This window comes from Excalfactoria chinensis, chromosome 11, assembly GCF_039878825.1.
Source record: "Excalfactoria chinensis isolate bCotChi1 chromosome 11, bCotChi1.hap2, whole genome shotgun sequence".
In the NCBI taxonomy this organism is placed as follows: Eukaryota; Metazoa; Chordata; class Aves; order Galliformes; family Phasianidae; genus Excalfactoria; species Excalfactoria chinensis.
This window is the reverse complement of record NC_092835.1, coordinates 18,084,053-18,368,220: the sequence shown is the minus strand read 5'-3', so window position 1 is coordinate 18,368,220 and position 284,168 is coordinate 18,084,053. Positions and strand designations below refer to the sequence as shown.

At 44.8% G+C, this 284,168-nt stretch overlaps 15 protein-coding genes, 1 long non-coding RNA gene and 1 pseudogene across 29 annotated transcripts in view; 8 read left to right on the top strand and 9 right to left on the bottom strand.

Annotated features, from left to right (window-relative positions):
- The first annotated feature begins 13,160 nt into the window (after window positions 1-13,160).
- CCDC61 (coiled-coil domain containing 61) lies at window positions 13,161-16,802 on the top strand. 2 transcript variants are annotated; one of them, XM_072346463.1, is made up of 14 exons: window positions 13,161-13,439; window positions 14,088-14,276; window positions 14,348-14,430; window positions 14,501-14,655; window positions 14,941-15,045; window positions 15,124-15,220; window positions 15,293-15,375; window positions 15,463-15,578; window positions 15,657-15,735; window positions 15,855-15,925; window positions 16,071-16,143; window positions 16,243-16,306; window positions 16,404-16,443; window positions 16,540-16,802. In XM_072346463.1, exons 2-14 carry the CDS (start codon window positions 14,129-14,131, stop codon window positions 16,635-16,637), a joined length of 1,212 nt encoding a protein of 403 aa, XP_072202564.1. In that variant the 5' UTR covers window positions 13,161-13,439; window positions 14,088-14,128; the 3' UTR covers window positions 16,638-16,802. The 2 variants fall into 2 exon arrangements, with proteins under 2 accessions (XP_072202564.1, XP_072202562.1); XM_072346461.1 differs by having other exon boundaries at window positions 13,255-13,439; window positions 16,243-16,443; window positions 16,540-16,796.
- Window positions 16,803-20,908: 4,106 nt separating this feature from the next.
- IMP4 (IMP U3 small nucleolar ribonucleoprotein 4) lies at window positions 20,909-26,170 on the top strand. Its single transcript, XM_072346471.1, has 9 exons — window positions 20,909-21,042; window positions 21,632-21,740; window positions 22,503-22,586; window positions 23,306-23,415; window positions 23,688-23,820; window positions 24,077-24,231; window positions 24,726-24,820; window positions 24,980-25,050; window positions 25,949-26,170. The coding sequence occupies exons 1-9, from the start codon at window positions 21,040-21,042 to the stop codon at window positions 26,059-26,061; spliced, it is 873 nt and encodes a 290-aa protein (XP_072202572.1). The 5' UTR covers window positions 20,909-21,039; the 3' UTR covers window positions 26,062-26,170.
- Window positions 26,171-28,051: 1,881 nt separating this feature from the next.
- LOC140257273 (uncharacterized) lies at window positions 28,052-37,194 on the top strand. The gene is made up of 9 exons (XM_072346469.1): window positions 28,052-28,440; window positions 31,413-31,452; window positions 33,527-33,588; window positions 33,947-34,094; window positions 34,302-34,558; window positions 34,750-34,835; window positions 35,190-35,332; window positions 35,849-35,918; window positions 36,216-37,194. The coding sequence occupies exons 1-9, from the start codon at window positions 28,189-28,191 to the stop codon at window positions 36,637-36,639; spliced, it is 1,482 nt and encodes a 493-aa protein (XP_072202570.1). The 5' UTR covers window positions 28,052-28,188; the 3' UTR covers window positions 36,640-37,194.
- A 2,034-nt stretch (window positions 37,195-39,228) lies between these two features.
- Window positions 39,229-47,253, bottom strand: LOC140257394 (uncharacterized). Of its 2 annotated transcripts, XR_011905004.1 has the most exons (4): window positions 47,154-47,253; window positions 43,509-43,594; window positions 41,124-42,595; window positions 39,229-40,564 (listed from the first exon to the last, which is right to left on the bottom strand). It is a non-coding gene; the product is annotated as an uncharacterized lncRNA (long non-coding RNA). The 2 variants fall into 2 exon arrangements; XR_011905003.1 differs by lacking the exon at window positions 47,154-47,253 and having other exon boundaries at window positions 43,509-43,632.
- Window positions 47,254-48,872: 1,619 nt separating this feature from the next.
- Window positions 48,873-51,991, bottom strand: LOC140257514 (receptor-interacting serine/threonine-protein kinase 2-like). Its single transcript, XM_072346851.1, has 3 exons — window positions 51,982-51,991; window positions 50,759-50,905; window positions 48,873-49,420 (listed from the first exon to the last, which is right to left on the bottom strand). The coding sequence occupies exons 1-3, from the start codon at window positions 51,989-51,991 to the stop codon at window positions 49,101-49,103; spliced, it is 477 nt and encodes a 158-aa protein (XP_072202952.1). The 3' UTR covers window positions 48,873-49,100.
- Window positions 51,992-52,010: 19 nt separating this feature from the next.
- LOC140257513 (receptor-interacting serine/threonine-protein kinase 2-like) lies at window positions 52,011-81,967 on the bottom strand (annotated as a pseudogene).
- An 18,005-nt stretch (window positions 81,968-99,972) lies between these two features.
- Window positions 99,973-109,896, top strand: OSGIN1 (oxidative stress induced growth inhibitor 1). 4 transcript variants are annotated; one of them, XM_072346487.1, is made up of 6 exons: window positions 99,973-100,091; window positions 104,075-104,177; window positions 105,885-106,021; window positions 106,373-106,564; window positions 106,898-106,989; window positions 107,555-109,896. In XM_072346487.1, the coding sequence occupies exons 2-6, from the start codon at window positions 104,093-104,095 to the stop codon at window positions 108,543-108,545; spliced, it is 1,497 nt and encodes a 498-aa protein (XP_072202588.1). In that variant the 5' UTR covers window positions 99,973-100,091; window positions 104,075-104,092; the 3' UTR covers window positions 108,546-109,896. The 4 variants fall into 4 exon arrangements, with proteins under 4 accessions (XP_072202588.1, XP_072202590.1, XP_072202591.1 ...); XM_072346489.1 differs by having other exon boundaries at window positions 100,021-100,085; XM_072346490.1 differs by lacking the exon at window positions 99,973-100,091 and adding an exon at window positions 102,001-102,205.
- A 13,800-nt stretch (window positions 109,897-123,696) lies between these two features.
- On the top strand, window positions 123,697-174,259 carry NECAB2 (N-terminal EF-hand calcium binding protein 2). Its single transcript, XM_072346649.1, has 13 exons — window positions 123,697-123,943; window positions 129,979-130,003; window positions 149,883-149,991; window positions 160,659-160,684; window positions 162,710-162,807; window positions 170,799-170,935; window positions 171,775-171,893; window positions 171,996-172,075; window positions 172,650-172,706; window positions 172,817-172,929; window positions 173,099-173,176; window positions 173,486-173,577; window positions 173,696-174,259. The coding sequence occupies exons 1-13, from the start codon at window positions 123,749-123,751 to the stop codon at window positions 173,722-173,724; spliced, it is 1,158 nt and encodes a 385-aa protein (XP_072202750.1). The 5' UTR covers window positions 123,697-123,748; the 3' UTR covers window positions 173,725-174,259.
- Window positions 174,260-174,308: 49 nt separating this feature from the next.
- SLC38A8 (solute carrier family 38 member 8) lies at window positions 174,309-177,913 on the bottom strand. The gene is made up of 10 exons (XM_072346849.1): window positions 177,737-177,913; window positions 176,971-177,169; window positions 176,757-176,901; window positions 176,544-176,648; window positions 176,333-176,390; window positions 176,091-176,205; window positions 175,798-175,945; window positions 175,515-175,714; window positions 175,356-175,407; window positions 174,309-174,425 (listed from the first exon to the last, which is right to left on the bottom strand). The coding sequence occupies exons 1-10, from the start codon at window positions 177,911-177,913 to the stop codon at window positions 174,329-174,331; spliced, it is 1,296 nt and encodes a 431-aa protein (XP_072202950.1). The 3' UTR covers window positions 174,309-174,328.
- A 1,152-nt stretch (window positions 177,914-179,065) lies between these two features.
- MBTPS1 (membrane bound transcription factor peptidase, site 1) lies at window positions 179,066-203,880 on the bottom strand. Its single transcript, XM_072346160.1, has 23 exons — window positions 203,703-203,880; window positions 202,252-202,741; window positions 200,654-200,911; window positions 200,022-200,225; window positions 199,562-199,672; window positions 198,809-198,918; window positions 198,279-198,395; window positions 197,239-197,306; window positions 196,539-196,641; window positions 195,640-195,791; window positions 194,532-194,693; window positions 193,787-193,931; window positions 192,613-192,801; window positions 191,827-191,999; window positions 190,751-190,866; window positions 188,960-189,116; window positions 187,982-188,106; window positions 186,589-186,666; window positions 183,864-184,004; window positions 182,112-182,243; window positions 181,507-181,633; window positions 180,656-180,786; window positions 179,066-179,883 (listed from the first exon to the last, which is right to left on the bottom strand). The coding sequence occupies exons 2-23, from the start codon at window positions 202,436-202,438 to the stop codon at window positions 179,687-179,689; spliced, it is 3,183 nt and encodes a 1,060-aa protein (XP_072202261.1). The 5' UTR covers window positions 202,439-202,741; window positions 203,703-203,880; the 3' UTR covers window positions 179,066-179,686.
- A 2,105-nt stretch (window positions 203,881-205,985) lies between these two features.
- On the bottom strand, window positions 205,986-212,023 carry HSDL1 (hydroxysteroid dehydrogenase like 1). Of its 3 annotated transcripts, none has more exons than XM_072346164.1 (5): window positions 211,863-212,023; window positions 210,268-210,500; window positions 209,190-209,635; window positions 207,673-207,900; window positions 205,986-206,894 (listed from the first exon to the last, which is right to left on the bottom strand). In XM_072346164.1, the coding sequence occupies exons 1-5, from the start codon at window positions 212,021-212,023 to the stop codon at window positions 206,793-206,795; spliced, it is 1,170 nt and encodes a 389-aa protein (XP_072202265.1). In that variant the 3' UTR covers window positions 205,986-206,792. The 3 variants fall into 3 exon arrangements, with proteins under 3 accessions (XP_072202265.1, XP_072202266.1, XP_072202267.1); XM_072346165.1 differs by having other exon boundaries at window positions 211,889-211,924; XM_072346166.1 differs by lacking the exon at window positions 211,863-212,023 and adding an exon at window positions 211,649-211,668.
- DNAAF1 (dynein axonemal assembly factor 1) lies at window positions 212,008-224,843 on the top strand. 2 transcript variants are annotated; one of them, XM_072346163.1, is made up of 13 exons: window positions 212,008-212,145; window positions 212,441-212,577; window positions 212,879-213,013; window positions 213,456-213,591; window positions 214,502-214,593; window positions 215,382-215,603; window positions 216,297-216,463; window positions 216,739-216,860; window positions 217,389-217,603; window positions 219,083-219,183; window positions 221,627-221,695; window positions 223,461-223,821; window positions 224,163-224,843. In XM_072346163.1, the coding sequence occupies exons 2-13, from the start codon at window positions 212,442-212,444 to the stop codon at window positions 224,258-224,260; spliced, it is 1,854 nt and encodes a 617-aa protein (XP_072202264.1). In that variant the 5' UTR covers window positions 212,008-212,145; window position 212,441; the 3' UTR covers window positions 224,261-224,843. The 2 variants fall into 2 exon arrangements, with proteins under 2 accessions (XP_072202264.1, XP_072202262.1); XM_072346161.1 differs by having other exon boundaries at window positions 212,873-213,013; window positions 224,163-224,685.
- Window positions 224,844-228,505: 3,662 nt separating this feature from the next.
- On the bottom strand, window positions 228,506-242,628 carry HSF4 (heat shock transcription factor 4). The gene is made up of 13 exons (XM_072346794.1): window positions 242,506-242,628; window positions 240,058-240,166; window positions 239,143-239,270; window positions 238,090-238,214; window positions 236,869-236,944; window positions 235,554-235,618; window positions 234,381-234,480; window positions 233,963-234,087; window positions 232,227-232,448; window positions 231,429-231,534; window positions 230,908-230,973; window positions 229,803-229,890; window positions 228,506-228,702 (listed from the first exon to the last, which is right to left on the bottom strand). Exons 1-13 carry the CDS (start codon window positions 242,626-242,628, stop codon window positions 228,506-228,508), a joined length of 1,530 nt encoding a protein of 509 aa, XP_072202895.1.
- Window positions 242,629-243,223: 595 nt separating this feature from the next.
- FBXL8 (F-box and leucine rich repeat protein 8) lies at window positions 243,224-247,260 on the bottom strand. 3 transcript variants are annotated; one of them, XM_072346821.1, is made up of 3 exons: window positions 247,182-247,260; window positions 245,648-245,878; window positions 243,224-245,115 (listed from the first exon to the last, which is right to left on the bottom strand). In XM_072346821.1, the coding sequence occupies exons 2-3, from the start codon at window positions 245,809-245,811 to the stop codon at window positions 244,140-244,142; spliced, it is 1,140 nt and encodes a 379-aa protein (XP_072202922.1). In that variant the 5' UTR covers window positions 245,812-245,878; window positions 247,182-247,260; the 3' UTR covers window positions 243,224-244,139. The 3 variants fall into 3 exon arrangements, with proteins under 3 accessions (XP_072202922.1, XP_072202921.1, XP_072202923.1); XM_072346820.1 differs by having other exon boundaries at window positions 246,795-247,199; XM_072346822.1 differs by lacking the exon at window positions 247,182-247,260 and adding an exon at window positions 246,824-247,164.
- On the top strand, window positions 247,135-263,263 carry TRADD (TNFRSF1A associated via death domain). Its single transcript, XM_072346823.1, has 5 exons — window positions 247,135-247,264; window positions 248,762-248,912; window positions 255,724-256,001; window positions 257,496-257,682; window positions 258,615-263,263. Exons 2-5 carry the CDS (start codon window positions 248,771-248,773, stop codon window positions 258,920-258,922), a joined length of 915 nt encoding a protein of 304 aa, XP_072202924.1. The 5' UTR covers window positions 247,135-247,264; window positions 248,762-248,770; the 3' UTR covers window positions 258,923-263,263.
- Window positions 263,264-264,354: 1,091 nt separating this feature from the next.
- On the top strand, window positions 264,355-274,548 carry B3GNT9 (UDP-GlcNAc:betaGal beta-1,3-N-acetylglucosaminyltransferase 9). 2 transcript variants are annotated; one of them, XM_072346509.1, is made up of 3 exons: window positions 264,355-264,481; window positions 270,333-270,375; window positions 271,100-274,548. In XM_072346509.1, the coding sequence occupies exon 3, from the start codon at window positions 271,104-271,106 to the stop codon at window positions 272,409-272,411; it is 1,308 nt and encodes a 435-aa protein (XP_072202610.1). In that variant the 5' UTR covers window positions 264,355-264,481; window positions 270,333-270,375; window positions 271,100-271,103; the 3' UTR covers window positions 272,412-274,548. The 2 variants fall into 2 exon arrangements, with proteins under 2 accessions (XP_072202610.1, XP_072202609.1); XM_072346508.1 differs by lacking the exon at window positions 264,355-264,481 and adding an exon at window positions 265,161-265,593 and having other exon boundaries at window positions 271,100-272,520.
- Window positions 274,549-280,745: 6,197 nt separating this feature from the next.
- PHAF1 (phagophore assembly factor 1) overlaps window positions 280,746-284,168 on the bottom strand; it is a 33,258-nt gene continuing 29,835 nt past the window's right edge. For 2 of the 3 annotated variants that reach the window (XM_072346606.1, XM_072346607.1), the window contains 2 exons: window positions 283,213-283,285; window positions 280,746-282,790 (listed from right to left, as the gene is read on the bottom strand). In XM_072346606.1, the coding sequence (XP_072202707.1) occupies window positions 282,701-282,790; window positions 283,213-283,285 (163 nt within the window). In that variant the 3' untranslated portion in view covers window positions 280,746-282,700. The remainder of the gene's footprint in view (window positions 282,791-283,212; window positions 283,286-284,168) is intronic. The other variant, XR_011904999.1, reaches the window with a different exon arrangement.

Below are 284,168 nucleotides of genomic sequence, written 5' to 3'. Positions count from 1 at the left end.
AGCATGACCCAAAAGCATGACCCTAACCATATAAAAGCATGACGCTAACCATATAAAAGCATGATCCTAACCATATAAAAAATCATAAATATGATTTAGCAGAGTGGTTTTGTTTTTTTTTTTTAGAGATGGGGTACTGGTTAGGCTGCGGTTGGACTTGATGATCTTCAAGGTCTTTTCCAACCTGGATAGTTCTATGATTCTATGATTCTATGACCCTAACCATAGAAAAGCATGACCCTAACCATAGAAAAGCATGACCCTAACCATAGAAAAGCATGACCCAAAAGCATGTCCCTAACCATATAAAAGCATGACGCTAACCATATAAAAGCATGACCCTAACCATATAAAAGCATGACCCTAACCATATAAAAGCAAGACCCTAACCATATAAAAGGAAGACCCTAACCATATAAAAGCAAGACCTTAACCATATAAAAGCGTGACCCTAACCATAGAAAAGCGTGACCCTAACCATAGAAAAGCGTGACGCTAACGATAGAAAGGCATGACGCTAACCATAGAAAGGCATGACGCTAACGATAGAAATGCATGACGCTAACGATAGAAAGGCATGACGCTAACCATAGAAAGGCATGACCCTAACCATAGAAAGGCATGACCCTAACCATAGAAAAGAATGACACTAACCATAGAAAGGCATGAGGCTAACCATAGAAAGGCATGACGCTAACCATAGAAAGGAATGACCCTAACCATAGAAAGGCATGACCCTAACCATAGAAAGGCATGACCCTAACCATAGGAAGGCATGACCCTAACCATAGGAAGGCATGACCCTAACCATAGAAAGGCATGACCCTAACCATAGAAAAGCATGACCCTAACCATATAAAAGCATGACCCAAAAGCATGACCCTAACCATATAAAAGGATGACGCTAACCATATAAAAGCATGACCCTAACCATATAAAAGCATGACGCTAACCATATAAAAGCAAGACCCTAACCATATTAATGGAAGACCCTAACCATATAAAAGCAAGACCCTAACCATATAAAAGCGTGACCCTAACCATATAAAAGCATGACCCTAACCATATAACAGCATAACCCTAACCATATAAAAGCATAACCCTGAACATATAAAAGCATGACCCTGACCATATAACAGCATGACCCTAACCATATAAAAGCATGACCCTAACCATATAAAAGCATGACCCTAACCATATAACAGCATAACCCTAACCATATAAAAGCATAACCCTAACCATATACAAGCATAACCCTAACCATATAACAGCATGACCCTAACCATATAACAGCATAACCCTAACCATATAACAGCATAACCCTAACCATATAACAGCATAACCCTAACCATATAAAAGCATAACCCTAACCATATACAAGCATAACCCCAACCATATAAAAGCATAACCCCAACCATATAAAACCATGACCCCAACCATATAAAAGCATAACCCCAACCATATAAAAGCATGGCCCTAACCATATAAAAGCATGACCCTAACCATATAAAAGCATGACCCTAACCATATAAAAGCATGACCCAAAAGAATGATCCTAACCATATAAAAGCATGACCCTAACCATATAAAAGCATGACGCTAACCATATAAAAGCATGACCGTAACCATATAAAAGCATGACGCTAACCATATAAAAGCAAGACCCTAACCATATAAAAGGAAGACCCTAACATTATAAAAGCAAGACCCTAACCATATAAAAGCATGACCCTAACCATATAAAAGCATGACCCAAAAGCATGACCCTAACCATATAAAAGCATGACGCTAACCATATAAAAGCATGACCCTAACCATATAAAAAATCATAAATATGATTTTGCAGAGTGGTTTTGTTTTTTTTTTTTAGAGATGGGGTACTGGTTAGGCTGCGGTTGGACTTGATGATCTTCAAGGTCTTTTCCAACCTGGATAGTTCTATGATTCTATGATTCTATGACCCTAACCATAGAAAAGCATGACCCTAACCATAGAAAAGCATGACCCTAACCATAGAAAAGCATGACCCAAAAGCATGTCCCTAACCATATAAAAGCATGACGCTAACCATATAAAAGCATGACCCTAACCATATAAAAGCATGACCCTAACCATATAAAAGCAAGACCCTAACCATATAAAAGGAAGACCCTAACCATATAAAAGCAAGACCTTAACCATATAAAAGCGTGACCCTAACCATAGAAAAGCGTGACCCTAACCATAGAAAAGCGTGACGCTAACGATAGAAAGGCATGACGCTAACGATAGAAAGGCATGACGCTAACGATAGAAATGCATGACGCTAACGATAGAAAGGCATGACGCTAACCATAGAAAGGCATGACCCTAACCATAGAAAGGCATGACCCTAACCATAGAAAGGCATGACCCTTACCATAGAAAAGCATGACCCTAACCATAGAAAGGCATGACCCTAACCATAGAAAGGCATGACGCTAACCATAGAAAGGCATGACCCTAACCATAGAAAGGCATGACCCTAACCATAGAAAGGCATGACCCTAACCATAGGAAGGCATGACCCTAACCATAGGAAGGCATGACCCTAACCATAGAAAGGCATGACCCTAACCATAGAAAAGCATGACCCTAACCATATAAAAGCATGACCCAAAAGCATGACCCTAACCATATAAAAGGATGACGCTAACCATATAAAAGCATGACCCTAACCATATAAAAGCATGACGCTAACAATATAAAAGCAAGACCCTAACAATATAAAAGGAAGACCCTAACCATATAAAAGCGCGACCCTAACCATAGAAAAGCGTGACGCTAATGATAGAAAGGCATGACGCTAACGATAGAAAGGCATGACGCTAACGATAGAAAGGCATGACGCTAACATAGAAAGGCATGACGCTAACGATAGAAAGGCATGACGCTAACGATAGAAAGGCATGACGCTAACGATAGAAAGGCATGACGCTAACATAGAAAGGCATGACGCTAACGATAGAAAGGCATGATGCTAACGATAGAAAGGCATGACGCTAACCATAGAAAGGCATGACCCTAACCATAGAAAGGCATGACCCTAACCATAGAAAGGCATGACCCTAACCATAGAAAAGCATGACGCTAACCATAGAAAGGCATGACGCTAACCATAGAAAGGCATGACGCTAACCATAGAAAGGCATGACCCTAACCATAGAAAGGCATGACCCTAACCATAGAAAGGCATGACCCTAACCATAGAAAGGGATGACCCTAACCATAGAAAGGCATGAGCCTAACCATATAACGGCATGACCCTAACCATAGAAAGGCATGAGCCTGACCATATAACGGCATGACCCTGACCATATAACGGCATGACCCTGACCATATAAAGGCATGACCCTGACCATATAACGGCATGACTCTGACCATATAACGGCATGACCCTGACCATATAACAGCATGACCCTGACCATATAAAAGCATGACCCTGACCATATAACAGCATGACCCTAACCATATAAAAGCATGACCCTAACCACATAAAAGCATAACCCTAACCATATAACAGCATAACCCTAACCATATAAAAGCATAACCCTAACCATATACAAGCATAACCCTAACCATATAACAGCATGACCCTAACCATATAACAGCATAACCCTAACCATATACAAGCATAACCCTAACCATATAAAAGCATAACCCTAACCATATACAAGCATAACCCTAACCATATAAAAGCATAACCCCAACCATATAAAAGCATAACCCCAACCATATAAAAGCATAACCCTAACCATATACAAGCATAACCCTAACCATATACAAGCATAACCCTAACAATATACAAGCACAACCCTAACCATATACAAGCATAAACCTAACCATATAAAAGCATATGCCCAACCATATAAAAGCATAACCCCAACCATATAAAAGCATAACCCTAACCATATACAAGCATAACCCTAACCATATACAAGCATAACCCTAACCATATACAAGCATAACCCCAACCATATAAAAGCATAACCCCGATTATATACAAGCATAACCCCAAACATATACAAGCATAACCCTAACCACATACAAGCATAACCCTGACCATATACAAGCATGACCCCGACCATATACAAGCATAACCCCAACCATATACAAGCATAACTCTAACCATATAGAAGCATAACCATAACCATACACAAGCATAACCCTAACCATAAACAAGCATAACCCTAACCATATAGAAGCATAACACCAACCATATAAAAGCATAACACCAACCATATAAAAGCATAAGACCAACCATATAAAAGCATAACCACAACCATATAAAACCATGACCCCAACCATATAAAAGCATAACCCCAACCATATAAAAGCATGGCCCTAACCATATAAAAGCATGACCCTAACCATATAAAAGCATGACCCTAACCATATAAAAGCATGACCCAAAAGCATGATCCTAACCATATAAAAGCATTACCCTAACCATATAAAAGCATGACGCTAACCATATAAAAGCAAGACCCTAACCATATAAAAGGAAGACCCTAACCATATAAAAGCAAGACCCTAACCATAGAAAAGCATGACCCTAACCATATAAAAGCATGACCCAAAATCATGTCCCTAACCATATAAAAGCATGATGCTAACCATATAAAAGCATGACCCTAACCATATAAAAGCATGACCCTAACCATATAAAAGCAAGACCCTAACCATATAAAAGGAAGACCCTAACCATATAAAAGCAAGACCTTAACCATATAAAAGCGTGACCCTAACCATACAAAAGCGTGACCCTAACCATAGAAAAGCGTGACGCTAACGATAGGAAGGCATGACGCTAACGATAGAAAGGCATGACGCTAACGATAGAAAGGCATGACGCTAACCATAGAAAGGCATGACGCTAACCATAGAAAGGCATGACCCTAACCATAGAAAGGCATGACCCTAACCATAGAAAGGCATGACCCTAACCATAGAAAAGCATGACGCTAACCATAGAAAGGCATGAGGCTAACCATAGAAAGGCATGACGCTAACCATAGAAAGGCATGACCCTAACCATAGAAAGGCATGACCCTAACCATAGAAAGGCATGACCCTAACCATAGGAAGGCATGACCCTAACCATAGGAAGGCATGACCCTAACCATAGGAAGGCATGACCCTAACCATAGAAAGGCATGACCCTAACCATAGAAAAGCATGACCCAAAAGCATGACCCTAACCATATAAAAGGATGACGCTAACCATATAAAAGCATGACCGTAACCATATAAAAGCATGACGCTAACAATATAAAAGCAAGACCCTAACCATATAAAAGGAAGACCCTAACCATATAAAAGCAAGACCCTAACCATATAAAAGCGTGACCCTAACCATAGAAAAGCGCGACCCTAACCATAGAAAAGCGCGACGCTAACATAGAAAGGCATGACGCTAACGATAGAAAGGCATGACGCTAACGATAGAAAGGCATGACGCTAACGATAGAAAGGCATGACGCTAACGATAGAAAGGCATGACGCTAACGATAGAAAGGCATGACGCTAACCATAGAAAGGCATGACCCTAACCATAGAAAGGCATGACCCTAACCATAGAAAGGCATGACCCTAACCATAGAAAAGCATGACGCTAACCATAGAAAGGCATGACGCTAACCATAGAAAGGCATGACGCTAACCATAGAAAGGCATGACCCTAACCATAGAAAGGCATGACCCTAACCATAGAAAGGCATGAGCCTAACCATATAACGGCATGACCCTAACCATATAACGGCATGACCCTGACCATAAAAAGGCATGACCCTGACCATATAACGACATGACCCTGACCATATAACCGCATGACCCTGACCATATAACAGCATGACCCTAACCATATAAAAGTATGACCCTAACCATATAAAAGCATGACCCTAACCATATAACAGCATAATCCTAACCATATAAAAGCATAACCCTAACCATATACAAGCATAACCCTAACCATATAACAGCATAACCCTAACCATATAACAGCATAACCCTAACCATATAACAGCATAACCCTAACCATATACAAGCATAACCCTAACCATATACAAGCATAACCCTAACCATATACAAGCATAACCCTAACCATATACAAGCATAACACCGACCATATACAAGCATAACCCCGACCATATAAAAGCATAACCCCGACCATATAAAAGCATAACCCTAACCATATAAAAGCATAACCGTAACCATATAAAAGCATAACCCTAACCATATAAAAGCATAACCCTGACCATATAAAAGTATAACCCCGACCATATAAAAGCATAACCCCGACCATATAAAAGCATAACCCTGACCGTATAAAAGCATAACCCCGACCATATAAAAGCAGAACCCTAACCATATACAAGCATAACCCTAACCATGTAAAAGCATAACCCCAACCATATACAAGCATAACCCCAACCATATACAAGCATAACCCTGACCGTATAAAAGCATAACCCCGACCATATACAAGCATAACCCCGACCATATGCAAGCATAACCTTAACCATATACAAGCATAACCCCGACCATATGCAAGCATAACCTTAACCATTTACAAGCATAACCCCGACCATATACAGGCATATCCCCGACCATATACAAGCATAACCCTGACCATATAAAAGCATAACCCCGTCCATACTCAAGCATAACCCTAACCATATACAAGCATAACCCCGACCATATACAAGCATATCCCCGACCATATACAAGCATAACCCTAACCATATAACAGCATGACCCTAACCATATAACAGCATAACCCTAACCATATACAAGCATAACCCTAACCATATACAAGCATAACCCTAACCATATAAAAGCATAACCCTAACCATATACAAGCATAACCCCAACCATATAAAAGCATAACCCCAACCATATAAAACCATGACCCCAACCATATAAAAGCATAACCCCAACCATATAAAAGCATGGCCCTAACCATATAAAAGCATGACCCTAACCATATAAAAGCATGACCCAAAAGCATGATCCTAACCATATAAAAGCATGACCCTAACCATATAAAAGCATGACGCTAACCATATAAAAGCAAGACCCTAACCATATAAAAGGAAGACCCTAACCATATAAAAGCAAGACCCTAACCATATAAAAGCATGACCCTAACCATATAAAAGCATGACCCAAAAGCATGACCCTAACGATATAAAAGCATGACGCTAACCATATAAAAGCATGACCCTAACCATATAAAAGCATGACGCTAACCATATAAAAGCATGACCCTAACCATATAAAAGGAAGACCCTAACCATATAAAAGCAAGACCTTAACCATATAAAAGCGTGACCCTAACCATAGAAAAGCGTGACCCTAACCATAGAAAAGCGTAACGCTAACGATAGAAAGGCATGACACTAACGATAGAAAGGCATGACGCTAACGATAGAAAGGCATGACGCTAACGATAGAAAGGCATGACACTAACGATAGAAAGGCATGACGCTAACGATAGAAAGGCATGACGCTAACGATAGAAAGGCATGACGCTAACCATAGAAAGGCATGACCCAAACCATAGAAAGGCATGACCCTAACCAAAGAAAGGCATGACCCTAACCATATAAAAGCAAGACCCTAACCATATAAAAGCATGACCCTAACCATATAAACGCATGATCCAAAAGCATGACCCTAACCATATAAAAGCATGACCCTAACCATATAAAAGCATGACCCTAACCATATAAAAGCATGACCCAAATGCATGACCCTAACCATATAAAAGCATGATGCTAACCATATAAAAGCATGACCGTAACCATATAAAAGCATGACGCTAACCATATAAAAGCAAGACCCTAACCATATAAAAGAAAGACCCTAACCATATAAAAGCAAGACCTTAACCATATAAAAGCATGACCCTAACCATATAAAAGCATGACCCAAAAGCATGACCCTAACCATATAAAAGCATGACGCTAACCATATAAAAGCATGACCCTAACCATATAAAAAATCATATATATGACTTAGCAGAGTGGTTTTGTTTTTTTTTTTTAGAGATGGGGTACTGGTTAGGCTGCGGTTGGACTTGATGATCTTCAAGGTCTTTTCCAACCTGGATAATTCTATGATTCTATGATTCTATGACCCTAACCATAGAAAAGCATGACCCTAACCATAGAAAAGCATGACCCTAACCATATAAAAGCATGACGCAAAAGCATGACCCTAACCATATAAAAGCATGACGCTAACCATATAAAAGCATGACCCTAACCATATAAAAGCATGACCCTAACCATATAAAAGCAAGACCCTAACCATATAAAAGGAAGACCCTAACCATATAAAAGCAAGACCTTAACCAGATAAAAGCGTGACCCTAACCATAAAAAGCGTGACCCTAACCATACAAAAGCGTGACGCTAACGATAGAAAGGCATGACGCTAACGATAGAAAGGCATGACACTAACGATAGAAAGGCATGACACTAACGATAGAAAGGCATGACGCTAACGATAGAAAGGCATGACGCTAACCATAGAAAGGCATGACCCTAACCATAGAAAGGCATGACCCTAACCAAAGAAAGGCATGACCCTAACCATAGAAAAGCATGACGCTAACCATAGAAAGGCATGACGCTAACCATAGAAAGGCATGACGCTAACCATAGAAAGGCATGACCCTAACCATAGAAAGGCATGACCCTAACCATAGGAAGGCATGACCCTAACCATAGGAAGGCATGACCCTAACCATAGAAAGGCATGACCCTAACCATAGAAAAGCATGACCCTAACCATATAAAAGCATGACCCAAAAGCATGACCCTAACCATATAAAAGCATGACGCTAACCATATAAAAACATGACCCTAACCATATAAAAGCATGACCCAAAAGCATGACCCTAACCATATAAAAGGATGACGCTAACCATATAAAAGCATGACCCTAACCATATAAAAGCATGACGCTAACCATATAAAAGCAAGACCCTAACCATATAAAAGGAAGACCCTACCCATACAAAAGCAAGACCCTAACCATATAAAAGCGTGACCCTAACCATAGAAAGCGTGACCCTAACCATAGAAAAGCGTGACGCTAACGATAGAAAGGCATGACGCTAACGATAGAAAGGCATGACGCTAACGATAGAAAGGCTTGACGCTAACGATAGAAAGGCATGACGCTAACCATAGAAAGGCATGACGCTAACGATAGAAAGGCATGACGCTAACGATAGAAAGGCATGACGCTAACCATAGAAAGGCATGACCCTAAACATTGAAAGGCATGACCCTAACCATAGAAAGGCATGACCCTAACCATAGAAAAGCATGACGCTAACCATAGAAAGGCATGACCCTAACCATAGAAAGGCATGACCCTAACCATAGAAAGGCATGACCCTAACCATAGAAAGGCATGACCCTAACCATAGGAATGCATGACCATAACCATAGGAAGGCATGACCCTAACCATAGAAAGGCATGACCCTAACCATAGAAAGGCATGACCCTAACCATAGAAAGGCATGAGCCTAACCATATAACGGCATGAGCCTGACCATATAACGGCATGAGCCTGACCATATAACGGCATGACCCTGACCATATAACGGCATGACCCTGACCATATAAAGGCATGACCCTGACCATATAACAGCATGACCCTGACCATATAACAGCATGACCCTGACCATATAAAAGCATGACCCTGACCATATAACAGCATGACCCTAACCATATAAAAGCATAACCCTAACCATATAACAGCATAACCCTAACCATATAACAGCATAACCCTAACCATATACAAGCATAACCCTAACCATATACAAGCATAACCCTAACCATATACAAGCATAACCCTAACCATATAAAAGCATAACCCCAACCATATAAAAGCATAACCCCGACCATATAAAAGCATAACCCTAACCATATAAAAGCATAACCCTAACCATATAAATGCATAACCCTGACCATATAAAAGTATAACCCCGACCATATAAAAGCATAACCCCGACCATATAAAAGCATAACCCTGACCGTATAAAAGCATAACCCCGACCGTATAAAAGCAGAACCCTAACCATATACAAGCATAACCCCAACCATATACAAGCATAACCCTAACGTTATACAAGCATAACCCCGACCATATACAAGCATAACCCTAACCATATACAAGCATAACCCCGACCATATACAAGCATATCCCCGACCATATACAAGCATAACCCTGACCATATAAAAGCATAACCGCGTCCATACACAAGCATAACCCTAACCATATACAAGCATAACCCTAACCATATACAAGCATAACCCTAACCATATACAAGCATAACCCTAACCATATAAAATCATATCCCTAACCATATACAAGCATAACCCCAACCATATAAAAGCATAACCCCAACCTTATAAAACCATGACCCCAACCGTATAAAAGCATAACCCCAACCATATAAAAGCATGGCCCTAACTATATAAAAGCATGACCCTAACCATATAAAAGCATGACCCTAACCATATAAAAGCATGACCCAAAAGCATGATCCTAACCATATAAAAGCATGACCCTAACCATATAAAAGCATGACGCTAACCATATAAAAGCATGACCCTAACCATATAAAAGCATGACGCTAACCATATAAAAGCAAGACCCTAACCATATAAAAGCATAACCCTAACCATATAAAAGCATGACCCAAAAGCATGACCCTAACCATATAAAAGCATGACTCTAACCATATAAAAGCATGACGCTAACCATATAAAAGCATGACCATAACCATATAAAAAATCATAAATATGATTTAGCAGAGTGGTTTTGTTTTTTTTTTTTAGAGATGGGGCACTGGTTAGGCTGCGGTTGGACTTGATGATCTTCAAGGTCTTTTCCAACCTGGATAATTCTATGATTCTATGATTCTATGACCCTAACCATAGAAAAGCATGACCCTAACCATAGAAAAGCATGACCCTAACCATATAAAAGCATGACCCAAAAGAATGATCCTAACCATATAAAAGCATGACGCTAACCATATAAAAGCATGACCCTAACCATATAAAAGCATGACGCTAACCATATAAAAGCAAGACCCTAACCATATAAAAGGAAGACCCTAACCATATAAAAGCAAGACCTTAACCATATAAAAGCGTGACCCTAACCATAGAAAAGCGTGACCCTAACCATAGAAAAGCGTGACGCTAACGATAGAAAGGCATGACGCTAACGATAGAAAGGCATGACGCTAACGATAGAAAGGCATGACGCTAACCATAGAAAGGCATGACCCTAACCATAGAAAGGCATGACCCTAACCATAGAAAAGCATGACGCTAACCATAGAAAGGCATGAGGCTAACCATAGAAAGGCATGACGCTAACCATAGAAAGGCATGACGCTAACCATAGAAAGGCATGACCCTAACCATAGAAAGGCATGACCCTAACCATAGGAAGGCATGACCCTAACCATAGGAAGGCATGACCCTAACCATAGAAAGGCATGACCCTAACCATAGAAAGGCATGACCCTAACCATAGAAAAGCATGACCTTAACCATATAAAAGCATGACCCAAAAGCATGACCCTAACCATATAAAAGCATGACCCTAACCATATAAAAGCATGACCCTAACCATATAAAAGCATGGCGCTAACCATATAAAAGCAAGACCCTAACCATATAAAAGGAAGACCCTAACCATATAAAAGCAAGACCCTAACCATATAAAAGCGTGACCCTAACCATAGAAAAGCGTGACCCTAACCATAGAAAAGCGTGACGCTAACGATAGAAGGGCGTGACGCTAACGATAGAAAGGCGTGACGCTAACGATAGAAAGGCGTGACGCTAACCATAGAAAGGCGTGACGCTAACCATAGAAAGGCGTGACGCTAACCATAGAAAGGCGTGACGCTAACCATAGAAAGGCATGACCCTAACCATAGAAAGGCATGACCCTAACCATAGAAAGGCATGACCCTAACCATAGAAAGGCATGACGCTAACCATAGAAAGGCATGACCCTAACCATAGAAAGGCATGACCCTAACCATAGAAAGGCATGACCCTAACCATAGGAAGGCATGACCCTAACCATAGGAAGGCATGACCCTAACCATAGAAAGGCATGACCCTAACCATAGAAAGGCATGAGCCTAACCATATAACGGCATGAGCCTGACCATATAACGGCATGAGCCTGACCATATAACGGCATGACCCTGACCATATAAAAGCATGACCCTGACCATATAACAGCATGACCCTGACCATATAAAAGCATGACCCTAACCATGTAACAGCATGACCCTAACCATATAACAGCATGACCCTAACCATATAAAAGCATGACCCTAACCATATAAAAGCATGACCCTAACCATATAAAAGCATGACCCTAACTCTAATAAATCAAAGTTGTTGTGCATATATAAACAAGGATCAAAGGACTGAGACAGGTTTAGGAAAATTGGCAACAAACAAAAGTCTTCCATGAAGTAAGCAGGGATAACACCAACTGGGGAACAGCTTTCTCTGGACTATGGGATAAACTTACTAGTTGGTTACGAAATCTCAGATGGCTAAAGCAACTTTTCTTGGAAAGTACAGCTCAGTCCTTCTTGGTAGGTTTTATGTGTTTAGTGCTAAGGTGCTCAATATGCTTGTGTCAGCACACAGGCAAGGAATATAAAAAATGGAAGAAGAGGTACAAGCTGAGACAAAAGGTAAAAAGCAGAGCCTACTTTTAGAAGTCGTTAGGGAGGAATGGGAAAATCTCCCGATCCAGCCCCACGAGACCCTCCGTGTCTCTACGACACCTCCAGGTCCTCACCGAGCCCCGCAAGGACACATTTCTCCATCCCACGTCCGCACCTCCCCCTAGCAACGTCAGGTCACACGCGTCGCATCTAGTGACGTCACGGGGCCGTAGAGCCACCTCCGGCCCTGGCGAACCAGACACCTCCTGACGGTCTGAGCATGCGCAGAGCATGCAACCGTTCTTCTTTCTGGGGTTTGAGTGACAGTGCTCACAGCCACTGCTGGCCCGTTGACTGCAAGGAGGGGCGGGGCCAGGGGCGACAGGACTCGATCTGAAGTGCCCGGAGGAAGAGGCGGGTGGGATGTGTGGGCAATAGGTCAGCAATGAGAGCCAATCAGTGTGCTGGGTGATGTAGCGCCCGCCAATCGGATTGCTGGAGGGGCGGGACAGTGATTCGGGCGTTGGAGCGGCGGGTGGCGAGTGGGGGTGGAAGAGCAGTGTTGCGTTCGGTGCTCGGCGTTGCGCGGTTTCGCCGCGGGGCACGGAGGGGCCTTGGCGTTCCCAGCCCGGACTCTGCAGCGTCCCTGGAGCTTCGCGGCTTTCGGGGGCACCCGAAGTCCCGGTCCTGGTAACAACACCCATGCCCTCCTCCAGACCCTATCTCACTTTATGTGCCCCCTCCTCCAGCCCCTCCTTCAGCCCCCACTGTTTCTAACCCTTTTATCAGGTATTTCCCTCCCTTGGAACGCTCCCCCGCTTCCCCCCTTCACCCCCCCCCTAAACCTCTGAACACCCCTCACTTTATGTGCACCCCCAGTGCCGTACCTCCCCTTTTCCTAGGTTGCCTTTCCTCACAGCTCAGCCCCTCGCCCTGTTACCAGCCCACCCATTTTCCAGCACCCTCATCCTCTTGGGTTCTCTGTTTTTTCAGCGACGTCCCCTCTTTTCCCTGACACCCCTTCCTCAAAATTCTGCCCACCTCAACACCCTGCACCCAACCCTCCTTCCCAGGCCCCACACTCCCATCCTCTAGGGCCCCCTCTTTCCCCTCTCCTGTGTCACCCCTTTCACAGGCATCTTTCCATTCCATAGCGTTCTCATCTCATGACTTAATTTCCCCCCATGTTCTCAGACACTTCCTCCACAAATTCTTGGCCCCCTCACCCAAAGCCTTTAGGTCCTCCTCCATTCCCCCAGTTACTTCTCTCCATTTTTTCCCCGTGTCCAGGGGGAAATCTCCTAATATCCTGGTATTCCCCCCTTTCCCATCCCTTAGGACCCCATCAGTCCCTAGCCGCCTGTTGCTCTCTGGCAACTATGGAGGAGCCACGGTACCTGCAAGCCAACTGCTTCTTCCGTGGCAAGGAGCACAGCATCCAGCTGAGTGTGAGCCAAGCAGTGTTGGAGGTGGAGGTGGAGGAACGCCGCAGCACCAAGCGCTGGCAGGGCCACTTTGATGCTACCTGTGAGCTGCCCAGGGGTCTCTGGAGCAGGTCCCTGAGACTCCCAGCCATTGACAGTCTCCCCTGTCCACAGCTGTCGAGGACCTGACACGCAAAACGGGCAACTTCAAGCAGTTTGGGATCTTCTGCAGCATGCTTGAAGCAGCACTGATGAAGGTGGGGTGTGCTGGTTTTGGGAGCTGGAGGGGGTGTTTGGGGATCCCAATCCTCCTGTCCCACCCCACAGAGCAGTGAGGCTGTCAGCCTGGAGCTACTCACCTACCATGACCTGGAGGCCCTGCGGAGCTGTAAGGCAGGGGTGGCTACACGTGTTCCCCACTCAACCTCGCCACTTAGCAGCAAGCGGTACCTCATCCTCATCTACTGCGTCGAATTTGACAGGTGACAGGGGGCAGCATGCAGGAATGGCAAAAAGTGGGGACATTGAGAGGAGACCACCCAGCAGGGGCATCAAGGGGCTGAGGACACTGGCATGGGGACAGTGAAGGGCCGGGGCACCAAATGCGGAGGCAGCATGGGATCAGGGACATTGATGGGGGTACACACGGGCTGGAGACGCTAGTGGGGATACACTGGGGAGAGTGATGTGGGGACAGCAGATTGGGAGGAAAGTATGGGGCTGGGAACATGGTGGCACTGACACTGCACTGTCTCTGTGTTCCCCAGGATCCACTACCCGCTGTCATTGGCCTATGTTGGTGAGGCAGACGTTGCTGCACTGCGACGCCTGGTGCAGGAGCAGCAGGATGAACTGGCACAGCTGCGGGACGAGTGAGTGCAGCTGCCCCATGTGTCCCTTCTGTGGCATTATCAGTGCAACAAAGGGACAGCACACTGTGCCTTGCACAGATTACGGCGGGCACAGCAGGAGGTGTGGAGGCTGGAGGACGAACGGCTGCAGGACAAGGCCTGGCATCAGAAGAAGCAGCAGTGGATGTCCAAGGAGGTGCGCAGGATGAGGCTGGGGACATGAGCATGCCGTTGCACTGTCACAGCTCTGTTATGGCTCCTTCTCCAGCTGACAGAGGTGAAGGCGGCTGAAAAGATGCTGCGGGTGCGTGTGAAGACACTGACAGCTGAGCTGGCAGCGTGCAGGAAAGGGTAAAGTGGTGATAGAACTGGGGACAGGATCGGGAACAGCACTGTTACATCCCCATCCCCATCTCATCACATTTGTCCTTCCCACAGGCGCAGCACATCAGCCACAGCACAAGGCCTCCCACGGGATTGCCCCCGTTCTAACTCTCAGGAAAGTCGCAGTAGCAGCCAAGGCCGCCTGCCACCACAGTCCCCATCTCCTGCAGGTGAGGAACACGGGGAGTGGGGATCTACCTTCCTGGGACCTCCTCCCAATGTTCTCCCTCCCCTTCTGTTTCCCCTAGGCTCACGGCCACCACGCTTCAACCCCACAGCCTTTGTGAGAGCCCGCGAGCAACGGCGGCAAGAGACAGAGCTCCGAAGGTAAATGGGGCCACATCCATGCCACAGTGCCCTCACTCTGACAGTTTTTTTTGGAGGGGTAGGGAAAAGCACCTCTCTGTGCTCCCTGCTCCCCGCAGCACATGATTTCCTGGGTGCAGGCAGAAGCTGCCGCGTGGGACGTTGTCAAGTGGTGACAACTGTAGGAGGAGGTGCAAGCGCAGCTCTTCAGGTAGGTGGAGGGTACTTAAGGTTTGAGGGACATCCAGTGGGCCTGGGACATTCAGTGCACCTGAGTGACACCCAGCAGGTCTTGGGGCACCTATTAGGTCTGGGGTCTGCCCTCAAACCTTCCAACAAACCATTTTTCCCTGCAGCTGAAAGTTTCCAGAGCCGGCGCTCAGCACTGAGCTCAGGCAGTGAGGCTGACGCATGTCCCCAGCACCACAGGTCAGCAGTGGCATTCCCTCTAAGCACTGCAGTCCCCTCCCGGCCACCATGGTCTCCTTGCACCCCTGCCCTCTTAACCACTTCTTTCCTACAAAGCAGAGGTTTGGGGGGTCCTAGCACCTGGAGTCCACTGAGTGCTTCGTCCTGCAACAGCACTAGTGTGGTGAGTGGCTCTGGGGGAACAGTGATGACAGCAGAAAGTGATGGTGACACTGGGAGGGGAGCACTGGGTTGTGCATTACCACCTTCTTCGCCTACAGGCATCTCACCAGGATCGGGGCCACAAAAAGCGTGGAAAAGGTGAGCCCCTCATCCTGATCTTCTGCTACCCCCCGGCCTCATTTTGGGTTTTTTTTGTGGTTTTTTTCCTCATCCATTTTTTCTTCCTCCCTCTAGAGAACCTGGGCACAGAAACTTCAGCCACACTGTCTGAAATCGATGCCCGGCTTCAAGCACTGCAGGCATATATCAGCACCCTGGGCACTCACATGTGAAGCCTCCCCAGGGGCCACTAGGAGCTCACCTCAGGGGGACCAGACCCAGGCACTGGTGTGCCACAAGGCCACCAGTGCCCAGGCAGTATCCCCACTGTCTCTCAAAGGGGATAGCACTGGCAGGATGTGGTTTAATAAACGTCTGCATGGTTCTGTGGGACAAGCTTTGTGTGTCCTTGTCCCTGCACCCTGCTGACAGGATGGAAAGTTGGCACCTGGCTCCTAGCCCCCACTGCCCCATAGCCCCACACCTCACCAATGCCCTTGAAGTCTTGGCCCCGGGAACCATCCTGAGTCATCAGCTGTGATTCTTAGGGTCGTAGAGCCATGGAATTCTGGAAGTGCTTGGGTTGGGGGGGGGATCTTACAGCTCCCCCCTATGGTGGATAGTTTGCCCTCTACCAAGATCCGGATGCCCAGGGCCTCATCCAGACTTGGCCTGGAGCGCCTCTAGGGATGGGTCAGCCCCAGCTTCTCTGGGCAGCCTGTGCCAGTGCCTCATTGCCCTCTGAGTAAATAATTTTTTCCTAACCTAAATAACCTAAATCTCCCCTCTTAGTTTAAAACTGTTTCCCCTTTTCTTCTCACTATCAGACTGTATAAAATGTTGAAGTGCCACTCTGCTACACAGAAGGCTCGAATCCCAGGAGTTGGATTCAATGATCTCTAAGGTCCCTTCCAACTCGCACGATACTATGATACTATGATGATCTCCTTCCTGTTTTATAATCTCCCTTTACATATTGGAAAGCTGTAATGAGGTCTCCCCAGAGACTTCTCTAGGCTGAACGCTCCCAGCTCCCTCAGCCTGTCTTCATGGTAGAAGTGCCCCCAGCCCACTGAGCATCTTTGTGGAACTGCCCTGATGCAAGTGCATAAGCCTGCACTTTGCTTTGTTAAACATCAGTAGGTTCCATTATTCAAGCCTCTCTGGGTCTCTCTGAATGGCATCCCCTCCCTTCCGCGTTGTCAACTGCAGCACTCAGCTTGGTGTCATCAGCAAACTTGCTGAGGGTGTGCTCAGTCTCACTGGGTTATTGATAAAGCGTGCACTGGTCCCAAGATGGAGCCCCAGGGGACACCACTTATCACTGGCCTCTACTGGGACAAAGAGCCACTGACCATAGCCTCATGGCTATGACCATCCAACTAATTCCTTATCTACTGAACAGTCCAGCCATAGATTCATATCTGCAATTATAAATAAGGATGTGGTGTGGGACCATATCAAAAATCCAGGTAGATTACATCAGTTGCCATTTCTTTGTCCACTGATGCCACCACTCCATCATAGAAGGCCATTAGATTAGTCAGGCATAATCTGCCCTTGGTGAAACCATGCTGGCTGTCTTGGATCATCTCATGTTGCATGTCTGAACATCTCTTCCAGGAGGATCTGCTCCACAGTCTTCCTAGGCATAGACATGAGGATCACTGCCCTGTAGTTCCCTGAGTCTTCCTTTTACCCTTCTTAAAAAAATGGGTGTGTTGTTTTCTTCTTTTCACGTGGACTTCACCTGACAGTCATAACTCTTCAAATATGGTGGAGAGTGGCATGGCAACCACAGTAGCTAGTCCCATCAGAACCCTGGGATGCATGTTGTCTAGCCCTATAGGCTTGTACACATTTAGTTTCATAAGGTGGTCTGGAAACACTTATTTGACTCATAGAGTGCTCTTATTTTCCCAAGCATTGGCAGAGACTTTGTTGTTTTGGCTTGGTGGGTTTTTTTCCACTCATATTTGGATGAGGCTGTCCATGACAGCATGCAGATAAAATTTCCTACCATCACTTCTGTGTCTGAACTCTTTAGAGAGGACAGGAGACAAAAATTACTGACATCTCCACAAGAAGTTGAGATATTAAACATTCCTTTTGTTTATTATGCCCACTCCCACTGGCATGGTGAGCAATCTAGTCTGTAGCATCAGCGGTCAACACACGAGCAAGGGGATCTAGAATAAGTGGGTCTGGCTTGACCTCACTCACACTGACGAGAAGGTTCCTGCTATCTCTCGAGTTCCTGAAATCATTTGAGATGATGAGAAGGGTGGAAGTTCCAGTGGCAGCTGTGGAAATGGCTGTAGTCCAATAGCAATATCATTCTCACTTGGGTCAGTCATCAGTGTAACTGCCACAGAGCTGCACGATGCAAGGAGACAGGCACTTGCTGCTGTGTTTGTATGAGATGGTGGTGAACAGTAATGACCACACAAGATTTTGGTGACTGACACCACCTCAGAAGTATAGGAGTACTTTGGGTATCAAGGGGCCAGGGCCGCATGCAATTGTCCTCGAGACGTGTCCCCTTGGGTTGCCATTGCCTGAGGGCACTGGTGCTGTGCCTGCCCTCCCGACCAGTGCCAGGGCAGGTAACATGATGGTGGCTTGTGTGTCCCCGATACATCCCCCATGGCTGATGGTGGCATTTGTGATGTGTCTCCATGGTTGATTACATGTCCCCATGATGTGGCCCCATGGTGGATGATGTGTCCTCATGCTGGGTGATGTGTTCTCATAGTGTGTCCTTGTGGTAAGGACGTGACACTCGTCATTTGTCTCCATTATGTGCCCCCATATCAGATGATGTGTCCCCATGCCACATCCTCGCATCACCTTGTGCAGCTGCTGGGTGAAGAGGAGATAGCACTGCTGCAGCACCTCCAGGCCAACCAACAGCTCCAGCAGCACTGCATCCCGTGCCACTATGGTGACTCTACCAAAACAAATGTGTGAACGGGAAGACCACGCCAAAATAAACATGTAAGCAGAGGAAACTTACCAATAGTCACGTAAGTAGAGGGAACCCACCAGTACAGACATTTAAGCATGTCAATCCTATCAAAAGATGACATATTAACACTGGGAGCACTGGAAATATCCAAATAATTTATCAGGACGTATCTCTGATGAAACAGGCTTTATTCACAATCGCAATGGTGAGCCACCCCTGCAAGCAGGAGAGCACACAGAAAACAGCATGACCCTTTTTATGCCCTACACGTCTCTTTCGTCCTTGGTTCCTCGTTGGCTGAGTATTTCAGGTTCACAATTTTCCCGACGCCCAGCTAAAGATATGGATACTGGCTAAATATCAATTTTTGCTAGCTAAGCATATATTGCTAATTATTTAACTTCTGACATTTGTCCACTCAATGCTTGGTCATTATTTCTGGACATCTACTTGTCCTTGGACAGAGATAAGTTTGGAAGGACAGAGGGGAGTATCTTGATGTCTTCCTGTTGTGTCCCCACCTTCCCATAGAGCGTGACAATCCAGCCTTGTGTAGAGGCCCTGGCTTCTTTGATGTTTGTTAAGTCTGTAAGGGTCTGTTATCTATGCAGAATAGTCTTACAGTATGTTTTCTAGTCCATAATACTATACTCATAATAAAAACTATTGCGGTTTTGCAAGAAAGAATTAATGACATCATCCAGCAACCATCTTTCTAAAATGCGCTACTAACATATATAGTATTTCTACCTTTTTTTTACATCAGTTATTTCTAAGGACAAGTTACAAAATACAAATTCATTATGTTCTATTTCTTCAGATCAATTACCCTTTCCAATATCTAATGCAGAAACGTTCCATTCCCACAGGGAACATATCAAAATAAAGCATGCCAACGCGGGACAGCCTACCAAAGCAACCCTGGTAAACAAACCTTGCGATAGGAGACCTTACCAACACAACTGACTTACTCAACCATAAAGGTCACCCTACCAAACCCAACCCCCATGAAAACACCCACGTGGGTTACCACACCACAGTCCCACCACAGATCTTACCCACTCCAACTCCCTGGTACGAACACGCGTGGGAGACCCCACCAAAACAGCCCCTGCTGTAAAGACTTTGATATAGCAGAGCCCGCCAAACTAACAGCAGAAACAAACTCCATCATGGGAAATCCTACTAAAGCAAATCCCACCGTGACTGACAGCCCCGACCAAAGCCACCTTTGGAAAGAACCTCCACCACGGGATGTTTCTATTCTCCGGGAGCCCCACGTACACCGACACGGACAGCCTGCTCCATAGGAGCCCCGTGACCCCACAGCAGACTGCAAAAACACTTCCGTCCCCACACTTCCGCCCGCCTCCGCCGCCTCACTTCCTGCCACAGCCTCCTCCAATCGAAGCCCTGATTTCCCCCTTTCACCAATCAACGCGCGTGTTACGGCGCGGGGCGGGACCTCAAGAGGGGTCGACTGCCACGCGAGCGAAGCCTGTTCGGCCGTCATTTTGGATGAGGGCGCCGCTCTGCCATCCCAGCCGCCATATTGGAGGTGCCTTGCTAGCACGGGGCGCTCTGATTGGTCCTTGCCATCCGAACCAATCAACGGCGGCGGTGTTTGGAGGCGCCGGTGTGAGGAGGAGAGCGGCGCGGCTGCAGCCATGGTATGGACGGTGGTTTTGGTGGGGTTGCGGAGGAAGGTTATTTTATCCTCGTGGCGTCTCCCGTCCCTCTCAGCGTCCTCGTTTCCTTCCCCGATAGCCCCATGTTCCATTCCACTGTCCCCACGTGCTCCCGCACCGTCTCCGTACCCTCTTCGGTGTCTCCACATCCCCTCACTATTATCCCCGAGTCACTTTCAGTGTCACCACGTTCCCCGTCTACGAGCTCTTCAGCGTCCCCGCTGCTTCGTGGTCCCAAGTTCCCTTCAGTGCTTCAGTGCCTCTTCTCAGTGTTCCCCAGGCCCCTCTCTGTGTCCCTATCCGCTCACTGTGTCTCCATGTCCCTTTGACTCATGACCCCTCTCAGCATCCCTTGTCCCCATCAGTGTCCCCATGTACCTCCATAGGATCTTCAGGCCTCCTTCCCCTGTCCGCTTACCCTTCGTGGTTCCTCTGGCCCCCTTATCTTCCCCACTGTCACCATGACCATCCCTTGTTCCCTCCCCGTTCCTCCTCCCCTCCGTGGACACTGTCTCCACCCTCTCAGCTGTCTCTGTCTCCCACACTGTCACCGTGTCCCCCCTGTTCTTAGCTTCGCCGCCAGGCCCGTGAGCGCCGTGAGTACCTGCAGCGCCGGGCACAGGAGGAGCGGCTGCGACGGCAGCAGGACAAGAAAGAGCAGCTGCGACAGGCCCTGGATGGTGAGGAGTAGAGGGGTCAGATAGAGCGTGTTGAGGGGTAGATAGGGGTGTCGGTGCCAAATATGGGGGTTGTGGGGATAAATATGGGATGAGAAGTAAGTTGTGGTGTGGATGGGGGTAAATTTGTGGTGTGTGGGAGCAGATAAGGGATATAATGGGCAAATATGGGGTGTTGGGAACAGATGTGAGGTATGTGGGAGTAAATAGGCAGGATGTGGCAGTAAATATGGGATCCAGAGGGAGCACGTGTGGGCCAAATAGGCCATATGGGGGGGCAGATTGAGAGGGCAGGGGGGCAAATTTGGGGTGCTTGGGGCAGATACAGGGTGAGGGGGGCAAATTTGGTTTGGGAAAGCAGATATGGGGGCTGTGGGGGTGAGTATAGGGAATCTGGAGACCGATGTGAAGTGGATAGGGAAATGTAGGATAAGTGGGACAAATACGGGCTGATGGGCAAATTTGTGGAGGGGAGTTGTAGAACAGATACAGGGTTTTGAGAGGCAAAATGGTGGTTGTTGGGGTAAATATGTTGGATGTGGGGGCAAATGGAGGGCATGGGGGATAATTTGTGGGTGTAGAAAGGGGAAGTATCACATAAGGGGGCAAATTTGGGGTGCACAGGAGCAAATATAGGATGTGAAGGGGGCAGTATGGCCTGCAGAACATAGAGGGGGAGGTATAAAGGGGTTCTGGTTTGGGTTATGGAGTATTTGGGGTTCCTTCTGCCCCTTTCCTCATGCAATTTTTGTTCCCTCTCCCCAGAGAACCGACTGCTTCCCACTGAGCTGAGGCGCCAGGCACTGGCCTTGCAGAAGGAGCTGGAGTTCGAGACTCCAGGGGAAAGTGGTGAGTGACAGAATGCCCTAAAAAGGAGGCTTGGATTAGCAGAAATCTGTGACCCCAAGGAGCAAGTGATTTACCTGCATGAACCCTATAATTAGGGGGGTGCTTGAGTGAATTCTCTTCAAAATGGATAGGCCTGCCTCATTCTCACAGTTGGGGGATTTGCTGTGATTTTGGCAAAATTGTTTACCCAAATCAGGCACAAAATGAGGAGTGGATTTGCCTGAACCTTCCTCAAAGTGGGGAGCAGATTTCCTGAATTTCTCTTGAAATGAAGGGCATGTTTTTATGACCCTCCCCCACAAACTGAGAACAGATTTTTCAATTCCTCTCAGAATGGCAGCGTTTGTCCAAATTCCTCCTCCCCAATTGGGGAGTAGATTTTTATGATTCTTCCCAAAAATGGGCAGCAGATTTGCCCTTTTTTTTTTCTTAAAATTGGAAGTGAATTAGACTGAATCAGCCTCAGAATGTGGAGCAGATTTATCTGAGTCCTTCCTAAAATGAGAAACAGGTTTTTCAGAAATGACAAACAGGTTTTCTGCAATTCCTCTCAAGATGAAGAATGAATTTGGCTGAATCCTCCTCAACAGAGAGAGCAGATTTACCCAGTTCTTAAAATCAGAGGTAGATTTTTATGAATCTCTCCCCAAGGGGGCTGGGTTTGCCCTGCCTGCATACTCCCTGCTGAGAGGGGTGTCCTAACCAAGCCCTGCCCCCAGGTGTGACAGGCAGCCAGGACGATGAGTACCGGTGGGCAGGGCTGGAGCCCCCCAAGGTGATGGTGACAACCTCACGCGACCCCAGCGCCCGCCTCCGTGTCTTTGCCAAGGTGGGTGATGCCTCTGTTGTTGGTGAGGCTTATGGGTGGAGTATGGCCTAGGTAACATGGGTGGGACTTTGAGTTAGCTCCACTGCCAGACTTTGTGCTTTGCTCTTTAGTTTGGGTCTAGGGTGGGTGAGCAAAACTTGAATGGTGCTCCCTATGGGCCCGAGTCCACACTAAGATGTGGATATGTGGATTCTGGCTCATTGGGGTGGGTGGGGCATTTGTGGGACTGGTTGAGGGGGTAGGCCTGGCTTCTTGACCTCCCTCACCCCCAGGAGCTGTGCCTGGTGATCCCAGGGGCAAGGCGGCTGAACCGGGGCCGGGCAGAGGTGGGGGCCCTGGTGAGTGCATGCCGGGCAGCTGGTGTCACTGACCTGCTGGTGCTGCACGAGACCCGTGGATGTCCTGGTGAGATGGGCTGGGGACTTGGGAAAGGGCTGGGGCCATGAGAGGTGTCCTCTGCTGGGGGAAAATGTGTTGAGGTGCCTGTGTTGGGCTGGGAAAGGGGGAGGCTAATGGGATAGGGTGGTTAATGCGTGAGGGGTGGGGCTAATGGGAAAAGGGTTGGCTGATGTGAAGGGGTGGAGCTGTGGGGAGGTGTGCAGGACTAAGGGAGTGGACGCGATGATGGAATGTGGCCCCTCACTGACACTGCTGTCCCCAGATGGACTGGTGCTGTGCCACCTGCCCCACGGCCCTACAGCCCACTTCACACTGAGTGGGGCTGTGCTGAGGCATGAGGTGGGGGGTCTTGGTGGTGCTCCCCTAGGAGCACCACACATCTTGCTACACCAGCTGGACAGCGCGCTGGGACGTCGGGTAAGGGAACACAGAGACATTGCAGGACACAGGCTGGTGGGGAGGGGATATGATGGAGATATGGGATGTGGGGTTGGTGGGGACACTGGGGACATGATGGGAACAGTGACTTCGGGACTTTGGAAGACATGGGAATATGGGGTGACATGAGGACATAGAGGGATGTGGGGATATGGAGGGACACAGTGGCACAGGGGATGGGGACATTGGGAGACGTATGAGAACATGGAGAGCCATAGGGATATTGGGGGACTTGGGATGTGAGGGACATGGATGTGGAGGGACTAAGAAACTTGGAAGATATGGGAACTTCAAAGAGTATGGGGAACATTGGGGGAATGTGGATCTTGGAGGGACATGGAGACATGATAGGGCGTGGTGACATAGGAACAAAGGGAGGGATAATGAGGGACATAGAGACTGGGGCAGTGGGGACACTGGGGGAAACATGGGCAGCCCATTATGGTGACAATGTCCTTGTGCCTGTTCCTCAGGTGGGTACCATCCTCAAGCACCTCTTCCCTGTTCCCCGGCCCCAGACCCGCCGTGTGGTGACTTTTGCCAATGAAGATGACGTCATCCTTGTCCGGTGGGAATGCAGGGTTACCCGGGTGGGACAGAGACACTGGGGAGGATGTCACATGTATTTTTGGGACATTGGAGGCAATAAGGATATTGTGGAGACACTGGGGTCATGGATGGGGTTAAAGAACCTTGAGAACTTTTTGAAACAGCGGTGTCCTCACAGGAACCATGTTTACCGGCGCCAGGGGAAGACAGTGGAGCTAGAGGAGGTGGGACCCCGCTTCCAACTACGCCGTGAGTGTTCCCAAGTGTCTCTGTGGTCTTCCCAGACCCCTCAGCATCTTCTGTCCCTCTCCTTGAGCTCTAATTGTCCCCAGTGTCAGACACCCTCTGCTTATGTCCGTGTCTTTTGTTAACCCCATTTCCCTCCATGTCTTCATGTTCCCCATACCCCCGTGTTCTCCACATGCCTGTTACGTTTCCACGTCCCAAATGTGTTCCTGTCATCTGTCTTTGTTCCCAACATGGCTTCATGTCCCCCAGATCCCCATGTCTCACCGTGTTCCCCATACCCATGTCCTCTCATGTGGCCATATTCTCATGTTTCCCATGTAACCCCATGTTGCCATTGTGTTCCCATTTCCCCATCTTGTCCCTGAGTCCCTCATAACCTATGTCACCATATCCCCATGTTTTCCATGTACCTTCTTGTCCCCAGTATGTTCCCATCATGTCCCCCATGTCCCTAGAGTGTCCTTGTGCCCCGACCTGTGTCACCCATGTCCCTGTGTTTCCCACATCTCCATCATGTGTCCCCATGCCACAACAGGTTCCCATTGTGGCCCTTCTGTTCCCACTGTGTCCTTATATCCCCAACATGTCCCTTGCGTTCCCATCTCATCAGTGTGTTCCTATTATGTCCACCATGTCCCTAGTGTGTCCTTGTGTCCCCAATGTGTCCCTGTGTCCCCAGATTGATAGATCCCTTTGTTTCCCATGTATCAGTGCATTACCATCATGTCACCCGGGTGCCCATGTTACCTGTTGTGTTCTCATGTCCCCCATCATGTCCTTCTCTTCCTTGTGTTCCCAACATACCTCCATGTCCCCAGTGTCCCCATCATGTCTCTATGTCCCTGTTGTATGCTATGTGTCCCCATCATGTCTCCCATGTGTCCCTGTCTCCCTGCAGCCTACCTGATCCGCCTGGGGACCCTGGAGCAAGGGGATGCCGCTGATGTGGAATGGCGTTGGCACCCCTACACTGCCACTGCCCGCAAGCGCCACCTGCTGAGTGCCGTCTAGTGTTGTCACCTCCTGTCACAAGAACCACTGGCATCCTGCTGGCTCAGATGATGTTTTCAATAATATATTTTTTCCCACTTTTTTAACATCAAAATCTGTCATTTGTTGCGTGCGTCATTTCAGTGTCATCCCGGGGTGCCTTATAGGTTTAGAGATTCAGCTCTTACAGGACCTGTTGGATGGATTCTGTAGGGGACAGAGGTGCCACAAAGGGTGGAACTGTTGAATTGTCCCCGTGGTGTAACTCCATAGGAACAGCAGGGGACCTCCGTGGGTTTGTAGACCATCCAGGCTCCGCAGCTTATTGTTTTTCCTGGCCAGTGAATGCCAGGGCAATTGCAGTTCCCCACTGGATGCTGCTCATTATGTGGAGATTTTCTGGAATTTCTGACAGGAGATTTCTGCTTCTCCTTCATCCAGAGGTTAATAACAGCCAAGACAGTACAACCCTTAGTGAATTCTCTACTCATCCTCACTCCCAAGAGCTACTTTACTGTTCTTCAAAAACTTGTTTTCTCACAGAGCAGCTCTGTGCATATGAGCTTCCCCTTTTTACAGGGCATCTTCTTCCCTTCCTCATCTTCCTGTATCCCTCCATTGCAATACCCCAGGGGAGCAAGCTGTCCCACCCCATTCTGTTATTTCCAAAGCATCCCAGCAGTGTCACAGGACACGGGGCTGCAGGTCCTGCTACAAAGACGTACACAGACGGTTCTTCCTTCAGTACACCCCATCTCTAGGACATGATAGTTTTCTCTGGAGCATCCTGCTGGGTTGCAATCTACCCACCAGACAAATACACCTTTCCTGTAGGTCTCTGGGCTATCAAGAAGCTCCATGGAGAAGGTGTCATAACTGCTATGCCCATATGAATCTGTATATGGGCAGCTGCAAGAAGCTCTCTGTGTGCCTGCCTAGCAAGATCAGGAGAGCTAAGATCTTCCTTAGTTTTTTGAGAAAAGCTTAGGAATTTCTTGTTCTTTGCTTTGAAATGGGATTTGCCTGCTCTCAGCAATATCTAATTCGTTTCTCAAGTAATGTCTTCTTGTAAAGACCCTTCAGCTCAAAGAACTGTAAGATGCAGGCAGCTGAGTGCAAAGCCAACAGATGCACTGGGTCTGTTTACTCTGCACTAAGGTAGAGTCCCTTTACCTATCCAGAACAACAAAAATCCATGACTACTAGAGGAAGGTTTTGAGAAAGACAATAATCCAAGTCCTTCTGAAAACTAGTCTTTATTTTGAACAAATCAATAGGAGGCAGTTCATGTAGTCGTGTTTTGGTCAGTCCAGACAGGAGAAGATGAGAAATGATGCTCTAGACTGTACCTGGGGAGAACAGCCCCACTAGGAGCCTCTGGCAGAAAGCGGCAGGATCAACCCTGATGGGGGGCGTTTTGGAGTAGAGAATCTGAGGCCTGCTATACTCCAACAGAAGAAGAGTTCTTGGCAGCATATGAAGAGGTCCAAGCAGCTTTGGAAGTGGTTGGTACTGAAGCACAACCCCTTTTGGCATTTGACTGCCTGAGCTGGGGTGGATGTTCAGAGAGTGAGTCCCCTCCACACATCATTCAGTTGAAAAAACCTTTTTAATGTGGACAGCTGTTGAGTGCCTGTGGAGCAGAGCAAATATGTTCAATGTGCAACTTTGAGGATGGGACCAGCCAAGGACTACAAAGTCCAGCAATGCCTCAACAGACAACACCATTCAAGTCTGAATCCACTGTCTAAACAGGGACTATCTAAACAGGGACTTGGTTCACAAGGGAGTCTCTTGAGTCCTGTGGAAGTATTGGTGATGGTTGGACTAGATGATCTTCTAGGTCTTTTCCAACCTTGATAATTCTGTAATTCTGTGATTCTGTGACCCTACTGCCTTCCAGGAGCTGTGAGCCCTGCAGCCCAGGGGCATCTGCAGGAGCTCAGTGGGTCCAGAGAAAGGGAGCCCTTGGGCTGGGCCACAGCTGCTGAGCTAGGCCAGGCTGCTGGGCCACAGGGATCTCATACAAGTGGGAAGTGCTGCTGAGACAGCTTTGCCCAGGAGCAGATTCTTTGCAGCACACAAAGCTGTGGGCATGGCCTGCAGAGACACGAGGAGAGGAGAGGAAATGGACAGATACTACAGGCTATGTGCAGTGGGAATGGACTGGAGACTCACTGCAGGAGTAATGCTCACAGCACAGAACAAAGTCACAGTCTGCAGGACAGTGTGCATGAGTATTTGGGATGTGGAACATGGCACAGCAGATCAGGCTGGAGACACTCCGTGTTTCTCTGTTACAGGGAAGGACCGGAGCCAGAGGACCTAGATGAGGGCTTCCCTGCTGCAGTGTCAAACGACAGGATTTTCTTCCATATTTTCACTTTCCCACTTCCAGGGGTGGGTAAAGAGGGGAGAAATGGAAAAGGATTTAAGTTTGGGAACATCACTGAGAATCCTAAAGTGCCTCCAGCCTTTCCACTTCCTATAAGCTTGTATTAACTGAATTGGAGTTTTCTGATGTTCCCATTTTCACCTGAGAACATGAACATGCACTTAGACAGTGCCATGCAAACAGGAAAGTGTCGTGGATGGTAAACAGGAATGCACAGTCTCAGCTGGCATCTGTAAGCACAGACAGGGAAAAGGCATGGGACAGAAAAACTCCTTCCAGGAAGAAAACTTCCAGGAAGCAGAGACATGATGTGAGAATGTGAGGGAAGTAAGGACAAAAGATTTTTTCAGAGGAAGAATTCACAGAAAACCTTGTATTGCTCCCTTCAGTGCAGACAACTTCCTCTGAGCAAGGCCCCAGTGGGAAAACACCTCTGCCCTCAGGGCCACTGGGGTCCAAGGTATGAGCCACCTCCTCTGCAGCCAGAGGTGCATCTCTCTAGGCACGTGTCCGTGCCCGTTTCCCCCTGCAGTGCACAGAGGCTGAGTGTGACTGATTGTCAGGGACTGAGGGCAGTGCAGCCTGTGAGGCTGAGGAATGAGGGGACTTTTCTTGAGGGTACCATCATGAGGACACTTCACTCTCTCCCTGAGGTGTCCTCTGAAGCACTGAACTGCCCTGTAGGAAGCAAATTTTTCCCATAGCCCAGGGAAGAGGCAGAGATGGTATATGGAAAGAAATGAATGATAGGATGAATGGTTGGTGAAATGGATGCTGGGTGTTCTTTGCTGAGAGTGGTTCTGAGACCTTGCTCAGCTACCTTGAGAAAGAATGCGCATTCAGTGATGGCTCCTCTACTCTCAATAGAGTCTGGCTTCTTTTCAGGGTAACATGGCAATGCAATTGCACTCCATATCCAAAATCTGCAAGCTAGGGGCAGTTAGGAACAAGATCAACCCATTCCCCTCACCCCGCACTAAGCCACTGTGAATTCCTTTGCCTCTCAGGTGACACAGCAATTCACTTTGAGTGCAGAAGAAATGCTCAGGATATCTGACTTCAGAGAACACATCAGGCATGATGAGGGGGAGGAGAGTGCGTAGCAAAAGCTATCCCTAAAATTCCTATTTGTGACTCACATAGTTTTGGCATTAGGTGTGCAGATGTTGCCACACATATTTCTGCATTAGAAGCGGTTTCATGTGACGGATTCTAAAAAGACGATCTGTCCCCACACCACCACTGCATTTCCATATACCCACTGCAGGGGGACAATACTGCATCCTTGAGAGCCCATGGGCAGAGGCCCCTGCTGCTTGTGACACACTAAGTACCACAAAATGTAGCTCCAGCAATGGAGCTGATTGGATATTTTCCCCAGAGAAAGACTTGTCATTGACTTTCATACCCTGAACAGGTCCCCATGTGCAGAAGCAGCAGATGCCCAACAGTAACTCCATCACTGAGTTCCTCCTCCTGGTGTTGGCAGACACTTGGCAGCTGCAGCTCCTGCACTTCTGGTGCATCTTCCTGGCTGCCTCATGGGCGACGGCCTCATCAGCACAAACATAGCATGCAACCACTGCCTGCACACCCCCATGTACTTCTTCCTTCTCAACCTCTCCTTCTTTGACCTGGGCTGCATTTCCACCATTCTCTCTAAAGCCATGGCAAATGCCCTCTGGGACACCAGGGCCATCTCCTGTGCAGGACGTGTTGTACAGGTCTTTCTGTTTGTCTTTTTGATCGTAGCAGAACATTATCTTCTCACCATCATGGCCTATGACTGCTGCATTGCCATCTGCAAGCCCCTGCACTACAGGACCTTCCTTGACAGCAGAGCTTGTGCCACCGTGGCAGCAGCTGCCTGGGGCACTGTGTTTCTCTATTCCCTGCTGCACACTGACGATACATTTTCACTGCCATTCTGCCATGGCAATGATGTGGACAGTTCTGTGAAATCCCCCAGATCCCCAAGTTCTCACTGTATTGTCAATGTTGTTTTTCTTCTAAAATCAAAACATAGCATCATGCCAGACATTTTGAAGGAAAACAACTCTGTCCCAGTTGAAAAGTAGACAGTATCTCATATATTCTATATCATTTACATCACGCTCAGGTCTCACAATTTCCCATACATCCTAACAAATTACCATCACCAATCTTCTTGATGTATACACACAGATATCTTTCCTGTGGCCTGCGGGCCATCCCTGTAAATTGCCCATGGAGTTAATTTAGCTCTTGGCTCTGGGATCTATTGATAGTAACAGTCCTTCAGAGCAGTAGGAATGTGTCAGCATGAGTCAAGATAAAAACTACTTACTGTCTTGCTATACAATTTATAGGAGGGAGGCAAGGTTCTCTTGATAGATTATACCCGGTGTGAGATTAAGAAATAACAGTTCAAATGTTGGTCCAACCAGTTTATTACAAATAATAATCAACCAAGAAGATGGGGAAGGGAGAGCGGTGACTACTGAGAATTAGGGTGATGGGGAGGGGAAAGCGGGCAATAGGAAAGGTAGGAAGAAAGCAAGAACTGCGTAAAGTGGGGATAGTCAGCACCTGGATGCAGCAGCGTCTCGGTACATGGTGTTCTTTGGTCTAAGGAAAGCGCAAGGGAGAGCAGCAGCAGAAAGGAACAGCAGCAGAGTGGCTGGCCACAAGCAGCAAGCTCTGCACTGCAGAGCAGGTGGTGGAGGAAGCAGTAGGGTCTCACGCAGCAGGCCCAGGAGAGTCCATTGGCAGCAGCAGGGCAGCAGCAAGGCATCTTTAGCCATACACCTATCTTGTTCTTCTACATGCAGGCATCTTCTTCAGCATGCATGTGCCAGGCCGTGAGGAATCTGATGTCAGAAAACCTTCTTGTTCACGTTGTGAGGAATCTGATGTCAAAAAACCTAACTTCATGGTTGCTAATCTCTTTTATCCTCCTTTTTCCTGCCTACCTGACATTCCTGGGTGCTTGGGTCAGAGCCATGTGCAGCACCCCCGAGATGGCCATCTTCCTCGAGGTAAGCCCACACAAAAGACCACTTCCTGGCCATTCATCTGCGGTCTCTCTCTCTCTGGTTGCCCCAGGCCTTGTCCACCTGTGTCCCTCAGACAAAGGATTTCTCAACCCTTGCCCAGGACTTGCCTGGACTTGTCCATCCTCAGCAAACTTTAAGGCAATAGTGCAAAAACATGGCCTCTTACCCTTACTAAGACAGAAACAGAGAAAAGTAAGAGAGCAGCAGTAACTGCAGATAAATGCACAGATATACAGATATCCACTACGCACTGACCAAGGCCTGGATAATTCCCCAAGCAGCAGTATGGAATAAGCCCATGTCATGGCAGTTGCTCTTTATCCACAAAGCAGCCCGACCCAGCCCCAAGTTAGCACCTACTGCTCAGCAACAATCACAACTGCATCTGATGCACGGACTCAGATGTGAACGATCCAAATCGTTTATTACAAGTTCTCACATCACTTATATACCTTCACAAGTTTTCTTTTCCTAGCTTTCCCATTCACCCCTACATGTCAACAGAACATTCCACAGACACTCTTCAACCATTCATGCGGGTGCTTGTCCAATCAGAGCTGTGAGCTGTTCGTTCTTCTTCTAGAGGTGTCCTTGGGTCTCATGCTGTTTATCCTGCTCCGCAGCTGCTGCTCTCTGAAGTCCTTATTTTGCTCCATAGCTGCAGCTCTGTAAAAGCCTTCTTGTATTCCTACACACAACATATTCTATTAACTCTGTCTCAGCTGCAACCCAAAAAAGGGAGGTCAGCATTGAAACTCTCTTCTTTTGGCTTCCCAATGGGCTGTATGCCAGGCTCCCAACTGAAAGACTCCAGCAACTTTCCAACCTCAAAGCTCTTGCCTCCTGGAGAGGGGACTGAAGGCCATTTTGGAAGAGCTGAGGGATGAGGTGATGGTGGGTGATCACAGTAGATCTGTTTGGTACTTGTTTATGTGGCCTTGAGTCTGGTGGACCCCCATTCCAGACTCTTCCCCTGGTCAGGGGAAGCATGGCACACAGTGCAAACCCTTCCAGATGATTGACAGAGCTGCCACTCAGAGCTGTGATCTCATCCCATGGCTGACCAGCTACTTTTCGCTTCTCACACCTGTTGCCCTCCACCAAATCTCAGACAGTGACTGACAGTGCATCAGTGTGTTGTGGGGAGTACTGCCAGACTGAGCAAGGCCCTAGTACCCACTTCTCTGATGGAGATAAGCAGCCAGTTGGGCAGGCAACCTCTAACCCCCTACCCGTTGCCTTTTCCTGATGTCCCAGAATAGCTCATGGGACCTGATGCCTCCCAAAGCACCCTACCCTTGCGGACAACCAGGTCTGGCTCAGGCTGGGGTTGGCTCTCCACACAGTGCACACGGAGATCATTTGCATGGCTTCCACAGGAGGACAAAGCCCACCTTACTTCTCCATCTAGCACCACATCGTTTTGTAAAAATAGGACCCATCTTTAAGTTAGAAGAGTTTATTGGAGGAACACACAGGGCATCAAAACATTTTTAACCACAATTACAACAACTCGTTCTGCACAGGGAAGTGCCAATGCCTAATGATCTCAGTGACCACGGTCAGCAGGCTGCCAGTGGCTGTGTCGCAGTAGGGGGTGGGGCAATGGAAGCCGTGTCACAGAGGAGGGGTTGTGTGACACAGCCTTACAGGAGTACGAAAGGGGAGGTGAGGTAGATGGTCCGTGCACTCTGGTGTAGCAACTGGAGAGCGAGTACAAGGATGAGCTTGCACGTGAGCTTTGCCAAAGAGAAGCCACGCACCTGCATTAGGCAAACCAAGTTGCATTTCTGGGATGGGATGCAACAGGGTTCCCTCATGTCACGCATCACTGCCAGAGGTACAGGCTTACACAGCTTCCACAGGAACTGTGTGACTATTAGTGGTGGCATCTCATGGGCAAGACCCAGCACTGTGGTGCTCAGGGGGAATCTCCATTAGGGGCTGGAGATGGTGACATGGCTTATCATCAGCCATCAAGCCCCAACTCTGGCGTTGCTGGAACACTGGAAGCCAACAGACACACAGGGTGACCAAGTTTTCCTCTTCTTTCTAGAGCGAACAGCTATCTGGGATGCGGTGGCTGTCTACATCCAAAACAAGCTCCTACTGCACCAGGTGGGTCAGCACCCAGATTCTCATTTTTTGCTTGCAGGGGCTGGCAGTCCCCTTGGCTCTGGGCCACAGAGTGCAGTGCTTCTTTCCCTCCCCAGAAAGCAGGAAAACCACTCCAAAATTCCCTGAGGTACCAATGGACCTCACACATGTCTGGTACCGCTCATGGTGGATGGTGTTGTATCTCAGGGCTAATCCTGGTTGCTCAGAGTCCACAGAGACCCTCAGTCTGCTTCTGATCCACCTGCAGTGCTGCATTTTTGAGAGGGCAAGGGGAAGAGAAGGAATGGGCAACTTCCTCCTAAACCCCTTCCTCTAGCCAGTCCTTAACCTTCAGCTGTTCTGTTCCCTTCCACTTTAGGGAGTCCGAATTCCAACTCTTGGCTCCTTTGATGTTGTCCCCGTCAAGACCAGTGATGAGGCTTTGGTTATATCAAGGCCTGTGTTTTGCCTGGCCAGGAATCTTGTACGTGCTCACGGCCGTATGGATGATGCAGAGTACTTGCCCGGTAAGTGGATTAATGCCGTTGTGGCTGCAGACACTGCAAAAGGTTTACACCTTACCCAGGTCTGAGATGTTTCTCAAGAGCAAAGTGCCCCCTCTGCAGACCGTGGACAAAACTGAACTGGGTAATGACTGCAACAAGCAACATTTGGGAAAAATCTGCAGTAGAGTTGTTGTGTGACCTACCCCATTTTCTCTCATGTTTTTCTAGGCCATAAGGAGTACGAGCTTGTCCAGTACACCACAGTGGCTGAAACTGCCTCTGTGTCCTGGGAGGAAGCAGAGAGCTGCGTCCGAGGCATCACATCCCTCATGGCTCACTGCCTGAAGAAGGGGGAGAATGTCACCCTTGTGCTGAAGGACGTGGGAGTGCTGCTCATTGAAGGCACAAGGGTGCAAATGAAATTTTATTATGCTTTCCTAGAGAGGTTGTGTGGGAAGGAGAACCTGGAGAAGGCTGTTTTCAAGGTGAGGGCTCGGGGTTCTCCATGGTGTGAGCAGTCCCACAGGAACAACCCATTCTTGCCCATGTGTAAGAAGGACTTGGCTAGAATCTTGGGCTGGGCCAGAGCCACAGCTCTGCCAGTTCTTGTATTGAATTCATCCAGTACTTAACCAAGCAAAGGATGTAAACCCATCTTCACTTACCTCCATTGCAGATCCCCCAGCTGATGGACATGATTGTATCCCCGGTGGCAGCCATGTCCTCTCTGACATTCTCAGGACGTGTGATTATCTTTCCTGAGTAAGTATGTTTGCATCTGTGGGCTCTGCCTGGTGCAGCTGTTCAGCTCTCATTCAGGAGCATCTGCTCCTTGTGATTATGGGTATCCCCCTGTGGGGACACTGCACATCACTTCCTTGATATCCCTGTAACAACTGTGGCTCGTAGTCATTCCTGATAGACGAAGGAACTTGGGTGATATTTTATTCCCAGCATGACCTGGATTCCTTTGCTGGGTGACCCCATTGCCAGGACAGTCCTTGTGGCTGAGAGCTTTACAGCATTGCAGAAACATGTCTGTCAGTGGCTGATCGCGGCACGTGGCAATTGATAGTGATGCCGTGGGTCACACAGACAACTTCTCTTTGCATACAGATATGTGATGGAGACTATGCCCAAACCACCACCCAGGAAACCCATCAAAGAATCAGGAAAAGAGAGTTTGCCGTCTCTGGGCCAGCAAGAGAAAGATAAAACAGCTGCCGGCTCCTTTCCAAAGCACCTGCATCGAACTCATGGTGAGAAAATCCCCCTCCAATGATAACCCAAATGCCAAAGGGCACACCATCTTGATAAAGCCTTTTTTTGGAACATCTTACTAGCTTCCCCAGAACTTAGGCCTCGGGTGGGATGTGCCCAAGATCCCCACCAATGGGGAGAAGGAGAGTGGGGTTCTAAGACCCTGTCCTTCCACCTGGGAAACAGCACCCTCCAAAATGACCTCACCAGCACCACCCAGCTCCTCTTTTCCAGAGCTGGTGCAGACTGCACAGTCACAAAAGTCTGTGATTCTATGAAAACCACACTGCCCTATGGCTCTAAGGAGCTGGACAAGGGCTGCTGTCAGGTGAGGGCCCAAGGCCTGTGGACATATAGGCTATGGTAGGAGCAGGACGGCCCTTCAGACTCTGTAAGACATGCAGCAACCCTGCATGTCACTGAGGAAAGCTGTGCTGCAGGGATGTATTTCTGAGGACAACCCTCCTTCCTGGCTTTAGGGGGATTTCCTAAATATTCTTTCCCTGATTGTTCAGATACTACAGAAAACAGAGACTTGCAGCCCCAGGACACAATGGTGAAGGAGAGGTGGAAGGCTCCATTCAGGTGAGGCGGGAGGATCACTACTAGCATCTCTATTGGGGCTGTTTTCTCACCCAGGCCAGAGCCCATTTCAGAGCTCTGAACATAACACTCGGAGGAGTGGGATGCGGCCACCAGGACCTGCTCATTTCACAGGGCTTCATGAAATAAACAGCCCCTCAGATAAGCAGACCCAGCACGGCCTGTTTGCCGTGCATGAGGAAGGCTGTGTTGCAGCCAGCAGTCCTGGCTTAGGGGTGCAGGATATGGGCTCAAAGACATAACCCACTCAGGTGAACCCCTCCCACTGTGTCCTTTCAGTCATCTGCCAGCAGTGCCAGGGACATCCTCTACCAAAAAGCAGCCTGGTTCCAGAAAAATCCAGGCTGCAAAACCTCAGAAGTTCAGAGAAGGAAGAGGAAAGAAGACAGCTCCCCATGATGGTGGACGGCCTGGAACAGCCAAAGCAATGCCTTCACACCAGTGCGGAGCCCCAGCTCTGAGCCCTGAACACAACTACAGCATGTTCAGGGTGCAACCACCAAGAGCGGAGACATCACCATTACTGAACTCGAGGCCTGAGAAGTTCTGGTCCGTACTTCAACAACCACAGAAGACCATATTGTCAGGATACAACTTCAACATCTCCTGTCTGTGTCCAATCCCATATGAGGCATCTGGCTCAATGCAGCACTGCATACCCAGAGCAGGGCTCCTCAGCCCAGGCAGGCCCATGCCACTGTGATCAGGGCTTTGGGCAGGCAGCAAATCAGGTGTGTGATTCCCACCAGGGTCATTCTGGAATGCTATCTCTTTGTATAAAGGCAGAGTTACAGAGACAGTGGGGTCACTTTAATGGCTATTTAGTTCTGACTGATGCCAGTTATTTTCCAGGGTTGTCATAACCAACACACCAAGACCCATGATTTGGCAGTGTTTGGAAGACCTAGATAAGCATGAGGTGGCTCTGGGCCAGAGAGGAGAATGTTTCTTGCCACTTCATTGCTCCTTCAGCTCCCTGGTGGGAAGGAGAAGGGTTTTTGGATGGGCCTGGCATAGCTTAAGAGCAAAACACTGCTGCTAGATGCCTTCTTGGCAAGGGGTAAGGAGGGAAAGAAAAATGGCTGCTTTACCCTCAGTGTCCTGACCTGAAGCCAACCCCAGAGTCTGCGTGTGGGCAAGAAACTCCCCAACCCTGCACTCCTGTTTCAGAAGACCTTCTCTTCTTTTACCAAAATTAATCTGTCTTTGGAATGATAATGTAAATGGATAAAAAAAGAATAAAACAAATGTCTTGCAGAAGATGGTAGAGTTTTCATTTGTTCCCAGTGCTCTTCTTCAGGAATGGGAATGGGGGGATTCACAATTGGGCTGTGGCTCTGAAATGAGCCCAATGTGCAGCTGGAAGTAGGGCTGTCTCAGGCAGTCCTCTGGGACATTTTCCACCACAGACACCTTTCCTAGGGCCTCCATGGAAAGAAGCACTCTGTGTTTGGGGTGTCAGATGGAAGTGGGATCTCAGAGTCAGAGGGAACTGACCACAAACAAAACACTGCTCTTGATTATACAGCCCAAGCAGCTGAGCATACAGGAGCTCCTGGCCCCATGCACTCTAGTTGCAAGAGTGAAAAACATATGAATGCCTCTGGTGTCCCCTGGGCATGGTGCAGGATGTGCACCTCATCCCTTGCCTGGCCACTGTCCACATCCTCTGCCAGGTAGCCCTGTGGTTTGTAGAGAAATCCGAGGGCCACTTCTGGCTACTGCCATCCACCAAAATGTCACTAGATGTCCCACTATCACACCCAGCCTGGACTGCTGCCACCAGCACTCCTGCTGCCACCGAGGCTGGAAAAGCCATCAGTGCTGCTTCCACCATCGGGGAGATGTTGGAAGAGGTGACCAACCACCTCCAGATCCTGGTGGCTGCTGCCACCCACAACCTGGAGGTGACACAAGGTTTTCTTGTCATTTCCTGAGCCTTGGGGAACACTGTGGTGGTCTTGGGGACAGCCCTGAAGGATGAGGGGGGGACCAAGTGCTGGAGAGTCTGTCTGCCAAGGGACTTGTCCCAGGATTGCAACACCAGGATGTCCCTGTGTCCCATCTGGGGGTGCCTGGTGGGACCTCCTTGTCTGGGGGACAACCTAATGTCCCCTGTCCTGTCGGGGACAGCGGGGAGCTCTGGGGACACAAGAGCCCGTGGGCATAGGGGACAAGTGGGTGACACTGTCCCATGTCCCCCAGTAATATTCAAGGACACACTGAACACTGAGCCTCCAGTTTGTCACTTGAGGTTGGAGAATCTGTCTACATGGGGACAGCAGGAGAGGGAATGCCCAGAAACATTCCTGATAAAGATCTCTGGACTGACCACAAGAATGGTACACAGGGTCATTGTTGGGACACTACAGGACAGCACTGGGAAGACTGGGGAGATATTGGGGAAAAAATGGAGGTCACCTCTGGGGCTGTGCTGGGAATGTGCTGAGGACATCCCGGGGTCTGGGAGACATCAGGGGACACTGGGGGCAGTGGGTAGTCAGGAGATGAGGAAGAAAAGTGGGGAAAAAAACCTCCAAAAATGAGGAGATACCCTGGAAAATCAGAAGTGGAACAGAAGGCAGCATGTCCCACACACTGTGTTTGCAGCCAGTCGCGCTCTGCTCTGCAGGAGGTTCTTTCCCATGGAAGGGTTGGAGCTGGAGCTCTAGTCTGCAGGTCTCTGTGGGGCCACTGCAAACCCTGGGACCCCACCCCTTATGGGATCCCTGTATGTCCCCCCCAGGGCCTTGAGGAGTCCCTAGACCCAATGGGACACCCCCATTATCCCACTCTACTGAAGCCCCAAATCCCTCCTGTCTTCTCCTGACATCCCCTGATGGTTTTGGTATACCCAGAGTCCCCCGCATTGTTCCCTCCTTGGTGGTTCTGTGCCCCCATGTCCCCCCAGTCCCTGTCCAAGTGGCTCTGGGACCCCAATATCCCCTTCGTTCCCTCCCCAGCGGCTCTGGGTTCCCAATGCAGACGTCATCACTGAAAAATCACAGCTGTGTTTCTTCATCAGCAACTTCAGCTGAAAGTCCTAGCACTTTCTCACATCTTGATTAGAAAGAAAACGAAAACAGGAAAAATAAACTGCAAGTCAGTTGGCTGCTGAGGGGGACAAGTTGTTCTCCTCACACTCACAGTAAAAGGCAATAACTTTGGTTAAAATAAAATTCAAAAGTCTTCCATGTAGACAGAACTTTCTTTTAATAAGGGATTTGGGACAAATGTGAAGAGCAGGAGAAGGGAAAGGGACATCATCCTCCAAAGGAGAAGCAGGACAGAGTGACACAGACAGGGAATACAGAGATGGCTGTGCATAAAGAAAGGGTAACAGTCGGTTTCTCAGTTCTCTGCTCACATTACGCACACAGGGTTTTGCATCCCACAGCTGTCAGGGCTGGGCAATGAGAAATAGCACATCAGAAATAACTTGTGAGACTGAGGAGTCCACTGCGAGTGACATGGGGATGTCCAACAGTGCAACATGAACTACGAGTGGTTGTTGTCCACCTTGGTCAGGGTAAGCAGTGCCCAAGCAGCTCGGCACATCATGTCCACGCTCATCAGCTCGCAGGGTGCATTCTGCTCATGCACCAAGCCAGCCTGACTCTGCCAAGGCAGTCCTCCAAGAAGCCTAGCAAGTTGCCAACACTCCCCTCCTGCAAGGCAATCACTCTTGTTGCCAGGCCAGCCAGCCAGTAGGTCCACAGCCATCTTTCTGCACACCAGGCTCTCTCTGTTGCAAAGGAAACACAGCATGGCGCAGTACAGCTTCTCCAAGCGGCTGATAGGGAGAGCTGCAAGAATCAAATCTACGTTGATGTCCCGGGTGCTGAGTTTGCTGAGTGTTTCCAAAACCAGGCTCTGAGGGGAGAGGACCGTATTCGGCCCCAGTGCTGGTAAGGGGTCTTGGGCCTCTGCTGATAGACAAAGTGCCCAGTGGAGGAGTCCATCCAGGACTGGCAAGCAGAGGCTTTCTGGGAAAGGAGATGGGTCCAGCTGTCCAGAAATGTTGGCCAGCATCACCAGGGTATTTTCACGCAACACCTGCAGGTAGTCCTGCCACCACTCCTTGTTGCAGTTCAGCCCCTGGTGCTGCTCAGGCTCCTCTCTCTCAGAGCTCAGGGCTGCCTGCTTGTGCTCTGTGTGCTTGTGGTATAAGAGCAGCAGTTTCCCCAGAATCAACAGCAGCCCGGCGTGTTTGTGCATCTCAGCATCACTGCCTGGCACTAATGACAAATTCCTGATGATGTTGGGAGACACAGATGCAGCGCTTTGCCAGAGAGTCCCGCCAGTTGTGGGTGAGGCAGAGGGGTGTCTCATCTGTGCTGCGAGGTTCATCCTCCAGAATTCTTGAGGAGCTGTCAGATGGAACAGCCTCCTCTTCCCTAACATTTCAATTGCTGTCAGCCATGGAGCGCTCCCTCTTGCTCTCAAAGTGGGTCTGGATGTGCTCATTTGTATCTCCACCACCAATCTGCCAGTGCAGGAGGCTGCTCTCCAACCCACTGAGTGCTCTTAGATCCTGGGTCTCCCACCTCATATTCCTTTAGGATTCCAAAGGTCTCAATCAGGCACTGCCAGAAATGCTCCACCAGGACTTCCAGCAGGTCTGGCAGCTATGGGGGAGGGGAAAAATGGGAGGGAGAAGAAAGGAAGATGGATAAGTAACCAAAAAATAACTTAGGCCACTATGAGCAACTGGAAAAACACTGCCTAAAGGGCAGAGATCTTGAGTAGATGTTTATTAACAGAATCTGTTCATTCTGGCAATAAGCTGTTTGCAAAAGAGAGCATTCTGTCTCCTGAGAACAGAAAAAAAGGGAGAAGCGGACCCTGAATGTCAGGATCCAGCCAGCTTTGGAGCTGTGTAAACCTACACACTCTTGGTTTTATCTCCTCTCTGATTAGAACTCAGAAAGGAGAGAGGCAGTGCTAAGCAGAACAGCCTTTACAGTGTCATAGAACAGTTTTTACAAAAGCCATGATGGCACGAGGCAAATCACGGAGACAGGCACACACCTTCTAATGGCACTCAAGACAAGCAGCACACTGACCCATGGGGAAAGACAGAACTCAAGGCAAATGCTTTTGCACCAGGATAGGCGAGCAGCCTTCAGTCCCTCACAGCGCTCTGCTTTTCTGCAAAGAAATGGCACTGAGATGGGAATGACTCACCTGTTCTGCAGCCTAAGGTGAAGCTCCGTCTCTGCTGGGCACCCCATGCCCTGATCAGTGTGTGCAGGACATACCACACCAGAGGAGCTCTGCTCTGGTCTGTGCTGGCTGACACTGCAATGACCTGATCTTGTGCGTCAGCAGCACAAAACGAGAGGTGTTGCTGGTGTGCTCCTCAGGTGGGCTGGACTCAGAGTGAGATGTCAGCTGAGCTGTCTTCTGAAGCTTTTCCAGCACCAGCCTCGACATCTCACCCCTTAACTTGAGCAGTTTTTGTGACTTGGATACTGGTGGATGCTGTCTAGACTTATTGCTGTTGGGCTCCTCGAGCAGGCTAGTCTCAGAGCTTGAACACCATACGGCTGCTATTGGTGTTTGCTGCACAGCTGGGGCTCCACAGTGACTCCGAATGTTTGATTGTGCCTTTTCTGGCACTCCTCCTTCAGCAAGGACTTTCACTGCTCCGTGTTCTTCTTTGTAACTCTTTGGTTCCACTGCCTTTGCAGGACCCATCTTCTTTGCTTTGCTTTTTGCAGCAGATTTTCCCTCTTCCTTTTTCCCGAGCTGTGTTGCGGTAGAAGATGCCCCCAGGACTGCTGACAGCTGACTGAAAGGACACAGTGGGAGGGGTCCGTCTGAGTGGGTGATTACTTTTCCTGGAGACGGGGCCCTTGGCTGCCACACAGCCTTCCCCACACACAGCTCGCGGGCTGAGGGCAGGAGAGTGGCCAGCCCTGTGAAATGGAGGGCTCCCAGCTGCCCCATCCCACCCCTCCATGTGCTGCATTCAGCTCTGCTGGGTGGCCCCAAACTCTGACTGTGGGGCTGGAGAATGGGCTCTTGCTGAGTCAGTGAAACACCCCATGTGGACCCCAACCTCGAGCATCCAGTCTCACCTGGACTTTTTAGTGACGCTTGATTTCTTCCAGGATCTTGGGTCTTGTAGAAAAGTAAAACAGATGCAGCCAAGCAAGGGCAGCAATTCAGGAAATGCCCCTGGAATCTGGCAGGAGAGATCATGTCAGAGGAGATTCACTGTGACACTGCCTGCCCAGTGACTCACAGGAGTGCTCAGGCCTGTTCCCAAACCACCAGAGAGGGCCACTCTGCTCCCCTCTCTTTTGGGGCTCAGTTCTTGAGGGGAGAACAGGGCCTAGGATTCCCCCATCCTCCAGCTGTACCCAGGGAAGATGGCACCGTGGGAACATCACTCCCTGCCTCCTAGATTTCACAAGGTCACCATATTGTTAGGAGAAGAGGCTGTGCTGAGCTGGTGTGAATCTTTTCACAAGTCACCACCTTTGGATGATAGTGGACTGGGTATTTTCCCATTGCAGGACGGGTGCGTGTGGTATGGAAAGGAACTGGCAGCTGCTTTTCCTTTCTTGCTCTGGTCCAGAGGTGGCAAGGGGACTTCTGAGGCCTCACAGGGTTTCCTGGGAGGTGGTTTCAGTACAAACTCCTGTTGAAACCTGTACAAAAGAAGACACTGGTGAGACCCAGGGCTCCAGTAGCACTCTCTGCTCACTGTCACGGCCTGCACACAGGCAGATTTTTCACATTACATAAAGGCTGCTTTCTCCAGTGTCAACTGCATCCCAACACCAAGGACTGTCCTGGGAAATGGGATGCCACCTACCAGAGGAATCCAGGCTGCAATGTGATGGAAATGCCACCTAAATCCCAGCAGCTCTCCCATCTGATGTACCTCACAGACATGTCTACAGCCTGAGAACACGCGGAACATGAGGACGCTGGAGGTGGCTTGTTGAAATGCCCCCTCCTGAGAGCAGGTGAAGCCTGCAGTGGGAAAAGTGCTGGATAATCTGTTTTGTGACAGTTCCCTAAGAATGTGACCTGCAACCTTAGCTGTCAGCAAACACCAGGGGAGCCTAGTATGCTGATCCTAAGAAAACACGGAGTGTGGAGCAGGGTGGACTCTCATGGCCAAATTCTGTGATCATCCTTCCTGCAGGGATGGGGACTTGATGATACTACTAGAATGGATAAACCATCTTGTCTTCTGAGCCAGCCTTGAGCCCACAGTTTTCCTTTCCAACACCAAAAGGATTTTTGATCCTTTTTTTTGTCAAAAACATCTTTTCAGGTAAACCTGGCAGGACAACACAGCCTCAGTTACACCAAAAAACTCAAGAATCTCCCTGAATTTCTCTGAGAAACTCAAAAATCTCTGTGGAATGATTTAATGCAATTGTAGTCAACTGTATCAGTTGTGTTCACATCATGTTCTATTCACGGGACAGGAAGCAAAGGCCATTTGCTGCCCTGTGTTCCCACGTCAGGATGCCCATGCTCACAAGATAAAAATGCTACTGAACAAGAGCTGAGAGCTGCATCAAGCAGAGGCTATAGCCACCAACATACTTGCGAAAGACGATGACCCGTCCAGAGAATGTCAGGGAGGCCAACTCTGCCACCTGGGATACCACCATGTCCATCAGCTAGGGGACCTGCAGGGGAGGAACAGGGAAGTTGTGGAACATCCTCATCATGGCTGAGGCACTAGAGAGTGCTGGAGAGGCTCAAGGCAGTGAGAGTTGACAGCACTGTAGCTCTTGCCTGCCTGAGCAGCTGGCCAGGTCCTGGTGCATTGCATGCAGGCAGGGTGAGGGCTGTGGGACTGCCTTGGCCACAGAGAAACCCAAACCTCACCTTGGAAATAGCTGTTTTTAGGTCCTCCTCCCCACAGATCCTCTCCAGGAAGTCACGGTAGTATTTCATTTGAACTCGAGTTCCATCAATGAGGAGGACTCCTATGTCCCTCAGGACAAAGGCAATGTTCTCTCCCTTCGTCAGGGAGTGGGAGACAAGGGATGTGGTGACATATATGCAGGCCTCCCCTGTCCTGTCCTGTCCTTAAGTGGACAGTTAGCTTGTTGAATTTCCTTGGACTAAATGAGCATTGAATTTCTCCACAGAAGGCACAGGTGGCTCAACAGCAAATTATGTACCTGGGGTATGAGATCGCTGTGGGGACACGGATGCTGGGACCCTCCCAGAAGGAGGCTATTTGTCAAACCTCTGAGCCACGCACCTCCGAAGAGCTGCAATGACACGATGGTGCTGTTTATGGATACCTAACTAAGGAATAATGGTAAAACCACTCTACGTGATGTTAAAATCTTGCCCAAAGGGTCTGATTTGGGATGGGGAGGCCAGAAGAGCATTTCAGCAGTTGAAACAGGAGTTGATGAAGGCCCCAGCATTGGGACTCCCAGATGTCACTAAGCCCTTTCTGCTATTCTATGAAAAACAGGGGATAGCCTTGGGAGTTTTAGCCCAAAATCTTGGACCATACCGGAGGGAAGTAGCTTACTTCTCTAAACAGCTTGATGAAGTAAGCAAAGGATGGCCTGGATGCCTAAGTTGGGCTGTGGCTGCCTTGGTAATCAATATCCAAGAGGCACGAAAGTTTACAATGGGGCAGAAGATAACTGTATTAGTATCCCACATGTTTTTGACAGTGCTGGAGGTAAAAGGAGGACACTGGCTTTCCCCTCAGAGATTTCTGAAATATCAAGCCATTTTAGTGGAGCAAGATGATGTAGAAATAACAGAAACAAATATTATAAATCCAGCTGCCTTACTTAGTGGAGTTACAGGGGAACCCATGTCTCACGACTGTTTAGAAACTATTGAAGCAGTATATTCCAGTCACATAGATCTGAAAGAAGAACCACTTGAGGATGCAGAAGACACCTGGTATATAGACAGGAGCAACTTTGTTCGATGAGGGATTTGTAAGGCAGAATATGCGGTAACAAATGTTGATAAGGTAATAGAGGCTAAAGCCTTGCCTCCGAACATCTCAGCACAGAAAGCTGAAATAATAGCCCTCACAAGGGCTCTAGAATTGGCTAAAGAAAAAAGGATAAACATATGGACTGATTCAAAATATGCCTTTAGTGTTGTTCGTGCACATGGAGCAATATGGAAAGAAAGAGGACTGTTGTCAACCCAAGAAAAAGGTATTAAACACTCTGAAGAAATACTCAGACTCCTGGAGGCAGTACAACAGCCAGAGAAGGTTGCTATAATGCACTGTTGATTCCACCAAAAGGGAGACAGTGCTGAAGGAATGGGAAATGTGCTGGCTGACAGAGAAGCAAAGCGAGTGGCAGAGGGTGAGGTGGTGGAGGCTTCCTTGATTCCAGATGGTAAAATTCAGGTGGATGGTGAGCCAAAGTACTCAAAGGAGGATTGGAATTTGATAAATGATTTAGAAGGGCAGGTAAAAAAGGAAGAATGGGCTGTTATACCACAAGGAAAAATAATTATTCCAGCAGCCATCATATGGGCTGTGGTGATGACTGAACATAGGAAAACCCACTGGGGGGCAAAAGCATTATATAAATATCTTGTTCAACAAGTAGTCACCCAAAATTTGTATACTACTATCAGACAGACGACCCAGCAATGTGAAGTTTGTTTACAAAGTAATCCTAAAACCGGTCACAAGGTTCAGTTAGGGCAAATAGGGTGAGGGAATTATCCAGGACAACAATTGCAGGTGGATTTCTCAGAACTCCCAAGAAAAGGGGAGTATAGGTTAGTTTTAACAGATGCCTTTTCAGGATGGCCTGAGGCATACCCTTGCCAGACTAACAAGACTAGAGAGATAACAAAGGTTTTGTTACAAGAAATAATTCCAAGGTTCGGGGTGCTAGGAACAATCTCCTCAGATTGAGGCCGAGATTTTATTGCTAAAGTGGTTCAACAAATCAGTACTTTATTGGGAATCAATTGGCAATTGCATACATCTTATAGGCCACAGTCAAGTGGCCAGGTGGAAAAGATGAACCACTTGATTAAGCTGCAAATAATAAAACTTGGCCAAGAGGCTGGGATTCCATGGCTGCAAGCACTGCCTCTGGCACTTCTGAGAATTCGAATTAAACCCCAAACCAAGGAAGGATAAAGCCCGTATGAAATTCTCTATGGGCGACCTTACACTGTACAGCAGGGAATCTCCACACAGGTGGGGGATGAGGTGTTGAACAAATAAGTGATCAGCCTAACAAGGCAAATAAAGAGAACTGAAAGAGTGGTATTTGGTACTAGAGCACAGGGCCTGGTCAGGCCAGTACATGATGTATTGCCTGGCAATTATGTTTATGTTGAATCCCTCTCAGATTCACCTTTGGAACTGAAATGGTGAAATGTGTGAATAGCCCCCTTATAAAGAAGCCGACTGGCTTCCATAGTTTTGCTAGGTGTTCCTGTTCTTATGGGTAAGCAAATTAGAGAAAGTGATAATAAATATTTCAGCTACTTTAGAGATAATAGAAAATGTAACTATGGATGCAATATAAGCACTACAAATACAAGTTTCAATGTTAAGTAAGGTAGTATTGGAGAATAGGATGGTGCTGGACTTACAGCAAAGGAAGGGGGAGTTTGTGTAATTATTAATTATGGCTGCTGTGCTTATATAGATGAGACCCAAAGAGTAGAAATTGACTTGCAGACTATATGGGAATGTACTAAAGTGCTCCATCAGGTTTCATTAGATGACACGTCCTTTGGTTTTACAGAATTGTGGGAAAAGTTAACTGATTGGCTCCCCAATTTTACATGGTTAAAACAACTGTTTCTGGCTTGTGTTGCCTTACTTGTTTGGATGTGTATAATGCTGCGATGTATGATGCGGCTTTGCAAAGATACAGGAAATAGCTATGAGAATTGGAAGAAACATAGATTACGGCAGAAGATGGAAAATTGAAGTTATTTTAGAAATTCTCTTTCTAAAAATGGAATCATTTAGCAAAAGATTTTGCTAGATTCAAGAAAAGGGGGGAATTGAAAGTAGGAATCAAGTAAATAGGGGCCTTTCACATGAAGATTAAGTATCCTAGGCTTTGCGGAAAGTCAGAAGAAAAGGATCAGTGGGACACATCGACACTGCTGTAGTTAAGACAATACAGTTGGGTATACATAGGGAAAGGTAGCCAAAGAAACTGGTTTTGTCCAGACTGAGTGAAGGAGCTGGGTCAAAGAAGAAAGGTCAACCTGAGGAAGACTTCTGACTTCATCCCAATGACCACCAGAGCAAGACCCCTGCTGCGGACTGCACACACATCAGTAGGAGGGACAGCAGGTAAATGAGTTCCTGGAAAAACAATGAATATGTTAATGATTTCTTGGAAATCTGCTGAATATGTATATGCTTGATCTATACCTTTCTAACACTCCTGTCTATTGATGTTCATGATAGGAGGATTGATCCCCCATGTGCCCAGCGCTGAATAAACACGTACCTGCTTTATAACCTAGTTCTGGCTATAGAGTCTGATTCCGCAACATCATAATGGATCTGTAACTCCAACAGGTCGCATCCTATATATTTAAATTGGAAAACCAAATATGGGAATAAAATCTGTCCCAAACCAGATAAATTCTGCTCCCACCCATCTCGTGGCACTCGTCTAGTTACTAATTGAAACTGGGTCTATGACTGGCTTCAACTGAATTTCTCAAATAAGAAGCTGTTTCAAGAAAAGTGAGATCCCAAGCTATTCCTATGTAAATTAAAAAAAAAAAAAAAAAAAAAAAAGGCAGAAATTAACACAGTCCAGCAGCTGGCACATCTGTCAGAATGGTAAAAATGTCTTGCAGAAGAACCAAATGGATTAATTACTGAAAGCTGATAATTGGGTTCCCTCTTAAAAGTCTATAAATAATTCCTACAAAATAATGATTTTCTGCTTTACTCTGATTATCTTATACCTTCTAAACAAGCAAAATACTGTGGCAGCAGTTCTCTTCCTCATGAGCGAGATATCCTTTCTTGCTAAAGGCTGATCTGGTCTTTGGAAAAAACATTCAGCAGTGAAGTCAGTGTTAGTTCCCTTCACAGGCAAAACCATTTTCAGCACATTCTTACAGACACTGATTTTAATTCTGTCAATATATAATTTCAAGACAATCATAAAGTTTAATGAATGTATATAACAATAATTTCTAGCTAAAGTTTATGGTTCCAGTAGTACTGCAGTAAACTAATAAGTCTCTTTTATCAACTGTGCCTAAAAAAACATTATTATTTAATTTAATTTTACAGCCTGTGAAACTACTGAATTAGACGGGCAGTTTGAAACTGCAGAGAACACACGCAATGCAGGGAAATGGAGTGGCATAGTTTTGTACCTGAAATAGAACAAGTTTTCTCATGTTAATCCAGTGCCTTGCAGCTTGAAGGAATCCCACTCCGTCTTCAAAAAACAGCATTTTTATTATCTCATTTTCATTATAATCTTGGTACTCTTTCCTTTACAGTTCTGCAGAACCACCATTTCAAAAATGACCACCTTGGCACCTTCTCTTCCTGCTTTAATTTTACATTTGAACTGCAGACACACTCAGAGAATGACACAAATGTAAGGTATCAGTGCTTTTCTATTTACCAATACTTTAAGCCTACCTCTCCAAAATGCTGTTATCAGCACCATGTTTTCATATGACCATTTGTGAAGAAAAATAAAATAATTTGGATGCATAATGTAAAATTTTCAAGACTTATATTAGGAATTCATAAATATTTCTTAATTCACAGTGACAGCTGGTTCAGTGCTGAGTTCAGTGAAAGGCATTCTCTTTTTTCTCCTCATACAGTACAATATTCTTCACTGTCCTTAGTTGGAAGGACTTAATAACTGTTGTTCTTCCGTAGTGTGATCTCCAAAATCTCATAATCCATTTTTCTAACTTCCAGAATCAAGGAAATACAGTGTCATTTGACTTACTCAGAATTTGTTAAACCAGTCTTGGTAATTTCTGCAGGCAGCAGGTTGATGTGATCTTTTTATCCTGGTAGTTTGTTGTTTGTTTTTTTTTTTTCCTTGAGTGGATTACAACCATAGGCCGGAGGAAGAACTGATTTCAATGAGGAATGAATGTGAATCACTGCCACACCAAATTACCAGAGCTCTGATCCATGTAGCAAACCTCAAAATGATGTCACAGCAGCAGCCTGCTTGTCTGAGGACAGCCTATGCGATGGCTGCCTTGTGCCAGAGGACTGCATTTGTTCACTGTCAGAACAGTCACTACAACCTGTGCTGCCCTTTCTCCAAGGCAGAGGCAAATATCTAGCAGTGCCCGAGCACGGCTGGTCACTGTGGGGTAAGAAATGATTGTTTCGTAATCCATTCGGGATAGCACTTGCTGTGAGCGAAGGATGTCAAGGATGTGGTTGAGGTGTCCTTCTGTCATGCAGCTCAGGATGGTTCCTCTCTGGCTGGCCAGTACTTGACTGAAGTTTCCTTTGCAGCAAGGACCTTGGGTGAAAAAGAAAAGCAAACAAGATACACTAAGTACTCTTTTCTTCCAGAGGTTGTTAGCAAGTGATAGCGTCAACACTGATGCACATAGAAATTTAATCTCCGTTGAGAAAGAAGAAAGGAAGAGTTAATTTGTGTTCTTTGTTCACAAGTAGTACGATGAACTCTCATCTTTTGTTTGAAAATCATGAGAATCCTATTTCAGAAAACCAGTGTTTCTAAAGACTGTTCAGATTGTTCACGTCTGGCCCTATTCAGCCTAGCATGAACAAACCTTGTGCAAAACAGTTTGGCTCCACATAAATGAGAAAATGCTGTCCTGTAGAACATGGAAGAACAGCTAACAGGTAGCCCAGGATACTAGGTTTGTTTGAAATGTGTTGTGAAATCAGGAACATGAATATATGTCAAAGCCAAACTAATAGCAAAACTAATAATTTTGGCAAAAGTGATCAAGAGCACTGGGTTCCACCTCTTCACTGACTGATGAGGCTTATGCCTCTCAGAGTATTTAGTGCTGACGCTAAGGTTTGGGGTGTACAGTAAGTACTGTAAACCAAACGAAAAGTAATAACCAAACAACATTATTACTGTACAGAATGTGCCTCTCTCATTCTGATTTTATAGTGTTGACAGTAAAGTTCTGAGATGAACTTTTCCTGTACATACTAGTCTGCTGCTTTATCCTGAAATTATGCCATCACTCAGGAGTAAATTGAAATAAATGAGTAACCGGGTGCAGAAATTGGCAAATTTGAAACAACAAAGCAAGAAAATGAGCTTTTCACCTGCAGGTAGAGGCAGGCTTCACAAGCCAGAAGCTTTCCTACTGATCAGTTTCCAGCTCAGTAGCAAAATCTGAGACCATATAAGGAATGAAATAAGTGGCTATCCCCTTCTCCTTGTCACCTTTTTCTATAGTCAGCAGCACTTTTGTAGCTGTATGAAATACTCAGCTTAAAATTACAAAAGAGAAAAAATAAAATAATTTTTAAAAATGCCTGTACTTTAGTAAACAGTTAATGGTGTGATACAATTTCTGTGTTTTTATTACAGTCTTTTCAGGCTTGTTCTCAACTGGAATATGACCCAGGGAAAGAACAGGCCAGTATTTTCAATGGCCAGTGCCCAGTCTTCTGAAAACATAAGGGCCATACACCAATGGACTACAGTGAGATAGCATTTTTTGAAGAGTTATTGCACTAAATAACTGAAACTGTGCCAGATAATCCAGAAAAAGATTATCTATTTCTATGAGTCTCTAAACAATGTAACCACTGAATAAGATATGGTCTGGGAGAACACTGCCCCCTCTAACTGGACGAGGAGTCTTACCTGTCACTGGTTGTTCAGGGTGCATAGTTTGTGGACTGTGCTTAAGTGTCAGTGGTGGATCCTTATGCTGACAGTTTTCTCTGCCTGCAGTTGGACCAGATAAGGGAAGAGTACAAAAAGGTTTTCTTTTGTCAGAGTATGGGTAATCTTTAAAAAAAAAAAAAAAAAAAAAAAAAAAAGTTTTAAATGAACAAGATGAGATCCTTAAATTAAGCAGCAACAGAACATAATACATATCATATGACTGACTTGAGAGCACCTTTTTATTACTAGCTGTTCTTTGGGCACTTGATAGGACACTGTTCCTGGGAAGATTTTGGCATACACTACAACATGCTTCTGTGTTTTTCAGGAATTCCATAGGAATTTGTTTCTTAAGTTACAGAAAATTCTATTCTAGGTCCGGCAGCTATTGATAAGAAGTAAAATGCTTGGAAATGCAGATGTTATTATAAGTGAATTGATTTCCTGGATACTTAAAACTGTTTTCCATTTTGTACATCTGCAGCAGATTTGTTCAACTCATTACCTCATTACCCTTCAGCACATATGAATTCATTTTAAATATCTCTTGTTGTTTTTACAGTCATTTTGGACATATTATTTCTCTAGTTATTTAAACAATAATAATGACTGCTGTTGATTTAGCAAATAGAAAAATAAAATCTTACTCAAGGGGGACTGAAGTGCTAAATTTTTTAGGGATGTATTATCAAATATTCTATAAGCTTCAGTAGTAATAAAATGACTCAGACAATAACTATGAGAACTATTAAAGTGTCAATCAGATTTATTTTATAATCTCAGAATATGATTGCAACATATAAGAATAATCTGGTGTGCCTTAACTTAGGTAGCTCACATAAGCACAGCAAGAAAAGCAACCACACAGAATGGATTTTGCAAGTTCAGATGGAGTCTGAATACTTGTTCAATGTCTGAAACATGCCACTGTAGTTTCCTCACTATGTTTATCCAAGTTTGATAGATATAGCTGCATTTGAGGCCATCAGATTTGTGCAAGGTTTCCCACGGCAATGTAGATATGCATGGAGACAGAGAGATAGCAAGCTGTAATTGATTATAGCTGATGACCAGAAAGACACTATTGTTTTTGTGACCTTAGGTAGCAACTGATGAGGTTTCTAGAGAAGATCAGCCAGAACAGCTCACGGTATCTATTTTCTACAATACCCAAATGAACTTGAAGTGCCAAAGGGTACTCGCCAGCATGTCCAGTAAATCAGTACATTCAAAAGCTCTTCTGTCTTGGACTGCAAAGATTGCAATCAAAAAACCAAGTAACAAAACTTAATTTTGCAGAAACCTTTGCATGCATCAGATTGTAGACTGCAGTGGAAATTTCCTTCTTACTTATACTCTTCAAAATCCCATTTAGAAGGTCTACATTTTCTGTAGGAGGAATAAAGCATTTTAGATATACTGTGTTTGTTGGAGTACTAAGTGTCTTTGTAAAGATTTATGAGTGCATAGAGTAGTTCTAAGTAGATAGAATGTTCTAGAATAGCTGAGTTACAGTCTGTAGGTTAGGGAGTTAATGGGCGGGGCTTGAGGTAGGTATGTGTATAGGTCCCCTCGTGTGCATCGGGTTTTGCGTAGCGGGTGTATGCATCTGCGCGGGAATTAGGATGGTATATAAGGAGTGTGACACAGCAATAAATTGAGAGAAGACCTCATGGCATCCATGACTGTGTCTCTCTCCTCCAGACGGTCAAGGTCCCGGGATAACTTGGGTTATGTCACATGTTGTATACCAAATTGTGTATATATTTAGGCATCAATATGTTGTAACAAACTTCACTAATTTAATTATGCTACTTTACTACTATGTTGAGCAGCTGAATGAACTAGATTAGATCAGTTTAAATATAACTTCTACCTCATACATCCTTTGGTTTTCTTTGTGAATCCATTGTAAAGAACATTAACTCAAAATCAGTTTTTCTTACAGATGTTCATACAGATGTGCACTTGCAGAAGAATTACATATGACTTTTTGAAGAAGCAATTTGTATATTAGTCCTCAAGTAGCATGATTTCTTGGCCTTGTTTGGTTTACTGCTTGGTTTTGTGTGGTGTTTTTCTTTAGGGCTAGTGGAACTGTTAACACACCTCAAAGGGAACTGCCTACACAGTGGAAATAAATACTTAAAACTTGTCAATCTTTGTTAAAATAATACATGGGCTAACATTATCCCCTCTGTTAGCTTGTGGTCTGTAATGTGGTTCTTGATGACAGCATACAGTGATAAAGTGCAACAGTCTGTTCCTCTTGGGCAAATGGCTTGGTACAAACTTCTCTGAATTGGCAGGCTGCAAGCTGCTACAATCCCTGTCAAACCTCCCAGTAGGGTTGTTTGACCTGCAATGTATAGGAAAATGACACTGCAATAAATAACAAAGATCCTGGAATTCTTAGAACTATATTTTGCATAAGTTATTTCACGTGTGTTAAAACAAAGACTGTTTTTAAGGGCAAAAGTAAAAATATATTTACACCCTTGGTAGTAGATGTGCTAGTCTTTAAAAATGACCGTAACCACCTATTCCTACAGGCCACTTCAGGATAAAAATCTCTGTCCAAACCAATAAATCAAATGAATACCTCAGATATACATGTATTTATTACATCGTTAGTGCGCAGTTTTATATAAAGCCTTACAATGTGTAATCAGTCCTAAGAAGAGGTGCAGCCACGAGATGGCAGTGGTAGGTGAAAGCTGTGTGAACGGCACCGTACCATTCTATGCAGCGTTTTTATAACACTTCTCAGCCTGCAAAATCATGCTTTGCCATACAGAACTGAGCCTGTAGCAACAAAGTCTTTCTTTGAGGCCCACCACTATAAATGGGGGATCATTCTTAGACTATGGCAATTGTTACATCATGCTTTATGCAAACTGTGTTCTAACTGTAACAGAAGGCAGAGGGCTGTTTGAACAGACAGTGCTGTTGGTGCCATCGTTTCTCTACAGTAAAGGAATTTGTAGAAAATAATGGTGCAACAAAATCTGATGTGAGCAATAGACAAATACCTTCAAAGGGTTTCTGTCTGCCTGTGCTTTCCCAGACAGTATACCAAATTTTATACATATATATATAATAATCATATTAATTAGTTTGGAATCAATATTTATGTTCCCATCATTTCAAAGAGCACATGTTTGATTTAAGAAAGGAATTTTCCTAAACCTAGACAAATCATCCTTAATCTGAAGAGCTCCTTTCTCCTGAATTATTAAGCTTCAGCTTTCAACTGAACAGTTTTTATAGAAGAATCAGAACATTCTGTTCTCCTTTCTCTATCATTTTTGTTTTGTTTCCAGGTAATCTAAATAGCAGCTGAGAAAGCTGGACATTACATTAGGTGCTCAACAGCATATCAGTCAGTTAACCTATTTTTTTCTTTTCTAATGTCCTAGGAAGTATTTCAGTGATACCATGATCTATGTGTATAACCTGCAATTCACATGATCTAAAACACAGTTATTTGATTAAAAACCCCTTGGTCTCAAGGGGTTAGAGGCAGAATCAGGGAATCTACTGGAAGGGAGAAAGCAGACTACAGATGAATTGGAAGTAAAGCAACCTGTAGGGGGAAAAGCAATTCTAGTATAAACTTAACTACATCCTTGAATCTGTCTGCAGAGCTGAATCATGTGGTGTTTTACTCCCTCTTCTGTCAGATTTCCACATAAAATCTGGAGTTCTTTTACTTAAATGTTACCTAGGAAAATATTAGTGTAATGTGGATGTACACGTAGTTTACATGGAACTAAGCATTATTTCATTTCACATATGATCCTTTGCTTTCTTTACTGCACTGTAGTCTAGACACACACCTATCTCATGCACTGAGTTATATCTAAGCATCTAAAATTAAAAAAGAATTACAAGTTGGAAATTAATGAAAATAAACCTCCATTCTTGCTGTGCAAAAATCTAGTGTTTATGAAAAAGGGCAGACAAGTTGCATCATTTATAGTTCTCAAGTGTGTGCACTGCTTGACTCATCTTAGTGCATGACTCTGGCAGAAAGAAAGAAGTTTAATTTGTTGCTTCCATAAAAACTGTGAGAGATGAGTGTCCTACTTAAAAGCTACCTATAATGTTAGAGCCTGGGCTGTGTATAAGATATAAAGATACACATCTGTAGGGACAGAAATTGCAATTTGTCTAATTATTGAGGCAGCTAAAAGTATATTACAGTTCCAAAACAGAAGTGTGACAGTAGTGGGAGGTAGTTGGGAGGTGGTGTCGATGTGCCTGGGGGTAGGGAGGCCCTTCAGAGGGATCTAGATAATCTGGACCACTGGGCTGAGGTGAATGGGATGAGGTTCAACAAGGCCAAGTGCCAGGTCCTGCACTTTGGCCACAATAACCCCATGCAGCGCTATAGGCTTGGGGCTGAGTGGTTGGATGACTGTGAAGAGGAAAGGGACCTGGGGGTGTTGGCTGATGCTCAGGTGAAGATGAGCCGACAGTGTGCCCAGGTGGCCAAGAGGGACTGCATTACAAATAGTGTGGCCAGCAGGAGCAGAGCAGTAATCAAACTCTGTACTCAGCACTGGTGAGGTCGCATCTTGAGTACTGTGTTCAGTTTTGGACCCCTCACTACCACAAAGACATTCAGGCCCTGGAACGTGTCCAGAGAAGGGCAATTAAACTGGTGAGGGGTCTGCAGCACAAGTCTTATGAGGAGCGGCTGAGGGAGCTGGGATTGTTTAGCCTGGAGGAGGCTCAGGGGAGACCTCATTGCACCCTACAACTTCCTGAAGGGAGGCTGTGATGATGAAGGGTTTGGCCTCTTCTCCCAGGCAACAAACAGGACCTGAGGAAATGGCCACAAGTTGTACCAGAGGAAATTTAGATTAGACATAAGGAAAAACTTCTTCTTTCAAAGTGGTCAGGCACTGCAATGGCTGCCCAGGGAGGTGATGGAGTCACTGTCCCTGGCAGTGTTCAAGAGGCATCCGTATGAGGAGCTACATTATATGGTTTAGTAGTTGTGGTAGCAATGGTAATGAGAGGACTGTTGGACTAGATAATCTTGTAGGTCCTTTCCAACCTTGTGATTATATGATTCTATGATTCAGTAGATAATATTCCTCCTTTGTAGAAATCCCTGAAGTTAGAAGTATGATTGACTGGCTCAGTAGATTATTTTAGCAGATTCCACAGAACCTCCCCAGTGGGACACCGCTGAGATAAAAGCTTCATTTTTATCTGAGCATAAGCAGTTCTTCCTGAAATTAATTCCAACAAAATCAGAGGCTGACCCCCACCTCACTACAACTTCTTGTTAGGGGCTGCAGAGAGCAATGAGATCACCTCTTTTTCAGACTGCATAATCCCAGCTCCCTCAGCCACTCCTTGTAAGGCTTGTGCTCCAGGTCCTTCAGAGCTTTGTTGCCCTTCTCTGGGTGTGCTTCAGGGCATCAATGTCTTTCTTGTAGCGAGAGGCCTATAACTAAGCACAGCAATTGAGGTGTGGCCTCACCAATGTTGTACAGAGGGACAATCATTTCCCTGCTCCTGCTAGCTGCACTGGTTTCTTATACAAACCAGGATGTTGTTGGCCTTCCTGGCCACCTGGGCACACTGCTGGCTTGTGTTCAGCCAAACATCAACCAATACCCCCAAATCCTTTTTCTCCATGAAGCTTTCAACCACTCTGCACCAAGCCTGAAGTGCTGCATGGGTTGTGTGAACAAAGACCAGGGCTCAGCACTTGATATTGTTGAAGCTCATACAATAGGCTTCAGCCCACCAATACAGCCTGTCCAGATCCCTCTGAAGGGCCCTCCTGCCCTCAGGCAGATCAACTCTTCCTTCCAACTTGGTGTCATCTGCAGACTAAGACTACACTTAGTTCCCTCATCCAGATCATCAATAAAGATAATAAACCTTGCTAGCCTGAATACTGACTCCTGGGAAACACCATTCATGACCAGTTGCCAGCTGGATTTGATTCCATTCACCAACAATTCTGCAGGTCCAGCTATCCAGCTTTTTACCCAGTAAAAAGAAACAGTATACCCATCTAAGCGATGGCTTCTGCAGGAGAGAAGGACAAAGTATATGACTTGCTCTTAGAAATCCCTCTCACCTGTAAGTATCACCTTCCTGTGAAGAAGGACCTCCTTCAGGTATTTCAGGAGCGATGTATGCTAGATCCTGGCGTTTTCTCTGACAGTCCTGCAGGTCTGACTTGTTTCTGATACCTCCAGTTGGTTAGACCATAATCTGTTATCAACAGAGATAACAGAGGTGGGAGAAAACAAGTTTTAATAACAGTGCCTCAGTGTCAAAACTAAATATTGGTTGTTAGAGTAAACACATAAGGCAATCACTGAATTTTATGTTAGCAAGGTATAGGCTGCGAATTCCCACCTTGGCTCTGTACTGTGCATCCAAAAGGACCTTGGAAGGTTTCATGCCGCAGTGGCAGACAGCAGGCTGGAGGCTGTGTAGCTAATGTAGCTCTTCAGCCACATCTGATAGGATCCTTATGAGTAAGGGAAATGGAAGATCTGGGTACAGTTGATGCTAAAGAACACAAAGTACAGGTTTCTGTACGGTGAACTGTTATGTTCACACTTTGATGTGACAGTAAACAAAAATACAACACTGAATCAAATAGCAGACTGGCTGCGATTGTGATTACTGTCTGTAATTTACATGCTGGTTGTTCTCTTTTGCTTAGCTCACAGTTTTGTCACAAAAGACCTTACATAACTTGTGGATGAGTGAGTGGAGGGATCCACTGATCATCCACTCAGTCGCTATCCCCACAAGTCTCTGGTAGCAGTAAACCCCAAGAGAAGGCAAGAGACATTCAGACTTACAGCATCTGATATTTGCTATATCCTGAAGCAGCAACTTCCATTCCCTGTAAAATATATCGAAGGTGAGTGGCAGTTTAGACTGGAGGGAACTTCAGCTAGAGATCGGATTACATAGGCTGCATGAATGAGAGAGAACTATGTGGTTGTATACAGGCTAATATAATTCTACCAATAAAACCAGTACTATATCATCCTCCAAACAACTGTAAGAAAATTAAGCAATATCTAGTGCAGTGTGTTTTTTAACATAATGTGAGAGAACTCAGGATGCATTAATAGGGACGGCAGCAGGGAGAGAGACAGGGTTGTGCCCCTCTCCTTTGCCCTTGTGTGGCTCCATCTGCCATACTGCATCCAGGCCTGGGGCACCCAGCATAAGAAGGATGTGGAGTTGCTGGCGCAGGTCCAGAGGAGGGCCAGGAAGATGATCAAAGAGTTGGAGCACAGCTCCTAGGAAGAAAGAGTGAAGGAGGTGGGTTTGTTTAGCCTGGCAAAGAGAAGGCTTCAGGAAGACCTCCCAGCAGCCTTCTAGTACTTGAAGAGAGCTTATAAGCAGGAGAGAGACTGACTTTTTACATGGTCTGGCAGTGACAGGACAAGGGGGAATAGCTTTAAACAAACAGAAGGAAGATTTAGGTTAGATGTTAGAAGGAAATTCTTTACTCAGAGGGCAGTGAGGCCCTGGCACTACTGCCCAGAGAACTGTGGGTGCCCCATTCTTCATAGTGGTCAGGGCCAGGCTGGGGGTTGGAAGTAGGTGGACTTTAATAAGTTTCCAACCCAAACATTCTGTGATTCTATTTTTCTATGAACATAAGAACATAGCAGGATTTGGAATTCAGAGGGAGGAAAAAGATGTGAAATGCTGGATTTTAAAAAGTATGTTTTTCCCCATACTGTCCTCAGAAACTTATAATTGCATTATTCTCAGCTAACTAGTTTTAACTGGTTTGTTTTTGCACAACATTATCTCTGACAAACAGAGCACATTCCCTAAAATACCTTCATCTTGCCTCATCAACACTGTCTTGGGGTTATTCTTGAAAACCTTCTGTGCCTCTGTCACCACAGTGGAATTCTGCAGCAGCTAGGTGGAGCCCAGCACCTACTGTGGTTTGGTTTTGTAACTTGTACACACATCTCCCTGCCCTCTAACCCTGACATGTATCCGTCCCTCATCCTGCCGCACTGCTCCTTCACATGTACTTGCCGGGTTAGACAAACTTCAACTGAAATCTCTTCAAGGTCCTCCAGAAAAAGTTACACTGTGCATGGCATGCTGAGAATCACTGGTTGGGGTCTGCAGACATCATTGCAGTAGACATAATAACTTCAGAAATAAACTCTGCTTTTATAAAATTTTAAGAGAAAAAAAAATATATATATATATATATATGAAAGAAATAAAAGAAAAAGATAAGAAAAATAATATTATATGTATAAAAGAAATTACATATATATAATATACATAATATTATAATTTTATATTTTTATATATAAATAAATATTTTATATATAAGTATGTAGAGCTTGTTTCCCAGTATAACTGCCTCCAAGCTGCCCCTTGATGAGTGGGGATTTCTAGTAATGGAGAGGTGTTTAGGGACTGGCCAAGGTAAAACTAACCAAATCCTCCTGGGCTACTACAGACAATGGTTTGGCCATATCTTGATGGCTGGATCTGAGAAAAGAATGACAGTCAAAGTTCTTAGGCCTGTCTGTCATCAGTGCTGTCAAAGCATAGTGACATTGTGCCACCTCTTACACACTGAATAACCCTATCCTAAAGCTTTCCCTTTACCACTCAGTGTCAGATCCTCATTACAAATACAGGGAAATTAAACTAACTGCAGAAGAGTTCTCAGGATATAACTTGCCATCCAGGGCTGTGAGGTGCTAAATAATTGCTCTTTTTATTCTATCTGATCACTTTGAAATACATAGCTATTATTAATAAAATAATGTTTTTAAATGCTACTTAATTATGTAGACAACAATTTAGTATTTAACAGTTAAATGGCAGAAAGAGTTTCACCAATTCTCACAAAAAAAAAAGGGGGGGGGGGTTGGAGTGGCAATTATTCAATATCTCATCTAACTACATCAAAATGTAAATAAAAGTACAGCAGCTGATTGGTCAGCTCAGCTTCAACAGTATTTGACTTTAATATGGTAGCACAGTTGAACTACTGATTCTTAAAATTATTGTAATTTGAAAGCAATCACTACCTTAGATATTTCACTTAGACATGACACTGAAAGACAAATCAGTAGTCTCAGAAACTTAGAAAAGGATTCTCTGAATTAATATAAATTTCCAGATAAGCCACTTATCCCTTAAATTGCAGAGACAAACCATGCAAATCTACAAATCCTGAGTAAATATGAGGCAATCAGAAGGCTGGCAGTAAAAAAATATGTCTCATAATGCTGTATTATAAAACAAATAAACTTTTAAATAATCAAAATAATTTACTCAGAACTTCAAACAGTACAAAGAAGCTCATATAATGAATATGGGACCTAAACCATTCCTGAATGTTTCTACTTTTCAAGTAGAATCAAGCAGTGCTGCAACAATTTTTATGCTACTGCTAATTCACAATTTGGATAAAAAGAAAAGCTGTGAGCAGCTCCTGTTTTTCATTTACAAAACCTAATTTAGCTAGTGATTTATACAAACAAAATGAAAACCAATTCAGTCTTTGTTACAAACCACATCACACTGAGGAATATTGTTCCTCTGTTTGAGTCTGTACATCTGCTTCCATGCCCGAACTCAAACTGATTTGATTTTAGCACCTAAAATGAGAGATTTATTATGCATCCAGAGCTCTAATAAGGCTGCTACTATAGTTGGAGGGACTAATAATGGAATATGGTACTGTTAAATGAAGTTACAGACAACAAACTCTAACTCCCAGGTGGTAAGTTTGGTATTTTTTCCAATAGTTCTGCTCTTCTGAATGTTTTTTGTTTGTTTTTTTTTCCTCTTGGACCCAATTCAAATCTCATTATTAAATCACAAAATGTTTTTGGTTGATTTTTGTTTTGTTGTTGCTGTTGTGTTTTTTTTTAATATAATTTTTAAAGGTTTATTTGTATTATTTAAAAACTTTGTCATCATCCCCTAGCTTGAGTGGTTATGGGGAGGATCCTCCCTAGTATGGGGAGGATGAAGATGACTATAAAACCATTTCACAGAATCACCGAATCAGTAAGGCTGGAGAAGACCTCTCAGATCCTCAGGTCCAACCCGAGCCCACCCCGACCATGCCCACTGCCCACATCCATCAGTGCCACATCCCCACAGCTGTAGGACACCTCCAGGGATGGTGACTTCCCCCCCTCCCTGGGCAGCCTCTGGCAGTGCCTCACTGCTCATTCAGAGAAGTTTTTCCTAATATTTTCCTATTTCCTATATTTATTTCAAGTTTCTAACTTTAAAAGTAACTCCAAAAAGTTAATTTATAGTGTTTTTCTTAGCATGTGAGAAACTCTTCTAAGTTCAACCAATATCCAAAGGCCCGAATAGAAGAAATTGGAAGCAAACAGCAACTTACCTTCAGAAATACAAGCATAAAGATGACCAGTGTTTAGTGATACTGCTACAGATACCCAGTGTGAGTCTGCTGTGAATGCAGTCGGAGCTTTTTCTGCTCATGAGTCAGCAGCATGTTTATCTCTCCTTTCATTGGCTGCCAGTAAACATCTAAAATTTCCTGGTAGGACATATGCACTGTAACTCTGTAACTCCTTGGTGGCTGCATATGTGTATGCTTGGGCTGATTTGTTAGCTGCCTGTAGTTAATTAGACAGAAAAAGTGGTCAAATTGCTGCTTTTCCCCCTCTTCCTCCCCCCCCGCCGCCCCCCCAAAAAAAAAAAAAAAAAAAAAAAAAAAAAAAAAAAAAAAAAAAAAAAAAAAGAGGAACTTCAAAGGGAAAAGAAAGATTGCAAAACACTGACAAACACTGTATTGTACCAGGTCCAATTATAGATGTGTTTGGAGCCAACAATCATCTCTGCAGTTGATCAAACTGATATCCCAGGTACAAAATCCCCTTAAACACTATAAGTCACCCTGATCTTAAAACAGGATGAAAACTGTCATTATTTTGTTGAAGGATGGGTAAGCATAGGAGTGACGTTCATTTGCAAAGAAATAAAGATGAACTGGCTGACAAATAGCGCTGTTGAAGGGGATATGGGGGCTACAGTGGAATCGATGATGATGATGAGCCAACAGCATGCTTCTCATCACTAATGGAGCAAATTGCTTACAGGACTATTAATAGAAGTACAGTCGTAAAGAGAGAATCCATTATGCTTCAGTACATAAGAAATGTTTCAAAGAAATATGCTGAGAAATCAGAGAGGATGCAGTAGGCAGTACACAGATTATCTGGGGCCCTAGAGCACACAGCAAAGAAGAGCACGTTGAGAAAGCTAGTCTTAGGCAAAGGAGGAGGTTAAGTGGTGGTCCACTGCAAATCTACAACTACTTGAAGATATGTTTTGATGAGTTAAATTCTTCTCCATGGGGGCAGTTTACCACCAGTGGCTGAGGAAGGTGTTTCTACTTTTGAGCTTCAAACCAGAACAAGGTTTTCTACCAAGTGGGTAATGCAGCACTGGAATGGAGCACTCAAGCCTTAGTGTCTCTGTCCTGTAAGGTTTCCTGGATTCATCTGGACAAAGCAACTGCTGATCTGACTGAGCACTGCCAGTACTCCTGCTTTGAGCAGGAGGCTTGACTAGAAAATGCCAAAGATCCAGAAAACCTGAAGTTTACTGACAACTTTGTAAGGCCTAATTGTGCTCCTGCTAGGCTTCGGGCTTATACTTTGATACTGAAAGCTGGGATTCCTACGCAAGGAGTAGAGACTTTAGGAAAAAAGCAGTCTTTTGGTTGACCACATTTATTCAAACTTCCCAGTCCACACAGAGTGCCTTTATGTATAGCTCACCTTTAAAGCAGCTTCAGTGGATGACCACTGCGTTTGGGCCAAACTTTCACCCCCAAGCAGAGAGGGGAAAAATCATTGGACAATTACCTAATCCTCCTATGATGCTGGGAAAATCCCTTTTATCTAAAAATCATGTGGTTAGCGCTCTGGAGCTTGAGAGGAAGCACACTGTGAGTGGGAAGTGTGAGTGTGCTTTCATGCACAGTGTTATTTCCTGAAAGCCGAAGCTATCCAAACAGCATCAACTTTCTCTGTTCAGCACACCCATTTGAAAGTGAAATTAATACAAGGGAGATGAGGCAAGGGTGAACAGGCAAAAAAGGCCCTATAGAAGGTAGGAAATGCAGCAAGTTGCTTCAGACACAGGATCTACTTTCTCCTTAACTTCAAAATTATCAACAATACCTTCACTGTTTAGTCTACACTTCTATCAAGCACTCGTTAATAATGTTTTCCCTTATTAAGGGTATTAGCCTGTCAGGTTCACACTCTACTACTGCAAAATCACTACTGGTAAAAGTCCTTACAATTAATTACACCTCTTAGGGATGGTTTTGTAGAGAATTCAAAGGTCTTAATTAAAAACAAGTTCTTCGACACAAATAGTTTGAATTACTTTTGTATTTTTAGAGTGCCACATGCTGGGTAAGTAGAGTGCTGGAACAATTCCACATCTGATTACTTTTCTCCATTATTGTTTTCAGTTTAAAAAAAACAAAACAAAACAAAAAAAAAAAAAAACAAAAAAAAACAAAAAAAAAAACAAAAACAAAAACAAACAAACAAACAAACAACAAAAAAAAAAACAATACCAACTCTAAAGCATAACTTTTATCCATGTCTGGAGAAACCAGAAACAGGGCAATTTCTAGTGCGGATCTGATTTAATTAAACATTTCTTGCTACTACTGAACATGTTAAATGATAAGGAAATTTACTAGTGTTTTACCTACACTTAATTTAGACAGGGAATTTTAAAACCTCTCACTTTTTTTGGAAATATGTAAATACTGGGCAAGGAACACATCTCTGTAGGATCAAACAAGGACCATCTTATGCAGCATTTAGAGAAAAAAAATTGAAAACAATAAAATTAGTTTGACTGTGAAAAGTAGGTTGCTTTGTTGTTGTTGTTTTTTATTTTGTTTTGAATTTGGTAAAATACTCAGAATAAAGCCTTCCAGCAAGGATTAATTAGTATGACAGACCTGGTGACTGTGCACTGCTATCAAGGACAGGGAAAGACAGTGAGATCCTGAACCATGTGCAAGAACAAGAATGAACAAGGAGGTAATCTGAGGAGCACGTAAGATGATTGGTATGTTAGTGTTTGCAGGATTCCATATTCACTGATTGAATACAACCATTACAGCATGGCAAGAAGGCTTGAGAGAGTTTATTATTTCACCTATGCATATTTGTTCAACTTGTTCATATCAAAAGACAGAAACAAAAGTTTTATCCTTTGAGATTTCAAGGAGCAAATGGTGAAAAAAACCTTCTAAGCTATTCAAAGTGCCCAAAGAATACATTTTAAAACCTATCCATAGCACTGCACAAAAAAACAGAGCATCTGCTTTTTTGTCTGAACTTGGTTTTGCAGTTCACTTGCAAGCTAAGACAATATAAAGGAAATGCAAACACATGTTTGGTCTTAACCAAAAAAGGTCTGGAACCCCCAGTACAAGAAAGACAGCTGTTAGAGAGGGTCCAGAGGAGGGCAACAAAGATGATCAGAGGGCTGGAGCACCTCTCCTGCACAGGCAAGCTGAGGGAGCTGGGCTTGTTCAGCCTGGAGAACAAAAGGCTGCGGGGTGACCTCATTGTAACCTTTCAGTACCTAAAGGGAGCCTACAAACAGGAGGGGAGTCAACTCTTGACAGCAGCAGATTACAGAAGGACATGGGGTTTAAGTTGAAGAAGGGAAGATTTAGGTTGAATGACAGGGTGAAGTTCTTTGCCAAGAGAGTGGTGAGGTGCTTGTTCTTTCACCATTTTCTTTCGCACTCATCTTTCACTTTCTCCTCTCCATTTCATTCTCCTATTTCAGTCATAATCCTACACCTCCTTCCACCTGTTCCTTTTTATATCAGCCTGTATGCAAATTAACATATGCCATCACTTCCTCATCCCATTCTTCAGGCATTAGATGGATCTTCATGTGAAGTTCAGCAGTAACAAATATTTGTCAGTAGATCAGGCTTTTCTTTCACAGTATCACAGTATCGTGCAAGTTGGAAGGGACCTTAGAGATCATCAAGTCCAACTCCCGGGATTCGAGCCTTCTGTGTAGCAGAGCGGCACTTCTACCACTTTCCTACATCTTTTTACATTCTCCATTGCCCAGTGAAGGCATTATGACTATGGTACTTTTTCAGGAGATAAATTGGCTTTCCTTTACATTTTTCCATAGTGCAACTTTATTTTTTTCCCCTTCAAATCTTCAGCAGCAGATATGTTAAAAGCATCTGAAATATGCAAATTGCTATTGACTTCAAGTCTACCTTTAGTCCTCTTGCAATTAATGACATGAAAAAAGAATTGTGAATTGCTCCAGTAAACGTCAGTGGACTTTCAGTTGTCTCTGCTTAAGGTGAAACCGCTCTGCTGAAACCAGCCTTAATTGAGTTCATATTCTCTGAATTTGGTCACTAGCACACTAAACTGGAGTTAAGTCCAACACTCCAGGAGATGAGTACTTCCTTCTCTTTTGTGAAAACAAGCCAACTAACACAAAGTATGTAAAAAAAGAGTTTACCTTTATTTTCCATCAGTCTTGAACTGCAAGTGTCACTGCCTTGTGCATATCAAAGAAGCCTTTGTCAACATATGACATTTTGAATTGGGCTAGAATCCATAAATCGTGTAAGCAGTGTGAAGAGCGAGCTCCTAAAGAGAAAAGCAGCTGGTTTTATGAGCAAAGGTCTACTTACAGAACTTTGATCCTCAGATGCAGTGAAGTATGAGATTCAGCTTTCAAAATCAAAACCCTACCAAATCAAAACTCTACGAAGGAGTTTGTAAGAAAACCAAACATTATCTGTAGGAGGCTCTCAACAAAAGTATCTAGTCTGGAAGTGGCCTCTGAGAATGAACAATTAAAATACACATTTAAAGACATCTTGCTTAAACTGGTCTCCTGAATAACTGCTTGACAGGAAAAGCAGGTAGCATTATGCAGCTATATTCTTTATTGTTAAGATACATGGAAAAGGCGCTTTTTGACATCAGGTTGCTTAAACCAAGTCAAAACCGGCTGTGGGGGAAGATGTAACTGTGAGCAAGTCACCAAAGAGACCTTATCACTGTGAAGCCTTGCGAGACTGGAGTGTAAGACGAAGAGCAAACAGCTTCAAAGGATAAACAGGAGGTTCTTTAGTATGCGCTGTTAATCTTGTCACAATAGAGAAATCTTTCATCCTTTATCAGTGTTGTTTGGGAGAAGTTAGGGCCAATTAACTGATAAAGAGGAATTGTTAGAGGAACAGGAACTTCTTATTTGTAGGTGGATGGTATATAAGAGGTATGTTGAACACAATAAAGTAGATCTATTCTGATGCTACAAGAAACTAAGAGCTCTCTAACTCGAATGAGCGCGGACACACAGCTCTTCGGTGTTAGGAAAGAGCTTTCTGCAAAATAACGGAAACGCAGTTATAAGAACAGAAATGACATACTAAAGGGTCTCTACATCATTATACACACTGAACTGTTGAAAAAAAAAATAGGAGAAATCTTCACTAAAAGGAATGAACTGCGGGATCTTGTTGGTGGGTTCTTTGGTTTTGTTTGTTTGCTTATTTTTTTCCTCTCTCTTTTATGCTGGGACTGCCATTATTAAGGTGCTGTGTGTAAGTGTTGAGCATTTGCTACAGTCTGTTGGATCTCACTATATAAATGAGGGACTCAGGGTGAGTCTGGTTAGCTACCTACCCATTCAGGTAAGAAAGCCATTGGAGATGAAGGCATAAAGGAGAGTCTGCTTGAGAGTATTTTCTCTACAAAATTTATCATACATATAATATTCAAATCAAATACTGAGAAAAATATCATTGTCTGAATTGTTTGCTTTTTTGCTTGGGCTGCTTGTTTCCATAGATTTGTTTGTTACCTCCTGATTAAGAAGTGATACACATAAAGAACAATATAATAAAAATAATTTATATATATATATGGGTATATTCATGGTTGAGCTACCAAGTTCTTGTATAAGAATATCTTTGCCTTCTAATCACGATTCTAAAGACTATTATTGCCATCTAAAATGGGGATTTCCACAGTTTGCTCAGGTCTGTACATGCACTTGCATCACTAGCAGCTGGCTTTCTTCATACCAAAATGACCACACTTGAGTATCATATAATGAATACTGTATGTTGTTACGAACACATATATTTATTATACTAGCAGCTTCAAGTCTGCATAGTATGACTTTGTAAGGATATAGGGTTGCCTAGAACAGAGATACATTCCTTTGAGTACCTGTTCTCTCCAGGATCCAGAGCAAGATGCAGAGAGCCAGCAAGGAAATTTTCAGCTAAACTTTAACTTGGTCAGATTTAAAATGATTTCATTCTAAATTACATATAATAGCTGTTGTCATGAAATAGTACCAAAGAGGTAAAATGGGCCTCTCAGCCTGTTGTCTCTAATGCTCAAAGTTTCTTCTCCTTTTGGTGAACCTCCCAAAAAAGCAAATTATGACATAATGGTGGAATTTTTTTTCTTATTTTCTTTATCCTAGCAGAGAATGTTTCACAGACACTGCAAGTTTCACATCTCTGATGTCATTCTAGTGAAAACAGTCTTAATTTATTTAAAGGAACTTTCTCAGCAAGTGAAAAACCATGAGAGAAGAATCTGAAGAAGACAGGCTGCTCTAAATGGTTTCTAATAGGTTCTATATGAGTTATCTTCTTCGTACTAGGCATTATGCATTGCAATCTGCTAAGACTCACAGAGATACAGTTCGTGTTCTTGTGTAAAGTAAAATCACAGCAGGGATAAGAAGGATCTGATTTAACATGAGCATGGTGCTCAAACACTACTGCAGGTGACTTCCTATGAACGCTGTCCTCAAGGCTCTCTGCAGACAGAGGAGAATCCAGGAAGCTCCCTTTGCAGCTTCTGGGGATTAAAGCTTGACCTATCTTTAAATAAACTAAATTCATAGTGCTATATCCATAAGGATCATGGAGTCATAGAATCTTTAAGGTTAGAAAGACCACTAAGATCACTGAGTCCAGCCATCAACCCATGCCTGTGACTGCTCTAGACCATGCCTCTCATTATATCTGCTCTTTTCTTGAAAACCTCCACGGGTAGACAATTTATTTTTCTTTCTTGCACCCCAGTGTAATTTCATTTTGTCCAGCACACCAACAACCTGTGACACATTACCACTATTTCTTCCTCTCATCCTTTCAGTGTTGTGAGAAATGTGGTTAAATCGTTTTCCTGTTGTTTCATCAGTGGGATTTTCTGGTAAATTGTTGTAGCCAGGCTTGCAAAATATCCACTTTCATTTTGAGAATGTGGAACCTACTTTTAGATTCAACTAAAAGCAAAAACTGTCGCTTTCACCATTAATTAAAAACCCATACTGTAGCATAATCATTTTTCCTTTTTATAGGCTCTCTTTACAAGATTAAAAGCAAAAGACTTGCATACATACAACAGAAAATATGGAATATCACAGATTAAATAAATAGAGCATAGGGCTGAGAGTTTGTTTCTAGCCCTAACAAACAGTTCATGTGTTGAGAACATCATCTGCTGAGCTATGCTGTGTGGTTGTTTTTTTCTCTTGCTGCCTTTTCTGCAAGTTTGGTCTCTCTTCCCTTGTGTTACCTCATTTCTTGGAAGAGTTACAAACTCCCATCTGGAGCACTGCGTCCAGGCCTGGGGCCCCCTGTACAGGAAAGATATGGAGCTTTTGGAACAGGTCCATAGGATCAGAGGGCTGAAGCACCACTCCAATGAAGAAGGGTTGAAGGAGTTGGGTTTGTTTAGCCTGAGGAAGAGAAGGCTCTGGGAAGATCTCACAGCAGCCTTCCAGTACTTGAGGGAAGCTTATAAGCAGGAAGGGAACTGTCTTCTTAGCTGTTCTGATAGTAATAGAATAAGGGCTTTAAACTAAAGGAGAGGAAAATCAAGTTTGATCTTAAGAAATTATTTCCTCAGGTGGTGATGAGGCCCTGACACAGCTACCCAGAGAGCTGCGGGTGCCTCATCCATGGACATGCTCAAGAACAGGCTGGATGGGGCCCTGAGCAGCTGGAGCTTGGGGGGCACCCAGCCCATGGCAGGGGTTAGAACAAGATGATCTTTAAGATCCCTTCCAAATCAGACCAAGACAATTCCTCTTCACTCAGTGCAGACCAGGCAAGCCAGAAGGTCAGACACCCATGGGTTAGGGAGTTTTCTGTAGCAGTGCTGAACAAACTGCTATAGGGTGAAATGACACAAAGAAATAAGAGTTTGAGGTAAAAAGTGCTAGTAAAACCAGTGGTGATGACAGAGTGATTTGCAGGAGAACAGGAGTGGGAGCTGCACTGGAACATTTGAAACTAATTTAGAAGAAAACTTTCAGGAATGCACACTGAACATATGTACTTATGGTACAGAGTACGTTTGCTTGGTATTGTTAAGTTAATCCATTTATCCCACATTCTGGGATACTTTTACACTTAGCTTTGAAGACCATCGCAAACACTGGTGCTAAGCTGGCAGAAGTACAAAGCATTCCAAAAGGATTTGGATTATATTACATGAAATATTTTGCAGGCATTAGATGTTTTGTAAAACTTGCAGAAATTTGTGAAACCAGAACAGCCTTGGTGTGCATTTGAACAAACAAGGATGTAACTGCAGATGAATTGTACATAAGCTTTGAGTGAAGCCACAGAAAAGATTCAGCTGAGAAAGAAACAGGACATATTGTCAGTGAACATTTTGTTAGGAAGTATTTATTTCTGAGAAAATTAACTAAAATTCTTTGAGACTACAAGTTAGGGGACAGATGCACAGATGTAGCAGCTTTGTGAAGAGTTTTAGACTGCCGTCACATTTCAAATAAAAAATGTTTACAAAAGTAAACATATTTTACTGAAAATGAAGCAGAGATGAAGCTGATGAGGCTTTTTATGAGAAAATAAATCTCTCCAGATTTATAAATCCTACTCCGCAATACTTATGTGAGGAGACCCATTGCTGCAGTGTTAATCCACAGCTGGCTTCCATGTCCCACTGACACGACCTGCTAACAAGTGTGCCACATTTGCTTGCTGTTCCTGCACAGCTGAGACTGAAATTCAACTTCAGATAATTACTTTATTTATTAAGAAATCTTTAAAATTCTGCTATTACCAGCTGAATTGAAGTCACTGGCAGTGGCAAACAAGTAATAACTTAGAATCATAGTTGTGTTCAGCTGGCTGTCAATGGGCACACCAGAACCTTTTCTCTGCATAGCCCTCCAACCACTCTGCTCCAAGATTGCAGTGATGTTTAGGACTTTTGTGACCAAAATGCAGGACTCAGCACTTGATCTTGTTGAAGTGCATCCCACTGGCCTCAGCCCAGATCCCTCTGTAGGGCCTTCCTACCCCCAGGCAGATCCACACTTCTTCCCAGCTTGATGTCATTGGCCAACTTAATGAGAGTGCACTCAATTCCCTCATCCAAATCAATAAAGATATTGAACAGTACCAGATCCAGTACTGACCCCCTGGGGAGCACCACGTGGGACTGGTTCCCACCTGGATGTAACTCCATTCATCACCATTCTCTGGACCCGGCCCCCCAGCCAGTTTTCTACCCAGAGTAGAGTGCACCTGTCCAGCCATGGGCCACAGTTTCTGCAGGAGGACACAGTGGGAGGCAATCCAAGGCTTCACTAAAGTCCAGGTAGACTACATCCACAGCCTGTACCTTCTCCTGCTCACAGAAGGTGGTAAGGTTGTTCAGGCAGGACCTGCCTTTCACGAGCCCACGCTGGCCGTCTCGCACATGCAGTGTGATCGCAGTCGACACGATCTGCTCCGCGCCGTTCCCATCGCTGCCTTCATGACGGACGGACCGCAGGTCTGCAGCTGCGGCGGCCCTGCTCCACCGCCCGGCGGCAGTGCGGGACCGCAGAGCTCTCCGCTCCTGCACCGTGCGGCGGGGCCGGGCAATGCAGCGGCCCGACCCGAGTGCCTCGGGTGTGCGGCACAGGACCCCAGGGAGAGAGGGGTCAGAGGTGGGAAGAAGGGGAAAGGGCAGACGTTTTTACACGTTGCTGGCCTGACGCTGCCATTTACTGCTGGTGGGTATTCTGCTCCCGTGCTCGTGTGCCCCGGACAGGGAGGCGTAGCCTTGAGGGTAAAGAGCAGGGCATGAAATCACCATTCCTCTAGCCTTTTTTTTCTGTCGTTGCTCCTGGCTGCGACTGCAGGTACATCATGCAGTGACGTGAGCCTCGGGTTCCTTAACAGTTAATGTTCTTCGGTGTGTTTTTTTTTGTTTTTTTTTTTTTGAGAGTGGCTGGAGCTGTGAGATATTCTCACCAGAAAAACACTCTTCTGTGCTTGGAAGCGTCTCCGTAGTATAAGGAGGAATGCTCTCACCTTGAAACAAATGTGCTTACTTTTGAAAGATTTGTTGTTTTGGCTTATCTGCAAGAATATTAACAGCAAGTTTAATGTAGTGGAACACAGAGCACCAGCAACTGTACAGAGGAGTTAATTGGCAGTATTGGGATAAATGTTGCCCAGTGCTTGGTAGGTCTCAACAAAATGACTTCCCATTCACAAGAATTATTGACATTTCAAGCAAGTAAACATTTTCCTGATTTTTAGGTTTCTTGGAAATGGGGCAGAAGCACTAGATGGACTATATATATACACACAGGTTGTACTCCAAGCAGCTGCAGAACCCTGCAAAAAATTGTTCATGACAATTTCATTGAAACTTACAGAGATACGATACAGAGAGGTTTTTTTACATCGTGTCTTTCACTCTTAACACCCACAGAACTGACCAGAACTGATTTACAGAGAAGTCAGCCCAGGTTTGGGTGTCTCCCTGGAAACAGAACACTCAGAAGTTTCAGGCTCCCAGTTCCATGCTGGAAGTGCTCAAACCTGGAAACCTGCTGTAAACTTGCCATTCAGTTCCTCCCTACACATCACACCTTTTCAGGGTGCTAGCCCATCCCATAGCATCCATCACTTTATAGATCCCTGCAACATTTCAGCACAATTCTGAAGTGAGGACACAGAACAAGTCCAGGACGTGGGGTCACATGTGGTGATATGGATTTAATAGCATGAGGCACTTGAAAACTTGAAAGTATTCCTGGATGTTTGTCAAGATAAGAAATAATTTCACCCATTGCAGACTAGTGGATAATGAAGAAATGTGGCATTCTGTCTGACTCATTTATTTATTTATTTATTTTTATTTTGAATTTAAATAGATTTATTAGTAGCTTTAAGTTTGTCTGTAGATTGGTATTTTTATTCCATCTTTTTTTTTTTTTTTTTTTTTTTTTTTTTTTTAAGAGTGACTTCTTTGTGGTTTTGTAATTATTGGGGTTATTAATCCGTTTAGTCCTGGTTTTAGAAATGTGGCAATCTTCCTCTATAGAAAAGTTCAACAAATGACCTTTATCCATTAAAAGGAACAATAACAAAAGCACAGAACCAAATCTCTCTGTTCCCAGACATAATCTTGTAAGAACAATGATAAAGGGGTAAGCAGTGAAAAAGAACAAGGTGAGTATAATTTTGTATTGAGGTCAGTCAAGATGCATAGACGTAGGAGAGAGAGCAGGGAGGGGATCAGTGCAAGACTCCAGAGACCTGAAAAAAAAGCAAAAGCAGAACCCAGGTGCAAACCTAAGAGGTTTGTAACCCTCTTCTGTTCTTAGAATACAATGTGAAAAGGATTTAAAACCAGTTCTGCAATGGATACCAAGGGTAGATCTCCCATCATTCCAGATCCTGCTTAACTCAGTGCCAGTTGAACATTTTTAAACAGGACTGAAGATTGATTTCATCAATAATAACTTTATATATGAATCTTGTACAACTCTTTCCTGGAAAGATTTGAGCTTGTAAAAATTTTTTGCATGTTATCATCACACATCAGTGTTGGCTTGAGGAAAAAAGTCCTATAGCTAATAAGTAAAACCAAACTGTCCTGTGAAATCTTAACACAAGCACTCTATATTCTAGAGGGTTTTTGGCATTTGTCCCTGACGTTAAAAGTCCTTTATGTTGTTCCACTGCAGTCTATTCTGTTTCTAATTATTTAAGAAACTAAGCATCTTAGGTAACCCCCAACCTGATGCTATCAGGAAAGAGAAGTGGAATTCCTTATATAACTGTATCTCAGTTACAAAGCAAACCTCTAACAGCAGTGACTGGATAGCAGTGCTAATGGAGTGAGATTTAGGCAAGAATGGAAAAAAGTGCAAAAACCTGCTAGTGTTTTCAACTGAGTTACATCAGGTACATGCTACAGTCGTGGTTTCTGTCAACCAGGAGAGTCTGGAACAGATTAAGTGTTCAGCTGTCTGCTGCGCTGACAGTGCGGAGCCTTGGAGAGATGAGATTTTGGGAAGCATCCAAGTGGCTTATGTACTTTCAGGTGCTTTACACAGAAACTTGCATGTAGGAATAACTTCAGCTGTAAAAGAAGATCAGTGCTTTTTTACATAAATATTTTTACATAAGACATTGTTTTAATATTTTAGTTACTGCTTAAGTAAGGCAAAAAATGTGAGCTACTTCCTCAGTCAGTAGTTGTTCTTGCCAAAGTCTGCAATGAACACCTGGTCAAGAGCGGTACTTCATCCTCAAGATTTCCAACTATGCTGACACTGTTTTGAAACCTCCTGCTCTGGTTGTCCATTCTCCTGCTGATAATTCCCCTTGGTGCATCTTTAGAAGCTCTTCCAAAACCTTTCTCTGTTTGTGGAAGGCCCAAATGCCTCTGTTTACTGCCAGATTTTTTTTTGCTTTGATTCATATACAGAATTATCCACCATGAGGAATGTCAAGTCTCTTTCTTTACTTTGGTTTTCTATCCAAATGAGAGCTAGGATAAAACTTACTTGTGGATAATTTAGTATTGCATTCAATTGTGTTCAGTTGAGTGACTGAGCAGAACAGTTTAGGTCTAAAGGGACTATACTACTGATGCTAGTGTCACCAATGTAAAGGACAATATCTCAACTGCAAGTCTGAGAAATTCTGAGAAGCAAGTTTGCTTTTAGAAGTAGCAATATAGTCAGAGCAGAATCAGTAGAACATAATCTGATTCCCAGTAGAACATATCTGATTATTTGATCTTGGCACTGCATGCTCCTCCCAGTCTCCTAAAGTAAGTTTTTAGAGCAATAGTCTGAAAGTTGATCCATCCACATGGTTCAGGAAACATCAGTAGATACAGACAGACAGCAGACACAGGAAAACTGATCAGTAAGTCTGAGTGTTTCTGAGTACAACCTGTTTTCAGAAATACCATAGCAGGGACTCCAAAGCCTCCCAGGGCAGTTTGTTCCAGGCCATCTATTACATGGGTTCATTCTGCTGTGAAAGTTTTCCCAAGTGCCCTGCTTAGAGCCCTGTGGTAATATGACAGCACTACGTCCTGTGCAGAGCTCTGCAGCAACCTTTTATGTTTTTAAATTCACTATCATGCCTCAATGCCTCCCTTTCTAGAATGAACAATCTTAATTGTTCCAATCTTTGTGTGGATCACAGAGTTCAGTTTCTCTTCTTTTCCACGGACTGCATTATTTTCTGTATATTAATTACCCGGAAACAGTATGTGAGTTGATTCTTGGAACTCGGAATGAATCACTGTTTGATTACTTTTCTGATTTCTGGGTAAGTTTTGGACAGGATCTGAAGGCAACTTACAGAAACCATAAGAAATTATGGTGCAGAGGTCTTGGAGTGAAGCTAGATAGATCATGATATTATTTTTTCAAGATGCAGTAATTACACTGTGTGCAACCTAGTGATATTATTTAGCACAGAATTGACCACAGAATTGACCATCTTTTTATTCCTGCTGGGGATTTGTGGTGGTTTGCTTTGAAAACAACATATACCAAAATCTTTTTGGTATCCTGTTGTTTGTTTGTTTTAGTTCACCTGTTGTCTGTAAGGTTGTACATACCTCAGACATAACTAGAAGGATTTTTATTTTTTTTAAATCACAAGTTATGAGTCTATGGCATCTCTGTTTCTGGACCAAATAGCAGGATTTCAAAATTATTTGGTATTACAGGACAATCTCTTCATATCCTGGCTTGCAGGAAACGGTGAATTCTGGTGATAAAGCATAAGTGCTTGAAGGTGAGTTTTGGGAGTGCTTAAAGGGATGGCAATTAAAGAATTTACATATAGTGAAAGATTACATCTTTCACATTGGTAAGTGACATTTTACACATACATACAGAACTATGTCTATGTCCTGAGGTATTACAGATAAGAATGTTCAGTGATGTTGGGTGGTGAGGAGGGGGAACACACTACAGTTTACATTGTGCTTTAGTGGGTAAGGATCTAGAAACTCCAGTCTAGTGTTCAGATTCAGATTATTTATTAGCCAACTTCTTTCTCTCCAACAGGTAAGTGCCCTGGATATCTAGAAGTGCGATGACACAGAGCAGAGCCCACTGAGGAAAGCCAGATCTGCATTCAACTCCACAAACAAGCAAATTGGTGATGCTGAGTAAGTTCTTCCTGCTTTCACTGTTTGAATTGCCTAGAAAGATTTGTATTTACTTTTCATCAGCTCCCTTTCCTTTGGAAGACTTTTGTTATTTTCCAGCTCAACCCTTAAAGACCAACTTGTGCTGCTTATAATTTACTTACCAAGCTTGCTGCCATGGAGAATCAAGAGTGGGATGCTGTGCAAGGGATGATGAGAAGGCAGCAGCATTGTCCTCATCAGCAAAGGCTATAGTCCTGCAGCACCTGAACAAGAGGAGCAGAGCAGATCATCACCCAAGTCCCAAGCAGATAATTATAGAATCATTAAGATTGAAAAACACCTCTCAGATCCCCAAGTCTGCCCCCACCATGCCCACTGCCCGCGTTCCTCCATGCCACATCCCCATCGCTCTGGAACACCTCCAGGGATGGTGACTCCCACACCTCTCTAGGCAGCTGTGGCCTCACTGCCATTTCAGTGAAGAAATTGTTCCTAATATCCCACCAGACCCCCTCCTGAAGAAACTTTAGGCCGTCAGTTCTCATCCCATCACTGTTACCTGGGAGCAGAGGCCATCTCCCCTCACCACAACTTCCTTTCAGGGGTTGCAGAGCCATGAGGTCTCCCCTGAGCTCCTCTTTTCCACACTGACCCATCCCATCTGAGGGAATCCTCAGCCGCTCCTCAGTGTAGAGTAGGACTGAGACCAGGACAAGACCAGTAAGGTGCTATGCTGAGCACAGTTCAAATAAATTCCTAGAGCTTGAATGAAGTCCCTGGACCAGAGGCATGGTGATGTGGGGTGAGGCTGTAGATGAAACTGATGGAGAACAGTTAAAATCCATTAATATTCTCAGCATTCTCAGCATTCATTCAATTAGGAAAAACTTGCACAAATGAGATTTTGCTTTTGTAAATGGGAGTCAGACATTTAGCAATGTAAGGGACTAGAAGAATGTAAGTCATGAGAGGGCTGTCAGTCATAGCCGAGAGAGTAGAAGCAGATCTGAACCAGGATGCCAGAAAATTTTTGTACACAGGGGATTTGATATTTAGGCTGTTTCAAGAATGTGAAGTTTTGGAATAACTTGGAACAAGAAAACTACTTTTTTTTTCCCTTTCTTCCTCCCACCCCCTTGCCTCCAGTTATTTAACACCGACTTGGAAAGACAGACTTAAATTACCTTTTTTGCTGTTTAAATTTCTGCAGGATTTTTTTTTCTCCTCTTTCCCTACTTCTACGTGACTACTTTGTTATTAGCATGTCTTCAGTGTAATTCTGCACTACTTGTATTTGGACACTGGTCCAAAACAATGAGGATGTTGACTGTTATTTAGATCAGCACACTGATCTGGGTGTATTTTAGATTCCAGTACAGTAAATATTTATTAGACAATAAATAAAATTCCTAAATAAATGAATATTTGACTAAGAGAAAGAAAGAAGAGCCAATCTGAGCAGAGACAGGAATTTCAGTTGAAGTTATTTAAATGTTTGCATTCTGTGGGAAAAACAGCTTTTTCACATGGTGGATTCTGTGTTTCCAAGTATCTCTGTGTGATCACTAAAGGAACTATCTTGTTTGGAATGAATGGAAGAATTCTTCTGCATCAGAAATCCATAATTTCTCCTGTTACTGGCAGATATAAGTACATCTCATATATAATTTGCTCATGTCAGTAGAGTAGAAGGTTAAGAAGGTGGCTACTGATTTTCCCCAGAACAAAAGACAGAGATCATTTTAAAGATGCCCTTAAGCTCATTGGAACCTGGAACAGACACAGCCATTCTCAAGCTGGCTTGTTTTCCATTTCTGTTAAAGCATGTGCCTGGCAGCAGTACTGTCACATGAATCATGGCTGAAAAGTTATCCAGTTAGTTCTAGTAAGTGCCAGCCTGTAATGCTGGCACTGAGATCTAAATGATCATAGGACCATTTGAGTTTGAGGGACACTCAAAGGCCCTCTGCTCACACTCCCTGCACTGAGCAGGGACGCCCACAGCTCCATCAGTGTTCAGAGCCCTGTTCCCTGACCTGGGCTGTCTGCAGGGATGGGGCACCACCAACTCTCTGTGCAGCCTGTGCCACTGCCTCACCACCCTGAGTGTAAAAATACCCAACCTAAATCTCCTGTTTGAGTTTGAAACAATTTCCCCTTGTCCTGTCACAGCAGACCCTGATAGAGTCTGATCCCTTTTTTCTTACATCCCTTTAAAATACATAAAGACCACTACCGTGCCCCCCAGAGCCTTCTCTTCTACACCTGCACAGCCCCAGTTCTCAGCCTGTCCCCACAGGGAGGTGTTCCATCCCTCAGGTGATTTTTGTGGCCCACTTCTGGATGCGCTCTAGTCAGTCCATACCTCTACTCATCTGGATGCAGTGCTCCAGGTGAGGTGTCACCAGCACAGCGTGAAACATCTTTTTTCTCTCAAATGAGATGAAGTGAATATATCAATCTTGATTAATGAACATTTTCTACCGCCTGAAGAATACAATTTAATATAGTCTCTGGGCTCTCTGGGAATGTGCACTTTCCTATGGTCTGCTACCACTGCTGATTTTCATTCCCAGTGTATTGTCACTAGAAGAAGAGGGACTATGATTTCATTCTATGACAAGGTGACCTGCTTAGTGGATGAGAGTAAGGCTGTCTATGCAGTCTACCTGGTCTTCAGTAAGGCTCTTGACACTGTCACACACAACATCCTCGTGGACAAGCTGGCTGCCCACAGTTTGGATGGGCGTGCACCCCTCTGGGTGAAGCACTGGCTGGATGGCCGGGCCCAAAGAGTTGTGGTCAATGGAGTTAAATCCTGTTGGCAGCTGGTCACGAGTGGTGTCCTCCAGGCCTTGGTAGTGGGGCCACTTCTATTTAACATCACTATTAATGATCTTAATGAGGGGACTGAGTAAGTTTGCAGACAACACCAAGTTAGGAGGGAGTGTTGATCTGCCTGAGGGGAGAAGGGCACTAAAGAGGGACCTGGATAGACCGGATCAATGGGCCAAGGCAAACTGTATCCTTTTCAATAGGACCAAGTGTCGGGTCCTGCATTTTGGTCACAACAACCCCAGGCAACACTACAGACTTGGGGAGGAGCGGCTGGAAAGCTGCCTGATGGACAGGGACCTTGGTGTGCTGAATATGAGCCAGCACTGTGACCAGGTGGACAAGACGGGCCAATGGCATCCTGGCTTGTATCAGGAATGGTGTGGTGAGCTGGACTAGGGAAGTCATCCTGCCCCTGTACTCAGCATTGGTGAGGCCTCACCTCGAGTGCTGTGTTCAGTTTGGGGCACCTCAATACAGAAGGGACAAGGAGATGCTGGAGCAGGTCCAGAGAAGGGCAACAAGGCTTGTGAAGGGCTTGGAGAATATGGCCTATGAGGAGAGACTGAAGGAACTGGGGCTGTTTAGTGTGGGGAAAAGGAGGCTGAGGGGAGACCTTATTGCTCTCTTCCAATATCTGAAAGGTGCTTACAGTAAGAGCGGGGCAGGTCTCTTCTCAGTGGTGACAGGTGACAGGACGAGGGGAAATGGCCTCAAGTTACTTCAGGGTAAGTTTAGGTCGGATATCAGGAAATAATTCTTTAGAGAAAAGGTTGTTAAGCACTGGAATGGGCTGCCCAGGGAGGTGGTTGAGTCACCATCCCTGGATGTGTTTAAAAACTGTTTGGATGTGGTGCTCAGGGACACAATTTAGCGGAGGGTTGTTAGTTAGGGTAGGATGGTTAGGCTGTGGTTGGACTCTGTCGCCTCCCGATCCGGCGACAAGTTAAGGCTGCCGTGTGAAAGTACCGTGCCTCAGCGCACGGGGAACAGACGGAACTCACACACAGTGCGTAACGCCGAAAGTACAAGTTTAATGCCTCACAACAAACCCTATATAGTGGTACAGGTGACCGCCCCTGTGTGACACTCGTGACCTCCCTGACTCCACCCCAGGTGCACGCAGGCACCACCTACCCAATACCCAACATCTCCCCCCTCTTTATCATCTGCAAGTCCCTGTAAAGGTTCCCCCACTTACTCCCAGTTACCCCAAAGGTGATTCTCACATTTAAGGCTATTCCACAAACAAATCAAACATTAAACATATGCAAAAAACAATTAAGCCGTCACAATAACATACCAAAGAGATGCAGCTGCAGCGCCTACAAACCTGAAAACACATAACAGCAGCTATCTGCCTAACAGTTTTTGAAATGCTGTATGGCAACACCTAGTCAACTTGAAAAGAACAATGCATTCAAGTTCAAGATAACAGCGCAGTACACAACAGAGTTACAGTTTTTCCAAGTTCAATGTAACACTATTGTAAAGAATCTTCATGGCATTCCAGATCAGTCCAGTGTGCATTACAAATATCACACTCCATAACCAAATAACAAGACAAAAACATATTGGTTGTGCAGAATCGTTCCAAATGTCCACTGCTGGGGGATTATCCAGGAACAAGTTCTCCCCCGCTCACGAACTATCAGTCCGGCATGAAGACTAGATTCCCAGTTCGTACCTTCAGGCACATTGGGAGCAACACTGTCTCATGTGCCATTACCAGCAAGCTGCTGGCCAGTGTTGACGTCAAATCACTGGCTTCACTGGAGACATTAACCAAGGAGACGTTGACCAAAACCGGTGCTGAAATGTTCGGATCCTCACAGTGCGCAGGATGGCTTGTCTTTTGGTGCCGGCTTAACCCAACATGCCGGCAGCCAGCGGGGCCCACTTGGGGTCCCGACACAGGCGTATCCCCTGCCCATGACGAGGAGTGGCATAGGGTCTGGGAGCCATGACCCTCCGTCAGGTCTGATCAGGACCTGACCTATTGGAGTCCGTTCAGTCAGCTGATGGTCTCCCATCCGATTCTCCAGATGCTTTAAACTAAACAGTGCACACAGGAGGAGAGCATGTGGGCACAGCTCAAGTCCCTCCAGCCCTCCCCCCTCTTTAAGCGCACGAAAACGCCCCTTCAAGGTCTGATGTGCACGCTCCACAATAGCCTGGCTGGTGCTGTTGCCAGGAATACCAAAGGTATGCTTAATGCCCCAAGCTGTACACCAGTGTCCAAAACATGCACTTCTATATCCTGGGCCATTGTCAGTCTTTAACTCCTGAGGTGCACCCATGACAGCGACAGCCATGTGCAACACTCTTATGCACTGCATGGCAGTCTGTCCAGATTGTGCCACAGCCCAGAGAAAACCACTGCATGTGTCAATTGTGACATGCAAGTGATGGAAACACCCAAACTCTGGGAAACCCGTAGCATCCATCTGCCGAACCTTATTTGGTCTCAAACCTATGCAACAACAACTGAAATGTGAAACATCTAGAGTTCACCCCTGCAGGAAACGTGTTAGCCGAATGGCAACCTGGGCAATTCTGTACAACATCACATGCAACAACTGAAATGTAAAACATCCTGTGCAGTGACCATGCTGACTGCTGGAACCGCCCACGTGACACTTCAGCAGCGGCACACAGACCAACCGCAGCCATGCAGCAAGCGGCACCAGCACACACTGATTCCCCCCCACAACCCCGGACGCCGTCCCGACCACCCCTCCCACAAACTGCACCGTTGGCTCCAGCGGCCACTCTCCAGGCCAAGATCACAATGGGAGTGTGGCAACGTCTGCAGCAGTATCCACCAGAAACTCCAGGGTCGTATGGGGTCAACAAACCAACAATGTGTATGCAGATCCGGAGACCCCCAGCTCCGCAACCTACTAGCACTGAATAACACAATCTACGGGCATTTATCTCAGGAATCAGATTGCACCCGGTCAGAATGCATTCTTGTGCCTTGATGGTCCAGCGTTCAGCAGCCTCGGCTGCTTCCCTCCCCAAGTCCCGATCACTCGGACTCCTAAACGCTTTATTCCGACAGCGCAAGGATGCCTCACTACCTGAGGCTGACAGCTTTTTTATCTGCGTTAACTCCGTTTCAAAGTCTGCCTCCTCCTCGCTAGTCGAGGACTCCTCGGCGCCACTCCGTTCTGCTTCCCCTCTCTTTGTTTCCTCAGAGACCTTTAGTTGAGGGTACGGGGGTGGCATAGCGGAGAACACAGGCGGCTGAATAGGGGCAGCCGCGTCCGCCACCAGTCCTGGCGGTTTCTCCCCCAGAAAATAGATAAACCCTCGCCCCCCCCATAGCCCAGAGCCCTCCCGACTCATCCTCCCCCCACTTCAAATGTCCCATGGGGGGAGCAGAGGGGGCTGTTGGAATCTGTAACGGGGCTAATAATGGGGTTTTCTCCTCAGCTATTGAGGCCCTTTGTTTCTCTACCTCTTCTACTGAGTCTCCCTCTTTTGTCTCCTCTCGATCACCTAGCTCCTGTCCTCGAGTCTTCTCCTCCTCCTCCCCCTCGGAATCAATAGGCCCCAACGAGGTGTTAATGGCTCGCCATAGCTCCTGCTCCCCCTTGGCCGATCTAGTTAACTTTCGAAGAGCGCCAAGGGCGGGTAGCAGCTTCTGCGCCTCCTCGTCCCCTGCACAAGCTCGCTCAAAAAGCTCCTTGCTTGCTTTCTCTAATGCCGACCGACTCACACAGTGAGAAACTTCGTCAGCCAGACCTCTCCACATCATCCACTTAAAAAGCGGATCGAGGTCCTCATCATCCACTTCACACCACACCCGTGAAGCCATCCCCCACAGCATACTCACCCACTGTCCCATAATCAGAACTATAATGGAGTTGCTGTCTCACACACACCGGTCCGGACCACTCTCACCACATCACGTACGGGGTCACCAATTGTCGCCTCCCGATCCGGCGACAAGTTAAGGCTGCCGTGTGAAAGTACCGTGCCTCAGCGCACGGGGAACAGACGGAACTCACGCACAGTGCGTAACGCCGAAAGTACAAGTTTAATGCCTCACAACAAATCCCATATAGTGGTACAGGTGACCGCCCCTGTGTGACACTCGTGACCTCCCTGTCTCCACCCCAGGTGCACGCAGGCACCACCTACCCAATACCCAACAGACTCGATGATCTTTAAGGTCTTTTCCAACCTGAGTGATTCTATGATTCTATGACTGAAGGCTGGTGAGGGGATCCAGCCCACTCCAACTGAGTCATCATAGAAACCTAGAATGACCTGGGTTGAAAAGGACCACAATGATCATCCAGTTCCAAGCCCCCTGCTATGTGCAGGGTCACCGACCACCAGCCACATCCAGCCTGGCCTTGAATGCCTCCACCCTCACATGAGACTTGAGGTATTTTTTCTCCCTTGAGAATAATGGGGATGTGTGTTTGGTAGTCTTGTCATGTTCTCTCTGGAACTGCTTCATCTGGAGGACACATCAGTGAGAAACTCATGGGAACCTTATTTTATGTGTTTTATTACAGGAAAGCTACACAACCTAATTCAGGCTCCTCTTGCCCAGAGAAAGATAAAATGCCTTGCAGTAAGAGGCTAGTATTCTGCTTTCCTATTGGAAGTGGCATGTGGTGAAGTAGTGAATGCTAAGCTGTTTACAGCAAATGCAAGCAAGGAGTTGTTCAAGATGATCCCATGGTTCTATTCCATGCAAAAGAAAAATGGATCTAAGTGACATGAGATGAACATGGGATAAACAGATCTTTGTGCTTACTGTCATAGTCATTTTTTTCCATGAGATTCAGAGCTGTTTTGGAGACAGTTCCATCTGGTTTGGATGAATAAAATGATAAAAATCAGAAGTTTTTATGGAAATATGCTTTATTCCCTATTGCAGATTTCCCTTTAATAACTCCTGCTATCCTTCCAGTTCTTCCATTTTCTCCTTTTAGCCTCATACAGAGGTATGAGACAGACTATTCAACTGAGTGAAAAGACTTCTGCTGATTTCACTGTCTCTTCATTAAAAGCCAGAAAGCATGAGTTAGATGTTAGTCATTTCATGTGTACATATATAAAAACTATTAAAAGCTTAGAGTGAACAGCAGTGCTTATAAGCAATTCAGATTAAAAACCACAGAGATGAAAATTGCTTATTTATCCACATAGGAAGCAGAAAGAGGAGCAAAGTTATCCTCATTTTCCTGAAGATGCTTATTATTGATGTGGAAAAGTGAGTTTCAGCATTCATGTAGTCTTACTGACATTATATTGTTCTTTGCATCCCTAACTTAATAGGGGTCATTTTTGTGACCTCAGGGCAGGCTCTAAAGGCTTGAGCAGCCCCACACAGTGCTGCCCATGGGCTCAGGAGCTCATTTAGTCCCAGTGCTGGGGCTCTGCTCCTCCAACAGAGCTGTGAATGATGCTGATTTGTGTGCCATGTATGCTCTTGCTGCCCCTTTGCTGCTGTGGGCATATTTAGTAGTGCCTGGTCTGTACCTGGCCTTGGTTTTTCACACTGGTGCTGACCTGTAGACTGAATTCCTGGCCATATACCTGCCATGTTACCAGCTCTAAGCTGTCCTTCCTGGCCTGCCCTTTTTTATCGCTTGGTGCCTATAGAATGGGCCTAGTCATAGAAGTTTTCAGACCAATACTCAAGATCATTATATCTACAAGGCTATTGAGTTTCATGAACTACCTTCATCTTCCACCATTCTTAATCAGCTTGAAAATGATAAAACATGAATCATGAGATTAAAAGCAATGTAAGAACCTAGTTTGTGCTATGATGACTCAATACAGTCATTTGGAGACAAAAAGCAAAGCAAATTGCAGGCAAGGAAAATTGGCTTGGCGAGGATGTCTGTGTTTCTGGCATTTAAAACTGTTTTTTCTTTATCATAAGGGTTTTGATCCTAATTCTGATTGATTGTCACCACAGTATGTTGATGCAACTGAGGGCAGAGAGTGGGTAGGATGAGCAGTGAGTGGTAGGAAGAGGTACAGAACAACTGAGATGTTAATGCTGCTTACAGTTTGTGTCATCCAGCCACTGTGAGAGAGTTCTTTCCTCAACTATATCATGGCTTTGTGAGTTAAGCAGTGGAAAGCAGTGTATGCTAAAGGCCTTTGTGTTGAGGTTTCAAGGTTGTTCAAAATCTAAGCCTGTGTGATGAGATTTAATTTGCTGAACAAGCAAGAAATCTATGTTCCCTTTCATGACACATTTTTTCACTTTAAATACAATGCTGACCTGATTTTTAAATACAAGCATTAATTAAAAGAAATTATTTGGATATTTATTTAATTAATTTTTATGTACTTCTGCTGAGTGTTTCTCTTTGTGTTATTTGCTTCAGCTCTCTAGCTAATAGTGGGCATCTTGCATACATAATCCTTTTCTGTGGAGCTGCCAAGGCAGGAACTCGCCAAGAGCTGAAGTCAAGCTTCAGGGAACAGTGTTTGTGTAACATAACTGTCAGTTACACTAAATACTGTGCAAATATATAGGTACGTGATGTCAGCAAGGGCATAATCTCTGAAATTAGAGATTTGTGATTAAGCCACCTGGTTGGGTCTTTGTTCTTATGCTTTTAAAAGGCAAAGTATTTCTAGTGGTTTAGAAGTGAAAGATAGAGCTAATCCTGAAGTGCTGTCATGTAAAACACACACTGATCTTTGTAATGTATTGCCACAGGATCAATAGTAAATGAATCAGTTATCTTTGGAATAACTTGTGGTTTATATATCTGGAAATCAGAACATTATGCTTTATCATTGTGCGTAAACAGTGCTGATATCAGCTAAATGGACAGTTTTTTTATTGGAACTGGAATGTTATTAGGTTTCTGTAATCTCTGTTTTGTAGTAGGGAAAAGTAAATGAGGTAAGTAAAATGGAAACATACTTTTTTTTTTTTTTTTTTTTTTTCCCCTGGAACATTCTAATTTTCTTTGCAATGTGTAGTTTTTAATTGTGTGTTCCTGAGACAGGAGTAGTTGGGTGTTTTCCCCTTGTCTTAAGGCACGTCTCATTAAATGTATGAAAGTCTAAGTTCAGATGATGTCCCTGTTACACAGTGCATCAGTGCATGCTGGTATTCGCTAGCTGTGCAATAATAGTGTGCTTTCCTCTCTATCTTCAGCAGTAACTGCTGCAGCCAGTGTTGGAAGCACAGCGTGCTGTGCCACCAAGAGTCAGTTGGAGTTCTATTCTGTTTTGTTGCCTTTTGAGAAAAAAGTACTTAAACTCACAATATGGATTTGCACTTCAAATATGGGAAGAAGCATGTGCACTTCAGGATCTCAGAGGAGAACACATCTACGAAGTATCTAAATGAAAACTCCTGACCCAAATGCCAGTGCATTACACCATAATGTCATATGCTTGGATACTGTAAAAAATAAAATAAAAACTTGGTGTAAGACTATATTGGAAAAAGAGCAACTCGGAATTTCATTTGGCAGGTTTTATCCTAGCTCTTCTTGACTTATGCTACGTGGTCTGGAGTTGATGGTATAATGTCTTGTAGTTAGACAGCCAAAACCTCTTCTCTTGTGAATGCGGTGATGGGGGGAGTGCTGGCAGAGAATTCAGTTCATCACTGTTACTTACAGCTATGTTATTTGAGAAGCAAAGTTTATTTAGTGCATTGCATGTGGAAAGTACTTCTTACATGTATAGAGCCACCTCTATATGAACTTGTTTAGCTGCTGCGGTTACTCAGTAGCTGACCTTCCTCAAGATGGCACTTCAGCATCCTGATGCAATCTGCTCTATACTAATGCCAGGAAAGCATACTACATCACACATAATATGCTTCCTGTGATGTTTTTTCTGTGTCTTCAGACCTGAATCAGAGGAGAGTCCTGTAGATCTCCAAGAGCAGACCCTCTGATGGCAGTCACGCTGCATACTCTCATTCAGACTGTTCTTCTTCACCTTAATGCTTGTTAAGCTGTTTTCTTTGGACATTTGTATCTAAATTTGGCAGGCCGGTCCTGTTGTGAAGCTTTAGGAGGTATGGCTGTGGGCCACTTAATACAGATGCGTGGCCAGAAGTTTGTTGAGTGTGTCAGCTGAAGTTCACAGGAACTATGCTTGGTTTAGAGATGACCGTGAAATGCCCACAGAAAGACTAGGTGGTATTATGTATGTAAAGTAACAAATTGTATTGATTCAAAACAAATGTAACTGTATATAACTTTAAAAATACTCAGGAAACCATGGAAATGTAATACTGGAATATGTTCAATTTATATTCTGAATATACCAAGTGCTGAGATTTTTGGATTAGTCATACGAAATCACGGAAAGTGTACTTATATATTATGCGATGAAAAGGCAGATGTTAATCATTACAGGTCTTTAGAAATCATTTGTTTGAACTGTTTGTATTAGCTTTTGAAGCTCTAAAGGGGATTTCAATCAGATTCTTCTTAACACTGTACAAACATGCTTTGAAAAATATTCCATGCCCATGCAATGTAACTACAGCCAAAAAAGTTCAGAGAGCTCAAGTGACTAATCAGAAGTCACTGAAGTCTGGAGATAACCCAAATATCTGAGCTGCTTTTCATCCATCATGTCATACTGCTGTTAACAAAGTGAGCTTGGTTTCAGACGGATGTGTTCTCCTGTTATTCTACCGTACCTTTCTCACTTTCAACAGAAATATTGGGTAATGAAAATTTTATTATAGAATGATTGTGTTAAGATGCAAAACTTCTAAACCTTTCTACCCATTGTTTTCAAAAATCAAATTCTACATTTATATTAACACTTCTAATATCAAGGCATGGCTGAAAACTGCTCTGAGAGGCACAGTATGTCCGAATCAAAGCTCTCTCTGCCACTACAAGGCGACTATCGTTTTGAAATTGTTTGCCGAACACAGTGCTTTTGGGACTGTTGGACAGTGAATACAGAACATTCAGGGAGCTATAAGCAAGGTATGCAACTGAGTTCATCCATGACAAGAATGAAAGCTTTTTTAAATCCTTTTTGGAACTCATTGTTTAGTATTGAACTTGCTGTGAGCCTGTGGGTGCTATTGTCTGAGTTCGGTACTTCTTGCAGCTGAGTTTCATATGAGAGTCATCTTGAACAAGTTTTGAAAAGTGAATTGTCGGAAATAGCTGGTTGTCACTTACCCATGACAATAAGACTTCCATCTGCACACTCCCTGTTTGATCACTGTGTGTGAGATGAAGTTAAAAGCTGGCTTATTAAAGGAAAGGATTTTTCAGACACTGCTTGGTATTCTGAGGTCTAATAAAACACTCTGAATGGCATAGTTAGAATAAGGGTAAAGATAAATGAACTTGGTGGTGGGCTATTAAGATGAGAGAGAGTAGGAAGTGATACAAGTGACATGGCCTTGCCACTGTGGGTAAGGGCAGCATACTGGCTTTTTCAGCATGAATGAGAATGACCTAAAGCTCCAGAGCTGAAAGGTTAACATGAATTTACCAGTCTCCTGCAACTTCTGGTGCTGCCAGACCTACAGGCATCAGTAAGAAAAGAAGCTGCCACAACTACAACTACAGGCAGGTTATGGTTTCTAGAATCTGTTTACAATTATTAACTCAATGTTTTGCACAAGCATTTAATATTCACAAATCAATTGTGTCACATAGTATTGGGTAATTACAGTTTGAGTAGTTACACCACTCTCTTCAATTCTCTTAGTAAATACCAAGTATAGTGATTGGCCCAGAAATAAACACATCCCAAAGAAATGGAGCAAGGTGCGCAGCCCACAGAGCCACAGGCTGTCCTTCTTTTCTTAGACATTGGTTTTGATTGTTTTACTTATAGACATGAACTGGAGGACAAGCTACTGGGCTTTCCCTTGTTAGAAGTGGAATGCGAGGAGGTTGGACTAGCTCAGTACTCTAGAAAACACTTATATGCTCACTTGTAATTAAGTTTTTTTGTTGTTGTTTGTTTTCTTCCCGGACTTACAGCAAATACATTCTAGGTAAATACGAAGGCCTACTAGAAAGGGAGAGATCTGATCCTAGTTTGATTGAAATCCTCTTTTCCAGGTTTCTTCTAAAGCCCTTCAGATTATTTTGTCGGTGTCTTTTCCCATATTACTGTTCTAAATGACCTTGAAATTAATTGAGATGCTTGCCTTTGCTTCATTAGGCCTTTCTATTTATCACAACATAGTTTGGCCCAGACCTCCCTTAAAAACAAAACAGAAGATGTTCCAAAAGTAAGTTTTCAGGTATGCCAGCAGGTACCTTCTCCTACCAACAATCTCATTCTCCTTGGTGTTTCAGATGAGGAGATTGAGCTAAGTAATTAACATCTGTATTTACAGGCTGAAAAAGTGTTTGGCTTATCCCCTTAGGACTGCCTTGTTCAACACATAATGAAGTAAACTGAAGATGAAAAACAACTTAGTTTTCATAAAGAATGTACTTGTGAAGGCAAAGGAGTAGCTGGCTATGGCTGTGTGCAATCCTGGCAGCTTTCTCTTGGTATCATGGCTGCAGAACTTCCTTCCATCTCTCACGTCTGACATTCAGCTACTCAGCCAGAAAGAATTCCCTCCTTCTTGATACCTAGTAGGAGCCTTTGTTATAATGAAACTCTTAAACCTGAATTTCAGGCTCGTTTTAATGCTAGTCTTCATGTGGGTTTTAATCCTCTTTCAAAACAACATTTTTGAGGTGTTTATTTAAAAAAAGCTGCTAGGTTTTGGTTTTAAGTCAGATAAATGTGGAAAACCTGATGACTTCCCAAGAGTCAGTGCAATATGCTGTGATCTGTATTCCCAGTCTTTTAAAGTGGTTCTGTAGCAAGCAATGCCCAGAAGGCTAGGATATGTGACATGACACCTCCTGCCACCAGCTGAAGCTGGTTGCAGCTGAAGCCAGCAAGTTTCCTCTAAAGAGCTGCTGCATCTGATCAACAGGCTTAACCTCCCTTAAGGCTCTTTTTCTGCTTCTGCGAGCTGAAACCAGTGAACCTGACTCCCTGTGCTGGGCACTTTCTCACAATGCGAAGCACTTCGTTGCAAGCTGCTTGAAATACCTTCTCTGCTCCACTGAATATACCAATACTATTCCCAAGGTATGTTATTGAGCAGCAGATTTCCAAAGACTTTGGCAGAATCTTTAAAGGATTGGAGTCGATATGAAGCAGAAAAGGTTTGGCATGGAGTTCTGCCTGAGTCAGTTGTTCCATTTCCCAACAGTCATAGATGTAAGCTCTCTGCTTCATGGCATGCAGCTTTGGATGAGATCACACATGCACAAGGGCACTAAGTCTGCTTTTACAAACTTAAAAATGTATATTGCTGCTTCACCAAAGAAATAAAGAACAGTGAAAAACCATTTGGTAAGTCTGAGTAGGGACTTACAGAGTGGAAAAAAAACTGTAGCATAGTTGCAATGTCATCTGAAATATATAGCAAGAGTTGTATAGTAAAGTCACCACCCATTTCCCAGCACATTCAGTTAATTATTATTTCTAGATGATTAGGAAGAGTGGGAGAGCGTGGATAGATGTTTAACAGGATGACCTACTAAAGTTCATGGAAGTCATTTCTTGGTACAGGGTAAAGATAAGATCAGAACCAGTGGGAGAAACATGTTTCTGGAATAAATGCAGCATGCAAATAGTTTTAACACTAAGTTGAACCAACTTGCTCCAATAAACTGCTCGATTTAGTTATCCACATGTATATTAGGAAATAAATACTCACATATGGAAAAAATATGCAAATTTTCAGTAAAAACTGCTGGAGAGAATCACCATGTCTTGAAGAGACATGATATTGAAAAGTCTACACAAATGCAGCAACACCTGCTCATAGGTTGTTTCTATGTTGTCCTATTACATAGTGACAAAGGTTTGTTAACAAGCATTCACCTGATAGTCAAACCTATGTGACGCTCTGACAGACTCCAACATTTGACCTCACGTGTGAAGTTTTGATTCAGCAATGAACTTGATGATAGTGGAAGTTCTTGTTACTTTGCAAGGCTGCTTTGAAATGCAATTTTTAAATAGCTGTACTTGATATTTGCAGGCTGAATTAAGTGTCAGGCGTATTCATGCACTAATGGCAGTGATTCTGCTAAATTATATACAAAAATGAAAATTCCTTTTAGAAAGAAAGCATGTTCCTTTGTGTGATTTTTAATTGTCAGCTGGGCAACAAAAGAAAATCTAGGAATTAAGGCTTGTGTTACAGCTTTCCATATCGAAGACATCAAACAAACAAGTTCATGAGTGCCACGTGGCTCGTTTTTGTTGCCGAGATTTGTATAAATATGTTTTCTGGCTTTCTTTCCATGATCTCAAGCAGAAAAGCTTTTATGTAGCTCAGTGGGCTTAATAGGGGTGAGAAAAGGGTAGGGAAAGACTGCAGGAAAGAAGAATGCAGATGTAATGTAGACAACAAGGGAAGCTTGGCTAAGAGACAACAAATGGAGGGTGAAGTAGTACCACAGTGACTTAGTTGGCATTGGTAGCCTGAAATTGAGAAGTAAAACTCAAAAGAAAGTTCATCAGGAAGGGCTGCTTTCCCAGGAAGCCTGCATGCAAAGTGTTTTAACATTGCAGTGTTGAAGCAGATGCATTTAACATTTGACTCTCCCAGGCTCAACATCCTTGGCTTTGGGGTACTTTGGAGATCATGTTTGTTACCTTGGGGCTGTTTAGAATCCTTTGTGTCTTTTCCAGGTAAGCTCAGGGTTCAGGCCATCCACTGGCTGTGTATGTACTCCATCTCTTTCAAATATGCATAAATAGCAGCCACTTCTGATGGAAATCCAGGAGTGACCTTGTATGAACTCTTCTTGTATATACTTTTTTGTAGGTGAGAGAATAAGTGCAGATTGAGATCTGACCAGGGTATGGAATGCAATATGAGCTCTCTGAGCTTCTCTGCTGTGTGTCACCTCCCTCCTGATATACAAGGTGAGAGCATGTTTCCTCCCAAACATTAGCCCTTCAATTTTACTGAGGTTTCTTTGTGAACAAGTAGTATTCAGAAAGTCTCCAAGGCTTTCCACTCAGCTTTTTTATCAGGCACATGGGTGATTGCATTTGTCTGAAAAACAAACTGTGCAATGCTTCTGCACCATCATATAAGTTCACACTTTTGCCCCATTCCTATGCGTTGTCTCACACTGTGGCACAAGTTCAAATGAGGAAGCTGAGCCAGAGCTAGCTTGAACTTGAATCTGAGGTCATCAGAGATAATCCTGTGAATGCATCAGCTTGGTGCTTGCTAGCAGCAAAGAAAATCCAGTGCTAGGAAAGGATGGGAGCCAAACCAAAAGGCTGCTGCATAACCCTATGGCTCATCTATGCATAAAGAACTCATGATGCACTCTTTCTCTCATGCCAGGACAAGAAAAATGGGAGAGGTCTAGAGGAGACAGAGCAGGTTGACAGAAGGTATGGAACAGTTTATGTCTTGGAAATAAGTCAGAAAACTGAGTGGAATATAAAAGAAGTTTATAGAGCTGACTGGTGCAGAAAAGATCAGTTTTATAAATCTCCCATCCAATACAAAGACTACAGGCCGTGTGAAATTGCCAGAATCCAGATGAAAATAACCTGAACGAAGGGGCTGGCAAGTGAATAAACCGTATCAGGTTTCAGCCAGTTGTCCCAGCTGCAAATATTTGGAGGCAAGGGAAGATTCAAGATATGCATCATGTGCTTATACTGTTCTTCACATTCAGTGACTGTCAGTTAATGCGCAGTGCTGAGCGTGGGATGCCAATGTGGTTGGACCTTCCAGTCTGGCTTCAGTTCAATTTCCAGGCCTAGTGTTGCCAGCTGAGGAAAGAAGTGGAGTTTTTGGAACAGATCCAAAGAAAGGTCACAAAGATCCTCAGAGGGCTGAAGCACGTCTCCTATGAAGACAGGTTGAAGTAGATGGGTTTGTTCATCCTGGAGAAAAGAAGGCTCAGGAAAGACTTCACTGTGGCCTTCCAGTGCTTGAAGGGAGCTTATAAACCAGAAGGGGAACAATTTTTTACATGTTCTGAGTGACAAACAAGGGGAAATTGCTTTAAACTAAATGAGGGGGATAAATTATTTACTCAGAGAGTAGTGAGGTGCTGACACAGGCTACTCAGAGACATAAATGCCCCATCCCTGGAGGTGCCCAAAGCCAGGCTGGATGGGTCCCTGGGCAGACTGAGCTGGTGGAGGGCAACCATTCCGTGGCAGGGAGTTGGGGCTTGATGATCTGTAAGGTCCCTTCCAACCTAAGCCAGTCTGTGATTCTATTAACATATCCATTGCAGCTCCGGATGGCTCCTCAGTGATGTTTGTTAAACAAAAAATGGGGATTTGTAAAAATAATAGAAGATGATGCAGTTGCAATCAGCAGCTCACATTTGAGAAATATCACTGCAACATACGTCAAGAGAATTTATGCATAGAAGCTATAAAAATGGATAATGTTTTGCAAATCTTCATCAAAACTGTGAATTTCATAAAGTCCAAGGGATTGACCAATCCAGGAGTTCCTTAAAGCAAGGGTGCTGATTAGGGAAATATTGCTTACTTTTCTGAAGTAAGGTGGCTTAAGACAGAGTAAAATGCTAAAAATATTTTTTTGATTTGCAAAATGAAATAAAGACATAGATGGAATTAAAAGGAGGAATCTGAAGATGAAAAACGGCTGAGTGATTTAACAGCTTTGGTGGATTTGGCCACTCATTTAAATGAATTAAGCAGCCATCTTCAATGTGAAAATCAACTCATCTGTGATATGTGTTCAACCATGACCACATTTGAAATGAAACTTAAGTTTTGGTAAGCTCAAGTTATGGCAAATAATTTAATGCACTTCAATACATTGGCCAAATATAGTCCTGTGAAAAATGAAAAATATGCAGCTGTGCTTTCCATTTTGATAAAGGAATTTGAAAATAGGTTTCAAGATTTAAAAAAAAAAAAAATAAAAAATCAAATTTTTGTATACTTGCACCTCCATTTTCAGTCAATATAAATACATTGCCTGCAAATTTTCAAGTGAATTGTATAGAGTTGCAAACAGACGTTCAACTCAAAGAAAAATGTGACCATGTCTTTCTACTAGACTTCCATAAGATCTATCTTACCAGAGAGAAATATGCCTTGTTTCACAGTCCTGCCTTATTCACAGCATCACTTTTGGGCAGTGTGTATGTTTGTAACAACTGTTTTCGAGGATGAAGCACAGAAAGCAAAAGATCAATAGTGAGCACCTTGAGAACTCACCAAGAATTGCAACCACTTCCATCAAACCTGACTGATACATTAATGAAAACAAAGTCAAATATCCAATTAGTTTTGTGCTCATGTTGCCTTCTTTTTTTATCTTTTAATTTAAAGGGGAAAAAAAAAAAAAAAAAAAAAAAAAAAAAAAAAAAAAAAAAAAAAAAGTGCTATTATTTATTTGTGTTAACTGTACCATATTTATATTTTATATGCAGGCCAACACAACAATTCATTCAGTGTGGCCCAGGTATTCCAAAGGTTGGATATCCATACAAGCTCTTTGGTAGAGGTTTTACTCAATGATTCAAATTTAGCATTTTCAATCCAGATAAGTACTGACTTCTGAGAATCAGAACTACATCCTTCTTCTCATGCCTTCAGTTTCTCTGTTGACAAGCAGAAAAATTGGGGCATGCTGCAGCTAGTCTGACAGCTGCCAAAAACGGGAATGAATCATAAGTATGTTCATTCTGTGTGATCATTGTTGGTAAGGGTGTAGAACTAATCTGGAGTCTCTCATTACTACTCTAGAAATAGATATTTGGTTTATAAAGGCAAGAACCGCAAAAAGCAGACCAAGAGCAAAAAATTGCACGTGAAGCAGTAACAGTAACTTTTAGTGCAATAGGTTTGGAGGAAGAGTCAGGAGAACACCTTTATTGACATTCCTAAGAAAATAATTTGAATGAGATTTCAGGGGATCGTGGTTCTTATTCTGCTCTATGCTGAATATATGTGTGGATAACTCTCGCCACAGTAGCACTGCATTATTGCTTTTTGTGGACCTATGCTCAGTTTTGAGCTCTGCTGCGAGTGAAAATGGACAACTAAGAGATATGGATGTGGAATTGCACAGACCACCAGGCATTTCTGACACAACCACACTAATTACTGAATGGCTTGTGCAGTAATCCTGCCTCTTTCCTGCAAATTCACTGTGCCAATTCAGAGTTCATAGAAAATGTTTCACATCCAATGTGACTCTACATGCAGGTAGTGCAAAACTGCACATGCTATCTTACAGCAGAGGGCAGCTTCTTTCGTGTTCCAGCCTCCTTAAACTAGTTTAGGGACAGAGCTGACAGTTACAGATGGGAAGCCTTGACCTATGAAATATTTTTGTTACACTTTAATGCATTACTGTTATACTGTGACTAAGTGATAAGATTCTCTCTGGAAAAGATACCAGTTTGCCCAGTTTTATGCAGAGCAGTTCCAATGGACTTTAACTTTCACTCCTAGCAGTCATCACTGCAGCAAGTAGTGCTCTTGTGAGAGGGAAATTGGGCCCTAAGAAACTTATTTTGGAATTATTAATTGAGTTGGTCATTCAGTTTGCCTTCAATCTCTGTTTGAAGGAAGGGACTTGCTGCTTAAATCTCTTAGAATTTCCTACAGACCTTTAAAAAGTTACAGGGGAAATAAAAAGCTGCAATCAGGTACATCAGAATTAGTGAACTGGATTTGACCAGCATCCACCTCCCATAGCCAGTATCAGCTGTTCTGTGGATGATGAACGTCATCCCTGCAGCTAAGGAAGTAGTAGGATAACTAGCACGGTCCTTTTCTAATCCCCCACAGACACAACTGGTGGTTCTGCTGCAGAAATGCTTGTTTATCTTTGAGGAAGTCTGTGATGTTGGCTATTTCAGCTCCTTGTCCTTTTCCAGTTTAGAACTGCCCGTTGGTGTTTGATATTTGTTGTTTTTGCCTTGATAGAAAATGTACAGAAAATACATCCAGTGCTCACAGACTCTTGTTTCAAGGGTTCTTTTTTAGTTTTTCTTGTTAGGAAAGCAGGAATGTTACCTTCTGTGGGGTATTTTATGCTTTGGGTGTATGCTTCCAGGCTGCTCAGTCTGGCACATCATAATGTAATGCAGTAGCAATTATACTCTGCTTTTTGTTGCCAAGTACCAGTATAGATAGAGAGCACGTAGCTGAACACTGACTGTAGCACAGCAGAAATTAAAGGCTGTCTTCAGCCCATCCTCTCATCCTGCACTCTTGTAAATGTTTATGAATATACTGACATTGAGATAAGAGGAAAATTTCCTACCAGCTTCATTTGCAGTTTAATCTTTGACCAGGTCATAACTGCTGTTTGTTTGAAGTGAAAGTGCACGTTTATCTTTTCCCTAAACCTCATCCATCTTGAAATCAGAATTCTGAGTGCAGTGAATGGGAGCTGAGCTTTCCTCTGCTTGTTGTACTAAGGAACAATTCAGAACATTCTCTATTATTGCTCTCTTAGTTAGCTTGGGTAAAGGTATCCCACTGAATTGCTCTCAGCAAGCACTTAAGTGCTCAAACAGGGTCTGATTGCAGTTGCTGAAGGTAGAGCTGTGTGAATGCAGACAGTGAAGCTCTGTAGCCCTTCTGGGTGGTATGACTGATTCTCACTTCCCCAAGTTTATTTCTTAACAGATGTTTTCAAGAGGCATTGCTGGAAGTGGGAGATGCCCCTGGACAGTGAAGACTGGCTTGCCCCCATGGTTTGAGGAAGACCAACTTCTGAGAACAGACAGGGAGATAATGACATCAAGCTGAGGGCAGGGAAAAAAAAAAACAAAAACCATAAAAATGGTTTTTATAACCATAAAAATCATTATTTTTAGAGTAGCTCCAGCAAAATACGAGGTTTTGCTCTTTATTTTCCTCAATTTTCAAGGGCACTAGACAGAAACATTTCAATCATTTATCTGACTGGGAGGTCAATGTACTTTTGAATAACAGGTGAATGGGGTGAACCTTATTTCTCTCCTCTTGGACCCAGCAGCCTAAATACTGCAAAAAAAGCATGTACACAAGACAGATATGGCCATGACAGGGACACGAGCTCCAGGTCAAATTTTTTTATAGAGAATGCCATGTGAATGCACAAACACATGTAGGAAGTCACGAGAAGAACTGGGTCTGCCCTTGCAAAGTTGCCTAAGCTGCTGTTTTTTTGTTTGTTCATTTTTGTCAATCCCAGCTGTCCTCTGGCTTCCCCGTGGCTTCCTTACCCAAGTCATCCAGCAAAACAGTGTACTTCAGAGATCCAGCTGTTGTCAGAGGTGGTGTGGCCACAGCCTGCCCCTCCTGATAGATTGCCAGGACATCTTCAGGGAACATCCTGCTGGATCATTTTTTTTTCCTTGCAAAATGAGATCCGGACTGTGGTGTTGGTGTCAAATGTGGGATAAGTTTGGCTGAATCTAAAAACAAAAAAGCAGATCAAATGTTTGAATATCAATATGACACCATTTATCATCATTAAATATGTAGGTTTTAGTTTTGGTGAGTAAGTTAATGTAGAATTTTGTAGGTGAAAACTTCCCAGTGTAAAAAGGTGGAGATCATTTTGGCAGCAGGAGTTAAGCTGGATTTCAGATACTGCCTGCAGATCACATAGAAATGAATCACTTGGTTTTTTTCACACGTTTTAATACTTGTGCAAGACTTTGCCTCAGTTGCAGTGGAGAGGCTAGTGGGAAGTAGTGAAGCACTTAGAAAGTTCCCCTAAACAGAAGACATGCAGAAGTTAATTTTTTTTTTTTTTTTACTGTAATTTAAAGAAACACAAAAGCATCAAAGCACTGTTGTGACCCAGAGGATCACACTGGGAGTGTTCCTGTGATTATTCAAAACCAGCAGAACATGAACTTCTAATGCTCAAAACAATGTAGTGTGCTGTGATAATCAGGCACCTTACATCTTGCCAGAGGGAGGGTGGTGCTAGAGGTTGTGAGACATGTGTCCTGCCACCAGTTGTCAGGATCACAGGGATGAGCAACACATTCTGACACTGGGGAAGCATTGTTCCTTCTGCTCCCCCAAAGCAGAAGTCAGCAGAAACAGGTCTTCTGACAGGTTTCACCTCTAGGGTATGTGTGAGTATAGCTTCTTGGTGACATGAGATGTTAAGTCACTTGATAACAAGGAAATCCTTTGCAACACTCACAAAAGAACAGCATTGCAGGTCTGCCCATGCTTTTTGGCGTATTCTTTGGATTTTACCTTGGTCTAAAATAATACTGACTTCTTCTGGGAACCATATCATAGCTGCCCAAAAGGAAAACAAACAGACCTTGGCAACAAATGCACCCAGGATTGGCAGTACTGTGAACTGTAGGGTATGACTCGAAGGTGAAGTGAGCAGCTCTCAGTGAAGGCTGTCCCTGTCCCAGCAGCCCCAAACCTTCTTGGACCAGGACTGATGTGCGTTCTGAATTCCCCTCTGCACACTGGTAGGAAACTGTTTGCCTGACTACTGTTGCAGTGTGTGGAAGGCTTGCTGATGTGGAAGCCAGTGTAGCCCTCTACCTCTGTGTTTCTGCCTGTACAAATGAAGGTAGACTTGATTCTTTATGTTTCCAGTGTTATGGGTCCTCATTAGCTTTGAGCTTCTATTTGCCAGAGAAGTCTGCTTGTCCCATGTGACACAAAGATTTGGACTGCTCAGCGCTGAGCTGAGCGCAGTGCCATGCGCCTCAGTGCAGGCACCTGCGGATTGCTGGCTTGGAAGGATTTGTTCCTGGAAAAATCTGAAGCCTCTAAAGAACGTTAAGTCTGCATTGTGTGTTTGTCAGTTTGTACAAAGAAAGGAACTGGTACTGCTTGTTGAATGCATGCTCACAGACAGCTATGAATAATGCCAATTCATGCTGGAGACCTACATACAGACTTACTTCCTGGGCACATATTAATCTGAATGATACTGCTTACAATGAGTAAGGAATAAAATATGGCGTACCCTTGTAGATCGAACGCTGGCTGACAGTGGAAGGGGCACTGGAAGTGCCAGCGGAAGATTACACAGACTGGTTCTGGAAAGACATTCTGGTCTTTCTAGCAGAGGTAATGTTAGAGAGATTGCAATTTTCCTAAACCTAGTGGGAAATGAAGAGAAGATCTCATCTTGTACACAGAGCTCAAGTTTTATTTCTGCAGATGTGCACACATAAGTATTCCTGATTTTATGGCTTATAAAGCCTGTCAAGCCATCGAATGGTTTCCTATTGCATCTATGCCATGATCAAGTACTGACAAGAACACGTTTGTTATGAAATTTTTGACACGCAATACGGCAATATATTGAAGATACCTTTTGAAAACATTAATAACAGGACAGTTATTAATATATCCCCCCTGTGGCGCAAGTGGTAGAAGTGCCGCTCTGCTACACAGAAGGCTTGAATCCCGGGAGTTGGACTCGATGATCTCTAAGGTCCCTTCCAACTCGCACGATACTGTGATACTGTGATACTGTGATACTGTGACAGTTGTTAAGTCACTTATCCTAACAAATGTCTTCGTTTCTCTGGCAATTTAATTTGCCTGGACTGATCACATTTGTTATCTGCCAATAATCATATACCTGGGTTATGCATACAAAAGCCTTTGCTCATGTGAAAAAATATCAGTACGAGTTACTTAACAGTACTGTGCAAATTCTACCTTGGACAAAGGCCCAGACAACTTGAAAGAAACCTTAAGGAAAAAGAAACACACGGAATCCCCTCAGTTCGACATACTTGCGGAGTTGGATTATGAGATATTCTTCTGTTGAATAAACTCTTGTGTGTCTGTACTTGATTAGTACCAAGCTCAATACATGTTGAATGCAGATTTAATTTTGACTTCTACGAAGTGATACAGTCTTAATACTGTGTAGAGCTAAGTAGTGACTTCTGATTTAAGAGCCACTGATGAGCAGCGGCCCTGTCAGCAGCTGTCTTTCTTCATTTTGTGGAATTCAGAACAAAAAAAAAAAAAGACCAACAGTCCTGTGGGAAACTGATGGTTGGCAGTATCTGGTTTCCCAGAGATGCTAATGAAGATACCTTGGTTGAATACAGGATACTTTCACCAAAACCTTACAGGGAAGATGGCTGCTACTTATGAACTGACAGAGGAAGTGTATTATACCATTAAATACTGGAGAAAAACGGGGAAAGTAGAAGAAACTGGGCAAGGCATTTGAATACTGTGTGATTTAATCCTCCTGAACTTGACTCACGTAAGTTGATATTGGTGGCTCTGGGGGACTTCACACTTCCCATATATAGCAGGATCCAGTCTGACAGTGCACTCAGCACTTCTCCTCACACACGTTGTCTCCATGTGTATGAACTGCTTTCAAACGGAAGATGAAACTGAAACCACAAATACTGACCAAAGTAGGAAGAAAATCATCAAAATTCCCTTTCCATTTGTGGCCAAAAAGATCAGCAGTTCTAAAGCATACAGTGGTATCCTAGCCTTTCTTTTTTCTCTCTTTTTGACAGAGGAAAAATCTAGTTCTGCCACAAGAAGCATTACATTGTATGAAATGTCAGGTTTTAATTTGCCCTGAGGGTTAAAAATGAGAAGATTCTTCAAGGCAGGACTTCTGTTATGCACATCTCCTATAAACCTGCCATTGCTGAAGTCATAGTCAGCTGAACATCACTGAAGAAAGGAAAGTTACTCAGAACCATTCATTCACAAGCTGGGAAGGGCAATATTCCTGCTGACTCATGCTTATAAGTAGTTTCTTTGCTCCTCCTGCATTCATTGCAGCTCCACCTCTCATTTAGTGCCGGTAGCCTACTATATTTAAACGGCTGCATTAGAGCAGAGGCAGTATTAAGGCTCATACTTTGGTTGGCTTTCTAGCTCTACGGGCATTTCCATACAGAGCTTGCTTCTCACTAGACCTGCAGGTAAAGGTAAGAAGGCTGAAAGTGCCCTGCCTGTTGTACTGCTGTTTTCTGACTGTCACAGGGCTGTTTCTAGAAAGACCTGCTATTTTTGTGTGCTATAAATTTGATTCTTTCCAAGGGCTTCCATTATGTTTGTGAGCTAACTGGCCTTCTGTGCAAGACTGAGAGTGCAAGTGGGGAAAAGAACTCCTAAAGGTTGTAGGAAAGTATAAAACTTAAAGGTTACCAGGAGCAAAAACCATTGGGATTTCTGTTTCTTAAAAGCACTGAAGAACTTAAACAGCTGTTGATGAAATGGATAAGTTGATGAAGAAATCAAGTTAAAGGAAGCTGTTATTTCTGTGATAGCATTCTTGTTTCAACCTGAGTATCACAGCAGCCCTTCTACTCTCTTCCACTGTTTATATATTGACTGCACTGTTCTAAGCTTTTCCTGTATTGTACATGCTTTGTGGTCCTTACTTGAGCAAAAGTCCCACGGATGCAATAAGGAGAAGTGCTTGCAACTGACTGATTTAATTTGACCTTTTATTTCTGCTAAAGAGGACTTAGTTCCACTGCCTTTGCTTTTTCTTTTGCTCACTTAAAATCTGTTTCAGTTGTGCAGCATGGAGCTACCAGGGGTTACACTTAGTGAGTTCCAGTCCCTCTAGGCTCAAGTCAGTGTCAAGAAGGTATGCGGAGGCTGGTCCAGGATGAGCTGGACATTTTCCCAAGACTGAGAAAATTATATAACATCACATCAATGCTGGAATGCTTTGGAAGCAGCAAGGAGATGAACTCCGGAGCTTGCAGCATTCTCCCAAATGGAGAGGAAGAAAAATACTCATTTAAAGTAGGAAGCCAGCAGCAGGAGCCTGAGCGGTAGTGATGAGTGTCACTAAACTGACTGAATGTGAGAAACTTGAGTCTCCCATGCAGCTCAAGCTTGCATTCGGTTAACTAGCTTTGTATAGAGTTAAATGAACTTCAGTGTGCTGTATGCTTTTCAATAGTCTCTGCAAGAATAGCTTTTCATCTGTTGCACTGCTGAGGTGTATATGCAGACCCCTAACTATGACATTCTGCATAAAATAATAATAATAGCAATAAAAAGAAACAGTTTTAACTTTCCATGCCATAACAAGTAACATTTGAACAAGAAATGTCTGTTACACTCTGGGCAGCTTTGTACCCCAAAGTCAGTGTAGCCTATATGATGAGAGTAGCTGTAAATAGGTTCAGCAGCTGGTTCATTTTGCACTAAACAGTAGATTTATTAACTATAAATAATAGAAATGGTAGCCTTAGGATGTGGATAGGACATTTTTAAATGGTAAAATAAACAGAAGCAAACCTAATAGTTAATCTTGTGCTGATAGATTTGTCCAGCATAAAAACTTCAGGCAACAGAAGATGTCTCACTACAGTGGTCATAATGGGGTTTTGTGAACCCAAATCTTGAATAAAACCATGGATAAAAACAGTCACGTATGTGGATGGATCTAGGAATTTCATCAGAATAGCAATTGTGCTCATTTAGCCATTAATGTCTAGTTTGATTCCAGCAAATGCTCCTTTTTCATGTGCCCAAAATATAGGGAACAAAAGAGGAGGGTGACTTGAGGAGTTATCACCAAGCCTGAGGCTGCTGGCTTTGTGCTGCATTTGGGGTGGTTGGGAGGAGTGGCTGGGAGCAGCGTCTGGAAGCCAAGCAACTTTCCCCTACAGCAAACAAGGCTGCCAGACCAATGTCCCGTGCCTTTTTTGTCCTGTTCAGGCTCCCCCAGAAAAGTTCTGGCACAGGGCAGCATGACAAGCTGTCAGGCTGCTTCCAGCTCCTGCTGGCACTGTTGCTTTGTACAGAGCTGGGTCAGTTCAGCAGCCTTGCTTCCAGCAAATATCTCACAGATGCTGCTGGATTACCACTGGGTGCAGAGTGCACTCAGTCTTCCCATGTGTGCTGCTGCAGACTGCTGAGGAGCAGAAGCTTTCCAGAGCTCTCGCTTTCCACTTTCATATTCCCAGTAGTTTAACAGAGAGAAGAGATGAAAAAAAAAAAAGAAATTATCTTACCTACTGCAGCCACAGAGAGGGAAATAAATAGCTCTTACCATGGAGAAGAAACAAATCGCTGCCAGGTAAGTGCTGTGATTTAGGATGATTTGAGTGAGCATCTTACTGGTTGCACCACTGTCCTGTCCCTCTGATGCCTCAGGTCATCATGGGTGCTGGCTTCCCCCAGTTTTGACTTTGGAGCTTTGTGGTAGGGAATTATCTGGGGATATATTCACACAGCAGTGGTAATGCAGGTTTTGGTTCATGGCCCTACCCAAAAGGCCGTGGAAATGCTGGGCCAGTTAGGTGTGCTTCTGGGGTGGATGTGCCTCAAGGGGTGGATGCACACCCCATATGGACACAACATATGGAAAAATTCATCTTTTGTAATATATACATCTACCTATGGGTCACAGATAAGCTGAGAACTGAAGTTTCCAACTCTTTCAAGCCAGAAATTACTTGAAGGCATGACTATTATGTCTTTTATGTGGTTCAGGCAGAATGCATGAGAATGCCTTAAATTTACAGTGAAGTGGTAGTTGGGCAGTAAGTAGGCGTTATTAAACTGTGTTGCTAAACTTTGGACAAAGCTGCTAGTTCTACATTCCTCTCTGTACTTGGATGAACCCAGTCCTCTTGGAATAGCTATCGCTCTAGCCCAGGGATGGTCACATCCTGCTGCTTATCAGAACTGTCACATCCTTGCAGGTGAGCGCACTAAGGTCTTCTCCTGAAGCCTGGGATTCTTCAGATCCTAAACTTAGCAGTGGCTTCCTGGCTGCTCATTCAGTCACTGGGCCTTACTGCATTCAAGTAGTTGCTGGTGACGTAAATGTCAGGCTTAAAGGGGAGCATTGTGCTTGTAGGATGGCATCTGCTGCTGCAGTGCTTATGTCAAAGGCAGTGATGTGCCAGACTTATGGGAGCATGCAGTGCACTTGCCAGAAATCTTGCTGTGCTTGGAAAGTGTGGAGAGTACGCCCTGCTGAAAAGAGTCCTGCCATTCAGTGCATTTTGTCTTAACTTTCCAAATGAGAGTAATATTTTTAAAGGCTGTACCCTCTGTAGGATAACACAAAAGCTTCTGCTGAACTTTAAAAGTCTCCATTTTACCATGGTAAAAGTAACTTCTGACTTTCGTGGACTAGAGACAGTGTAGCTTAAAAGTGGTTACTTAACATTTTGAGAAATGGCAAAAAAAAAAAAACAAAAACAAAAACAAAAAAAAACAAAGAACAAAAAACCCAACCAAACAACAACAACAAAGTATGAAAACAAACCTTTGATTCACTATCCAGTGAGTACTTTCATAACAAAATTAGATGTTTTGCACATTCCACTCTCATGACAGCTTAGCTTCCAAGATAATATTGCTGCATATTTAAACTTCTCAACTTTCTCAAACCTGAAACTCTTTTCTGGAAAATGAATTAAGAGGGCATCCACAGGTTCAGGAACCAAGTTAGCACTTCTCAAACAGTCCTCTCGCAATGGAGCAGCTCACGTTTGAAACTGCAGCCAAGGGACTTATTAATAAACGCACATGCAAATGCAAGAAGCGAAAAGCACTGGTGATGAATGGGGATCGTGATAATAGTCCTTTTCCACATAGCAAAGGCAGAACTGAAGTTTTCATTGACAGGCTGCAACATGTCAGGTACTGCATTCAGAGGGTTACTGACGTCACTAGCTGTCTTGAAGGGACTGAAAACCATGTGGGAGACAGAGATATGAGTCGTCTCCTTTTTCTGTGATATAATCTGGGAATCATCCTTTCCTTTCTAAGAAGGGGAACAGATAAGTAGGCCTGTCCTGTGGGGTGGGTGGAAGCATAGTGTGACGGTGTGTGGTGCAAGGATAACACTTTGGATCAGCTCTCTGCTGCGGTCTAGAGACAGACATGTTTTTTTGTCAAGCAGAAATGCTTCAGAACTACTCTGTTTTAACAGGTTGGTTCCTGGGCCTAAATGCTTCCAGACAGGGAGATGTACTCAGCATTGGGCAGGCACCAAAACAAGAGTGAGTCCAAGCCAATTCCTGTGGTGATCATAGGTAAGCTTTCTCTTCCTTATGTTCTCCAATGCCATTACTGCTTTGGACTTGTCTTCAGCTTTTGTTCCATGTATTGGTACCCAAACCATCCCTGGCCATCATTTCTGGCTCTTTTCTCTGACAGCAAAGCTTCATGCAGATCCAGATCTGGGTGGTAAGAAGCAGGGAACCAGGTATTCAATAGTGCTTCTTTATTATTATCTTATAACAAATATGGTAAACTTTTGGACTGGTGCTTATTTGGGCATTTAGGTGTTTAGAAGGGTTTGGAACCATTGCACTGTGAGGTAATTACTTCACAGGAAGGAAGTTGATTAGTAGTGCTTGATTTAGGGGATGAGTAGGTGGTTGGTATATATGCATATTTTCTTTTTATTTTGTTTCCCATCATTTGTTTAGGAATTGCTAAAATGCTGTTATAGGGTGTTTATTGTTGTTTGTTTTTGTTTTTTCTAAAGATTTTTTTAAATTATGCATGCTGAATCTCTTGGGATGTATACTGATTTTATACAGAATTGAACAGAATGGTAAAAAGCTGCTGTTTGTCATCAGTTTTTAAAAACAGGTTATATAGTAAATGTATTGTAACCCTTCTGACAGGGGAGGTTTGTAGTACAAGGTGAGCAAGCCTAAGTGGTGACATGGACACCTTCTTCTGAGTGAGACACTATGAGCTGTGCTCCGGCACAGGCACTGGACCCCAAGCTGTGCTTATGACCGTGCATATCCAACTTATCTGTGGCTTAGGGAGAAAATCCTACACATGCATATTCAAGTGTTGTGCACTCAAGTGCTTAAATTTGTCTCAGGGACCTCCTAAAGCAAAGGACCAAGTTGAAATGTGTAATGTTTCTACCATAGCTGCAGTTTAGTTTGCTTTTAATTTCTGGATAACTTTCCTGGGAGTGGAATATCCCAAATACTGACCCACAGCAGACTTTGGCCCCAGCTGTGGCAGGATCTGCCCTTTTGCATAGCTCAGCTCACTGTTAGCCCAAGCCTCACCATCTCTGCTGCCTGGAGAAGTGGCCTTTGCTCAAGTGGTTCACATACACAGCACGGGCACTGTGTCAGCATGACCCACTGCAGGCTGCTGTGTCACTTCAGCTCCCCTCCCCTCCATCATTACTGCATTATGTAATGCTTGTTAGTCACTCCGTTGTGAGCAGCTGTGAGCCAGAGAGGCTGACGGCTCGTCATCCAGGCTCTGTGAAATATTAAACGTGCTGGAGAATGGCCATGTGAAAAGTTTCCACAAGCTGCTCTTGCTGGGCTCTGCAGTTGCAGTCTTTCCACTGTCTGCAGGAGGAGGTCAGCTATCCAGCAGTCAGAAGTGCTATATTCTGAGGCACTCTTGGCACGGCAGACTTTTTTCCTTAACACACTGCCTGCAGTACAGACTGGGGCTGATTCCAGTAAGCGACCAGTTTCCAGATCTTTAAAGCTGATGAGCAGTGACTGAGTTTGTCAGCAGGCCAGAGCTTCAGAGTGGGGCTGGGGAGCAGAAGGGGGTATGTGAGGGCAGAAAGACTTCCCCAGCTGTGTCTGATGGATTATCTGTAGCTTGAAAATACAAAGTTTTCTCTTGTGTCTGAAGTGTGCATCTTAACCTTTGGTTTGGTCAGGATCCTTCAAACACTTCTTAAAGGGCTGTACTGTCTGCAGGAGTAAAAAAAAAAACAACAAAACTCCATTGTGTCTCTTCAGGGAATGGACCTTCTGGAATCTGTCTCTCATATTTGCTGACAGGCTACACTCCTTACTTCAAAAGACACTCTCTTCATCCTCATCCCATTCTTCAGAATAAACTAGAAGAGGCAGCAGATGTGTCCATTTTGGACCAGGTTTGTATAAAGACAAATTACTTTGTTAGCAGAAGCTGTTAGTTTATCAACATAGTGAAGTACTCAGGGGGTTTATTATAAGTGATGTATTCATCTGAATTTTCAGAGTGTGTAGAAAGCACTCAGAAAGAATGAGTCTTAAGAAAAGCATTCTAGTTGTCCAAATTTCCCTTGTGTGAAGTGCCAGCACTGCTAAGATCCTTAAGAAAGTTCTCAAACAGTAACAGGGGCTGTATGCAATTAAATGAACTTCACAAAACTCCAAAAACACTGTCTGGAAGGATAGCAGTTATAAACAGCCTGCTGCCTGGCAGGACACGCATTCAGAGCATCTGATCTATCTCTCTTTAGGATTTGGAGTATCTGTCTGAAGGTTTAGAGGGAAGGTCCAACAGCCCAGTGGCTCTTCTGTTTGATACCCTTCTGCGACCTGATACAGACTTCGGTGTGAGTGCAGAATCTGTGCTCACTTGGAGGCACGAGACTGAAAGAGCCATCCCCCACCTGGTCCTTGGCAAGAACCCTCCAGGAGGTGCCTGGCATGTATGTTAACCAAAACCTAACTAACTGCTTACATCTGTATTTTATAAAATAGCCAAATGCATTGACTGGAGAGTTGAAGGTACTCCAATGTGTTACTCACACATGCTTGATTTTGCATGTACAAAGAGGTGAAAGAGCTTAAAAAGGGTGAACAGGACTGGCATTAATATTTCCAGTTAATTGTTCTTTTTGGAGAAAATGGATGGTTTCATCCATGCCAATGCATCTAATGAAATCATTGGCTTCTTATGTTGTGAGATATACTGAAACTCGAGTTACACTTAGCTTCTTACATTAAATAACTGAAAGCCTTTTAACTGTTTCTTGCTCCAGTCTATTGAGGGCTCCATGATTACCCTGAGCAGAGGGGAATGGATGGGACTCCCAGATCTCCAGTTCAAGGACTGGCTAAAGCAAAAGAAAAGGTGAGATACTTGTGGTCTGATTTCTTGCAAGCATCCAGATGCTATTTGGGAACTTGGAGTGGGCTGGACTTCTTGAATGCAGCTGCCTACCTGTAGTGGATGATTCTGCTGAGAGGAAGGTCACTCAGACTATTCAGAGTATGAGTTCTTCTGGACTGTTTGACTTCTAAGCTACTGCTACTGACCCTAATGATGAATACAATAATCTGAGATACTCCACAGCTTCTCAGATGCTTCTACTCTGTAACAGTTGAAGCCTTAGAGTCTAGTAATTGGAAGTGAAATAGCAGTGATATACATGAGAGAAAAGCGTGAATGAGTGGCAGTGTTATTAGGGATGGGATTTGTATTAAAATTTTTCCTCTGTCCAGCAGCCTCCAAATCTGATTACTAGCTCTGTATACTGGGAGTAACTTAGCTGAAGTCAGGGAAAATAGATAAGCCTCCTGTAGTAGTGTCGGATTAGATAACACATTCAGTGGAATTAGATAATACATTCAGTGGAAGAAATGAGGAATTCCAGGCTCTTACTTAACTGCTGCTTGACCTTTGTAATATATTGCAGGGGCCTCAGAAACCATAGAGCCACAGCAGAAGACATTGCTCAATACTACCAGCACTATGTAGTGAAGAAAGGGCTGCAGAAGAACTTTAGATGTGGGACTGCTGTAACCTCTGTGAGGAAAGTGAGTGCAAAGAGCATCTCCAACCACGCACAGAAAGATCTACAGAAGAGTGACTTGCTCTGGAACTTCAGTGAGGAGAATATGGAGGTCTTTCAGGTGGATGGATTTGTCAAAACTGTCAAAGGTGACAAGGAGCCCTTCACTGTCTATGCAGAGAATGTGGTCTTAGCTACAGGAACATATGATAGTCCCACTTGGCTCAGGGTCAAGGGAGAGAACCTTTCCTATGTCCATCACAAGCTCTCTGCCCTAGAGGAAGCAGTGAAGAACAACAGTATTGGTATCACATCAGATCCAGTTTTGATTGTAGGTGCTGGTTTGACAGCTGCTGATGCGATTCTCTTTGCTCACCACTGCAGTATTCCAGTAATTCATGTTTTTCGGAGACGAGTCAGTGATCCAGGTCTTATTTTTAACCAGCTACCCAAAATGATGTACCCTGAATATCACAAAGTCCATCAGATGATGAAAGAACAGTCAGCTGCTTGTGCTGGGCCCTATGAGTGCTACATTAGCCTGCCTGAGCACCATGTACTATCTTTTGGCAAGGACAAAAAATGTATCCTTCAAGACAAAAATGGCTGCCAGAAAGCTTATAAAATTTCCATGGCTCTTGTTCTAACTGGTTCAAATCCCAACCTCTCCTTTCTACTGAATAATGGCATTGACTTGGCAATGGACAGTGACCAACCAGTCAATCCCAAGAGGAATCCCATAGATGTTGACCCATTCACTTATGAATGTACTCAGGAGAAAGGGCTTTATGCTCTAGGGCCTCTAGCTGGAGATAACTTTGTACGCTTTGTACAGGGAGGGGCTCTGGCTGCTGCCAGCTCTCTCTTAAGGAAAGCAAACAAAAATCCTCCATAACAACAAAGGCCACCTATGCTAACAATGTCTGAATGGGTTACTGCCGTTGTCAGAGAATTTGGTATGTACACACTTAAATGAGAAACCCACTCTTGCCATTCTTCAGGATTATGCAGTTACTAAGTTCTTGCTGAGTTATTTGGAAAGGTTACATCACCAAACAGAGTGAGTTTCATTCATGGCAGTAACTTCATTCCCAGGGTATTCTGCTCCTTTTCTACATGGCTGTGTATGTAGGCAGCAGGGGCACTGAACCTTCCTCCTGGAGAAGTGGAGGGTAAGATAGTGAATGCTCTTTTGTGTTAACACCTCCCAGGTTTCTGAAAGTTGAAACGAGGAAGAATCAATGTAAATTACTTCCAGACCACAGGCTGACAACTCTCTGTCTGTCAGTCTTCCAGTGTTTGTGATGAAGAAAAGTAATCCAGTGTGGTTTTGATTGCTCCTGTGGCTCAGTTGTATGTTCTTATCAGATGAGAACTCACTGGAAGAAGTGCAAATATACTGGCACAGAAAAACAGACAAAATGCATCATCTCATTGATGACACCAGCAACATGTAATATATAATATCCTTCTATTCAGAAGTTTTCTTTAATGTTTTCTCTTCTGGGAACTGGCAACACTGATTTTACAAACATCTGGTTTGCCATCGTGCAGCTTTCTGCTAACTCCTGAAATGCCGTGGCCAAGTTCTTGACAGCTTCTGCAGAGACAGCAGAGCTAAATGGGAGCTGCTGGTCTGCCATGAAGCCCTGCCCAGGCACTGAGTGGGGCTTCTGCTGCAGAGTGCTTCAGAGAAAAGCAATATGGCATGTACTGTAGTGTGAATTTCTTATGTAATGTCATCTAATAATAATATTGTGTATTAAGGGGAAATGGCACAGTCACTTTTTGATCGTTTATGGTTAATATTATGATCTTTTATATACTGGTTTTCTTAAGAAAGATATTTTTTAATTGACAAAGCATTTTGCTACATGCTTTCAGACAGGGTTTTGAATGAGCTGGGATGGGTGGGAATGATGTTTTGTGTTACCAACAGCATTCCCAACAGACCTGCAAGACCTTCTGTAGCTCTCTTAGGAAAAAATGAGAGTTATAGCTAATGTTATTAAAACAAAGGCACTCTGCTTCCTATGCTGTAATGAAGCTTAGTGATGTAACAGGATGCTTCACAAAGCACTGGAAACCAGTATGTATGGAGACAGTGGCTGTTCTGAAGTGGATGAGCCTCCAGTTGTGTAGGGAGATGTGTAAGGAGCCTGCCTGTAGCATTGCTGTATCACACCTGGATGCCTTTGCCACTGACTTCAGTGGAATATTTTTTCAATAAAGTTATTTCAGACTTATTCTCAGTTTGTTTGCTTTTAACTCAGCCTTTAAATCTCTGACCAAGTCAAGATCATCAGCTTCCTGATAAACATTGTGATGTGTTTTGATGTGTGCGTTGAACCCTGCCTCATTCCCCTCTGTAGCAACACAACACCAGATTTTTCCATGTCTTTGCAGACACTTCACTAAAATACCCTCTTCCTTCTGGGAGCAACACTACAAAATCAACTTATTTGCCAAGCACTTTGTTCTTGCCTAGGAGGTGTTTGATTTTTTCCCAGCTGCTGGCTATTTCCTCTTATCCAGACAGATTCCAAGTCATGTCCTATTCCTGTAAGCTGTAAGATTGCTTATGTTGAAAAGGACACTTAGGGCTCTGTTCCAACCCCACAAAAAGGGTGAGGTTTGAAGTTAGACATGGTTGGTCAGGGCCTTTCTGGGAAAATCATGGAGTGTATCCAAGAGTGGAGATTCTACCACCTCTTCGGAAACCCTATTCAGCCTCTGACCACTTTTGTTTTTTGTATATATATATATTCATCATAGATTATGAGCCTGCAGTGTGCACTTGCAGAAGGCAAACTGCACCCCATACTGCATCAACAGAGGGGTGGCAGCAGGCAGGGATGGGATTATCTCTCTCTGCTGTGCCCTCACGAGGACCATCTGGGGATACCTGCGGTACTGTGCCCAAGTCTGGGGCCCTTGGCACGAGTGTGGAGTTGTTGGAGTGGGTCTGGAGGAGGCCATGGAGAAGGCTGGAGCACCTCTCCTGTGAAGACAGGCTGAGGGAACTGGGCTTGCAGACTTCTTGCCTGGAGAAGGCTCTGGAGAGACCTATTTGTGCTCCTTAAAGGGAGCTTATAAGCAAGAAGGGGAGCAACTTTTATCTGCTCTGATAGTGATAGGACAAGGAGGATGGCTCTAAACCAAAAGAGGGGAAATTTAGGTTGGGCATTAGGAAGAAACTCTTTACTCAGATGGCATTGAGGCCCTGGCACTGCTGTCCAGAGAGCTGTGGGTTCCCCATCCCTGGAGATGTGCATAGCCAGGCTGGATAGCGCACCCCCCTGGTGGGGGTACCCAGCCCACAGCAGGGGGGTGGAGCTCGACAATCTGTAAGGTCCCTTCCAATCCAAAAGCCATTCTATGATTCTACATTTAACAGTACTAATGTAACTGCCTCATTCCACTACAGTTGAAGGAGAAATGCCTTTGCCCCTTTCTGGGCCATGTGGGAGGCTACCTGACGTCCTAGCTTTGCGAATCGTCCTTCATGAAGAAAACACCCTGTGGGTTTCCAGCTCTGTGCTGCTCTTTCTCAGCTGCTGACCTGTGTTAGGAAAAAAAAAGAAAAAAAAAAATCAGCAACTAATCAATGTTCACCTTTCTAAAAATAGCATTTTTTATCAGCTCTCAAATTCCCGCATCAGAAGTAAATGAACCAGAGAATGAAAGCCTAAGGGCAAATTTAAAAAAAAAACACAAAACAAACAGCCAGCAAGCCCGGGAGCATTGGGCATGTTGGGAGTATGGGAGGTAGGAGTGGTGTGGAAAGAAAAACTGCTCTTCCCAAAGTCACAGCATTTGTGCTGATCAGTTCCTCTATCCCACATAATGTTACTATGATCTACTTTGCCCTGTAACAGAGAGCTCCTGTCTTTGGTAGCTGCCTGTGTCAGGGGCTTGTGCTGCTGTGCTGCAAATAGCTGACCTCTCTGCCCAGGAGGGGTGAGCCAATTGCCTGCCCTGCTTAGGACTGCAAAGCGGTTTTCATGGCGGGAGGACGCTTTGGAAATACCCTGCCCTGTCAGATGTCCTTAGGAGCCATGTGTTTTGCTTATCAACAGTGAGATGCCCTCAGGGCAAGGCCGCACAGTGCTGACCCAGGCCTTGCTCAGCCGTTGGTTTCCAGGGAGACAAATATGAAGTCTTGTTCCAAAACAGTGGCCATGGGAGTCAGTAGATGGCTGCTTTGTTATGTGTGGGACTCATCCCACTGGGAACCTTGGCCTACATCATGGGAAAGGTACAGTGACCAGGACAGTCCATCCTGGGCCTCCCGTACACCGCCATACAGAGATTCTTGGCATCACCCAGGAGCGCTGGAAACCGCCATCGCCTGAACAACAACAAGGAGTTAAAGTTCAACACAGTAAAAAAGAAAATTGTGTGCTGCTATTTTTATTTTTTCTTGAGCTGATGAGTCTTCGTAGTCAGGGCTGATGTGTTTTAAACAAACACACAGGTGTGGCTTAATGACTGTACAAGTCTCAACTCAGGTACCTCATGTTGTGCAATTTACTTTGTGCTCACAAACATGCTGCCTCTGCTTTTGGCTTTAGTGAAGGACCCAGGGGATGTTGGAGCATGTTCACTGTGCCCTTCAGTTCTCTGGGGAAGGTTCATCTCGTTAAAAATAAGATATCATCTTATTTCACTAGGTCTGGGGACACCTTTAGTTCAGTGTACACTTTTTAGCCATACATCAATGTTTCTTAGAGCACTGAGCTAAATCCAAACCCAGTCCTGGCCAGACAGCTCCACTCATAAGGCCCACAGGACATCCTGATACACTGCAAGCTCCATGCACCCACCAGTTCCATGGCTGGTTTTTGAGACCTGCTAATATCCCCATTTACAGAGGCACAACATAGGCAGCTTCCCTGAATTTTCCACAAAATGAAGAAGCCTGAATTTAATTTTCCAGCCCAATTTCTGCTGGGTGCATTCATTTCTTGGAAGTGCAGCTGATGGCTCTGGTGTTAGGACTATGCTATAGCAGGATGGCAAGGAGAGAATCTCACACAGCTTCACCACCAGCTGGAAATACCTGCCTGGCAGGCAGAAGCACTGTTCATTGAAGTTTTACCCCACAGATGAATTTCCACATCACAGACTTGCTGGAAGCAACAGGGCTGGGGAAATGACCGCAGGAACTGGGACACAGGTGGGGCTTCTGACTGCAGCCTGGGCATGGGTAAACAGAGCTGTTTTGGGTTTGACTGCTATCAGAGCAGAGCCACTGGCTGGGAAAGTGGTTAAACGTGAGCTGGATTTTGCAAGGAGTTGCAGAAGATCTGGAAAGTTGTTGTGAGTGAATAAAGGAACTGCTGGTTACGAACTGGGGATTTTGGGGTGTTATGATTGTGCCTCCAAATCTGAGCCACACTCTGACAGCCTGCTGAACGTTTTACCAGGGGGGAAAACAACCAGAGGGCAAACAAAGGGCAGGATGAGATCATTCCTTTAATGGCAACAGAACTGGTGAACTAGGAGAGCTTTGCTTTTTTTATGAGACCACAGACATGATTTTGGGCCTGAAACACTCATTTCTGTTTGAGAGCTGGCTCAGCAGAGCAAACTTCATTTGTAGCTTGGCACTAATACCCAAGTTATGCAGTCTTACTGTAACTTGGAGTCAACAGAGGTCTCAGAGATCAGAAAGTGACTGGTTTATCTTTCAAATGAGAACTAGGAGCTTGTATGTAAATATACATATATAATAAAATATAATAAAATGCAATAGAAATAAATAAAAAAAAGAAAAATTGGTGTTTTTCAGAGGGTAAGAAATGGACTTTATAATTTAAACACATGAGGAGTCTGTCCCTCCCAGCACTGCAGCCATGGAGCCATCCCTGTTCAGCCTCTGCCTCCAGGATTACTTGGTTTTGGTAGGACCTGAGGTCTGAATTGTAAAGTCTTCTTTCTTAACCCAGAAAAACACCACATTAACACATCTCTTGCAGGACCATCCTGTCTGTAGAGCAAAAGGGGTGCAAGGGCTATGCTATGTCATCCAGCAAGGAGAAAGGGGCAAGAAAAAATTCAGGATGGGCATCATAAAAGTGCAAAGAGAAATAATGGAAAGAGGGAGAGGTTTGTCCTCCCAGGCTGCTGTGAGATCTAGATCAGCTAGGCAGTAATGCTCAGCTCGTGCTGCACTGCAACCTTTGGAAATGGAGGAAAAGGCAAATGCAGCAGCTGCTCTCCTGCTTTGGGGCTGGGCCCTTCAGGGCTGGGCTTGCCAAGAGGCCTCACAGGTGCCAGGCAGCTGTCACACTCCTTTGGGCTGCAAAACTCCTGGCTGTGCTCCAGCAATGCAGCAAGGGCAGCATTTCTATGGTGGCCACTGCCCATACCCAGGAGATGTTTCTGTGCAGCTCTACTGGCACTGCTCATCCTGGTGCCATCCCACCACAGAGCTCAGTGGTTCTGCACAGCCTTCAGCATGAGGCTGCTTAGAAATGCCCAATCTCTTCAAGCTTCTCCCTGCTGCAAGCCCAAACGTTGCAATCAAAATTTTCCTTGAGCCCTTTCCAGCACCTGTTTGCAAAACTCCTTTTCACAGGTATTTCCTGTTAGCACTGCCCTCAACACAGCACTGCTGGCAGCTGCCCAGGGAGTGAAGGCAATGAACGAGCCGTGGGGCACAGGGGCTGGTTGGTATGAATGGATTAAATGTGATTCACACCATCCCAAATGACCTGGGTGCAAAACAAGCAAAGTTTGAACAAGAGGGAATTCTGAAGAGAGAGAACAACTTGGCAGCACTTTACTGGCTGGAACACAATTGAGCTGGTTCAGGTTGTTGAATAAAAGCAGCACATTTAAGCAGTACAGCCACCTGATCAAGTGCAATGCAGAGAGAAGTGTGGCTCAGGTCTTCGCTCCCCAGAAAATGCCAACTTTAAAATTTTCTTGCTGTCACACATAGAGGTGGAAGTAAGAGCTCTCAGAAATTTTCTGTTAGAAGCAGAGGCAGAAAGCAAAGTTTGGGGATTGATTTATGCCAGGCACTCAGGCACAGCGCTCTGATGTTGTGGGAAATGCCGAGACCTCTGGGACTTTTGAGTGGATTTTTTGTTCCCTTTTTCAGCCAGCATTTCCCCTTCCAGATTTGCATTCCACCAGAATCAACTTCTTGCCCTGCACAGTTCTGGTTTGGATGATTCCATGCTCTTCTTAAGCAGAGGAAGTCCCCTGGCAGCAGCCCTGCGTGCTAACCCCGTGGCCTTCCAGGGGCATGCAGTGCAGCAGGTGGCCATGAGAGCAGCAGGGCCATCATGGGGCTGCTGCCCCTTTGAGCAGATCCATTCCCACTTTCTCAGTACACTTTTCAGACAACTGTTTTTGTCTACCTTCACAGCCCAGCATCAGAATAAGAAATGAAACAGCTGGGCAAATTTCCCAAGGTCTGCCTGGCACTGTCCCCACAGCAAAACTGAAGTCCCAAAGTTGTTTGGGTTGCTTCAAAATCAACGCCTCCTACTTTTTTCAGTGGAAGCTACAACAGATAGAAAGAACACAGTAACACTGTTTGATAGAGCAAATTCTTGGCTACAAAATAAAAATCTATCTTTCAATGTAGTATTAGCTGTGCATTTATTCCATCAGTACACAAGAGCCTGCGTGCTGCACTTGTAACAAACTGTCCCAGTGGAGATCAGAGGCTGGAGCGGTACCAAAATACAGGTAGAAATGTGGGCCTGCAGCACTTCCCATGTAGGCTCATCTCAGCCAGAGACCCCAGGCGAGGCTTGGGGCAGCAGCAGGCATGCCGGCAGTGGAGTGGCTGGGCTGATCGGTTTCCAGAAGTGAACTCCGGTTCCTGAAAATATAAATATTTACATAAATGTTTTTCAGGAAGATGGAGAAGCAAGTGTCTAAGATAAAGCTTTATAAACAAATGCTGTCTGATGTAATCCTCCAAGCATCTCCTCCACTGAGCAATATGGATGTGACATCACTGCAGAGCTGGATGTGAGCCGGCCACTTTCATAGTTCTCACCCCAAAACAAAGGGAGCAGAGTCTAGGCCCATGGAAGCTGCTCATTTCCAGGCTGCCGTACCCTCGTGACCTTCCTCACTCTGCTACATCTATTTCCAACAACAGGATTTTTTCCCCTTGCCTTTAAACAGTGCAATGGATTCCCCTCCATCAGTGTTGCAGATGTGGTGAGGAAATGCCTTAGATCTGCAGGCCAGCTCCTGCTGCAATGCTGAGGCAGAGTCAAGGGGGCTCTGGGAGCAGCCCCACAGCTGGATCAATACATCCTTACCCTGGTCAGATACGATGTGGGATGAACTGTCTTCCCCCTTATCATTTTGTGAGCAGACCCACTGTTGTCTGAGGCTGAAACTCTCTTTCCAGGCTTGGAAGGAGGCTCTTGCCTGGTGAAAGAACAAATATTAAGCGTTTACTGTGCAGAAACACTGTTTCCACCTTCCTCTGATCCCCTGACACTGGGGGTGATTGTTTATGAATTATTGGCTTATTTGGGGTTTATATTAGGTGGATAAAGCTCAGCAAGTGTGATGGTGACTAGAGGTATGTACTCAAGTAAACACATGGAAGGGGTAAATGGGAATACCTCTGCTGAGATGGATTTTTTCTGTTACTCTGGGTAGAAGATGTATTTCATTTTTTTAACCTCTAATGTATCACTTGTATTTTTAGGGCTCCTTGCTCTACAAACACACTTCTGATTCCAAAGGCATATCACAGAATCTCCACAAACCAGAAATGGTTCCAGACAGCACATGAAGGGGACTCTAAATCAGGGCATGTAGAGATAGGGCAAGGAGGAATGGTTTTAAACTAAAAAAAGGGGAGATTTAGGTTAAATATTAGGAGGAAAATCCCTACTCAAGAGGGCAGTGAGGCCCTGGCACAGGTTGCCCAGACAAGTTGTTCCAGGGACTTCCTATCCCTGGAAGTGCTCAAGGCCAGGCTGGATGGGGATCTGGGCAGCCTGATCTGGTGGGGGGCAAACAGCCCATGGCAGGGGGTGGGGCTGGCAGAGGCTGAAAGTTCCCTTCCAGCCCAAAGCTTTCTCTGATTCTCTGATGGGATACATCTTGCAAATCATGTGATGAAGTTCTTCCATTTCATGATGGGTAGCTTCAGTCTCATGCAGATGGAAAATCAGTATCATTCTGGTTTGAGATCAGAGCATAGCTATGAGAGCGCAGAACTGTGGTTTACTGGCTCTGGCTACCTCATGCTGACAGCCTTTAATTTAATAAATCCGAAGCAGGCTGCCCAAGCAGATAACAGCAGTGACTCAATCATAGAATCATAGAACAGCTTGGGTTGGAAAGGATCATCAGGTAGAGTTGCCAACCACTAGATCACATATGGATGGCCTTTGGCATGGCAGCACAAGTGGGAAAGGCCCAAAGAAGACAAGCCTGGACCAAATGAGCTGGGAAATGGTTTTGCTTTTTGTTGAAAATGGGCACCAGGCCTCCTGCAGGCTTATCTCTGTGGCATAAACATAAACAAACAAACCAACAAAAACTTCCTAATGTGAGCTCATGCTTTTATTTTGATACCTACTAAGGGAAACCACTGTTTATATGTTGAAGGAACTGCCCAAATACACCCTCCTGGCACCGCCTATCTGGCTGTAATAGCAGAGGGCACTGCCCATACTTCTAGAAACATTGCTGCTGGTAATGGGCCAGAGCACTACTTAAGTGCATTGAATTGGGAGAGGTGTGTATAACGATGGCATGTGAACTTTCACAAGATCAAGCACGGGTAGACAGGCTTTCAATGGAAGGAGAGATGCATGAGGATTTTACATCTATATCCCCAAAGTTCACCAGGAAAGTCTCCACCTGACAGGTGGACCCGGAAACACATTGGGCTATTCTGTTAGCCAAAGCTTTTGTATTTTGTTCTGAATATTGCACACCCAGCACTTCCCGTACCCCACAAGAGTGTTGGAGGCTCTAGTGTGGTGATAGGAGGAGGTTTTGCTATCAGAGGTGTGATTATTTGCATGGAGCTTGCCAGCACCATAGAGCAGGAATAAGAGCCATAAATAAGGGCTGGAAGTGAGGGTACTTCAGTTAGATAGCATCACCCCTGTAGGAAAGGAAAGGAAAGGAAATGAAAGGAAAGGAAAGGAAAGGAAAGGAAAGGAAAGGAAAGGAAAGGAAAGGAAAGGAAAGGAAAGGAAAGGAAAGGAAAGGAAAGGAAAGGAAAGGAAAGGAAAGGAAAGGAAATAAAAGGACTTGCCATAATCTTAGAGACAAAGATGAAATGTCATCTTCTTTGTTGCTCAGAGAGCATACCTGGCAGAAACACAACTGCAAGCACTGGATATTTATTCTGGAAGCAGCAGGGAGGTACGTTGGGAGCCTCCCACTAAAATCCCCCAGGAATGAAGGGAATCCAAATAACACTCAAAAATGACCAATGGATGAAATCCGTAAGCATTGTTTTCCTACCACTTTGGAAAATCAAAGGTTCACGTTGAGGAGGTTTATCTGCATGTGATTTAAGGCTGATTTGGGTGTGGGCCTTATGCTGCTATTTGCTGTAACCACCCTTTGCAAATCTGAAGCTACACTTGAAAAGGCTAGTGGGTTGTCAGCTGGAGCCCTGCATAGCCCATCATGAGAAATGGGAAAGGAATCTGAGCTTCTTTTCAGACAGATTGCTGCAATGAGTTCATACAAACTGGGTGGCACAGGAGCCCTTCAGGGTTTTAAGAGTAGTGAGGTTTCATGTCATAGATCATTTCTGCCATTTTGATTGGAAAAGCCATGTAAATAATTAGCTTTGCATTTTTCCACATCACGCCGTTTTGCCTCCTACTCAAATCTATGCAGCATCAGATGCACCCAGGAAAAAAAATAATTAAAAAAAAAAAATGTATCACAATAAAGTTTTTGTGGTTGATTTTGAGTCTTATTCCATGATCTGCCAGAAACTTTCCTGGATTGCTGGTTTCATTCAGAGTCCCAACAGCTGACAGTGTGTGCAGTGATGGGAAGATCTCCATCAGGCTTTTTGGACACCGAGTGATGCAGTTGCATGGGCCCAGACTGCTCAGACGTCTTCAGGGAGATTATTTGTTGTCTTGCAAAAATCAAGGTACCAATCTAGACTTGAACAGGGTGGTGAAGCTGTTGGGACAGGTTTTTGCTGGGAAAGAGTTTGGGTCTTCGGACCCAAACATGTCTGAGGGCATGACTGAGGCCCTAATTAAAAGCAAAAACCTGTGTGTATTGGATGGGATACAGCTGGCAATGGGAAGGTCAGAATGGGATCGTGCTTTTTGGCCAATGGCAGTGGCAGCAATAGGATGGGGCAGTGACAGTGGAGAAAGTGATTCTGGGGAGGCCCAAAGTTATTCGTAAACTTGTAACTATTTTGTCAGTACCTATTAATAAGTGTCCAAAAAGAAAGGGAAAGACAACTTTTAAAATATCAATGCATTTAAATTAAAACCTCCTTAAATTTGGAAATATGAGCATTTTAAATTAGTTTTTTAACAAGCATTTTATCTTTTCTGTCTGAAAAACCACACCTGCCCCCAGTCAGAAACCCATGGAATGTTTAAAGCAGACCTAATCTGCAAAGAGAAGCAAAGCTTTTGCTGTAAGAACTGAAAGCACTGGGCCACCCCAACCCTCACATGCACATTTCCGTCTTGCTTTTTCCTCCCAGCCAAACTTTTTGCTGTCGATGATGGCTTCAATCCCTCCCCAGGCCACAAAGTAGGTTCTTGGCCCTGGAAGCACTTTGGAACCCGTAAGCTTTGCTACTGTGCATTGGAGGAGCCCAGCACTGTGAGTTCCATCCATGTGTCTGTCTGGCACTGCAGGGCACAGACACATGGCTCTGCAGGAGCACAGCTCCCTCTGATGACTGCAGCATGCTTCAGTGCCCAGATGAGCATTTTATTAAAACTGCAGTGAGCTGGGTTCACTGATGATGTACACAAATGCCAGTCGCTGATGGTCTTTTTATCTACATGAGGTAGTTTTGAATTCCTTATTGCACTTTCCCCAGCTGCAAATGTCCCAGATTATCCTCAGGAATAGTTTATTTCTCAGGAATAGCCCTGCCTGCCTTGTGTGAGCAGAGAGCCAGGATGGCAGCCAGCTGAGGTCAGGTTCTCCATCAGCAGAAGGCATGGTCAGCTGCTTCTCTTGTGTTGGGCATTAAGCCCAGACAGCTCCAGGGTGAGAAAGGAACATAGGCTCTATGGGTGGATGAAGGCAAATCCCCAGTTGCCACCCACCCTGTGGCACTGCCCCATGAGCTGAGCCAATGCCTGGATGGGAGAACAGCCAAAAACTGCCACAATGGGTTCTTTTGTTGCTGCATGGAGTTGAACCATAAAAGATGCTTCGGTATAACTTGGTGTGTCTGTGCAGCATCAATGTTAGGCACTAGATGTCCTTATGGTGCTGCACACCAACAGGGCAGAGAGGTTTCCTAACAGGAATTGAGGCTCACTGAATGGGGATATCACTGAGAATCAAAAGAGCAGCCCTTCAGGGTGGGATATCCATAGCCTCACAGGCCTGGTGATATCTTGTCAAAATTCAATTACATGGAATTTGATCCCAAATAAGCAAATGCAGCAATATTTTACAAATATCTTCACACCCTAGAAACCTACAAAAAAAAAAAAAAAAAAAAAAAAAAAAAGTGGAATCCCATAAACAAAAGGAGAAGAGGCTTTGGGAATTAATGCTGAGGGGCACAATCAGTTTGTGAAATGCACCTCCCTGCATCTCACTTTTTGCCACAAAGCAGCTTGTTACATCTGATTTTAGTAAACTTGCAGGCCCATTTTGCACATTAAAGCGGTGTATACAGTACTGTGTAGCAGTTAGGGAGGAACAGAAAATTCATGAGAAAATTCATTTATAAAGATGTAATCATTTGTTTTAGGCACAGTATCTTAACTGGTTGTTAAAGTGGTGTTCACGCCCATAAATGGGCTTATTGAAATGTATCAATGTGAAAGTCCAGGTTTCCTCATTAGTCTTACTTTTCATACTACTATGTACTGTCCCATGTGATGTATGGGAACACAGGCACGAGATGCAGAGAGTGATACTGAAAGATTACCAGAAATAAATTCACTTTTTTCAGGGATTCTCAATTGTTCTGAATTAAATTGTGTATTAGGGGGAAATGCATTGATCTGCTTTATGTGAATGCTTTTGTAGGTACTAAGCATGAAAGAATAATATCAAATATTTGTTTCCAGTAACTACAAAATTGGCCTGCAACTCTATGCAAGGGCAATTAGGTTCAGAAAGGCTTTCCCTAGCACTCAGTGCTGGGCTTTTTGCCTTCCTGATTGAAAATCTCTTTATTTCCCCCATCTCTGCACCTAAAAATAGTAAAAATTACAATGCATTTCAAAATATAATATAAAAAGGTATTTGGAATACAAACAAAATAGTGTTTTTTTCATGTATTGGACAATAAGGATGCTGTGGGGATTCTATTCGGCAGTGAGTTCGGTCCATATGATTTCTGCTATATAGGCTTTATACAACTTCTGATACTCCCTATATGCATATGGTTTGCCCCTAGGAATGGCCTCAGGCACAACCTGAGCTCCCACCTGAAGAAGCCTGGCCTTTGGTGGCCTGAGACATTCTCAAACAAACCTTCTTTGGGGTTCCCCCAGCTCCTGAGGTGACCTGGTTGCTTTCTGTCTCCGTGGTTACATTGACCCTGTTACAGGAGGTGATATTTAAGTGGGAGCTGAGTGCTTTATGAGGGTTTATTTAGTAATTTGTAGCTGTCATCCAAAATCTGGACAGAAATCTCTCTAACTCCAATGTGGCCTTAGAAAGCAGCATTCCTTTATTCCTCACCATACATACCAGGAAACTTGACAAATCATGAATGTATGTTAATATCCCTCTGTGTATGCACAGCTGCATCTAAGTGGTCCTATGACCACTGACTTTCTCCCCATTTTTCCACCATCAGCCTCATCACAGAGACTTCTGGCTGACCTCTATCTGTTCTCTCTCAGTTTGGCAAACTTCCATTGCTTGTTAGGCCATAATGACAATTTCCAAAATAGTTTATGTGAAATTGGAGGAAAAAGACCATGCACCTGGTGGATGCAAAGATAGAAGTCGTCCATTATGACTCCAGTGCTTCTGTGAAGCAGAATTGTTGAGAAAAACAAGGCTGTTCACACAAGAAAAACTGAAATGGAAAGTTTTAGAACTAGCACTCACTGGTTCCTTTAGCTAAACTAATACATTGGTCCTTAAATTAATGTACTGAACCCTATTGCTAAACAAACCAGCCTATGTCATAGTGTAATTTGGGAAAGGCTCACCTTTCCACAGAACAACAGTTCTGATGTTGCTTTGCAATAACCACAGCACAGTGCAGGGACTAACAGGGCACTGCAGGCTCCAACTGTGCTCCTGCACCTGTATAGGGTGTTAGTTCTGCTCTACTAGATTCCCCTCTTAGTGGGGCTGCTGATTGCTCCTCCCAGTCCTGAGCAGCCAGATCAGTCCCAGCAGCCATTAACAAGCATAGCAATCCTCAGCTGACATTTTGCTGGAAGGTTTTCATTATCTCAGGCCCCCATGCTGTGGAGAGGGTCATGAGAGCAGCACTCAGAGCACACAGAGGTGCTGCCTTCTGCTCTGCCTTGGCTGTGGCAGGAGTCTAGAGACCTCTGGCACCACACCTGGAGCTGAGGCTGCATCTTGCTGTCCCAGCTTATAATTAACATTTGCTGCTTCCACCTCAAGTGGCTGATTTTTTTTTTTTTTTTTTTTTCCAGTCTAGATTCATTAAGGAAGAAAAATGAGTATTTAAATGAGGTAAAGCTGGTTTTGACATTAGCAGGAAAAGATCTGTACAAAAGAAGAGAAATATCTATCTAAAGAACTTTGCTTATGAAATTATGCAGCAAAGAGCATACAGCAATGCCAGGCTGCGTGTGATTAGCACAGCCTGACTGACCCATTTAGCAGACAGATGCCTAAAGGAGAAAGAAGTGTTGCATATTATACAGGGATTGCAAAAACATGAAAAAGCTGCTGTCATTTGGGGCATGAAAACTATGCACAGAACAGCACCAGTAGCTGGTGCATGAGCCTGCCAGGGCATGCCATGCCTTGGATTATATTTGCTGGGAGATGTGAAGGGGATCTGAGTGGTGCCAGCAATTTGCTCTCCGTTCTCTGGGGAACAGGCATGGGGCCCAGTGTCAAACTGCAGTGCTCACAAGGGCTGGGCTGACACCAAGTCCCCGTGAGTCCCTGGAGACCCCAATGAGTGTTCCAAGCCCCCTGTCCCAGTGCATCCCTGTGTCTGAGCTTGCACAGAAGCACCTTGCTCTCTCCAGCCCCTGAAAGGAGGTTGTGGTGGGGTGGAGTTCAGCCTCTGCTCCCAGGTAACAGTTATAGGATGAAAGGTGGTGGCCTTAAGTTCTGCCCGAGTAGGTTCAGGTTGAATATCAGAAACAATTTTTTCTCCCAAAGAGCAGTGATGCAGTGGCACAGCTGCCTAGGGTGTGGGGGAGTCACCATCCCTGGAGGTGTCCCAGAGCCGTGGGGATGTGGCACTGAGGGACACAAGCAGTGGGCACGGTGGGGGTGGGCTGGAGTTGAGCTTGGGGATCTGAGAGGTCTTCTCCAACATTAATGACTCTTATTCTACGATTCTATAATCTTAGCTGTGCAGGACATATCCACAGGAAGATGGATGAACACAAGTGTACCGGCAGTGAACATCTTTGTGAAACAGAACGATATGGGATTAGGAATCTTGGGCTGAGCATCACGCTTAGCTCTGCAGTCACGGATGCTGCGTTGCCCCAGCTGACATCCCTGGCTTTCTGGGCCGTGGGATTAGAACCAATTTTTGGTTTCCTAGCAAAAATTCTGAAGAGCTGCTCTGGGAGGGAGTTGAGGGGTGTGCTGGGACCCCTACCCCAAAGTCTGCGGGCAGGGCAGAGCGAGGAGGCAGGAACCCGCCCCTGGCCGCGATGCGGAGGAGGAGGGCGAGAAGGAGGAGGAGGAGGAGGGGGGAGACCGGGCTCCGGCACGAGGCCGGGCGGAGCGATGTGCGAGCAGGCGGCGCGGTACTGCCGGGCCGGTGTGCACAGGCTGCTGCGGAAGCCGGCGCCGGCGCTGCGCGGGCTGGACGGGCTGCTGCGCTGGGTCGGGGCCAGGATGAGCGACAAGGGCGTCGCCGACAGGGAGCTGCTCAGCTCGGGAGCCTCCGCGCAGAGGAAGGGCACCTCCGTCATCCTCGATGTGAGTGGTCCCGTGGTCCCTCAGTTAGGGGTCAGGCATTCCCTTAGCGCGGGTCCTGCAAGCCTACGGGAGTGCACGGGGATTCCTGCAGTCCTCCTGCATCACGCACCCCCCGACCGGCTTGGTATCGGGGTTATTTCTCGGTCTTGTATCTACTTGCATGGGTCCTGCATCCGCGGCTGGCAGCGGATAGGTGCAGTCCGGCTCCTGCCCTGTCCACCCCGAAGCAGGTAGGAATAGGGTGCGGCTTGGTTCTCCATCTCTCGGACCCGATAAGCACAGGGTTGCAGCCCAGACCCCACATCCACTTGCCTGGGCTCTGCACCCCTGTTCTGGCTAGATATGGGGTCCTGAACTCTGGGAGCAATTTAGGATTGGAATTATTCCCTGGGTCTTGCACCCCATGAGTGTGCTGGGGGTGCACATGCAGCACGTATGCCCTTTCTGCTCATCCCCCAGGCTGGCTGGGCTCCTGCATCTCAGGACTGTCTGAGCAAGGGAGTACCTCCTGGGTCCTGCACCCCCTTTCCCAAGTCCTGCAGCCCCCAAACTGCCCCAACACCTGGGTATGGGAATGTATCCTTAGTCCTTAACTTGGCGTCAGCTCAACCTGATGGGGATGTAAGACTCCAAAGTCACACAAATTGCTTGCAGGAGGGTCCCCTGGACTCCCTAGGTTTTGTGGCGCACCCTGGCTCCTGCACCTCAGTACCTGACGAGGCTGCAGAATGGTACTGTCTGCCTGTGGGTGCATCGTCCCCAGGGTTCCCCTACCAGGGTCTGGGGGAACATACAAGGATGTGCCTTGTGCCTCCACTCAGTATTTATAGGCTTCCTGATTAGGGGGCTGGTGAGGTTATTTGTGCTTAAATGGATTAGGAGAATGGGGTGAAATAACTGGCGTGCAAATGGTGTAATTACACAGCTTTCCTGGCTGCAGCATCTAGCAATTAAACACATGCATCCTCAGCTCTGCTATCTCCCTCCCTGCTTTAAAAATAAAATGTAGTGAATGCATAAATAAGGTCCAGAGGCGCTGGCAGTAGTGAAGGATAACTCATGTTCTCTTGGCACCTTCAGCATCAGGCAGCCAGAGATCTTCCAAGCAAGCCCTTGTGTTTTCCTAACCATTTGTAAGCGCTGGCACGGGTTGGTGAGTCTGAAACTCATCCTATATGTGAACACCATAGGCTGCTAGGCATTCCAGTTCCCTGGATGAACCAACTCAGCTGTGACTATTGGGCAGCCAAAAGCTGAGGAGAGAGCAGAATGCTGATGGATGGTCATGCCTGGAGAAACTTAAAATGAGAAATGAAATACCCTTATCATTTTCTGTGTTAATTTTTTCTCTTTTTTTATTTTTTTGGGGAGCATAAGTGTAATGGGGGAAGCAACGTTAATTGGATACCTACAGATTCTTGAGTTAGGGTTGTGTTCCCAAAAAAAAAAAACCAAAAATGGTACCTTATCTATTCAACTTCACTTTCTTTAAGTGGATTTTTTATTCTACTTTGAGCTGAGAAAATGAGCCCTTTGCTTTTGAATGGTTCTGCCATTGGGACCTCGAACAGTGCTGAGCATGAAGCTCCTCAGCCCATTTCCCCTTCACAATGGGACTGGAGCCCTTTCTTACCTGCTGGAAAGAGAAGTGGGTTCTGGAAATGTCAAGTTTGAGAGCTTGTGGTGTTTTGTTTTTTTTCTGTTGTCCTCCTTTAGAACATGCTTCTCCCTTTTCTCCAGCTACAATAGAAACTTCATTTTAAGTTGAGGCTTTGCCATAACTGGCTCTTGAAGGACATTGTGAAAGCAAGCTTTAACAACTGGGAAAATATGCATTTGGGTTAATTTTCACAAGGTAGCCAGAGGTAACAAAGATTCCACTGTAATCCTCAGGTATTTCCAGTTAGCTCATGCAGCTTCCATGCTGTGTGTGCATTTGGGAAGAACAGTTCCATCTCCAAGCACTGTGGCTCCTCAGGGGATGGAGGAAGAGCCCTGGCAGATTCTGTGTTTAAATAACATCCTCATGAGTTGAGATGAGGATTAAGCTTGGTTTGGTTATGAACTGCTTAAGGTGGTTCTGATGCTAATGACATGCTGGTCACTTCTTCCTCATCTGTTCTGGATTTCTTTAGACTCAACATCAAAGTGTTTGTTCTGGGCCATGAGGGTGCTGATGGGTCAGTGAGAACTTTCCTGCTCCCTTTGCATCCAAGAAACAAAATCAGGATGTTGTGGGGTGAAATTAAGGGCTGAGGAAGGAGGTCCAAGGGGAGCAGATGTCTTCTGCCATCAGCCTGGCTGCTGATGGGATAAATCCTAGCTTAGGGATGTCTCCAGTATTTTCCTTTATTTTTCTTGTGTCCTTCTAGGTAAAAGTTGAATAATGTTTTTTTAAGTTGTCAGCATTTCTTGAAGCTGTCAGCAATGAAATCAGGAGTGAGAGATGCTACTGAGTGCTGGTGGCAAATGGAGCAGGAGTTGTGCTCAGTGGTGCTCACACGGTGTCACAATATCCAGGGGTTCATCTCGGTGCTTGCATCTCACTGTGAGATTGAACACTGCTGTCCTGTCATCAGGAGCCCCAAACTCAGACTGACAGCATAGAGACTGCTGGAGATGAATGAAGTCTACCCATAGCTTCTGAGACAAGATTGTGTCACTGTTTATATAGAATTACAGAATCATTAAGGTTGGAAAAGATCTCTCAGATCCCCAGGTTCAACCCCTAGCCACCCCCACCATACCCACTAACCATGTCCCTCAGTGCCACATCTCTATGAGTCTTTAACACCTCCAGGGATGGTGACGCCATCACCTCCATGGGCAGCATTCCAGCTGTCTCAACCCTGTAGTGATGTTTGGGGTTGTTGTACTGAAGTGCAGGACCTGGCACTTGGCCTTGTTAAAGCTCATACAGTTGGCCTTAGCCCATTGATCCAGCCTATCCAGATCCCAGGGCCTTCCTACACCCGTACAGACCAACACTTTCCCCCATCTTGGTGTCAACTGCAAAATTACTGAAGATGTTCTCAATCCCCTCCTCCAGATCATCACTAGATAGACCACAGATTGTGGTCTCCATCTTCATCCTGGGCTCTTGAGATACCCTTTGTGGGCAGTTTCTGAATGCAGCCAGGAGGACAAAATCCCTTTTGAAAGGAAGTTGAAATTGGCATGGTAGTCCTACAACCTACCTGTGGTCACAGTGATGTTTCCAGTTCAGAGCAAATCCACAAGTATCACAAGACTTATAAAAGGGAAAATAGGAGAGGAGTGTTGGAAAAAATTATATTCTGTGGTATTTGCTGTGTGTGACTGAGTATACATGCAATACAGACCTGGGATTATTGGCTCCCCAGATGTGGGAAGCGTCTAGACAAGTGTTACTCTTTCTGGGAGTACTTCAGTTCTTAGTTACAGGCTGCTCTTACTCATCCTCTCACTGTGAGTACCACCTCTTATCACACAAGTGGGAAATACATTGAGTGGAAGTGCTGAGGACCAGCAGCCATGCTGCCCTGTTGTCTCCTTTTGGGGTGAAGCTGCTGGGAGGGTGTGCAGCCCCTGGCTTGGCCAACAGTGGCCACGTGCTTCATGGCCCACAGAATAACAGAGTTTGTTGGAGAGGAATTTCCTTATGGAAGTTCATAAAGCCTTGTCTTGTCTCAGCTCCAAATGAGGACAAAGGAAGAGGAACAGCAGAGGGTTGAGGGAATACTGTGAGCAGATTCACCCAGATTTTGTGTCTCCCTGGATGGCGGTCTCTCATCTGCAGGCTCTCCTCACCCAGGAGGATGGATCTTGGTTGTCCCCAATTCTGCACTAAAGTCAGCAGGAGCACAGAGTTCTGGCTCAGCTGCACTCTATTTTAAATCAACATCATGCTAACCTGCTGAAAGAATAATAAACTCTACAAACCCTGCAGTAATTCCTAGGCTTGTTAGGGGAATTACTGTGTCAATTTAATGAAATTGCCAGGAAAACCTCCCTCAAGTAGCCTCCAATGTAGCTCTTTCTCATCCAAGAGCTCTGAGAAATCTGAGCTGAATGTTTAAATTTGAAACCATCAATTTTACTTAAAGTTTACTATTACCACCAACGTTTTGAATTGCTTTCTTCTGTCGAATAATTGAAGTAGCTATTTGAGAGCACCACAAAAAAAGTACATTTTAGAGAAAGCCATTGGAACTTTTGAAAGATGTTGCTGGCTCAAGATATGATAGCGATGATGTGCATCTGTCCACCTGGCAAATGGAGCAAGATAGGATGAGAGGTAATGGCCACAAGTTTAAGCAGAGGAGGCTCAATTTGGATACTAGAAAAAACTTCTTCTCTAAAAGAGTGGTCAGGCTGTGGCACAGCTGCCCAGGAAGGTGAGAGAGTCCCCACCCCTGGAGATGTTCAGGAGCCATGGGGATGTGGCACAGACTGTGGTTTATGGGCAGTATTGGAGATGGATGGAATGTTGGACACGATGATCTTAGAAATCCTTTCCAACCTTAATGATTGTAAATACACTGCAGGCAGGGAGCTGCATGCACTTCAAGAATACATCCTGTAACACAGGTTAATCTGGCCCATGCAGTGGGAATCCTCACTCCGCAATTTAGCTTGTGCTTCAGAAGTTTCCCTCGTGGCTTTGTAACATGGCTGACGAGGAGAAGCTCAATGCAGTACATTTTGGGCTGGATAATTTCTTTTTACCAGCTGTGAAAATAGCATCAGTGGGGTCACCTGAGTGGCTGGTGCAGTTTGCTTTAGTTTTGCGACTTAGTGTAGAGCCTGATTCCTTGCAGGAGCAACGTTTTTTGCAGCACTGGCAAGCCATCACAGAGCAAATCACATCTCCGTCAGCCTCCTGATGCTCATTCATGCCATGGTGTCGTCTGCCCATGCTAACAGGTGGCTATATCTTGAGTAGCTTTCTCTTCTGGTGTCCTGTTTTATCGTTTTCCTAGGCAAAATTTTGGTGGTCCAATTAAGAACTTGCTCACTGACAGAAATGCTAAGCATCTTGGTCCTGTAAAATAAAGCAAGGATATGAGGCGTCCAAGTCAGGAATACAGATATTTCTATGAGCATGGTGCTCATGGCTGAGTGATATGTGCAGAAACCCTGGTGCTGCCTGAGGTCCCGCTGGCCCACTTATCCTTCCATCCCATTGAAAACAGTACCTGCTCCTTTGAAACCCATATCCTCCATGAAGTTGTACATGCCTGCAGACATGTAGGATTTCCCTCCACACTTCTGGTTGTTCTCAGAAATGATCAGCCTAAGAAGTGTGGTGGAAAGTTCTAAACGTTGTAGGGCTTCTTTGGCTCCTGAAGGTTAGGATGTGGCTGTTTGTGCCATGTGGCTGAAGCAGAAGGGGCTTGCTTCTGCCCAAGTGTGCCAGAAAGTGCAGTTTCGACTTAGCCCTAGGAAGCACTTCCAGCAGAAGAATGATTAATCTAGCTTAATTAAACTGTATGCATTAAATAGCATATTCTGCAATGCAATTTGTCTTGCGTTTCTTGTGTGCTCTCTTTTTTTTTTTTTTTTCCTGTAATGATTTTATGACCCAGAAAAGAAGAGATTGCCTTTTTCTGGCTGCAGATCTGCCCTGCTGGTGTGTTTATTCCCTCTGCAGGGAAATGCCTTTGAACCATCAAATCTCTGCTTGGCTCAAATTAATAGGGTCAGATGTGAAGAGATGATGATAATGGTGTCCCTTTTTTCTGTCCAGTTTATGACCATCTTAATTTTTCAGTCATTTATGGCCAAACCTGTGCTAACAACCATTCCTGGCAGCAGCCTGTAAGATTCCAGCTCTTGAACTAGAGTTCTGCTATTAACTGCGATGTGCTAGGAGACTCTTCTTACCACCAGACCCACTGGTTACTTCTAAAGCCAAAACACTGATGCTTCCCAGGGAGTGTTTGCCCTTTGCACTGGGGCAGGGCTTGGGACTGGGTAGGGGAAATATATGGATGTTTGGGGGGTACAACCAAACTGCTGAGTAATGCGTCTTTCTTTCTCTCCTTCAATTCCAGATTTTTAGAAGAGCTGACAAAAATGGTAAGTCATGATTCACCCTTTAGTCACTGAACTCTTGTCAATACTGCTGTGTTTAAATACTGGGACCGACACTGGTGGTGTTTAAGCACTGGAAAAGGTTTTGTCATTTCTTTGGCTGAGGTATTCTTAGAGCAGATGTGATCCTCATGTGCAAGTCTGCACAGCAATCCCTACCAAATCTAGGACAATTTTTAAAGTTTCAAAATAACATACATATTTTTGTTAACCTCAGTCAAGTGATAAATGAAGGTCCAATTCTTCATCATCTTGGAACAGCTTTGCAAAATGAACGTGCACTGTGAATATCTGTAGCCTGGTTCTGGACAGACTGGGCACACACATCAGATAAAAGACCACTAAGACCATCAAGCCCAACCCCAGCCCAGCCCCACCATGCCCACTGCCCATGTCCTTCAGTGCCACATCCCCACAGCTCTGGGACACCTCCAGGGATGGTGACCCCACCACTCCCCGGGCAGCTGTGCCACTGCATCACCACTCTTTGGGAGAAGAATTTTTTCCTGCTATCCAGCATGAACCTGTCCAGCACCACAGTGTGCTCCCCTGGATTCTCTTTGACCATCAGATAGGAGTGTCTGCATGGCTCTGAAGTGGGGATTCTAGGTCACAAAGTATTGAATAATTGTGGATCTCCTGTGACATATTTGCCATACAGTCCCTACAAATATAAAAAATAAAAACAAAACAAAACCACAAATCTGAGCGCAGGTTGCTGTGGTGTCCTCATGTAAGGGTCTTTGCAGAGCCGTGTCCTGCTGGTGCACATCTGCTGTTCCCAGCAGACTTGGGTGCTCAGCTGTGCTGCTGAGTTGATTTCCACCTGCAGAACTTGCTGCACGACTGAGTCTCCAGTTGAAATTGTCATATGCAAGTTCCCATGCTACTCCTTCCACCATAAGATTAAGGAGGTACCCTGTTTAAAGTGCAGATCCCTATTGCCTTGAGCTCTTAAATATGGAATTCTTTCCAGAATCTTGGATGCTTCCAGCCCTGTAAAGCAGTGTGTGTGTGGTGTGTGAACGCAGCACAACCAGTTCAGGTGTGGTAACTGGAGCATGGCCACGGGGTTTCCAGAGCTTCTCCCTCTCCTTTCTTCCAAAGCTCCTCACCATAAATTATTAATTCATGTGCAATAGAACTAGATGCTATAGCTTGTTATCATAAAAACATTTGAGTAGGAAGGGACTCTTGAAGGCCATCCAGACCAACTCCCCTGCAGTGGACAGGGGTTTATACTTTTCCTGCCATGCTGAGGTTCCTGCCTGCAGGTGATTTCACTCAGTGCCTACATGTGCTAAGGTACTTAAGGTAAGGTAAGGGAGCAGCTCTTGCTCACTGAAGGACACCTTGATCTTCAGTCCCAGAGGGGGGACTGAAGCTCTGTGACCAGTTTGAGTTGCCCCCAGCCTCTTCCCTATTGATAACAGCTACATTTATGACCATCTATATGAGTAACAGACTGGGTAGCACACCTTGATATGATCAATGCATTGGAAATGTCTGGAGAAACTGGTAAATGGTCTGAGAAAAGGGCAAAGGGCTGGGCTATGACTTGACAGTGAATAATTCAACTACATCCAGACATGCTTTGAGTGACATGACTGTTAGTCACTCAGAATGATCTTTTTTTCCTGTGTAGGAGTGTTTTTCCTTCTCTGCTAATAAACCCACCTACTGCCATGTAATCCCTCCGACCCTAGTAGTCGATTGTAGGAAAATGGAGGCATCTTGCTGTGGGCTCACCAAGCAGAGCTGTCTGTCATTTCAGTTATCTACTGTATACGTTGCTACTCTCTTCTGAATGCTGTTAATCAATTACAAAATAAATAGCCCAGCATTCACTCAGATTAAGATGCTTTGATTTTGACAGAACAGCCTAATTTTGAACAACTAGTTATAAAAATGTTGCTTAATGGAAACAGAACTCCTATCTCAAAATCTCCAGTCCCTGCAACAGGGGCTCCCTTGGCTGGGCATCTTGATAGCACCATGCTATCAATGCAAGATGCTGCCATTAGCTGCTGTAATGTGAGCAGCTGGCCAGAGAGCTGACTGGGCACTTTGCTGCAAATAACATCAGGCTGTGTCACCTTTAGCAAATAAATCCTGCCTCCAGGAGTTTTGGGAAGCACCTTTTCCTCAGAGTGTGCAATCATTTCTGTTCAGAGGATATTCTGCATGTAATTTGGTAAAGATGACGCCATGAATCATCAAGTCATTTTCTAAAGGGCATCTTTCCCTGTTTTGTATCTATTATCTTTATAATTATCTGTAACCACAGTCTTGAAAATGGCTCCGACACTGACCCTGCTAAGGGCATCACGAGTGTGGCTGAAAATGACAATAAATGGCATTCTAAGGACACAACTATATCACCCCATTAATTCACTGTAGTGACAGGTAAGGTTGCTACCTCCGCCCTGCTGCTCTTGGTTGTAGATGTGATAAGAAACAATCCACTATGTACTCAGATGTGTGTTTGAAGACATGGATGGGAACAAAGCCATTCAGTGTGTGCTCCCTTGAACACCTTCAGCTGTTCTTAGAGATGAAATACAAAGAAATCTGAATGTAAAATTTAAAAGGTTCATTGATTGTACGTAGAGGAAGATGTCAGACTTCTGTTGACCCAACCTTCAGTTCAGAGCCTGCTGAGGATGTAGCAGAGCTGTAAAGAAAGATTTGGAGCAGAGCAGCAGCAGGTGGATGGGAAGGGCTCCTTGATTAAGAGCCTCTGAGTGATGCCCATTCCCATCCCAGGAGGGCCATTCTTTAAATAGTTGCCCACAGCTATCTGCTAGAGGCACTTATGAGCTCCTTAAATGAGATTTATGCCTTTAATACCTTTACTTATAAAGCATATCCCAGTGTGGTGAATTTGTGCTATAAATGGGAACATAAACAGCTTTGGACACCGGAGTGACCATGGAGCCCTGTCAGCCAGCAGCGGGATGGTGTCAGCTCCTCTTAGAGCTCCTCCTCTCACCTGTAACCAACAACAGCTTCTCTGATGATGGCTTCCTAATGTGCCAATAATGCCCCATGCCAGCACTGTCCCCTTGATCCATAGAACAGAGAGATATATGTCATCATGTAACCTTAGAGGAGGGATTCTAGGTTAGGAGAATGGGACGAAGGTCCCAGAGCTGCACTGCATTTCCCCTGCCCTGTCATGGCATGTGCCAAGTACCCCATACTGTTTTCTTGATGCCCTGCAGCAGGTGCAGTTGTACCATAGTCCTTTCTTTATTCTGGAACCCTTAGAGGCTTGCTCACCCTGCATGGACCTATCTCTTTTTATGGCATCTAACTTCTGGGGAAAAATGTTTTTCTGGAGTTGTTTGGAGTTAAAAAAAAATAGCAGGCATCAATTATTAATTACCTTCTTAATTTATTGAAACATTTTTAGAAGGCAGTTTAGTTGTAATTTGGCATAGTAATTTTCCAGTTATTTTTCCAGTTTCCAGTTATTAAAGGACTTGGAGTACTTATCTCCCCATCCTCCCCATGAACTTAGGACCCTTTTGGGGAATGCATTTATGCAGAACTGGAATGGTGGTGACCAGCTGGGATCTCAGTAATACAGCACTGAAGACCTGATGGCTTTGACTTTGGTTGCTTTGATCACATCTTAAGAAGATGCCAGGCTAGAGCTGCAATGCCCCATATTACATATCAGGATAGAAAACTACCTAACCCTCCGATTGTACACAGCTCTTCCTTCCACAGCCACATTTCTGTGCCTGTTTTGCCATCTGTGCTCTTACTATGAGCTCTCAGAGCATTGTGGTCCCTCCTCCTAATGAGTTACTCATCAAAAACCACTTAGCTTCCAGGTCAGGATAATTGCCTGCTCCTTGGCTACTGCTCCTCACACCCAGGGAAAACGCTGAAGTATTCATATCTCGCTGGTGCATCCAAATTAATTCATTAGTTCTAAGTAAGAATATTTATAATTCTTGCATAATAAAAAACAGTATTAGCAGCCACCCACATTTAAGTGGAAAAATGCAGTGATGATGCAGTTATTCAGACTTCTGTATGTTTCCTAGCTCTCTCTGTTGTACATTTAGTTATCCTTCCAAGTCCTTGCTGAGTTCATCACACGTGGTGTTGAAGAGATGACATCTGCTTAAATCAGGACACACTGTTCCCAAAGTGATAAACAAACCTATCAACCAGATGAATTTTGAGCTAATGCAAAAATTATGAAAGATGTTTTCTGGCCTTCCCTGCAAGCTGTCATTAGATGTGTCCTGTGCCCACCCTGTGAACCCTTGAAATTGGTGTACTGAATCAGGGTTTAATTTCTGACATTGACCAGCCTGGTGATGATACCTTCTCAATGTTTGTGCCACCAAGTCCTTCCAGGGATGCTTTTTTCTTTCAGCACAGGTATGAGGATATTTAGTGCCCACCGTGTTGCAGCAGTAAAGAGCTGAGATAATTTTATGACTTGTTTCTCTCATCATTAGCAGATGTACGTTAGAACCAAATTTTTTTATGCTTACTCAGCCGGACCACCTTCATTCTACCAAAAGGACAGATGTTACACTGGGTGCTTAGGGTCAGGACTACAGGCTACATTAAGCGCTATATCTCCCTGCTCTGTGGGCTGACACACAGCAGTCCAGCTTTTACCAGGACCCATTTGTGGTTTGTTTGGTGCAAGGTCGGATGCAGCCCAGAAACTCTCCCATGAGCTCAAGCCACTGGTATGGTCAGCATATGGGATTAATTTCTACAACTGAACTGTTCATTTCCTGCCTATTTCTGCAGAGCAAAATTTTACAGCCCATCACTTCCTAAAATTGTTACTCCTGACCTGCTCCTAAAGCTTATCCCTGCCAAGATGAAAATAGAAAGTACCATGAAAGCTTGTGAAGCAAATGTTGCTCTATTTAAGCAGAGCTCCTGGCCTTCCAGGCAGCTGTTTTGTTGACACTTCAGTTAATACCTCATAGCCTGAGTGCCTAATTGGTGCCATGCAGAGTGCCCATCCTCATTACTCAAGTTATGAATCAGCTGAGAGCAGTGGATGCTTGCTGCTAATTCCCAGGCAGGCCTAATGGGGGATTGCTAAGAGAATCTGGTAGTGGCTTCTCCTGAAATTTTACCCACTGAGCACATCTTTTAAGGAATAAACCTTATGAATGAAGCCCAGTTCCCCAGACACATCCTAAGCACACCTGTAAAATGGGGACAGGGGTCTGGCCTGGCTTTTGGGTTGGGAGCAATCTATCAGTGCCCAACCATCAACCTAGCCTCTTTCAATGCCTTTAACACATGGAGAGACAAGCAGCAGCACTTGGGTCAAAGGCATTTGAGGACACAGAGCAGGGGTTACTGCTTCTTGCCTGGCCTATTTTGGGCTAGTTGATCCAGTCTGCTTTCAAGCATACCAATTAAAGTTTGAAACCCAATGATAATGATCTTTATTTCCTTCTCTCCCCGTGCTGGGAGATGTGGGCTTTCTTCTGTTACCATCATTATATACCTCAGGCTGAAAAGAAGCAAACTGTTCTACGATTTAATGGCTGTGTTACAGGTTGTGAAGGCTGGGGATAAGGGATCATGGTTTCCAAAGGAGGCTTTGAAAAGCTGCTCAGTTAGTCAGGGGGACTTTCAAAATAATTTATTTAATTTTTTCCTGGAGTCAAAGTTGAGAAATTTAATTGGATACTGCATAGCAAATGTGTCTACACGGCATAATGACAACCAGCAAAGGGCACTGTGAGACATTTACAGAGCTCCTTGAGATCTCAGATCTCTGGCCAAAAAAAACATGAGCTTTGTCATCAGTGGCTCAAAAGTGGTGGGTTTTGCTCTGGTTTCTGTGGATCGTGGACATCTCTGGATGATCCCAGCTGGCCAGGAGACCTGCAGCTGTAGCTGTCCTGATGTTTGCTATATTCATGCATTCCCTTGCAGATATAGATCTGTATTTGTGAACTGTCTCTCCCCATTGGGTTGGTGATATGAGCTCCTGCCCTGCTGCAGGAGTCTCCTCTGCTTGGAAATGGCAGCAGGAGACGGGGCAAGGGCTGTGATGGACACTGGCAGCTCAGGCACTGTTCCATTATTCTCATTACTGTCTCATATTGCTTTATCAAGAAACTTTCAAGGTGAATCTAGCAAATCAGTATTCCTCCTGCTAAATTTTTGTTGTTGTTTTTATTTTTGATTGGTTGGTTTTATCAGGGATGAAATTTTAAAACGCCTGGAAAGGACTTTTCTAACATGGATGGCTGTATTGATTGGGCAAATGGTAGGTCTGGGTGACTCAACTGATGTGTGGCCATGCCCAGCATACACTGCCAAGATACTAGGATACATTTGTATTTGTTGTGACTTAGCCAAACACTGCCAAGCCTGGGGTCACTTTGGGTAACTTAGAATCACAGAATCACAAAATCATTAAGGTTGGAAAAGGCATCTAAGATCATTTTGTCCAACTGTGCACCTACCACCATTGTTGCCCACTAAACCATGATCCTTAGTGCCACATCTCACGCCCACTGCTGCTGTCCCTCAGTGCCACATCCCCACAGCTCTGGGACACTTCCAGGAATGGGGATTCCCCCTCCCGCCCTCCCCAGGCAGTTGTTCCTCATATCCAACCTGACACCCTCCTTGAGAAACTTCAGGCTGACCCCCTCCTCCCCACAACCTCCTGTCAGGGGTTGCAGAGCCATGAGCTCTCCCCTGAGCTCTTCCACACTGACCCATCCCATTCCTTCGGCTGCTGTCACAGGACTGTGCTCAGACTCCTCAGTTCTTTGTTGCTCTTCTCTGGACATGCTCCAGGGCCAAGCAGTGTGCTTATCTAGCATGCAGGAGAGCCACAGAGCTTGCTTCCTTCTCGTGCTTCACAGCTCAGGTTAGTCATTTTTTAGAGTTCTTTATTAAATCCTTGTGGCACCCGGTTTCACTGCTTGATGTTGGTCTGAACAACCTTAGTGAGCAGTGGATTTCCCTTGGGAGTGCTGTGCAGATGGAGTGCTACTTCCTTCTCCTGGCAGTGATGCTTTCCTCTGCCTTTCAACTCGAGCCCTGGGTAAAGAAAATTCACTGTTCTGCCCTCCCCCTGCCCACCCCATTGCCACGCAGAGCAGGGGCTCTGCCTTCGCCTCTAATTATGTTCTGCTGCAACCCCACTGCCTTTATTGAGGGTGGTTCATTAAAGCTGTTAAAATTAAATAAGGCAAAAACTGAAACCAGAACTGCTGCAAAGAATCCATATAATTTTTTGCCAGACAATTGTGGAAAATATGTTCTGGCTGCCCACGTTTGGGCAGTCAGCCAGGAGCAGCTATAAATCATGGGATCCCTTTCTTCCCATTATCTCTCTCACTCTCTTTTTCCCAGATAATACAGATCACAGAGGGAGGAATAACTGTCTTACTGGCACACAGTGGGGAGGGAAATCATGCCCTTCGTCACACAGCCACAGCTTGGCACCTGGTCGGCCAGCAGATGTGCTCTGAAAATAAGTATTTTCCTTTCTAAAGGGTTTTTTGCTCATCAAAAGATATTTCCTTTCCAGCTGACTGCTTTGCTGGCTCTCAAGCATGTCACACTCCATTAAGCAAGGCTGATTTTCCATCCTTTTCAGGCTGAATTTATATCAGCAAACAGCCTGAGATTAACCAAAATCAGAGTATTCACCCTCATGGGCCCTTTTTTGTTGCACACCAGACAGCTGTTAGGGATGAATAGCTGATGGCATTCTGTGCTTTGTTCACAGAGATGGGGACCTGGAGATGTGGCTGTGCTGGGCTGTTCAGTGCAAATCTATCACCTTGCAAATGGGTCTTTCTTATATGTTTGTAGCTGGAGTGACAGCAGCTTTAATTAACATGCTTGGTACCTGTTAAGCAGTGGGGGGAAGGTGCATGCTGTAATGGGAAGTGCTCACTTGCACGAGATGGAAACCAAGATGAAATATTGATGGTGTGCAGAGGGAGGAGCCAGGTTTGTTCCCTGCATCCTCTAAACCAGTAACTGGAGAACAGCAGAGCACAGGTCTTGAAAAAGGAATTTCTAAGTTGAAAACCAGAGGGCTAAACACTTTGGTAGCAACTAACTTGAGGAAAGGTGAAGTGCGAGAAGTCATAAATGCAGAACTATGCATAGAAGGGTTTAAGAAAAAAACATAGCAAGGACTGAATGAGCCAGCAGTGCTGTATCAGGAATGGTGCGGTGAGCAGGACTAGAGAAGTCATCCTGCCCCTGTACTTGGCATTGGTGAGGCCTCACCTTGAATGCTGTGTTCAGTTTGGGGCACCTCAGTACAGAAGGGACAAGGAGATGCTGGAGCAGGTCCAGAGAAGGGCAACAAGGCTTGTGAAGGACTTGGAGAATATGGCCTATGAGGAGAGACTGAAGGAACTGGGGCTGTTTAGTGTGGGGAAAAGGAGGCTGAGGGGAGACCTTATTGCTCTCTTTCAATATCTGAAAGGTGCTTACAGCAGAGCAGGGCTGGGCTCTTCTCAGTGGTGACAGGATGAGGGGAAATGGCCTCAAGTTACTCCAGAGTAAGTTTAGGTTGGATATCAGAAAATAATTCTTTACAGAAAGGGTTGTTAAGCACTGGAATGGGCTGCCCAGGGAGGTGGTTGAGTCACCATCCCTGGATGTGTTTAAAAACTGTTTGGATGTGGTGCTCAGGGACACAATTTAGCGGAGGGTTGTTAGTTAGGGTAGGATGGTTGGGCTGTGGTTGGACTCGATGATCTTTAAGGTCTTTTCCAACCTGAGTGATTCTACGATTCTATGACTGAAATCTGGTGAGGGGATCCAGCCCACTCCAGCTGAGTCATCATAGAAACCTAGAATGACCTGGGTTGAAAAGGACCACAAATGATCATCCAGTTCCAAGCCCCCTGCTATGTACAGGGTCACCAACCACCAGCCACATCCAGCCTGGCCTTGAATGCCTGCAGGGATGGGGCATCCTCCCTTATCCACAGGCTGGGGCTCTTTGATGCAGGAATCAGCTGAGCACAGTGATCTGCCTTATTTTAGAGATCATGAACCAGAAATTCTGGGTCCTGGAGCTGATCTTTCTCATGTGCTTTCTCTGAGCCTCTCACTGAACCAAGCAAATGTATTCATGCAGCAAGCAGCTGAATAACCACGGCAACATGAAAGCGAGTAGCTTTCTTGTATCATAAATCACTGCAGAACAGCGCTGGTCCCTCATGGCTTCGTACAAACAAGTTTTTTTCCCTTTTACCTCCTACCTTCTACAGTTTTAATATTCCCTCCACAGTTTCAAGCCTGCGGTGTGTATTTTTCACTCTGATACATAGAGGTTGGATGTCTGAACCTTTGAGTTACCAATCTGCTGAGCATTTTGATCGTTTTATAGAGGAATGGGGATTAAATGCTCCTCACATCCCAGCACAGTGCTGGTTGGTGCATGGGCTGGTAGGCAAGAAACTGGGACTGGGTGAGATTCTTTCTGTAGAACCATGTGAATGTACTCCAGGAGAAGACCTTCTCTTTAATTAGGGTGGAAATAAATTATCTCCTGTGGCAAAATTAGAGCCCTCCAACAGAGGTTTCGTATGAAGGGTGGTACCAAGCCCTAAGGGCCATCACTCAGCCTGACTGTGTGGTTTGCTGGGGTTTCCCCAAAAGGGAACAGCATCACAAAGCGTCGTCAGATGTGCTCACTGGAGTCTTGCCGGGATGAAGCAAGCAGGGGAGCGCCCAAAGTCCCCTTGGCCAATGTGCTTCAGGTCTTGCAGGAGATCTGTATAGTACCAAGACCCTCTGCAGCATCAGTGTTTTTGTAGAGATTGCACTGTATTTGCCATACCCCATATCATCCTTGGGTCCTTTTCTTTGTAGATGAAAAAGATACATGTATGTAAAACTCAGGTGTGCACAGCCAGGTGGCAAAGCAGCTCACCAGTCCTGCTAAGTTCATCCACCCCTCTGTGCACTGAGCCAGTCTGGAGATGCAGGTTTGATTAAAGCATGGAAACATAGGACGGTTCAGAGTGTATCCACGGAGTACAGCATGGGCATATTGGTGTGCCCTGGCACTGCAAACCTCAAGGAAGGAGAAGAAAGCTCAAATGAGTTCATGTTCATGTTTGTAAGCTCTAGAGCATCACAGTGCTGAGCAGTGGGTTCAGGAGAACCTCATAGGGTTCAGCAATGACAAGTGCAAGTTCTGCACCTGGGGCATAGCAGCCCTCACTCCCATTACAAGATGGGGAATCTAAGAATGGAGCACAGCCCTGCTGAAAAGGACCTGCGGATACTAGTGGGCAGCAGCTGGACACAAGGCAGCAGTGTGCCCTCACACCCCAAAAGCCAACTGTACCCTGAGCTGCATCCAAAGCAGAGAGGCCAGCAGGGGAAGGAGGGGATGTGGCCCTCTGCTCTGCACTGTGAGACCTCACCTGGAGCACTGCATCCAGATGGGGAGTGATGTGGACCTGCTGGTGTGCATCCAGAGGGAGGGGCACAAAAATGACCCATGGGATAGAACACTTCCCTACAGGGACAGGCTGAGAACTGTGCTGTGCAGCATGGAGAAGGGAAGTCAACAGAGAGACCTTAGAGTGGTCTGTCAGTATCTAAAGGGGCTGTGAGAAAGAAGGGGATGGCTCTTCAGCAGTAACAGAACAAAGGGAAATGGTAAAGAAGGAAGAAGGGAAGGGTACAAGATTCCCTGCGTCCAGCTTGAGGACAGAACTGTGCTGGGAGGTGAGGGCAAGGCATGTGGAAGCACTGCTCTGTGGAAAATACGTGTATTCAGCAAAAACTGAGTAGCACAGAACATTAAAAATTCACAAGGACTGCAATGAAAGCCGCTCTCCAAGAGGAGAATTTTAACAAGCAGTGGCAGAGATGAATATTCCAAAGAGCAGGGCAGAGGGGAGCCTGCAGTAGAGCTGTTGTGTTGGGATATTTGAGGGTTTATGTATCCGTGGTTCTTGATTTGCTGTGAGAAATCACAAGAGGTGGATTTCTGTGGGATTTATTTTGCATTTTCCTTGCAGTGCCAAGCTGTGGGGATCTGGGGCTCTCCTGGTGCAGTTTAGTGCTGCAGAGGCTCCTGCTTCTCACCATGGGATGCTGTTTTATGTGTAATTGGGGAAAATGCGTTGAAACATCTCTCCACATGCTTGAAGCTGGAAAGCCTGATAACAGTCCTGCTTATTTATTTATTTTTCCTAATTTGAAATGATCCACTGGTAAAAAAATAAACAAAGAAGATATGAATACTGCACTTTTGTTAAAAGGCAGTTGAGAAAGTATGTGCTTAAAGATGTCTTTGTTAAATTTGCTTGAGCAAGAATTAATATTTGTTTTGTTTTGTTTCTCTTTGCAATCTTTCCAGAGCAGATGCGCCTTCCTTGCAGGGGTGCTCTACTTCTGTGGTGCTCAGCTGCTATGCAGAGAAAACAGATGAAAGCACCTGGAAAGGTCTGCACACTGCTGGTTTAGAGACATTAAATACCTCTGGCTGAGCTGAGGCTTCTGTCCCACCCAGTCTGAGTCACAGGGGATGCTAAGCATAGGGCTGGAGCTGAGCATAGGGATGGAGCACAGTATCAGGCTGGAGCTTGGCATAAAGAATAGCACTGGTGCCTATCACAGATAGGGCTGGTGCTGAGAATATGGCTGGAATTCAGGATAGAGCTGGTGCTGGGCATCGGGCTGACATTTGGCTGTGAGAATATCTGAGAGAGGCAGAAGCTTTATTAAGGGTGAACATACATTTAAGAGCAAGTGCCCTACAAACCCATGGGATCCAGAGGCTCTGCTGAGCCATGGAGCAAAGGAAATCTCCAAACAGATGTGTCTAGAGGAGGTTTGACAATGGACAAAGAAACCAATGGGAGAAGGACCATTGGACAGAAGCAGTTTGTTTTAGGGCCTGTGATTTTTGTAATAGGAGTTTGGGACCACTGGCTTTCAGGAACTCAAGGAGCTGGGTGTCCTGTCTGCTGCAGATGGCACTGCATGAGGATGCCTCCTGCTTTCTGAGAATGCATATGGGAGATCTGCTTTCCTGATAAGTTTAATTGACTGCCTTCATCCCTGCGCAGCTTGTTAGCTGTGTGGAAAATCAGAGGTGCTGCCAATGCAATCTGGTTATTACTCCATGGTGCTGTGGAAAGCAAAGAGTTTGTAGCTCTGTAATCCTTTGTAATTTGCTGCTAATTTGTCTACAGCCAACAGCTCTAGTGCTTCATCTGCTCATTCAGGAAGGAAAAGAGCAGCAATTAATGAGGAGGGTAATGGTTTGCTAATGCATAAAAATGACCTATTTGTTGAACAGGTAGCGAACAACTATTGTACTTAATATTCTGTTATACCTGTTCAAATATTAGATTTTCTCCTGCTATTGACTTTTAGCATATTTCCCATGGTTACCGAACTCTCCCTGCTGAACAGTGAGCTTTAAAGCACTGCAGGAGATGGGTTCTGTTCTTCTTTAGCAAGGTTTTCTTGGGAGAGCATTGCCTTAAATGGAAGCAGGGATATTTGAGGTCAGAATGTTCAGCTGTTGGGATTGCTGCAGCAGGCTTAGTTACAGACAGGCCTGAGCTACTTCATCTCCTGTATAGCACAATGATAGATTAAGGCAGTTCTGTAGACTACTACTCCTCTACTAAGCAGCAATTGCACTGACTGTGGCCATTTGTATCCTGGCAAAGTCTAATCCCAGCATTTAATTAATGAAAGAATGGGAATTTCTGTGGAAGGTGTTCAGAAAAACAATGGTGTGATATTCAAAACCAAGATATGGAATGAGAGCGGGGGGGGGGGGGGGGAAAGCACATTTAAATCAGCTCATTACAGAAGGTGAGGGTTATCTGGAAAATCAAAAGTAAAACCTTAACAAAAAGCAGCAGGAGACCATGTGCTCCATCCCTTCTGCATGTTTCCTGCCTACCAGCCTACATTTGATTTCTATCTATAGCTCCCATTAAAACTAATTTCAAAATTACTTCTAATTCTGGGATGACAAAAGGCTTGATTTGAAGATAAAGGCTGAGCAGCTTGGTGATAGCACTAGCATGCTAATGGACACTGCTGGGTGCCTGGCATTGCTGGTGAATGAGGTCCAGCTGTCTGACTATAAGAGAAATCTGAATTTTTCCCCAGGACGTGTCCCAGAGAGAAGATTGTCAGCCATGCTGTTGTGTGTGCAAGGGAAGGAAGTAAGCCAGCTTCAGACCTTGAGGAGACAGACCACAGAAACATGTAAGACGAGGGAAACTGGACCCTCATTTCTTCTCAGAGCAGAAGGGAGGAGGCTTCCCTTTGGCCTGAGGCAACACGTATGGGGCTCTGGGTATGGGAAGAGGACAGGATGAGGATAATGTCTCAGACCTAGGAACAGGCAGCCATATTAAATTGGTCCAACCAAGGACTCAAAGAAACTTTGTTAGTGACTGGGGACTCCTCTCTGCAAGGCACCAAGGTTCCTGTTTGTCACTTGGATAATCTCTCCAGAGAGGTTTGCTGCCTGTCACAGGCCCACATTTTTAATTTCAAGAAGAGGCTTGACAAGTGAGGCATGACAAGTGAGGGGTCTGCTATCAGCTGCTTCTGCTCATCCAAATCGGGTCACAGGAGGCTGCAATGAGGAAAATACAAATATTAAAAGAGACCTTATGTCCCTTAAGAGGATGTAGAAGGGATTAGGAATACAGGTAGTTTTCCATCCTATTGTTTGGTGACTAGGCAGAAGGAGGAAAGGAGACCAGATGAATGAATGGCTGTGAGGATAGCGTCATGCTCAGGGTTTGGGGTACTATAACCTCAGACACAATTTCAGGCCTTTTTGATAGACTGGGCATGTTGACATCAGGTGAGACACAACTGACCAGGAGGGGCAAGAATGTTCTGGGTTCAACACCAGAGCAGGAAGGAGATGGACTTTTAAGTAACAGAGAAGGATTGAGGAACACTGTAACTTTTGGAAGCAGCAGGGAAAACATCAGATTTGTCCCAGAGGAATCTGGGAGAACGCCTTCAAGAAGGAAACACAGCTGGTAGCCCAGCTGAAACGCCTCTGCACCAGTCATACAGCATGGGAAATAAGGAGGGGAATGAGAAGCCACTGTTCAATTAGGAAGCTACGATCTATCACAGAAATGTGGTGTAGCAAATCACAGAACTGGAACACTGCAATCGAGAGCAACACACTTTTCAGAAGAGAGAGGGAGGGGAGGAGGGATGGGGGTGGTGCCCTCGGTGTTAAGAAGTGAAGAGCTGAAAAACAGTCACCAACAGGTTGAGAGTTTGTGAGTTAAAATTCGGGACCAGATCAAGAAAGTTCATCTGGTGGTTGGGGCCACCTGGTCAAGGGGAGCCACTTGATGAGGTCTTCTTGCTTCAGCTACAAGAGGTACTGCATTCACAGGCTCTCATCCTGATGGGGATTTCAGCCATTTGGATGTCTGCTGGGAAAATCATACAGTGAGCTGCAAGGATGACTTGCGGAATCAAACTCCATAACCACAAAGTAGTTATAAAGCAGGTATGTTTAATGAGTGATGCACATACACCCTGGTGCAAGGGGGATAGCTCCACCTCACTTGCACACCGTTAGGAGAAAGCGTGCAACAGATATAGGCTGAACTAATACATAATCAATAGTTTGCAGGAATTTGGATACATATTCATTACATTCCTGAGACCCCATTAGCATGCAGTCCCTCCCCCCTTGCGCGTGTGTAGTGAGTTGTGGGCGTGGTCGTGAGATGCTCATCATCTTCCTCGCGAAGGCTCATCATCTTCCTTGCTGTAAACTTTTGACCCTGCGGGAGGGGTACCCCCCAAACTGGTTCCAGCTTGCTCTGTGGACATCTAATCACCATACTGTTCTCGGGCTGTTTCACCCTTATCTTCATGGTCTTCATCTCCTTGTTTTCTCAAACTTAGTGTCTGCAATTCCCCCTCTCTCTGCCCTCCCTTAACATGAACTATCTATCTGTAACTACCCTTTGCCTTAGTGAGGCCCCTTTTCCCTTTCTGTAGCAAAGCGTTCCCCTTTCATCTACTATGAAGTCCTTTTTCACTATTCAAGGAATCCAGGAGACTCCTGGAGTCTTGACGATAACTTTCTGACCCCAGTATTGGACAGACCAACCAGAGAAGCATTACTAGACCTGTGCTCACCAATGCAGAGGTTATTAAAGAGGTTAAGACTTTTTTACAGGGTCTGATAGTGATAGGACATGAAGGATTTACATTTAAATTAGATATTGGAAAGAACTTTTTTTTTTTCACTCAGCAGGCAGTGAGGTGCTGGCTCTGCTGCTCAGAGCTGTGTGTGTCCCATCCCTGGAGGTGCCCAAGGCCATGGATGGGGCTCTGGGCGGCCTAAGTTGGTGGGGACACCCAGCCCACAGCTGGGGGGTTGGGACTCTAGTTTTTAAGGTCTCATCCAACTCAAGCCATCCTACAATTCTGTGGTTTTATGTCTCTATGATCTGCTGCAGAGCAGAAAGCAAAAGAACAAAACTGACTAAATAGGTTTTGTGATGAAATTTGTTTTGATGTGGAGAGAAGTACCCTAAATTTCTGAAGGAGAGCTGATCTTTGATGCTGGAGTAAATAATTCTAGACGGAATGGGCTGGGGGATGTCCTTTTCTGTTTTGTGAGTTATGTCGCTCTGTGGATTGCTCTGAGTGTGGAGAGAGAAGAAATGGGAGGTAAAAATTTCCAGATATGAGGGGATTGTATGGGAACAACTCATTGCTCCCATCAGCAGCCACAGCAAGCATTAGGAAACATACAGAAGTGCTTCAAACAGAACTTGGTAGTGGTGGGATCACCAGTCTGACACCAGGTCATCAGTGTGCGTCATTCAGCCTGGTGTCATCCCTTGGTAAAACATCTGGGCTGGGTGATAGCTAACTGCCATGAGCAAAAAGATGATTTTGGAGTCATTTAAAGCATTCCTTTCACTAGGAAATTACTATAATCCTAGCAATTTACTTCTTCATCCTGCTGACCTCAGGTGGATGAAGCCAGGCCATGTCATTACAGGCCCCTGTACCTACACATAACTCAGAGAAAGAAATAAAAGAGCAGTTGTTTTTATTCACAGGTCACATTAATCTGATTTTCTTACCATAGTTCTATTGGAGCTTGATCGCTAAACAGGACTAAAGTGTTTTAGTAACCATATGGTAATAAAAATAAGGAACAGAATGTATTTCTAATATTGCTAGATAATATATAAGCAGTTCCAACCTTACATGACTCCTACTGGACTTAGCAAACAGAATCTTCTTTTGTAGTTGCTTTAATCTCTTTGCATCTCCAAGTGAATTTCCAAATACTCAACCAACACATTTCCTGTATTTTGGGTGGTTTATGGCTTCATTTCCCCTCATTGCATCAGTGGGTGGGAACAGCTTGACTGCATGGGTTAGAAAGCACCAAAGCTGCTCCCAGACTCATCAGGTTGTTACAATGACAAATGGAGCAATAATAAAGCCCCCACAAGGCAGTTTGATGATCTCCATCACACCCTCCTCTCCCTAGTTAGTTTTAACATTGAAAACTCTGTGTGGCTGGAAATTCACATTGGGCTTTGCCTTTGATTGAATTATTTTGAGAAGCTGAAATGCAAAAAAGATGGTGCACTTCAGAAGTAATGACTGCAGAACAGCAGCTGCCCAGTTATGTCTTTCCTCAGTCCCTCAGTGCCTGCGCACTGAGTTTCTGGCTGGTGACAACTGCCCTTGCTGACAGCTCAGGTGCTGACCCACAGGACTGGATTTAGCCTTCTGAATGTGCAGTGAGCAGATGGAGCAGGTTGCCTGTCTTTAGTAGTCTCACCCGCATGAAAAAGTGGCCATGGTTTCTCTGGGTCTTACACATACTTACTTTGTTTAATGAGATTGGTGCAGAGTCTCAATTTTTCTATTGCCCTATTTCTATTACCCTTCTTACCCAAAGCAGAAGCGAGGCTGAAATGCCTCCACAGGAGCTCCTGCAGGTAGGCTGTGTGGGAACACTTGGTAAGACACTCATCCAACTGGAGAGTTCCTATCTTACACACAAAAGCAGGTTCCAGAGACTTATCCCCCCTCAGTGAGAGCAGACTCTGCTGCTGTCAGGACAATCTTGCTTTGCTGCGACTCTGTTGATAAGACTGCTCCTGGAGCGCAGCATCTCCTTTGGCTCTTATCACAGACAGTCCACAGTGTTGTGGGCACCATCCTTCCTGCACAGGATTTTCCACCACTTCAATCTGACCTCCCACAACCCAGCCCCTCTCCTCTTATCACTCGAGCTCCCCAAAGCTGTCCCTGTCTGCTGTCTCCAGCAGCGTGCTGCTCCCAGCATGTTGCAATTATAGATATGCAGCCCTGGGATGACCTTGTTACTGTGTCATGCTTTTACCTTCTGTGTTTGCAGGCAGGTATTTAAGCTGTGCTCAATAACAATCAGCTTTAAACTGGCTGCTGCTGCTGGTGTTATCTAGTGGGGAATTAATGTCTCCAGTACTGTTTGCCAGTGAAAATTACCCATTTCCCTATTCACATTCTGTGGAGTCTTCAAAAAAACAAATGAAATTTACTGTCACCTTCTTCTCCTAGATCCCTCACTCACCCATCATTGCTCTGTGTGCTTAAGTGCCATGAGGCCATTCCCACGCTGGGTGCTGCAGCAAGCCTTCAGCACACAGATTTGTGCTGTACTGCTGTTCAGTGCGTCACTGTGATGTTTCCACCCCATGCTGCTGGAGCTGCGGGCTACTGTGCAGCTGCTACTCACTGATTGACTCTTGCAACCAGATAAATAAACCTCGGAAAAGCTAGGAAGGAGTAAAGTAAAATAGAAACGTTATAAGAAAGAAACTAGGTAAAGGTAAAGGTGTTTTCCTGAATCTTCTCAGCACCTTTTACTGTGTCATTTGGAGGTGAGTGAGCTGTAAACTCGGATTAAAGCACTTTACTGAAAAAGTCTCCTATCCTTGGAGTTTCTCTTTCCCAACAAGCTGACATGAAGAATTTCCTGGGAGATTAACTCTGCCTGCCCTTCATGAGGAAGCATAACTTTGAGGTGAGCAAGTGCCGACTTCAGGTTTGCAGCAAAAGTACAGAACAGTTCAGACCTCATGGAACAGAAAAATTACTATCCTTCTGAGCTTGGAGCTGGCAGACATGCAGTCATTACCAGTCAGGGTCAATCATTCCTTATTCCTGGTGAGGACAATGAATCATAGCACCATGGTGGCATTGCTCCTCCATTGTGCAGAAGTGGATGTGGCTTGTGTGAATGGGGCCATTGCTCTAAGTGCAGCCTCAAAATGCAAAAGAGCATCACCATTGTGTTGGCATCCAAGTGCCACTGCCTGCTCCAACTGGGATGCTTTGAGCAATAAGCACTTGCTTAAATATCTCCCCCCACCAAATAAATGCTTTGGTTTTCTGCCTTTATATGGCTGCTATCATTAAAAAAGTACTTTTTCCCAGACACTCTGAAGTTTGAGTCTTTTCCCTGCCAATGAACATCTGTCAAAGCTGGAATGAAGCCCACAGTACTTGAGTACCCAGTGCTCTGGGACTGAACTTTGTTGGGCAGTGAACCCTGATTCCAGTGTATTAGGGGATGGTGCGCCATTATTCTTCAACCTTTCTGCAGAAATGAGTTCATGTTTGGGGAAGGCACACAGCTGAAGGTTCTCTATAGACACCATTCTACTTAGAAAATCATACCCTTTTCACCCATGGTTGTTTGAGATGTTGTTCTCCTGCTGCATTCCTTTTGTAATTGCCAATTAAACAGATATCTGAGAGTCAGTTCATCACCACTCTAACTTCATATGTGTCAGGCAGGTGAAACTGGGTTAGCATTTGGCAATGCAGATATGTTTTAGGAGTAGCAGACGTTTTTATTTCAGAGATTTGCTGAGGTGTATGTGGTAAGTTGGCTAATTTTGTCCTTGAGCATCATTTCCTGAAAAAAGCAGCAACAGGGTTTATAGCTGATTCATTCAGTAATAAATGTTATCTTCTCCTGTTGCAAAATTGTCAGCATTTCCAGTCTACAAACTTCTGAGGCTATGAATGGCCAAGCTCTTGGCAGTAGTTGACACGTGGCTGGATCTTTACAGATGAAGGTTATTTTTCGATCTGAGCTGGGAGCAGAGCACCCAGAGTGGAGATGTGTTGGTGGTTGAACTTGATGATCTTAGTGGGCTTTCCAACCTTAATGATTCTATGATTGCATGATTCCTTCGTATACTGCAGCTCTGGCAGCAGGCACTGTGAGCTGTCCCATATGGCCAGGCAGATGGATCCTGTACATCACCACCTCCCTGCCAAAGCAGAGGTACAACATTAAGGTTACACAGCCCTTATGTGTTTAAACAGTTGGCAGCTGAAGCAAAATGTGCCATGCTATGTTTGTTAGCTGTTTTGCATTTCTGTCCAGTCTGGTGTTGGAGAAGATGGAATGGAGGTGGTACTGCAGGGTCTGTCACTAAGCCCAGATCGAGCCTATTCTGTGTGTGTTAAACACCCCTTTGTGAGCATCCTGAACATATGGCAGGCAAAACGCTCCTCCATTTATTTTATGTAATTAAGTTTTAGTACGAAGCTTGCAAGCTTTTCCTTTTTGGGCTTGCTTTGGGTTAATTAACCCAATTAGCTGCTAACAGCCAGTGTTTCCCACCAAGGAAGAATGCAGCTGTCCCTGGTGCTGCTGGAGACACCAGAACTCCCATGCAGTGTATTGGCTCTGTCTGCAGGGCAAGTCCTGCAAAATCACCTGAAGACCCTCTGGGATCCCGTGTGGGAACAGCTCCTGGTTTCACATCACTTTGCCCCTCCCTCACACTCTGTATTGCTGTTGCAGATGATGGAAAGCTGTCCCTGGAGGAGTTCCAGGCCTTTTTTTCTGATGGGACACTCAATGAGGAGGAACTCGAGAAACTCTTCCACACCATTGACTCAGACAACACGAAGTAAGTTCCCCCCATCTCATAGAGCTGGGGCACGGTGTTTGGGTGCCCCACAGGGGATGCAGTCATGCAGTCCCTTTTGCCAAACATTGCAAACTCCATTTCTGCTGGGTCTGTGTCTCATTGTGATGGCTCCCGCACCCCTTTCTTCTTGGTGTTTTTGTTGTTGTTGTTGTTGTTTTTCCAGGTTGATGATGTAGCTTCATCTCTGTGATATCTAAATTGATGCTTACTGTTACCTATGAAAACATTTAAACGGCCCTTTTGCTTTTCCACTCCATTTAAAAGCTTTGCTGCACTGTAAAAGGTAATAGTGTGAATCTGCGAGCTCCACCCTGCTCAGCTATTTTGCCAGCAGCAAACAGTGAGGATTTAGGACCTGCACTGCTTTCTTTGCCTCCCAGCCCAGCAGCCCTCACTGGGGGCACATTGCCCTGTTCTGGCCCTATGTGGCCATACTTCTGTCTGCACAGAGCACAGACACGGGGATGGATCCCACAGCAATACAACACTTACTGTCTCACAGGGACGTGATGGGGTGGGAGGCAGCAAAGCGTGCTTTGGTTTTACAGTGCACCAAAGATGAGGCTCAGTGAGGCACCTGACTTCTCCCACTGTGCACACAGATGAAGCCTGCCGGGTTATTTCTCCCTCCAAGAGGAATCATACTTCAAAAGCCTGCATGGATGAGGCTGCTCAGAAATCCAAATGAAAGCCAATACTGAGTCATATTCCAGAGAGACTACTGCTCCTCCAGAGAGAAAAAAATCCATCCAAAAAAAGATGAAAAGCGAATCTTATTTCAAATGAGGAGCTGTGCTGCAAGCGCTTACAAAAATAATAGCCTGGTTAATTACAGAGCCTTCAGCCAGCAGGTGTATGGAGCCTCTAGACCCTGCCTTCCCAATGTGTGTAGTGGCCACCAAGCTCAGCAGTGCCGCAAACCAGTGTGATACATACTACTCATCAACTAATTAATTAGAGAAACTTCAGGGTCTTTGTCACTAGAGTGGGCTGGGAATGACTCGTCCATTCCAAAGCTTGCTTTTCAGCTGATGCTGTGGGAGCAGCTGAGTGCCTTGAATCTTACTGTAATAACATAACGCTAGAGCCATGAGAATTGGAAGTGTGGGCCATCACAGGATCACAGAATCACAGAATGGCCCAGGGTGGAAGGCACCTCAAGGATCAAGAATCTCCGACCCCCTGCCACAGGCAGGGCCACCAACCTCCACATTTAATACCAGCCCAGGCTGCCCAGAGCCCCATCCAACCTGGCCTTGAACACCTCCAGGAACAGGACATCCACAGCCTCTCTAGGCAGCTGTTCCAGAACCTTACCACGCTCATAGTAAAGAACTTCCCCCTGATATCCAACCTAAATCTTCCCTCCCTCAACTTAAAACCATTTCCCGTTGTCCTACTGTTATCTACCCTTTCAAAGAGTTGACTCCCTTCCTGTTCCCCTGTTCCCCTGTAGGTACTGAAAGGCTGCAAAGAGGTCACCCCACAGCCTTCTTTTCTCCAGGCTGCACAAGCCCAGCTCCCTCAGCCTGTCTTTGTAGGGGAGATGCTGCAGCCCTCTGATCATCTTTGTGGACCCCCTCTGGACCCTCTCCAACAGCTCCCTGTCTTTCTTGTACTGGGGGCCCCAGACCTGGACACAGTATTGCAGATGGGACATGGGCAGAGTAGAGAGGGACAGTCACCTCCCAATCCTTGCTAGCCACCCCTCTTCTGGTGGAGTCCAGGATACCATTTGCTTTCCAAGATGAGAGAGCACACTGCTGTCAATAACATTAACTATCGTAAAGGTGAATAAAGCATGCAGCCTCCTGCTTTGTGTGCCTATTTATCCAGGTGATATCCATATCCATAGTATCACCCTGTCATGGGGTTATCCCTAGATATAAGTGTCCCCCAGATATAAGTGTTCCCTACCTGCAGCAAAGCCCTCCTGCTGTCCCCATCCATGCTGGTTACTGCATCTGGCAGCAGGAACAGCAAAATCTATCACGTACTTCCGTTGCTTTTGGCAACTCATATTCAAAATCTTGCTGTTGCTTTCAGAGATGATCAAGTGGTGTTTTCCTCTCCGTGGTGAACATTCCCTTCCTCCCTCCTTCTTACCATTCAAAGCAGGAGGCAAAGAAAGATGCTGCCAGGGACTGATTTGTCACTGTGGTGTTGGCTGCTCACCCAGGCTTTGGCAGTGCTTTATAGGGAACTGCCTGAAAACTAATGGGGTGGTAATTATATGTTACTACTGATATCAGTGCCATCAGAAATGCACAAATTATGTGTATAATGTACAAACACAGATGCACACACATATGAATATATACATATAGATCTATGATTTAGCTGCAGAACAAAACTTTAGAAATCATTCTTACCTGGGAAATGCTGCTCTATTTGCAGTTGTTTACTCCTCTTGGTGCTCCCTGAGCTGTGGGGCAACTGTAGGGCATAGCCTCCAGAACTACAGTGTACCTGTATGTATTGCACACCCAAGGAAAGCAGCAGCCTCTTACCAACGTGGGGCTGGGGACAGCTGTGCAAGCCAGGCAGGTGTCCAGGCACTGGGAGCAAGTTTATGAAGCACAGAGCTCCTGTGATATCAGATCTTCTGAAAATACCACTATGACCTATGGCCAGCTTGTAACTTTCCTGGCCCCCACTGGGGCTCTTCCATGCCATAAAACCATTCCTGGAACGAGGGAGGAGGGAGATGTGAGAACCTGAACCAGTGATGGGTTAGCACTGCTCCACGGGCTGCATCCCCACACTCATCCTCATCCTTGTCATGGCAGAAGAGGAGAGGTCAGGTGTGGCTGTTAACCAAACTAATTTAGCCTAGCAGGGGATTTTAATGACTCCTTTTGCATCATATACATTTTTCATAGTTGCAGAGGAGAGTCTTTTAGAAGAGATGTGCGCACTGGAGCAGGACTTCTCTGATGAGTTGCACGTGTCCATTCACAGGGAGCCAGAACACAGCATTAGAATTCTGCTGCACTACCATTCACTATCTCCTAGCTAGACTTGCAGCTATTCTTTTAATTGCTTTATCCCCTTCACCCCCTCTAAATGAGCTGTTCTCTGCAGTGGCAAGCACTAGAAAAGCTAGGAACGTGCATGCAGTATAATTAACAGAAGCAGTACCACTTCTCAGAAGCCTTTAGCAGCTTCCCCAGACTTCCACTTTTTCTGGAGGACTGTGATAAATGAAAGAACAATAGTGGTTGGGCTTTGCCTACACCAAATCCAGCCTTGTGGTGCAGGGCTGTGCCAGAGCCCCCTTAGATGTGTCTAGCTCCATTGGGCACAGCAGCTCCACAGCTGTTTGCAGGCTGCCTGCAGCAGAGCAAATCAGACGGGACACATCTGTATCTTGCACACTTTTAATTGTGCAGAAGCTGTTAGGGTGGTGTTAATGCTAATGAGCAGAAGAGAGATGCCATGTGTGGCTGTGACTCGCTGGTCTGTGCATGGAGCTAATCTCTGTGGCTGTGTGCAGCCAGAAGCTCACAGACCAGGATAATTGCTTGGGTGGATGAATTCTGCTTCCTTGATAGTCTGATTGCACTGATAAACAAACATCAAAATAGTTTTAAGTTGGAGTCTGTGCAAGCACATAGGACTGTGAAGCTTAGTTTTCTGCAATAGTCCAAGAAGAATCCAGACAGAGGGGTAAGGTGCTTCTGGGAATCTGAGCTGCTGCTGACCTCTGCTTTGGGGGCAAGGAATGTTGATTATGATTGAATGTTTTTTCCTATTTTTCCTTCCCTAATCTTGGCTGTTTGCATTGCAAACCTGATGCAGAGTAGTGCTGTTTTTTTCTGGGAGCTAAAGCCCACGCTTGCAGAGATAGATGTACTCACTGAAACCAACTTAATTTCTGCATATTGAATGTTCTCTTCGGGAAACAAACTACAGCTTACATAATCAGCTAAGATTTTGATTAACCTATTCAAGAGACAGTTCCAGTCCCTTCAGAAAAATGATTGCACGAAAATTATATGTCTGGCTCTAATTTCTGGCTCCCAGCAGCCTGGGACTGTGGGAAGTCTTTGCTGTGCTGACATCATGAGCAGTGTCACCCACCAGAGTTTCCCAGCTGGAACTGGAGCTGGACTTTGGATTTTTCATATTTTGTGGGGCAGTTCAGCATCAGATGTTTCTTTTTCCAGATAACAGAAAAACACCATGATCTTGCCTTAAAAACAGAAGTGAATAAGATATCTGGTTCTAACCAGCTGCATGTGTTTGAGTCATGCAGGCATTCAGAGAGATTGCAGACTTTTGGTTCAAGCTCCAGCACTGTCTATTTATTCATGTGCTTACTCGGAAGGAGTAAGCGCATCTGGCTGCTGCTGGGGGGAGCACCAGCTGCCCAATGACTGAAACAGGAGAGGCTCTTTACATCATCTTTTTCAGTGGCTGGAGAAGAAACATGTGAGAAAAAAAGATATGGGTTGAAAAGCCAGGAGAGTGTTCTTGTTTTGTACTCCTGCTGGCTCCCTGAAGGCTGTACGCTGCGTATCGCAACCTGTATTTCTGCTGCTCGGAGTCCTTCCTCTATTCCTTACAGCCATGGTTTTGAGAAAGTAAGGAAAATATTTGAAAAAGCAAGAAAAATTGCATTATATTGCTAGCAGAAGACTGCAGACAGCTGAGATGAGAAGGATGAGTGCAGAGAATTGCACTACTGGATGAGGTGGGTGGCAACGTGTTAGTTAATGAGAGCTGTTCATCTCAAGAAATCACATCCACTAAGTACAGCTTATGTATCAAGCAGAAATAGGCAGAGTGTTGCATGTTTCCCTTTGTATTTGGTACTGGTGAGGCCACACCGAACTGCTATGTTCAGTTTGGGGCTCCTTACTAGAGGAAAGACATGGAGGCCATGGAGCATGTCCAGGGAAGGGAGCGGAGCAGTGAGGGGTCTGAGCACAGTGCTGTGGGAGCGGCGGAGGGAATGGGGTGGGTGGGTGTGGAGAGGAGCTCAGGAGGGAGCTTGTGGCTCTGCGACCCCTGACAGCGGGTTGTGGGGAGGGGGGGTCGGCCTCTGCTCCAGGTAACAGCGATAAGGAGAGAGTGATGGCCTTGTGTAGAGGGTCAGGTTGGGTACTGGGAACAGTCTGGTGAGAGGTCATTTCCAACCTCAGTGATTCTGTGTTTCTTCATCCCAAAAGAGATTGCTGGCTGACTGGTACCATTGCCAGATAGTGCAAAATCAGAGAACCCCTCTGCCCAAAAATAGGGAGAGTATTTCATTGGTTTTCCTTTAATACTTTGGTTTGAACACTGAGCTAAAAAAATATAAGATGAGGATAAGGAACCTCTCATTCGATCAGATGGGTACACGCAGCCCTTCCCTGTCCTCTGAGACTGGAAGCTGAGCAGTCACATCAGGCAGGGGACACACAGCCCATACCCAGTGTGAGCACTTCTGCTGGAAGGTGTTCCCTGCAGCAATGCCAAATAAACAGGAGAATAATCCAAGGCTTAATCAATGTCAAAGTGTCATCCCTCCTCCTCGGAGTTACCTGTAGGTTGCAATTAAACCTGCCTTCTTTGGTGTACTTGTGCGCAGAGTGATGTTTCCAAGATCAAGTCATCCATCAATAAATAGCTAAATAAATAAGAGGAGGATTTACATGCAAATCATTAGAGTTTGGCACACACTGAGACTTGGGAAAGTTCAATGTGGTACTAAATGTCTGTTTTCTTTAAGGTGATGGCTCTGCCTAGGAGGAGGCTCAGTAAATCAGCATGTGGCATCAGTCTATTTTTTCAGGCAGTCACTTGCACTGTAAGCAGGCATTTTATTGTGTTCTTTCCTCTTGCTCAGAGTTTTTATGATTGTTTTGAGAGTTTTAATTTTGCAAGAAAGAGGTAGGAGGTTGGAGGTCCTGACTGTCCATAGCCAAGTAGAGGCAGAAGTTGTTGTTCACTGCATGGAAAGTGTGGTTCTCCCAAGATTAAAGGGGGCAGACAGGCTGCACTGGGGATAGGTGCTGGCTTGGTCTTCTGCTTCCAAGGATGGGAGGAAGGCAGCTGGGGTCCTCACCACCCTATTTCTGACACAGATCTACTATTTTGGGTAAGGAATCATGTTCTGTGGCTGAGAGGTTGTATGAGGCATACACAGAGCAGGGTGGCACTAGGGCATTGGCATAGAAATTGGTGGATGTGTATGGCTGCATAGTAGTCAGTGCGTTGAGGGAGCCAGGAGCTGACCTGGCCCTGAAATGTGGCAGCAGGAAGGACTCTTTAAGCAAACAGTATTCTTTATATTTTGTCAATGATTCCCTAAAAGGAAAAGGAAACACACCCCTTTGTGCTGTTGGATGAGCATGTTTGGAACAGCATGGTGATTAATGCTCTCCACCCTGAAACACTGCCCAGGCTTTTTTTATCACCAGCAGGAGAGGCAGTATTGCTGCCAGAACACAATATCCGTGCTGTGCCCTGGCCTTGTGCTGGTGATGTTCAGTCCTCGCTTCTGGCCATGGAAGGGCATGGGCTGCATGGATGGAGTCTCCAAGGAAACACGAGCAACCCATGTAAAAGAATTTCACTACTCTACATTCATCTGTGATGATTGTGAGCATCAGAGATTCTCTTCAGAAAGTTTTATAGACTTTCCCATTCATTTTTATGAGGTTTATTACTGCTGCAAACCAAATGCAATTGCATTGCAGGTCATTGCCTGGAGAAGAGATTTCCCCTGACATCCATAATCACTGATGTGGGAGCTGCCATATGACATGGTATGGGGCATGGCACCAGCACCAACACAGCTGGTGTCTGGGCTAGGTCCAGGCTTTCGGATCTGTTGCTCTGCAAATTGTGCCTCCCAGCTTTGCAGTCAAAGTTGAAATAGCTATAGTAACACACATGGCCTACTTAACTGTTGAGGAATGTGTGCTGACTCAAGCTGAGTTCAGCATCTCCCAGCCTGGCAGAAAGGATGAAGCAAGCAGCTTTGCTCACACAACCCAACCTGAGCTGCGCAGTGGCTCCAGGGCTGGATGGCACTTTGAATCATAGAATCATAGTCATTAAGGCTGGAAAAGACCTCTCAGATCCTCAAGTCCAACCCCAGCCCACCCCCACCATGCCCACTGCCCACGTCCCTCAGTGCCACATCCCCATGGCTCTTGGAACACCACAAGGGATGGTGACTCCTCCACCTCCCTGGGCTGCTGTGGCAGTGCATCACTGCTCTTTTAGAGCAGAAATTGTTTGCAATGTCCAAAATGAACCTCCTCTGAACATGAGACCACCACCTCTCACCCTATTGCTGATACTTGGGAACAGAGGCCAACCCTCTCTCCCCACAAACTCCTGTTGGGGGTGCTGAGCCATAGGATCTTCCCTGAACTCCACCTCCCCACACTGACCCATCCCATTCCCTCAGCCGTTCCCATAAGACTGTGCTCCAGTCCCTTCACATTTTTGTTGCTTTTCTTTGGACACACTCCAGGGCCTCCATGTCTTTCATGTCGTGGGGAGGTGACCACCCCCAGAGAGCCAATAGTAACACCCACAGCAGTTCACCCATGGTCAATCTCTGACCCATTACAAGGCAGCTAGCTGTGTATTTTACTTTTCTGAGGTGTGGAGACTATCAATTGCTGTCCCTGCTGGGACTGGAGGCGCACTGTCAGATGTAGCAGTGCTTCTCAACTGCACATGTTCTTTAGTCTCTCCTAAATGAGAATCAGATTTGCAGGTGGTTAACACTAGAGGATACATATATATATATATATATTTTTTTTTTTCTGTGCTCATTTAAAGTCTTGCAGAAACCCAAAGCTGTGAACTGGAGGTGGAAATGAAAGCAGCCCATTATTTCAGAAAATCTCAGTTTTCGGTGCTGCTGAACAGTCAAGCAAACCAGCTGATGCAGCCCTTTCATGTGCCTTAGCAAAGGGGTTTTTGTCTGCAGCAGAAGCGACTCAGGTGTGGAGTGGTGTTTGAGCAGCCCATCCGTCAGCTATTTGCATGTGAAACGTGCTGTGAAGATGAGACTTTGATGTATTTTCAACTTCTGAATTCCCATTATGTTTCTGCTTGTGCTGCCTGAGACATCTCTGTTAGCTGAGCTGAAACCAAGGAAGGCAGGGTATCACACTTAGGTGACTTTTGTTGTTGTTTTTTTTTAATGGATGTAAACCAACAGGGAAAATTATTTCTTGTTGCCAGTACATTTATCTGTTCGAATTATCGCAGCATGTTTTTGAGTGGCAGTGAGCCATAAACGGTGAGCAATAAACATTCCCTTTGATGACAAAACGAGCTCATGGCTTGGATTGTTCAGCAGAGATGCTGGAGGCTGTGATCTGAACTTTCACATTTGGGTCCTAATTAGGTCCCAGGGACACAAAGGTTCTCCCAGGTACAGATTTACTTTGGAAACAGATCTCAAAGGGCAGACATCCCCATAAGCTTGGTGGTGCAAGGCCATTCTGCCCCATGGTGCAGCCTCACCAACTGGAAAACAGAGAGAAATTCCTGAAACCAAAAAGACTTGGGTTTTATTCACTGAATAGCCCAGCCTCCAAACCCATATCTCTCCAATTTAGAGATAAGGATGTTGTGCGGAAACATGTCACACGCCTTGCAGAAGTCCAGATAGCCCCATTCATTACTGAGGCAGTGACCTACTGGAGCACCTTGTAAACCATTCTGGAGTGGTGCATCTGTGCAGGGCTGATGTTGGTGATAAATCCTAACAGTGACCTGGCGAGGCTGCAACAGCCCTGATATATGTAACCTGCAGGATGGGAATGTCCTAGGAAATGCCATGGGCCATCCTTGTGTATGTCTTGATTTCTCCTTCATCTGAACATATTTTTTTAAGGTCTGAATATTACTACAGTAATTTCTTTAATTAGGCTGCTTCTTAATGCATGATTGCTTAAAATTAAAAGCAGCTTCTTGGCCAACTTACAATTCAAGCACAGTTAAGTTAAATAATATGATAGCAGGAGGCAAGGAAGTAAAAGATCATTTTTGGAAGAAAGAGATAATTACTGCAATGCAAAACCCCAGGGATAGAATGATGAGTTTTTCTCAGTAATGTGCTCCAGTTTGGGATGTTTGTTAGAGAACCTGAGCCCATGGAGGGTTGGAAGAGCTGGACTCATTGTTCCAGGTGGATCTGGGGAGGCTGCTACCATCAAAAGCAGGATTTAGAGCACCTCTTTCCATAACCCTCTTACACTGACACATCAGGGCAGGGCTGAGTTAAGGAGCTGACTTCCCAGAACATTAATGGATTGATAAAATTTAATTCTATTATGAGATCATTCCAGGCACCTCTCCAGCCTGAACTGTGTAAGTAATTGTGTGGGGATCAGAGGTGCAAAGAGCTTGCTGCTAAACCTTATTTCCCAGGGTTGTATGATGGGATGTCATCAAGTAAACCAGATGTTCAGATGTTAAGAAACTGCATCATTTCTTTTGGAGGAGGACCTGCATGGGTGCTGGGCAGAGCCAGGAGAGCTGATCTTTAGGAAAGATCAGCTGGCAAGGCTGGGTGGTGGAGCTGCTCTTTATGTGAGAGAGCACCTAGATTGTATTGAACTCCACCTGGGGGAGAGTGATGTAGCAGTGGAGAGCTTGTGGGTAAGAATTAAGGGGCAGGCTGGTCAGGGTGACAGTATTGTGGGTGTGTACTATAGGCCCCCTGATCGGGAGGAGGAGGTTGATGAGGCTTTCCGTAAGCAATTGGAAGTAGTGTCACGCTCCTGGGCACTGGTACTCATTGTGGCTTCAATTATCTGGATATTTGCTGGGTGACCAACATGGCCAGGCATGCACGGCCCAGACAATTCTTGCAGTGCGTTGAAGATAACTTTCTGATGCAGGTGGTCGAGGAACCAACACAGGGTGGGGTTTTACTGGACCTTATTCTCACCAACAAGGAAGGACTTGTTAGGGAAGTAAAAGTCAGGGGCAGCTTGCGTTGTAGTGATCATGAGATGGTGGAGTTAAAGATTCTGAGTGGAAGGGACTAGAGCCTCTCCCCTGTGAAGAAAGGCTAAGTGAGCTGGGTCTGTTTAGCCTTGAGAAAAGACGACTGAGAGGGGATCTAATCCAGGCTTATAAAAATCTGAGGTGTGGGGGCCACAGTGGCAAGGCCAGACTCTTTTCAGTGGTACATGGAGACAGGACAAGGGAAAATGGACATAAGCTGGAACACAGGAAGTTCCGCACAAATGTGCACAAGAACTTCTTTACGGTGAGGGTGATGGAGCACTGGAACAGGCTGCCCAGGGAGGTGGTGGAATCTCCTTCTCTGGAGATATTCAAGACCCGCCTGGACGCCTACCTGTGCGACGTGTTGTAGGGAGCCTGCTTTGGCTCGATGATCTCTAGAGGTCCCTTCCAACCCCTAAAATTCTGTGATTCTGTGATCATTTAGAAAAGTAAAATTTAAAAACTTTAATTGAAAGCAAATGGGACCACAGGAGGAGTTCTGCTACTAATGGCTTTGGTTTCAGCAGGCAGTTCCTGGGGCCAGGAAACATGGATCCATTTCTGTGCTCACCCCAAAAAAAACCTGAGCATATCTCTTGCCTCCTGTACATTAAATTCTTTTCTCTCTCTCTTTTTTTCCTTCTCCCTTCCCTGGCTGTCCTCTCCTCTTCCAGTAATGTGGACACGAAGGAGCTATGTGGTGAGTATAACACTACACATAGTGCTTTGGAAGGGTGTATGAAAACTCTTAAAAGCCAACATCATCTCCTGCCATTGAATCACTAAGGTTGGAAAGATCACCTAGTCCAACCATTGACCCAATGCCACCATACCACTAGACATCAGTCAAGTGTGTTATCTAGCATTTTCTTGACCATCTCCAGGGACGCTGACTCTACCATAACCCTGGACAGCCTGTGCCAATTTCCTCTTAGGCAAGAGGAAAAAACAAGAATGTGGTGTATAATAGCAGTAATGTGATTATTATTTATTAGGCAAAACTATGTATCTCAGAGCAGGCTGACTAAGGTGCTTCTTGATGCATATCCCTTGAATCACAAATTAACAACCAAAAATAAGCTCCATAATCGTGTTTGTCCCACACCTCTGCAGGAAGGGAAGTTGCCAGGAAAGGAGGGAGATGAAGGATTGGCTCCTGTGGCAAGCAGGGAGAAGGTTCAAAGTCCAGCCTAGATGCATTATCTGCTGCATACCTCCCACTGCCCACCACTTCTGGTGTACTTGATGCTCTTCCAAGAATTATTTGAAGCACAAGGCCGCATTCTGGCAACACTGGAAGCTGTGATGACTCTCAAAGTTGGTGGCAGGTTGGGAAGCTTGTGGAGCTCTCTGACCCAAGAGACCTTCCAGTGACAGGGCAGCTTGCAGAGCTGAGCACACCTTGATCTCAAGGGTAGAGTCACCCAATTGCATATGCACCTCCAGTTTAAATAAAATGAACTGATACTGCAACAGCAAACAGACCAGCAACACAAGCCATGCTCTGGGAGTGGAGATGTATGTCATCCCATGGTGGGCAATGCACACCCCAACAGCAACTCATTGTCTCACGTAGATGTGTGGAACCCAGAGCAGTGATGTGCAGGGCAGAAGGAGCTGCCCCTGGGTGTTGCATGAATGAATAAAGCTAAGGCTGTAGAAGTGCATAGCTGGAGGCTGCAAAAGTCAACACTACTCTCCTTCCACGTTGTTAGAAGCTCATCTGTCCTGAACAGTAATTTTCATTTCAGGGTTTATAAGAAGAGTTTTCCTCTGCCTTCAAAAATGTACACTCTTTTTTTTTTTTTTTTTTTTTTTTTTTTTCCCCAAGTAAACTAATAAGAGGAACAACAACAACAAAAAAAAATCACACTGCAGTGAGAACATGTTGCTTGGCTCAAAGCGGAGCAGCAAACAGCTGCTTTCAATTACATTGTGACATTCCTGTCTCTGCCAAAATCTTCTTCCCCTTGGATATGTGAGGGTTGTAAACAGCTATAGGCACTGCTAATTAAGCCAAGAGAACCTAATTAGTGGGATCACTTCCTGGAGTGTATTTCTTGTTGCATTCAGTAGATGTGTCACCATGGTGTGAATCCTCAATCTGAGCGCTGGAGAGCAGTGCTGGTGGTGCCAAGAAACAGCTTTCAGCTGCCACGTGTGTCAGTTGTACCCAAAGGGGTTGATTCGGTTCCTGCGCTGCCCCACACTGCAAACATTGGCTTTCAGGGCTCTGTAGCTCACAAAGGAAACCACACTGCAGTTGGATGCATGGGGAAACACCATGTAGCTGTGATGTGGGGCTGTGAATGGGACGGGAATGCAGGGGGAGGATGTCTGGCCAGGTCTTTGCTGGGAAAATCTATTTATCATTTGGATGCTTTGGCTGTCAAGGGAATTTCCCTTGAGATCTCTCTTTCTCTGTTGGAAACAAGAGGAAGAGAAATAAAACGTGTTCAAATGCAGAAGTGGGGTAAGAAATAAAGTGTCATTTTTTATGGCAGCTGCTCTGTGTTACAGCTCTATTTTACCATAACCCAACTGTCACACGAAACTTTCTTATCCCTTCGGGGCAAGTTGTGTCTTAGGGTCAGGGCCTAGGGAGTGAAAACACACCTGGAATCACCCTCTGATTTTCCTTTCCTTCAATAAATAGACATTGTTGTGTCGTGTAGACTCAAATTTAAGGTACACCCACTCTTCCCCTCATGTCCTCTTTCCCCAGACTATTTTGCTGATCACATGGGAGACTATGAAGATGTCCTGGCCTCACTGGAGACTCTGAACCTCTCCATCCTGAAGGCAATGGACTACACCAAGCGCGTGAGTGCCCGGCTCTGCCCTGCTCCTTGGCAGGGCAGAGTTCACATACAGCCATGCACAAACAATGTGGGTTAGAAGCTACAGTACTGTGTGTTTGAAGGATTGGAAGTTAAAAAAAGAGGATTGCTTATACATTCCAGCACAAAATCAGAGATACCGTGATGCAATGTGGATGTGTTTTGTACACTGCAAAGACCACGTCTTCTTCATAAAAACTGCAGTTTCTCATTCAGGGTGAAGAGCCTGATTTCCTTGCTCTATTGTAATCCATCCCTTTGACTGCTTGTGAGGAGGGTCACATGGGAAGGGCAGATCCATGCTTCACTCAGTAATGTCCTTCTATAATAAACAGTAGGCAAACACTTCTGAGCAGACGTTGATTTGTCTGAAATGTTTGTGAATTTTTACCAGACATCACGAGAGGAAGAAAAAAAATAAAGCAAAAAACTGCGGTAGTTCATTTCTATTTTTATTTTTTTCCCTAATTAAGTCGCTAGCTCTACTCATGCTTCATTTATATTAATTGTTAGTAAATTTTCTGGCAGTCAGATCTGCCAACAGTATTTCAAGTGCCTGTTACCGTGCTAATAGACATCTCCAACTTCCTGTTGGTATTGCCTTCCACCATTGCTTCTGAATGAGTGTTTAATACATATGACTAATACTTTTCCTGCACATTGAAAGAGGAGAACGCCTCATCCCCTGCTTGTAAATTAGAAATGTGAGCATAAAGGTATCATCTTGCACTATTGCAGAACCTTATAATCCCAACTCACTGCCTTCATCAGAGCACTGTTCTGCCCTCGATTCAATAACCTAAGGCAGGATTGACCTGCCCTAATTGCAAAGTCTGAAGGTTATCTGCCTAACCCTGAGATGTCACACTCTGGGAAATCATCAGGAAGGGGCTGGGGTTGCAGAGCACCATGAACATGGGCTCTGACCCATCTGAGGCTGAGGCCCCACTGGGGGCAGATGGGCAGATAAAATCAGTCAGGAGGAGCGTGGCCCCAGCACTTCACTGTTACCTTTTGTCAGCCAGGCCGCGCTGCTCCTCACTGCTTTGGGAAGGCAAGCAAGGAGCTGGCAAATTAGGATTTCATGAAAAGCATCAACCCCTGCAGTGATTTGTGAACAAAAAGTGGTACAAACCCAATCAATGAATTATTCAAAAAACAAACACTTTGTTCAAGGAAAGAGCTGGGGAAAAAAATAAAGACAGAAAGACAAAAAATAAGCTGGTTTAGGTGGGAGAAAAATCCATCTTCAGTACTAAGATAGCAGAGGCATCCTGACAACTTTAATTATATGTAGCAATGCCTTAATTCTGGACATGTTTTCATAGAAACGTTCAGGATTGCAGAGACATTGTGACATTCACTCTCTACAACCCCTTGGCTGCAGGTTAGAGCCACACAGACTCACAGCACACACAGCAGTGCACTGGAGCTGCACCCAGAGAAGTGTTGCAATGAGAACCCAATGAGAGCAGTTGGAAATGTTTTCTCCCTCCCTCCCCTGTTCATAACAGTACTCTGCAAACAATAGGCAAAGCCTGACTTCCTTTGTGCCACACTCCTGATGAGAGGTGCCTCTCAGAGGGGCCAGTAACCGTGGCATTTAATTGCTGTTTGTATTTCTCACCTTTAAAGACGACTGATTATTTCTTGTTCATAAGAAGAGAAAGCAGCAATTATCTTGTGCTGGAGTAGCTCATAAAGTATCAGCAGTAATTAGCTTCTGTGGTGGAAGGTCTCATATGGCAAAACAAGATCTGTTCTTGTAATTATTTTCCAATATGGAGATGACCACGCTGCGTTCAGTGACTGCCAATGACTGTGCAAAATGCAAAGTTAAATTGGAAAGAAGGGAAATGAACTTCTGAAATCTAAAAACAGCCAACAGCATGATGTGTTCTCATAACCTTCAGAGGATGCTTCATGATATGGATGGGAAATACCAGAGCCAAAGGGACTGGGTTGGATGGAGCAAGACATCGTTGCTGGGGCCATGCTGTGCCTCCAGCTTGGTCAGTGGAAGTCCAAGGGGTGGTGCATTACACATCTCTCTTGCACCCAAACCACCTTTCCTACAAGAACCCTTGTTCATATAATAGAACTTGCAGATCACATGGTCGGCTTTCTCTAAGAGGACAACAGCTGATCCAACGACAACTTAACTGCCACACAGATAGACTGGCCAACAGAACTTAAATATGTCATGGTAATTTATGCAAATGTAATGCATTCCCGTGCCCAATTGCTGTCTTGTATCCTTTCCATTGTTAAGGAAATGGATGTGTGCCTGAATTCCCTCGGGGTCTGTGAGCAGAATGTCCTCCTACAGCTCCCACCCAGTGCAGGAGGCCAGCACATCAGCTGCTCTCATCTCCTCCAACACCCATCTCCAAAGCCAGGAGGTTCAGAGCCCAGTTATGCCTCCTCATGCCTTGCAACTAACATCTAGGAATAAAACAGCACTAGGCACAGTTGTGGCTCACCCATCGTCTTCTCCAGCATCAGGCAATGCCATGCACCATCTGCTGCTGTACTCAGTGCTAAAATAGAGGGATGTGGCATTTGTTTTTGTTTCATTGCACAGTCCAGAGCAGCAATACGTAGTTCTCTTGTTTGTACTCTTACCTGACAAAATTAAGTTTACCAGATATGATGTTCCTTTTTTTGGTGATGATATCTCAAGGTTAAACAATCAATAGAAATATGATCCTTTTTCTCCCCATTCTCCTTTCAGGGTTTCACATGATGCAGTTTCCCAGGCACTACCTTACATTAACTAAAACCCACTTTCCCTTTCTATGTAAGACGTGGCCTGACAGTGACACCTGGGAAATGGGTTGGTGGGAGCCAATGACCTGTCCATGTAATCTGAATGAAATATTTTTGTTCAGAAATACTGAATGATTTCAATATTGATTTGTATAGCAAGATAACTAAATGATGTGGATTTCTGTGAAAGTTGTGCAGCTGTATTTTCTAGGAATAATCTAAGAGGAAACAAGGCATTCATTCAGCCTCCCAGAAAGCATTTCCAAAATGAATTTCCAAACAGATTTCACCAGAAATCCTAGCAGAAGGGGCTATTTCACTTCTGCAGGAACTGAATTTTCCCCAGCTTTCCTGCTTGGGCTCCAGAGCAGAAGTCAGTTCTCCATGCAATGCCATCCAGAGCTCTCTTCTTACCAGACTGCAGGGACACAAGTTACATCCAGCCAGGCTGCCAAGCTCAGCAGGGAGATGCAGCTTGAGAAGGGCTCTCCTGGAGCTGTTTTTAAACTAATATGTTTATTCGCTGCTCCTCTGTCTCTGTCACTGCAAAATTCATGTTCCCCTTCCCCCTGTAAGAGAGAAGAGCATCTTTGCAGATCCTGCTGACCGTGCCCTTGTAGACTTCCTGTAGGATAGGGTATTCCCTCAGCACATTTGGAGATAACACCAGCCTGAGTGGTGCACTTGACATCATAGAAGGAAAAGTTGCCATCCAGAGGGAACTGTACCAGCTCATGAGAACCTAATGAGTTCAACAAGGTGTTGCACTTGGGTCAGGGCAACCCCAGATATGAGTACAGAGTGGGAGAAGAACCCTGCTGAGAAGGATGTGGGCACCCTGGACAATGAAAAGCTAGACATGAGGCAGCAGCATGCATTTAGAGCACAGAAGGCCAACAGCATCCAGGGCTGCAACAACAGAGGGGTGGCAGCAGTATGAGGGAGGGGATGTTCCCCTCTACTCTGCCCTTGTATGGCTCCTTCTGGAGTACTGTGTCCAGGTCTGGGACCTCCAGTACATGAGGGACAGAGCTGTTGGAGTGGAGGAGGATGTGAAGATGGTCAGAGGTCTGGAGCATCTCTCCTATGAAGAAAAGTTGAGAGAGATGGGCTTTTCCAGTCTGGAGAAGATAAGGCCCTGGGCAGACCTCATTGTGATCTTCCGGTACTTGAAGGGAGCTTATAAGCAGGAAGAAAACCAACATTTTACTTGGGTGCATGGTGACAGGACAAGCGGAAATGACTTTAAATTAAAATAGGGGAAATTTAGATTAGGTTTTAGTAAAAAATTCTTTGCTCAGAGGGCAGTAAGACCCTGGCACAGCTGCCAGGGGCTCTCCCTGCAGAATGCTCAGGGCCAGGCTGGATAGGGCCCTGAACAGACTGAGCTGGGGGGGCACCCAGCTCACAGGGTTTGAAGATCTTTAAGGTCATCTGCAAAATGAAGCCATTCTATGGTTCTGCGATTCCCCTTCTCTCCCCTCCCACCTGAAGGCTATTGCTTGCGAGGTCAGATAGGTAGGATGTGTGGTCAGAGGGCAACTGCATGGACAAGGTGTAAAAACCATTCTGTGGCATCCTGTGGATCAAGATGTGTATGTCATATATGGGAAGTTCCTCTCATAACAAGGAGAAAGACATTCTGCAGTGAACTGCTCAGGAAGGGCACTGCAGGAGGTGACAGGACTTGGGTCCAGAAGAGTGACACTGAGCTGCCCTCATCAGGTCCTGCCTTACCCTGGGAACAGCCCCCTGCCCCCCAGCCCCGGCCTCAAAACACAGCTGAAGAGGGGAACCTGTGCGGTCTGAAAGAGGTTTTCAACAGCACAGTGTGATGGGGTTTATAAGGGAGGAATTTATTATCGTTAGTTTTTTAAATGCATGCAGTGCCATTGTTTTTTTTTATCTGAATGGTTGTCTCACTTGTTTCCTCTACCCCCACTCCCCATCCCCCTCATTTCAGGTAGGCTGAGGGTCTTTCATATGATAATGTTCGCATTTATCAAATATTTCAGTGTCTGTTCTCCTCAGGTTTCTGCTATGATTATGTGCCAGGCAAACAGTTCTTGGCCTCTGCTTCTGGTGGGAGTTAAGAGCGCAGAGTGGGGAAGGAGCAAGAGGAAGGTCTGGGTGTGATTCTAATTACAAGAAAAAAATCTCTTGGAAGAAAGCAGGCAATTAGGAGTGAGGAATTAGAATCGCTGTTCTGAGGCAGCATTTCTCTACATGCCTGATTTGTGAAGTGTTGGGTGGTGGGAGATAAACCTGCTGTCATCCAGGGGGAGGTTCAGTAGAGGTGCTTCATGGCCATGCCAATAGGTTTTCCTGTTGCTTTGGATTTTTTTAGTGTTTTATTTTTATTATTAATATATATTTTTTAAGAAACAATTGAAGGAACATAATTGGCTTTGGTTTTGCTCGAGCAGCCTCATCGGTTCAGAGCCTTGGCTCTATTGGTGTGCTTCAGCTGGGGTCAGTGTTCTTAGCAACTGGAGAAGGTGCCAGGTCCCTGAGCTCAGCAAATGGCACCCAGTTTGGCCATTGTTACCTAAAGGCAGTGCTGGGATTGCTGGGGCTCAGTGCTGAGGCTCTACAAGGCAAAGAGCTGCAGTGGGACTCTCAGCGCCCATGAGCATCATTTATTGTGTCATTTTCACATCCTGGAGTCTTAACAAGATGAATGGTGACCTTTAGAAATGTCAGCAGAAAGGCTTTGAGATGCTCAACAACACCGACAGTCTCCTTTTTCAGCCAATTGATACCCGCAGGAAAATAGTTACAGAAGCCCTATTTGGGGACCAGTTCGCAACACCCAGTGAGGGGAGTTTGTCTCCAGTGTCAGCAGGTCCAAGAGCTCAAAACCCCAAAATTACAGCCTGGGTTTCCACAGGCAGAGGGTGCATGGTGCTTTATTTCATCTGTGCCAGGATTTCAAGCTGCAGAGAAAATGTAATCTTATGGTAAGTCTCAGGAGAGACTGAAACCCAGCACAGTGTAAAGCGGGGTTCAGCATCTCCTGTTGGACTTCTGCCTCTGCATTTCACTCCTCTGATACAAACGTGGATCTGCTGCTAATTAGCACCATCAGACCAGGCTTGTTAGCACAGTACTGTGCAGCAGGGCAGTATCTCTGGTGCCAAAGCCTTTCTAGTGTTGAACTAATGAACCAGTTGGATGAAAAAGAGAAGCCTTCTGAGATACACCCCTCCAGGGTCTCATGTCACAAAGCAGCAATTATTTTATTATCCCCATAAATATTTTAACTTCCTGGGCAAAAGAAGAAGGAAATATCTCTTCGGGTGGAATTAATAAGACCAAACCTCATTACATCTCCCTAGAACAGGTTCACAAATGTTTTAATAAGACCACAGGAAGGATTCCTCTGGAGTTAGTCGTCTTAATGACTTGTTTTCGCAATGCCAAAGGGGACATTTGCTCCAGCAGAGCTGGAGGGATTGCCAGGGAGCTCAGAGCACACTGCTGAGTGCAGATGTCACAGCTGGACTGGCAGATGTCCACAGTTATTCATTAAATGAGAGGAAAAGAGAAAAAATCATTGATTTTCATTTCAGAGCTATAGGTCTCAGACCCACCTGGGATGCCCGTTCATATCTGTGGTGGCCTCAAAAGCACCGAGGTGTTAGTGGTTCTTGGGAGGAAGGAAGGATGGCTTTGGGAAACAACCTGGATTCACCCTTGTGGCCATGAGGGAGCGCTCCCTGGGATGTCAGCTCTGCCTTTTGAGCCACTTGGCCCGTTCCCTGTACCCAGAGCTCTATAGTACCCACAGCTCTATAGTTTTGAAAAGCACAGTTCAAGAAAATCATCCTGAAATCATTTCTAACACACTGGGATTTTAACAGCTCTGCAATCAGCTGTTCACATCAGCAGTAAGCAGCTGCTTTTTAAGCTCCTCCATTTCTAACCCGATGGCTTACTTGTACCCACACAGACAGTGCTTCCAGTTCTTCCCGTGGAGACAGCAACATAACAGGGCAATGGGTTTTCATTGCCCACCATAACAAACCAGTGCCTACAGGAGAGAGCAGAGGCAAGCTTCTTAGGATGAACACTGCCACAGGTGAAACCTGTGGAAACACCACAGTGAGATTTGTGGCTCATTAAGAACTGAGCATTACTTTTCTACTTCTTCGTTAGGTCATCTGGTGTCCCAGGGCAGAGAACACTAACACAAAATGCATGTATAGTCCACACCTTCTTAAAACCTTATGTTTTCCAAAAGGAGCAGGCTCACGTGCCTGACTTGATGAGAAATTGTGCGGTGGTGCTGGTAGGATGCAGGCAATGGAGTCCTGGTGGGCAGCAGGAAACTGGGGGCAAATTGCAGCACAGCTCCTGGTTTGTTTTATCAATTCGTTTCCAGACTCATAACAGAGACTGTGCACAGCTCAGCCTTTGTTTTCAGCTGGGGAAAACTGCACAGGGGCTCATCATCGCTCCAGTGATGCCCCAGCACCTGCAATCAGAGCAGGGCTGGTTGCTCAGGCTTAATCAAAACTCATCTGTAATTATAGCTGAGCCTGCTCAAGTGCCTGATTAACGTATTTATGCCTTGGTTTTGCACAGGCTCCCATGTGCAAGGCCCTAGGGAGGAATCAGCAGTGAGGGAGAAATGCTGAAGAAATGGATTCATATCCCAAATGCAATTACATGTTTTTGCCAAGGAGATTTGTCAATTTAATAACCCTCCTTAGCACGAGTGTGAATACTGGGAGATCATTCAGAAATTCAGGAATATTTGGGAATGTATCTATCCTTTTCCCCACCCGAATGCTCAGCAATTGTTCCCACACAATGTCCTTGCAGACTGGGGCCTCCCACTGAAAACCATTTATTTCACCCCATTGTAGCCCTCTTTAACACCTGCTCCTTTTCACAGCAGTCTCTATCACACAGAAGTTAGATAGATAGATAGATAGATAGATAGATAGATAGATAGATAGATAGATAGATAGATAGATAGATAGATAGATAGATAGATAGATAGACAGATAAAAGGTGTAATTTGCTCAGTTCAAACCAGTGGGGATAAACTCTTTGAAAGCCTCTGAACAAGGTGAGATGGAGCTCTGTTTGGAGCAGGGCTGAGTAAGGGTAGTTTTGTTTACCTCACCTGTGTTAATTTATCAGTGATTATCACCAGGCCCAGCTGAGGAGCATCACTGTGCTGTCCCTGCCCGGCAGGTGTATGAGAGTGGCAGCAACGTGGACCAGTTTGTCACCCGCTTCCTGCTGAAGGAGACGGCCAACCAGACCCAGTCGCTGCTGAGCTCGGTGGAGAGTGCCGTGGATGCCATTGATGAGCAGACCAACTCCTCCAGGTCGGCCATTTTCCCTTCCCTCCCCACTCCACCCCTGCTTCTCAGCTGGTCTCATTATGATGCACTTTTACAGGGCTCATGGGGATGATGGACAAAGAGGAACTGGTGGAGCAGCTGCCTTTGCCAGCTTCCCCAGGAGCTCTCAGGGCTTTCCTCTGAGCAGAGCCCTCCTTGGGATTTAGTGTCTGTGTCTGGGATGTGCTGGGACAGTTCACGATGCCTCCATCCCATTCCCACTCTTTTCCCCATCACATCACTGTTTCATCCCTATCCCTGTCCCCCATCCTCAGGGGAGAGAGCCTGGGGAAGGTGGAGGAGACTGCTTCAAGATTCATCTTAGCCAGGGCTGAAATACCAAGGAGTACCTGCAGCATTCCCCAAATAACCCCATTTGAGGATAGTATGGGATGCTGACCAAGTGGCGCTGCCATATGCAAATTGAGAGGGCCGTGGTTGCTGTGCTGTCCCCAGACTGTACCAGGAGGAGTGTTCCGGGTGTCTGTTGGTTTCATTTCCCCAATGTGGAAGGCTGAGCAAGCTGTGGTGCAGAGCAGATGGGAACAGCACGGGCTGGTTTGGGAGTGCTGAGAAGGAAGTGAGAATCAGCGAGAGCTGCTGAAAATCTTCACTGTCTGTTGTTTGCTGGTGTGTGGACCTGGCTCATCATGAAGGCCATTGGAGCTGTTTTCTCACAGTGAAAATCGCTAAGAAAAAACAAAACAAAAAAACCCCAACCTGATCTCTTGCATCAGAGGTGGCCTAAAAAGCAGGGAACCAGAGGGCTGTGAAATATCTGCCCAGCAGCGCCCAGCCCATCTCCCGTACCTGTTCCCTTGCAGGCAGTGCCCTGGCCCAGCCGGTCTTGTGCTGACAGAGCCCTGGTACGACAGTCCTGTGCCCAGCTACGCGCCCCCTGGCCGGATTGTGCCCCAGGGCCATGGGAAGAGCAGCCAGAGCGGTGAGCGGACATAGGGACGTAGCTTCTGCTGCTCCAGCAGCCCGCCTGTTCCCAGGTGTTGGGTGGATGCCCACGGGCACTTTTTGCTCTGTGTTCCCACAGGTGCCCCTGAGCCCAGGCAGGATGGGCTGGAGGGGCAGATCGGCAGGCTGGCTGCACTCATCGGCAGGCTGGAGGACAAGGTAGGGACTGTGCATGTCTGGCATCACTCCAGCCATCTCCACCATCGGCAAGAGTGCCGTGGGCTTTGCTTAAATCGTGTGTTCCTATGGAGTTAAAGCCTCTCATGGGGGCGACCTCACTCCATCTAGGGACAGGCAGAGGGAATACTGAGGTACCGAAGGTGTTTCTGAAAGCCACCAGGTTTGCCAAACGCTTTCAGGGCAGAAGGGTGTGGGACAGTGATTTTCCTTGGAAGAAGCACTGTTGGCAGTTTGGGGCCATTCTAAGGCAGATGGGGTGATGTGAAGCCGTGTGCCAGGTCCCTGGCCTATACCTCACCAAGATCTCCATTGTGCCACATGTCCCCAGACACCAACTCACACCTGGTGCTTCCCATGGACACAGGCTGGGCTCCTCCAGGCTTACAGTGTATGTGGGGCAGGGGGTGATTCCATTCCCCTCCCTCCTTATGGGGCATTGCTGCCCCCAAACTACTGCAATGCTCCTGCTGCACCAGGGCTCTCTCAGTGGCTGTCCCCTAGCAGTGGACACCCAGAGGGACACAGTGCCCCATCCTCCCTTTTCCCTTTGCAGACTCTCTGGTTTGACCTGCACCAGCGACTGTCAGACAGTGAGAGCACAGCTTGCATGGTGAGCATGTGGCTGTGCTACCATCACCACCCCATGGTGCCCCCACATGGTGTCCCTGGGGGGGATACTGCACACATTGGGTCTCACTTGCCGCTCTGTCTCCCCCCCAGTACCTCCTCCTGGTGCGGGATGAGATGACGGTGTCACACAAGCACCTGGGCGAGTTCTGCAGCTCCCTGAAGCAGTACCTAAAGAGCGTAGCCGGGAAGCGGGAGTGCTTCCAGTGGGTACCGGGGGGGGCACCTGGGGATGGGGTCAGCAGGAGGTTGGAGCGCTGGGAACTGGGGGCACCCTCAGTGGCTGCAAGGACAACAGCTTGGGGTGCCCCCACGGTGGGGGCCATGGGGACTGGGGATGCTCCCAACAGCTCACCCTCACCCCACCATTGCCAGTGTCACTGCGGTCAAGCTGCCTGACGGAGTCACGTTCATCATCTATGAGTTTTGGGAGACCGAGGATGACTGGAAGAGGTAGAGGGGGATGGGTGGGTAGCTGCCAGCTGGGGAAGCTGGAGAAGCTTGCGGGGGTGGGAGCAGGACTTGGCTGAGCTGCTGCCTGGGGCAAGTGGGGAGGGTCTGCTGGTGGCAGGAGTGGGGGTCCCAGGGATATGTCTGCAGGGTTCGAGCAGGCTGGGTGGACAAGTGGGGTTGGGTGGACAAGGGATGAGGGGCATGGGGAAGGGCTCAGGGAGCAGAGGTCTGGCTTATTTCCCTCAGAGGAAGCTGTGTGGGATGATCTGGGGGGACAGGATGGTGATTCTGGGCTGTAATACACCGCAGGCACCTGCAGAGTGCCACCTGCAAGGACTTCCAGCATGTCAAGGTGGATACGCTGAGCCAGCCCGAGGCCATCTCCAGCGTGGCTGTGCCAGGTAGGACCCGGGGTAGGGGCACAAAGCAGCCCCTGGGCAGCGGGGAGCAGGTGGTGAAGTCGGGGGGGGATGTGTGCTGCGGTGACATTGGGTGACTCCAACTGATGTTCCCCTGCAGCCGCATGGTGCACCCTGAGCCAAGACTGACCATGTGGGGACCTGGATGTGCCCCCCACCCCTTCCAGGAGCTGTTACCAGAGGGCAGTGTGATTGTCGCCTATCTGCAGCAAAGGAACTCCCCTTGTCCCCCACTGGCAGCACCTCAGCTGCCCCACTCCTGGGGCACCTCTCCCCACACAGGGTGGGCTCTTTGGGGCCTGGGAAGGGGTGGTGATTAGGTGGATATGGTGGGAGCAGACCCCTTGGCGTGCAGGAGGTATGTATTGGTGTCTCTGATAGGCACACCCAGCACAAGGGAGGGAGGAGGGATGGAGATCTGCAGGGCACGTGGGGTACCAGTGGGGTGGAGGTGGGTGCCTCACAGGCCCAGGGGTGACTGCTCCCCTGGCCCAGGGGTCTGCAAGTCTGTGTGTGCCTGTTTGTCTGTCTGTGCACACCCTGCCCCATCCTGCCCAGCCCCAAGGGGGGATGAGAGGGCCTCACGGGGTGTGTCCCCCTCTACCCAACCGTTTATTAATAGAGCAACAGAATTGATGATACTGAATAAACCATGTGGGAGCCAGCTGCAAGTGTGGCTGCGTCTGGGATAGGGTGGTGGGGGATGTGGGAGGACATGGCACTACACATCCCCTCAACGCAGCAGCCCCATCACAGCCAGGGCAGCACTCTGCCCGCACACAAAGGTACCCCCTAACACAGAGAGAACACCCCAGGCGATGAGTACAGCCCTGCGGAGACACGAGTGGGGAGGTGGGACACAGCCCCTGCTTCAGCTGTGGGTCTCCATGGGGTCCCACGCTGCTCCAGCCCCTGTGCAATGACACATAATGCCTGGTCAGAAGCTGGCTGTCATCCCCTGGGATGTCCCCACTGTCCTCACTGCACTGCCACCGGGGCAGACTCACAGTGGCTTCTGGTGCCACCCCAGCCCCCCAGGTGTGACACTTACCCCCAGGCTGTGCTGCTGCTCCATCATGGGGTCACCAGTGCCGGGTGGGCAAGGAGTACAGAACAGTGTGGGGGTCATCTCCCCAAACTGCCCCAGGCACTGCCCGGGCACAGCAATGGGGATGCAGTGCCCAGCAAGTACCCAAGGGCCACCCTTCATTAAACACTCAGTGCTTCTTGCCCCCAGCATCTCCAACCCAAACTCCGGAGCTGTGGGGTCCTGGCTCCATGGGCCCTCCTTCCCTTCCAGTCACCCCTGCAGGTGCCTGCCTGCTCAGCAGGTGGGCACATGGGACATCCCCTGATAACCTGGGCACATCCCTGAAACCACGACACATCCCTGATGTACGGACACGTCCCTGATCAGTGGGCACCTTCCCAGTGTGTGGGCATGTCCCTGGTATCCAGACACATCTCTAACACCTGGATACATCCCTAATATGCGACCACATCTCTACTGTGTGTACACCTCTCCAAGACCTGGGCATACCCCTGGTACACTGCACATCCCTCATACCCGAGCACACCCCTGATGCCCCCACACCAACAGCCCCCATGTCCCACATTAAGTGATGCCCCAAATCTCCCTCCCTCCCTCCGCATGGTGTTTCCACCCCATCACATATATTCCCATGGGGACCCCATACCCTGACCATCAACCAGGGGGCCCTGTGTCCCATGCCCTGTCCTACCCCCAAGCCTGCACTCACCTTTTGGGTGCCCCAATGGTTTGTGTCCCTGTCATGCACACCAGGCATAGCCCTACAACCAGCACAGGTGCTCAGTTCCAACCTCGTGGATACAGAGCCCCCAGGAACAAGACCAAAAGGGGCCCGCAGCCCCACATCCCTCCCACTCCCTGTGCCTGCCTGGGAAGATGAAGATGAAGAAAGCACTGATGCCACCGATGAGCTCGATGACCTTGCCAATGTCAGGGACAAACAAGGCAATGGTGAGCGTGGCGGCCATCCATGAAATGGTCAATGCCACCCGGCTCTGCCGCTCATGCCTCTCAGACACCAGTGTGGCCCTGAGCTTGCGGTGTGCCCACAGGTCCTGCACCACCAACCTGTGTGGTGGGGACAGCTTAGGGATCGGGGGGACATGGGAGGGACTGAGAGGATAAGGGTTGGCCCAGCAATGCCCACTCACCGTCCCAGTAGCACTACAATGGGGTAGATAGTGATGATGGAGACACCAAAGAGCAGGCGGGCAACGATGACAACAGGGTCATTCCCAGGGTAGGACATCAAGACATCAGGGGCCACATCCTCGCCAAAGGTCAGGTAGCCATAGAGCCCTGCAGGCAGGGAGGTGGCCGTGGGCTGTCACAAGGGAGGGGATAACAGTGCCCTGTGCCACCAGCAGGAGTGGGGTACAGCAGCAGAAAGGAGAGTGGTGGACCTGCAGACCCCCAGGAATAGAAGTGGCGGTGCTGGGGTTACCGGTGAGGGAGTAGATGAGGAGGCAGATGAGCATGGAGAGCATGGAGACGGCCACCCAGTGGGAGAAGCTCTGGTTGCGCATGCTGCTGTAGATGGCCACGCAGGCCTCGTGGCACTGCAAGGGGACAGCGCGGCCACCTCCCCTCCTGCTGCAGCCCATGGCGGTGTTCCCAGGGACACCTCCTGCATGCAGCTCCCCACGGGGAACCCATCCCAACAGCACCCTACAGGTGGGGACATACCTGGAACCCAAAGCAGATGGTGGGGATGACGCTGAACATGGAAGCCCAGGAGGAGGCCCTGTGACATGGTGGGGAGGAAGAGCAAAAGAACGTGAGGTCGCGGCGGCAGAGGGGACCTCGATGGCACCAGCCTTCCACCTGCCAGTCTGGGAGGGCTGGGGGCTGTGTGCCACCGCTGGGGTGCGGGCAGGGGACGACAGTGCTGCCTTACCTGGGGGGCCGGGCAGCCTGCAGGAGTCTCAGACTGTCACCTTGCAGGTGGTACTTGAGGACGATGACCAGAGTGAGGTAACAGGCAGCCAGCGTGCCCAGGATGCTGCAGGGATGGGGCAGTCAGGGGCAGGCGGGGAACAGGGCCCAGGGGGACCTGCAGGCTGCCACCCCAGCACGGCACGGCTGCGGGCACGGGGCGCTGCGACCATACCTGGAGTACTTCTGGAAGCTGATCTCCCTGGGCACAGACAGCGGGAAGATGACCAGGGCACAGAGCGCCGGGAGGGTGAAGCGCTGATCCAGGTACCACGGGGAGCCCTCGCTCAGCGTGCCGGGTGGGTACAGCGAGTCGCACACTGCAGGGACACAGCTGCACCCGGAGCCGCGGGCAGCGCCTGCGCGCCCCTCAGCCCCCAGAAGCTCACGTTTCTCCAGCTGGTCGCCCACCACCCGCAGCAGAGTCACGGCGATCATGAAGAGGTTGAGAAGGAAGCAGAGCTCGCAGACTCTCCCCGCCGCCGGGCCGCACACCGCCCGCACCACGCCTTGGTAGGTGGGCTGGGCGCTGAGTGCCGCCGCGTGGCCCAGCACGGCCAGCCCGCTCACCAGGAACACCAGCGAACCCTGCGGGACACAACGGGAGCACCCGGCCCCTCACAGGGACGCATAACGGGGGTCTGGGTCAGCCCCAGTGCCAACACATCCTCTCGGCAGTGGCCCAAGAGAAGGGGGAAGAGGGAAAGAAACAGTTTTACACCGTCTTTTGGGGGGTTGGATTGTGGTTTTCAGGATATGCAGGGGAACAGCAATGAAAATGTGCTTTAGGTTGAGGTACAAGTTGACTTCAATGTAAAAGATGCAAAGGGTGGCAGCAGTTTCCTTTGTCCTGGCATGGGTTCCGCACACTTTGCAGTGGGAATGGTCCCGGAGCCCCGGTCACAAACGTGGTGTGAAAAGCTGAACCTCTACTCTCAGCCCAATCCCACTTCAAGCCACAACCTCAACTTCCTTTTGAGCACCACTGCCAATGTCCCAGCAGAGCCAGAACCAGCTCTGCCAACACTGCAACCTCCCTGTCCTCATCCCCATCACCATCCTCCTCCCTGTCCCGATCCCAGCCCCCATCCTTGTCCAACCCCATCCTCATCCCCATTCCAGAGCCACCCCTTTGGGCAGCCCCCATGCCCTTACCAGCTCCACCAGGATGGCGGGTATGGCACCCCCGGCCTTGCTGAATGCCCAGGGGAAACTGAGCAGCCCGGCACCCAGCGCTGACTTGAGCATGATGAAGACGGCACCAGCAGAGGAGAGTCCAGCGCTGCCTGTGTTCTGCAGCTCCAGCAGTGGTTGGCCCTCGCCCCCCTCCATCTCCTAGTAGCCCTGGAGGGGACTGGGCTGGGGCTGGGCCAGAGAAGCGTGTTCCACTCTGTCCCCCTCCAGCAGTCCCCATGGGGGCGGGAGCGGGGCTCTGACCCCTGCCTCCATGGGGGGTGGCAGGGAGGTACCATGGGGGGACTCCCCCAAGACCACCCAAGGGAATGGGCTGCGGACCCAGGGACAAGGGGCCCATCCACTGAAAGGGGCGGACATGCCGTGGCTTGGTGCAAATGCTCCCGCAAGATCAATACGTGTCACCAATCGTGGGCTCAAAGTGCAGGGTCCCCAGCACCAGCTGACAGCCCCTAATGCATTTTTGATTTCCCAAGTATGTGGCCTTCTGATCTTGGTAAGATGGATAAAGAGACTTTAATCAGCTGCTAGAAGGAATTATGGATGGCTAATTGTGCCTGCCACCTCCATTACATCTCAGCTGCCTACAGGGCTTAAAGCCATTTGAAAGGATCTTCCAGACCTTCATTAGTTGCACACCAAAGGCTTTGAGAATAATTGGCCTCTATGATCTAGAAATTGGCCACTGGGCTGTAAAATACCAGCCACTTGGAAAGGCTCTTAATTCGGACTGGGGCTTTGATGCAACTTGACTCTGGCTTCCAGGCTGCACAGGGGCTGTAATCTCTCATTAGCGCTGTGATGAGAGGAGCAAGCCTCCTCATTAGTGCTGAAGCAGAGGCACCAAAGCTTTCCAGGCTCCCTCCTCCTGGAAAATCAAAGGGATTCAGCCCGCCTCCCACACCAGCACAGCAGTCCCACGTGGGGTTTCCACAGGCCCTCGTGCTTCCTAGCTGACATGTTTTTCCCTTTTCTCCCATTTCCTGTGGCACTCCAGCCCCCAGGCTGTGAGCCACATGCTGGGCTGGCAGCTTCACCCACTGCTGAGCCTGTGCAGGTGCCCTCCTCTCTGTCAATGATGGAAAAAGCGCTATGTCTTTTGTGCCATTACCTTTGAGCGCCATCAGAGGTGTGAATACACCTTGTTTCAGACTGTCAAAATCCCCATCACCCTGGTGCACATTTGTTTTAAGGACAAAGAGGGAGAAGGGAAGGGATGAAAATTTTCACTATTCAACAGTTTGCTTTCACTGATGGGCAGCAGAAAGAAAGCCATGCAACACTCCATCTCAGCTTCATATAGATAACGTATTTATTGAAAATCTGCTTCACCAACAATGGTGAAATCACGACCAAGAATTACAAAACATCATAGTAGTTGGCTTTATAAAAATAAACTGCGGAACTATGTCAAACTGATTTGTACTAGTCTCTCCTGCTCCCCTCCTTCCTTTGATGAAGTAAGTTACACTCTTCAGCATTAAACCATTCTAGAAAATTGCATCCTATCCAAAAAATGCACTTGTGTTTCCTTAGCAGAGGTCCTTAAAGTGACTTTTCCCCCCGCCCTCCCCAACAATAAATATAGAAAATAGCCTCTAAACAAATAAATTTTAGTTTGGTCAGCTTACAAAAAAAGGTCCATTTTCTCCCTCGTGGGCTACGTAGTGACTAAGCAGCCTGTTCAACAGCATTCAAGTCTTTGGTGGGTACGGCTGCTTAAAGCTGCAGTTTTATGTACATATGATCAGTTGAGGTCCTTTTTTTTTCCCCAGAGTCCAAAGACAGTGAGATGATGTCAGATGTATATCGCCAGTACGATCACCACACTTGCTGCACTTTTGCCAGGAGTGATCAACTATCCAGGAAAGCAAGCAGTAAAAGGAGGTCATCTTTGGCAAGCGAGAGCTTTCACACAGAAGGCGTCTTTGCTGGATGAACCTGTTGCATGAGCTGCGGCCGCTTCACTCGTGGTTTTCGCCTCTTTGGCCTGCTCTTTGCTTTGTTGATCTGCACCACAAAGAACGCCAGAACCACCATGGCACCGAGAAAAGCAAAGACTGGAATAGTCTGTCCTACGTCCTGGTTGTACCGTCCAGGCATTATACCTAGAGAGGCAAAGAGGTTTGTGGGCACACAAGCTACAATCAGATTACATTTCAGACAGGAAGATTAACAGATGCAGACCGATTAGCAGAAATAAGACAGGATGCTAACTTCACAGAAAAGCACTGGCATTTCCACCTTGACCTACTTGGGAACATGAAAACATAACCCAGATTTCCCTTGCAACAAGAACCTTCTATTCATCATGCCATAAAAGAAGTGATTCTGCTGCTGCTGCTCTGGAGACTGCACTGGCACATGGTGAGGACAAGCTACACAACCCTTCCTTTTTAAAGACATCATTTCAACTTGCAGCTCAGACTGAGAAAAGAGCATGTGTGAGGCATTAAGAGGCTTCCAGCTGGACATGCAGCACCAAGCTTGTAAGGAGCTGTTCCAAGTGCTTTACATTGTTAGTGTAACACCTTCCCCAAAGCACTGCTCAGACAAATTCTTCTGGACTCTGCTTTTACATCTGTGTGCTCACACCAGAAACTCTCATCAGCAGGAGGTATTGTCACAGCTCCCAAGGGCAAGAACTACTGCCAAAATAAACCTGGTTTGACCGAAGAGCACTCATCAAAATAGTCCTCTCTGTATGCCACACATGGCTCCTTTCAAGTAAGCTATCCATAGGCAAAAATATTTCTCTCAGACTTCATCAGTCAGTCTTATACAGCACAACCTTATGGACATTGCATTTTTTCCACAACTGAAAGGAAACGTGTCTTCCCTTGACCTACAATACTATCATTGAAACCTTTCAGTACATACCTCCAGGAATGTCCCATGCTCCACTTTCTCCAGGGGACAGTGGTCTCACCTGGGGTCGGTTCTGTCGAAAACTGGGCAGAGCCACTTTATCAAGGTCGATGGACAGTAATTTTTGATGTTTCCAAAGGTTGCTAGAAGAAATGTAAAGACAGAGATGTCTGCCCACTTACTTCAGTAATGCAAGGAACTTTGCAGAAACATGCATTGAAAGCGACAGCTGAAACCTACCAGCTACTCACTAACTTGGACCTGAGTGATAATCCCATATGCTCTTTAGGTTTTGCAGCTTACAGGCCTCCCATGTTCCACTCAGGTGTCACAGGGATGCAATTATATCAACAACTATTTATTAGCAACTTATTTACTTATTAGCAACTTACGATTTATTAGCCCTTTCTTGCATGCAGACCAGCAGACATTGCCATCAGGAGCTCTGCAGACAAGTATGGGCTATGTGCTGATGCCTTTACCTCCAAGTGACTGACAAATAATACACCAGAAGGCAGTTAGGCAAGCCGTCCCAGGAAGTGTTTCAGAAAACTATTTCAAAGGCGTGCGCTGATGATGGATCTAAACAAGCCTTTGAACGTTAAGTTGGAATCACTCAATCATAAAAAGGCATTGACTTGAAGCTATTTTTAAAATCTGTTTCACAAAATACAGCGTAACTATCAGGTGAGTCAGAGTTATTCACTGAAGTGGCATTAATCACTACTTCCTCTTTACAATCTGGTCTTTCTCTAGCAAAGGAATTCCAGCTGTCCTTTTCAAAAGCAGATGGAACAAATAATTTTCAAGCTGAACTTGGAAGCCAGACTTCTTATAGAATGTTAAGACAGAAGTACACTAACCTGGGAGCAGTTTCATTCAGAGGCTGTGCTTTGGCCCAGGAGAGATGAGGACAAGCAGGAAGGGAACGGGGTTTAGGGTCTCCCAAGTGAGCCTCTAGCACCTTTGAGTATCGATGGAGATGGTTACCTGCGATTCACAGCACAGAACAGACCACATCAGAAATACAGTTCCCAACATTGGCCTCCAGCTAAATGGAGCTGCTGTAAAATCAGGAGCTCTTTACAGTAATGACTAAATCTCAGAGTTAGAATTGTTAATTCTAATTATAAGTCCCTTACAATACAGTAAGACTGTGCACCTACAGTAAGCCAAGTTTTGCTGGCCAGCACGTAAGACCAGATTTTATGCACACTCCATATCCAGTAACTACAATACCTCCTAGCAGAATGGAGGCACTGAAAATACTCCTATGAGCAGAACATTTTCTTTAGTCAAACCACGACAGCATCATTACAGATCCCTAAGGCTTGTATGTGCTTTCTTTTAGAAAAACATCAGAGCTCATAACAAGCTAACCTTGTTGTCAAAGGCCTGCCTGGGTATTTCTAAATTCCACTCAGACATCCCATCAGTTGCAGACTCTTCTCATAGATAAGGTTCTCACCTTCCATCCGCTCCGGGAGAGCATAGCCCTCTCCTGATGGCGGTCGCTGTCTGTTTTCAGAATGGCTGACACTTGGAGGCATCACACCATAGGAAGTGTACTGCAGGAGGGAATCCAGGAGCCAAAAGCAATCTGTGGGTTTCATAGACCCGAAACAACACGTTCATTAAGTTACATTTCAAATGGCTCATCTTACTGTTAAGTAGTATATCATAACATTTAGAAGCATGAGTAATTTCTCATTCTTGTTATTCTCCTTCTGAAGTTCTAACTAAATAGATGCAACTTTCAACACTCCTCCTCCAGATAAAAATAATCTGTTCACTCTTAAAATATCTTCCTGTGTACCAAATCAGGCTTTTTGGGGAATAGGTCATAAAATGGAAGGTTTCCAGTACAGGAATTCTAGTCTGGGAGAGGCCATCCAAGTCCCTGAAAAAATTAGGGGGTTTTCTCAGGGAACTGAGAGCTTCTGTTATCATTCATTATCATTTCTATGAGAGGAGAAGGAACCCTTTAGGAGGATAAAATAACACCCTGCAAAGAAAATTAAGAACTAGGTAGTTTTTTCAGTAGAAAGTCACAATTCCTTTGATTTCTCAAGCTTAATATGAAAAAAATGAACTAAAAAAGAAAAGGGAAAGTTTCTGGCAACAAACAGCAGTAATGGGATAGACCAGTCTGGGAACCAACATTACGATATACTTCATCATGGTTTGCCTTTGCATTTCAACTGCATTTTCTCCTGAAATACCACTGTGTTCCATCAAGAGCCACGCCTGCTGAACAAGCACTCCACTTGGTTAACATCACAATTGCCTGAAATTTCCATTTCAGAAGTGGAATGACATCCTACCACCTATTCCACTGATCACAAACAACTTTTCTCAGAACCTCTCCTCCCAGGGAACACTTGGCTGGGAACAGGAATTAATCTTCATAATCCAGGTCCCGTCCCCCTCTTTGATTGTTAAAGAGGTCAATCAGATTTTAAGGATTTATATTCACAAATGCGAGGAATTTATTTCAGTTACAGCAACCGATGTCTCTACAGGAGACATCGCTGGTTCACAACTTCAAAGCCAACTTTCAAGGATTTGATAGCCTTCCCCTTCTTCCTGTATCACAGGTCACACTGAATTTAACAGCACTAGGAAAGTCACAGAGCACCATTCTCTACTAATGCTCCACATCTTCACTTAGGCTAAATGCTCTCAATAAACTACAGCACACAGAGAAGGCACTGCTCTGGTGTTACGGAAGGGAACACTGCAGAGGGATGAGAAATTGCAAAACAAAATCCGTAATGCTATGTAACATCCTGAAGTGCATCAGGGCAAAAAGTGAAGAGATCTCCTAATGGTCTCTTCACAACTTCAAGCACATGTTTACAGTTCCTGAAAACAAAAACACTGCAAAGAAGGGAAAAACAAAAACAAAAAACAACAATACAAAACCAACCAATCAAACAGAAAACATTAAAATCAACATCCAAGTCATCTGCAGTGGAAAAACAGGCCAGAGGTGTATAGGGGGAAAATGCTCCCACTCATCAAAAATCCATTCTTTTATTCAAGCTGCAACTTACACCATTTTCAGCAGTTCTGCAAAAACAAGATTAATAACCAAGCAGGAACTGTCCAGAGATTCCCCAAAAACGAGTTTGTGAGCTGTGTGTGAGCTGTTACTAAACCGTAGGACGTTTGCCTGCTTAAGAAAAATATTTCTTCCTGCATGTCGAAGCATACACACCTTTCTGTCGATGGCTGTCATCCAAGCAATTAGAGTCACCGTACAGAACGATCCTGCCACCACCTTCGGAAGGAACTTGGTAAAGTCCCAAAATAGGAACATTTTCAATTACAGCAGTCTCCTGTTTTAAAACTTCAAGACCTAAAGCAAAGCACGCACAAATTTCATTGCCTAAGAAGCAACACCAGCTAGTCTACACTGCAAATTTACAAATGCCATCATGCCACTCTTCATGTCACACATTTATGAAAAGTGTTTTTTAAAAAAGCTGTTTTACAATAAAAATGAAGCTGCTCCAAGACCCCCATCATGAAGCTCTCTACTGATAGCAATGGCTTCTTAATTTTGTGGAGAACTGAAAAAAAAACCCTCTCATCATAGATTATCTTCAATGTTCTTGAATAAAAAAATCCAAATATTTTCATGAACAAGTTTTAAACCAAAGTGATCTGCCTTAAAAATCCCTTTATGTTGTTTTAGCTCTTCTACAGAAGGCCACATGCAGCATCTTAAAAATCAGCCATCACAATGCATACTGCTCTTTGCTGGCTGATTTGCTGTCATGTCTATCGACTGCTACAAGAAAATCTACTATGCAACAAAAATGAGAATAGAGACATTCCATGAACTATGACATCTGTCTGTTAACAGCAGCTGTGAGATGAGGGCTCTGACTTGTTTACAGAAGCAATTCAGAGGAAGCCTGCCTTAAAGTCTTCCAGGCTTGCATTTCAGCAACTCCACAGTACTGCTTTCCCTCGCATTCTGCCTGTTCTCCTTTCAATTTACGAACAAAGATAAGTATGGTCTAGTAAGGATACATATTCCCAAAGAACAAAAGAAACATGAATTTTCCACTCCTCGTCCCCACTTGGGCCAATTGCAGCTGCTCCCCACCCCAGGTACTCTAATAGCAGGTAGAGCCAGCTGTCACTGCACCCAGCCCTGCCCTGCTCCCCAGGATCAGCCTCTTCTGAAATACTTGCACCACTATCGCTGAGAGTAATTTCTGAAGTATAGTTTATAAGACTGTCTCTGAAAGCATGGAAAATTACTGAATAATAAACTGGCAACTTAAGATATGCTTGTGAAATCTTTACTGTGCTAATTCACACCATCAATGAATGGAAAAGATGAAAAAAAAGCAACTAAAGGAAGGCATCTTGATATGAATGGGCACATGCAGCAAAACACAGAGGGCACACAACTGTATTGCATCTCACAGGTATTGTATCTCCAGTGAACTGAAGGCTGCCATAAACAGCAAGAGAACCATTTTAGTTTCTTCATGAAATGAAGTCTGTAGAAAGCCATTTTTAGATTAAAGGTTTCCCATCTTTAACACTCACTTCAAAATCCAAAATAAGATAACCAGCTTCAAATGCTAAGTATTTAGGTTGCCTTTACTTTTTTACACTGTCTTCAGAGAGCAGAACCAAAACACAGAGCTCTTTTGTTTCATGAACCGGAATGAAAAGGATTCAACAGAGAAATCAGGTCCAGCAGGCTACCTGTCAAACACACTGTCTCTCTTTTTCTCTCATACTAAGATAACCAAGTCATCACCATACAGCACTTCAGGGATATTGTCTGCTCTCAAAAAGATTCACGACTGATTTCCTCACTGTTCCAGAAAATGTCTCCATTGGCCCTTAAAAATAGATATATATATATTTTACATTGCCTGCTGCTGTTACAGCTCTGAATTACTACGCCATAAATAAGATGCTACAGTAAAACTAAAGAGAAAGGATAAGCACAGAAAACATACTCCTCCAGTCTGAAAGTACAGCCTTCCTATGTGCCTAAAATGTTTCCCTTAGGAGATACCAGTAAGAGATATTTTGTCTAACAAAGTCCTCCTTACCTCTATCTTTAGATCATCACAGCTACCCAAACACTCACACCAAATTCAGGAATGATTACAATAATTCTGTATATGGACAGAGCTCAATATCATTTACAATTTGTGAGAAACATGGACAAGGAACATTCCTTTCCCCATGAAGACACACACAATACACATGATGGGTTTACATATAGCAAATACAATAAAAGACAGCATATGTACATTTGGATATTGCTGTACTGTATAAAAACTAAACTACATAAAAAATATATGCTGTTTTATTGTAGCTTCCTGTTAGATATCCAATTAGACATAATGAAAAAACACCTACAATGAAATCACAGAATGACTTAGATTGGAAGGGACCTTCAAGCCCATCCAGCTCCAACTCCCTCCTGTGGCACAGTGCCTCCCACCAGCTCAGGTTGCCCAGATCCCCATCCAGCCTGGCCCTGTGCATCTCTAGACATGGGGCACCCACATCTTCTATGCGGCAGCTTGTCATCCCCTTAGTAAAAAAAATTCTTCCCAACATCTAACCTAAACTTGCCCTCATTTAGTTTAAAGCCATTCCTCCTAGTCACACCATGCAAAAAGTCAGTCCCTCTCCTGTTTACAAGTTCCCTTCAAGTACTGGAAGACTGCAATGAGGTCCTCCCGGAGCCCTGTCTTGTCCAGGCTGAACAACCCCAGCTCCCCCAGCCTGTCTCTGTAAAAGATGTACCCCAGCCCTCCTTCAACACATTCTCAGTCCAGCCCTATGCTTGCTTTCAATGCATTTTTCACTCCGCAATTCTTACACCTTTAGATTTTGTAACTTTGCTTTCAGCTAAAAATACTACTTAAAACACAGAGAAAAGAGAAAGAAATGCATACCTTGATCCTTAAAAGTCTGTGCAATTACAATGCCATCCTCTGGAAACTTCGCAATACTGCATCCTGATGCATAATTCACTGCAAGACAACACAAAATTACATTTACAGACTAAAAATGACAACCTTCCCACCATAATTCAGTCAGCTGTCAAAACAGGCATAGAAAAAAACTCCCCGGAAATCTCTGGATTTGTGCATTTTGTACATGTATCCACAGATAAGGCATTCCTAAGCACAGGTTCACCTTGCTTTCAAACCTTTCTGTTTAGGACACTTTTTTAAACTGAAAAGCTTTACCAACTACATAAAGAAATACAGTAGTTCACACTACTTATAGACAGAACGCATCTCCTTCAATCAGTACTGGAGAGTGCACTGAGCCCTCAGTTCTGGTGCCTTCTCTGTCCACATGCACATTCCAATGAACTGATCAGAAGACAGAGATTTAGAAATAAAGCATGAAAACATCAGGTGGCTTGGTCAGAAAAAAAAGAAGACTGGCTAGACCTAACAAGTCTGAAAACAACCAGGTCATGGGCCTGTGCCCTGAGAACTCAGAAACAGTAAAGCGTAATAACTTCAGGCTACTGCAATTCAAAAGATGACAAGAATAGGAATTTATAAAGCATCTCAAGCTGCTGAGACACATCTAAATTCCAAGGTATATTCCAAGGAAAGTCTCCCCACTGATCTCCTTCCTCCACAATTTCAAATTTTCACTTTACCACAAAACTAAAACCTTGACGAAACTGAACGCCTTATTCTGGCAACTACAGTTTATATTACAGACACATACAGACAATACCCCAAGAATACTATTCAATGAAGTGCACCTGGAATTCAACCATGAAGAAAGGTTGAGGGAACTGAGCTTATTTAGCTTGGAAAAGAGAAGGCTCTGGGGAGACCTCACTGTGGCCCTTCTAGTATTTAAGGGAGCGTACAAATAGGAGGGGGAACAGCTGTTCACAAGGATGGACAGTGACAGGACAAGGGGGAATGGTTTTAAACTGAGACAGGGAAGGTTTAGGTTGCCCAAGAAGGCTGTATATGCCCCATCCCTGGAGGCATTTCAAGGCCAGGCTGGATGTTGCTCTGGGCAGCCTGGTCTGGTGGCTGGTGATCCTGCACACAGCAGGGGTGTTGAAACCAAATCAACATTGTGGTCCTTTTTAACCCAGGCCATTCTATGATTTTATGAACTCAGAACATTTACTATCTCATATGAAAATGAATCAGTATAGAAAGTAATCATTTAAGCACGCTTATTAAAATCTTTTTGCTCACTCTCAGAACAGTTCCCTTGACTCTCATTCAAGGTGAGTCTCACAGAAACTATTCTCCAAACAATCTACTGCCCATAGGCTGCACCGACAATGACTCCAGTACTCACTTTCGTGACTTGCCATGGTAAAATCACCTTCATACAGCCCATCGCTGAAGGCCATATTCCAGACAGAAAGCAGGTCATTTAGAGCTGGTATATTTGCACCTCCAGTATCAGGCATCCACCACTGTCTATAGAGAGGGTAACAGAGTTTATTAGTATATAGCTTGTGTTACAAAAAAATCCTCTGCATGTAGATTTTTTTCCAAGTTCCTTAAATAATGAACTATATCTCAAAGCCTCATTTAACTACTTGAGCACACAAGCAAGCTGTCCCTCTTTGACACACCTATGCTTCTGAACAGAAGTAATAAAATGGTGCAAAGTTCTCAGTACATTCCAGTTTCCTACATAAATTTGCTAGGAAAATAAATAAATAAATAAATAAGTCTTAGATTATCTACTCAATAAAGATGAAGAAAAATCAGTTGCGTCTCTTGCTTCCAGTATTTCTAACAAAGCAAAGTGTCACTTGCTCCCAAGCTGCAGAACATAGCTTTCAAACTTACCATGAAACATGTGGCAACTACAATAGTTATGAGGGTCTTTTTCACCACTGCTGATATTAGTTTATTTCCCTCTATATAATATACTGGAGTATTTCCAGTATTGGGTGCACAGTCCAGTAATACAGTTTGTAAGCTGCATTTGCTTTTTATTCTGTTCTCCAAAGTGAAAACATATCCATTTTCCTTTGCTAGTCTCCAATCTCTTACTTCTTCCTATTGAAAATGTTTTCCTGGGCTTCAAAAGATTACATTACCAAGTGAGTGGTTCACAATAATGATAAAGTAAATAGGTATTCTCCTTCAGCTTCACAGCTAAAGGTCAGTGTTACTCTTGAAGTACTTCTTCTTAGAGGCAGCATGAGAAGCAGTGCAGGTGATTAAATACAATTATCACACAGAATTTTTAGGACAGTATATCCACAAAATAGCAATTCCATGACATTTTATTTCCTATAAAAATGAAAGAAATGCATACCTTGTGTTTTCATCATAAAACTTGACTTTTCTCATTACAGATGTGTTGTACCAGTCACTGAACACGATAAGTGAAAGTCCATTATCAACATCCCTCCTTAGCTTGGTGATCTCTTCAGGAAAATACTCTTCCTCACTGTCCACCATCAGTAAAGTCCCTGCATATAAAAGCAAAAATGTTGTTTGTGTTATTGTGATTACTATTAGTAACCCATGCAAAAGTTAACACAAATGAATGTTCTGCACTTTTTCTGCATGACTAAAAAGAACTAGCAATCAAACAAGTAGATTACTCCTAAATATCAAGCCATTTCACTTCTTGACTTTCTGACTGCCCAGAGAGGTGGTGGAATTTCCATTCTCAGGGATAATTTAAATCTTGGCTGGTTAAGGATCTGGATGATAGAGGTTGGTACAAGTTGATCTTTAAGGTCCCTTCCAACCCAAGCCATTCTATAAGAAGCCAGACTGCAGAAGGGCTGGACTTGGATAATCTCTGCTGCTCATTGCCACCTTAACTACAGTGTCACTGTATATTAACTATAGTCTAAAGACAAAATCATTCATGTTCAGTGGTGCCAAAGGCCAGGATCACAGAGAATGTTCTGCTACCTATTCTAATTCCGAAGCCTCATTCTGCGTGGCTTATAAGATTGGAAGAAATTTCTCTGCTTCACTAAACCTGTTCCCATGGAAGTACAACTCTGAAGTAATTCTGTTTATAAACATATAAGAACATTTCTGACTTAAATTATTTGCCCCCTGCTGCTTCTACTGAAGGTTTACCAGAGTCGTGATTAGAAGTCTTCTATTCCTGTTTTTTCTTCATTTCATTTAACACATTTATTCCACCTCCATGTGCATTTCTGTTCTCTTCCCTCCTTAACCCCTACTTACTTACACTCCTCAGACACAGAAAGCACTCATCTCCCAGCTCAGTCTATGTTAGCAATCCAAAACCCAAACCTTCTAGTCTCCTAGTTTCCCCATTCTCCTAAGCAGAAATGTGAGTTGTGGTTGACAAAACTACCCATGCAGAGCAGGCTTGTCCTTGTGGTGCCTTTTCAACGATCTAGGAGTCTCAGAACAGAAACTACTTTGTTATGCTTTTACAGGCTACCATGCCTGTCTTCAGTTGTGTATCTGCTAACTCAGAAAGCAATATTTATCAAAGAATCAAGGAAAAGGAAAGCCTACTACTGACATTTCCAGAACTAAAAACCTGTCAGGAGACTGCACCCTCGCTTCACAATCTATTGAAGAACATCCTAGCCCAGAAGAGAAGATGGTCTTTTTGGAGTAAGTCAGGGCCAACTAGAGGGTCACCTGGGAGCAGAAAAGACCACAGACAGTTTGTCCCCTGCCTGGCAAATCTACATCTCCAAACCAAATACAGAAGAAGCAAACCACACTGATCTGCTAACATACTGTAGGAATGTAATAATTTCCCACTATTTTATTTATCCACAAGTATCAATGTTTTAAAATACCACTACTGAGAAAAAAAGAAAAAAAGGAAAAAAAAGAAAAAAAACAACCAAAAAACAGAACAGACATTCTCAATTTGAATCTACAATTCTTTGACTAAGCAAAAATCTTCAGGAAAATACAGTTCTGCCTCCAGAGAACTGCAAACAAAAAAAACAAACAAACAAAAAATGAGAGGCTTCTCCCCTTCTCATTTTTTCAAGATAACGATAGACAACTATACTAATTCACCAGACTCCCAAGTAAGCCTGCACAGCAACACCTTACACTAATTAACATCAGCATATAAACAGCACATGCTTACCATACTGACTTGCATCGAAACACGTAAATGGGGAACCAAGAACCTCAACAAAGTAACCCATGCTTCTTAGGTGCTGATACATGTCCCTGAAGTTTGTGTGGATATGGTCACCATTCCTTAGGAAAAGACAGAAGAAAACTGTTGAAGACATTCAAATTCGGCATGTAGAAACCTGATTTAAATCCTCTAATTACAGACTATTTCCTAGTCCCTCTTCTAAAAGGACTATTTATTTTTTTGTTCAAGGGATAACCTGTGGTTTCCCAAGCATCATCTCCTCTTGCAGTTTTTTTCCCAACTAACATTGGTTCCAGGTGCTACAGAGGTAGTAACGTAGTCAGAGTTAGAAACTGAGAATGTCCCTTAAAGAGCACAGTTCCATATGTTTGCACCACATCACACAGGAGCACTGCTGCATTAAAATCATGTATCTTTCACAGGACCTCCTCCTTGCTGAACAGTCTGTAAGAACAGCTTTAACTATAAGGTTATATATATAAGGCGGGAGCACACAGGATGAACTGTAATTGCTGGAACTCAGGAGGGGAGTTCCACTTGTCCTATCTCCATGTTCCAAGCAGCTTCACGAAAGCAAGTCTTGTACACTCATCCAATAATCTACTTTTCTTTTTTTTTTTTTTTTTCATATGTTTGGATGCTTTCCCTTTCCATCCATGAAAGACTATAGGTCAGCCACTCTTTATTTTGGTAAGTGAATGCCAAAGTGGCTAATTAAGTGTTCCTCTCAACTCCCTGACAGAAATCAGGGCATAAAGGAAAAAAATTACACCATGAGAGCAAAAAAACCCTGCATCCTAAATGTTTAAAAATCTTTTCATTTTAAATGAATCAAAACCACAGAGAGCAATAACAAAACAAAACAAACAAACAAAAAAATAAAAATTGCAGAAAGAAGCACATAGGAGCTAAGAACTGTTCATGGATTTATTAGAAAATTCCATGCCACACTGAATAAGGTCCCATGAAATAAGGTGCTCTCTGCACTCATTAACATTATTATGTATCATTAATGTGCAATCAAGAAATACTGATTTAATAGAACCTGAGATAAATACCAATCTAGTGGGTCATTCTTCATCCTCAAATTATCCCTAGGGAAGTATCCTGGTGGATAACGGAGATTATGATATTGATCCCAAAGGACTCGCTTACTACGAGGTGGAGTAGGAATAATCTTCACTTTTATTGGCAGCTTCACCGTCGAAGTCTGCTCTGCACCATTCTTCGACTGAAGGACAGAAAAACCACTTCGAAATTATTTTCCCCTACAGAAACATTCACCAACTGTGGATTGTAAGAGACTGGTAAAACAGAAGTATCTACTGTATTTTTGCTCACCAATACCACCAACTAAGAAGAACAAGAGTTTACTTCTGCCTTAAATCACCTTACTATGTTTTCTACATGCTCAACTGCTTTTATTTCCACTTAGAACGTAAAATACTTTAAATATGCTACAATTGTAATCTGGTTCAACTGTTCAAAATCTTAGTCTTCTCAAGAACAGTTAACCAGGGTTCTGGGAAAATGATATTTAAGTCATCTCTTTTTCAAAACACATTACTCAGAATTCATAATATATAAATGCAAATCTCATAGACAGGTTTTCTAATACTAAAGCATTTTCAATTCAATGGATAATGTTGCACTCAGTTGTAAGGATTATTATTTGTACTTTTCAGTGCTTTGACCACTATGACCACTATCTAACTTATGCTTCACCAGAGATGCACTGTACAAATAAGGGTTTGTAGTGAAGTTTTAATTAAAACCACCACCCTCATCCCTAACCAACCTCCCACCCTCCCCACAAAATAGAAAAAGAAAAAAGCAGAACTAACTTTATTTTCTGCAGGAGATGATACTGTGATCATAACATGCCCTTGAGCAATGCCTTCCCAAGATGCTGCTTTCTTTGCTACAGAGATAGAAATTGCCAAGTATCCAGACCAAGGCCATAGCACAGGGGAATAGGAGAAAGCCACTTCAATGTTATCCCCATTTTGTGGGAGATAGGGTTGCCAGTCTGGCTGTGAAAGGAAGAACATCAAAAGTTGGTAAAATAGTACTTGCAGTCAGAATCATCAAATCTTATTCTTCGGAAGATTATGCCTAATTTCAAAACGTACATAAAGCCCAGAAGATACATGTTGTGACAGTGAATCAACCCAGTCATGACAGACTTAATGATCCAGAGTGTAGACTTCCCAGAGAAAAGACTCTAGGAAGATATATAAAAAGCACACCACATGCACCCAGTTTAACATTTTGGGGTCCTGTACAAAAAAATGCTAGCAAAGACATGAAACTTCCTTTCTATAACAAAAGTGGCTATATAAGTGTAAGAGACTCAGGCTGATTACACTGACTGTGTCTAGGCATTACCATCAGCTATTTATAAGACCTCTTATACTCTTAAGTGCAAGTTTAAATCTGTAACAGACCTTAGGATTCACAGTAAGATGCTGAAATTAAGCTCAATTACGCTGGCAAGAGTCTTGGGATAGGATACTTTCCCAGTTCATGTATCTGTTTTATGTTTACCCTTAAAAAAACCCTAAATTCTCCTTAGCCAATCAACAAATTCAACATTACTGGCAAAAAGCAACAGATTTTGCAGCAGGCCTTGAGAAGTCAACACCTTCAGGTCATTTTGATCCAAGTCAATAGTCATAATTTGTAACATCAAGATCCTTTTCAGTGAATTCTTATGCTCACACAAAAGATCCAGAAGATCTTAAATGCTAGCAGAGAATTTAAAGAAATCTAAGTCAGTCAAAATTGGTTTTACAAAGACAAAACACTACACACCCTTGAAACCAGCGCATTGCTGGAAAACCTGCAGATTGCTCATGGGGACAAATCCGGGTGTGTCCTTTAAAACCAAATGTTCTGCATCTCCTGTTCTCACCACTATGAATGCTTGTATATTCTATCAAATTTATTAGCTGAAGTAGTCCTTTCTAAGAAGCTTTTATGAACACAGTCGGGTCTTCGAAGAATGTTTAGTCTTACCTTGTCTATAATTCTCCCAGTGACTCCCATACCATTAAGAATAGTAACATTAACAATTGTTGGCATGCCTCCATAATATATGGGCTGAGAACAATAAGGCCACATGTAGGGACACTCCGTCAAGTCAATATAGCTTGGACTCAAACTACAGGAAGGACAGAGGAGATAAAATTTAACAAAAGAGAAGAACAAACAAGTAGAAATACAAGCCACTACATAAAACTGATGTATGAAAACATTACTGATAAAACATGCCAGTCGCATCTACTCTATCAAGTACTCATCTCACTTCTCAAATTTGTCCCAAAATCTTCTCTTCCCCTTTTTTAAAAATTGGAGAGTGTTGGGTTATTTTAGTTTTGTTTTGTTTTTCTTACAAAGCAAAAGAAGCTTTTCAGCACAGTGAGAACGTTCTTCTGGAAAACTAAGATGTAGCTACTGTTCCATTTCATTCTAGGTTGCATTATGAATAACACCAGAGAGTTAAACTGAGCCTAGAAAGGAAAGTAAATGTAGCTCCGAGACTTCAAGCCCCTACACTGCTCTAACACAGGTAGAAAATACAGTGATTTTTCATAGCCTCTACTGTCAAAATTCATGCTTCCTGATTATGTAAGATCTATACAAGTTCACTTTGTTGCATAAGCACAGACTGCTCAACTGTATCAGATGCACACCATCTGCTCTCTTAAAGAAATACAGCAGACTGCAGTGTATTGTTGATTAATTAAGGATTAAAATTAACCTGGCCTGTGGTTTATAGCTGTTGAGGATCTGATAAGCTCTCAGAAGATCCAACTTGCCATGTCCTTGTTCAAACATGTTGACTCCGGGAAGTCTACGTGCTGATGCAATAAGTGCCTGCTTCATACTTGCTGGATTCACCATTTCACGCTTCTGAACTGTGCTGAAATGGGAAACAATGGGTCACTTTAGGTGGCCTTCATTCTAGTTTCTAGCTAGTCTAGTTTACATTTTGCTTTAAGGCTCTGTTTCATTTGAAGAAAATGCAAATAAAAATTAGGTTGCTGCGTACAACATCTACTTGATTTCTCCCTGCAACAGTTTAAGATGGGAACAGGAGTGACAATATTATGACACTTCTCTTGAAAACCAATGCTGTATACATTTTTCTCCTTACAGCGTGCTCCATGACCAGTTGTCACTACCAAGGTAACACTTATATATGTTAAGTGAAAGATTCTGAAAATCCAAGCCCTTGTAGGACGCTGTGATCTTCTGTTGTGTAGCTCATGTGAGGTGGGGGTGATAGCTTTGCTGTCCAATGAAAACTGCATGATTTTACATAGGAATATGATTACTTTGAGTTTTGGACAGAGATTTTTTTCAAATAAAATTTCTTATCCTTAAGCAGCAACAGTGACAAACACAAAGCAGAAACTTGTAACTCCTACCTTCCTTTCAAACTCTTCTGTGCGCAGTAGGTGAGTTACGCAACTGGGTAATAACCATAAAAGCCCTACATACTGTAAAACAGGTATTCAGATAGTTATCAGCTACAGGTGCCTACTTTGAATAGCTGCTCTTTTACAACACAAAAAACAAAAGCAACTAAATATCATAAAATATTTAACAAAATTACTTTGTAAAACTGTTCTCCCTAACTATATTTTCAAATACCTAGCTATTCAAAACAGTCCTCAGGTTTTTCCCAGGAAAGTCAGAGCCGGTCAGAGACAATAATGTCTTGGGTACAAGAACACCAATTCCATCCCTTGAGTTTGTTTTCCTACACATAAATGCAATATATTTTCATTTGGTGGATCCTCTTAAGAGTTTCTTATGGCCTTCCTGCATCTGTATCTTCTAAGGGGCTGTTACTAAAGGCTTACCTTACTAACAATGTGACAGCACCCGCCACTACAGGAGATGCTACGCTTGTCCCAGAAAGAGAGCGGCATCCACCTTTCATACCAGAACCTCTCACTCCAGAGCCATAGGTAACAATATCAGGCTTCACTCTACCATAACCTCCAGGCAGCTCCTGTGAAAGAAAATGGATGAATCCATGTCCTGATACATAAAGAACACTGGCTGTTTCATTTAAGTATTTAAACTAACTAATGCAAATAATTCAGAAATAAAATTATCAGATAGGGTTCAGCATCACAGAATATCAAATAACACCTAAAGAAGGACTCAAGCCATTTACAGCAACTCCTCAGCATAGTGACCCAGGAAAGGTATGTCAACAAACACTCCACCATATTAGTTAAGCATGAAACTACTGACAAAACAATAATCCCTCTGCTACTGGTTAATGAGAAGCAGCACAAAGGAAAAAGATATATCAGAGACGTCAATCAAGACCACAATGCAATCACATATGAAATCATGTGTGCAGTACATGCACTTCAGTTCAACAGTCAACTACAAACTGAAAGGATATCAAATATGCGCAGCATTACACATACCATCTAGAAAGGCTAGTTTTCTATTAAACAAAGGACTTAGAGAGATCTGCCCACACAGGACATTGTAATTCAAATGATACTTGGCATTTTACAAATGTAAGAACAATGTCAAAAGTTGGCAACTTTAATGATAAATGATGAGGATTAAGCTTCTTGCTTCAGGCCTTTCATCACTTTCCTACAATTCTGATATCCCATGAAAATTTTTATCACTGTTTACGCCACAAACATCAGCTGCTTGCTATTATCTCTCTGAAAAAGGCTCCCTTTTTAAAATCTTTATACAAAAGTGTTTGGCTGCTGGTCAATTATCTTACCCAAGTGGTCATTCCCCTAGATGAAAAGCGAGCTATATTATCTTCAAAGTCAATGCCACCTACTCCAATCACATCCATCTGGTCAGCAGGGTTATTGAGAGTCCTACAACAAGTTGGGAGTTATCAAGACAACAATAATTAAAAAAATTAAGACCACAATTAAAGCCATAAATTTATACTGAAAACAGAAACACTGTCATCACATTTTTGTCAGTCATCCTTTCTAACCTGCACAGAAACAAATTTTGTTCCTGTCTGATGTTTTATGACTAAAAAAAACTTCTGAAGCACTTAGTGACCCAAGAACTTATACTACCAAACCACTTTTCTTCCAGACACAACAAATTCTGATTTTAGGCATTTATTTTAGAAATACAATGCATAGCATTCTGGTTTAGCATTCCGTATTCTTTAAGCCTTATATTTATACAAAGATGTCTGCTTATACTAGTGCAGCAGTATCAGTCGAAGTCCTGTCATTCCTTTCCTAACTTTTCACTGTCTGAATAAAAAATAGTCACCTAATTCAAAAATGTATTCTAAGGCAAATGATGAAACAGAGGAGAATGTCTAACTTAGGTCACTTTCTATGAATACATTACAGCAAAAAGAAGAAAATACCCTGCAGCCCAAGCACAACTACTATCAAAAACATTAAACATCATAGTTGCTTTTCTTTAAGGTGATCTCTGAAACTTACCCATACAACGGGCCATCGTTGCCAATAGCAGAGACCATGATCACGTTGTTAGCTGTCAGTTCCCATACCTGCAAAAAAATAATATTTTTAATAATGTTCTGCTGCCAAAGAAGGGACTTTGAGAACAAATACAAACTCCACAGGACATGACGTAAGCAACTGATTAGTCTATCTCTCTTTCTTACTGAGACTTACAAAATAAGTACCTCTCATTGGTATATTCAGTACTACATGCCAGCAGTTCTTAAGATTATGTGATCAATAATGGCCTTAAAAGCTTCCCTGCTAACTGTACTTACTCAGGTTGCATCAAATGAAAAACTGCCTGTAAGAAAACACTCCAGAACAAAAATGAAATAATTCCCTCAAAAAATTACTCAGGGGTGAGTACTAAAGTCACTGTCAAATCAAATTTCAATGCAGATTTTCATTTAAAAAAAAAAAAAAGGAACTTTTTAGGCACACCTTTTTCAGAAAGATTTTGTCCTTTTAAGATAATTCACTCACTGATTTTTAAGTATATATCAGCAATTCTGGGAACCGTGACACAATGATAAACACCTAATTCCATCTTAACCTGAAACAAATCTCTAATTACAAAGCTGAATCGACTACCCATACTTCTTATTTATTCATTCTTAACAATCTGCCGCTGCATTCATTTTTAGCATGAGACAAATTAATTATGCAGAGATTTGAAAAATCAGGGCTTGATTTCAGTTAAGCTTCCTTCACTAAGACTCCAGTTAGTTGTCTGCTTGTCAGTCATGCCTGCTGGCAGTACGTGCAGCGTTTTGTAAAAGGGCGTGTTTCTGCAGCTCTGTGAATACTTTGAGTTTGTGCTGATTTCTTTTTTACCCACTCCCTAAAAATATACCTAAAAGCCTATACACCTGTACAAAATTTCTCTCATGCACATGAAACTCCTCAGGACTGACTGCAGCATCAGACCTTATCAGAAGCAGTGGTAAACAAGCAGCTCTGCAAGTCCAGGAATACAAACAACATGGCTATGGGAGCTTTCCCTTTCTCGTACCAACCTTGTCAACGAATGGATGATCCATGAAGTCTGGTCCACCAATACTTAGATTCAAAACATCTATCTTCTTTAGAATTGCATAATTAAAGGCATCCAGAAACCAAGATGTATATGAGACCTACATAAGAAAGAAGAAAGTAAAAACTATCACTGGAAAATTCAGCAGTTCTATTACAGAACAGGCTTCAGAGAGAGAGAGGTGAACCACCACAGAAATAAAAAGCACAAAACGAACACTGCTCTACTGCTATTCATAGTGCTCAGTATATTTATATGACTGTTTAACTCTTATACAGATGAGACTTCCACACACACAATTTCTGAAGAATATACCAGATTTGGAAACCCTACGAAATTTGGAGTAACCTTTTAAATAGAGAAAACACTACACATATATATAAAAGAAAATATATCACACATATAAAAGAAAATATGTCAACATTTACAAGCACTCGCGGCATTTCCCAATAAAAGGATTAAAATAGTATTTATCTGGAAAGATATACATTAAAACGCCTTTAAAACAGCTACCTGGTTATTGGTGAACACTCTAAAAATGTGCAGCTCTGCATTTGGAGCAAACCCCTGGCATTCTCTCATGCTGGCTATCACACCTGCTACAAAAGTTCCATGGCCCAAACCTATCACAGACAGAAGGTAATAAAATGAGATGTTAGAAGCCAAACCATTTCATTTTTACTCATTTTCATTGTTAATCAACAACTATAATAAAATGTAAGTAATAAAATAAATTAATGATACCTGTAAAAGCATGTGGTCAAGTTACAGTTGGCACATGAAAAACAAACACAAACATGCTGCAGAAAATAAAAGCTTTTTTTGAATCTTGACTGGCATGAGTCAGTTTGATGAGAACTATGTAAATTAGAAAATACATCAGAGCAAGCTCCCAACATTCAATTAGCTTAGGACTGCAGAGTAAAGAAGGAAAACACTCTCCCTCTTAAGTAGGGAAACACATACACATGGTGAAACAGCAAAACACGTTTTCTTCCCCTGATGTTCTTCAAAAGCTACAATGAGATGCCGCGTATGATTCAAGGGAGACAAAGGCAACATCCTCCTGGAGCCTTTAAATTATTTGTTGAATCTGATAAAGAGTACAGAACTTTCCTGATACTGTAAAATTAAGCTTAAAATCTCAAGATACACAGCTTCAATGAATGTTAGCAGATGTGTTGCCACCCTATCAGCAACAGTAGTTTTTACAGTATGAAACAGCACTGTCAGGAACTCTCTCACCAAAAGCACACAGTAACTCACCATCATCCAAGGTTCTCTCGTTAGTCCAGTTTGTTCTCTCCTTCACATTTTTGAAATGTGGATGTTTCTCACTCAGTCCAGTGTCAAACACTGCTACTCTTACACCAGCACCTATGACAATAAAGGACTGATTTTCCTGATTCACCTTCATAACTAACATGTTCAGTCAAGTGAATGAAAACTTTTATGTTTGTAGATTTATTAACTTGTGGCTGTAAGGCAAACTTCCTGCTCCATTTCAGAAATCAAGCAAAGATTCCAAACAGAACTACTTCCTCTTAAGAACAGTATGCACGTGCACACACAAAAAGCGCTCTGGAACAGTGCACGTCAAACAAAATACTGCTCAACATTTATGGAACTGGCATTCAATGAGATTAATACATGCAAGCCAAGTAATTTTCCCTTATGCTACACTTGTTTCTCAGAGGTAATTCCAAGCCAACAAACAACAGCATACCTGTGTAACCCATCTGCCAGAGGACATCTGCCTGCAAAGTCTGAGCAACTTGGCGAGGGATAGCTCTCAACAAACGCCTGCTTGAATGTCTACCTGTTGCATGCCAGAAGCCAGAACCCAGAGAAAGACTTGCCCTTCTCAAGGGACGAGACGACTGCCATTTCTGAGTCCATCTGGTTTCATTGCAGTGCAACAAAGAATCAGCTACGTAGAATTAGGATTAAGGAAGAAAATAAAAAAATAAAAAAAAAAAAAAGAACGTATGAGGAAAAACACAAAAGATTTTCTGCTTACGCAAGTATCCACATCACAACTGTTACAGCAAAGAGTTTAGACAAGTAACCGTTTTTTCCAGATGTATTAATGCCTTCAATAATAGTGAAAGCTTCAATTTTTCCTATTACAGTGGCCAATGAACTCTGGTAACCGACTATTACAGAAGAAATGTCTCTACGCTGTAGATGGATGCATCACAATGCTTTTAGAAAGGTACAGTAAGACCTTGATAATTTCAAAGGCAAAGGAATAGACTTACTAAACAAAAACCAAAGGGCACTTCTCATTTGTGTAATGCTAAGCTAGTCTTAAATTTTCCAAAGCAGATCTCATGCAAGCACATAAAAATTACTTACAGTCTGAATATTTGAGTGATCGGAAGACCTTCCGCTGAGGTGTTACTCGCTTGATGTTTGGATGATCTTCCAGTGTCAGTACGCCATCCTTCTGTTTCTCATTGATCTGAATCACCTCAAAATCACTCGGATAGTCGCTGGCTGGGTTGTTGCGAGGTACAATCCTCCAGTTCTCAATACCACTGCTTTTTAGTGCGCTCGAAATAAACTTACTTCTAGCTTTAGCTGTGAAGTATCCATTAAAAGCCACAATATACTCTGGAACAAGAGTACAGTTTATCAGAACTGATGCTTATTAAATCAGCTTAGTCACGCACTCAAGTTACTGAATATTTCTTTTTCTTTATCCAAAATAAATAATCACAATTGAGACACTTTTTTTGTTTTTTGGCTTTACAGGTCAGAAATTTATTTCCGTACTAAATAAAGTTTTTGCACAATGAAGTGCTTAAAATATACTATGTTTTCAAAATGAAAGCAGAATTGTAATAGCATGGAAAGGTGAAATGACAGGGGTGAGCACAGGTCAGGGAACAATGAACTGAGTTTTAGGGAAATTACTGACACCAACTTTGATATGCACATAGAACAAAGCTGGTCCCAAGAGTCCAGCCCTCGATCTGGGTTAGTAACTTGTGGGTGGATTGCAGACACTGCCACAACCACCTCAACAAGCCCTCTGCTAGCTCATGGACAAGATGCCATTACTGACATTGTGTGCAAATGCTCAGGCACACACACAGCTCCATTACGGGAACAGACCTAGTAACTATACCATGACAAACTGAACACTTCCAATAGAGTCAAATTAGTTAGTTTGTTACATGAAACTACAGTTTCAAACACAGCAGAGATGTTATCAAAAATGGCATCTGTGCATTCTGTAAGAACTACAGATGATAAGTGCTTATTGTTCATCCTTCCACTAAAATGCGTAGCCATCCATACACCACACCTACGTTACACTTATCCCACAGTTCTATACACAAACAGCTGCCACACCAACACAGACTGCACTCTATACAATGGTATCTATCTTTCCTTTTACACTTCAGTGGCTGGTGCTGTTCAGCAATGAAGACCACATCCTGTTCAGCACCTATTCTATTTGCTCCTCTCTACAGCTATCCTTTGCTATTTCAGGAGTGATACCAGCCTTAGCTCACCTTTCATCTGCTCCCTCTGCACTTACATTGCTACTTGTCCACAAACATATTATCACTTTCAAACATTTTTCACAGAAAAAAAAAACAAAACCACACATACTTCCCCTTGCCTTTCTCACTCCTCTTAGTCGGTCAAAACAAAAAGCTATGAAAACATACCTAAGCAACCATGTTGGCACAGCTGAACCTCCATGCTCTACTGTCATGTTTAACATACTTCTTATAGCCCCCCCCCCCCCCCCCTTTTCTTGCTCTTCAAAACCTGTGTCCAGTTAAAACACGAACCTTCGTAAAATTCTTTCTCAATCTGAATGCAGAAAACTTGAAAGCTCCACCTGTGCCTCTGAATATTACCATTGCACAAACACTGCAATTCATTAACGTGAACGTGAACATCACACAGATTTATATTTTTAAATGCTCGACCATTACCATGCTCCACGACTGTTGAAGTGAACTCCACTTGCAAAGTCAGGCGAGAACATCCAGGACATATGTGAGCCTCATGAGAGGAATTCCCTAGTCTGGTGCTGAAGTGTTTTTTGCCACAGAGTAAAATAACAACCAGAACAAACCAGATGTTTGCAAACTTCATGGTCACAGAAGAAAATGGTTTCATTCCAAGAATTCCATATATTCAATTCACACTTTTCTTCTTTATAAGCTAGTTCATTTCTCTTTCAGTAAATGCTGATTTCACTGTGCCGTTCAACTGGATATTCTTTGAGCTGTGTCCGAAGCAAATACAGATTTCATTGTCTTTTGAGGTAAAGCCTAATAAACAGGCTCATTTCTTTCTACGTTTCTTCTCCATTTTGTATTAAATGATTCGGTCACTCATGATATGGTAGCTGAGTCCTGTACTCCATTTCAGAGAGCAAAGTTAACTCCCTGGAATTAGCAAAGCTGTTTGCAAGCTGACCTGCAAGGCAACACTGCAAATAGTTAGATCCATGTTTATGTAAACACATAGCCTGAAAAAGCACAAAAGACAGATTCCTTCAGCAGTTAGCATTAGAAATGACAAAGAAAAAGTTGTTCATATGTTTCATTTAGTAACTTTCCTAGAACACTCAAGTTTCTTCCTGGTTCACACCAGGAACCTGTGAGATATCCAGGTATTAACCTGGCAATAGAGCAGATAACAGTGACAACTGAATTCTACTGCCCTTCATGTAAGTGCAGTAAAAACAACAAACTGACATGTAAGGCCCATTGCAAGGAAAAAACAGAAGCAAAATGAAGCATGATAGGAAACGTCTGCAGGTACTTCAAGAAGCATGGTGGTGGGTTGCTATTCTCTACTCAGGAACACAGATTATGATGATAATGCTCTGGAATGTAATTTGACACAAGGAGAATCAGGCTGAACCTCTATTCCTGTGGCTGGCAAGGACAAGAAATATCACTACAGGAAGCAAATTTTTAGTTCCTAAGCTTGAAATACATTACTGTTATGAAAGGAGGCTTTCAGGTTTTCCTGAGCAGGAACTTGGTTACCACATCATGGGCATCTGAGAAAACACGGGCAGGGTTTGCAAATGTAACAGCGTGAAGATAAAGAACAACGTGGAAAATCCTTTTCACATATAGGATTCGCTTCTTCATGTTCTGTTCCAGGGTGGATTTCAAGAAACATTACGATGCAATACTAACGCTGAGCCAGGAACAGACAGTGGAAAGCCCGTGTGAAGATGAGGGAAGAGGAAGCCTTCCTGCCCGGGCTGTCCCACAGCACTGCCCAGCACTCCCACGGGCCGCAGTGCCCGGCACGGGCGGCCACACCGCAAGTCCCGACTGCCACCGGGGCTGTTATCGCCGCACAGGACACGAAGCAACACCAGCACCGCCATCCCACCCGCTCCCCCGCCCGCCGCGCTCACCATGCCGCAACTGCCCCCAGCCCCGCCGCCGCCATTTTGTGCAATGTTTACCACAGCGCTCTCGCGAGAGTACCGGCGCTGCGCGAGGGACGGGCGCATGCGCAGTGAAGCGCTGGGTGCGGGGTTAGGGGTGCGTGCCGCTTGTGTCTTTTCCCGAAGAGCTGCGTTCTTCTGCGTACTAAAAATAAAGATAAAATCAAAGAATTGTTTGTTATCACGTTTGAGGACGTGACTGAACAGGGTTTAACGGTTGTGAGGGACTGCTAGGGCATGCTGTTGGTAACGGGGAGTGACAAAGCAAGCCCTACTAGGAGTACAGCAATAGCTTCATAACTGTATTTAAGTCTTATATTAAAAACTATGTATTTTTCACTCGGCCTCCTTTAAGTCCCATTTTCAAGTACGCACTGCAGGTGTACGATGTGCTTCTAACAACCTAAGTTGAAACAAACAGCTGAGAGTGTGCTCGGCTGCGGACAGAAGGAGCCAAGTGCTGAGCGCACCTCCCGCGCTGCCCGCGCCACGCTCCCTCCTTCCCCCACAGGCGGAGTGCTGGGCTGCGGGAATGCGCCGCAATCACAGATATAATATGTAATAGAGAATATAATAGATAATGGAGAATCACAGAACCGGTAAGATTGAAAAAGACTTTTCACATCCTCAGGTCCCAGCCCACCACGTCCCTCAGCGCCACATCGCACGGCTCGGGCGGCTGCAGGGATGGTGCCTCCCCCCCTTCCCTGTGCAGCTGTGCCGCCGCCTCACTCTTTCGGAGAAGGAATTGTTCCCGGTACCCAACCTGACCATCCCGCGGTGCAGCTTGAGGCCGCCACCTCTCACCCGACCGCTGTTACCTGGAGCAGAGGCCGACCCCCCTCCCCACAACCCGCTGTCAGGGGTCGCAGAGCCACGAGCTCGCTCCCGAGCTCCTCTGCACACCGACCCGCCCCATTCCCTCCGCCGCTCCCACAGCGCTGTGCTCAGACCCCTCACTGCTCCGCTCCCTTCCCTGGACACAACCCAGGGCCTCCATGTCTTTTCTGCAGGAAGGGGCGCAGTGCGGAGCACGGCACTGAGGCGCGCCCCCAGCAGTGCCGCATGGACAGAAACCAGCTGAAATGAGATCGGCCCACATCCCACTCGAGAATCAGAAGATCTGAGCCTCAATAGAGCAGAGCTGATTTGTCTTCCCAGGCTGGCTTGCAGGTTCACCTGCAGTGCACTGAGCCCAGGCACTCAGGCAGTGCTGCTGGAGTTCAGGAGCAGAGGAGGGCTGCCTGCTCCATGCTATCTGCCTGAAGCACAACCAGAGCTGCTCCAAAAGTAATGTCATCTACTTTAAGATATTGTCCCATCAGCTGGCGGTATGGCAATAGAGGTTGCATCTTCCCACCAATATCCCATTACGTGTTGTTGCCATGTGACAGATGGCTGCAGAAGGGCAGTCTGACAGACTGGTGCCTGACATGGAAGCACAGATGAGGCACAGGGATGCAGCTGAATTCCTCCATGTGAAAAAAATGACCCAGACGTTCACTGATGTTTGCTGAATTTTTATGGCAACCAAACAGTGGATGTAGCATGGGGAGGGGTGGGTGGTGCATTTCAGCAGCGGTCACTGCCATTAGTGCAGGTTGTTAAAAGTGCAGCATGCAGGCTCTTGTTCATTGACTGATAAATTGCAGAGCTAATGACAGCACCTATGTTAAAAAGAAGTGTGATTTTGTTTGTTTGTTTCGTTTTATAGATAAGAATTTGCTCTGTCAAATAGTATTATTGTGTTCTTTGTATCTGTTGTAGTTTCCATTGAAAAATATAGAAGGCATTACTTCCAGAACAACCCAAACAATTTTGGGGCTTCAGTTTTGCTGTGGGGACATTGCCAGCCAGATCTTGAGATATTTGCCCAGTTATTTAATTTCTTCACATCTGGGCTGTGAAGGTAGCCAGAAACTGTTTTCTGAAAGAATTATTAAGAGGAAATGAATCTGTTTAAAGGCGGAACAGGAGCTCTGTCCTAAAGACATCCCGCTGTGTATAAAACACTGCACAGTTATTTTCATCATTTTGATATTTCAGTGTAATGTTATAGAAGCAGTTCTAATGATGATATAAAATACAGAAAGAATGTTCTGAATCTTAAGATATATCTTGTTCCAGGCAGCAAATATGTTCAAAGAAAGGACAGCTGTTAAAGTCAGACTCTACAAGAGATACAAGCAGTGTGATACCAGATGACATCTAGTATGCACGTATTTTTAATATAAATAAAAACATACAGCATTGAGACTTCAGTAACTTTTTTTTTTAATTGTCATATGAAACTAACCTTTGTTCTTAGAACACTACTTTCTTTGTTAGTTTTCTTTACATAGTGTATTTTTACAAACTGTTTCAATTCTGCAGTCACACTTCAGATTGCTAAAGGGATATTTAAAGCATGGTCAAGAGCACTCACACTTAGAATAAGAAAGAAAAAAAATGTTATCTTCAAATTCCTCTGCAGTTCTGTAAGACCTTTTCTGTCATTTAAACAACCTCCAAATTAGTATGACTTCATCAAAATTAAGATGTATGGTAAGTATTCCATTCAAAACCAACAATATTTGCACTTACTTAAAACATACAAGTACCTGCCATGGAAATACCAAAAGACTCATAAACTGCATATTAATTGACTAGGACTGTCTTTTTAAAACAACATGATTTGTTTTGGGCCCATTATCACCAGAGCTGGAGAATTCTCAAATTCTGTTAACATTACAAATCAAGATGACATAGCACTATGGAAAAGACAGTCATTTACTATCAGAATTGAAGTTATATCTGCTCCTGTTTGATTACCTTAGAGACAAAGTGAACTGAAATAACCAACGCAAGGTCAACTCTTTGTCCTGGATGAATGCAGAGGAGCTACTTAGCACAAAGATGTGGGACTCAGACTTCTGTCTAGGTTATTGTTACAAGTAACACTAGTTACACTGTTAAGCAAATTATGGATAAATTACAGTAAATCCAGGATTCACTTGACCATTCTGTAGCAGTCTGATCAGATTCCAGTACTCATTTATACTGGACATCTGGATATTCCTATTCCGCTTTGCACGTTAAAGCTTCCTTGCGTACAATTCTGCAGAAATACTGTGCAAACCATGCCCAGATCCATTCAGGCAGACGCTCACCCAGTGTGAACTGTGGAGCAGCACAGGGTGACAAGGGGAGACAGAAAGAAAAAAAGGAAGAAGCAGATTAAGATATATTCCAATTAAATAATCAGTTTCTCAAACTACCACTAAAATACAGTACCTTTTTGAACACAATGTAAGGTTATTTAGCCATTTTGGAAGGGGTGTGTTCACACACTTATGTGAGTGGAGTTTGCACAATGGCTAGGTGCTGCAAATAAATAATGAAGTGCTTTGTTCAACAGCAATACCGCCTACTTTCTTTAGTTCACAAATCTTGCCAGAATCCTTCCTGTTTCTTGTCTTTACTTTGAAGTAATCCACACTTCAATGCCTTCTGGCTCAATCAACTAGGTAATGCCATAAGGGCATCAGAACCCAGCATCTTCCCCAGAATTCAAAGCCATACAGAGAACCTGCATCCATGTAACTTTGCACTTTTTCCTGCATTATTCAATCTTCCTTGCTTGTATTTGTAGAAATACACCCCCATAAATTAAGACTGAGCAAGAAGCTACTTTTGTTTGTAGTGGATCCAATTCCTAATTATATTCTAATTCTAAAAACAATCATGGCTGAGTGTGTGTTCTTTTAACTGGAATGAGTGAGATAACACTGCACAATGCCTTTAGGTCCTGTGGCATATGCTGTACTTTTCCAGAACACTGACATAGTTTTATTCAGGCTCCTAAGGAATTAAACAGCTTTTTTTTTTTTCTTTTTTTTTTTTTTTTTTTTTTTTTTTTTTCCTGACAAACATTAAGTAGTTTGATGAATTCCTTTACCTCTATTGAATGCTTCCAGTAACCAGGAGTCCTTTTGGATAACCCAAGGGTAGAAATAGCATGACTTGCGTACTCTTCAGCAGAAGGAAAAAAGAAAGATCTCTTTGATGTAACGCTACTGCACGATACCATTTTTGTAGCAATCACAAATGGGGTTAAACTCTGAACAAAAATTCCTTTTGAAGCATATTCGTAATACAATGCTCTACTGAAATAGTCCAAGTAGGCCTAGAAAAACAAAAGCAGAAAAAGATATTTAGTTTTTTTGTTTTGTTTTTACAATGAAGTCCCAGCGCAGTGGTTTATTAAAACTACAGAAAAGCTGTAGTATACTTAAACATGAAAAAGCACTAGTCTGATATCTGGGAATCAGAGTGAGAAATTAGCTTGTCTCATAAGAACAACACTGATGCCAAGCTGAATCTACAGCTGTGCTGCATGGCTGTTTCTCAGAGAGAACAATTTAGACTGCTTGTGAGTGAAGGGGTTTCTGCTCCCAAATGGCCTTCCAAAAGCACTGTTCCCAACCCACTGTTGGAAAACATCATCTACAAATGCTCTTACACCTACTTTAGGAAAACAACCAAAAACAAAAGCAAGCAAATCAACCACTATGAACACCCTAGGCTGTTCATGCACAAGGAACCCTAGGAAACTAGAGTAGCTTTTGCCCTTTTCAGTGCTTAAGTAACTGTTCATAGACCATGCTCTAAATTGCTGATCTCTGATCTAGGTTAACGATGCTAGCTAAAGTAAGAAATTTTAGCAGTCTTCTGGTTTTTGTTCTTTTCATTGATATAGCTCAGGTTTATATACAGTTAGCATAACCAAGGCACAGATGCTTTGCAACAGAGAGAGATAGGAATCTTAAGCCAGTTTCCATGCTGAAAAAAATCTGCAAAGAGTCATACATAGCAAGTACTTCCTTCTGCCTGGAGCAAAACCATCTACATTCCTAGCAAAAGCTATTTGGAATGAGGCTGTTTGAGGGTTAGGTTCCAGCAGAGGGCAGCAACCATCTGCCCAAAGCAATAACCGCTGTGTTGAGACAGCTGGATCTGGAAGAGATCCTTCCACTATTTCACCTCCTTCTGTGGATTAAGTGGCAAATTATCCTGCCAAAGTCTGCATCCTCATGCACATTGATATATCCAGCATCACCACATTGAATAGAATTGCCACTACTGGCTCATACATCATTCCTCCAAGGTATGTGACATTTCCCCTAGAAGTATGATTATGCTGAAGTTCACACATAATCCACATAGCAGACTTAGGTCCAAAGCCAATTACTGGTAAAGGAAACTCTGCAGCATAACACATGATATGCGAGGAAAAACAAAAACAAAAAAAACAAAAACAAAAACAACAACAACAAAAAAAACCCACACCCAAAATCTAGAAGACTTTCTCAAGAGTTCTGATATCCTTTTTTTTTTTTAAAAAAAAAGAAACTCCCAGCCTATGATGCTTTTACTCTTCAGTGCATACTATTAAACCATCACAGCCCAACTTACTTTAGAGGCTCCATAGATTGTTAGCATTGGTGTTGGCTGACAACAGGAAGCAGATGAGACATTCACAATTGCACCTTTCTTCTTCTCTACCATGCCCGGCAACACAATATGCACCATCATGTTAGCAGAAGCAATATTTATGTTGATCATGTCCCACAGCATATCCTCAGACAGGTTAGTAAAATAGTCTGGGTAGGTATAAAACAGTCCTACATTATTCACCAAAATCCCTATTTCTCTATCTTTCAGGCCCTCCTTAATGGCTTGGTAAGCCTCACGCCCCTTGCTGAAGTCAGCTACTATGAAATCTGTTTCCACTTTATAGGTTTCAGATATGCTTCTAGATACAGCCTTTAGCTTCTCTTTGCTTCGGCTGATTAAGATGATATTGACACCACGTTTGGCCAGTTCTTCAGCATATGCCTTCCCAATTCCATCTGTGCTACCTGTAATAGACAAAAAAGTATCAGGGCGAAAGTCAAAACCAGAGCAGTCTTCTATTACAACAGCACTTTTAATTGTAGCTTTATTCCTTCCTCTGAAGATGACATGACACTGATTATGCTGGTCTCAAAACCACACCAAAGATAATCGTGTCAGCAGCAACCTTCTACAATCCCACATCAAGACAGGTTTCATACTATGACAACAGCAAAAAGCTTAATAAAAGCAGAGAATGTCAAGTGTAGGACTTAAACCTTCTGAAAAATTGAGCAAGGGAGCATGTGAAACTCTCATACCAGAACCAGTACATTGGTTGCACCTCTGTCGACCAGGCTTGCCTGCCAGCTCCATGGTTGCTTACAGATCCTCATGCATCTTAATACATGCTTGGGATATACCCTGCAATTTCTGAGAAAAGTTGGTTTGGGATTATTTCCCAGTCAACACACAGAGTTTATCTGTCTCCTGTGGAAATGAATTTACTAAGATGCTGAACATGCATCACTACTCAGGTAAATTAACTTGTTTTCACCTTGCAGCTCTGGCCCTACTTAATACAGACCCTAGTTTCTGACATAGAGTTCATCTAGCAAACTGTATGAACATAAGCAAATACACTGCTTCATTCTCTTACCAGTGACCACTGCCCATCTTCCATACCGCTTGACAATATCAATCTCACCAACCAGCTTTGGAATAACATGAAGCCTGAGCATGCTGTAAGTGTCAAACACAAGAGTCAGACATTTTCTGACTGTGTACCAAACTCCAACTATAGCCAGGGCCTCAACATAAACACTGCAGGAACGACTGATCTCTCTGTACAGCAGGTTGAAGCGATCCACAGCAGCCATGGTGATCAGAAGTCTTAAAGGAAAAAGACACAGGCAATTATAATCTTCTCTTCAACCTTTTCAAGCCTCTGAGATTCAGCAATTCCAATTGTGCTACACCAGGGAGAGGCAATTGGAAAACAACTGTCACAGAATTCCCATCAATGATGATGCAACGCTAAAACTAATAGAAGCGGGGCACCTTTGGGAATCAGTCAGCAGTACTTTCTAGAAGAAAAAAACACACACACACAAAACCACAAATCCTTGATAATTAGAAAAAACACATTAAATTCTCTACGTGTGAAAATATGGCAAAGCTTCCATGAAGAACAGAAGCAACAAATATAAAAATACAGATATAGAGTAAGATCAGTTTGATTCTATCAAGTGCATCATCAGCAAGTTTGCCAGTGACACCAAGAAGAGTGGTACAGCTGACACCACAGAACAAAGCAATGCTGTCCAGAGAGCCTGGGCAGGTTCAGAAAGGGGCCACACAAGAATCTAATGAAATTCAGCAAAGGCAATTTGTTGCACTTGGGTCATGACAATGCCACGTATGTCCACAGACTGGGAGAAGAACTCATTGAGAACAGCACTGCTAAGAAGGACACACGGATCCCAGTAGAACAGCAGGACACAAGCCAGCAGCGTGTGATTGCAGTCTGGAAAGCCAATGGTATCCTGGGCTGCATCAACAGAGGGGTAACGGCAGGGCAAGGGATGGGCCTGTCCCCTTTTACTCTGCCCTCATGAAGCCCCATCTGGACTGCTACACCCATGCCTGGGAACCCCAGTACAGGAGGGATATGGAGCAGCTGGAGCAGATCCAGAGGAGGTCATGAAGATGACCAGTAGGCTGGAGCATCTCTCCTGTGAAGATAAATTGAGGGAACCGGGCTTGTTCAGCCTGGAGAGGAGAAAGCTTTAGTGAGACTTCACTGCAGCACTCTAGCACCTCAGGGGAGCTTATAAGCATATAACTTTCTATATGAGCAGACAGCGAAAGGATATGGGGGAATGGCTTTAAACTAAAAGATGGCAGATTTAGATTACATGTGAGGAGGAAATTCTTCACTTTGAGAGCAGGGATGCCCTAGCACTGCTGCCCAGCGAAGCTGCAGGTGCCCCATTCAGGGTGGTGCCCAAGGCCATGTATGGGGACCCGGGCAGCCTTACATGGGGGGTTGTACCCAGCCCACGGCTGGGCGCAGGCACTGGATGATCTCCAACCTGAGACATTCAATGAAATGAAAGAAATAATAGAAGTGCCATGTTTTATAGTCCCAGCCCGCCACTCGCCCCTTCTCTCCACGTAGCGCAGTGCCGCGTCCCTGGCGGGCTGCCCCAGCCCCGACCCTCGCGGTCTGCCCCTGCCCGGCCCTGGCCCTACCGCGCTGCCGCACAGCGATCGCGTACCCCGACGCCCTGCGCTGCCGTCATCAGAGCGCCGCCGGCGGCCGCGGGGCCTTCTGGGCTCGCACGGCGTTGCCATGGAGGTGGCGGCCGTTGGGGCGGTTGTCGGGAGTTTGCTCGGCTCCGCGTCCCTTCCATCTCGGTAGACAGAAGCCGTTGCTTCTGTCCGGGAAGGACCGCGGCCGGACCGGGCCGGGCTGCTGACCTCGGGCATCCGGCCTGTGTCCCTGCTACCGGCCCAAGCCAAGCTTCCGTGGCAGGTAAAGGGAATGGAGAATTCTGTGTGAGGGCTGTCCCAGGGGCTGAAGGCCGGCACTGAGAACAGCACCTCGCTCAGCCCCCGTGGCCTTCTCATGTGCCGTTCTGTACTGAGTGGGGTCTGGGTCACATCGGCAGGGTGCTCCCCACTGAGCAGCCCCACGCTCCGTAATCCCCTCGTTCCAGTCTCCTTTGCCTCTGACAGGTCCTGCTAAAGCTTTTGGATGTTAGTGTCTGGCAGTAGGGCTGTAAGCCACACAGCGACCTGACATGGCTTGTCTAAATCTCGTATCTTAGAATGCAGTCACACAGCAGAGAATTGGACAGAGGCCATAAAGGAGCGGTCATTGCGCCAGAGGTGTTGGGAGAGACTGTGAGCAACGCTGGAAATGAAGCTGCCCATGCACAGAGTGAAGGCTGTCCTGTCAGCAGGGGTGAGCTCTGCCAGCTGTCCTACTGGGGCGCACTGGGGAACAGTTACTGAGTTGAGTCCATGCAGCTGAGAAAAAAAGTCTGTTGAATTTATTCTTTCCCCCACTGAAGTCACCAAGCATCTTGCTGTAACTGAGGCTTGCCAGTCCCTCCCCCCTGTTCTTTAATTTTCTTTTTCTGGAAGTATATTTTATGTATTAAAGTCATACATGCAGTCTTACCTCTTAACTGTTTGAATTACAATCATGTTTAAATGATTTGGTACAATCATCTTGTTTGCACTGTCTCTTTCTTGAGTGTCAGGACCAGAAGCAAAACTAGAAGGTTCTGAACAAGAGTCTGAAGAGAAAACTATTGAAAATGCAATTGGCCAGAGTCAGCGTAAAGACAGTTTGAATGACTATAGCACTGGAGACACCCTCCAAAAAGTGCAAAAAGGTAAATTTGTGGACGAGCATGACAGTTTCTGTGTTGACTGATCCACCATTATCTTTAAAAGTTAAAGTAGTCTTGTTAAACTCTAGTGGTTGCTAATTACATGTAATATACAGTGGATGTCCAAGATCATAACACATTGGTGCCAGTACTGTATTCTCACTGTACATTGTAATAATACTTAAGACTTAAGTGTTCTGCCTGACTTTCCTATGTAAGCAAATGCAATATTTCACCAGTTTATTTTGTTACTAGTTATTTTTGTATTTTGTCTTCTATAGAAGGATAAGCTTAATTTAATTTTTTAATTAAAATGTTGGTTAGAACACAACTTTTCTTGAAATTCATATCCAAGTGCTTTACAGTATTTCTCTGAACTAAGTGGAAATGTGACACAGTGTTCCTCCACCCATATTGAACTGCAACTTGTTTTCTTACAACGAAGGTGTTAAAACTGAAGACAAAGCCATCAACTGTACATCCAAAGCATATCAACGGGATGAACAAAAATTGGTTGGTGATCACAAGTCAGTAACCAGCTCATTCAGTCCAAAAACAGAAGAAAAAGGGGGCCGTGTAAGGTAAAATATTGTTTATTGATGGTTTTTATTTAAATTTTAGCATCATTGAAATCAGTAGGAGTTTCATGTTTCTCTACATATTAACCTTAGCTCTGGAAAATGATTTTGAAGATGAACTTGAGATTAATCAGTAACTTAGAAATTGTTGGTATTTCCAGCATCTCTACTTCTTTTTTATTTAGCAAACTATCTGTATAAATGTACGATGTCTATCTAATGGATTTGGACAAATTTGTGCAAACTCTTATGGGAGCAGATTTGACCAATTCTCGGTATGAATTCAAAGGATGCATTGTATTAATTCATCTCAATTTAAATATTACAGTTGTCATGGCAGCTTTTGGCAGAGGTATGTGAAGGGACAGAGGCCCTCCAAGTTACCAGGAACTAGGTTGGATAGGTAACTTCATATCCCAGGCTAATCAGGCCAGCATGCGTCAAAATTCTTATGAAGAATGATGTCAGAGTGCAACAACTGCACATGATAATTAGTATTCTTAAACATTTTATGGTTCTGTAAATTGCCTAAGGATGCTGACGATTTGATTAAATGCTACTCTAAGTAGCTCAGTGAAAAACAGCATAATACACTGCATACACATTGTGTATAGTAACATACCTAGGCTCACAATGCAGGAAAACAGGGAGAGGGGAAAATCACACTGCTCTTTTTAAAGAAGGTGAACTCTCTAATACGTACCTACTTAGGAAGGGCCTGGTAACACACTTCAGACAGGAAGGAATGGAAAGCAAATCTAAAAAAATCCAGAGCTTTTTCACACTGAGTATAGTCTTGTAAGCCGTAGCTATTTCTCTTGCATAAAAGAACTATTAATTATTTTGCATTGAAATCTAGCAGATTGTGCGCTGAAGTACTTTTTTATTTTGCTTCTGCTTCCTATTCTTTTAGAATGACAAAAAAGATTCTGCAAGACATTTGTAAGCAACACAAATTATACTTGACTCCATCCTTAAATGATACGCTTTACTTGCACTATAAAGGTAAGCTGTGTACAATTCTGTATAGATGTATCACTCTAAATAGTATTCTGGCAGGGAATCTAGTTTACTGCTCACTGAAGTAAGGTAGGTATTTAAACATTATTTTAAATGAGAAGCATAATTTAATTTGATATAATAATGTAATTGTGAAACAGAATGAAGGTAGAAAAGTGAACTGATTAGAGGCCTGGTTCATTCTGTAGATTCCTTCAAAAGATCGATAGGAATCAAGAGACACTTTTCTAGAAAACAGTAGCCTCTGAGAAATGATGTCTTAAAATACTGATCTAAATTGCATTCAGAGGAAAATGTATATATATTTTATTTTTAAATGTGTTTGTATAACAGAGTTGTTTACCAAATTTTGGGACTTCTGTAGTGACAAAACAGCAGTAAACACATGCTGCATATTCTCAAATACTACTGAAAGAAAAAAGTTGCTAGAACAGATCACCCTTTTCTGATCTCTGAGCAGTTATTCGTACTGTTATTCGGAATGGTGTAAGAATTGTTTTAAATAAATATGTGTTAAACCTACCTTCAACATTTGACTTTATGTTTACTACCTTCTCAGTATTTGGGAATCTAAAGGGCTCCACAAGATATAGCCCAGAATAGGTACCGTATAGGTACATTTTCTCCTTTAATGGTCCAATTGAATTGCTAGAAGTCTCACCATCAGTTTTAATGCAGGTATTCTGACAGGCTTAATGAAACATACACTTTGAATGCCTTAATTTTAGCCAGTGCAATTTCAGTTTGAAACATCTTTTTTTTTTTTTCTGCAGGATTTGACCGCCTGGAGAATCTTGAAGAGTACACTGGACTGAAGTGTTTATGGCTGGAATGCAATGGCTTAACAAAAATTGAGAACTTGGAGGCTCTCACAGAGTTGCGCTGCCTCTACTTGCAGCTCAATTTAATTAACAGAATTGAAAACCTGGACTCGTTACAAAAACTGGATTCCCTCAATCTAAATAACAACTATGTCAAGATCATTGAAAATCTCTGTAAGGACTGATGGTGAAAAGTGTTTGAGTTACAAGAAGTCCATAGTGATATTGTCACAGTCATTGCCAGTAGTATCATTTTTAATTACTATTTATATTAGAATGTTGTATAATATCCAATACCAAAGTCCACAAGGCTACTATCAAGGAGCCAAACCTATGTATTTTAGTTTAACAGTTCTGCAGTTTGATTATATGAGGAAACAGAAAACATATAATTACTACTTAAATACAAAGACCCAGAACAGTTTAGTATATCCTCACTTCTTAATACCATCTCAGTACTTCTCTGTTTTGCAGACAGGCTGTCAATCTGTGTATTACCATTTACTTTACAGTTACAGTGTGCTTTGGCAGTTGCAGATGTGATGCCAAATCTTTTACATCTGTTAAGTGACGTATTTTCTTTTATGTATATTAAGAGTAATCTAAAACAGAAGTTTTTGTTTAACTGGCTACATTAAACGTGAATTAACAACAACCAACCAGCGTTTAAACAAATAACTATTTTTCTTGAGGTGAAGAAAGCACCTTTGGAGGCATAGCCAAAAAATACATATAAGCAGAACAACAAACTCAGAAAAAAGCTACCCACATTTCACTATAGTGATGCTTTAAATTCCACTTGCTCCAGAAAATCTGTGAAGAAGTGACTCTTACCTTTCCTTTCATTGTGTTCTTTCTGTCTGACAGCTTGTCTAAAAGTCCTGAACACTCTACAGATTTCTCACAATAGGTTGGAAACAGTGGAAGACATACAACACTTGCAAGAATGCCCAAGCATTTCTGTTCTTGATCTTTCCTACAACAACTTAAGTGATCCAAATATTGTAAATATTCTGGAGACAATGCCTAACTTGGTAAGCCAAATACAGCTGAGGTTATGGATATAAGTATATGAGTGAATTGTATGAAGTTGTTTTGTCAGGTAGTCTGGCACGTAATGGTCTTGATCTAAAATAATTGTTATTAAACATTATTAACCCTTTTATAGATTACTTACAGTGATTGTTTTATTCACAGTTTGTTTTTGAAAGGTTAGAGACAGTGCGTATCCAAGTTGTATGGTTTTTGTTTGTTAGATTGTTATTTTGTTCGCAGCTCAACTTCAAAAATTATTTTCCTGTTTCTCTAGCATGTGCTGAATTTAATGGGAAATCAAGTGATTAAGAAAATCGCTAATTACAGAAAAACACTTACTGTTCGACTAAAACAGCTAACGTATCTGGATGACAGGCCAGTGTTCCCAAAGGATAGGTAAGAAACAGAGGCATTCTTTGCACAGCAGTGAGGCTCAAATGATCTTATGTCTGTTTTTTTAATACATATGTTCATGGAAGGAAAGGAAGACTGGTCTAATTAATTGAGGGCAGATAACTTTCATTACAGTAGATACAATAGAATTATACTAGAGAGGTCTACATACCTTAAAATAGAAAGATAATTATTGAACAGAATCATTTTACAAAATGTCTGCAGACTGCACAATCAAATTCTAATTTCAACAGAAACTGAGCAGGTGTCTGGGAAAGCAGAGCCATGATCACCACTCCTGATGGATCTCTGGTGTTGTAATCATTCGTGCTTAGATAACATTCTTTTGTTGCAGTTCAGCTTGTGAGAAAATATACAGGTGAAGCCCTGCTCCATAAGAGATCGCTGTTGCTATCTTCCTTTTCTCTGTTGAGGATACTTTGTGCTGTTAAGAAGCTATTTTAAATTTATCTTCTGTCAGAGCGATGAGCTTTTTGGCTGCATTACAGTAAGCTCTTTTCTTTTCTGTAGAGCCTGTGCAGAAGCCTGGGCTGTTGGAGGGCTTGAAGCTGAGAAGGCAGAAAGGGAAAAATGGGAAACTAGAGAGAGAAAAAAAATCCAAGATAGCATTGATGCTTTAGCAGCAATCAGACAAAAAGCAGAGGAAAAGAAAGCACAGAAGTATCTAGAAGAAAGAGATGCTGGTGCAAACCATGGAAACGAAGGTGCAGCAGATGCCATAGAAGGTTTGTGGCTAATATTTTAGATGTTTGTCACAGCTTTTCCAGCTGTTGTGCTCTACACCAGAGAAAGCAGGTGCTAGTCAGGGCAATAGTAGTTGCAGTAAGTAGCCATGGGTGGAGGCAGGCAGCAGCCCAAAAGCTGTATTTCCCCATGTTGCAGATTGGAGCCGGATTGAGGCACCTGGGGGCTCCAGCACAACCTATTAACTACAAGTCCATATCCAGGTATCCCTGTGCTGCTGCTTTAATTAAAGCTGCTGCTTTAAACACAGCTTACTAACAAGTAAAAGTTTTGCAATAAGCTGGTAGATTGCATGAAATAGATGATAAGCAGTTGATACTGATCATCAAAATGTGCAAGCATATATTTTAAATCTAGTGAGTCCTCTCAAATTTAAATACACAATTATTTAGTGTATTGCACTCTCTAGCTGAGATCTTGCTGGAGAACTGTAGCTGCAGGCAACTGAGATGGAAAAACCCACAACAGTGATACAGTGCTAGGAAGACTGCTGATTTGTGAATAGCTGCTTAAGCAAACCAGGAGCTTTTATGTGGATTTTGGGCTATGCCATTAAGACTGTATGAGTTTAGATATTTAAAATAAGTAACAACAGATTAGCTCAGCAGTTCTAGTGAACTCATTTCTTCTATTGGAGCATTAGCAAATTCAGGTAATAGTGATGAAAATTGCAGTACATCAGAGACATCAAATTTATCTGAACAGCAAGAAACTCAAGACAGAGAAATTTGGAAATGAAAATTGTGATGCTCATGATGATGTGATAACACTTAACAGACAGGGGAGATTGCACTGACGTCCCATCTGGAAGGATTCATGTAAGAATTCAAGAATGTGCACATGAGTCAAATTCTAACAGATGCTCAGACTTCAACAGGAAGATGGGCGGTAATGTACACAGTGAAGAATCAAACCAAACTGGAGAAGTACAGATCATAAGCCAAACAGACTCAGTGTAGCTCCCCTTTACTGTGATTCCAAACAGCTGATTCACAGCTAAGCACATTCTATTAGATTTCTGTAGCAATGAGCTGGAAAGCAAGTAATTCTAGATAAAATATTATTTTAATATGACAAAGAAAACTATTTTGAGTGCCCAGTCTGCAGCTTCTGATAAATAAAAGTGGAATTCTACTTCTCATATGTGCTAGGTTTAATGACAGCATAGGAGAGCTTACAGGCTTCCCTTGCTCCCACAGGCTGTGTGGTATTTATTCCAGCAAAAGCTGGGCATCACTTGGGCAGCTCTGTGCTTTCACAAACAGAATACTTTTTTTTTTTTTTTACATGAATATCTATAATACATTATTGAAAAGTATGAATGTTTATGAAATGTAAAGGAGTCCAAAGTTATGACAAAGCACTGGATTCAGCTGTTTGCTTCTACAGTGCTCACTTTTGCAACATACAAAGTCTTTTATTCAGTTAGTTCTCTGCAACTAGCTATTTTTATTTCTTAGATCTTCCAAGAGAGAAAACAGCTTCTGAAGGGGCTATGGTTTCTGAACTGGCTGAGTATGCTGAAATCAAACACGAGACACCAGAGAAACTTCAACTTTGTGTATGTATTAGATTCAGGTATTAGATTCAGATTTTGGTTTGGTTAATGTCTACTCCCAAATTAATTCCTTTAACATCCTGGCTAAATAAAGTATATGGCCAGATTTCCAAGAAAGGTCCACTATTAGGAAAAGTAGGAGAATAAATAAATAAATAAAAATGAAGTGGCAAGAATTTACCACTGTTGCCAAAATTTATTTTGTCCTTTGGCCCAAAGTTGACCTTCTAGGTCTGGGATTTCTCTGTGGAGTGAGTTAGCAAGGGTTTTCCTGTGAAAAATAGAAATCACAATAGAAAGAATCCAGGGAGTGAATGTGTCCTTCTAAGGAAAACTCCAATGAAGTATTCATTTGAAAAGAGAAAGAAACAATCATAGGAAAAACATAAGAAACACATAGCCACCCAGTTAACATTAGCTGGCAATATTAGGCATTATAATTCTCAAAATAAAATTTACAAGCATATTTCCAAGAAAAGCCGTATGTGCATGTTTCAGGTAAGTAATAAGGGATTAGCATTTTTAATGCATTCTTCTGTTTTCTATGATTTTTATCTGATGGTGGAAACATTTAAACATTTCATCACACTTAGCCATGAAGACATGAGTGTGACCACTGAAAAATACAGTTTGAGTGCAAAGGAGTATTATTCAATATATTCTAGTTACATCTCTACTGCTAAACTGACAGTGTCAGATTGTGATGTAACTGCAAACTGTTGAGCTTAGGATTTTCCAGAGTACTTTGCACACTTGTGCAACATTGGTAACTAAATTCTTTATGCTTTAGAAAAGTCAGTTACATCTCTTCTGTGCTCTTAATGCCCCAAGAAAAAAAACAAACATCCTATTACTGTAAGGCTCAGCTCATTGTTTCAGTAAGTGCTTACTGCTGCATCTTCTTATTCAGGTGTTTTTGATAATAGACTTAACAAGGATAGTGGAGAAAGCTGGCAGCAATTCCAAGTATATACAATAGCATTTTCATAAGCAGAACCCACAGGGCTGATATACAAGCTCTTTTCTTGGTGCTGTATGACACCATTGTGTCATACGTAGTATAAAAGAAATACTTCAGCATGCCTGCATGGAGTACTTTCATCACGTAAGAAGCAGGAATATTACAATTCTACAGAAGGGGGAAAAAAAAACCAACAAATCTCATACTAACACACATTTCAGTGTTCCATGCTATGCTGTTCTACAACCAATATTTAATAATGTCAGGAGCTTCTGGCAGCAGCCTTCAATACTTACGCAATTGCAGATTTTCCAGAGACATTTAGTACTGACATAGCAGGGGGTGGCTGTGAAGATGCTGTAAATGAGAATTTCTGAAGAATTCATATACTGGAGTCCATAGACAGTCTCAGTAGTATTACAAGTGAGAAGTAGTGGGGGAGGATTTATAATGCAGTGGATCTGACGTCTCTCTGACAAGTAGAAACAAGCCAAACGTGCACAAACTGGTTTTCATGCATAATCTTTGGCAGTGCTTGAACTAACAGCTGTTTCCCTTCTGACACCAAACTCAATGACAGTTGTCTCCAAATCTTAATGCATACATTTTTTATTATTTCATTCTAAAATTGTGTGAATTCAGGACATGCTACACTAGCCAAGTTTTATTTGTTTTATTTCTGTAACAGTCTTCACATTACAAGACTCAGTGATTAGCTATACGAAACAAGTCAACTCTAAAACATCTTACTAAATGAGGTGCTTTTACCAGCATTAGCCTGCAGGGAGAAATTGCTAAATAGGTATTACATTCTACCAGACATTTTGTGTTACACCCTGTATTTTTGCTTTTATTGTTAGCAACTGGCATGTGCTTTAGAAAATGTTTTCTAATGGAAACCTGAAAGAACTGATCCTGTCTGAGGGAAAAAAATTCTCAGCAAGTTTGCAGTTCCACTTCCTTAATTTCATGCCAGTCACAGTAAAACACTGTTTTATTATGTGTACTTAGGTTAACAGAACTTACTGATAAACTGTTTCAAAAAGCCAGAAGATCTTGTTTTGGCTGTTACCAGAAAGATTAATTACAGTTAAGATTAAGTCTATTAATAGGTAAGAGACAGCCAGATAAAGACGTAAACCACATTTCCTTTTAAAATCTCGTCTATCAATTGTTCTTCCTCTTTTTTTATTTTTTTTATTTTTATTTTTTTTATATTTTCCATAGTAGAAAAGAGCATCCCACTTGGCATTAAGTTTATCACTTTCCCATTTACTATTTCTGGAAACAGATGAATTGCCTGTTTCCCACATGTTTAACAGAGAAAACTGTCATCTTGGAGAGCACGACAGTCCAGTTTTTCTGGACTGTTGCAGCCCCTTTATCTGGAACAGCATTGTATTAAAAATATTCCCAGGGAGATTAAGATGTCATAATTTATTCATTTGAACTAACTTTTTCCACTGACTTTGTGATTGTCTTCAGGAACTACCTGATTTAGAAGACATAGATGTAAAGGAATTTCCTCCAGAAGAGGAAATCTTTATTCAAAAGGTAAGATCCTTAATAATGCCGCTGATGAAGTTTGCCTTGCTAACGTTTGATGAAAGAAAGGTAATCTAAGTTGTGAAATGCTGTTTTGGGAGATGCAATCAATTGTGTATTTATAAACTAAATGGGATGTTCAGGCAGATCTACTTTATCCTCTTGTAAATTTTCTTTTAATTAGACTTTTTTTTTTTTTTTAATTTTTACATTGTAAGAATTGGAGAATGAAAAACTAAAATCAAGTAATGTGACCGTTAAATAAGATTTGTTTCTTATAATATATAATATAATATATACAATATATTATATTATATAATAATATATAATTTTAATTATATTTATATAATATAAATATATATATAATTGATATATATATATTATAATTTTATAATTTTAATGAAGATTATTCATAAAGTATACTTTACTAGTGTTAATGAGCTGAATAGGTTGTCCAGATAACCTACTGCTGAATAAAAGCAATCCTTTCAACTTAAAACACAGAGATCAAAACTCTTTTGCTTCACTTTAAACTAGAGAGACACAATTCAGTGCCAGCCCCCTTGGCCCATGTTCTCATTAGCACTGTGCCATGCTCAGACTAAACTGTTAAGCAAGACTATAGACAGAAACAGAAGAGAAAAAAAAAGAAAAATAAAACAACAAAGATTTAAAAGCACAGCTTTAATTGTTGTGCTGGTGGTGGCTCATACCTTCCATGCTGGAAATAGACTGATAGAGTATGCAGTTCTGCAATAGCTTGGAGGGACTTGCAAAATTTTGTGTAAGGCATGGGTTTCATTTGCTCTTCTGGTTACATGCTGTACTGATGTTGCAAAATGTCTTGGCCAATAAAGCCTTCAGTTAAACAGAAGATAAGGAATAGAGCAGGGAACAAAGAAGATTAAGAAAGCTTGTGTTGGCAACTCTCATACTTCCCAGAGTGTTTGGTTCTTAAATGCAGTAAGATATCAGATCCCTCTGTTTGGGCAGTGTCTGGTAAGTCCTAGCAAAGATCATATATTGAGTAAGTAAGTATTGCAAGCATTGCTCACAGTGGTGAAATGTAGACCTCTTGTTCTTGGTCCTGCTGCTCTACTGCTCAAATCCTCCACTTCAGAATAAATTCTTCAGCAGAAATCCAGCCTTGAATTCCCATAGCCTCTTAATTAAGGTCATTTCCTGAGCACTGGAAGTGTTGAAGTTAAATTCTTGTTGTGATTAAGGTAAAATAATAGATCTGAGCCCATGAATCTTGCCCTTGTCAGTGACTTGCTCTTGAAGTATGAGCTTTTGGGTTTTTGTTTTTATTCAGACTGAAATAAAAAGAAATTTGTGTTCAGGTTGGCTCAGTACCAATCAATGTAAATTAAACCAGTAGTGTAAATCAAAGGGCCACACTACTCTGATCTGGTCTACTCAATTAGGGTCCTCTGTGTTTTTTAATATAATGCTCATGTTCACTTTGGTACAATGAATTGGAAAAGAAAAAAGTTCTAGAGGCTGAATTGCTCTTGCTCTTGCTGAATTGCTGCAATATGATCTTTTCTTTTATGAATGATTAGTAGTTTATGGTCAGCTCATGGCTAATGTCTGACATAGGTAACCCAAGATCAGTTTGCAAAAAAGCAGAACTATGGCTATGAAGCAGATCTCCTGTACATTTTAGCAGAAAAACACATCTATTCTAGTAATAACTATATGGATCAAAGAGATATTTACCTATTTTTGTTGTTACGTCTAGCATTTTCAATTACATTTTCTACCTTTGCAGCAAGAATATCACCCAAAGATTGAAATAATTTCTGTAATGACAAATGATGTTGATTCTGCGTTGGTGGAAAGCAATAAAAGCACATTTGAGGACTCGGTAGGAGAAGCTGCAACATCCATTTTTTCAAATGTGCATAAGATCCATAAAGAGCAAGAAAATGAGTGCTTTAGACCCTTTGTTAAAGAATTCTTTACAGAGCCTTCTCATTCAGAAAAAGACAAACCAGCTAAGCCCTGTGAAGTCTTGATTCAGGAGGTTATTACCCAACCTACTGATGACCTACCGTTGTCACCAGTCTGCAATCAGCCAGATGACCCCAGCCCATGGGAAGGGGACAGTAAGATCACCATCGCTTGCTCTGGTAAGATTACAGCAATACAATTAATCAGAGAGAAAAATGGGTGGCACATATACAGTAATGTTAAGGATGTGCCTAGCTCTTGTAAAAAGAAAAGAAAAAAAAAAGAAAAAGAAAAAAGCCAACAACATTTTTAAGTCCACAATGTTACTTAACAATCACCTCTTCTTTTTATATACATAGGAATTCTAATCAATTAAAAATTAAAATGTTCTCCTTTTTTTACACGGGAGTCATTGCTGAGTTTAATCTAAATGGTTTTTAAAAACTGGGCTCTACACTTCTATTTCCAGAATTAGAGATCATCACAGAGTTTCACCTGCCTTTAACTCACCTTCTAACAGGGAACAGTATTGATGGAGAAGTACAGCTGCTGAACGAACATGAAGAGTGTTCTCATGAACCCCATGATGACATGGACAGCGAGAGGGGATTAGATTGATGGCTTTCAGTAGAACAGACCATCATGCCTGGCAGACTGCGTTACAGTTGTTCTCAAGATGCAAAGTTCAGCAATGGAACTGCTTGTTAAAACGAACCTAGCACTTATTATAAAAAGCCATTGCCTTAAACGCGAGTGTTTCAGTCAGAACTGATGTGACTCTAACACATGACCATCAGGGCAGGTGAGGAGTCCCTCATGTTCCTCCTTCCAAAGGTGCTCATCTCCTTGGGGCAGCTTTCCAGCTGCACTGCCAGTAAAAGTGAGGGCACTTGTGTTTTAAGGTCAAATTCTACTCTGTCATGTCCTTTCCTTTTCATTTCATCTTTCTAGAAATGTTTCTTATGTAACATGGTTTTGTTACTTAGTTTCAATCCATATTGTAACACATTTCTGTCATTTGAATTAAATAACCATTCTACCTGTAACCTATCATCTCACCAATACATGTCATACAGGGTAGACTTCAATGACAAACCAAGATTTTAAGGATCAAATATTCATAGACATTGTAATAATTTATGCAAAAACAAATGCAGAAATAATGTCTGGGCACAGCAAATATGATTTTACCTCTTAAGGCAATCTGTGGTGAAACATCTATTGATGACTGCCATTTTAATGTCTTTTTTCTCTTGACAAAAAATGAAATGAAATGAAAGTAGCCAGCCAGTCAGTGGTAGATAAATTGAGTATTAAAAGCAGATCAAGGGAATTCTTTATTCAGTAGCTTCTCTTCTACTCTACAGTGGTAGTTATGTGCCAAAGTGCAGTGGAAGAGCAGCCACTCCTGAAGCATTCTATTTCTTCACAACCATTCTCCTTTTATTTGTTACTTTCCTTCTAGAGAAAAGTAGAGAACAAAATTCAAGGAGGTAAGGATCACTGGAGGGTGATGCTTCCTCTGTGACACCACAATAACTACAGTAATCATAATAATGAATAATAATTTAAAGAAATGTCCAACTCTGGGCCAGTTCTGCTGGTGTGGCATTCATTGCTCACATCTTCCTAGCATGAAAGTGCTTATTGAACACTGCTAAATTGCAGGATAATAGAGGTGGCCTCACCTTCACGAGCTGACATTGTCTTTGTGCTGGAATCAACAACAATATAAGAAGTTGAGGTGACTGTTAAGCCAAGTTTAGCTGAATGTCTTTTTTCACATTTCTCTAAATCTGTGACAATTTGTAGTGAACAGAATGGAACAGACCTTATAGGTGTGCACATTTCAAGGAAAAGTTACTGTGCTTTTGTTGAAAAGCTAAATTTGCAATAGCAGTTAGGATTTAGGTGCCATCTGGTGGTGAGAGGACTGCTGCTAACCTAGAAAATACAACCATGGCCAAAGCCTGAAGGAAGATGATGGCACAGTTACATTATCTTCAGACATTTTCCAGTAAAGGCATGCTATGAAAATCCTTGGCCTTCAGGAAAGGCAAGGGGTGAGCAGGTGCCTGCGCTGAGCATGCCTTCCTTATGGCAGTAGAGCAAAAAACCTCCTGTAAGGCTTTACAGGAGTTTGCTCCTAATAAGCGGAACATCAGTTTTAACAAAGACGATCACAGTCCGTCAGTGGGTTGGCCAGTGCATCATCTCACAAGTGAACCTGTTAAATTTCAGACAGTTGTTGTCACTTACCAGCCCCCTTGGGTGGGAAAGGGGAGATGAGTAAAGGGCAAGGGGGAAATTGTGAGAAAATGATAGCATGAGACTAAATGAGAAAAAGGAAACATATTTAATGATTGTTTTCTGTAAAACTTTACAAATGTACAGCATAGTGGGAAAAAAAACAAAACCAGCACCAAACACACGCAGTCTCAGCACATCATCTTCAAGTAAACTTAACAATGTAAAAAGCCAAGGAACGCCAGCTTGCTTCTTCAGGAGTGGTTCTCAACACTTTCCTGGAGGTTACCCTCTCTCCATCAAGATCCAAGCTCATGTTGACAGTAGAGCAAAAAACCTCAAGAAAATCCCAGGAGCCACTCAGGAGCGGCTGCTCACAGTGCATGCAGTCTGTGTACTGCAGAGAAGTGGTGCGGTGTAAGGTGGGGACAGGCCCCTCACAGCTCAGGCTGCCCCTCCTTGCAAGTAGTTCTCCTGAGGTGGTTTGTGTTTCAGCCACAAAAAGATACTCCTGTAAGGCATCCAAGCACGTGTCTTGACTTCAGGCATATGACAGTCTTCATAAAAATAAGGAAACCTACTCAGAAGCTTAAAGTTACTCACGTGCTTAGATACCTTACTGAACCCATATACATTCAGTGCTAACATGAAGAAATTGAGCATCTGAAGGTTCAAAGAAAGACACAAAACTTGAACGAGGATAACATACTCTGTCAGATGAGAAGAGACACCACACAGGTTCCCATGAGAAAGGAAGCAAGCAGACTGCAACCCAACAGATCTCCACTGCTGGAAGTGACAAAGTACAGTGCCAAGTGGGCTGATCTAGATGAACTCTCTAAGCACAAATCTGCCAAAAAAGAAACACTGTTCATGCTATGCTCAAGAATACCTTCTAAATACCAGGCCAGAGGGGGCTGCCAGGTTTTTCTCTTAGTCCTGAACAGACAAACAGTGAATGGAATTAATTCAGAAGTTCTCACAACATCACTCTGCCAAGACAGTGCCTCCAGGGTGGTGATTGCCCCTCATAGCAGCTAGCTGGCAAAAATGAATGTCTCTGAATTGTTCCCATCTGCTCCCATGCTGATAAATGGATGGAGCTAAGGGCTGTGACAGGAAAGTCCATTTAAAATATGCACATCTTATTTAGGACATTTTGAGCCTACATTAATCTGATCAACTATACTTTTGGGTGGATGCTGCTTGACCATTCTAGACACTCAGGAATACAAATTAGTACCAAGAATCATCACAGTAGTGAAAGTTGGCAGAGCAGTTCTTCAGATGGTGTTGGCATGGCTTACACCTCCCTATCTGAGCCCTTGGAAGGCCTGAGTTAGTTGAATTTCCTGGGTCTATCTTGCTGCTTTCTTAAGGAAAAGCAACTCAATTAGAGGATACTGAGATAAATAATACGTTCTCATTAGAACTACAGCATAAAAAAAAAAAAACTAAAGCTCTGCTTTGTTGAGAAAGTCATCAGAAACCACATGAAAGAGGAAGATTAAATGGGCATGTAGAGGCTGGCTTCAGATGCACAGAGAGCAGAAGAAAAGTCTTTGGGACACAGTAGAGTAACTCTTCTGCCTCTGTTCAACACTGAGAATGTACCTGAAGCTGAGAGTCCTTCTAAAAAGGGGCTCAAATCAATTAAATAAGTTTGCCAGATTTCATACATTAATAAACCTACAGACACATCTTCAGGGGAAATAGAGCAGGTCAAGGCCAAGGAGAAATACCACTGGACTGGACATGAATTATTTCTCCAGCAAAAAGCCAGGAATACACCAGTCCTCTTTGGAAATAAAAACTGTGTATGCAGAAGACTCCATCCCTTATTATAAGAATTAAAGCATGGCATGCCCTGCCTTTACATTATAGAAGATAAAATGGGGGAAAAATAACCAACAACCCTTTCAACTCCGGATAGGGTGTGATATGGTGTATGATGCCTGCAGCTCCCCTGGGAGCCAAAGACACCCTCTTGAAGGGATCACTCAGGAAACTGTCTTTCAGTGCACCCTGAGGGAGCTTCATGTTCCTACGCACCCTGGGAAGATAGGGGAGAAGGACAAATACATCCCACCAAAAACAGAAAATAGGTCATAAAAGAGTATTTTTAGAGCACTGGTCTGGCACTTAAAACTAATCTACTGAAAAAATGGCATTCAGAAGGGTTGTGCATCTCTTATCTGACCTGTGCTGCCCTACAGTTTGCTGCCACAGACACCAGTTGGGATCGCTTTGTTCTATGAGGTCTCTGATGAACTTTCAAGCTACTTTTCACTCCAATTTTCTTAAAAAGTTTGACACTTATGAAAGCATTTTCAAGAAAAACAGCTCCCACCACATTCCTGCTCCACATAGGAACAAGCACCAGAAGCAGCATTGTGTTCTAAAACTATTATCCTGGGCAAACACTGAGAGCCAGGAGCAGGGTGTGCAGCGCAGCAGCTACTGACCATTCCTATCTACTCAAAAGGAAAGGGCACAACAACTCTCATAGGTTTCTAAGTCACTTTTGTTCCTTTACATTCAGACCTGTGGATGGAAGGGAGATGATGGTGCTGCGATAGTGGTGGGTGGGAGGGAGATGATGCCTTGGAAGCAATATCACTGGTTGTTATCAGTCGAAGAGCTCAGGTTTAACGGGATATCCCCTTGGACACCCACAGAGGACAAATAGGAAGCCATGTTTTCAGATGGAACATACAGCGATGAACTTTCAGGTAAGCTTATGATGTCATTTCCAAAGGCTGACTGACGGTCAGTGAGGAACTGCTGGGAGCTTTCAAGAAGGACATCTTTCCCTAGAAATGCAAACAGACAAAAGGAAACTCAGTCCCCGGAAGGAACATTACAGCAGTTATGGAAGTAGCATTGAAAAAGGTTAAATTCCCGCTGCATTAAGAGGGGAAGGAACTTGATCAAGGCAAAAAGTGCTTGGAAATGCTGGATCCAGGGGTTCAGTCAAAAGCCCATTGAGATATGTGGAAGTCTTTCCATGTGGCCTAGCTGGGTTCTGCCTGAATACTGAAATGCCTTACAGGAGACACTGAGAAGTGGGTAAGAGACATGTCTCTCTCGTTCTAGAACTGTTTTCCTTGTTTTTGCAGTAGGAGACCTTTGCCAGTTGCCTCGTTATTCCAGCATCACACCCCAAGTTGACGGGAAAGGCTTTGCCTTTCTTGGAGATGCTCCCCTTGTGTTGTTCAGCCCTGCTGAATCATTCTCTCCAGTGTTGCTGGGCTTGTTTTGTTGCTCATGCAAGAGCTTAAGGTGGAGGCTGGAAGTCTGTGAACTACACATCAAAACCCCGCAGTAGTTGGGAGCAGGTGGCAATGGCACCTGAACAAAGCTAATAGAGTTTCTTTCAGGTCTAGACCACATAAACACACATGAAAATCATAACATACCACTATTCCAAGGCCAAGAAAACACTTCTGGATTCATACCAAAAGTCAATGACAAACATTTTCATAATCACTAGTGGGGGATGGGATGTTCAGCTGAACATTTCCCTTGAGGAGTGGTTAAAAAAAAAAGTCTGGTGGAAAAGAGAGATGCTGCTGGTAGCTATGGAATCCCCCCCGGAGCAGAACCACGTTGGTTCTAGGTGGTAAGGAACTGGCAAAGAAAACAGTGCAGAATTAATGACAGATTTGATGTGGACCCAAGCAGGAACAGAGGTCATTTCATCATCCAACAGAGGTTACATTTCATCTCAATTTATTTCCCACTCTTTTGCCTCTTCTCAGTAACTAACTCAGTAATTGTTGCTGATGGCAACCATGAAAGTGAAACAACCCTCTGGGTGGCAAATGATTAGTGCTGGGCTCTGCATCCAGCTGCTGATGGAGAACACCTTAATTACAACTTCCATCCCCAGGTCTACAGGGGATGCTCCTACCTGGGCAGGCGCTGCTGATTGATGGGTTGAACACTTTTGAGTTCAGCTCTGTTGCATTCTTCTCCATATCCACCGTGAGCCGCTGCATCTTGATGCAAAAATACAAACTACAATGTACAGTTATACAAACACAAGGCAGCTTGTTAGAACTAGGCCACTTCTGGGAATCACCGCTTTACTGATTCTGTGTACCATCTGCCAGCAACATCTGGGCTCCTCGCCCTGCCTCTTCCAAACTCATCTGATGATAGAGATGCAATCCCATGCTAGCACTGAAGCTCACATCATATGAGGAGGCCAGGCTGGAGCTGCTGTGGCTGCACCCACTGGGCTGCTATGCCAAGCAAACCCACCATCCTCTGCAGCCAGCAACAAACACAAGAAGTGTTTTTCTTTCCATTTGCTCGTGGTCATCTTTACGTAAAACCAGCTTTCAGCTGTACTATGCTTCTAGGTGCAACGTGCTGCAGACATTACTCGCAGGTTCTGGTACACTCATAGTTTTCTGCAGGACTCACAAGGCTGAGGGTGGGCTGCACCTTTAGGTGCTGCAAAATTCAGTGGACTGAAGCACTGAATACTGCAGCTTCCTCTCAGCAATTTTAAGACACCCCTTGCTGCCAGGACTTGCAAATACTACCTGTATTTGGGATTACCTAGTAAACTCCAAATTATTAAACCCAAACCTACAAAGACAAATGATACATGAAGGAGGTTTAGAGACTTCTGGCATTTCATTAGAACAGATGGCACAATTCATGTCCATATACATGGCAGAAACACTCAATCTTTATCCCGCCCGACCCAGCAGGGAGGGCTCTGAGAAACCAACCCCCGTCATGGAGGGCAGAACAATAGTTGGGAACCTCACATCTCCCTCGCTTTTTATTTAATCACCATATTCACTTTAAAAATGTCTGCATCAGCATCTATTTCCAACAAATAACACCAAACTGGATTCCTCCTCATTTCTTCCACGTGTACGCATTACCACACTCTCTGCTCTGGCTACACCATAGCATTTCCTCAGCTAGGTCCAAGCTCTGCCTACAGGAAATTGTGCTGCATGTTTACATAGGTGTTATCTCAGAAACTCATCTCTTACCGGGGACAGACCAGCTTCCACTTCAGCCAAATTGCACTCACTCATTGCTAAGTTGGGATTGAAGACCTGTTCGGAAAAATACACCATGAGGACATGGAACACACACCGATTTTGCAGAAGTCTGAGCAATTGAGAAGGGTGCTGTGATCTGAGGTACAGTTCTATGATTCATTGTCACTAAGTTGCACCAAGAGAGAAAAGTGTGTCAGTAACAGGAAAACACCTCCTAACAAGACGTAGGAAACAAAAGTGAGCAGAGTCAGTGACAGAGGGCTACTGAGAACAAGCACCACAGCCCATCCGTCCCACAGCCCCATTCGTCCCACAGCCCCACTAGTCCCACAGCCCCATCTGTCCCACAGCCCCATCCGTCCCACAGCCCCATTTGTCCCACAGCCCCATTTGTCTCACAGCCCCACTAGTCCCATGGCCCCATCCGTCCCACAGCCCCATCTATCCCATAGCCCCACTCGTTCCACAGCCCCATCAGGTCCCTCCCTGCTGCTGAGGGCTGCACTCACATCCAGGAGGCTGGTAGGCTCCAGATCATACTGCTGGCTCCTCAGCAGCAGCTGCAGCCCCTCTAGGCTCCAGTCGGGACCCTCCAGTGGGTCAGAAATATCTGTTCTGAGGAAAGATGAGGGAAAACACTGTCATAGATAAGGCATGAATGGATACGAAGCAGAGCTAAGCGGCCTTCATATCTTTCAATGAAGTTCAATCCAGCTGGCAATCGGACACGAGCGGTGTTCCCCAGGGGTCAGTTCTTGGAGCTACCCCTGTTCAGTACCTTTATTGATGATCTGAATGAGGGGATGGAGTGCACCCTTGGTAATTTGCAGATGACATCAAGCTGGGAGGAAGGAATTGTCTGAGCCAATTGGATGAGGTTCAGCAAGACTAAGTGGTGGGTTCTGCATTTTGGTCACAGCATCTCCATGCATTGCTATGGGGCTGGGGCAGAGCAGCCGGGAAGCTGCACAGAGAGAAAGGATCTGGGGGTGAGAGCTGACAGCCAGCTGAACTCAGCCATGGGACGTGGTTAGTGGTCATGGTGGGGGGGGGCTGAGGTTGGACTTGGGGATCTCAGAGGTCCAAGAGCCCACTGTCACCCTCAATTCACATAATTTCAGCTGCATTAATCCCAGAAATATGCCCCAACAGAGCATGAAAGGGATGGGTGTGACAGCCAACAAGTGAGAGAACTCTGCTGGGTGCTGGACAGAGCTCACCAGCTGCACCGGGTGATTAAAGTCAGCCTCACTTTCTTCCAGTAATGGGAAGAGCTGTGGAACACGTGGGGCTGCAGCTGTCCTCACCTGTCCAGCAGTGCCCTCCTGCCTCTCCTCTCGGGGTGCTGTGAGGTTCCTGGAGGGGTCACCCCGCAGCTCCCTTTGCCCTCCAGGACAGACTGCACCATGGCAACTGGAAGCACGGGGGGCTCAGGGCAGGCCCGGCAGCTGGACAGTGGGATGTGTTCAGCAGCAGCCTTTACCCCGGGACTTGCTGGCTCCTCCTTGATCAGCATGAGGCACTTCTCCCTGCGGAGGACAAGACAGCACTTAGCTCCACGTCACTGGGAAGGGCAGCAGGAGCTGCTAATACCTGGAAAGTGCTATGCAGTAAAGGGTTTTTCTACACAGAAGGGCTGTAAAGAGGCTGGAATGGGCTGTCCAGGGTGGTGGTGGAGTCACCGTCCCTGGAGGTGTTCAAGAAATGTTGAGATGCTGTACTGAGGGACATGGTTTAGTGAGAAATATTGCTGGGAGGTGGACAGTTGGACTGGATGGTCTTGGAGGCTTTTTCCAGCCTTGGTGATTCTGTGATCAGAAACATGCTCAGCTGGAATGTCTTCAGTCACTATATCAGTCACGGTTATAATGAATTTACCCCAGTAGGCTGTCTTGCAAATACAGAAAATACACTTTCACATGTTCATCACTCTTCAGATAAGTATTGGACTCAGTACAGGTAAGAAGGCACTAGCTAGAGAGAGTCTACAGATAAGAAGTCTCCTCCATGGAAATAGGAATAGGATTGGTGAGACCTCACCATCTGGAGCCAGTGTTGGACCAGCGAACTACCCAGAAACCCCAGTGACACGGGTCAGGATCCTGTGGCCAGTCAGGATTTGGAACAGAAGTGATTGGGATCTGGCAGCCCCAACCAGACGGTTACTTGTTTGGAAGCAGAGATTTGTCTTTTTGCAGTGGGAGCACTCCATGCTATTCCTACCAGACATGTAACACCAGGCGCTCAAACATTATAACTTCCCATGTCAAAACTTACTCTGTGCCACTGACAGAAAACTTTCCAGCTCCCTTTGAAGCTGCACAGCTGCAGCCAATGGGACACAGAGCAACAGGCATAGTGCATGGGAAGCCGTACTGAACTGTATTACTTTACATCCCTGACAGACCAGCTCCACTGCAGGACAGCTTTTAGATGATCTCTTCTTCTTGTGGTGGTGGAAGCTCACATTGCTGCGGCAGTGTCACACTCGTGAGCCACACAGACACAGTGCAGATCAGAGGCCGCCAGATGGCACTCAGAAATTAGCTGAGATTAGCTGAAGGCTACATGAGTTTCCTTCTGCTTCGGAAAGGCCTTTCAGCACACAGCTTTTTAACTGAAGCTCGTTAAATACTTCTAACTACTTTTATGGGGATGATCTCAATTGTTAGGTGAATTTACAGGCAGTTTCTAGGGTCAATTGCCTCTAAGCCTGAGAAACTGTTTCCACAACTCACCAGTCTGCTTAGTTTCCACTGACACTGTTGTGTAGTTGTTCTGATACCAGCCCCAAATAAGCTGCACGTCTGTGGCAGGAAGAGATAAGTGCTAAAATGCCCCTGCATTCAATTCTTAAGTCACTGGGACCTCTTCACAGAAAAGATGTCAAACATCGGAAGTCATGATGCAACCCTTCTGTTCTCATTAGCAGAAAGATGTACAGTTTGATTCGGTTTCTTCCTTGTCAAAGCTAAGAGGAAACTTTCTCAGCAAGCCCCAGTACGCCCCATTCTCTTTTGTTTTTACACACAAACATGCTTACCTGTCATTATCAGGAGAGGACTGCATATTTATTAAGCTGGATGGTGATGCTTCAGTAACATCAGATATGATGGGTCCTGCAGCCACCACAGGGCTGTGCAAACAGGAGGAGGGTTCTGTTGATGGCTAAGGGGAAAGCAAAAGGAAAACAGATTTCTCTTTCTGAGGCAGTAAAGAGAAGCAGTAAGTCAGCTGGTTCTCCATGGGCTCAAGAAGGGGAGAGGCAGTTCACTGGTTTCAGCCAGCTCCATCTTCCAGAACTCCTGCCCTAGCAAGGATCTAGTGAATGCCACTCTGCTTTGCAAACCTCTTCTTCACTGCCATACCCTTGCCAAGCTCCTTACTCTAGCAACCATACTATTGCTTCAGACATTCCCCCCTGCATGGCCAACTCCCCCACCCCCCAAAAGGACACCCACCGACTGTATGAAATAGGCTTCATGGAGGGCATCCACAGACAAATGCCGGCTGAACTTGGACACCTGCGGAGCTGACAACCCACTGTCAAGCATCAGAGGCCTGGAAGAGAAACAAGAGGTTTGTTGTCCCAGTATATACCAACCAACCAGTTCCTGGCTGCTCATACAAGCAACAGCTTTCAGCCAAGGGTTGGTTCCCTGGCTGCTCTTTATTTCGTCATCTGTAATGTACGCCCATGTTCAGTGTTACAGAGCAGGAAGGGGAGCAGTGGTCTCAGAGGACATCACCATTAGAAAGGGCCTTTAGGAGCCACGCAGAGAAAAGAAGGTCTGGGTCTTACAGATCTTACTCAGAAGAGGAGAGTGAAATATACAGAACACAACTTCTTTCCCACATAAGGAAGAAATGATGGCAATGCCTGTCCATACAGTCAGACCTGGCTGCAAAAGATGCAAACCTGAAGCTTAGGATACACCCCCCCAGAGTGCCCGGACCCTTCTTTGCACAAACAATTTTGAAATGATTTACAAGCTTAACGGATTTCCAGCAGTTGCAGTGAGGAAAGCCTTATGCCTCAGCAACATTGTACATTTTTCCATTCTGGACTTCTGCTCTGCAGCCTTATGCACAGGTATTCACAGTGCTACCAGCACATACGTTGCACTGAGGTTCCTTGGAGACAGACCTTTGACTTTTCAAGGAAGCAGAAGCACAGCGCCGTGCAAGCTGGGCTGTATCAGTGGTATCCCTCTTTGTAAAGAGGCCAATGCATTTGCTGCGACAATCATTCTGTGCTCTTCTGCCCCTTTCAGCACAGTCTCTTACTAATGGTTTGCTTCTTTTTCCACAGCAGTGGTCTATGACAACTGCCCAGCCCCACTCCCATTAACAAGTGGGAAAATGGTTGCCTGCAGGACCAGCACGGGGGCCCTGCCCTTTCTTCTCCCACTGGTGACTGTTCTCATCTTTCCCAAATAGAGGACATGAGCTGACACAGTGTTTCTCTACAGGCCACTGAATGGGGCATGTCAGCAGGTCTGACTCGGCAGTTCAGCCCATTCATTCCCCATCAACATGGTGCCGGGTCCGGTGATCGCCTGCCTGTGCGAGCTGAGCTTGTGCTTTTAGCGAGGGGGCAGCATTATGCACACGCCCCACACCACGGTACTTACAGCTTCCTCTTTATCCCAGTGCTGCCAGGGCTTGATTGGAGCTGGCCAAACAGAAACTGAATCAGCTGTCAGGAGAGATCACAGTCCGGTGTTAATCAGCAGTGATTCAGCACTGCTCGCTCCTATCTCACACATCCCTCCCTCCTGACACCACCCCAAAGCTGGGAGCAGCCATGAAATACAGGAGCCAAATTGCAGGAGGCAGCCTGAAACAGGACTCTGGGACAATGCTAGCCCACTGTGCATGAGGGCTGCAGGGTACATGTGCTCAGAGATCTCATACTGGTGCATGCAGAACTCTGGGAGCCCTATCCAGTAGGGCACTTTGCAAGTGAAAGATGAAACCTCCCAGAGGACACCCTGGACCCTGGAGGGAGGTCTCTGCTCTTCTGGTTGAATGTTTCAGCCCTGTGAAGTTCAGTGCTGACAAAACTGACAACAAGTACGATGCAGGATGGCTTTGGAGAGGAATCACTTAGCAACGTATTCCCAGATTAGCTCGAGCTAAAGCTCTGCTTTGAGCTCCTAACAAAGAGAGCGTTATTATGATATACCACAGATGCCTCTTACTCACTGCTAGATGTAACAAACAGAATTGCATAAATGCCTCTACAACAAGCAGAGTGGCTGGTCTGGCCTCAGAGATGGAGAAAGATTGGACAGCCTCATGCATTTCCATCCAGTCCTATGACTACTGTCACGTGAGGGTCAGAGCATGGCTCTGGGGGCACTGGGAAGTGTGACATGCTCAGTCACAACAGCACTATACTGGAACCACTGGAAGGCCTCTTCCAAGCAGATCACACTACAGTTAGGGGAGATAGCTCCTTTAAATTGTCAAAATATTGAAGGTGACCACTGAGGAAAGGGCTAGCCAGTTCTGCTGCTGCAGCTTCAGCTCTAACGGTGTGGGGAGGAAAGGCTTGGGAAGACTGAAGGCATCAACACTACCAGAACAAGGATAGTATCATACAGAGCAGTCAGTGCCAATACCACCAGAACAAGGACGATATCACACAAGGCAGTCAGTGAGGGCCGTGCTCTCTTGCTCAAGTCTTGGATGGAAGAGTGACTTCTAACATCACAACATGGACTGGCAGTAAAATGAAAACCTTAGAGCAAAAGTTGCTCCATACATTGTTAATGACCATTGCCCATGGGACACATAGGAGCATCATGCAATTAGAAAAAAAGGAAAACACACATACTGTGATATCAGAGTGTGGAGAAGATGATGGAATAAAAAAAAAAAACCAACAAATCAGAGAACACACACTGTACAGTGCATGCGAGTTTGGGGTTGTATGGTAACTACCTTATTGATCACCTTCTGTTGCTGTGAGTGGTTCTGCCGCAGAGAAACAACCTCCCTCCAAAGGACTTCATTCTGCCTGAAAGTGAAACAGAAATGTCCAGAAACATCCCAACAGTCCCTGGTGCTGCCATGATGCACTGCAATCAGCTCAGCAAAATCTCAGTTGGGGTCATTGCAGACTTTGGTACTTGCAGATGTCCCAGCCACAACTACATGATTCTTTTCCCTGTTTTCCCTCAATTTCAGAACTAAGACCAAAATTTGGAGGGGAAGCCATCGTATATATGGGAGGGCACGTTTGATGGAATTCCTTAAAAATGAAGTAAGAAAGAAGTCTAGAGGGAAACTTCTTTTATTTCTACTGTACCTGGATTTCATAGTGTGATTTCACACACATGCTAAGTGTGGGAAGCATTATAAATTGAGAAAGGATTAAAGGATGAGCAATCACACTCAGGTGGCTGGGAGGTCACACCACATGCAAGAAGTACATCAGGCACCTTTCTTGCTCTCACACAACAGAGAGAGAGGGACCCAGAGATATAATGCTACAGCTGCTCTTGTGTCCTTACGTCCTTTTGGCTGATTGTATGTATTGGATGTAGAGGATAACAGGGATAGATTTCTGACTTTTAATAGCTGGATGCAGTACTGCTGCATTTCTGCCAAAGACTCTCCTAGGTTTGAGATTGTGTCACATATCATTTTTTGCCTTCACTTCTATCTGGAGGAAACACAGTTATGTCTGTCTCCAATACTCATCCTTCCTGTGTGGCTTTCTCTGTGCTTATCTCATCTACAAAGGGAAAATATGGATGAAGAGATAATGTCTACCTGTCATAGAAGACAGAGAGGCTAAGGATTATCTTGTACACTGTAGCTCACTGGGAGCTCTGCACAGAAATCCACAAGCTATCATCTCAGTGGATCCAGTCCAGGCCAAAACAGAGGTCAGCTGTTCAGATGCAGCAGGCCCTAGTGCAGCACTCTGGAGGCATATCCCTGCACCAGCGTTTGCTCTGTTCATACTTACTGAGAAGAAGACACATAAATAACTGTAACTCATTTTCTCAAAGTTAGAATATTTAAGCAAGGAGAAGATTCTTAGCTCAGTGTGCACTCCCTGGGAGACAGCTACAATAGGCTCCTCCTGTCAAGTATTCCCCAGGGCCAAGAAACAAATGCCTTGTAAAGAAGCAGCCCAAGTAGGGTTCAACTCACTGCTTCATGTCCTGCATTTGGCACTCCATGTTCTCCTGCTGACTTCTCAGGATCTGTACCTCGTATAGCAACCTGCTGAGGTCCTCCTGGCGCATCTTGGTCTCCTCACTTTTTACTACTGACACCTAAGGAAGAAAAAGGCAGAAGTGGACTTCACCAGCACTAGAAGGGCTGTGGACAGGTAGAACAATGGCTGTGGCTCAGGGGCAGGACTCCCAAAGGCAGACTGGTATGCTGACTTACACAGGGAGGCAATGTGTTCACAATGTGTATTACTGCAAGGGCCAATGAGATGAAATGCAGCAAAGAGAGGAAAAAATGCTTCCATACACAGAGCTGTTGGCAGTAGGATATTGTCCATTAGGGATGTATTTAAAATCAACTTGGAAAAAACAGGTACTTTGAGGAAACGCACTGAACTAGGTCATTTGATTAATTGTTTCAATTTTATACAACTATAGAGACCCCAAATCCGAACTCATTCTTTACAGGAATAAGCCCAAGGATCTGTCTTGAACTGATACACTTGGGTTTCCAGGATGTTTTTGTTATAGTTGCTTTCTGAAGTCAGCAGGCTAATTCAGTAAGAGAACAGCCTTCTTGGAGGCTAAGAGCAGGTTAAAAGGACAGTAAACAGGTGGCAGGAATAGGTTATTGCTTCTAAAGCAACAGGAGGGGAGTGCTGGGGGATCCAGGAAGAGATGTGTCATACTTATCTAGAAAAGAAGACAATCATTCAAAATGACAGAGTGGTCAGAAGCAAGCCTGGCTGCACAGCACAAAGATCCGTGACACTGGGCAACCGAGCAAAACAAACCAACAGCTGGTGACAGCCAAGCTTCAGAGTGCTCAGAGGACCCTTGCCACAACTGAATGTACAACCCAGGCTAGAATCCACATGAAAAAGTGATGTTTGAGTTGTGCTGAGCAGTCCACAGCATGCCAGTCGTGTTCCAAAAAAACAAATTTGCCTTTGGAGAACTGTCTAAAGAGGAAAGCAGCTGTGGGAGAATCTGATCTCAGTCACAGAGCTTCCAACCCGGTGCCCCTCACCTTCCTCTTGATGTGCTCCAGGAGGTGCTCATGGCCCTGCAGGAAGCAGAGGTGCTGGAACTCAGTGTCGTCCCGCTCAGGTTTGACCAGTCCCCCCTGCTCAATGTTCACCACCTTCCTGAAGCCATCTGCATGGAAACGGTGTGGGTGAAGAGTCAGCGGGCCCATGCTCTCCTCCTGGCCTCCACCAGAAGTGAGGGAAATCTACATTGGATACCTCTTTGAAGTTCTACAAGGGTTTCTACACCACATCTACCCCCCCTCAAAACCGGCCTCATATTCACAACAGTGCTATTGTATACTTAAATTGCAAAGGGAAGGAAAACTTGACTGAGGAACTTACAGAGTAGTGACTGAAAGAAAGTAGCACTTCAAAAAACTATCAGAGAAGACTCATATTTCATATGAACATGGTCTAAGTGTCGCTAACAGCTACATGCAAACCTCTGCTGAGGGCTGAATGTGCCCAATTAGCATGGTTTACTGGGTGAAATGCTGTCTGACCTTAGCTGAGCAATATGGCTGTGAAAACAGACAAGCTGTGGGCTACACTCAAAGGAAGCTGTTTCTGAGGGAGCTTTCATAGTACCGAGCTGCCAGAAAAAGCCCCATATGGTGAGTAAACCGATCAAGGAAAGCAGGGAACCTGGTAGCTGAAATTTCTTAGCCACAGCTTATCTAACAGAAATGTTATGGTAGATGCTATGGAAGAATCTATAGATCTTCTATACAAGAATTTCACTTCCCTGGGGTCTAAGAGGAATGTCCTCTTTAGCAAAATCAATAATGTCACAGTAATGTGTATACATGGGTTCCCAATGTTTCTATCTACAATTCTCTTCCATGCTTCCCATCCCAGCCTTGCTTTCTCTCGCTCTCCCTGTATCCCATGAGACCCATGCAGGTTGAACTTACACATGTTCAGCTGCCGGACGAAACTGGCCATGTTGTTGTGCTTGAAATACTTGGGCAGCACTTCTTTGGCAAAGCGTCCTTGGTCAAACACATGGAAGCTGGTGCCATTCTGCAAAGGCAACAAGGACAGAGGCAATCAGAAGACTGCAGGAGGAGGCCAGGAGGAGGTGGTTCCCTCAGGTCCTACAGCAGGACTAGTTCTGCTCTGTCACCTTGAAGCTGCAAAGAGTGACAGCAACTTTCAGTTGTTCCCCTTTCAGTTCTGGAACAGCCACATTTTTCATCCTTTTTGATTGCTTGTTCGAAGCCTCAGGTGTGAGAAAAAATCTACAGGCTTTTACATCCCAAGCGCTCATAGCCCAAGATTGCTGCCCTTTCTTGTGTGGACCTCACTGAAAGACGTTGGTGCCTGGAGAAGGTCTTGTAAAGTGAAAATTACCATTACAGATGATGAAGGTGCTGACACAGGTCTGTCTGTGAACCGTCTGCTCCAGAGCACAGTGGCCCTGGAGGGAGCACTGCCTGGAGATTGGAGACATGGCACAAGAACATAGCAAAGTGTGAAATCCCTGGGGACACCACTCATATACAGAAGTTCTACAAGCTTTCTCTGGGTTAGTTTTGAAAGCACACGGTCACAAGGGCAGCCACAAACTTGGCTGAATATGGCCAAGTTTTAGCAATTGTCCTTTAACAGCAATATGCATATTAACTCGCTAAAAGGTCTGTTTCTGAAGATGCCAGGATTCGTGACTGCAAAACAAAGCAAACCAAGCTGGGATCAATGATGGACAGGCACACAGCAGCCCACATGCCTTCCCCACTGGCCTCCTACCTGCTGGCAGGTAAGCTGCTGCAGAGAGGGCCTGGCAGGCACACCACACTGCAACTGCCCTGAAGCATACTGCAAACACAAATCCACATCACCTTCTTATGGGACAGAAGAACTGTCAATGCATTTTCACCTGGGTCCCACCACCATGCACCTACCACCCACTACATACTCCCATTGGAATACGGTGACAATTTCCACTGTGCTCAGGCTCTTCTGCCTGCTCTAGCTATTAATCCTGCATGCTCACAACACACAGCCCTGCTTCTTGCCTCAGCAGTGCTCTCTGACCATCACCAGGGTCCTTCCTACTAACCCTTGCCACACAGAGCAGAAGCAAAACTGGCCAAGTGCTTAGGAGAGTCACTAACAGTCTGCCCATAAGTCTTGGCAGATGGTTATCCCAACTGGTTTTGACAGACCCACAGGGCAGAGACCCTCCGCTATGCAACAGTTTATTCGATCACTCCTTACAGGTCCTATTTATCAACAGCTCTGACTACATTCAGAAATCTTAGCAAAGCTCACAGTCCCTCAGCTCTAACAGCACTGACAGGAAGAAGAGAAGGATGCGACGTGGGAATATCAGACATCTGCAGAAGATCTTAGAGATCTTTTCCAACCTTAAATGATTCTATGGCTCTCTGATGTAGAAGCCTTACTCAAGAAGACAGCTGTCTGGCTGCAGGAAAGCAGAGCATGGTGATGGAAGGTCCAAAATAATAGCTGACCTGAAACCGACATCGGGAATACTGCACATGTAACACAGAGGAGACTGCTCATACATATTAATACTTAATTAGAAAGTCCTTATTTAAAATACAGCAGTTCCAAGTGGTGTGACCATGTACTACCAACTTCAGAAAGCCCTGAATAACAACACAGCTTAAATTCCATCTCAGGTTTTGAATGAAAGCTGTACTGGACATACGGGCACATGGCAAAAATACTGCTTCAGGCTTTTCTCCCCCGCACCCCTTTAAGTCTGCTTTTGTAATAGATGCCTTCTTGCAGAGGCCATGTTCATGCACACAACTGATCCGATAGCTCCCTGCTGGAGACAAATCATGGCATTACTTGCAGCAAGCCTTACTCAGGTCAAAAGCACAATGTGGATTCAAAACACTTTATGAGAGGGACAGATGAATCATTTTTATCCACTGATTGCACTTAAGTAAATTAAAGCCCCAGAGATAAATTAGAAGCCAAACCAAAGCAATCTATCACTAGAGTAGTGGTACAGACAAATTACACACATCACCACAGCCATCACATGAACTAGCTGAAAAGGTGAGTGAAGTTCTTCCAAAATGCTGGGCAATTTAAGGTGCCAATCTGAGATCCATCTATGTTTCAGCTTGTGGTCTGAGGGCTCGTTTAGCAGCCTGCTGCCTGCTACCTTGGCACTGGAGGGAAGGTTGTTAAGGGATGCCTGTGAAATCAGCCAGCCATCACTGAAATCCTTTAAAAGCTTTGTACCTTTTCCAGAAAAGTCTGGGGAGCTGAAGCAAGGTGAACAACTTTTCTCTCCTAAAGAGTCCAGATTTTTTAGAGGATTTGGTTTTAAGACACGCCTTAAAGCACTCGAAGTGAAACCCAGCATTGGCTGCACATACCGTACTCCAACAGATGAGGTGGTTTGTTTCGGGATCTTCCACCAGCGTCCACAGCTTGGTTAGGAAGGCTGGCACATTGCTGGAGTAGCCATCCATCACCAGGGAGCCGGGTGAATCCTGCATAGCTTTCCAGTGTCCCAGCTACACTGACCCCATTGCTGTCAGCATGCCAGCCTCCCTGCACGCGCGTGTGTCCAACAGAGAATAAACCACTGAATTTTATCCCAGGCCAGTAGAAAGTAGGCTCCCTGGGAGTCACATCAGCAGTGCTGCTCTCCCTCGTAAAAACTCAGCACAATGCAATGGCATCACCAGCCCCAGAGAACAATACACAGAATGAAAATGCACCGCAGCCGATCTCGCAGAGCTGTGAATAAATACGCAGCATCATGCAGAGGGAACACGTGCCACGCACCTTGCACTGGGAGGTCAGCAAGGCTGCAGGGTTGAATCCACCTGCTGGGAGCCTGTGGGACACCCCAGTGCTGCTGCACGGCCTCTGTCCAAGCACTCAAATTGTTGTTATTTTGGAATTCTCTTGCCCCAGAAGCTGGCCAGCAGAGTTGAGCACAGCTTGGACAGAGCCCTGAGCTGCACATCTTCAGCAAGGTTTTCAAAAGGCATAATGGTAAGTTGGCTCGGCTACAGGTCTCATCTGTGGGGAGAATGGAACTGGCTCTTGGCTGGGAAAAGTGGTTGATGAAAACAGCTACACATGGAACACACAAGAAAACACGCTTTTATTGTTAGTACTCAAAATCCTTTAGATATATGTGCTTACAAAGGGAGATTTTGGCCAGGAACATTTCAAATCTGAAACTACTCTTCAAATCACAGTTCATCAGAATCCTTGGCAAAACCAACCAACACACTCATGCTAGTTCAGAGGCACAATACCTTTGCCATTTGCTGCAGAGAGAGACAGGAAAAACTGTAAATGCTGTTGATTCTCCTAAAAAACATTAACAATGCAGTGAAAGTACAGGTCTTTGCCAAAGGCATTCAAATACCTGAAAACGTGCATTTCTGAGAAAGAAAGAACAGAAAAGGATACTTGCAGGCTCTGTGCCTTTTCTTATGACCTTATCAGTGCTCTTTCTTAAGTGAAAGTAAGTAAGTGAAAGTAAGCTCCTGCTAACATTTTCTAACATCATTCAGCTCCTGTTTAGACAGTTACAAAGTGGAGGTTACCTGAAACCTGGACACCTGGTGAGCTCACCATCACAGAAATGCCAGAATGCATTTCCCATCAGACAACCACTGCCTGCTGCTATAGATGAACACATGTGGCTAATGACCCCAATGGACACAGAACACCTACACCGAAGCTGTCACTTCCTTAAATGTCCAGCCAGTAGTTGCTGGGAGCCTGACATGGTGTGCTCGACTTTGAGGTTTGCTTAAAACATAACATCAAAATTAAATTTCACTGTGATTTCCTGTAGAACTGCACAGAGGGTGAAGATGGCACTATTAGCATCCCACCATTGCTAAAATAGAGAACACAAAGAGCAGACTTGTTTTCCCTACTCCAATAAAGAAAAAAAATTAAATAGGCAACTCTGTTTCTTTGTATGGCCATTGATCTATTGCATTTGAGAACAAACAATTGGTGTGCTGAACAGGTGAGCTGGTCACTGAACTGTCACTGGTTTCCAGGGGTGCTGCTCCTTGGTGACTTTCAGAGTATATTGTTTCAGATGGGGGCAATGCGTGAGGAACGCTTCCACCACCTCCTTGCTGACCACGCAGTAGCAGTGGATCTCCAGCAGATTTTGGCAGTGCCTAGCTAGCTCTACTAGTGAGGAATTCAAGTCTTCCGAGGATGTGGTTTGTAGTGTCAGTTTCTTCAGAGTACTGCTGTAGCTCTGGGTGACAAACCTAATCTGATCTACCATGTAATTGTAGGTGTTCAGTTGCAGCGTGCTCACAGGTATATTCAGCTTTAGGATCTGTGGTATTGTGCATCCAGGGACTGTATGATCGAATTCGAGGTCTACGTAGAGTCGAGGATACTTTTGCCTGACAGCAGCCCACAGCTCTTCCGAGATGACTGGTATATATTTATCCAGGCGCTCACAGAAAATGTCTAAATAGGTGAAAGCTGCTCTTTCTGGCTTGAGCAGCTCCAGAAATACATCACTGGACAAGCTGGCATAGTAAACCCCCAAGGCTGAGAGTTTGGGACACACACTGAGAACTTTCCTAATGGTGTCCGGTGCCACATTGCACACCAGAGTGCGGTTGTTGATGAACAAACTTTGCAGGTTTGGGTTGGTGGTAGCCAGGAGTTCAACAAGCTCCCCATCGAGAGTAAAGGGCATATTTCGAAAATCAACATGCTGAAGATCTACCTGGTTGTTAGTGTTGCACATATTCCGTATGCTCCACAGGATGTCCTGGCCAGAGTAGAAATAGGGGTTCTCCCCGTGGCACGCAATGCACAGCTGCTGCAGCTTGTGGTTCTGCTTTGCCAGCACATCTAAGATGCGTGTCACGTTCCTGCGGTTGACCTCTTTGGATTGGTCAAACCTGATCTTCAGGTGTTTGATTTGGCTGAGGAACTGGCACAGGCTCTGCAGCATGCCCTCCTCATCCTCGGAATCACAGCTGTAAGGGCAAAACAAAAGGTCAGTCACTGTGGAAGGTAAACTGAGCAAACTCAGAGCACATTCCCTCCTTTACTGTGTTCTGGAAAATACCAACAGCAAATACCACACATTTCTTCTTACCGGACGCCTGGCAAGTCACTGCAAGGCCAAACTCCGATGGAGTGAGGGGGAGAGAGGAGTCGGACTCCAGGAAGACCACCAGTGAGGTTAGTGCCGCCATGAGAATGACTATTCAGTAACTTTGTCTCCTGCTCTTTTCAAGTAACAACTTGAAGGAGCTTACCTGAGAATGTAATACTTCCTGTGGCACCCAAATCATCACCAGCCGTTAATACAAACCCCCACACTGCATAACACCATTTTCTCTATTATATAAAGAAATTCTAGTCACAGAATGTAGCAACACACACAAATCACAACTAATGTCACTGAGTTGTCACAGCACAACACTGTGAATCTTCAGCATGCACTGATACGCCTCTCGATACGCCTGCAGAGATGCTCACCCTTCAGAAACCCATTCCTCATACCTGATCTCTGTGAAATGCCAAACGGAACTGGAAGAAACAGCCGCAGCCCACTGCTTGCACACCTGGAAGGATGTGTATCTATCTCGAAGAGAAAGGTAGTAGAAAATTTGGATGAGGATTTCCTCTGGGATGCAGCTCCACAGGTCAGGGGCCGGAGCAAGCATGATGCTGATTCAGTCAGCTTCAAAAACTGGAGACGCTTCCAAAACTGCAGTGAATTTTCAAACAACCCTGTTAAAATAAGTAAAATAAAAAATAAATAAAATAAATGAATAAGATATATTTAGCATCTATGTATAAAGTAAATCCAATGCAACTGGATCACAGATGGGGCCAGCACGATTTTAAACTTAAAACTTCACCATATTTTGAAATTGAGCACAAAAATGGAGGAAATCCACTGGCCAAATGTTTGCACACAATTTCTAACTGAGCCTATGAAGCTAGAAAATACTTTTCAAGTATGAAAGATGCCAGATCAAGGCTTTGGGGGGAGGAAAGTGCATTTTCCCTCAGCAAGGGCTTTGCTACTGTAAGTAATAAAAATGCAGGAGAATTTTCTAGTGCTGCTGCACCGGTATGCAAAAAGCTGAGAGAGATTTCTCAAACTGAGGGGGAAAAAAAAGCTCTTTGCAAGCAGAAGCTCTACACAGAAAACAGCCCCACACACCCGTTTTTGTACCAATCGCAAAACAAAAGGCTCATAGCAGGTCGGGGCAGCTTCATTACAGTGACCCTTGCCTGTAACAAGACTTGGCAGCTCAAAAGAAATGTTTTATTACTGTTAACCCACTTGTTATAAACCCCATTTACACAAGCCTGACTTAGAAAGCACAATTTGATTGACCTTATATGTGAGGTATGAACACCTGGGACAAAGGCTGAGATTGATAACGTCCAAACGTTATGGTATTTTTCATCCACTTTTCTAGATTGTTTTGCTTAAATAAAACCACCAGATAAGAGCACCAACGCGAGGCAGTTTTTCAATCCCTATCATGAGCAAGAGCAGGATTTTTAAATGGCAGAGCCGTGCAGCCTGCAAGCATTGCCCTTCTTGGAACAGCACTGGGAAATGGGCCGCGTCCCACAGCCTCCCCGAACCCCCGAGGAAGCCCCAAGCCGTGGAGTCCCAGCATTACTTCACCCCCACAGATCTGCCTAACTGCTGGAGACCTGCGATGCAAAAAGTACAACTCAAGAGGAACAGAAGGCCGCATTTTTTCAAGAATTCTCCGCTGTGAAGTGTGACTCATTCTTTTCAGCCTGCCATGCAAGCAGCAGAGCTGCTATCGTATCTGCCATCGTCGCAGTGACAGCAGCACTTCCCCCCCAGCGAAGAGCGACAGCGGCCGAAGAACTCAGCCCCGCTTCCTTCCTGGGAGACCGCTGGTTGCCGTCGTTTCCTCTGACAGCGAAGCGCTCTTTTCCAGCAGCCCCCACCCCGCGCTGCGCTCCATCCACCCGCCATGAGCACGGCCGGCTGAGCGCTGCCGACGCACCACCCGCGGCACACCGGGGGTTCCCCGCTCACCCCTTGCGGGCGGTGCCTCCCTGCGTCCGTCGCAGCCGCGCAGAGGCGGAAGCGGCAGCGCCGAGGCCGGGCGGCGGCGGGAGGTAAGGGCCGCCCCGAGCCCCCCCTTCTCCCTCCCCCCTTCTTCGGCGGCTCGGGGCGGCCACCAACGTACCGAGGGATGGGCCCCGTGGGCTGCGAGGGGCGGTGGTTCGTGTGTAAAGGGGATGTAAGAAGGAAGGGGTCAGACTGTTTAGTGGGGTCTGTTGTGACAGGACAGGGGGAAATGGCTTCAAACTAACAGAGGGGAGCTCCGGACCGGAGCTAAGTTAGAGGTTCTTTACAGTCAGGGCGGTGAGGCAGTGGCACAGGCTGCACAGGGAGCTGGTGGTGCCCCATCCCTGCACACAGCCAAGGTCAGGGAACGGGGCTGTGAGCACTGATGGAGCTGTGGGTGTCCCTGCTCAGTGCAGGAGGGCGAGCAGAGCCTTTAGGATCCCTCTGAACTCGTACCATCCTATAGCCAGTATTAGCTGGCTAGTGAGGCACAGGCAGGGTGAGAATGGAGAGATGGACACACTGTCGTATAAGGGAGAGGAATCGTAAAAGAGCTAGGACCTAAAATGAAGAGGTATCCCAAAGCGCGTGGCTGCAAAAATCAGAGCTTACTGGTGCAGGGCCAGGAGTCCTACATGGCCACTGAACCACACAAAGGGTCTGTCTGCCCAAACTGATGCCATCCCCCTTCCAATATCTATGGCATCAGGACTGGTCAAATTCCAAAGCAACAGCACCAGGGTAAAGGCAGCCCTGCTGGGCCCTGTGTGGCCGCAAAGCCTGCTTTGCTTTATTAGGAGCAGGCTAAGAGTCCCTGACTGACACTGGTGAAGAGAAATGCTGAGGTTCCCAGCCTGTGTGAGAGGCTCATAAGGCTGTGCTGTGGACTGAGTGTGCCAGCAGCTCTGCAGTGTGTATCGTGTGGTTCCTACATGGGATCCTGCTGTGGTTACTATTCGCATCAACCTCTGTACATCTCTTCTCATGCTGTGCTATAGTTCTCAGGACTTTTGAGGCCTTGCACCATAGATTATTTTGCTGGGTTGGCAGGTTTGGATTCTGTGGAGCACATGCACGCTTCCCAACAGCTTTGTCAACAGAGAGCGAGGGCTTTACTGCAGCCACTGGGGTTCCTGGTGCTGCAAATGAGGTCAGAATGATCTGATACACCTTCTTGCTGTAAAGATTTAGAGAAATCAACTTCCAGTTTGCAGTCTACAGTCCCAGAGAACATCTTGGTTGTAATCTTACTGTGCTGGGGAGAAATGAGGCCATGGAGTATTTTTGGACTATAAATAAATGGAATCCAGTGGAGAATGAATGCAGACCTTTGTGAGCTGCCAAGTCTTTGGGTTACCAAGTCCCACTGTGCTGTTCTTTACAAAATAACAGTAAACTCCATACAGGGAGGATGCTTGCTTTAGCAACATCACCACCTCCTTCTAAAAACAAGGGCAAATCCCCATAATCTTGTCATGCTTGTGCTCTCCTGATGTCAGGCCATTTATTCTGTGGTCTCTCAGCTGACTTGTGTGATTTTGTAGGTGCTGAAGATGGCAGGTAGCTCAGCTCCTTGGATCGGCAGTGCTTACCTCTTCCTTCAGTCAACATGCAAGACTATCATTCTGCCAAACCTCTATGAAAGCGCCCAGAAGAAGCCCTGCGTGTTCAAGGCACTGAAGCTGGCATTAGCAGGTACCTGTCCTTTCTGCTGTCTTGGCAAGCTGAATGTCTCATCTCTTCACACAGCAATGCCAAGCCTTTCTTTAATTTCCCACTCAAGGGTAAGGGATTCTGGTGCTTACTCTGCAAATCCAAGACACAGCTAACAGATAGGATGACTGCAATTTCATGCAACCTAGTCCGTCTCTCTCACAGTTTTGGGCTGTGATTTGAGTTTGGATACAAAACCTTCACTGTCATTCGTACTAACGTATCTCCCTCATAACTGAGGTGGGTTAGCAATATATCCGGCTATTGCTTTTCAGCTAATCAGCATATACCCATTGCTGTGGAAGCAGTGAGGTGTGTTCAGCTGTGCGCCCATTTCATGAGTGATAAGAATTATTAATCTGTCTGGATGAGTCATGCCATGGGAACGTTTCCTCTTTTTCCTGCAGTGGTCTTACTTCAGCTTATATCAGGATTCTGCATCAGCCACAGACTGTGCTCATTTATTCCTTGAAAGACTACATGGAAGAGTCTCCAAGGGTTTACAGTCAGTTTATGCTTATGAAATTCCTGCCTTTATGCAGAGCTCTCTCATACAGTCTGTTGGGTAATGAGCCAGAGGACTCAAGATCCTCAAAAGATGAAGCAATAAACAAAGGAAAAAAGGGAAGACATTTCATAATCAGTGTGCAGTGTGGTGGCATTGTAGGCCACCAAATGGGGCATGAGGTCGTGGTGGCATTGGGTAGGAGTGGGGGCAGCTGGGCCACCAGCAGAACCTGGTCTTGGGGATGCCTGACACAGTCTCAATTGCATCCGATGAAGATGGCTTCATGCCGGGCATCAGCACCATCTACAGCAGCAGGAATCCACTGCAGCCCCTGGACACCTCCTCAGAGGAGCTCTCCACCACTTACTTGAACAGCAAGATCCCCATTCCCAAGAACAAGATGTACTCTTGCTTCAGCTTCTCCAAGCTCTGGGCTTTCAAGAGGCCAGGCTTTCTCATGAGCACTACCTACCTTGACCTGAGCTACACTGAGTTGGATTTGCAGTCTGGGCCATTGCGGGACTTAAGCCGACCACAGTCATTGGACTGTGGCTGCAGCAGCTGTCTGCCTGGCTTAGCATGGTGCTGACCTGCTCCATAGCCACCATGTCCCCCCTCTTTGTGACAGGGAAAAAAAGGGAAACTACAAGCAGTGGAAGCAGGGATGGGTAGACTGGGAGGAGTATAGCAATGCTGTCTAGAAGTGCAGGGATGGGATCAGGGAAGCTAAGACACAGGTGGAATTAAACTTGGCAAGGGATGTGAAAAACAACAAGAAGGGATTCTCTAGATACATTGGGTGGAAGGGATGAATGAAGGAGTGTGTACCCCCTCTGATAAATGAGGACGGAGAACTGGCCTCCTCAGACATGGCTGAGGTACTTAACAAGTTCTTTGCATCAGTCATCACTGCAAGTCAGGCTTCCTACAACTCTTGTGTCACTGAGCTTATAGGTGGGGGTCAGGGGAGCAAAATCCATATGACTGTAGGAGCAGAGCAAGTCAGAGACCACCTCACAAGGCTGAATGTGAACAAGTCTGTGGGGCCAGACGATATGCATCCCAGGGTTCTGAAGGAACTGCTGTAGTTGCCAAGCTGCTCTCCATCATATATGAAAAGTCATGGCCGTCATGTGAAGTCCTCAGTAACTGGAAAAAGGGAAACATCACCCCCATTTTTAAGAAAGGGAGAAAAGAAGACCTGGAGAACTACAAGGCAGTGAGCCTCATCTCTGTGCCTGGGAAGATCATAGAACAGATCCTCTTGTAAGACTTGTTAAGGCACGTGCTAGATGAGGTGATCCAAGACAGCCAGTGTGGCTTCACTGAGGGCAGATCATGGAAGGGCAATTGATGTCATCTACCTGGACTTGTGCGAGGCCTTTGACATGGTCCTGCACTTCATCCTTATCTCTGAGTTGGAGAGAGATGTATTTGAAGGATAAGGAATTGGTTGGGTGATCACAGACAGAGGGTTCTAGTCAATGGCTCTGTGTCTGTGCTGGAGGCTGATCACAAGTGGTGTTCCCTAGGGTCCAGTGCTCTTCAGCATCTTTATCAGTGATATAAGACAGTGGGACTGAAGTACACTCAGCAAGTTTGCCGATGATACCAAGCTGAGCAGGGCATTTGACACAGTAGAAGAGAGGGATACCATCCAAAGGGACCTGGACAGGCTCAAGAGTGGGCATAAGAGTACGTAATGGGGTTGAACAAGGCCAAGTGCAAGGTGCTGCGCTTGGCTGGGGTAATTGCAGGTATCTGTATGGGCCAAGAGAAGAATTCATTGAGAGCAGCCCTGCAGAGAAGGACACGGGGGTGCTGGTAGATGAAAAGCAGAACTTGAGCCAGCAGATCCCTTCCAGGCTAAGCCATTCTATGACCAACAAAACTATGAGGTTTACTGTCTGTATTCATGCTCAGAAACATCTGCTGTCTGCTGAGGCTGACAAGTCAGAAAGGAAGATCCTGTTACTCAGAAAGGCTGTCATCTCTCTTCAGACTATGACTCTTGTCAGGTTTGCAGATGATCCCAAACAGTGCTCAAGGACAGGGCTGTCATTCAGAGAGACCTGGACAGGCTGAAATTCAGTAATACAAATGCAAGGAAATCTGTCCTTGAGATGGAAGAATGCCAGCAGCAGAATAACAGGCTGGGGATGGACTGGCTGGAGTGCAGCTCTGTTGAAAAGGACCTGAGGGTTTTGGTAGATAGCAAGCTACAGCTGAACTCTGGCAACCCAGAATTACAATATATCAAGGGAAATGATTATCTCCCTCTGCGTAGCACTCATTAGACCACATCTAGAATACTGCACCCAGTTTTGGGCCCTGCAGTACAAGAAAGACATTGATAACATGGACCACATTAAGCAGAGGGCCACCACAATGTCTGGTGAGGAGATGCTGAGGAGCCAGACCTGTTCACCCTGGAGAAGAGAAGGATTTGGGGGCGCCTACCACCAACCTGCCAGTACCTACAGGGAGGCTATCAGGGAGAAAATTATGCACTCTGATGGTGGTGTGAAGAAAATGAGACAGCAGGCACAAATGGAAACAAGAAAGGTAGACATTGTGTGCAAGACCAAACATTTTCCTCTAGAGGATACAGTTGCCCTGTTGTGTGTTCTCTGTCCAGGCATGGGTAAAGCCCTCAGCAACTTGGTCTGACCTCAGAACTGACATTGTTTTGCAAAGGAGGATGGGCTAGAGACTTCCGACTTGAACTGTCCCATGAATGATCTTATTTTATGAATGTTTATTTAAACACATTTACGTAGGACTGGAAAAGATTGCAGTTGGTATGAAAAATACTTGATTTCTGTACAGAAACATGATTTCCTCTTATTGGAGGCTTTTTTTTTTTTTTTTTTTAAATGAGTGATAGCCAACAGAAGTTATTTTCTGACTTTAAGAAGCACAATTACATTTAGCATCAGTTGTACTTAACCCTATTTACATCAAAAAAAGGTCTTGAGATACAGATAGCCATAAAAGTATGTTTCTCTACCTATCTTCATATCAAGCTGACTGTAGACTAATAGTAATTTGAAGAGCTTATCATATTTACCTAGAACACCTGTCAAAGTGCTCCTTATCTGTCATACAGCTGAGGTCATAGTGTTTAAGTGGGTTTTTGCAATTATAATGTAATTTCTTCTGGCAGTCATCAGTTTAACAAGCCTGGCTAGTTGACCCATTGCAAGCCATCTACACATCTAAAGCCATGAAACAGCAGGAACCCCAACAGAGTTGTCTGGCTAGACTCAATTTATGCCTGCTTTGTTTCACTGGGATGTACATCTGCTCACACATTTAAAGGAAAGCGCTCAGTAATGTTAAATGCTACCATGCTCATTCATACCTAAAAAGGACATGAAATCTGAAGCTGTCAGAAGTTTCAGAAAGAAGCTGCTTTTGAAGTTGCTGCCATGTTCACTGTTCAGAAAGGTTTCCATGTCTGTACAACTTTTCCCCACCCCAGCCCTCTTGCCCTGTTACGCAAAACACAAAGCATGAAGGAAGCAATAAAAGGGCATTTCTGATTAGCAATCCTTAACAGAATTAAATTGCTTCTCTTAAGTACATAGTCCAAGTTATGCATCTAGTCCAAAGTAAAGCTTCTGATGCAACCAGTACTCTGTAAATCCTGTAATACCACTGTTAGCACAGAATTTTAAATGCCAGGTGTCTCGGAGTTGTCTAGATCAACCTATGTCTGTGACGGGTGGGGGGGCAGTAGGCCCGTGGGCCCCCAAGCTCCCGACAAATGGGAAAGCAAAAAAGGGGAAGGGATAGTGAGATGGGAGTTGGGCTCAAGGAAGCAAACAGAGAAGCAGCAATGATCTAAGGAGGAAAACTTATGTTACTAATTCTGATATTGGAATACAAGATAACACAATATAATACAATCTAATTGAAATTGAGGCTAATAAATCAAGTGAAATGAGAGAGAGAGAGAGATTTCCGAAGACCGAGAAGCCTACTTTGCAATGGAAGGCGCCACGTCTTGGAAAAACACCCACACCCGCTGCCAGCAGTGAGAGAGAGAGAGAGAGAGAGCCAGTGTCACTTCCGTGACGTGTTTCCCTCTCTGACCATGAGGTCCTCTGGGACGTGTAGTTCTTCTCTGTGCTCCACGTGATGTTATGATGTGGGATACCAATAGCAAAAATTACAAAGCCATGACATTCCAGCCCTTATTCTACATCACTTCATCATGCTTATAATACATACATATATACAAATAATAATTAAAATGCATTACACACACAGGTCTATATACATATATATATACATAGAATTACTGACTGCACTCCCCCAGCATAAAATTCCCTTGTGGTACACATTGAACATCCCCATCTTTCTGCATCACCCACCAAGTGCACCCAGGTCTCTGGGCAAAAACAGTTCCATGGAGAGGTTTGCCCTTTCCAGAGGCTGGAAGGACCAAAACTGCTTTTCCCAACATATTCTTTACATGTGCTGCAGGGACCTTATCTCCCTCTACAGTATGTAGGGGGCTGGATTGGATAGGACCATCATGATTGGCAGTTCCTCTAGTTTTGACCAACCAGGTGGCTTCTGCCAAATGCTTTTCCCAGTGCTTAAATGTTCCACCTCCCATTGCTTTCAACATAGTTTTCAACAACCCACTGTATTGTTCAATTTTACCAGAAGCTGGTGCATGGTAGGGGATATGATAAATCCACTCAATGCCATGATCTTTGGCCCAAGTATTTATAAGGGAATTTTTTAAATGCATCCCATTATCAGACTCAATTCTTTCTGGGGTGCCATGTCGCCACAGGACTTGTTTCTCAAGATGTAATATGGTGTTTCAGGTGGTAGCATGGGGTACTGCGTATGTTTCAAGCCACCCAGTGGTTGCCTCCACCATGGTAAGCACATAACACTTACCACTGCGAGATCATGGCAAAGTGATATCATCATCAACTTGCCATGCCTCCCCATATTTATACTTTTGCCATTGCCCTTCCCCTCAGAGAATGTTCATCCTCTTGGCTTGTTTAATTATGGCACATGTTTCACAGTCATGAATAACCTGTGCAATAGCATTCATAGTCTCCAGCCCACTTATATGTTGCATCTCTTCCTTGATGGCCCAAGGTCTCATGGGCCCATCGAGCTAGAAATAATTCACCCGTGTTCTGCCAGCCCAAAACTATTTGACCCACCTCAATTCTGGCAGCTCGATCTACCTGATGGTTGTTTTGTTGTTCTTCAGTAGCCTGACTCTTGGGCATGATGTTATGATGTGGAATACCAATAGCAAAAATGACAAAACTGTGACACTAATGCAGATCACACAGGTCTGCTTTGCCTAAAGTATTCCTCTGGTTACATTTAAATAATGTCATGACTCGTGGTTTAGAAATCATTGATACAGTGGCAGTCTGAACAGATCCATCCATACTGCTCTGTCCAGCAACAGGCCAAGAGGTTAATCTGGGTCTGGAAGCAGTACAGCCAGCCTCCCACAGGCCCCAGATGCAAGAGAGCATAGGAGGCAAGGCTCACTGTGCACAACTGATTGAATTTAAGCTCTGCTGGGAGAAAGAAGGATGAATGCCTTACCTCTCCTTGTTGTCCATGTCCCTTGTGCTCCCTCCACGCTGACTTCAGAAGGTGCATCCTTGCCTTGTCCTCACTGACATTTTACTATGAATTCATTCTTTGTGCAAAGAAATTTAATGACGTGCACTCTGACAGGCAAAATTCTTGGGGGGCGGTCTGTCATGTAGATGGGTCTGTCATTTGCCATTTACAAGATACACTGAAGACATCAAGCCAGAAGCTACCTGTGGGCATAGGGCTGGGGAAGAAATGCTAGGTCTCCTTCCAGGACTTTTACCACTGCATGAAACTCCAATCACAGGGACAGAAATCTGGCTCAGAACTGAGCTGAACTGTGCAGTTTTATGTATAAAATGTATGTTGTGTACTGGTTTAATCTAACCATTTCTGCCCCAGAAGTGGAACCTTGAACTGAAGATGAAAGTGAACTGCTTTGGGATAATTACCTGGGCTGTAGTACCCAACAGCTTCAGATGGATGTCACGCTTCAAGAATTCATGGTCATGGGGCAGCAAAAACTTAATCCCTTCCTCTTGGTTTTATATGGGCTTTTCATCCCAGAGGGCTTTATCGCAGAGAGAAGATGATCCAAAAGCTGCTCCATTGCAGGCTTGGTGATGTGTGGGAGTGGTTTTGGGTTGTCTGTCTTGTGCCTCGATAGTGACTCTGATCAATTCTCCCTGCCAGACTCCACCGGCAGCGTGAATGGTGTGGACATGCTCAAAGTGCACTGCAGCCACCCACACCTGATAGTCCAGCTCAAATTCTGCAAGCAGGAGAACTGCCGCCGCTTCCTGCAGAGTTACCGGGAAGGAGAGCTACAGAAGTCCCTCCAGAACCACCTCCAGCTCTCCTTGGCCATGACTACGGTGCCTCTAGAAATGGAGCTGAAGGCTGGCAATGAGCACCTGGACAACATGCTGAAGGATGAGGATCACTGCCTGGAGTGCATCTACAGAGAAAAGGTGAATGGGAGAGGGAGGGAAGCCAAGCAGTAATGAGTAGCACAGGATGCAAAGTGGGTGTAAATCCTGCTGTGCTGCTGCGTGCTGGGCTGCTAACTTCTCCTTTTTTCAGCTCTCAACTGTAATATGAAGAACAGCTCTGCCCTTCCCCAGAAAAGATCTGAGCACGCTTTTCTTAACGGCCACAGATTTACCTACACCTTTCTCCCCTGCCCTGCACATCTCCTCAGCAGTGGTAACTGTTCCTAAAATGAGCATGAGCATAAACACCATGCACTGAACCAGCAGCTCATGACGGAGTGGGAACATGCAGCATCTGCTGCCAGCAGGAACAGGCTGCTGTTCTGACAACATCTCTCTCTCAAGGATGACACAGAATGTCTAGCTCATCTCACACTTTGGCACTGGCATACTAATCCTGCTAGCAAGAACAGTGGGATCTTGTCATCTTACCACAAAACCAAAGCATTTGCTGTGATTAAGCTCATTGCCTTTTTCCCCTCCTCTTGTTGTTTGTTTTTTTTTTTCCACTTGGAACTACTAATTTCTGTCAGCTTTGCTTCCCTCTCAGTGGTCTTTAGGAACAGGCAGTCTCTGCTTCCATGGGAAGATTAGGCATGAGAGCATGTTCTGACAGCTTGCTTTTCTACAAGTGTTGAAATGAAATGCAAACAGTTCACCCAGGACCAGACATGGTAACACACACCCTTTCAACTTCTGCTTGCTGCTCCCTCCCTCTGCTGAATTAGCTGAATGGACAAGAGAAATGGGCCCCAGAACTGACCAGCTTGACCAGGCTGATCAGTCACTGGCTGAGTGCAGTGCTGGGTACCAACCTGCTGTACGCCAGCTTAAATGCCAAACTGAGTCAGAGCACTTGCCGGGTTTGATTGCTCACACATGCTCTGCACTGTTTCCTTATCCCCTTTCTCCTTACTTTCTCTTTGGATATCAGATTGGTTTTATCTTGGTTAGCAAGAAAAACTGGCTTGGAGAGGATGCAGGAGAGACCAGGAACAACAAAACTGAAGTATAGGATGGGAAGGCTGGAAGAAGGAAGGTAGCAGAAGCTGCCTGCTTTGGTGGCCATGAGCTGTTAGATCAGATCACCCTATTTTGTGGTTCTGATTCTCATGTGGAGTAAATCAGAGAAGCTCTACTGCCTTAATTCTGTCAGTGGGCTTCTGAAAATAAATGTGGACTAGGAGAAGTTTTGTGCAGCTTGTAAGTAGTCAGTGATGCATGTGGCAGACCCAGGAGGGGGACACTGACCATTTCATATCACACAGCAGATAGAAATGCATAGATTTACTGACAGAACTCTGTTAGACTACCTTATTCGACCCATTTACAGAACAAGCTATAGTAATCTCATTGCTTCTCTCTCAAAACCATGATCTTAAGCCACACTGAAAACCTGCCCTCCAGCTAAGTACCTACAGCTTTGTAAGATGGTGAGCCTGGCACAAATCATCGATGTTGTTTGCATTACAGCCTGACCGCCTGCGGGATGAGGAGATTACAGAGCTGGAAGAACGCCTCAAGAGCCTGATTCTTCACCAGAACATCAACAATAACATGCCTTCCAAGGACTGCATGTCACTGAACTCCCCATCTCTACCTTCTCAAGGCAGCTCCCTTTCCCCACAAGTCACATTTGTTTTTCAGGGACAGCAGTTTGGTGAGTAACAAGAACTGAGCAAGAGAATCCCAAAGGCCAGAAGGGAGCATTAATGTCACCATGTGGTAGAGTCTACCTCGGATAAACTAAGGATCTTCTAGCATCCCATAGGGAAGGAGATGCAATAGGAATAAGATACTGCCACACTTCTTCAGGACTCAGCTTTTTTTCATCCTGGGGTGTCTTGCTGGTCTGCTTAGTCCAGGCTCCCTGCAGTCCACCATCTGTTTCCAGTGATGTCCACTGCAGGTCCTATGTAGCAGTTTTAGCTTGAGATCAGCTTGGTCTTTTCCGAGTGTGCTTAAGGTGTGTGAACAGTCCCCAGTGCTAAACAGCTGAGGAGAGAGCTCATGTCTGCATTTCAGTACTTTAAGGATGTGTAGCCAGGGAACAGGAAACAGGCTTGGTCAGAAAGGCCTGGCTGAGTTGCTTTTGAAAGGTTGAAACAAAGAGGATGTCTGTCAGGGAAACCTGAGCTCTGGCAAACCCCAGGAAAAATAAGAAAATAAGAATGTGGTAGGTAGGGGCAAGCCCAGATACCCTCACATTGAGGAAGGATTTTGGAAGGGGAGTGGCATGAGCCTGAAAGGAGACCAGACATGCCAGAGCAGGCAGCTGGGAGCAGGTAAGTCATCAGTGCTGCTCTTCTCTTTCCAGTATTGGAGGATTGTGTCAGAGTGCACAGGCCCATGCCTGCAGCAAACCAGTCCCTTTAGCCTCACTGCTCTTGCACTTCTGCTCCCAGTGTAGTGCTAGCCAGGTGTTACAGCACCAGCAGACAATCAGAGCAGCAGCACAGTTGTTTAACAACACACTGTAAGCTCTGAACAGCCTCACAGATCCCCAGCACATTTAGCAAACCTTGGACCAACCCTGCCTACATCACATCAGCTATGAAACCTTATGTTTAATCTGCCCCCTGTTCCTTTCAGACAACAGGACGCTCACACCAGATGACCACCAGAAATTTGCCAAGCTTGTGTCCAAGAAGTGGAAGCAAGTGGGTCGCTCTTTGCAGAAGAACTGCCGGGCCCTGCGAGATCCTGTCATCGATAACCTGGCCCACGAATATGACCGAGAGGGACTATATGAACAAGCCTATCAGATGCTTCTCCGATTTATCCAGTCGGAGGGGAAGAAGGCAACGATAGCACGACTGATTGCAGCCCTGGAAGAAAATGGTCTCACCAGCTTGTCTGAAGAGCTCTTGGGCCTCCATTCCAATGAGAATGACTCCTAGAGCCCAAAGGGTAGTGGTGTTGCTGAGGGCTTTCTTGCTTTGGCTAATGTATAAGACTGCTGCCAGCATCTGGGAATATAAAGCCTTGAAAATCACTGCAGGTTTATGTGCTGAAGGGAGTGCCCTGGGCAGAGTTTCTGTGCTCCCAGAAGCCAACATGGGGCTCTGATGTTCCTTGTTTCTTTCTGTTTCCAGAAGTCAGGGTTACTTTCCTGTGAACCACTGAGAAAGGCTTGCAGCCTGACTTCCTTCAGGACTGAAATGTCACAGAGAAGCATCCAGGCAAGTTAACAAGTCCCAGGGGAAGGTAGGAAAAGGCAAAAAGCAAGGAAAGCATCTCAGAGAATTTTCTTAGGAAGCAAAGCCAGTGTTTCTCAGATGTGGCCCAGGGCCATCACCTAGAGAGATGCAATATATTTTCTTATATTGACATTTATGCCTTCAGGCATGAAACTATGCAAAGACAAAGGAAAAGTTATGTTTAGATTTTTTTCTTTGTTCTTCAAATGAGGACCATCTGCGGCAAGTACACCTGTCCTACTTTACCCCAGTGTAGTTCTTCCCACATCTCACCTCATGAAGGTTCCCCTTTACATGGGGCAGTAATCATCTTCCTTGGGGCACAAGATTGCTGCTGTAGAACAGACTTCAGGCACTGAACAAACAGTGTGAATAAGCACAAATTCAGAGGATGACTCCCAGCTCTTTCAGGACCATGGCGAACAATAATATATTGACTGCCTCATGTCTAGCAGTTCCCACCAGCCTGGAGGAGTTTATATCTGTGAAAAGGAAAACACAGTGCTGCAAGAAAAATATACAGCCTTAGAGTCAGCAAGTTGCCTACAGGTAACTGATTGGAACTGCTGCTGTATGGTGCACTGCAGCATCAAATACCAGCCAGACCCTGCTGAGCAAGCCTCTCCAACTAGCTGGCTCCTAGTGCCTTTGCTCAACCTGTCCTTGGCCTGCTGAGTTCTCCGGGGAGGGTTGCTCACTTGTGCGTCCTGAGTGTCAGGATTTGCACAGAGCCTTTCCAATAACAGCAGTATTGTTGATGCACTACACTTGGGCATCAGATCCTGTACCTGGACCTACCTACCTTGCTTTTGAGGGCAGAATATTGCTTACAAGAGGAAGTACCCAAAATGGAACAGAGCTTATACCTTTACATATACCAAAGCACAGAGCAACAAGTTTCTAGCATGACACAGGTCCCATAAAGCACAACAACCAGCTTTTACATATTCCTTATTTTTTACTGTTAGGTTTTTACTTAGGCATCTCTGTTAATTCTCTCCCTCTTTGACCTCTGTTCCTGGGAAGGAACAGGCATGTCTTGGAAGTTATGATGTCAGAGAGGGAAGAATGTTTTCCGTGTCCTGTCCTCTCCCTTCCAGCAGTACCAGCGCTCTCCCCAAAAGAAAATGAGTATCTCTGCCCAGTTTCCTTTTGGGACCAGCACAGTGATGCTGCAGTGGGACTGTCCCTCAGAGCACTTAGCTTTCCCTGGCTGTGGAACTCTGTTTGGCAGCAGCCCACCTGGCCAGTGGTATTAAAAAAAAACCCAGAAACTTGAAATTTACTGTAAGGGCAACAGTGTTTGCTCTTTATTTGAAACAAATGACTTTTCAGAAAACATGATCCACGCAGTGGGTATTCCTAACTAAGTTCTCAGCCTGTTCATGTGCTCAGTATTCATACAATTACAAAGTAGTGGCCTCTTGGTGTGCAAAAGCTTTTATGTCGTCTCTTAGTGCTCAAAAGGAGAAAGGCTCATTCTTCAGCATCAACTCCAAGTACAAAAACTTTCTTTGCTGTTATTACAGAGCACTAAGCATGAACACTTTTTTTTTTTTTTTTTCCTTTTTTCTTTTTTAAATGCAAACCTTGTGCATTTTATTCCTCTGCTAGAACTTGGCCTGCGTGTTTCCTCTTACTCACAGCTTCCCTCCCAAAAGTGCCATTAAGTGCTGGAGCTCCTGGCTCTTTCTTTTCAGAAAGCGGGTATACCAGTAGTCGCATGTTATGTGCTGTGCACATTTGATTCTGGTCTCAAGCAGACTCCTTCCTGCTAAAAGAGCTGGGGTTTTTCCACATCATTTGGCACAAACGTACATAGAGGCAATTTTCTCTGATGCTTTACGGTGAAATAGACAAATTACAGGATGTGAGAACCAGTTGTCATTTGCATTGAATTGACCTGTGGTTAGAGCATGACTCTGGACTTGAGCCTGTTTCATCCAGATTTTATAGCTGTTTTGCACCAGCATGCCAGGACAGGGGGTCTGCATAGAATCATAGAATTACCCAGGTTGGAAAAGACCTTGAAGATCATCAAGTCCAACCGCAGCCCAACCATTACCCTATCTCTAAAAACCCTCTGCATAGAAAAACCCTCTGCATAGAGTGTGTCTGAACGCACACAGGAAGGAGCACTTGCAAACAAAAAACATTAGCAGCGGCTTGTGGAAGAAATTAGAGTCTTTAACTCTGATAGCAATGTAGTGAGTGAAACCAGAGGAAGAGTTACATGTTGGGGACACTTGCTGGAAAGCAGGCACTCAGCGTTGGACACCGGCTTTATTCCTTTCCGGGGCAAAGTTATTGCACGCTGCTCCTACTCAGGTGCCAAGACATGCAGGTGACCCTCCCTTAGTACTGCTTGTATTGATCAGCTGATGTGTAGTGTGTGAGATAGGCTGAGGGCAGAGACCCATGACAGCTCTTACTAAAGTGCAGATACACATGAAAAAAATACTGCTAGGGGAAGCAATCAAACATGCGTGAAACCAGCACATGATATTAAAAGTAAATGAAGATAGTGATCAATTCTATGTAAAAAATGAAATGATAGACAAAAAATAAACAGCAGAAACCAGGCCAAAACATGCGTCCAGGGAGGGATCCAACAGGGCTTTTGTTGTGGTGCAGTCTGTTTCTGTGGTTTTAGCAGTGTTTCAGATTTGAAGGAGGCTCCTTTCAGTCTGCCAGAAAGAACAAAAAGGCATCCAAAGGAGGATCTGAGTGAGTTGTTTTGGCACAGCAGAGTTACAGCTGGGTAGCAAAAAGGAGTGGAAGTCAAAGTGTGCAGACTTTCACATGAGGTTTCTCAGAAGGTAAACAGAGGGAGCACTCAGGTGTAAAACAGGCACAAAGGAAAGCATTGGACTGCCCTGCAGGACAGAGCCATAATTTTTAACATAATGCTGAAAAAGACTGCACATCATCCCAGCTGATTGATTAAAACGGGGCAGGGAAGGTGCTTTACGCCAGCTTTAGTTCTCACAAACTTCAGCTTCCTATGGACAAGCTGATGCAAAAAGAAGGACAGGGTTTTGGTGTTGGTGATTGGAAGCGTTGGAAAATCATGAGCTAGATGGAAAAGAAATACATAAATGCACTCCCAGTTTTTCACAGCAAGTCAAATTAAAAACAAATGCCAAATGACCTCTCGCAGCATCGCTTTCCAGGGCTCCACACAGTTGCAGCAACAGATACGTGGATTATTTTTAATGCAGAATGGGACGCTCATATGTGAGCTTTTCAGGTGAGCCTCCAACTAAAATGGTTTGCTGAAGTTTTGTAGGAAGTCTCTCTATTGTATCTGTTTCACAACCTGGGGGAAACTGCAGCAGAAAATAATGTCTTCTGCACTGCCATCAAGATCTGAACAACATTAAGGCTGAGGAAACCACCTGCTTGGGGAAGTCATAGGTGCCCAGGGAGGAAGCTGCTCCAGCAAAAGGTCTCATCATGCAAAGAAACTGTGTTCTTTTCCCTTCTTGCCATTCACTGAAAAATCAGCTTCAGCACTGAGATGTCCTGCAGCCAGGGCCAGCTCTGCCTTTCCAGAGATACCTCAGAGCAGGAACCTAATGTGGCACACAAGGCACTGAGGGACCCCAAACTCACTTGTTTAGTTTAACTGAAACTTCATATGTAGCTATGAACCTCTGGCATTGCACATCTGAATCCAAGGCAGACTGGAATGGGGATGGAGAGGGTTTCTTCAGTCTGACCTACACATAGGGGCAGATGAGTGGTGTTGGTGAGGTGCTTTGTTTCCCAGGGCCTTGGCTGGCCATTTGGCTTTTGCACAGCAATGGGCCCAACTGGTGAGGCAATTTTTATGGCCTGAATAAAAAAAAAATTACACCAAGAAATAAATTCTTCTCTGGATTTCACTGGGATTGCACTTTTAAGGGAGTTAAAAGTTTGAAGTTTGAAGGAGTTTGGCCAGAGATTTCTAATTGAAATCAGTTGAAGATCTGTGGTCAGGTCCCTTAGTCATCAGTGGAAAAATCCCTTGCTGACCTTCTACTTCCAAATTTCCACAATACGCAGCATCAGGTTGGGATCAGCATCTGCAGCTGTGGGCTGCAAAGCCACGCGTACTCAGGTCTGGGACATTCAGTCACTGTGGTACTGTCTTCTGTAGGAAAAAAAGAAAAAAACAACAACAAAAAAAAGCACTTTGGTCTTCTCTTTTATAAATAAACATATACTTTTGACAAAAAGAACTTGAGAGTCTTTCATTTTAAACACTTCACATGGCAGTGAGAAGAAAGGGGTTCTGGAGTTCTGGCCTCACCAGCTACCACCAGCTGTCACAGGTGCATCCTTCAGCTGAACTTTCTGGATGCAGAATAGAGTCCTGCCCTAAGGCCGGCGCCCACCTGAAAGTTCATGGCTCCAATTGCAAGTCAAAACCCAGCAAAGCCAGCATGGCTTCTTCAGTTTCCAGCAACTCACATTTGAGCCTGTCCAGGTGGGTTTGCCCCAAAGTGCCATTTGGCAGTGCTCCCTGTGTTGCCTCCAGTAGTGCTACATCTGTGGGGCTGCCCTGAACCCACATCACCACTGCTGCCCCACAGGGCCCCACTCATGGTGAGTGTTCTCAGGGGCACCAGCCCACTGCAGGGGAGCTGCTGGGTTTGGACTTCCCATCCTCTGCAGTGGGTTCGCACAGGAAGTCATGGACTGACCTGACAGCTGCACTCATGGAAATTCCTTTAGCCATGAACTCGAGCAGAGCAGTATTTCACTCTGACACACTGAAACCTCAGACAGTACTTTAAATCCTGAGATTGGCCCTTCTTCATTTACCACAATACTGTATTCCCAGCAGCACAGCTTGTCTCTCCCAGGGATGTGATGATAGGCAAGGCTCTGCCCAGCGGCAGGCAGAAAGACGCTGCATACACAGCACCGATGACCGAACTATCGACCCAATATTGTTACACAGAGTGACACAGCTCTGAGCAAAGAACACCTGTCTGTTCCTCACCTCTGGGACTGTCACTCAGGGGAGGGATGAAAGGTAGGCAGCCTGGGGCTGCTGCTGTAGAGGAGAAAGAGGGACGTACCTTCAGCCACACAGGGATTTTTAAAAACAACCAAATAGGTCAAGGCCGTGGTTTTATGACGAGCTTGGCATTAACAAAAAGCTGGCGTACTACAGAGGTCCCACTGGGCACTCTCCAGCTTTGGGAAGACAAGTGGGTCAGTGCATCCACTGCAGAAACAGAGAAACCGAGAGACAGAAGCTGCTGATGGGTGAGTGCTGACAGCCATTCTGACTCAGCTCCGGTTAAAACCTTTTTGCATCTAAGTAATTCAAATTAAGACTTTTAAAATAACAGCCAGAAGGCGGGGATGTTAGTTTGGTGTTCAGGGAAGTTTGGTGTGGTTGGATTATTAGGAAAAAATTCTGCTCTGAAAGAGCAGTGATGCAGTGGCACAGCTGCACAGGGAGGGGGGAGTCACCATCCCAAGAGGTGTCCCAGAGCCATGGGGATGTGGCACTAAGGGATGTGGGCAGTGGGTGATACTGGTGGTAGGTGGATGGCTGGACTCAGTGATCTTAGAGGTCTCCCACCCCTAATGATTCCACAATTCCGTGATCCACCTTCAGCCTCTGCTCAGCTTTTCATCCCCTCCCATCACTTCCCTGGTAGAATAAAGGAACAAACCCCAGGCTGAGTTTCCTTTTTGGCCTGAACCCTACCTCAGTTTCTGCAGCCTTTGCAGAGGTTAATAATCATAATGGGATTAAAAAAACAAAAACAAAAACAAAAGCCAAACTGTTGGGAGGGAAGAAAAAATCCTATTAAAAAAATTAGCTATGATTCAATTTAAAAATAATAAGAAGAATAATAATCCTTTTTTTTTTTTTTTTTTTTTTTTTTTTTTTTTTTTTTTTTTTTTTTTTTTTTTTTTTTTTTTTTTTTTTTTTCTGGCTGTTTTAGCCAGAAAAAGAGTGGAACCCAGGGGACCCCAGCCTGCCTGTCCCAGCGCTCTGTGCTGCAGGACAGCTGCGCGCACGGCCGCCAGTCACGTGCTGGTGTTGGGTCTGCAGCCAGCTCCTTCCCCTGGTGCAGCTGCTCCTTCCACCCCACCAAGCACAGGCAGGCGGTGCCCATCGTGGGGGACCGCAGTGGGCTGAGCCCCCCCAGCACCACGCAGACATGAGGGGAGCATGGGGGGCTGCAGTGTGAGTGCGGCTGGGGGTGCAGGGGGAGAGCCCCGCTTGGCTCGGCCAGGATTTCCTTGGTTTTGCTGAAAGGCTGAAGAATGTCTCCCACTAACTACATCCAGATGTGCCTGCCTGGCAGCCCACTGCCGGGACAGTACTGAGGGGATGCAGGATCCGCGCTATCAAATGGGATGTAAGTAGACATTGCATGCGTTCCATCGGGGCAGAGCCACACCACCAGCAGTGCGAGTTCTCTCATTTCCTCTTTGCTGCCTTCCCCTCTGCCAGCTCTTCCCTCTGCACCGTGGCTCCTGAGACTTGTCTGCATGCAGAACCCCAAACTTGCCATTGCAGCCTCCAAACGAGCAGCCCTCACCCCGTGTGGGCTGCGCTTTGCTTTCCATAGGGCACTCTTTGTGTGTCCTTGGTTGCTGTCACAGCAGAAAGTTTGGGGCTTCCTTTAGAGAACAGCTGCCGGGTCTTCTCCATGGCCACAGCACAATGCATGGGAAAATTGCTTCTCTCCTGCGAGAGGACAGGAATCTGTCCCTGGGCTCTCATGGCTGCGCACTCTGAGTGGAACGTGGGAAACTGGAAGAGAAAGAGAAGAGCGAGGCAGGAAGTTGCTGAGCACAGCTTGCAGGAATGTTTGGATGCTTGTGTCGTCCTGTCAGCCTGTTAGTGGAGCTGCCTCTCATAGTCATATCCAGGTGTGACGGGACAGCCACACCAACACCATGTAACTGCCCTCTCCTGACACCAGGCCAGGCCAGGCCAGGCTACAGGAGGCTGTCATACAACAGGAGGAGCCAGCTGGGAGCCGATGGAGCCCCACATTGCAGCATTAAGGCAACCTGGGAGAGAAATAGGGGCTCCTGCCCCATAGCAGTGGGGCTGCTCACGGGCAGAGCCTTTGGCACTGGGTGGCCCCATGCTGCCTTCACTTGGCTCCAGCTCCCAACCTCTGGGAAAGCTCTGCTGAGACATCCAGCTAATTAAATCCTACAGCCTGCTCTCACTTTGTTTAGGGAGTTCAGAATGCCTCTTTTTTTCTGGTTAGGCAGCATAGTGACTGTTTTTCTTACTTGTTTTTGTAGGGCTTTGTGCTTAGCAATGTGCCAAAGGGCGTCTGTTTCTTTCAGCCTGCCCCATCTTATGGGCAAGAGGCTCAGATCCCCCAGCACCGCTGTTAATTCTAGAGCTGCAAATGGGACCTCTTCACAGATATCCTGTAGTGCATGCATGCACACACACACACATGCACAACACACACACAACACACACACATGCACAACACACACACCACGCACACACAACACACACACACACACACACAACACACACACAGCATCCGCTGTGATTACTTTTTTTCCTTTTTTCTCTTTTTTTTTTTTTTTTTCTTTTTTGCACCAAACCAAATCAAGGAAACAAGAACAAAAAAGAAGTCATGCCAGAACTAGAGCTTGTTACATGACAGCTGAACAGCAAAGAAAGAGAGCTTCTTCTCCTGGTCAAACACACAGAACTGTTATTTTCCCTTTTAAAGGCTGTAAAACCAGCCCAAATCACTAAACGTGTGGTTTTGTGCACGCTTTCATGCACTGGGTGCTGATGTTTTCCTGCAGCACCCAACAGAGCCAGATACCCATGGGATGCAAAATGCAGTCATGCATGAGACTTGCAGTGAGACCAATCTGCTGTGTTTCAAAGCAACAGGAAGGAGCCTGGGATGCTCCCAGCATCCCCATGGGCTGCCAGAGGCCAGCGTGGCTGTGAGCAGGAGGGGAAGGACTGCAGGAAAGGCAGCATCACCTGGGAGCAGCGCTGTGAATGGGAGCTCTGTTCCTCTGCCCAGCGTGGAGTGAGAGCCTCCTGCTCCCAGAGCTGGGCCAAGGGGAGGGCAGTGCGGGGGGAGGGGCTGAAAGAATAGAAAATCTAATAACGTGCTGTGTCAAATGAGCTGCTGGTGAAGGCAGCCCGGAAACTGGAGAAATGTCAAGCACTGGGGAGCAGATTTCTTTTAGGGGTCCCAGAGGACTTCAGCACTTGCAAGAGATGATGTACACAGGACGTGGTCACAAGGACACGTGGTTTACCAGCACAAGAGCTGACCGGTGTGACTTTGGCAGATGAGGCAGAATTGAGGAACCAAGAAGCTCTGCCTCTTCCCACAGGTTCTGTTGCGAGGTTCTCCGGGGGCTGAGATTCCACATCGGAACAGCAGCACTGGGCTGAGAGCAGTGCCACCATAGGCGAGGGGTGAGTGGTGTTGTGTGGCTTTAACACGGGCAGATGTGGAACAGGAATGGTTCCACTGCCACATCAGGCAGAGCTGACAGAGGAGATGGAGCAGAAGAGCACAGAGGGTCTTACAGCTCTCCTCCTGCTGGAGGCCCACATCAGTCCCGGCTGTGGGTTTGCTCACGATGGACATCATGCAGTTGCTGTCAGGTTCCTTGAACTGAATTGCTGCTGTGTGAGGATGTTCTCTGGTCTTCAGTTACACATAACAAAACCTGCTGGTAAAGAGCTGGGACCAGGACAATGCCTGCTGCAGATGGGAGCCCAGCACTGGGTGCTGTTCCCATCAAACAGGTTCAAGCAACACAAAACAAAAACAAACAGCTTCAAGTGCTGCCTCAAAACACCCCCAGATTTTCCAGGTTCCTCTGAGGACTGCAGAAACTCAGACAGCCCACAATGCTTGTACAGGGAAGCAGGTAGGACATCTCCACCAGCAGCCCAGCCTCTCTCTTGCACAACCCAGACCTGCCAGCAGAAAGGAAGAAGACCTGGGTGGAAACACTTTCTGGGCAGGGTGCTCTGGGGTTGACCACCTTTGTGCTTTAGTGTTCTGGACCCTCCTTCTCCACGTAGCACATCTGCAGTTTGCTTTGATATCACAGCTGCTTTTCTCGAGGCTGAGCAGGCTGAGTCACTGCTCTCCCAGCACAAAGCAGTGTTCCAGAATCACCACACCACTGGGCCTGAGATCCAGGAACAGTATCCAAAGGCTTTTCCTCACATGTGAGCAGAAGTGCCAAGTAACGGAGATGTGGCAGCTGCTGCAAGAGAAGAACATTTCCAGGATGAGCCCAAGGCTTCACATCATTCATGCAAAAATGAAGGGCGAGCAGGTTTTATTTTTTTAAATCTTTTTTTTTTTTCTTTTTTTTTTTCTTTTTTTTTTTTTTCTCTTGCAGCCTCCCTTGGCTACCTGTCAGAATCTTTCAAATATACAAAAAGCAGGAGCTGGTTCCTCCATCTCTCCCCACTGCCCCACCAGCTGCACACCCCCAGCCCTACTGACCTGAATCCCCACATCTCCAGCCCCACCCCTGCCAGGACCCTCCTGGTCTGCCCTCTGCTCACCCAGGCTGCAGCATCAGGACACTCTCTATTGTTTGGTATCACACATCTCCTGCTCAGTTTGAAAGCCCTGTAATTGTTATTATTGTTTATTTTTGCTCCCAGTGCCAAGGAGGATGAATAACCCTTTTGGCTCTGGGACATGACAGTCTCTGCCACAGACATCAGCTGCTCTGAATTTAGAGACCGGACAGAGCTGACACCTGTGTAATGACTGAGGGCATTTCTCTCAAAAGAAGGAAATAAATAACTATCACTGACCGGGAAACCCACCTAACTCAATCAAGGGATTGCTTTGACGGCTGGTGGCTCTTCTTGAAGACTGTATGTCTATGTTCAGCATCGAACTGCTTCAGTTCAGCACAAAAATTGCTATTTCCGATTCTTTTCTTTCAATAAATGAAAACACAGAAGAAAATCTGGGCTATCAGCCCAGGCTTAAAACAATTCAGGGTTTTTATTGGCTTCTTTTTTGGGCCCCTTTTGCCAGATTCAGAGATGCTGGCAGGATAAATCTGTAAGTCATGGAAATCATGAGTCCAATTATTTCATTCCAAACTGTAGCTGATAAAATTAAACACGGGAAAGAGCCAGGGCTTTTATCCAGCTCCCTAATTGCCATCTGGAGCCTGACAGCTGAAATAAGATCAAACTTTTGTATAGAAAGAGAGAAAAAATTGCTGTCAAGGTAAGGAAAGAGGTGAGTGGAGAAACCCAACTGGTCAGGATCCATCCTGCCTGGAGCTGCGCATCTCCTGCTCAGTCTGGAGTGCCGTGATGGCACACCCTGCTGAGCACAATTCATGCTAGTTTGGGAGAGCTGGGAGAAAATGATTTTAAATCTACATGGGACACAAAGAGCCTTAGTGGAGCATAAGCAAGCCACTTCTGAAAGTAACGCTGGGAGAAGAGCGGGAGCAATGCAGAGTTCAGTGAGTACATCAGAGCTGCACTTGGGGAAAAGGTAACTGGTGCCATAGGATGACAAACTGCTCTTCACTTCAAGAGTAACCTGAAAATGGGGTTAAGCAGCAATGAAAAAATGCTCAAATGAAGAGGTCCAAGAAACCTGCATCTAACAGCTAATGGAAGTAGCCAAGAAATCAACTTGCCTTTTTTACATTGACTAGATCCCTGGGAGTAGTGCTGTGCCACTGGTTTCATGCTTCATAATTATAGGCTTGTCTATCTCATTTTGAGCTTCAAAAAGGTTATCTTATGGCCAACCCAAAACTCACAGCTAGCAAACCATCAGCATGTGACACAACCCATGACAGGGAGAAAGGACTTGCTGAAAAAGGATGTCACTGAGCTAAAGGGGATCCTGACTGAGGCCAGAATCTGGCCAAGAAGAGGTGCTCCCGCAAACACGCAGCCAGCTGAACTTCAGCTGGTTCAAAGATGATAACAAAAAACTGTAATACCTTCAAAGGTATCTTTTGCTAACACAGCACAGGCAAGATAAGTAAGTCACATATGTGTGAGGCTACCAAGAGCTCTTTCCCTGGGACAGAATTGCCTCCTGCTTTCTGCCTTCTTCTAACTCCCTTTTTTTCCTTGCAGCTGAAGGATTGATTGAATGAGACAGAAGATCTCTGGGAAGAGTGTAAGTGGGGAATCAAATCTTGTATAGCACGGGGCAGCTTCACCTCTCATGTGCAAACGAAGCATTCCTAATGCCAGTGTCTGCTGAGGTGCTTTGCACTGGGATTTATTTGCAGGCTTCTCACTTACCGGTTAGGAGCAAGTTGGCAGAGGCAACATGGCCCTTCCACCCTTAGTAACAGAAGATATTCAGAATAGTTTAATATTTTATAAAGATTACTGGCAGTAAAAAGGCCTCATGTGCATTCAAGAGCGTGCCTAGTGCATTTATTCTGAAGGCACAAGTTGTAGCTGGTTCAGGAGAGCTCACTTTGCATTCAGGGAGGAACTCCAGCAATGGCCCAACCAGACACGCCACCACAGAACATCTGCCCATCAGTCAAGGGACCACAGCAGAAGAAATTAAAGACTTCATGGTGTTGTCCATTATTCTCCACCTTCCTCCCTAAGTAGAGAAGTCTCTGAAATGGTATAAAGCACTCAGCAGAGAGGGAGGGGGGAGGAAGGGCTGGTTTTGTGCTGTATTTCAGGGTGTTGGATGACTTCTCAGTGTCTGAACACCTACCCAAGTCACAGAGCCACAGCACCAAGACCTGTGTTAGGTTTGTAACCGGTGAGTCTTTCAGCGAGTTCCTTAATGTGTCCTGGCGTTTGCATAAGTAAAATTAACTTGCAGGCTGTTTTTCTAAGTCCTCATTGCTGATGTGCCACACATTTCTTTACAGATGGATGAGTGTGCCAGACAGCTCAGCCACAGCTTTTAGCAGCCCCAGGAAGACCGCAGGGACAATGAGAGTTCATCTCAAGGGGGATGCGATCTGTACCCTTTTTCTGGTGGTAGCACTTTGCTCTGTGCTCTACACCCAGTTCGAGTACTTAGCCCCCAAAGGGGACAAGGAGCTGACGCAGAAGAAGCCTTCAGTAACACAGAGAACACTCTCTGACCCCAGAGCACCTGGGAGACCCACACTGACTGAGGCAACGGTACCCAGACCCCGAGTAATTCCTATCACTAGACAAACAGAAGTGTCTAACGGCAGGGTCCAAACTGCAACTCCAGCCCCGTCAACTGATTCTGCCTTCAATTTCAAGCATTACCTCCTCAACAAGGACAACAGGAACTTCAACCTCCTCATTAACCAGCCCAAGAAATGCAGGAGAATACCTGGAGGTCCCTTTCTGCTCATTGCCATCAAATCAGTAGTTGAAGACTTTGACAGACGGGAGATTGTCCGGAAAACCTGGGGCAGGGAAGGTTTGGTGAATGGGGAGCAGATTCAGAGAGTGTTCCTCCTGGGGACACCAAAGAATACGACATCATTGGCAACGTGGGAGACCCTGATGAACCAGGAGAGTCAGGCATACCGAGACATTTTACTCTGGGATTTCATGGACACTTTCTTCAACCTGACTCTGAAGGAGATCCACTTTCTGAACTGGGCTGCTGAATTCTGCCACAATGTGAAATTCATTTTTAAAGGCGATGCTGATGTTTTTGTCAACATCGAGAACATTGTTGACTTCCTCGAGAGACATGACCCCACCGAGGACCTCTTTGTTGGAGACATCATCTACAATGCCCGTCCCATCCGCATCCGGAAGAGTAAATACTATATCCCAGAGACCATGTATGGCCTCAGCATCTACCCAGCCTACGCAGGAGGAGGAGGTTTCTTGCTGTCCAGCTCCACTATGAGGAAGCTGTCCAAGGCTTGTGGAGAGGTAGAACTCTTCCCCATCGATGATGTTTTTTTGGGCATGTGCTTACAGAGAATCAGCCTCAAACCCATTTTGCATGAAGGATTCAAGACCTTTGGTATTGTCAAGCCTTCTGCAGCCCCACACCTACAGACATTTGACCCCTGTTTTTACAAGGACCTGATGGTAGTTCACAGTCTGAGAGTTGCTGAGATCTGGCTCATGTGGAACCTGCTCCATAGCCCAAGGCTTTCCTGTACTCAGAAGAGGCAAGTGAAGAAGCCTTTCCAGTGGAAAAGGAAAGCACAAATTGCAATGCAGGTGTCACCCCTCAGTTAACACAGGCAGATGGGCAGCAGAAATATGGCAAACCAGCTGAGAAAGGGAATGTAGAAGATTTGCAACCAAATGAAGAGATTTTAGGAGTATCAGCACAGCCCATTTGCAAGACAAGAAAACCATGGCAGGAATTTGCCAGAACTCCACATTTGCTCACACATACCATGTAGATTCTTCTCCATTAATGTGTTACAATTGTAACAATATGTTTAATTTATTATTATTTATTAGGATTACAGTAGTGCTTAGCAGGTCAGTGTGCACAGATATCACGTAACACAATCTGTGGAGATTTTTCAACATTGTTAGGTATGTGCAAAATGGAAGGAGGATTAGGGAAAGAGGTGAAGCCAAGGAGCACAGTGATCATTGCCAGCTTGTTACCTTGATTAGGGCTGGAATTACTCGGACTCGATGGGAAACAAAAAAACTGCAATGTTAACTAGAGTTAAGGAAATCAGCTGTCCTCAGCAGGTGCTCAGATGAAATCACCACTGCCTAATTGGCTTTTCTATAAGCCCCAGAAAAGAACAGCTATTGAGTTGGAGTCCCCTATGATGCAGACGGCATGGACTAGAAGAAAGCTTGGGGTGACAAGGCCAGTTGAGCAGAAGGCAGGTGGGCAAATGACTGGGAAGGGATAGATTTATGAAGCATTCTTCATAGCAACATGAGTACTAATTCATGCTCAGGACTCTGAGGACCATCTTTTGGCACTTTAGGGAGATCAAACTCTCTACACTGTGCTGACTGGCACTCCGTGAAAACCCAAAGCTTTCCAGCAGCACCCAACCTCTCTCTCACTGTCTAATGCAGATCTTCAGAAGGCTTGCAGCTGGAGGGTGAAATCACACAGAGCTGCTGTTTGAATAACTTCTGAGAGCTTCTTCAAACCAAAGGAAATCTTGTCAATGGACTGGGCTGGTCTCTCTGGACCTCAGTGCTCTCCCTGGCATACTGTCAACTGCAAAGAGCAGCTGAGACTTTCAGCATTGATATGGGTGTCATGTGAAGGGACAAAGCAGCCTTCAGACAAAAGGGCTTCAGAATAAAAGCCTTTCTAAATTTGGGGGGAGAAAACCCCCACCAGTATCCTTTCTGTTGGTAAAGGACTATCCATGTTTCAGTTAATCTATAACTTCATAAGTATGTTAAATATCAGACAAGAACACTAGTCTTTCAAAGAACAGTCAATAGTTCAAAGCAATTTGTTTTTCTAGTACCAGGCTATCATAAAAGAACATGCCTTTCTTGGATATCAAACAGTATATTCCTCAGAACCGAGGTTAAAAATCTGGGTTCCCCTCTGAAGCCGTATTTGCTAATCCTTTCCTAATTTCCTTCTCCCTCAACAACCCCAACCCCATCCCTCCAAGAACTCCAGGTGCCATTCCCCACCAAGGAGAGCACAGCCACGCAGCCCCAGAGCCCATCAGTCATGCAGCCCCAGGAAGCAGCTTTCTTTTCATCAGAGCCAGCAGTGCAGATACAGTCAGACCTGGGCACATCCTTCCTCTCATCCAGCTGTAAGCTGACTTCGCCCTTGGATCAGCTGGGCACACTATGAAGGAAAACATATTGATCATGCCCATCGATATTTGCAGTGTCTTACATGTTACCTTCATCTTCAGAGTTCCAGCCTTACAATGATGTATTTCCAGGGAAGGGTTGTCTATGTAGGTATCAAAGGGCCATATGCAGAATTAGGGTATTTTTTTTCAGGAGGAGGTCCTGAAAAACAGAACTCTCGCATGAGCTGCATAAGAAGCAACATGCGGGAATAAGCCAGAGCTTCACTGGTGGGTGAATGCCAGCTGTACCCATCTGCTACCATGTGCGATATGTATGGAATTACAAGTTTGTAGAGAAACGTGTTACCTGTGGTTAGTTTACAGCCTGGGCAATTCCTTATAGCATGATTAAAGGACCAGCATGCAGGCATGCCTCCAGTTGTCAGAGTGAGTCTATTGAGTGCATATGCACACGCACACAACCAACACCATGTGTCTTTTTCATGAAGACAGCAACGTGAAAATGCAGTATTCATTGTTTTGGACAACTTGGTAAGTCCTTTTTTATGTTGGATTTCATTTAATGGTAACAGTAGAAAAATAAACACAGCTCACCTCGTGACTACAAAGCAGCCAGTGAGGTTCATCAGTCCTTATTAAGACCTTCCTTTTGTGCTCGGAGATGCATTAATGTTGGTTTCCTCCCTCTGTAATGCCTTCAGATCTACAGCATGCCCACAGTACAGCACCGACGAGCATATTTTGTCCCAGATTTATTGATGACCTGGATGAGGGCATTAAGTTTGCAGATGCCACCAAGTTGGCTGGAAGTGTGGATCTGCCTGTGCGTAGCGAGGCCCTACAGAGGGATCTGGACAGGCTGGAGAGCTGGGCTGGAGCCAATGGGATGAGGTTCAACAAGACCAAATGCCGGTCCTGCACTTTGGCTACAACAAGTAGTGGCTGGAGGAATGTGTGGAGGAAATGGACCTGGGGGTACTGATTGATGCTCAGCTGAACATGAGCCGACAGTGTGCCCAGGCGGCCAAGAAGGCCAACGGCATCCTGGCTTACATCAGAAACAGTGATGCCAGCAGGAACACGGGGCTGACTGTCCCCTGTACTCAGCTCTGGTGAGCCCGCACCTCGAGTTCTGTGTCCAGTTTTGGGCCCCTCACTGCAAGAAAGACATGGAGGTCCTGGAGTGTGTTCAAATGAGGGCAACAAAGCTGGTGAGGGGTCTGGAGCACAGGGCTTATGAGGAGCGGCTGAAGGAGCTGGGAATGTTCAGCCTGGAGAAGAGGAGGCTCAGGGGAGACTTTATTGCTCTCCATAACTACCTGAAGGGAGGTTGTAGTGAGCTGGGGGTCAGCCTCTTCTCTGGTGTAACTGGTGACAGGACTAGAGGGAATGGCTTCAAGCTGTGCCAGGGGAGATTTAGGCTGGACGTTAGGAAATACTACTGCTCTGAAAGAGTGGTCAGGAAGTGGAATGGGCTGCCCAGGGAGGTGGTGGAGTCACGGACCCTGGAGGTGTTCAAGGAACATTTGGACATTGTGTTGAGGGGCATGGTGAGAACTATTGGTGATGGGTGGATGGTTGGGCTGGGTGATCCTGTAGGTCTTTTCCAACCTTGGTGATTCTCTGATTCTGTGGTCAATGCAGCAATTCAACACAGCACTTCAGTGGCTGGCAGCCCTGCCCAGGACAAGAAAGCTGGAACTCCATGACATCCAAGGTCTCTTCCAATCCTTCCCATCCTGCAGTTCTGTGAGCCACCTGTGCTGGCACACACCTGGTGGCTGACAGAAACAGACCTAGGGCAGGCTGCTCACTGCATTGCCTCCATCTGTGGAACAGCTCATGCCTCTGTCCAATGAACATAAATCTGATGTTACTGATGAAAGGTACATCTGCTTCTATTTGCCAGTCTTTGCTGTAAGGCCCGTTTAACCCGCTTTTAAAAGTTTCCATTTGCTTCTGCAGTGGAGCTGGAAATTTACAGACCCCAAATGCCAGCATAAGTAATGCACTGAGGAAATACCAGAGGGCAGAGCTGTAGCCACTGCAGTTTATTAAACTCTGCTTACTGTCACTGCAGGCAAAAAGCCTCTGAGTAGAGGGTTTCTCTTTCAGAAAGCCCTAAAATCCTAGGTGTGTATGAGAATGAATAGGAAGGATCCTCTGCTGACCTCCTTTTGAAAAGAGCTGCTAGGTGTGGATCCTCAGCTCTAAACACTCTGGTGGAGCTTGTTAGGGAAATGCACAGCATGCAGAAGATTATCTTACAGGGAAAGATCAGTTATCTTCCTTGTAGGCAGAGATTGCAAGATGCATAAAAAGCACATTGCAGAGCGCTCTGCATCAGGAAGGAAAGGGAAAACTGGGATACTTATAGCAACCACAGTGCTAAAAATAGACTAGACATGCTCAAGGGGAAACACGTTTAAAATCTTACACTTGACCCAATTTTTTGGCAGCAGTGACCATGGAGGGAGTATGAAATGCTGCTCAGACACAAACTTCAGTACCTAATTTCAGCTGCAGCAATAGAACCAACTCTGCATTTCCTGGGAAGAGCCTGCCTTTCCATTCAAACCTTTTGGCCTGCAAGGAGTGCACAAAGGAGTCCATTAACTCCTGCATTAAGTACATGAAAAGCAGGCAGCGATCATTCCGCTTTACTCCTCTAAGCACAGCAAAATGTGCAGAATAAAGACAGATCTCATCAGCCCGAGTTCTGCAAAGCCTCCAGACACCTCCCAGAAACCCAGAATGGTCAATTTCAGAAGGAAACTCAGGGCAAGTTTATGAAGTGGCTAATTCATTGCACCAGGCGGGGCTTCACGTAAAGCCTTGCTTGGCAGTTCCATTCATTACCATAACCCAACACGAGAAAAGAAAACATAAAAAAAAGTCCTCTGTGGGCACCACCAGTAGCAATCAAAGCAGGCAGACTCCCTCGGGGCAGACGAATATCCGAAGCTAACAGAGCACAGTAGGTTTTATTGAAACCCAGACCGTACACAGTCATTATTTTTTTCCTACAGTACATAAGCAGCCAGATTTGGTCACTGTAAGGAGCAGAGCTGGCTTGAACCTCACATTCAGCACCTCTGAACACATCTCTAAAGGCATAAACTGGTAGGGAATGCCAAGATCAGTCATTAGGTCAGGCCACTGCTGGCTTACACGCCATAAAAAAGAAAGCCAAAGACAGCTCTGAAGCAATGAAGCATTAAAATACCAAGCTTCCTGTCTGCAGCTTAATTATTCATCTTCTTGCAGCGGGTTCTCGGAAGCAAAGTCCAGCAAAAAAATAATCAAACATCTCAGAGCTAAATGCTAAATGCGGGAACCAAGAACTCTGCCCAGAGAGCTCTCAGAGACCTGCAGGCTCAGGGAGGTAAAGAATGTCCTTCTGAAGATCTGCTGCACCTCCAGGCTGTGTCTTCCAGCTGCAGCCGCAGGTCTCGGCAGCCCTAAAAATCAGCTCCGTGCATCTCCCTAAGGATGCCGCTATCTCCACTGAAATTGGTTAAAACCAGTAAACTTCCAAATTCAGTCTCCCGTGACTTTTTCAGGCTTACAGAAAACTTAACTGAGGAATAAGAGGGAAAACTAAACCCCAAAGCACAAGTACATTCCAGTCCCTCCAAGGGCTGAAGTAGCTCCCCACCAGCATTATCCATCCCAAGGCTCCCCTGCAGCTCACCCAAATCAGCTGACATGAAGAGGGAACAAAGTGATTCAGGCTGCTTTGATTATTTATTCGATGGGAATGCGTAGTTGTGGTCATGGGGTTGGTTTTTTGGTGTGTGTGTGTGTGTGTGTGAGTCTGGCATTGAAAATAAACACTCCCCGATGGGTATTAGTATTAGAATTAAGTTAAGTATTAGCAGGAATCTGTGATGTAGGTCTGAAATGTTAACATACTTAAAACCTGCTTCTAAAGCTGCCATACACATACTTTAAAATGACCAAACTAATAGCATTTACAGGGGAATGAATTAGGGGATGGAAAAGGTTGCATTAAAAGCATGCAAGTCTGGCCCCCTACTTCCTCAGCTCTTGATGCTATTTTATGCTCAAGTGCTGTATCTTCAGAAAGCTTCATTTTCATTTGCCTCTTATTTTGCTTCAACCTTATCTTACCTTTGGAACATCCTGGACCATACCTTGCATGAAAAGCACAAACCAAAGCTGGTGCATATCATGAAATACCCCACAGCACAGGTGTAAGATTATATTCTGTTATACCTTTGACTCAAAAATTGTTGAAGGACACAGACAAGTTCTGGGCAAGGGTTGAGAAATCCTTTGTCTGAGGGACACAGGTGGACTCTCCTGGACCTGCTACCTGAATCCTGCTTCCTGCTTGCTGCCCAAGGCCGGCCACGCTGCTGGATCCTGGTGGTGACTATCTCCGCTTTATGCAATTCCTGCCTCTTTCTATCTTTTCTATCACCTACCTTCCCTTCCCCATCACCCTAAACTGTCTGTCCTCCCCTTCCCCCCAATTAAGATTTGTAATAAAGTGGTTGGACCAACATTTGAACCGTTGTTTCTTAATCTGGCGCTGGGTATAATCTATCAAAGAACCTTGCCTCCCTCCTATAAATTGGAGTGAGACAACAGGCGGCAACATATTCACCTGGCTGCATGTGTTGTGCCAAACTGTATTCGATCGGCCAAGAGTGCCTTTGTGTCAGTGCAAACACACTAGAGGAGGGAAAACAGCTGAGGAGTCTGTGGGACAAAAGTTGACATGAATAATTGTATCTGAGCTAGCTCAGAACATTTACTCCTTCACAACCCCAAATGCCAGGCTCCAGCACCCCTGGTTTCCACTGCCAGCAGAGTGCCCAGCCAGCTCTAAGAGGATGGATCACCTCTGGCTGAGTTATTGAGCCCCACAAAAGGTTCTGTTTCAGAGTTCTGATGGGAATGTGAATGACCTTAATGCACAAATCAGTTCTCACGCACGACCTGACAGCTATTTCAGCAAAATGATCTATTAAGAATTAGAAGCATGACAGTTCATGGCGACAGAAAATTTGGTGGTCTTGATGGAATCTGCTTTTGGGAGCAGATAGTTGTGGTGATATCCAGTGGCACTGCTTGCAGCACTCCCAGGAAACAAACAACTGCCTGCAGGCCTCTGGGCATGAGAAGGAAGGTCAGTTTCACCTCCAGGCGGAAGGGCTCCAAGATCAGCTTTATTAACCACAAATAAGTGAAATACTCTGGAAAACACTGGAATGCTCAAAGCCCAGCAGACAAAGGTGTGTGTGTTCCCACCTCCAGGCTCTATCCTCACTCCACCCTGGCACTTCAAACTTGCCATTAGTAACCTACTACTCCTCAGCTCTTCATGCTAAGGAGGCCTCAGGGCAGGGCTCCTCACCAGCTGCCCTAATGCATCTGTACCAAGGCACTGCCTGGCCTGGCTTAGTCCAGACAGCAGCAGACAAAACAAATCATCTCAGAGAAACAAGCTATGAACAGCTACACCTGCAAAGGGCAAGATTCAGAGGAGCCGTCTCACATTCTCTCTCCATGCCCTTCTGAAAGGAAACTGCAGACTGAAACCAAAAAGAACAAGCCAAACCCAAGCAGAGAAGGGAAACTGTTTGTGTTCCTCACTGATAAATTACCTTTAGAGAATCCTTCTCTCCTCCTGCCCAGCTCTGCACAACAGCAAAGTGCTCTTAATAGATCTTTAAGACAGGGTGAGAGGTCAGGGTGGTCTTCTAATTGATGAAAAGCTCTCTCATCTTACAAAAGAAATTGCAAGCAAATTAAAAGGCTACAATAGGGAGCAAAGGAAGTAAGAACAAGTCACAGCAAGGTGATGAGTTGTGTTCTTCTTAGTGCCTGAGATTTTTCAAAGCGAGTTTTCTTCCACACCTCAAGACAGACCCTGAGTCATTATCTACTATATATATATACATACACACACACACACACACACACATACATGTGCATATATTTATTTACTTATTTCACTCACCAAAGTACCTCAAGTGAAGTGAGAGTACTAAAGCTGTTAAATACCTCTGGCTATACAGTCCTGGCCTCCCACTCCTGGAGAATTACAGCTGGTGCACACTGAGAGTTTTTGCATAGCCTCTACTCAAATGGTTCTGTCAAGAATTTCTCCTGCAGCAGCTAAAACCAAATCACTGTTAGAAAAGGATTTATTAAAGTTAATTGAAATTATTAGCAGTATGATCGTGTTTTAGTATTGAACATAAGTGCACACACCATCTCCAGTCAGAGATCCTAAAGTTCTCTGAGAGCACAGAGAGCACGGTGTGACCAATGCCATCTCCCGTTCCAGGAGGGCAGGTTGCAAAGGCAGCTGAGCCCTTCTCCACCTGCAGGAGAACCACCTGCCCTGCAGGAAGCTCTCAGCTTCTCTGCTGAAGGACCTCGAGGCACAAGCAAGCAGCAGGAGAAGCCACATTTGCTCTTCTCGCTGCAGACATTTTTCGTCCTGATGTGCAAAGCATTTATAGCCTTGAAATTTGCTCCACTTGAGGGAAATACCCAAAGGCTGATGTAGGTGGAACAATGACATTCATCAAACACAGTGCGAGTTATTTACAGCACCTTAAAGGCTCTCATCCTCCATTTCAGGAGAAGTAAAAACACCGTGTTTCAGGTGCCTACTGAGACACAGGCTACTACGTATGCTCCTGTCTGTACTGCTGCTTTGGAGAACTGGCTGTAAAAGGAGGGATGCCAGTAGGGCATTTCAAATATCACCCCTGAAAGGCAGTAAAATAAAAGGTCTAACTGATAAGGAAAAAAAAAGAAAAGCGGGAACATCCATGGTTTTATTACAAAAACACCCAGTAACTGTATTTAACACAAAAACAGTAACTGAGAGTCTCGTTTTATTTTACTTTCAGTGTACATGCTCATTATTATTCCATTTAATTTACAGAAGGGCTATGCAAAATGAAATTCAAATTAGAGAGGAAACTAAAGGAAGGTTGAGGCATAGAATTTTCTTAGCAAGCAATGATCACGGGAGACAGCACAGATTGAACAGGGATTCAACAGGAGTGACACCTAGGGATAAAGGTAAACAGTAACTTTTTCCTTATCCATTAGATTCTCCGCGTGGCTTTTTTGTTTGTTTGTTTTAGCAAAAACATTTTAATTATCACAGTATACAGGAAGACTAAATGGCAAAGAACATCTCACACACGCACCACATTTATCCCTGCTACTGGTCCGAGATCCAAAACTTGTTAACATTCGATTTCCTATCTCGCATTCATTGATAAACTATACAGGATTACACTGTACATGGAGTTAAAATTACAAAAATGTCATATTTACAAAATCTGTACACACATAGTAAAACTCACAAAATTGTCATCTATGTATCACAAGTTGCTACACCAAAATATTAAAAATGGGATAAAATTATACATTTCTCTTGTCCGTTTTTAAAAAGGGTTCAATAATTCAAAGACAGACCACCTATTTCCCCCAGATAAGACTGATAAGAGAACTAGAAACCTAAAGTATCCTCCTGGGATAACACATTGCGAGCAGCATCTCCCAACTAGAAAGAAGCCTGTGTCCTGTCCGCTGGGGTGGGGTGTGCGGTTAGCGCCTATGTACAGGAAGGTGAAACAAGAAGGATGTCTTTGGCTAAACCTTTGGCATAACTTAAAATCGTACATCAAAAGCGACAGAAAAGGTGTTGGTGGTGATGGCAGAGCTCGGGGAATTCTTTCTGAGATGCTGTTAGATACAACTTCTCTCTCTCCGAGGAACCAGTAGGGAAAAAAGGGGTTGTGAAGGGATAGATATGAGGCGATGCAAATAGCATTCACCCATTTTTTTCCAGAGTAAGAAACACTGTGCCAAACCTCATCACTAAAATGTAATTCGATCACAGAAACGATCTCTTCCAGAACTGTGTTTTTTGAAATCGCATATGAAAAATAAAATAAAAATCAGTACAGCCATGGCAGAAAAAAAATGTTCAGCACATCAAGTACGTATTAGTGCAGGAAGGTGGATCGACTCCATCCACTGTATAAATAAGCCTTATGTGCAGCGTACATTAAATAACCATCACACCCCACTCATGCCCAGTACACAGATGCTCCTCAGTGAAGATAAACATTTATCAAGTAATTAAAGTGTATGTAGTGCAAATGTTACAACCAAGTATTATGCACATGCTACTTGCTTGGTTTAAAGTTACATGAAGATGTGGTGCCTGAAATCATGGACATATATACATCCTTGTCACACTTGGTACAATGTCCTAAGCCACAGAAATATCGATGTGTTTATATCTATATATGTACACGCACACGTCTTCTTAAAATGTGACCACCACATCAATACAGTAACACAAACAGACTAAAATCAATACCTGCTTCCAGATGCTCCAAGGCTCAGAAAGTTTGTGCTTCTAACTCTTGCAGTCATTACGTGTCCCCCTCCCGTGCCCCCTTCCCATCGGCGGAGATGGGGGGCACTCTCCAGCTCTGTGCTGCACAGGATGAGGGCAACTGAGAGGAACAGATGACGGCACAGGCACCTAAGTTGCTTTGCTCCATCAACAGTTTCACGCCCCATGATGAAGGGTTGAGAGAATTTTCCTTCCACACCACTTCTGGGTGGAAAGGCTTATTGAAAAGAAACAAAAATCATAACGTGCTTTCCGTATTATAAGTGGCAGCAAATCAAGGCACGCTGTACTAATTCTGTAGCATTTAGATTAGCTGACTTTGCAGGGGATGCTCACTGGGGAAGGTCCGATGTTCTCAACTGGCTGCTGGGCCTTGTTGGGCCGTACAGAGTAACAGAAGCTATGTGATTATTCTGCATCACCTGCAAAAGGATAACAGGGAAAAAGGAAAATTAGAAGAATTGCAGACCGAGTGAAAACAGCGAATACTGGACTGATCTGCCTGAACAAACAAATCCCAAGGAAAAGGAAAGCAAGTTCACAGACAGAAAACTCATGGCTAGTCTCCAGCCTTCCATGGCATTGAAACAGCAGCACACTCCACCAATACTCAGAGCTGAGCTCACATATCTCCTGCTAGTAGAAGCCAAAGTAACAGTGCTGAAGTGCCAGCTTCAACATGCAAATATAGAGCCTCAGACAGGAACTGGAAAGTTGCCTGTTCTGCCCGCCATCTCCAGAAATGCAGCTTAAACGCTGCATTTAAGAAGAAGCCTCTAAAAAGTAGTACCAGCAAACTCCTGATCTTCTTTTGCTCGGGTAGATCAAGGTTTTCTCTCCTTACCTCAAAGATCATTCGTTGCAGTCCAAAGCAAAAGGTTGACCCAAATGGGTTAGTGTTGTTCGGAGATGATGACCTAAATGGAAGAGAAGGGGAAAAACTGGGAACTTCCTTGTAAGAATAACCATTCATTAATAAAATGTAAATTACAGTATCTTTATTGCATTAAATGGCTTTCATAAAAAGAAAGTCAATCTATGTTATGCAATAGCGCTGTTAGTTTCTGTGTGAGCCAGAGGATACGTCTCCTCAGTGTTCCAGAATGGTTCCTAACAAGGGAGAAAGGAATCAAAGCCACTAACGACCTCTACAGGAAAACTCGATTTCACAGAACTCAGACAGAATGAACTCTGAAAATATAATCGTGCATAGGAAAACAGAAGCACCATATAATCAATTATAAATTAATTATAAATTATTTTTGTGCAAGACCCCATATGTTTCATATGATACCACAGAACAATAGTCCTGCAAGCAGGTAATGCCCATTTTACCCAACAACCAGCTCAAACACTGCAGGAACAGTAAATTTAAGCACACTATCCTATCTTCAGCTAGTCTCAAAGAACTGTAGAACAATCATGCGTGTACCCAAAAGCAAAACTTCTTCAGACTGCTACCATATGTTCCAGACACTGATGTATGATGTCATGTTGTTGAAATGCCTGTGACTGTACTATAAACAACCTACACTATTTATTGTACATCAGCAGAATTATTCCTTTCGCATGCTGCTTAGCTCTTCACTGGATTATACAGCTCAAGGAATTTTGGAAATGTTCTCTTTCTGCATGTCAGCTCTTAATTCATCAGAGAGCAGTTATCTAGACTTGTTTCTGGCCAAAAAGCATGACACTTTGACAATAAAGAACCCCAGTAGCAGCCACTGTAATAAATCATCTTCCTCTACCTAAACCCATCCCGTTATCAGCTCAATCTCAGCCAAGCAAAAGAAAGAG

Coding starts and splice junctions, on each gene's coding strand:
- FBXL8 (XM_072346821.1), bottom strand. CDS start 245,811: ATGCTTGCTCCGGCCCCTGACCTGTGGAGCTGCATCCCAGAGGAAATC. Junction 245,116..245,647: donor TGGCATTTCACAGAGATCAG/GTATGAGGAATG, acceptor TTGCCCTTACAG/CTGTGATTCCGAGGATGAGG.
- LOC140257273 (XM_072346469.1), top strand. CDS start 28,189: ATGTGCAGTGGGAATGGACTGGAGACTCACTGCAGGAGTAATGCTCAC. Junction 31,453..33,526: donor AGATGGCCATCTTCCTCGAG/GTAAGCCCACAC, acceptor TCTTCTTTCTAG/AGCGAACAGCTATCTGGGAT. Junction 33,589..33,946: donor ACAAGCTCCTACTGCACCAG/GTGGGTCAGCAC, acceptor CTTCCACTTTAG/GGAGTCCGAATTCCAACTCT.
- LOC140257514 (XM_072346851.1), bottom strand. Junction 49,421..50,758: donor CCCTGAACAACCAGTGACAG/GTAAGACTCCTC, acceptor TTTTCACCCAAG/GTCCTTGCTGCAAAGGAAAC.
- DNAAF1 (XM_072346161.1), top strand. CDS start 212,442: ATGCAGTCACACAGCAGAGAATTGGACAGAGGCCATAAAGGAGCGGTC. Junction 212,578..212,872: donor AGGCTGTCCTGTCAGCAGGG/GTGAGCTCTGCC, acceptor CTCTTTCTTGAG/TGTCAGGACCAGAAGCAAAA. Junction 213,592..214,501: donor GAAAAAGGGGGCCGTGTAAG/GTAAAATATTGT, acceptor CTATTCTTTTAG/AATGACAAAAAAGATTCTGC.
- TRADD (XM_072346823.1), top strand. CDS start 248,771: ATGGCAGGTAGCTCAGCTCCTTGGATCGGCAGTGCTTACCTCTTCCTT. Junction 248,913..255,723: donor ACTGAAGCTGGCATTAGCAG/GTACCTGTCCTT, acceptor TCTCCCTGCCAG/ACTCCACCGGCAGCGTGAAT. Junction 257,683..258,614: donor TTTTCAGGGACAGCAGTTTG/GTGAGTAACAAG, acceptor TGTTCCTTTCAG/ACAACAGGACGCTCACACCA.
- NECAB2 (XM_072346649.1), top strand. CDS start 123,749: ATGTGCGAGCAGGCGGCGCGGTACTGCCGGGCCGGTGTGCACAGGCTG. Junction 149,992..160,658: donor ATTGACTCAGACAACACGAA/GTAAGTTCCCCC, acceptor CTCCTCTTCCAG/TAATGTGGACACGAAGGAGC. Junction 173,578..173,695: donor CTCCAGCGTGGCTGTGCCAG/GTAGGACCCGGG, acceptor GTTCCCCTGCAG/CCGCATGGTGCACCCTGAGC.
- HSDL1 (XM_072346164.1), bottom strand. CDS start 212,023: ATGGAAGGGACGCGGAGCCGAGCAAACTCCCGACAACCGCCCCAACGG. Junction 207,901..209,189: donor CAATCTATGGAGCCTCTAAA/GTAAGTTGGGCT, acceptor TTGTTTTTCTAG/GCCTACTTGGACTATTTCAG. Junction 206,895..207,672: donor ACTGGAAGCATTCAATAGAG/GTAAAGGAATTC, acceptor GCTGCTCCACAG/TTCACACTGGGTGAGCGTCT.
- SLC38A8 (XM_072346849.1), bottom strand. CDS start 177,913: ATGGAGGGGGGCGAGGGCCAACCACTGCTGGAGCTGCAGAACACAGGC. Junction 176,902..176,970: donor GGGCGACCAGCTGGAGAAAC/GTGAGCTTCTGG, acceptor GTGTCCCTGCAG/TGTGCGACTCGCTGTACCCA. Junction 176,649..176,756: donor AGCTTCCAGAAGTACTCCAG/GTATGGTCGCAG, acceptor CCATCCCTGCAG/CATCCTGGGCACGCTGGCTG.
- IMP4 (XM_072346471.1), top strand. Junction 23,821..24,076: donor CGAGACCCGTGGATGTCCTG/GTGAGATGGGCT, acceptor TGCTGTCCCCAG/ATGGACTGGTGCTGTGCCAC. Junction 24,821..24,979: donor GATGACGTCATCCTTGTCCG/GTGGGAATGCAG, acceptor GTGTCCTCACAG/GAACCATGTTTACCGGCGCC.
- CCDC61 (XM_072346461.1), top strand. CDS start 14,129: ATGGAGGAGCCACGGTACCTGCAAGCCAACTGCTTCTTCCGTGGCAAG. Junction 15,046..15,123: donor CTGGCACAGCTGCGGGACGA/GTGAGTGCAGCT, acceptor TGCCTTGCACAG/ATTACGGCGGGCACAGCAGG. Junction 15,221..15,292: donor AGCAGTGGATGTCCAAGGAG/GTGCGCAGGATG, acceptor CTCCTTCTCCAG/CTGACAGAGGTGAAGGCGGC.
- B3GNT9 (XM_072346509.1), top strand. CDS start 271,104: ATGAGTGTGCCAGACAGCTCAGCCACAGCTTTTAGCAGCCCCAGGAAG.
- MBTPS1 (XM_072346160.1), bottom strand. CDS start 202,438: ATGAAACCATTTTCTTCTGTGACCATGAAGTTTGCAAACATCTGGTTT. Junction 200,912..202,251: donor TTCAACAGTCGTGGAGCATG/GTAATGGTCGAG, acceptor CTCTTGTTCCAG/AGTATATTGTGGCTTTTAAT. Junction 186,667..187,981: donor TACCATGGCAAGTCACGAAA/GTGAGTACTGGA, acceptor GTTGTCTTGCAG/TGAATTATGCATCAGGATGC.
- OSGIN1 (XM_072346487.1), top strand. CDS start 104,093: ATGCTTCCAGACAGGGAGATGTACTCAGCATTGGGCAGGCACCAAAAC. Junction 104,178..105,884: donor AATTCCTGTGGTGATCATAG/GTAAGCTTTCTC, acceptor GTGTCTCTTCAG/GGAATGGACCTTCTGGAATC. Junction 106,022..106,372: donor ATGTGTCCATTTTGGACCAG/GTTTGTATAAAG, acceptor ATCTCTCTTTAG/GATTTGGAGTATCTGTCTGA.
- HSF4 (XM_072346794.1), bottom strand. CDS start 242,628: ATGCAGGATTCACCCGGCTCCCTGGTGATGGATGGCTACTCCAGCAAT. Junction 236,945..238,089: donor CAAATGCAGGACATGAAGCA/GTGAGTTGAACC, acceptor TTTCACTTTCAG/GCAGAATGAAGTCCTTTGGA. Junction 231,535..232,226: donor AGGAGGGCACTGCTGGACAG/GTGAGGACAGCT, acceptor ATCTTTCCTCAG/AACAGATATTTCTGACCCAC.